Source organism: Cyanistes caeruleus, chromosome 2, assembly GCF_971803275.1.
Source record: "Cyanistes caeruleus chromosome 2, bCyaCae1.hap1.1, whole genome shotgun sequence".
Classification (NCBI taxonomy): Eukaryota; Metazoa; Chordata; class Aves; order Passeriformes; family Paridae; genus Cyanistes; species Cyanistes caeruleus.
The window spans coordinates 54842415-55074773 of NC_141702.1; the positions used below are offsets into that span (position 1 = coordinate 54842415).

The 232359-nt window shown below is 39.2% G+C and overlaps 4 protein-coding genes and 5 long non-coding RNA genes across 13 annotated transcripts in view; 4 read left to right on the plus strand and 5 right to left on the minus strand.

Moving 5' to 3' along the window:
* Window positions 1-18362: 18362 nt before the first annotated feature.
* MED23 (mediator complex subunit 23) lies at window positions 18363-56334 on the minus strand. Of its 3 annotated transcripts, XM_086877111.1 has the most exons (30): window positions 56149-56312; window positions 53339-53370; window positions 53147-53234; window positions 52236-52360; window positions 51984-52095; window positions 51094-51192; window positions 50512-50613; window positions 49533-49602; window positions 47795-47907; window positions 46540-46635; window positions 45981-45998; window positions 39273-39473; window positions 37689-37832; window positions 36055-36200; window positions 35170-35415; window positions 34849-34991; window positions 34142-34316; window positions 32281-32444; window positions 31012-31136; window positions 30302-30507; window positions 29194-29374; window positions 27566-27736; window positions 26157-26373; window positions 25119-25355; window positions 23880-24045; window positions 22838-22910; window positions 21499-21713; window positions 20846-20966; window positions 20056-20187; window positions 18363-19466 (listed from the first exon to the last, which is right to left on the minus strand). In XM_086877111.1, exons 1-30 carry the CDS (start codon window positions 56206-56208, stop codon window positions 19293-19295), a joined length of 4152 nt encoding a protein of 1383 aa, XP_086733237.1. In that variant the 5' UTR covers window positions 56209-56312; the 3' UTR covers window positions 18363-19292. The 3 variants fall into 3 exon arrangements, with proteins under 3 accessions (XP_086733237.1, XP_086733239.1, XP_086733238.1); XM_086877113.1 differs by lacking the exon at window positions 45981-45998 and having other exon boundaries at window positions 56149-56334; XM_086877112.1 differs by lacking the exon at window positions 45981-45998 and having other exon boundaries at window positions 46525-46635; window positions 56149-56331.
* Window positions 56335-60055: 3721 nt separating this feature from the next.
* Window positions 60056-97705, plus strand: ENPP3 (ectonucleotide pyrophosphatase/phosphodiesterase 3). The gene is made up of 25 exons (XM_023924624.2): window positions 60056-62609; window positions 65685-65763; window positions 67952-68074; window positions 69340-69465; window positions 70524-70584; window positions 71873-71970; window positions 74533-74612; window positions 75173-75292; window positions 76664-76773; window positions 78061-78126; window positions 79039-79111; window positions 79579-79687; window positions 79838-79966; window positions 81372-81403; window positions 84106-84233; window positions 85144-85210; window positions 86593-86680; window positions 87244-87416; window positions 87529-87583; window positions 88327-88481; window positions 91945-92080; window positions 92587-92664; window positions 94012-94144; window positions 95694-95850; window positions 97127-97705. The coding sequence occupies exons 1-25, from the start codon at window positions 62508-62510 to the stop codon at window positions 97292-97294; spliced, it is 2646 nt and encodes an 881-aa protein (XP_023780392.2). The 5' UTR covers window positions 60056-62507; the 3' UTR covers window positions 97295-97705.
* On the minus strand, window positions 94144-117615 carry LOC147654823 (uncharacterized). Its single transcript, XR_015283202.1, has 3 exons — window positions 117432-117615; window positions 96087-96277; window positions 94144-94624 (listed from the first exon to the last, which is right to left on the minus strand). It is a non-coding gene; the product is annotated as an uncharacterized LOC147654823 (long non-coding RNA).
* ENPP1 (ectonucleotide pyrophosphatase/phosphodiesterase 1) lies at window positions 117596-168407 on the plus strand. 2 transcript variants are annotated; one of them, XM_023924623.2, is made up of 25 exons: window positions 117596-117829; window positions 131642-131714; window positions 133127-133243; window positions 136123-136248; window positions 136422-136482; window positions 141468-141565; window positions 145106-145185; window positions 146475-146594; window positions 147700-147809; window positions 148587-148652; window positions 148953-149025; window positions 150691-150799; window positions 151961-152092; window positions 153759-153790; window positions 155038-155165; window positions 156210-156279; window positions 158207-158294; window positions 159109-159284; window positions 159778-159829; window positions 162134-162288; window positions 163500-163635; window positions 164427-164507; window positions 164959-165091; window positions 165756-165912; window positions 166741-168407. In XM_023924623.2, exons 1-25 carry the CDS (start codon window positions 117644-117646, stop codon window positions 166906-166908), a joined length of 2727 nt encoding a protein of 908 aa, XP_023780391.2. In that variant the 5' UTR covers window positions 117596-117643; the 3' UTR covers window positions 166909-168407. The 2 variants fall into 2 exon arrangements, with proteins under 2 accessions (XP_023780391.2, XP_023780390.2); XM_023924622.2 differs by lacking the exon at window positions 133127-133243.
* A 13066-nt stretch (window positions 168408-181473) lies between these two features.
* Window positions 181474-184704, minus strand: CCN2 (cellular communication network factor 2). Its single transcript, XM_086877115.1, has 5 exons — window positions 184255-184704; window positions 183932-184154; window positions 183550-183801; window positions 183110-183321; window positions 181474-182793 (listed from the first exon to the last, which is right to left on the minus strand). Exons 1-5 carry the CDS (start codon window positions 184312-184314, stop codon window positions 182497-182499), a joined length of 1044 nt encoding a protein of 347 aa, XP_086733241.1. The 5' UTR covers window positions 184315-184704; the 3' UTR covers window positions 181474-182496.
* A 1572-nt stretch (window positions 184705-186276) lies between these two features.
* LOC111927692 (uncharacterized) lies at window positions 186277-192100 on the minus strand. Its single transcript, XR_002863709.2, has 2 exons — window positions 190605-192100; window positions 186277-189516 (listed from the first exon to the last, which is right to left on the minus strand). It is a non-coding gene; the product is annotated as an uncharacterized LOC111927692 (long non-coding RNA).
* A 37-nt stretch (window positions 192101-192137) lies between these two features.
* On the plus strand, window positions 192138-210960 carry LOC111927690 (uncharacterized). The gene is made up of 3 exons (XR_002863708.2): window positions 192138-192404; window positions 197788-197954; window positions 198061-210960. It is a non-coding gene; the product is annotated as an uncharacterized LOC111927690 (long non-coding RNA).
* A 17004-nt stretch (window positions 210961-227964) lies between these two features.
* Window positions 227965-232359, plus strand: part of LOC147654824 (uncharacterized) — a 28166-nt gene continuing 23771 nt past the window's right edge. Inside the window, exons 1-2 of one of the 2 annotated variants that reach the window (XR_015283203.1) lie at window positions 227965-228577; window positions 230682-230806. This is a non-coding gene — a long non-coding RNA (uncharacterized LOC147654824). The remainder of the gene's footprint in view (window positions 228578-230681; window positions 230807-232359) is intronic. The other variant, XR_015283204.1, reaches the window with a different exon arrangement.
* On the minus strand, window positions 228085-232359 carry LOC147654825 (uncharacterized). Its single transcript, XR_015283205.1, has 2 exons — window positions 229472-232359; window positions 228085-229410 (listed from the first exon to the last, which is right to left on the minus strand). It is a non-coding gene; the product is annotated as an uncharacterized LOC147654825 (long non-coding RNA).

The window sequence follows — 232359 nt, forward strand, 5'->3', positions numbered from 1 at the left end:
ATGAGGTCACTCTGAGTCTCCTTTTCTCCAGGCTAAACAACCCCAGCTCCCTCAGCCGTTCCTCACAGGGTTTGTGTTCCCAGCCCCTCACCAGCCTCGTTGCCTCCCTCTGGATGTGCTCAAGTGTGTCAGTGTCCTTCCCAAACTGAGGGCCCAGAACTGGACACAGCACTACAGGTGTGCCCTCACCAGTGCCCAGAGCAGGGGGAGAATGACCTCCCTGCTCCTGCTGGCCACATCATTCCTGACACAGGCCAGGAGCCAGTGGCCTTCCTGGCCCCCAGGGCACACTGCTGGCTCATGTTCAGCTGGCTGTCACCAGCAGCCCCAGGTCCCTTTCTGCCTGGGCACTGTCCAGCCACACCATCCCAGCCTGTGACACTGCACAGGGTTATTGTGGCCAAAATGCAGCACTCAGCACTTGGACCTATTAAACTTCATCCCATTGGATTCCACCCATCCACCCAACAGTTCCAGGTCTTTCTGCAGAGCCCTCCTACCTTCCAACAGATCAACACACGCTCCCAGCTTAGTGTCATCTGCAAATTTACTAATGAAGGACTCAATTCCCTCATCCATGTCATCAATAAAAATATTGAACAGCTCTGGCCCCAGCACAGACCCCTGAGGGACACCACTGGTGACTGGACCCCAGCTGGATGTGGCACCACCACTCTCTGGGCCCAGCCATCCAGCCAGTTCCTAACCCAGCACAGAGTGCTCCTGTCCAAGCCTGGGCTGCAGCTTTTCCAGGGAATGCTGAGGGAGACAGTGTCAAAGGCCTTGCTTAAGTCCACACAGACAACATCCACAGCCCTTCCCACATCCACCAGGCAGGTCACTGGTCATAAAAGGAGATCAGGTTGGTCAAACATCACCTACCCCTCCTAAAGCCATGCTGGCTGGGTCTGATCCCCTGGCCATCCTGTGTGTGCTGTGTGATGACACTCAGTATAAACTGCTCCATTACCTTACCAGGTACTGAGGTCAGGCTGACTGGTCTATAATTACCAGGATCCTCCTTCCCATCCTTTTTGTGAATGGGTGTCACATTGGCCAGCTTCCAGTCATCTGGAACCTCCCCAGTGAGCCAGGACTATTGGTAAATGATGGAGAGTGGCTTTGCAAGCTCATCTGCCAGCTCCCTCATCACCCTAGGATGGATCCCACCTGGTCCCATAGATTTATGAATATCCAAGTGTCTCAGGAGTTCTCTGACTGCCCCATCCTGGATAACAGAGGGACCATTCTGCTCCCTGACACCATCAACTTGATACCCCCAGGTTTTTATTATAGTTTATTCATTTTTACAATATTTTATCTTTTATAAAGATGAGAAGAACCCTGGTTTCAGATTAAAAAAGACTTAGGTAACACTGGCAGAATATGGTGAGGACAGTTGGCAGTATTGACCCCTTGTTTCACTATCAAGGTAGACAGAGAATACGAAGCAAAAACATGAAACATTGCAGAGTGGACTGAATTTGACCCTTTGGTTTTCTTGTTATTACTTCTATTGGCAGATTGGCAAGAAATCATTGCTAGCAGGACTTGCATTCGATGCTGAAAGTACAGACACCCTGCATCAGGGAGAAAATGAAATTAAGAGGTAGCCATAACACTGCTCTGGTGCTCCCCAAGCTCTGGGCTGTGCCCTGCAAGGGAAAGGATTAGCTGGAGGGGAAGGAAGAGGGATGCTTGGGAGGGCAGGAATCATTGTCTTTGCAACCCATGACTTCAGAGGTGTCTCAGAAGGACTCCAAGCTGCTGTTCCTCTGGAAGGAGTCCATAAACAGTTTGAGAAACACACCCATATATACATATACTCACAATACACAAAAAGAGCTTTTGCTCTTGTAAGAAAGACATACACAAGAATTTCAGACAAGTGTGTTTCTGGCTCCTGTGTGATCACAAAGCACACCAGGTACAAATGCTGACTGGTAGTGTTTTCCTTTTCTTGCGTTCTCTGAGTCATCCAAAATTGAACCCCAAAATTAGAAAAGTATTTCTAGCTTGAAAAGCCAACCCTGCATTTTATATCAGGCTGGATTAATTTCAGTCTCTTCTACTTTGCCCCCATGAATTTGCCATTCTGTGTACCGAGTACTGCTGATTAGTGGTTGCTTATTTCAGATTTTATTTTAGATTTTACCCTCTACTGCTGTAATTTCAGCACCTCATGCTTGACTCCTCACTTGCATCTTCTTCCATTAAAATCCCCTTACCCAACCTCAGGCTGAGGCAGCCAGACAGATTACCCATGAGTAAGGACTAGACTGGAGGGTACAGAAACTTTTGAGGATGTTTTTAATTCCAATCATTATCTCCTACCAGAGCCATTGGAAAGACTCACGTGAACCAGGAGCAACAGATAATTAAAGTTCTTCAGTAAAAAAGGCAATTTAAAACTGATCTCACCAAGCTCGAGGGTACTGAGTAAACAAATATATTTGTAGTTACTGTTTGCAAGAAAACACTTTTTATTACTCAGTCCTGTCTGAACTTCCACGGAAAATCTTTTTCACAAGTAGCCTTTGTTCTTATTGAAACTTGCAAAATAAAAAAAATAAAGCAACCAAGGGGATTTTTGACAGAGCATCCACTTGAACAAGCAGAGCCTTTTGAACAATCTTTAAAAATACATATATGCCCCCTGGAACAAAGAAGGTCTTATACATTATTGTGTCCCTTTAGAATAGTCAAAAGTATCTATTTAGAAAGAAGAGCTATTATGAGGATTGTGTGGGACACATTTGTCATCAATTCCTTTTTCTTTATCAGGATGCAGTATCTGTGGGAGCATTTGGGCCACAAAAGCTCTGTCTCCCTAACACAAGTATGTTTCCACACTCTCACTTTCAACACCACCTGCCTTTGCTGGACCTTGTAAACAAAGAGGTGGAATTCTGCCCCTCTGTAGCTTTGCATGGAATGACTGCATGTTCCAGCTCAAACAGGAATCACACTGCCAGAGCATTTGTTGTCATCTCCCAAGAAGCCATAAAAGCCTTATAGCTTTCCTCCACCATCAGCTTGTGTTCAACCAGTTGGTCAGTCAGGACACCTCCCTCTCTCTCTCTCTCTCCCTCTCTCTCTCTCTCTCTTAAGGCATAAGCTGTGATTATTAGAACAATAACATAAAAGGTATCTTCCTGATTTTGGCTTCCAGGAATATGGCTACTGATGAATACAAGCCAGAAAATTCACTGCTAGTTAACTCACTTGGTAGCTGCTTGTTACATAATTTGCTCTACTTGTGATTAAAATTATTTAAGGATAAAAATGAGGCAGAGCTTATCTATATTTTTTTTTTAAAGCTGGATTTGCAGCAGTGTTGCTGTTCCTCTATGTGTCCAAAGCCAAACAAAGGCTCCTACTGAAAAAATATTTCATCATAGAAGACATTGTTTGGTAAAATGACCTCGCCAGGCAGGTTTAGGAGGGGCTGATCCTGGTGAGGAAAAATGCACAGAACCACTGTTAAAGCATGAGTTTTGTGCAAACAAACGTGTTCAAATAAACTCTTCAGTGTGCTCTCAAGCTGCATAGATAGTAAACATTGATTAGTCAAGGGCACTTGGTGCATTTTTAATGGTGCCTTTGTTAAGGGCTGGTGAGACAAAGGACTCATGGGGAATCATGGCAGAGCCAAAGCGCAGGGATGAGCCACAGGGAGGTATTGAGATCCAGAGGGCCAGGAGACCCAAAACAGGCTTTTTTGGAGTTTTTAAGAAAGGATAAAGAGTGAGGGTGTGTTAGGTGTATAAATGCAAGGTCCACATGTGAACTGTAGAGGCCATTGTCCTCCCCCACACTCTGAAACAGACATCTTTAAATACACCAAAACAAGTATTTCCCTCTCAGATGAAAAACCCTAAACACCTGACAATTCATTAAATACGTTGTGCATAATTAAACTACTTCCAATTTTGTTTATTAATTTTGCTTCCTTTCTATATCAAAAACTGTTGCTTTGAATGAAACATCAAACCCTTGTAGGCCAGCAGCATTAACATGAAACACTGACATTTTCATACCAATATTTTGTTTCCATATCCCCTTGTATTATGTTGAGGGATTTTACAGGTCTATGCTGTGAGTAGAGTGAGTACAAGCAGAACTGACCTATATATGTAGATAGATAGATAGATAGATAGATAGATAGATAGATACAGACAGACAGACAGACAGACAGACAGACAGACAGAAGAGTTTTCTGAGGTATCAGTATGCTATAGCACTGAGGGCTATATAAAATTGAATATGTAAGATATAGATTTAGAGGAATTGGACAAAAATTCATTAATCATTATTGTACAGGACCAAAAACACTACTTTCAGCAGCAAATTATTAAATTGAGGATTATGGTTTTATAGATTTATTATATTTTTACATTGAGGTATTAAATAGTGCATATTAAATATGCAATTACTGAATTATTTAATACAAATACAAAGTATTTTAACAGGACTTTAGTTCCACTAAGATCATGATATTTTTTTTCCCCAGTCTGATAGAAAACTATGTCAAAAACTCTGACTTTGGTCCATTTGTTGGTAGAGAAAAAAATATCCATCCAGAAATGACTTTTGAGATTCTGGCACTGGCTTGTGACCTGCTAAATTACCACATGGTCCAGAAATTTCACTTGCCGCCCAATAGCTTTTCCGTAATCTGCCTTGCACAGCTTTTATATTGAAAAGGGAAGTGAAGTGTTTACAGAAATGGGAAATGTGCAGTAGCAGTGTAGCAGAAAAGGCTCCTGGTAAAGCCATACTGCATTTATCGGGGCAAAAGGTAAATGTTCTTTGTTCATATGAGGAAGGTTAAGGTGTGCTGGTTAAGCTCACACAGTTTGACTGCACTGAGCACTGTGATCTCACTGCTGGGCAGGACAGGGCAATGCCCTCTGTGATCTCTGACCAGCCCAAAGTGTGGCAGGTCACAGGGATGTGACTAGACATGGCCACAGTGTTTGCTGCAATGCAGGTTTGCCCTCCCTGCTCTGCCACTTCTGACATCATATTTAGGCTGCAAGGAACAGCAGCATGGGCCACCAGCACCAGTCTTTGCTCTTTGTTGGCCTCTCATTGAAGTTCTCCTGGAGCCATCTCACCATGCTTGTGTTAGCCTGGGGACACTGGTGGGCATTGCCTGTCCCTCTCCCTGTGCCACTCAGAGACAAGGTCCTGCCCACTGACAGCCCATTCAGCCTGAGAAATCCTTTAGGCAGACCAGCCAGTGCTCAGGTGACCACAGACTATCCCAGAGAATCTCTGCTAGGTTTGCTCTACACCTTGCTCTCCTGACCCGCAGCCACCACAGGGAAACTCTCTGCTGAGCAAGAAAACACAGCAGTACATCCTATCTTTCTTTCTGTTTTGTTTTAAACCACACTGACAAAGAACCACCTTCTGCTTTCCTTTTCATTTCCTTGCAACTCTAAGTCCTAATCAAAGCACTCATGAACCCCCCACTGTGCTATCACAGTGTTTATGAGTCGGAAAAATTGTAATAGTCTTTCCCTAGCTGAGAAATAATGAAGGAACATCTTTGATCTTTATTGCTAAAATAAACCCAAGAAAATAAACTGATGAGTATAAAATCTTGCATGTCATATACTTCCTTACCTTAATGTGGGATTTGCATTTGTGTCACAATTTGACTGCTGTTCAACACGTGCCTGGCTTTCCTCCTTTCTGCAAGAAAACTGTGAGAACTGTGCTGTTTGAATAAATTCCAGGTTTTCATTTGCAACTTTTGTGAGTATTAAAAAAAAAATACTGTAATGCACTGCAAATTCATTGTAATTTACAATTCTTCATGTTACTGAACACTTGCAACATTTCTACTTTGCTAAAACAAATTCCACATGGTTTTGAAGCTGTGTGACATTAAGATTTTTTATGTCCACAGCACTACTTGATGTAGAAATGAACACCCAAGACTGGATGAGTGATCTTTGGAATAGATAAGATGAAAGCATGACTAAATTGACATCTATAATTTGCTGGGAGTTTATATGACAAGGACATAACACCTTTGAAGAGCGTGCTTTTTGAAATGGAGCATGTACTAAGTTTCATTCTTCTAAAATATTCTTAGGCAAAATCCAGTTGCCCTGGAAATCAAGATTTTTATTGAAGTGGCAGCATTATCTTTATGATAAAGGTTGCTTTGCCAGAATAAATACCTGGATTTAGTTCCCCCTCTTCAGGAAGCTATAAAAGATCCTTCTAAATTACAATTTATTGACTTGGTTTCGAGGCTCTTAGCCAAAAGCATGAACAGCAGAAGAATATTTCATAGCATTCTCAGTGAGACAAGCAAAGCTTTTGAGAGGTGCTGTGCAGATATCTCAAGGAAAGGGAAATGTCAGAATCTGCATATTTCTACATCTTTGAAGGTCTGGGGCTTTCAAGCACCTAATGCTACAGCACAGCTGTGCCTAAAAACCCTGCTGAAGGGAGTTAAAGCTCTCTTTTACAAGTTACTGAGAACAGATGCAATAAGAAATAGAATTTCTGTCCCAGGGAACTTCAGACTTCGTACATGATGAGACACAATGGACAAATACACTAAGTATGTAGGGAATTTGGCCAATGTAAAATGATAATTTAGTCTGAGCATCAGTTGCAGTTGAAAGAGGGTTTAATATCTCACTTGTAAACTGAGGGGAATAGCAAAGCTGAGCATAATATTTCCATGTGGCTACTGGGACTTCTAAAGCATCAGTATGTTACCTGTCTTCCTTCACACACTCCTGAGCCTTCACACAATGTTCATATGACATCACTCAAAACTTCTTCCCCTCCCCTACCTGCTGATATGAGCAGCTGCTGTTTTGGAAGCTGCAACTTTGGTGAGGCTCTACAGTACTCTGTAAATGAACTCTTCTGAATGTTCAGAAAAGTAATGGAAATATTTTTGTTATGAAAGGGAGAGGAGGAAAGGAGAAGGAGGAGAGATGATAGATTAGAAAGTTTCTCTGCACCAGAGTTTCTGACAACAAATTCCCATTGATACCTGTTCTGAAACAAATGGAAACAGTGAGATGACAGACTCTGGGGAAATCAAGTCTCAGCTCTTCATGGGATCAGAAGTGATGATTTTCAAATCATGCATGCATATCTGCATATGGGAAAAACATGAGCTCTAGCTGTGTAAGGGGTAAGGGGAAGAAAAAGGAGAAAAAGAAGGGAAAAGGGAAAGATAAATGTCTTCATCCCACCTTTCACTTGAAGGGTTAATTGTTAGGTTTGACTTTTTTTTCCCTCCAGGACTCAGCTAGGAAATATTTGCCCAGAAAAAACACTGGTTTGAGAAACAGGGATAGTGCAACCTGAAGCATGATCCCTGCTACCTCTTAGGCTCAGGTGGAGCAATCCTTTCCTGAATTGCTTCTTCACCATCATGCATGATGAGAAAACAAGAAGAACTACTATAAACCATGAAAAAATCCATGTTATTTTGTTGACAGATTAGTAGTACCCATGTAGCCCAGTCATGACTCATTTGGCAGCAGCCAGGGCCATCAAACTGTCCCCAGCCTGACGCCAGGCAGGAGCTACAGAGTGGTGTTAAGTCACAGTCTGCTCATGCTCCCAGCTCATATCTGCCTGCTTGTTCATCCTGTTCACTGTACTCCTGGTAGTAACACAGAAGTGCTGTTCACAAGAAAAACAGCTCAATACAGAGCTGAGCAAATGATGAGAGTCCAACTTTTACTCATTTGTAGCTGTGCTGTTGCATTACCACTTTGTAAACAAGGAGGTTAAGGAAGCTTAAAAGCACCTTGGCACAGCACATGGAAGGACAAGGACAGTGGAAGGACAAGGACAGCAACCCTGCTGCAAGGTGGAAGAGCTTAACAAGGGGCATCATAAATCATCAACTACATGAGCTGTGGAGTTGCACCACTCTAACACACCAGCCTGGCTGAGCAGCACAAGCTCTGCTATAAACAAGCTCTTATTTCTCTGGACAAATTATTTCTGACAGTTTCAAATGGTTGTGCTTGACTAAGTTAATACAGGGGATGAATTTAATTGCTTGGTTGTAGAGAGGTTGTCAACAGTCTTCCCATTACATACTGTCATTAATTTTTTTTGTCTTCTCTTGGTCACCTGGCTGCAGGATGAAAAGCTCAAGAATGAAGGAGCCATCAATTATCTATCTAGCCTTGCTGAGTGGGGTTCCTTGTCATGGCCTGAGGCTGCAGGGGGTGGGACATGCCCTGTGGGTGATAAATAGGACTGTGGACAGTGATTTCAGTAGGAAATGTAACTCATTGATGAACAAAGGGTGTGGGAAAAATACATAGAAGAAATATGATCCTGTTCTTTGAATGACTATGTCCCTATATGAAACTTCTTTTTCTACCCTTCTTCCTCAGAGGAAAACAAAACCCACCTCCATCTTGATGGTCATTTTAAGTTTTGACCTACCCAAACTGTGGTAGATTCTATGTGGGGCTCTTAAGGATGATTTCAGATAGTACACACAGCTGAAAATTTTCTATAACAGGCAGAAACCCAGGGCAGCAGCTGACAGTGACAGTGGTGACAGCACAGGAGCCTCTGCAGAAGCCAAAAAGGGACAGTACCAGACTCAAGGGGAAGGATGCATTTAGCAGTTATTTCATGATTTTTCCTGTTATTTCCTTACGGCCATCACATGGCCCAAATCACTTGTATATATGTGAGTACTTTACAGCCTCCATGGCCCAGCCAGGAGGTAGGGAAGAATCATTTGCCAAGTTTTAATAGTGAATTCCAAAGCTTTGTCTAAGATCTTTTGGGAAGACGGTGTCAGAGAAGAACAAACCTGCAACTCCTTCCCATACCTCAGCCAGGAGCCTTGGTTGTCAGCATTTTATACTTGAATTTCTCAAATACTCCCAACTCTGTAGTGTTTCATCCTAATGCTTTTTTAATGCTGTCCTACTTTTCTGTCTTTTAGTTTGTCTAATTTCAGGGAAAAATATAGACAACTGATGCCAAGGAAACCTATAAATCACTTTATATAATTCGTAACACTACTGAAAAACCTGTTTGGGATTTATGTCACTGCGAATGAAATGTGCCATTTGCAAGCTGCCTTTTATAATTTATTAAGCAAGCTGAAATGTTTGCTAAAACAAGCTTTGTTAGCATGTCATCTACTTGAGTAGAATAAATACTTTGCTGACAGATCATAGAAATTGGATTTTTATGGTCCCCCATCCACTTCAAAGGGTTTTCGTTTCTCTCACAGGGTTGACACAGGATGCTACTTCAGAAGAATTGCATGTGCTCTAGGGGACCATCTCTGTTTTTAATTCATACAACGACTCATCCTGCATTTTCCTGGAGTTAGCTGAACACTATGTTCCAACACCTTAATCTGGAAAAAATAGGTATATAGAAACACAGGTTAAATGTTTAAAGCTGACGTAATGCACACTTGGAAAGCTTCAAATCAATCATTTATGCCACATAATGTGCTTTGGGCCCTCACTCAATTGCAAAGCAATAGCTGCTGAGCTATTTGCTGCTGAGCAACCCCAGCAGGCAAACCTGGTGACTGAGCTGTGTGTGTCAGTCTGAGAAGGGCAAATCCCAGATCCAGATCCCAATGAAGTGATGACAAGTTTTTCCTGGGCTTCACCAAAGTCTGACAGAAGACCCAAAGGAGCAGACATCTGATCAATCTCTTCACTCCAAGACTTTCTTGAGCCCAAACACTGGGGAGGTGCCTAGAGCAAGGACTATCCTAAGTGTTGTACTGCTATTTTGGAATACAGCTAGAAAATACTAGAATACTTGGAATACTAGAAAAGCCTCCTGTGCAGGACAGCTTGAACACCCTGCATACAGTTTCCAATGTAAGGCCCAGACCAGGAATGTTCATATATAAATCTGTTTCACAGCTTGCAGAGCTGCAGCTTCTGCTTGCACACGGGCTGGAAATGTGCTCAAGCCAACATCTTCTCCAGTGTTAACTCCACACACTGAGAAAAAAAGAGAATGTAATTATAGTACTCTGTTACTTACATTTTGGTGAAAAGTGTTCATTTTGAAGAGAAGAAAGAGGTGGCCCAAACTGCCTTTGAGAGAGGTGAGAGCACCATCAGCATGCTCAATAAAACTCCTTGCAGGCTGGGAGGTTGGACTGCTGCCACAGCTTGTGTGATGGCACATCTCTCAGAAAGCTATGGAAAATAAAATTAAATAGCGACATTCCTTTGCAGGTGGAAAATATCCTGATCCTACTCACGTGCTATGGTGACTGAGAGAGGAAAAAATAACTAAATAAATAATTTCTATGAAAGTTCTATGGCCAATATGGCTCATTGCATTTTTCCAACATTCTCAAGGGATTTTTGTATTTTCTTTGAAAATAATAATGAGAAATAATAGCTAATGCATCTATTAGTTTCTTGATTGTTATAATTTCTCTTGCCCTCTTTTAAAGACAGAGAGTCCCAAGTCTTTACCAAAGGGACACTACTATTTGCAGTACATACACTCAGCTCTTGGCTGCTTCCCATGCAATACAAGGGTGAGCAGCTCAGAGCTGGGGGCGGCTGAATCCAGTGGAAGCTGTGGTTGCTGGCCACTGAGGCTCTGCACAGGAAAGCTGTGATGACAGCAGTGAGAGTGGGAGCGTGGAAAAGTGGAAGAAATGGGACAATGCTGCATGGGGGCTGCGGAAAACCAAGAGACTGCATTGCAGTGGCTGATGCATGATAGGGCCAACCTTCATGGACTGGTCTGGAATCTCTCCAGATGCTCACTGGGTGAGAGAGGAGAAAGCTCAGGGGTGCAGGATGGGAAGGCAGGCAGGGAAAGGTGCCAGTGTCTCTGTTCTGCAGCGCCCTGCCCAGGTGTGTTGCACAGTTGTGCCCCACGTCTGGGGCAGAGCTTCTTGCAAACAGTGAAGCACAGGAGTTTTCCTCCGATATGCAGCAATGCTGTGGGGAATCATGGAAGTCCTCTTGGTTTTGTGAGTCTTTTCCTACAGAAAATGCTGCGTGAAAAAAAAGAGAAAAAGATAGGAAAACCCCCAAGGAAACCTCAAAGGGAATCTGAAATAGTTGCCAGAGTGCAGAGGTGACAGAGTTGTTATCTGTCAAAGGTTATCCATCTTATTAAAGCAAATGCCTAAATCTACTGTAAAATGATGTTGTTGAGGGGGGAAAAAAGAAAAAAAGGAAATGAGAGGAAAAAAAAGTTGACCTAAATTATAAATAGCAACATGAATCATAATGTGTGAATGCATTTTTCCTTCAAAGATACTCAAGAGGTGCTGCCCAGCATTGTATGTCATGGAAACAGGTATTTCTTAAAATCTACTAAAGTGGCATTTCAGTCATATAACAGACTGCAAAAGGTCAGTCTAAGAAAACAGTAGAACAATTGCTGCCCTGCAAAAAAACTCAAGGACAAGAAAGCAGTAACAGCTGCTGCTGGGTTTATGCTTTTGTTTTTCCTGTGGATGGAAAGAAAAACATATTCCTTCTTAGAACAACTTCACCTCTTCTGCAGGTGTCATAATGAGTGTCAAGCTGAAGCAGTGAGCTGGAGTAATTGGAGCTCCTCTTTCCAAGGGACAGGCAAACAGCATCTCCAGCTTTTGTCAGACCAGTCTAGAAATGCTCTTGCTCATAGTGTGTGAGGCTGCAAATGATTCAGTTGCCACTGCCTGTGACCTTTCCTCAAGGCTGTTCATTCCTTTTGCACAACAAAAACCCCAGAGCTTCATGGAAAATACAGAAAACTCTCAGGCACATTTTTTTATAGTGGAAGGAGAAGGAGTTTTTGTAAATATTTCTTTCAGGATTGACATTTTTTTGAACATTCAGGGTTGTCTGCTTTGAACTTAACACAGGGGTAGACCTGTGGAGAAAATGAGAAGTTAGTTTTGTCCAGTGTTCAGGACAATTGGGCCCCTCAGCAGTATCCAATCTCTCTCCTTTAGTTTGGCTTGTTTCTCCAAACCTCAAACCTTGAAGAGGTCAAAATCAGCTATTAAAATACATAAAACTGACTCTAAATATTAGAGAATGCATTTTACTAAGAAAAAAAGAGGAAGTTAAAATGAAATTACTATGGTGGCTGTTCTCTCCCATCTGTAGAGTGGGAGTTTTACTCATCCTAGTGAATAAAGATAATTTAACATTCTCCACTTGAAGAATGGAGCTGTGTGCCATAACATAATAAAATAATCTTACCTGAGGCTGCTTCTTCAGCTAGGTACACCATATACAGTGCTTCTGACATATTAAATTTGAGGCCCATGGGATTCCAGACAATGTCTGGGTGCTGTTCAGGCTTCTCTCAGTTGCTCCTTTAATTCTAGAGATGGAAGGCTCAGAAAGACTTTGTAGTGCACTGTTAAAATTCAGCTTGACCTGCAACATGTGAGCCCCCTCTTCCCTTCACCTGCAGCCAGGCTCCTCTGAAGGACAAGCAGGGAATGGGCCAACAGCTAGGACGTTGCAGGAGAGGTGAAATCCATCCTGTCCTGTACTTGGGAAGGCCATGATACTTCTAAGGCATCACAAATTTCAATCTGAGATCATAGGAAGGAAAGAAATGACAGACTGTTTTCAGCTTCTAGAATTTCTCTGGAAAAATCTGATTCACCAGGCAAGCTCTCATAGGGAAAACAGGCACAAAGCCATCAGAGAAGAGGAGGTGACGTGGCTGATGTGTGACCTGCACTTCCAAAGCGTGGGCTCATGCAGGCTGAGGAACCCATTACGTACATGGGCTTTGTCCTCTGCAATTCCACCAGCAGCAGTCTGTGCTGTGGCTCAGGTAGATCAGCACTGCACTCACACTTCCTTTCCAACCTCACAAGGCTTCTTCTTCTTCCCCATCCCCTCTAAAGCTTCTAAGTAGCCCAGACATTCCTGGACCACACTCAGGATGTGATTCTCCAGCAGCACGTTCACCACATCTTGTGCCTCCTGCAGCATGGAGGCTGGGAGATGCTCATGATGCTGTTCTTCCCCCAGGCCCTGGTGCTCTTCCAGCCTCTCCCACGCCAGATCCCAGACAGGACTCACTCCCAAAAGATAAAAGCAATTTTAATTTTCACAGGGTAGCTCTGCAATTAGGGAGGAGAGGAGTCACTGGGGGCACAGATTAATAGAATAGGTGGGAAGGGAGAAGCAGAAGAGTTCTGCTGCTGAACTCTTTTTATCATGTAGTTTAACATGGTTTCACCCACAGAACAATGCTAGTTCTGCAGTGGCAGAGATGATGCTTTCTGGTTTTCCTCTTTCTATCTGTAGTCAGAGCACTGCTGCTGCTTAAGAGGCTCAGTGTCTGCCAAGGGCCCATGACAATCTGCTCTGCTATCATGCATGGAGTTAATCTACACTCCTCTAATCATTTTATCTAACCTTTTAAAGAAAGACAGCAAAACAAAGGGGAATTACTCCTGTAAGGGCCCTTAAAGGCTGGTTCAGTTGGGGCTTGATAATATGAACATACAACAGAAAAGATACTGATGTGATAAGTTACAGCCAGGCCTCCTTTCTTCTAAAACTACATCTTAACAGAAACAGCATCAAGGAAGGAAAGAACCTATGAGGATTTTTCTTGGAGAATTCAACCTCACAACACTTCAGAGAACATTAACAGTTTTCCATTCACATGTTCATCTCCTCCTCACCTCTTAAGGCCTTTATTCATTTGCCAAACACCTCCATAAATTCATACAAAAGTATTACACATAGATGCCGCTTTTGCAGCACTCACAGGAAAACCGATATTCTATTAAGAAAACCCAACAATTTTTTTCTTCCTCAACGATGTGATTTTTCTCTTTCTGCACACTGTCATTTATAGGTTGAAAGTTCTCCAGGGCAGGCACTGGCTTATTCAGGACCTTGTTTTGTGCTCTTGACTGTGACATATTTGCTAAATAATTGCATGCCTTGAGTTATAGCCACAGTGGGAATTGACACTGAATTTCTCAACTCCTCTCAAATCATACAGATAATGCTATGCTGTCATTTCACACAGAACATGCTAATTGTATTTTATACAACTTTCAGTAGAACTTTACTAATTTTAAATACACCTGCTCTTGATGTCATGACATATATGGTCTTCAAATCAGCGTGGAACCTCAGCTCAATCACCTCAGTACAAATGTTACACAGGACTGTCAGACTGCTGTCTGCTCATTTTTCACTGTTTGTAGCCACCTGTCATCTGTTCATAATGGTGTGAGACGTAACTCACTGACACTTGCATGTCCTATGTCCTCTCCTTGCTTGTTTTGCAGTATTTAACATGCCCTAGAAGTCATTAGATATTATATCCCATCAGCACAACCACAAAAATATGAAGCATATGAAAGTTGTTTTGTACATGTGATGAAGAAATTGCACCTGAGAGACAGTAACTGTGACAATGGCTCTTCTGGATGTGCAGGCTGATTTCACTGTAGGCTGAGCTGAGCTAAATCAATAATGGAATCTGACCTTAAGTCTGGAACTTCAAACTTTCAATTTATTTTTAGAACAATATCATCAGAGCCTCACACAACATGTAAATTATATACCTAGGAAATATTTAATAATGTTGGGGATTTTTCCTTTGCTTACATGGCATCCCTCAGTCTTTCCTCCTTCATGCAGCATTTTGAAACCTTTTGCTTCAAAGGTAACTGGGTAGTTTAAGAATGTCCCATGTACTACTGATGTGGGGGCAATTAGATGCAGAGACTTTTCAGCTTTTTAATTAAAAATGAAACTGTAAAGCAGCCTGGGACTGCTCAGGGCTGCAGCTGGGTTGGGACAGAACTATAGATCCTCTGGCCTTTGATAGCTGACAGGAACCGAATGTGTTGCTCTCACCACAACACAGGATTCCCTCACATTTCATGAGAAGATATTAGAAGGTGCCCACTTACCTTTGAAACAACTCACTCCTATTGAATCTGACAACAGATACACACCACCAAGTCATAGAGTGGTCTCTGTGTGAAACACTAATGAGATGAAGGACCAGACCTGAACAGCAACACAGCTCATGAGAGCTTATACAGAACAGATATATGGGGGAGGGAAAGAAAAAAGGAAAAAAAAAAAAAGAAAAAGAAACCAAAAAAAGACCACACTCAACCCCCAGAACAAAGACCTTTCTTTTAATTGAAATGATTCTAAGAATGGATGGAGAAGCACAGTGGTATCTCTCGGATTGTGGGTAACAGCAGGTGCACCAGTGAATAAATAGGGCAGTTGGATGGGAACCTCTGCATATTGGCTTTCTGGATCCTGAACCAGAAAAAGAATCCCTACTGTGCTTGTACTGGCTGAAGGAACAAAGGCACAGGGAAAACCAAAAATATTCACCACCTTTTAGAGCTGCAGAGATATTACTCCTGTTTGGTTCACCTTCAGAAAAGGTTGCATTTCAGGTACAGCCTGCCAAGCCACAGGCATCCATTTATCTCTTAAAAAGCATTCGTGCCAAAAATCAAACTCAAATACATGGTTCTTATCTACTGCCTTTTTTTTTTCATTAGGTAATCAAGTACAAAATTCTGTCATCAAATCTGGTAGCTATTGCATGAATCAAGTGATTGGCTTTTATAAAAAAAAATCATCTGAGACAATTCTGAAAGACTAAAAATTTTTGCATTTGTTTGGGAGATTTTGCAAATCCCATAGCTCTCTGGAGTCCTCCAGCAAGATTTTGAACATCAAGGACAACAGTGCAATGTCTCCTCTATGTCGTAAAATCTTGGATAAAAATGTTGGCAGATGCAAGGAAGATCTGGGTGTTCAGAATATTGCATTCAGAAACAGTTTAAGACCAGATTATATTTTGTGAAGAAATCTCCCCCTGGTGGATAAAAAGGGAATTAAAATTTTTCCTGACCTAATTTTTTTTTTTTTTTTTTTTTTTTTTTTTTTAGGTTTAGGAATCTGTTGACTCAGCCAGTCACATTTTAGTAGACATTCAAGTCTATGGGATGGAGGAAGTATGGTACTATTGTGTCTCTTCCATACTGGCTACCTGCAATTTGAAATAAAAAACAAAAGCTAAAAGTCAAGCCCCAAACCTCAGACTTCTGTTACTCCTCACTACTCTCAACCATTCTGAGTTCCAGCAGACTTACAAATTTTGACTGACACATTTTGAATTTTAAAACCTATGACAGCCATAATCAATAACAAACATACATCTGAAATTAGACTAGACTAGAATTCTGTCTTGCTTTGCTAGTGCTTTAGAAAGAATTTGGATAGCTGGATTTCAAAGTGCAAGATGTTTAACTCAAGGCAAGTGTCAATAAGAATTGACTTTTAATCCAGTACTGCTGCTGAAAATGCAAATCTAGATTATTGCAGAAGAGATACCTTATTCTGACTAGTGACAGTTAACACCTTCAGAAACTTGGTGAGTTTTCCAGAGGAAGAGTGTGCATGCTGGGAAGGACAGATGGTCCTCCTTTGTGTTTTGCAACATACAGAACCTGTAAATCCCTAATTCTACTAGGTGAGCAAGCATGACCAATTCATAGCAGTGTAAGTGGGATGCACAGCCTTTAAGCTCTGGGACAAAAGTCCAGAACTAGTCCAGTGTTGACAAAATCCAGGTTTTTCATTGATTTGCCAGTCCAGCTGAGGCAAATCCCACCCCCATAGTGCCAGATCAGTGTTCTAAAATCAACTTAACATAACCACACGTGTGGCAAAGACACAGAGCACAATGAGGGAGCTCTAAAGAATTCCAACAGCTTTCAGGACTTGCTGCTGATGACAGCTTCCCACCCAGTACACCCTCTGAAATCCCTGTGAATGAAAACAGGTGCTAGTTTAAATATTAAAAGGGATACTCTGGGTGCCACATAAAGTGCCACAACTATTTCAATATGAAATAAGACAATTCAGAAAGAAGCTCAGAAGAATAGTTAAAAATGCAGAATAGCAATGAAACAGGATTTTCTATTCTACAGGCTTTTCTATTCACATGTTGTAAAAAGTGCTTAGGAGGAGAAGTCTCACTGCCAACAAAAGTCTGCAAATCCACAACCAAAATTTTGCTTCTTGGGTCTGCCCAGAAAGCCTATGGGAAGGCCTGCACAGAACAGTTCACTGGATTTTAGGAGTTTGACCAATTATTATTTATTTGTCTTGTTATCAAAACGGAGTCCAATGGCACTAGTGACTTGACTCTGGAATGGAATAGAAGATGTATAAAAACAAATACAAAATCATTGAATTATTAAGGGGTGAAAAGATCTTTTAAGACCAAGCACCTTTGTGTTCACCACTAAACCACATCCCCAAGTGACGCATCCATGCACTTACTGAACACTTCTAGTGATGGTGATTCCATCTCAGAGACATGAAGTCTCTCCTGAGTTTCCTCTTGTCCAAGCTAACAACCCCAGCTCCCTCAGCTGCTCTTTGCAAGTCCAGACCCTTCACCAGCTCCACTGCCCTTCTCTGGACACGCTCCAGCACCTCAAAGTTTGTCTTGTAGTGAGGGGCCCAGAACCAAACACACGATATGAGGTGTGGCCTCCCGAGTGCTGAGTACTGCTGGCACTGTAGTATCCCAGTATCCTGCTGAGTCCTGGGCAGGATACACTACTGCTGATCCAGGCCAGGATGCCATTGGCTTCCTTGGCCACCCAGACACAGCTGGCCTATGTTCAGTTGCTGTCACCAGCACCCCCCAGGTCCTTTTCTGCAGAGCAACTTTCCAGCCACTCTGCCCCCAGCCTGTAGCACAGCAGGGGTGGTTGTGACCCAAGGGCAGGACCTGGTACTTGGCCTTCCTGAACCTCGTACAGCTGGGTTCAGATCATGGATTCAGCCTGTCCAGACCCACCCTGCAGAGCCTTCCTGCCCTCCAGAAGGTCAACATTCCTCCCTAACATGGGTGCCATCTGAGTCAGGGTGGCCTCAATCCCTTTGTCCACATTACCGATACAGACATTAAGCAGGACTGAGCCCTGGGGAACGCCACCTGTGACCAGCTGCCAGCATAAATAAACAAGTGTGGTTTTCTGTCAGACTACAAGTTCATTAAAGAGCACCCACAGTCTGTTACCCAAATTATACTTGGCAGAATTTAGGATTCAAGTACAAGAACAGCAAAAAAGCAAACTAAAGAACTTCCACCCAACTGAGTCAGCAACCTCTTTCCATAACTGTTAAATTTTTAGAGAGATATAAATCAGATCAGACCTGAGCTTATTAATCTGAACTCTATTTGTAACATGTTGAAACTCATTAATGGAACGCTGATAGAGAACTTGGGACATGGAAGTATCCTTGCTATGGTTAATCCTTATTTTTAAGGTAATGAGTATAGAAAAGAAACTTAACAATACTAACATGGACTTTTAAACTGTGGGGTTTTTTTAATTCAAAATTTGTTCAAAAAGATGAGTATTTACAAAACATTGAGCCTTTCAATTCTGTTATCAAAACCTGCTGAGCCCAGCACACATACACCCTAAAGCAGAATATTATCCAAAATATAGTAAGATCACAAAAATTGATGTGATTGACTTAATAAAAACTACATCATTTCCCAAACAGGAAAGATCAAATATGAACTAGCCCAGCTTGAAGTGAATATGCAGACTTCCACCAAATTCACTGGAGACAGCCTCTGGGGTGTAACCCAACAGTCTAGTAACTGACACTACATCAAACCCACTGAGGTGTGTTTAATGAAATCTGTACACACAAAATTTACAAATTTTCAAAGGTTCATTCTTAGTCTTTAAAAAGATGCCATAATTAACTCAATAAAATTAATGCAGTCTCTCTGTCTAGGAGTATTTCTGTATAAGGGCTTAAACTGTCTGCCCAAAACACAAAAAGGATTTAAATTTTTCTGCTGGATGAAAAAATAGAAATTTTTAATAAGGCAGAACCCAAATTTTAAAAGGCTGTTTTACACACACAGAGTCCTTTCATGACACAGGGAGAAAAAAGAAAAATCCAGGTGACTTCACCCAGGATAGGGAGCAGAATATGGTAAGCTCTTCAGAATTCCATCTATTTGCTTGCAGAGGACCTTCACTCAGTGCGTTCAGAGAAAGGCAACATATCCCTTTATCTAGTGTCTAGCAAAAACAGCCAAGAAGACCAGCATGCACAGAGCTAGGCAGCTTCATGATGCAAAAGAAATGAAATGAGAAGTCTGTACATGGTTCTCTGTCCCTTCATAAAGCATCCCAGATTTCAGGCCAGATGCTGCTTCACCTTGGTCAGTAAGAGGAGCAAGCCTTCACAGCAAGGTCAGCCCAGCACTTCATTTCACTGGGTTACTGGCAAAGCCACATTGACAGGCACTTGGCTGGGCTGTTGGGCAGGGGACCCATTGCTGAGAGGCTGTTGTGAAACAGCAGCTGGCTCCATTTTGCTGATGTGTGTTATGAAGCGTAGCCGAAGTTTCAAAGCTGGTCTTAGATTACAAATTATCTTCTCAACCTGTTTTAAAAAAGAAAACAATGCATTCAGTAAAAATACTCCTGCAAACAGGAGTATTTTTACATGCCACTACTGTACACAAACATCACATTAGCAGCTGAGAAAATGGAAAAAGATATAGTACATAGAGGTATTTATATTAATATTTTATTAAAAAGTGCATACTGTTATAAACTAGAGATAAATTGAGTGATTGAATTTTCACTGAACATGAATGAAATCTTCCTTTTGTTGCATGCCAAGCTGTACTACTGAATCAGAAACTAAGTAAAACTTTAGAGAAACAGATTTAAATGAATTCAAGTTATGAAATATCCAATAGCTTTATTTCTAGTAATAAGTCTAATAATAGTATTTAAAGTACTCTGAAGCTGAATTTCAGACTACATAAATTAAGCTTGCAATCTGAGATATCTAATCTACTCCATCTGAAGCTTTTCCTACATCAACTTCCTACTTTGTACATAGAGACAAATCAATTGTCAAGCAACTTGTTATACCGCTACCTATGAAAAATAGTCCACAAAAAGATTAAATTAATGTATGGGAAGAAAGATAACTAAGGTATCAATATCTACTGTTTACTTACTTGGTCTTTCACACTATCACCTGTAAACATGTATTTCATATGATACAAGAAATCACAAATGGGATCCATGTAGTTCAGATGGGAGCTGTACCGATCTGCATTCAGGAGCATTTCATAAAATGCCACTCCAATCTGTTTCCACAGACACAAAGAACAGCCCAAATGAAAACAGGTATTAAAATGTTTTAGATTAACAATATAATAAATACGTACTGCTTTTTGAGTAGCTGTGACTCCTAACAATTTACCTTCTTACAGGGATGAATGGGAAGGTCTAAGTCATCCCACGAAGCTTCACTAAATGATTCCCAAGTTAAGGGCTTCTTTCTAGCAGGGTGATATCTGACATTTTTCAGCTCATCTGCCTACTGGCAAGCTCCATCTCTTTTTTCCTCCCCTAAGCTTACTCACACTGACAAGAAACAGTTCATGTTCCTCCACCCTCACAATTCACCTCTTGCATACTCCCTTTCAGGCAGTAAGTCTGATACATATATTGCAAGTAGTTTGAGAGCCAAAGAAAGCATGCATTGCTTGATACTTCTGGGGGTTTATTTCTTTTCTTGCTTAAAAAGAAATGTACCAGGTGTTTTATCCAACAAGATTTCAGTTAACAGGGTAAGCTGAATACCAACTCAGCAACTCAGGTCTTTGCAATTACTGTTACATTTGTACAGAATTTAATTCTGAGTATTTATTAAAGATTTCTATCCCATTCTAATTAATGAGTTAATTGCAAAAAATAAAAATAATGCATACAGTAAAAAGCAAACCATGAGCCAGATTTTACCTCTATCATGCACCGTGTTCTCTCCTGCTGGAAACGTTGCAGGAAAGGACCAACGAGGTGGTAAACATAGAGTAACTGGAACTCTGTTTTCACAATGGGTATCAACGCTTCCGTGAGGAACCTGTAGTATGTCAAGACATGTACTACATCAACTGCTTGGTTATTTGGGGTTCTTTAGTTCTTTCACCTGTACCAAATTTTAGCCAAAACATTATAGTCTCTCTCACAGATTCAGACTTTTATTTTAGAAAAAAACAGTATGCCTCTGAAAATATGAGCTATTCCAAATATTATTTCAGGGAAGCTCTAGAATTAAGACTAATATTTACTGTTACAGTTGATGCTTTAGGAATGTGCTACAGTTCATGTTTTAAGAAAAAATTATATTTAATAAAAGCATAAAAACTAATGTAAATTTAAAAAGGCTTACTAAAGGCACTCACACCACATGACAGCCCTAAAGCCTACAGACAACCAGAGTTATGTCAATGGAATAAGAAGCTGGAAAAAGCCTTGTGATCCACCTGGCAAGTCTTGGAGCTCCCCTGTACATATTTATTCAGTGGTATAAAAGCTATAGGTGGAGCTTTGTTATCTACATTACGTGTGGAATTTAAAAGACAAATTACATTCTCATATAGCATTGCACCTACTTAGGAATGAGAGAAAGCTGTCCAATGCTGGAATGATGCCAGACTGCATGTGCCAAAGCCAAAGTGTAGCTACAACTCATCTCAGAGTAAGACTGGTGACATGCTGTGAAGTCAAACAGCTGGAATGGGTAACCAACCCACTCTGTCTCTGATGTCAAGCTGGGACTGTTGATGACATTCACAATGCAATCATGGAGAACAATCCAGTAGGGCTCCTGGGGAAAAAAACAACAGAACAAGCCCAAAAATTCAGAATTGTTCGTAAGAAAAACATCACCTAGGACAATGCTTCCTCAGCTCCTTCTACTATTATTGCATTTCTAAAATGTGTATACATAAATATATATGTATATGCATGTATAAATCTGTTATAAATGACATGGTATATAAATGGTAGTTGATAACCATGTCTGATGAAGATGAAAATTTAAGACTCATGATACAGAAAGCATCCATGTTAGCGGGTATGGCACACTCAAGACTTACCAAGACATATCTCATTAATTTAATTATTTAATCACCTGATATAAAGGTCTCTAAAAGAAGCAAAGACAAGGCAAGAAGCCTTAGTGAAAGAGATGTGAGAATTTTCTACTCTTCTGAGTGCAGGCACAAACAAACCAAAAAACTAAGGTGGAAACAGGAAGTAAAAAAAAGGTACAAATGACAATGAATATAGATGAAGATTCAAGGAGAGGGAACAGGAAGAATAAGAACCATTATAAAAATAATAAGAGAATAAATCCATGTTGGCTTCCCTCCAAGAAGAAGAACCATTTTATTGGGGAAGAGAGGTCACAAGGGAAGGACAGCTGTGACACATATAAAGCAACACATATGGCAAGATCAAAATTACTCAGGCAGTCTTTGTCAAGTACTAAGAGTCATGATATTCAGAAGATCAAAGTTTCTAATGATACACAAACTGCAGTACTGCAGACATTTCCTTCTGCAATCTCAGCCACATCTCATTTACATGGTTTAAGAAGACAAGATGTGAAAGTGCAAACATTAATCAAAAAGAAACTTTGCATGAGAACCTTTATAGAACTTCCTATTATATAGCTCACGTTCTCAATACTACACACATGGCATTTAACTATGTATTTAAATTGGAGTGATTTACTTGTTCATATCCTAGCCTCAAAACAAAACTCCTGGTCAATTTTTCTATGCTGGAGGAGTAGATTTTTCTCAAACATGCACACAATCTTCTGAATAGCTTGCTGTGGAATCTACAGATGCTGGCTGTAAGTTTTTACAATGTACTCTAGAAAGATGATAAATGTTTCACGGAAGAATATTTTTTTTCATTTTAAAACACAACATATTGACTCACTGGTAAGGCTGTGATAATCAGTCCAATCGCATTCATCCAAGCTGTGATGTTCTCTCTTGGCACTAGGGGCTGACTAGAGACAAAGAAAAAGAAAACTATAGCTCTGAAGTACACAACTGCAATTTGCGCCTCTTGTGCATCTACAGACCAGGTGTACTTACACCAAGAATATTTGTCAAGCTGAGAGAACTACAAAAACACACACAGGTATTTACAAGAGCCAAAAGATGGTATAAATGCTATTGGGATGCTTGCAAAACTTTGTTTGGGTGTGTTTTGCATTCGTAGCAGATTTCCATCAAAGGCTTCAAACTTTTTTCCTTAAGCTTTAGTACCTAAGGGTTGTTTGTCTCTTTATTGACTCCTTCCCTCCATATGCCCCAAACAAAGCTACCAATAATACATTACTAAGCTGAATGAGGTTGTACCCAAGTAATTCCAGGTTTGTCATTGCTCAGTGATGTCAACTGAATGGCTACAAAAATACCAGGTCCTGTCTCACACCACAGTTTTTTTCAGTGGCTGCCCAAGAAACAGCTTTGGGTCGAATTTAATGCACCATGACCAAAGGTCAGCCTTGGCACACCACTGTTTCAAAGTATCTCTGATACATAAGGAAGATACAGAGTCCTGCCAAGGATTCCTGTCCCTTTACACTGAAAAAAGCTGTGGTATCTGCTGATGAGATGTCCTCCTCTCAGATGTCCTCCTCTCAGCATAGTTGAAAGGACAACAGACTTTCACCAGGATTTCTGGCTGAACCCAATGGGTAAGATCTCTGCCTGTGTGAGGTTTTACCTCTAACTCTTATGGGCATCATGCCACACAAGCTGGTCCTGAAGCACACAATCCACTACACCATAGGGATCTAATGTGATTTTTCTGCTTAATCCCTTGTTTGTAATCCAGAAGTACTTTATATATAAAATGTTACCTATATACACTTCAATTTTTTAAAAAAAACAAGAAAATTATTATCACAGAGTACTTTAGCAATCTCTATGCATTTATTGCAGAAAACCATTTCAGAAAGCCAACATACCTCTTCAGCACAACATTCAGCAGAGCATTGCCCACCTCCTTCCCTGGAACAGCCAGAGCCATGAGCTCAACACAGGTAACGTGCAGAGCATGGGCAGCTGGGTTAGGAAACTCATTGAATCTCCAGTCACAATTTGGAAATGGACCAGGTGATTTGCCTGCCATAGGTGACAATGGTTAAGGAAAAAAAGCTGCCCCAACACAGACAAGTATAAGCAGCACAGTGACTAAAAAAATCAGTGCATATACCACACACTAAACTGAACTGAAAATTGCTAAAACAAGTAGAACAATGACATTTCATTAAAAAACAAAAGACATATGGAAGTATGAATGTAAGATGCTGATAATCATTGAAGGACTGCATGAATACATAGCTATAAATCTATTACACACACAAAAGGATAAACTTCCCTGATTAAGTGGTGGAAAAAACAACACCAACCATCTCATTCACTGTCTGCTTTCAAGAGGAGAAAATATAAATAATAGGAATTTCTACTCACATATTCAGAAACCATTCATTTGCCTCTCTGTAAGATCTTCTAGCAGACTTCTAGGGTGACAGTTTATGCAAAAGGAGTTCCTTAGTCTCTGAAAATACTCCACTTTCCCAAACAAGACTAACTTATTTGAAATAGATACAGAGAAGTTCTCCAGAGTTAACATCTGCATAAAAGCAGAGGTTTATATAATTTTAGCTTTCTTTGGAGACACTGAATAGACTTCTTTCAAGTTACACATTTAAGAAAGGAAAGTTCAGGAGAAGGAGTGAAAGAACTTGTAACATCCTGAAAATTGGTCAACTCTTGTAAAGCTCCTCCAGAAAGAAGCCAAAGTCCAAGAAGATTCCCTTTCTCTAATTTGCCAGCTATTCCTACATCTTAAATGTGGCACTGCTATCAGTATATTATTCTCAGTAATACTAATAAATGGCATTAGAAAACAATAACAGTAATCTAATTTTTGAAAAATTATTCAAATATTCACACTTTGCATCAAGCTATTTTTTTGACAATCAAAATTCAATTCAGAAAGCATAAACATCAGAAATTGCATTTCTAAGTGATGCTTAAACAGTGAAATATTTATATATCTGCACTGTATTTCACTTTCACCGTATCTTTTAGTTAAGCACATCCCTGCTTAGGATAACAAAGAAACTGAACTTTGTATTTTGATGAAATGAAGCTGTAAGACATTGTCACAGCTTACTTAAAGCAAGCTTTTAAAAGGATATTGTCTACTAGTCTTCCAATGAGCTTGCAATAGTAAGCATCATCAGGAACCCATGGATTCTCTTCTCGGGGATTCATGGCACATTTGAGGTAAGTGTCACTCAGACACCAGCCTAGTGGACGATTATCTTTGAGAGAGCCAATTATGGCATGAACGAGTTTTCTCTTGAGGTTTGTGCGCTCTCTCAGATGCCCCTCATAATAGTGAAGGGTGTTGTACAGGTAGGTCACTGGTCGGTCTGCCAAGGAAAAAGGGAAAACAATAAAAGCCAGAAATAACTTCCAGCATCACTATTTGTGGCAAATTAAAATCAAGAGCTCTGCAGGACTAAGTTGCATTTATTTAAAAACAGCACATAAGGAATTGATTTATGTTCTTTATTTCAATATACTCTACAAAGCTGATTCTCCTTTGTCTTGTACATACTTCAGTGTTGGCGTAAAACAAAGGAGGTCAGTATTAATAACAGTTCACAACTTTATGGTAATATTAATATATCTGTAAGTAAACTGACTAAATCATCTCTTCATATAAAAGGTATTAGGTAAGAAGACTCCACCAAAGAAGTCACAGTAAAGAAAGGGTATTGTAAATTGTCTAAGCATAATATAGCAATGACACCTATTAAAAAATTATTATAAAAGTGCATTTCTAAAAGCATTCAAGTATCAGGTCAAGTTATTTGAATCATAAGTAAGGATAAAGAGAGGAACTGCTTTTCAATTGTTTCAGTCTTGGTAACAAAAAGTTTATTAGGACAGAGATCCAAGTATTTACTGCTAGAAGGGAATGGAAGGGAAAGGTGTGAAGGAAGCATGAATTAGGAAGAGATACCTGAGTAAAAACAAGTTCACTATTAATAAGCTCAAATTTACTAAACAGGAAATGCACTTCTCTGTGTAAATGTACACAGGGTTTAGAGAACAGGAAAGGAAGAAGGCAAAGCTGTGCTAATACATGAACATCACGAATGAAAGAGGTGAAGAGCACATAACGATCACAACAAGAACATATCCGACTGTATTCATGGAATACTTACCGTGGAATTTGTATAAGCCTCCCAGATGATCCAATAAAGTTTCTAGTGATTTGGACACTGGAAGCAATTCCAGAAATCTATGAATTACAATATCAAAAACTGGCAGAAAGCGCAGGCATACATTTCCAAAATAAATTGGTAAGTACTGGGGCTGGATCTGAACTGGGGGATTCACTTGTTCTGCCAAGCCTTCAAAATACAGCTTTTCAGGGTATTTCTGGAAAAACAGAAATCCACCAAAATCAAGATCTTTCTTTATAAGTAATGGATTAAACATTCAGCATCTACATTGCTTTAAAAAGACACTTCAGAACCCTCTTTATCACATTTGAATTCGGTGAACCTTACTGTAAGCTTACTGAAGGAAACTGAACTCTGACTTAAAATGGCTATTAGAATAGTACCTTCAAAAAAAACCCAGAACAAAGTTTCACCACCACTGAAAATGGGCATAAGAGAACATTAAAAATCCCAAAGCAAAGCTGAAAGCAGCCAGCGCTAAAGTGTCCTCTGTTGTGTAATTGAAGAGAAAAACCTAGGGGAAATCAGCACTACTGGAAGTTTCTGGATCATATACTAAATTAGAACACTAGAAACAGCATGAATGAAATAATGCCCTGGGAAAGAATTGTAATGTACTCAAATTAACAGATGGATACTGCTGAGGGCTGAACTCATGTTTTACCTGTGACTGAAATTTCAATATGCCAGGTTGGGTGTAGTGACTGTACAGCCATGTCAAAGCACTTCCCAGGCCCATTTGCCTCCCTGCTACCATTACACTTCTAGGCACTGTCAAAACAGTGTACAGCAAAGTCAGGGGGCTAATACAGACCAAACAGCTCCTGGGTCAATCTAGATGGCATGTACATGACAGCTTGTTTGTATCTGTTCCATCTCAGTGTTTATTTTCTGATAGAACAACTCCTTGGCACATCCTTTTATAGCCAGCAGAAACCAGTATGTTTACAGGAGCATTAAATTCTCAGCAATTCTCTTCCCTAACATATCAGGCTATCATGTTCTTGTCACACAGAAGACAGAGGAAGTTTCAATAATTACAAGAAAATGTAGGTTTAATGATTGGTATAATCATAAAACACCAGACAAAACACCTTCTCCCTCATGCACAAAACTCTGTTCTAAATGAATTTCAGTGTAAACAAGATTTTAAAATTATTTGATTTAGATGAGAAAGAATGAACATCCACCCAATTCTCAAGCAACGTCTATCTTTGAATATTACTGCATTATAATTTCAATTTCAATTACAATTTCAATGACATGGCTTATTAGGCAAGTCCAAAAATTTATAAAGCTGCCCTGTAAATGATGGCTGATATCAATTCAACATTAATTATTACAATAAAAAAAAAAAAACAAAAACAACACATCATTAGCTGTGATACCTTGTGGTAACTCATATGCTTTGTATGCCAGTCATTCTGCAGCCAGTGTTCCGGAGAATTCTCCTTCACAAAATCACTCACTCTGTTTCTGAAATCATTAGGCTTCAGTAAGAGTAATTGGATTATGAAGTAACAAACTTGAGCTTCGTTTCCTTCATGACTACGCATTGCCTTAAATGAAACAGATCAGATAACATGAAATTCACACTGAAAATAGGGTCTTTCAACTCTATTTTTCAAGAGAAGACATAAAAAAGAGGCAGGTTCAATCCCTATCCCATTTTTTGTTCCATGGGCAGAAGGTCTTATAAAGTCCCCAGTGGTAGCACTTTCTCCATGAATTCTAGCTCTCTTTCATCTGTCAGATGTCTTATTGAAAATAACCAATTAAATAACAATGAAGTTAAGATTGCTTTTAACCTCTGTCCACTCTGACATGATTGGACTTCAGTCTGCAAAACAAATTAGAATTCAAACAACCAGCTTTACATTAAGATGAGATTTAAAATTAAAAGACAATTACTGAATGCAAATGTAGTTCTCTCTAGGTGAATACTGCTTTATTTTATAGGATAACATGAAAAGCAAGAGAATGCAATTTCTGTCTTACTACTGTGATGAAAGAGGATAATTTCTTTATGGAAAGAAAGCATACTCTAATGGGTACAAGATTTTCCTATGTTTGTGAATGAATGAATGAATAGAATGCAATATCCTACCTATCTTTTAAGGCTGAAGGAATCATACAACCATAGAATCATTTAGGGTAGAAAAGACCTTCAGGATCATTGAGTGCGACCATTAATTGAGCAGTGCTACTAATCCATGTCCTGAAGTGCCACACCTACACATCTTTTAAATATCTCCAGGGATGGTGATGCAACCACATCCTTGGACCGCCTGTCCTTTATCTTTCAGTGAAGATACTTTTCTTAAAATACAATCCAGCACAACTTGATGCTGTTTCTTCTTGTCCTATTGCCTATCACTTCTATGGCAGAAGAGGCTGACTCCCACCTGGCTACATCCTCCATTCAGGCAGCTGTAGTGGGCGATAAGGTCACCCCTGAGCCTCTTTTTCTCCGGGTTAAACACCCCCAGCTCCCTCTGCTGCTCCTTGTAAGACTTGTGGTCCAGACCCTTCACCAGCTCTGCTGCCCTTCTCTGGACATGCTCAATGTCTGCCTTGTAGTGAGGGGCCCAGAACTGCCCAGCCTTTAGCACTGCATGGGGCTGTGACTCAAGCTCAGGATCCAGTACCTGGCCTTGCTGAACTTCAAACAACTGGCCTCAGCCCATTGATCCAGCCTGTCCAGGCCTCTCTGCAGAGCCTAAATAACTGCACAGCTCTGAGGTCAGAGACCCAAACCAACAATCACAACATTTAATAATACCAGTTCAATGGTTGCCATAAAATAACTAAGAAATGCTTCCCTGAAGACTTAAGAGAACTGTAAGAGTTGGGATTTTATGCTGCTTAAAGAAAGAATCTATTATTTTACTTGATTACTGACTTAGCAAAATAGTCACTATTTAAGGCCAATTAATTTCTAAAAGATTGCTCCTAAAAAATGAGTCAGAAAGCAGACTGCATGAACTGTCATCTTATCTTCTGAAGAGATACTTACCAAGCAGAGTATCAACCTATCCAGTGTTACAATATTGTATTTCCACACCATGTCATTGAGAATCTCAATACATTTATTGAGCTGCTGTCCTCCTGCAGATGTAGAGAATTCATACACCAAGAAATCTGCAAATGTCCTGACATGTGCCACCAGAGCTCTGGCCCCAATTCTTTCTAACACTCTATCAGGGAGGGGAAAAAAAAGCAACAAGAAATTGTTACAGTTCCTAACGCATTTCTAATGCACATCTATTTGATATAAATAAGCGGATTTTAACACAATTGCCTTAAACAACAACAACAAAAAGACAAAATTCCCTCCCTCTTACTGAAGCAAATGCCAAAGCAAAACAAAACACTCCAACTTTAGAGCAAAAGAATTCCAAAGTACAAATACGAATCAGGAGAAATGCTTCAAGTTCACTAATTTCATCTGCCCAGAACTCATGCTTTACTTATTCAATTTTATTTATACACCTCTGAGAACAACCTTCCGCAACTCAACTTCATTTTCCTGCGCCATGCACTTTAATACAACCATAGCATTATAAACAACTTCCTCATTGCACACAAGAGTAACACATGCTATCATAAACACTGTTTCAGCAGACCTAGGAAGGACTGAAAAGAAATAAATCTATTTTTCACAGCTGGGAATGAGGCTGTTTCAACCAGGAACAAATTTTAAACATGAGATGATTGCTACTTCTGTAATGAATTTTCATCTTAATCCAACATTTGTTTCTTAAAGAAATATTTGGCCTTTATTCATGTATAAAGGCTAAGTAAATGAATGCTTTAGATTTTCCGTTTACTCCTTCAGACTGCCTGAAACATTGCTATTACAAGTAAACTGCTTAATTCAAACACCTAACATCCTTGTTTCTCACCAGGAAAAATGTGCACTGCAGACCACTGCACGGTGGAATCCATCTTAAACACTGCACAATTATTATGGCATGCTGGCTACTACCTAGCTCCACTCTCTTTTTCCATGCTATGCATGCTCCAAATTAATTTAAAGAACAAACTGTCAATGCACAAGGCCTATGTCCTCAGAACTGAGAATATTGCTTAATATCTTTGAAATAGCATGTTTTTAAGCTCACCTGTAACCGATTTGATTAATGTGATCAGTGTCTAACAACATCTTCCACAGGAGACAAAGGAAAAGCGGGGATGAACCTTGAGCAGAGAAGTGTGTGATTATTTCATTCTCGCTGGTCATCGACTTCCACTTCCGGTACTCTTCTTCCACGTTCTTCTTCAGATTAAAACGGCTTTCCTGAGGCACGTTGTTCTGCTTGAAGAACACCTGAAAAAAGGAGACTTTGCGATGACTGAGAGCCTACAGTAAAATATTTGAACAGAAAAATTTTGCCTGATTTAGCACTGTATGGGCTCCTACTTCCTTGTACCATACAACCTACTAGGGACAGTTATTATTTCACTGTGATACCACAGTGACTTTTATCACTAACAAAGCTACATGACAAACTGCCAGAGAAAAAATGCCTTTTCCAACTTTTTATTTTATTTTTTTGATTTTTAAACCATCTGATCCACCTTGCACCAGAAGTATCACTTCTTTGTGATCACTTTGACCAAATCTGACCTTAGAATACTCCATGGGAATATGGCTAACACATTTCTAAAGAAATAGCAATGTTATAATCATGTTGCACTCTTTAGGGACTTGAGATTAATGCAGTCTAGACAGGGGACGAATCTCACCAAACCACAAAAGGCAAAGGATCTTGTTAAGAGAATGAATTCACTTTTATTTCCAATTGTAAAGCCTTCAGGTTTAAACTATTACCTGCAGAGGAGCTGGAAAACAACTTAGCGTATGTGATGCCCAGTTATGTGGAGTGAAACTCATGATAGTCTGCAGTATGTCCTTGCACCAAGTTCCCTGAATTGAATCAGAGCCTGTGAAAAAGTCTAGAAAATTGATTGATGGTATTAGAATTTCACATAAAATCATTTCTTATTAATATTCCTTTTGTCATTCTACACAACAAGGCTTTTCTATTCCAATGCAGTTTCCTTTTTTTGTCCAACTTCTCCCAGTCCCTTTCTTTGACTTTATTTGCTCTAGAGAAGATGCTAGATATTACCTTTCTATGCTACTAACAATAAGAAAGCTATTTATACAGTTTGAGTTAGAAATAAAGCAATCATGATTTTCATATTTCATATTTAATTTCCTGTAATGTCACTAAAACAAGCTTCTGCTGATTAACTGATTAGACTTTTAGAAAAAAATCCTGAGGAAGAAAATGATGATGAAATTGTCAGATACCATTTTATATTGCTTCAAAAAGGCTGTTTAGAATTACCTGTCCAAATTAAGCTGTAGAAATGAATGAAAACCTCATTCCCCAACCCCTGGGCTGATTTCATCAAAGACTGAGAAATGGTTAAAAAATAAAGAAACCAACACATGGAAGTCCTTTCCCCTTCAGATCACCTCCACCAGTCTTAAGTGAATCAGTTGTTCTAACTTTCCCATGAGTCTGCAGACTAGAGCCATAAAAAAGGAGAGAGAAAACATCTCCCTCAAAGCCAACAAAAACCTGATCCATGTCACTGTACACTGTTAAAACATTAAATTTCACTGTTAAAACAATGAAAGCTTCCTTTTCATGCCAAACTACCACACCTCCCCAAGCAAAAGAAATCCAAAATTTAGACTACTTTTTCTTAAATGCAAGCTATAGAGGGGGTGGCTTTCACATGAGCAGCACAGTTGCTGTATTTCATGCTATTTAAATAACATATGTCAATAATCAATCCAAACATTTACATTTAAAATAACGAATCTCAAAATAAGACACTAAAAAACTCTAAATCCTAGTCACAATGTACCTTTGACTAAACTTTTAAAGAATGTTTCATTATACTACTGCTTCAATTATAGCTTTTTGCCTAAATACAAGTAGCTGAAAATTAAAATTACACTTTTTTCAAAACCAGAAGTGCATGGGATATGTTTTATGACTAGGTCATTTCCATGACACTTTTTTGCACAGTAGTTTAGAGAAATTGTTTGACTACAGCTTTTTCTGGGATGTACTGCTATTACCTGTCACATGTGTTGCCCTTGCCAGAGTTAAGATCAAAGCCCTGTTGAGTTCTTCTGATTCTGCTGAAAGAACTGTTTTGGGATCATTGAGGAACCGTGTGAACTGTGGTTGGACTTCTGAGCTGCCCAAAGCTGTGATTAACCTTAGAGCAGTACTCTCAACACTGAAAGAAGGAAACAGTCCAGTTACCAAGTAATACTTATGCTGATGCTTCTAAGATTCCAAAAACACCTACTTTTTTTCCTCCATTTACTGCTTCAAATAATACAGAAACATTTTGTTTTAAAAATTATTTTCTTAACCTTTTGAAAAAGCTCACTTTTCTACTGCTTAATAAATTTATCAACTATTTCAGTATCTTATTTTCAAATAAAGCACTCAAAAGTAGATTTAGCAAAAATTCCAAGTGCAGAGACCCTGAAAAAAGAACCTCAAGTCTCTCCAATTTAGAGCCCCACATTATTATTATTTGCACATCTTCATCTAAAGAAGATAATATAAATAAATATATGCAAAACCAAAATAAAAAGACATGAATAATACATCGGAAGCTTCAAAGCCAACTACCATCTTCAAGTAGACAGCACTAAATTGTCCTTATTAAAGAAATTAGGAAGTTGAGGAAGTATAACTTTTGATTAAAAGCACTTCAATTTCCAGTGATTTAGCTGGAAGCACTTTTCACACCAGGTAGTTTGAAGTCATTGGAAAGATTTTTATAACATTGTGTCTTTGAAATGCCAAAGCCAGAGTTTAGTTTATTCTAGTTGCATGCAGTGCTCATTAAAATTGACTAACATCTGTATTTTACAGACTAAGATGACAAAACAAGATTGAGATCAATAAAGAGATCAAGGCCTTGAATTTAAGGAGAAACTTGTCTTGTTTTCTTTATGCTTGGTAAAGGATAAGCAACTAGGCAATTTGAATTTGGACTATGAAATTGAGAAGCCTGATCCAGTGGAAGATGTCCCTGCCCACGGCAAAAGATTTGAAACTAGATGACTTTAGATCCCTTTCAGCCCAAACATTCTATGAATCTACTGTATAATTAGACTTTCTCTATATGAACTGGTAATAATGAAGTTACTCTGTCTCACATACTCCCACAAAATTTTTTGTTCTCTAAGAGTGAAAGGACACTATTTTTCCCAACTTTCTGAAACAAGCCCCAGATTCTGCATAGAAACTGCATCTTATGCTCTTCAAATTCATTAACAGTAAGGTAAACTCAAAGCTTCTGCCTGGAATTACCTGCATAACCTCTTTAGACCTTCTCTAACCAGCTTTGTCACCTTGTATTCAAATTGGCCACTGTTTCAGGCTATCATACCCCCTACACACCCTATGAGGGACCCCACTCAGGTTCACGTTCAGTCTCCATAGCTTTGCAAACTCTTTTTCAGCTGCAGCATGAACCCGATTAATTCTCCGATTTGACTGAAAATCAACCTCATAAAAAAAATTAAGTGGACCCAACTTAACTCTTGCAAAGGAATTAAACACCCTCTAAAGAAGGAAGCACAGTCTTGACAGAAAAGTCAAGCACTGATTACAAGTAGCAGGCACCGCCCTTTATCTACAATGCAAGAAGCACTTCTGGACATGACAGTTCTGCTGCACATCCTATTGTGCTGACGCATTACACCGCTGCCATGGCTGTGCAAGACGCTGCCTCGTGCATCTCTGTAGAGCACTACTGCGAACATCCAACTTACTGCTGAAACACACCCTGCTGAGACACCCCAAAACAAGTCAGCCACAGAACTAAGACTGGGGAGTGCCATTTAAACAGTTCTCATGCAGCTTTCAACAGGAAGGAATCTGAGATTATGGACAAATATGGCAAATGTCACCCACCAGAGATGGAGCTGGTTCTGATTGGTCTGTGGCACAGCAGCCAAGGAATGAAGATGGCTGAGGAGCTGGACTCTGTAATGAGGCTGGATGTGATGCATCCGATAGCTAAACATTTCCAGCAGAGTATGCAAAATTCCCCATGCATGAGATTTGAACACAGTTGGCAGGAGCTGACCTTAAGAAAAAAAGTTTGTAAAGTAAGTTTTACAACTGATCACACCCTGAAATACAACTACAGGGTACATTGGTTTTATTAGGCTGTAAGTCAGACTTTGGATTTGAAAAGTGTATTACTTCCAAAGAGCATATGTGCAAATGCTGTCTGAAGATGCTGTAAATGTATAGTTTAATAATCTTTTGAATAAACACATACAGCAGACATGCAAATTATTTCAACAAGAGCAATAAAGTATCCTGTGTGTCTCAAAGTAACTTTGCTTTGCTTTTCCATTAAGCATGTTTTTACACAACACAGCACAACTGTAAAGGTCCTGGCCATAAAAGTGATGGCATAAAGGGACAGCAGCACAACTAGTCTGGAATTTACTGCAACACTAGGACAACTTTCATGGCTTCTTTTATATTAAACTAATTTATACACACTGCACAATTATATTTGCAGTTTTACTATGGTCTCCAGTTGCCATTAAATTAAAATACCACTTAACAGAAAGAAAGGGGAAAAAAATAAGAGTTTTCTTTCTTACTGATAAAGCCTTTGATGCCCAAGGATTCTATTTCCATATAAACCAATAGCCGACTATAGGTTTCCACAAGAGCAGGAGCCAAGGCCACACTAGATTTTGCATGAGCCAGCTTAATTACCCTTGTAGCTATGCTGTGAATCAGACTGAAAAAGAGAGAAAGTGTTTTTGAATCAAAAACATGGACTTGAAATTTAACACATTATTAAAGTAAATGAATAGATCTATATATGACATGTCCAGCCACAGAAAGTCTTTCTGATGATAATTAGTTACACACAGATTTATGGGTTAAAAAGAAAAAGCTAGTTGCATGTACTCTACCTCATTTTGGCATGAACTGTGAGTGAGTCCAAGAGGTTCATTGGCAGTGGGGTGATTGACCCTGATGCCATGCAATTAGTCCCTGGAAGAGGTGTCCTCATGTTTCCATTTCCATAAATAGTCTCTACTAGTACACCCATTGGCAAAGTGAAACACTCTGAATTGGTTGAGTAAGCGTTGCACAGCAAGGCAATTTTGTAGTCATTCATCTGTAAGCTTTTATTTCTTAAGCTCTGTTGCAAAAACCTGTGTGCAAAAAGATTAAATGTTAAGCAGAAAGAAGAATACATATGCATTCCAAGAATACAACTACAACAGTGTCAGTCAAAAACCTCATTATAAAATAGTAGAAAAAAATCAAAATAGTTATAATTGCACCACATCAACACAACTACTTCTTATGCCACAGTTTCACCATGTTACTATTTTTCTATACTGGAGAAATACAAATTTCTCAGGAGAAAAACCACAATTAAAATCACCTTTGCAGACAAAAACTTCACCCAACGTACTGCTTATCCAAACTTTCCAAACCACAGTGTAACAAAACAAAACTGTCCATTTACTTTCAGATTCTCTACCAGTAAAAAATATATTTTTGCCATTCTATTCTATAAAATATATTTTTATATATTTTAAATATATACACACACAAATATATATATACAATATACTATAAAATACATAATTTCCACTAGCTGGATAACAACATTTCACTTTTTATGAAATATTTTGAGTTCTGTCTCTTGAATGATTTTGAAGTCACTCAATTGAAAACCTTTATACAGCATCCCATCACACAATACATTTTGAAGACAGACTTGGAACTGCCTAATTCATTAGAACTAAACATAAATCAAAACATAACAAAACCCCCACACTCACTCATGGTGAAGTTTAAGAGAATGAGGAATGGGAATCTGCAACTTGGAGTTGTCACTATGTGCCTTCCGGTTCAGATGAATCCAAATGCAGGTCATTGCAAACGCATGAGTTGACTGGGGTTTGTTAATATCAGGTACAGGAATATACTAAAGCAAAAACACATGAATGTGACATACCACATGGATTAATGTGCAGAAAAACAAATTAGACAGCCAGTATTCACAAAATCAGGTTTTTCTTTTTTTCTGATTTGCTACACCATAAGAAACATTTTTAAAGAACAGATTCTACCCTCATTCTTGTTTGTAATTTTAAATCAAGAGCTATGGGAGAGATCTGCACCTCAGTAATTATTCTGAAAAACACCCACACCAAACAAATTATCTAAGACCTTGGCAAAAGGAAATTCATGTTTAGGAGTATATAGTTTCCAGACACATGTAGTTACAAAGCATATCCTTTTTCTTTCAGCCTCACACTTACACATTATTCAGAAACCAATTATGGTATCTACTTCCATAGTAGGTACTCAGTGGTTCAACAGTAATTTCTGAAAAATCTGAATTGCTCAGTGTCACAGTTAATACTTAAACATTAGTAGCTTCTCATGAAAAGGTACAGATACAACCCAAAATTAAAAAGTTTTGGATCCAGACTTAGCTACAGTACTGCCATTGGAAAAGGAACTCTTGCCAACACCCACATTTTTTTCCCTTTGATACAGTTACTGCTGCACAAATACCACTGAGGGCATAAATCGGACAGCACCAATACATGATCAACAGGATAGCAAGGCAGATCTTCTTAAGAACAATAGCCAGAGATAACAATTTTAGTGCTTGTCAAACTGAATCTTAAAAAATGCTTCCGAGGATTCAGTTTCACAAGCACTTAAAACGTAGCACTTAAAAAGCACTAGTCAAAGAAAGACTTTCAGTAAGTGTAACTGGGAGCCATCACTACAGCTGAAGTAAATAGTTCTTCTATTACTCTTCCCATATTTGATGCTGACAAAAGCAATTGAAATCTGACACAAATTGCACTGAAGAATTTCTGTGGGTCAAAACTAATGTAGCAGGGGGGAAAATTGTTACATATGAGTTTGATACATCACACACTTGTATTTGTCTATCCATTCACCCAAATTAAAAACACTAGGAAAAGAGTAAGCACTCAGGACTTCACAATGACAATGCTATCAGAATTACAGTTTAAGAACTTCTTCTAAGCGCCCCTTCCACAGCAATTTTAATTCTAGAGGAATGTACAAAGCATGGATTGATTTGATTTGCCCCTGCAAAATGAATTTCGAGTACTATTCTGTTTCAGCCCAGATGTTACAATAGAATTACACATTTTTCCTTTACAGTCTCCTCAGTGTTTTAACAAACTCCTCAAAACCTTAGTCAAACCAAAGCCAAGGAAGAGAGGAGTTAACACAAGTCTAACTTGCCCCTAAAAACAAATGTGGATACAAATTTCATGGATATGAAATCCTCAAAAAAAACTTATGAAACATCTCCCTCCAACTATGCAGCACACTGTTCTAAGAATGACTCAAGAAGGATAGTAATACCAACATATGAAGGTCTCAAGTGGAATTAAAAATAAAACTTTTAATATCAGAGACTTACTTCTTTCTCAGGATACAGGAGGTCAAACAGCTTCATGACTGGGAGGAAGTCAGCCAGTGCATTCTTCTGGATGCTGCCAGAGATGAACTGGAGTAGCACCCACATCAGGTGGTCTCTCCCCTTAATAAGACCACGGCCTGCCAACTGTCAAGAACACTCAGTAACAGAGAAATACTGCATGCAGAATTAAAATCACTGCAAAGATTCTTATAAAAGTAGAAGGGCAGACTAAGACAGCTTCAGCAGAGAATTTTATAGCAGGACTTAGGCAGAAACACACATTGTTTTCAGAAAGAAAGAAAATAGATACATTAGTTGCAACACATGAACGGACTCGGTGAGGGCCACAACAATCAATGGTAAGATTTAAAATGCATTTAACTCCTGAGGATCACTGTTTTGAAAAACTAGCAACACTTAAATACTGGTCTTAAATTGTCACTTTGTAGGCCTTTAGTAAAGTACAGTATTGCCATTGCTAGCATCAGGCCACAGGTTTTTACAACTCCTACAAAGGAAGTCCCTAAGCCAGAACAACTTTGGTTTGCTTCATCTGGATTCACCTGGGTTTTTTTTTGTCAATGAACTTCTTTACCTGCAACAGCAACTCTCTAATAACTAATATTCTATTCTTATCTTGCTTGCTGTAGTTTTATATTAGATTTGTGCAATTGTGTTGCATAATGTCCATTGTTTCAACTGTTTATTAACAGTAATTACAGGAATATAGCCCTGGTAAAACTAACTTCAGGGAAAACAAAAAGACCAGAGAACCACAATCCATCACAAGTGGAACACAACATACATAGTACATTTTTATGTAACATGGAACTGTGGACAAATGAAGACAGAGCAATGTGTTGTGTGTGTTGGAAACTCATCTATATAGCCAGAAGCTGATCCTACAGCGAGGAGAAAGAACATCCCTACCCCACCACCAACAGCATATAGCTCTCTCAACAAAGAGCTCAGGGTGTTGCTGGCTGATTGTAACTCCTCCTCTCCCTTCTTATGGAGGACTGGCATCACCACCCTTAGAACTATAACCCTCAGCACCAGAGGAAAGGGCAAATACTATTACCAGTTTTAATGGAATTATTACTAGAATGTAATAATAACTTGGGACTGTGATTACAAGTGTCACCATAATTGCACAAATTACCTTTGATTGTTGGTTGATTGATTAGACAATCAGCAAGTTACTACCTCCATTTGCATGGCGTATTTTTTTAGTCCACAAACAGAACAGGGCATTCACTTTGTTCAAAACTCGTCTGAAAACTGGATGCCACAGCATAGTACTTTGATCTTCTGAATTATGCCAGTTTATCTCTTTATTCTAGTTATTAGCACACTTTGAATCCAAATAAAATGCAACATCCTGTAACTGAATACACTAAAAACACACCTATCTCACAGTACCATAACTTGTGAATTTGACTTCTAGAGAGAACAGTGATTAAAAATTTAATTAATTCTTACACATAAGGTACTTCTTGTAGGGATAAGTGTCACTTTTTTAAAAAATATTGGTTTTCTTTTTTAAATCCCTCTTACCGTGTGGGAGCGTTACAAACAATTTACCTTTTGATGGAGTGACAGCACCATATGAGGAAAACTTGCAAACTGAAAGAGCACAAAGAAAATGAGCTGGCTGGAGAGATGCTGCCACAGAAGCTGACTGGTTCCACCATCATCAAACTTCTCTTCAGTCTCAGACCGTTCCATGGCATACACCACAAGATCCACCAGCTGGTCCTCCAGCACAGGGCAACGTTGCTTGTGCTGTAAGGCAGAGATCAGATACAGTATTCCAAAAGCCTTGCCATTAACTCCAGAACTTGCACAGTTGCAGTTACAGTACAGTTTTTTGACAGAAGGCTGGGAAGCATGAGATGAAGTCTGAACTTAAGTTAAGGATAAGCCAGTATATTAAAGCTGCACTATGTTACAGGTCACAATGATTTTTACATTTTATCATATATTCCATAATTCCCTACTCAGCTCCAAAACACACTTCATCAATGGACATGTAACGTCTGAAAGATTTTTTGCTATTTTATAGTAAATTCAGGCAGAATGTTATTTCTCTGATCTCGCAGTCAAAGACAGAAAACAAAGCCCATTCTTTAAACAAACAGGTGGGGGTTTTTTTATTTGATATGGGTTTTTTTGCTGTTTTTTTTTTTTCTTCTTTTCTCCATTAAGTCCATTTCAAAAGTAGGGATCACCATAAAGAAAATGTATCAATCGTACCATCAAATTCAGAGCAAACATCCCAATACATGACGAAAGTATTTGATGACTATTCTCTTTTTCACTCTCATATTGGGTTCACCTATCACCTGCAAGCAGCAGCAGAATTAATATCTGGTTAATAACCCTATAACTAGATGCTGTCCTACTGACACAGCACCACAGGTTACATCATCCAAAAGGCTTGAAAATTAATTAGTGGTGCATTCTACACACTGTAAACAGAAAAATTACAAATCAGAGTGAGGAGCCCCTCAGATGTTAGCTTGCCACAGTCTTTACACTGAGCTATGCAAACCCAGAAATAATTTAAAATACACACCATCTCTGATAATTTTTAATAATTATCAAGAAGGGAATGCATTATATATTCAGATATATTCTGTTAGTACAGATGTCTATAAAAAAGGTCCACTACCAGCAATTTGGCACTCAGATTATAAATCTGCTGTTCAAGACTACCAAGTATAATGTCACATGTTACAAGATCCTCAGTGCAATAACTTTTCGTTATTATACTGCATTTGTATTGTTACACTGACATAATTTATTATAACTAAGGAAAAAAAAAAAAACCACGGAGAGCTTAACTTCTCAGAAAGTGCTAGCATTTTGGAAATAATCTAACCTGTTTGTTTCAATGCAACCTGTACTCAGGAACGGTCACATTTATTAATTTTTTTTTATTTGGCCTGATGCCTGTAACATAATGCAGCCTTAAAGAAAAAATATTACTTTATGATACAAAAGAAAAGGAACTGAGCTGCTCAAACACTAATCATGAAAATGCATTATCCCTTTCTAGAGGCAAAAAGGTGTATATAAAAAAGTTTTAAAAGATCACCCCAATACTCATAAAACATTTTAGGGATGCCTTAGATGAATTCTTTGACTTACTAGCCAAGCAGTCTAAAAAAAGGCTAATATAAAGATATAATAAAAGAGAGATGCTGAAAGGAGATGCTTGTTCTACCTTCATTGATGGTAGTCTTTTGCTATGAAAAAAAAAGAGATTCTCTTCAATTAAAAATAGAATGCAAGAATTGGAAAAGTTGACAAAATACAGTGAACAGCATCCCCTGTTGCATGCTCTTTGCCAGCTCAAAACTGCAGAAAGCTACAATTCCAGCTGTGCCTTCTTGAAGCATGCTTAACACAAACCTCTAGCTAAGACAGAAAGCACCGATGATACCTTTTCTCCCAAGTACGCAATGTCATTATCACACACCAACCACGGTACAGGTTTACAGAGAGCAGTATTGGCACCATCAGTTCAGAACACTTTGGGTCTTTTGTGGCTCGTTTTTCTCCCCCTCCGAAAGCAACTAATTATGAAGCAGAGCAGGGTGCAACAGACAACACTACAGACTAGTTTATAATCCAGCATGCAAAACTACTGTGTACAGGGCTTGAAATTTAATTGTTTGCTAAGCACTGGGTTAATGTCCAAAGGCCTAATCATGTTAGGCCATTTTAATTTGGAATAAAGTTATTCAAAGAACACAACAGGAAAAATATTACTGTTAAAAAAGAGAGCCAGAATTTCCAGTAGGATTTTTTACTATTCTGAATAATTCTAAGTCTGGGAAAAGTTTAAGAGCCAGGAAATTAAAAAAAAAAATAATTCAAGTTTTTATTCTGCAGACCACACTTTCATTGCTTTAAAGACAATTTTCCATCAGAAAAATAGCAGTACTACTCTATCCTCATTCATCCATTTAATTTTCTGGAAATTTCTTTCTTCTGTATTTTCAGTGAATATACACTTCTGCAAAGATCTTGTATCTATAGTTTCAGAACTCTTGGAAATAAAATACTGTACTGCACAGGATTTTGCAGGATTGGGCCCTTGTTTTATTAATTACTCAAAAGTGAAAGAAAATCTCAGTATAAACTGAGATGAATAAAATTATAGGTGAGAGCTGATTACCCTCACAGGTAAGTAGGAATTTATGTTTTGGCATGGCTTAAGTAAAACAAAAACGAACAACAAAAAATCTCCAAACGCTGTTCTGGATTATGTATGAAAAAATCTAGCATTCAAAATCACTATGCTTTTTCCCTAAAGTAAACATGACTCTAATTTTTATAATTTGATTGTACAAACACATTATCCATTTTGTTCTGTAAATAACATTGCAAGATCTGAAAATACATAATTTCATTGAAAACATTATTAAATCATGAAGAAATACAGGGCGGGGGGAAAAGTACTTCCATGACAACTTGACACTAAAATTTCTCGAGACCAGCCCTCTAATGGACTAGTGGTATTTAAGTGGATCAGAGATTCACTTGTATGGTGGCTTGTTCTTATTTGAAGAATTTAGCTTTGAGTTTTTAATTCCTTCTTTTTTTCGGGTGTTGAGACAGGGTATTGAAAGGTATTGAAATGCAGGGGCATTGTTAGCATTAAAACTATTTCCTACAAGAAAACTATTTTAAGTAGTCAGTAAGGCTGGCTGACGGCTATGATAGCCTTTGAGTATTTTAAACAACATTTAGTAAATATCTACACTTAAAAAATAGACTCAGAAGGCCAAATCACAGAGGTTGAGATCCCTACAAGAATAAATGGTGTCTGTAAAAGTCCAATTCAAAATGCCTGAAGCAGTTAAAACAAGAGTAAATGGTGTCTCCAAAAGTCCAATTCAAAATGCCTAAACTAGTTAAAACATAACAGAACTGCTCCAACATTTCCACTTTCCAGAACTGTATGCTACAAGGACACAAAACCTTCAAGCTTATTGTTTATACCTGATTCTTTCATCTCTTCCATGTTTGGCAGCCATTCTCAAGTTTCCCTCATTAAAAAAAAGGAGTAAGTTTAAAAAAGGAACATATACTTGAATGTTCTCAATGCACACCCATACAATCAGAAGCAAATAAAAATAATCATACTCCTTTTAAACTAAGTACTTTGCCATGACACTATCACCAGTAAAACTGGATAGTAAGATCCCAGCATCAACTGAAATTTTAAAAATAAAACTGAAAGTCAATTTTTAAATATTGCATTATGCCATCCCTTTCACTTAACAGTTCTGCTTACAACAGCTTCCCCACGCTAATTATCCTGGTTTGCAGCTAGCAGAGAACATAATTATACATTCACCTGCACAGAGTAAGGCATAGATAAACTGTAAATCATCACTGCTGGTTGAACAGCTGACCAGCCAATTCCACTATTAAAAGAGCAAAATCATTAATACAACAGCTGCTAATTAAACATTTTAACATTACAGAAACAAGACCCTTGAAAATTACCTCCTCTCTTAAATATTCTCCAAACCAGAGAAATCAAAATAACAGGTTTTTTGATTGTTTAGAGGACTGCAACAAGATCCTAACTCAGCTATGGCAAAAATGGCATTTTATTCTTCACATAAAGTCTGTACATACAGAGGAGGCAAAGCTATAAACCAAAACCTCCAAAGTGAGTTCATGTCCTTAAGACATTACTTTAGTTCCGTTTTAAGAAACTGTAAGATCCCTAAACCAAATCTTAATGTGGTATCAGTGCATTAAGACACTCTGAATTGTTAATCATTTTCCAAAAAAACAAATTGCTATATAGTTCAAAAAATTATTTTAAAAAATAACTAAGAATTTACATTGTCACCCCACCTAGCAGGAGAATATAAACTGACATAGAATTGAGTCATTTAGGTTGGATAAGACCCTTAAGATTTCAACGGCAAACCATGATAATATAAAGGATAAAGTACAACTTAAACCTCTATTTCCTATAGACCAATTCAAACAGATATACAAGAGCATGTACTGTCCCACACAGAAGTACACAGTAGCAAAAACTCAGAGTCCCCAGACACCAACAAAAGAAACATTTTGAAGTCCATATTATTACATTTGGACTTAAAACCATATACTTGATAATGGTATTGGAAAACCTTATCCCACAGGTCCTGAAAGGAACACATGAATCTATAAACATGAAATTTTACCTTCATTTTTCTCCCTGCAAGGTTAACAGGACAGCTGGATTTGTATATTTTTTACATAACTCAGAGATGGCTTGAGTGAATGGTTTTCTAACACAGATACGCTTAGTTAAGACTGAACCACAAAATTTCATTGTTCATCTTCAAGAATATTTGAGAACTAAGACAAATCTGGCTGAACCATACCTAGAGACTGTGATGCCAAAAGATTCAAATGAAGGCTCCAATCCTGCAACTGGATCTGTGTAAATAGTTGACAGGGCATACAAGCAACTCCACATAAATAATTAATGATCATAAATAAATAATGATCATTGTGCTGAGGTGTTTATTTATTCTGAAACAAACTTGGCACTATTTGCATTTCTAAGTGTCTTCTATTACAGTGACAGTTAAATTTCTGCAGGTTATTTCACTAATAATAAAATACAAAATTATCAGCCATTTTACTGTAAAAATTGATACAGTTACACAACTTCTGAAAAGCATGCTACTATTTTTTGTCAGGTGGCTACATTAACAAATTGAAATATAACACAAAGGTAATTTGTACCTAAAAACAAGTAAAATTTTAATGTTTCCCACAGTTTTATGCAGAGAATATTAACATTTAAATGGAACATATTTCCTGTTTTATACCACTGTACCACCCACCTCTACATCTGTATTTTCAACTCACAAATTTTCAATGTCTTTATGCTGGTGTAACTAGTAGCACAGCTATAGTTCATGTTCTGTCAGCATTTCCTTTATAAGCTACATTCTTCACGTTTGTTCCTTGGCCATAAAAGTACACACCAGGATGAAACTTTGTGTAGGAATTCCTATACTAGCAAACAAATTTCAAAAAAAAGTATAATTTAATACAATTTATTTCTTCAATTACTTTTAGAGGATGGTGAAATAGGAGTTTTTTTAATTTTTTTTTTTTTTTTTTTTACATAAAAGGACAAACCATCCATAGTTAGAAGAATAAATTGGGTTCAACGTAATTTTTGTCTATATCTTGCATTATTTACCAGCTACAAGATGGATAGAGGAATAGTTTGGTTTATCAACTCAATGCAGACACAGAAAGACACACAAATACTACTCATTTAAACAGTAAACCTAGCAGCTCAATTCCAAGGTTTAACATTTCAGCTGCTTTTAAATCTCAGGTACAAAAGATCATCATGAACAACACAGAGTACTGTCAGCCAAGATGTAGGAATCTGTGCATTCAAAAACATTGTACCAGTTCAGGAAATGCACTGGTGTATTCCATTACATTGGGAAATGTACACAAGGTTTCAGGATCATGTAGATTTTATAGTCAACTTACAAACCTGAAAAAAGTTTCTTAAATGGAAACACTGACACAACCTTCACTATAGTATTGCAAACAGCAACGCTATTTTATCAGTCTTAAACACTGGTTTTTTTTTAAAGTAGGTGTGGCAATTATTAGTGTAATGAGGGATAAACTATAAATATAACACCCATCATTTAAAATTTCAAGCAGAAGTCCACTTGCTTGACTTGCTCAGGTGTTTATTTATTTAAACAAGTAGTCAAAATTTTAAGGAACTACTTTTTGTGTGGTATTCTGCACTACTCTTTTTTTCACCTAGATTGGAGAATATTATAATTGCTGTTGGGAAGTTCTTTACAGAGGCTTCCTAACGGTAAGAATATTCCACTAGTAAATCTTTCTTTTTTTAAATGATGTATTTACAGCCTTATATTTTTGACAATTAAGTCCCGTGGATGTTTTTTCCACCGGCTTAAGGAAAGAAATTTTGAACTAAAATCTCTCCTCATCTGAAAATTCCAGCAAAGTAAAAGTTATGACTGGTAAGGGAAATGGTAGCAGTCCATTCCAACAAAAATTTTAGTATCAAAGGACCACTGACTGTCAGCTTTATGCTACATCTCTCATATCTCTAGAGAATTGTAGGGAGAATTTGTCCTTGACTAATGGTCCTGCCAATTTCAAGCCCTGACTGTACAAGTATTCTCTACCTAGAATCAGTGGCTACAAAGCGGCCAGCGTATCGTTAGTCACAATACAACAGTAAGGTTGTGAACATACCTGAGCAATGTTCAAGGTCTAGAGCATTGGAGGATGGGCAGGACAAGACAGGACAGAACAAAAATAAAGGAAGAAAAAAAGAAAAGACAAAACAGTGACTATGAGGCCAGCCTCAAGGATCCCCAAGTCAGACTAAGCCCCCCATTCTAAGGTTTCAAAAGAAAAAATGTAACAAAACAAAGCCCAGCTTTCAACTATTCTAGTACTATAACATTCCAGTATAACAGAATACAACAATGCTTTAAAAACCGACGAACAATAACCAGTCTCCTACTGTCTGTCAAAGGTGTACTTGAGGCTGGCCTTATAGGAAAAAAAAGCAATGCAAAAAAAAATCATATTTTAAATCTCTACTTTTTAATTTAACATTCGTAAAGCAATATACAAATGATAGGAATAACAGTGTCCAATTAACCTAATATGATCCCATTAAAAAAAAAAAAAAATCACTCTCCGTACCTAAACTGTTTTGCTTAGTTAGCTATAGCAAAGAAAAGAGAAAAAGAATAGTGCAGATTCTATGCAGAATTAAATCACGTGTTACAGCACAGTACAGTACCTGCTTATTCAGACCTAGCATATTGCAGACCATATCCCTTGAATACGGTTGTTCCAGCACGTATCTCAACAAAGCAGTCTGTGGCTCAAACAGATCCTTGAAAAAGAAACAAGCAATCACATACAAACATATATTCCCTCATCATGTTTAATTGTGAACTTACATTTAACTGAATAAACAATGTAAGAATAAATGTTTAATTTATGCAGGTATGTATTATCTGGGAAATTGTCTTTCTGGTAGCTAAAAGAAATGAGCAGATAACCATAGCTCTTAAGATGTTGCAGATTTTATGAGGTCCAAGAAGAACATTCTTCATCCAAGAAAAGGATGGTATACTTCTTGGAACAGCCTTGAACTCAAAGGAAACAAGGTGAGACAACAGAGGAAATGCACCAAAATGCATAGAAATCATGACTGATATGAAGAAATTAGGTATGAAACAACTGCTCACTGCATCTTCCAACAGCCTGAATCACTTTAAATAAAAATCTTATCCGGAGGTGGGTTCAGAATAAACAGAAGGAGATGATTTCTCATGCAACATACTGAAATGTAGCACTCCTTGTCAAAGGAATGTTAACGATACTAAAAGCTTACAGGGACTCAAGAAGAGTCTGCAGAAGTATTTGGGAGATGAAGGTTTACTAAATACAGAGAAATTCCTGTCTGTGTCAGAAAACACACAAAATTATAATGGCTGTAGACTGTGAGCACTATACATGTCACTAGACATACTGCACTTATTTCCTTTCTTAGACATCTAGGGTATGGGAATTGGATGCAGGACAACATGGATTTTTGTCCTGATCCTTTGAATTCTTCAAGTATACCCCTACTTCACATTCAGAGTTTTAAGTTTAAATATGCAAACTTTAAGTTTGAATTGTAAATTATCTTTCCTGTAGAATAATGAAGAGCACAGAAAAGAAGAAATTACTTTCCCATTCTCTTCCATCTGGCCAATTTTCCAATCAATTCTCTGCTCTCACTTGCTCTCTCACATGTAGACACTCACATAGCACATTAAATTATGTCTCATGTTCTTCAGCATCCTGGACAGCAGTTCTATCAAACATTATTCCAGGTCCTCTGTATGTAGCTTGAAATCACTGAAATATAAAATACCTACACCTTCAAAGCTAGCCTAACTGGAAGAGATGGATGTTCACAGTTGAAATTTTTCTCCACTTTAATGACATAAAAGCTTTGTTTTATTGAATATAATCGGTTTAAGAAGTTTAATAAGGCATACCTTATCATATGGTAAGAGACCTTTCAAAGGAAAACGAAGGGTTGTAGGATCCAGCTTCCATGAGTTACACATGGCACCCGAGTTATTTACCACAGGAAGGAGACTACAGCGACCTACATGCAATGAAACAAATTCTCAACCAGTGAAACTGGCCCATTGCCTATTAATTTTGATGCAAAATCTGGCCTTGGCCACTTCTATGCTCTCCTTAAATTTCCACTGTTTAAACACTTTTACCACAGGATTGCTTCAAACTGATTTTATTTTTCTAACTAATTTTCAACTAATAAAATATCTAAGCAGTAAAGTCCCCATTTATTCACACTGGGTACGCCAAAATTAAACTACTTGCAAATATCAACCTAAAAGTATCCTTATAGATTACCAGAACACTGGTTCCCCTGCCACTGCTTGACCTAGGGATTTGATTTCAGCAGACTGACTCTTTCCATAAAGAAAATAGCCTTATAAACCTAAGTAGAATACAGTCTTTCAATTTCCCTTCATTGAACCTGGGAGAAAGATTGTGTTCAGTAAAACAGTCAAATGCACGCATGTATATTTCAATATAAGTCAGTGAAGATCCAGTCAATCCAGTGAGACCAAAACACATGACATGTGTTTGGTAGGCTAAATTTACATTTGTTAGTCAGTGTAGTCTAACAGCTAGCCAGTGTAGCTAGTAGCTAGCCAACTAGCCTTTATTTTAGCTGCTTAAACATAAGCATCTGAACTGAGCTCCAAGCAAACCTGTAGAGCAGAATGAAAATTTAGGTGCTCAATTCTGACCTCCCTCAGTTCGAATTCCATGACTTCTATTATCCAAACTGTCCATATTATTATCAGATAGAGCAAGAAGTAAATAAATATTTATTTCCTCCCTTCAATCACATCTGTATAGGTCATTTGCACATACAACATTTGGAATGCGATCCCTGTCAGTCATATAAATAAAAGTCATATAAATAAAAGCTACACCACACTTTCAGTACAAGAATAACTAGATGCTTCTGAAACAAAACGCTTTGTGAACATTACAGAAGAATTTACATTTTGAATCTCTGCACTAGAGAAGCTCCATCTCAATAAACCTTGCTCAGAACTAATGCACCTCTTACTAAACTACGCAAAGCAAACAGAAGACATTTCTATCTTTTGAAGAAAAAAGCAGAAGGAATCACATTAAAACAGCCAAATTTTGATCATCAGATTTCTAACAATAAATGAAGATGAGCACTTCTTTCACAGAAAAGTAGAACAAGCACCTATCTGAGCTAGGAAACATTCACCCAGAATCCTACAACCGATAAGAGTCTGAGCACCTACAAAAGTTCCAACAGAAAATGATGTCAAAACACTCCAAGACTAGCATCCCAGTGGATACATATTAACTCAAAATCCTTGGGCACAGAAAACCTGTAATTTCCCTATTCTGCTAGTGACCTGTAGTTAGAAAGCATCTGCTAGTGACCTGTAGTTACAAACCATATGACCATATAACAAGTAGCACACTTCCACTACCAACAGGTGGCAAAAAATTATTTTGATCTCATCAATGAATTTTCCCCTTCAAAACAAAAACTGAAGGGATCAAGTCTGAAAACTGACAAGAGTAGAGGTACTAGATGAAACATAAGATATTTGGCTTCGGTGACATAGGTCCCAAAAGGTTCTAAGAAAAAAATAGTTCTAAATAAATTAATTTATTTTAAAGTCATTCATTAAGTCATTCTCTTACCACAAATAGAATTTATTCTTGCTGTAGGTCTGAAGGTATCCACAAAATCTGATACTAAATTACCTAGTAACTGGGTGAGAAGAGGAGAAAAAAAATAGGGTTTAAGTTCCAGACACTGATAAGGAATATTTAAGACTTTAAAACATGTATGTGTATGCATTTTAATAAAATATGCAGAAACCTACTAAAATAGCTAGTTTCCTATTTCAAAAAGTTGAAAAAAAACATCTGGAACATAAAATAAAAAATTTAAAATGTGGCATGAGAAAGGAGGTGCAGCAAGCACTCTTTCCCGTTTGCACTGAAGTAGGAGCTTATATAAGAACTGTCTCCTATGCAAACTGTTATTTGAATGCATAGCACTTATAACTTCTGCTCATAAAAAATCTCTGCTGCTGAATAACAATTCCACATGGAAAAATGATCCAGATCAGTACAATTTACTTTAAATCTTCTCTCAAAAAACAGTAACAGTTTTCTCATTAATACAAGGGAGTTGGGATTTTACCCTTTTCCAAACACCTGGTTATTTTAACAGAATGCAAAATTAGAAACTGGATTGATATTACATTATATTTTGGAAACAATGACAATTTTCATCCCGCCAGAGCCCCAAATCTCTGCATAATAAACACAGAAAACACTGGCCAACTACGTAAAGTGATTCTTCTTATCCTGAGAAAGCACAAAGTGGTAGGTATGTATGATCTGCATTTCCAATTGTATTCAAGAAAACCAACTCAGTGCTTCAAAAATTTTGAACATCCGACCATAGGTCAAAATATTGTCAACAGTTTCATGCAAGAACACAGGGAGCTGCTGCTGCAATATATCAAGCCTGTATCTTAATTTATGTAACTAGATACAGAGCTTACTGTTGAGCAGATTTTAAATTTTCACATAAACTTGGTTTTAAAATTCAGGCATTGTGTGCAACAAAATTCCTTCTTGTTGTACATTCTTTTACATCTATAATTACCCAATGGGGTAGTTTTCCTTCAGGATACAGTTTTCTGATTTCTGTAACTGCAAAGTAGGCAGGCAGCAAACAAGCATTTCTTTCCAAGATGTAAGCTACCACCTATAAATAAAAAAATACATCAGCGTACAAGACTCTGGATAGGATAAATGCACGTGTCATCTGTCTACTAGCCTGTGACAGCCCAGTAAAATATATACAAGAATTAAAATACTTTTTCTTAAGTTGTATTCATTAGACTGAGCCTAATTAAGACCACATCTCTATGTCTGCCCACAAAGTACTGAAAACAATTGCTATTTTTACTCACTAAGAAAAAACTATTTATCATTATTACATCCTATACATCTTACCTTAGGGAAGTCAGGCACTGGTCCTGACTCTCTTATTAGGGATTCTAACACTTACTTATAATACCCCACAAAAACTCTTTGTTTACTGCATAAACCGCAATTACAGTAGAGAATTAGAACAGAAAGAGTAAGACTTTCCTGTTGAACTATACCAACAATCAGAAACTCACTAATAACAAGAGAATGAGGCTTATCTTCCTCTGTAGTGGTATAAAATCCATATAATTACCTCTCTTGCTGCTAAAAGCTGCTGTACAACAGCTGAGCTCACGGTGTTTGGAATTGTTAGGATTTTCTCTAGGATCACTTTCAGCAGATCCCGCACACCCTGAAATAAAACCCATGAGGTTAAAACCCATCTAGGTTCCTAGATAGTCTTTATTTCTTGCAGAAAGATTACACAATCAATATGGTCAGACAGTATTTTGACAGAAAAATTAGTTCTTGCTGCTAAGTGTCAGAAGACAAACTGCTACTGAGAATATTAATACTGATTACATTAAAATTTAACACTAATTACATTAAATCCCTTATGGAACTTCACAGTCCTAGGACGCTCCAGAAGATAAAGTTGGTATTTTGATGTACATCCAAAGACATCCAAACTACAAAGCCTTTTGCAGCCTGAGCAGAGCACAATGTTGCATTTTATGTTTTCTGACCTAACATGATCAACAATGCAGCGAGGTGATTCTCTGCAAGACATGCATGGTTTCCTGCTCCTTCTGTTGGAGTCATACCATGCCACGGACTCAAGTTTTCAGGAGCTTTTTGCTACGTAGTAACAAAGGTTAAAGCAGATGACAGAAGTCCAGCCCTAATGCTTGATAGTTTTTATTTTCCTGTGTTCACCACCTCTGCAACTGCATTAGGGTTATTCAGCTTGTACCTGAAAATGGAGGGAAAGTACTATAACAAAGAAAAGAGTACTAAGAGTTACACTGTAAATACAAAACTATCTCTTAGGGTAAAGTTCAAAAAGCATTAAAAGTGCTCATTGAATTTTCTTTTCTAAGAAAATCAGACTTTGAAAAATTGGATGTCTCTGAGATAAAATCATAAAAACAAAGGTAGCAAATAATGTGTCTTTGCAAAGAGAAAGGAATGAGTGGAAGATACCTTGTAGTCTACACCTCCAATAATCTTCCGAACCAATTTAAATGTTAATGCCCACAGCTGAGTCCTTTCCCACTCAAGTGTATCGGAGTTTATCAGAGATTCACAAACCATCCTAGCAGAAGAAGACAATGCAAGACTGAATGGCAGATACTAAGCACATGTTTTCCAGCAGTAACTGTACAATGTCATTGCAAAAATACCTCAAATACAACATCTTCCATGTATCTAATCAATTATTCCAACACGGCTCACCTGGGTGGCAAAAGTCCAGTTTCTACTGCCATTGCTAAGCAGTCATAAAGAAAAGAAATTCTTTTAGGGCTATGTTGGCTATGAATGAATCTTACAATCCACTGGACACACTGTTCATGAGACTCCTGAAAAAACAACAGAGAGAGAGAGAATGCATTTGCAGGCAGTGAAACAAACTATAAAATTCATATAGTATTCTACTATGAAAAAAATTACTCTAACACCAGAACAGATCTATACATCAGTAAAAGCGATCCAGTTGCTCAACATATAGTTTTTCCTACAAGTCTTCTGATATTAATTTGAAGAAGCTCATTTGTCCAGCAGAAGTTGGTCAGCTGCACTGACCAGTTACTGGCCAATACAGGAATCATTTCCTAGCTTAACCACTGATTTCTATAGTCAGCTTTGGTTTTCACAACTAAGTTAGCACAGACCAAATTATTTTTTCTCTTTCACAATTATAATCAAATTCAGTGAAAATAAAGATGAATAGGCCTCCAACTGTGGAGCAATGCCTGGAAGTATCTAGCTTTTGAAAGGTGATTTTTTTAACCTAACCGTCTCATTTTATATTTTTCTCTTCTATATACTTATTCATTTCTACTAAAAATTCTGTAACAAACTACCTTTTATTTTTTATTTCTTTACTGTTACACTTCTACTTGCTTATCTTTATTTGCACTGCACACCAACCTCTGCTGAACAGCTATATAACCTTACAAATCTCAAAATTGCCTTTCTTTTCTAGCAAAGTCTTCCTATATTCTTTACTGTGCCATGTCTGGAATGAGATTCTGAAAAACTAGACACACACATTGTAGCTTAACTGTTTATCTACTAGGAAAGATATCTTTGTATTAAAAAACTACATAAAGTAAAAAGATGTAAGCAACAAATCAAATGTTAACCTGGGAAAGACTGCTCCAGAACTGTCTAAAAGCTCCCAGGCAGCTGATCAGTTTGGTTCTCTCATCTTCTGGAGTGTCCATAAACATCCTAATGCAAATAAGAACATCAGTTTTTAGCAGTACACAATGAAATAAGTAGAAAAATACATTTATACATAAAACCTTGCACAAATAAAACAGTATTCCACTTACCCAGGAAAGGCTTCTTCAATTACTTCTGTTTTCTGTAAAAGAAAAACCCCAAGTAAGATACTGCTAGAAGGTTTTCTATGACTATCATGGCCCCAGGATGAAGCACAAAAAACAAAGTGACATTGTTATGGGACTGTACCAGAGAATGATAGGTATCTTCTGCTAAATCACACTATTGCAAGGATGAGAATGCTTTGTTTTCAGATAGACATATAAATGTTGCGGATCCAGATTAAGGCTTTGTTTCTTTGTTTTGGATTTTTTTTTTGTTTTTTTTTTGTCTTCTAAACACCTAGAGATTAATTCACTTCCCAAAGCTGGAGAAGTTGTTTCACTGTATTTTTACAGCTCTCTTCTCATAATTTCAAAAATTAGTATTTTTTAATTCCATTAAATTTTTGCCCCTCTAATGTTCCATGACCGTCCATTACACAAATCAATTAAATACAATTACTTTTGCATCCAAATTTAGATCAATTGCTTTTTAAATTTGACTGAATGATGTAATGACCTTGTACTAGGTAAAATACTAATCGTGAATTTACAATTTATCTCCTCTAAGACCTTCCTTTACCCACCCCCCCCACCTTTTTCTTCTTCAACTTCATTTTGCTCAAAGGCTTCTATATTATTATTCTAAAACTTCAACAAATAGGTTTTGAAAAATATTATCCTAAAGCTTTTCCTACATCTTGTAAGGATTTGATATTCTACTCAGGCGTGACCTAATACTGACCACTATGTATTTTCATTGTTATATTACAGACATAAAAGCATGTAACAAAATCAACTTTCTGGTGTTCCTTTTCCATCATCTGGCCCAGAACTGCCCGTCACTGACACTCAAGAAACACAGGAGAAACTGACACTCGTCTGCTCTGCACAGAAAGCAAGGTAAGGTTTGTTGTTGTCCACCAAGATAATACCAGCAGCAGGAAAAGCAGTAAGTTGCTACTTTATTGGTTATTGCTCCAAAAATACAGGTAAATTTTCTCAGGAACTATTTTGTTGTCGTTCCTTATCAATCTTAGGCAAATAACAGTGCATAAAAACAGGAAATGTGACCACACAGGCAAATGACTATGTTAAAAATGTGAAAGCAGTCTGAATGGCAATGCCAAAAGTGGACTCAGTTACATGTAGGCAATTAATATGCCACAAGCAACACCACACAAAGAAAAGTACATCATGCATTTTATAATGCCAACTTAAAACAGCAAGGTTGGGCTTTTCTTTCCCTTACTGAAATTCATCATGTGGAAATAACTTTTAATTGCTCTGAGACCTACATACTCTTTCCACTTCAGACATTTCAATCAGCTTCTTTTTGTCTGAAATGTCAGTCAGGCTCCCGTTCAGGATCAGCTCCTGTCATCCAGTGTTTCCAACTGTGAACATCTCACATCTACCAAGAAGCTCATTCATTTGTGCTCCACACAAGTGTGATTAATGACCCACTGACTTGACTTCACAAAGGGAAAGTCCTGTTTAACTAATTTAATATCTTTCTATCATAAGGTCACTCACCTAGAGGACAAAGAGAAGGCAGTGGAAGTACTTTTTCTGGATAACACTTTGAATACTACCTCTCACAGCATCCTTCTGGACAAGTTGTTGAATTGTGGGATTAGCAGGTTCACAGTGTGCTGGGTAAAGAACTGGCTGGAGGGCAGAGCTCAAAGGGGTGCAGTCAGTGAGGCTGCATCTGGCTGGTGATGGGTCACCAGTGGTGATCCCCTGGGCTCAGTTCTAGAGTTCAATATATTTATATTTTTATATATTAATATTAATATTTATAATTTATATTATGGTGCAGGAGGTGAATGCACCATTAGCAAATATGCTGATGATACTAAGCTGACAGGTGCTGTTGACTCTCTTGAGAGACGAGAGGCCTTACAAAAAGATGTGGATGGACTGGAGCACTGAGCTCCAGTGTCACTCGGTGACATGAGATTTAGCAAATGCCAGATTCTGTACCTGGGACAGAATAATACTGGGCACAGGTATAAACTGGGAGAGAGATGGCTGGAGACAAGCCCTGCAGAAGTGGATCTGGGAGTGCTGGCTGGCAGCAGCTCAGTGTGAGCCAGCAGAGAGAGCCCGGGCAGCCAGGAGGGCAAACCCCACCCTGGGGTGCAGCAAACCCTGTGTTCAACCATCCAGACAAAAGAGGTGATTATCCTGCTGCACTCAGCTTTGGTATGGCCACACCTCAAGTACTGTGAGCAGTTCTGGGGCCTCGAATGCATCCACGGATAGGCAGCAAAGCCGTGTAAATTGTTGGAAGGACTGTCTGACGGACATGGAGGAGGCCTTTGGGCTAACTGTGCTTCGTTTTGCAGGCAGCATTGTGCGTCTGTATTTCCACAATCTGATCATGCCATTATGCTGGCTCGCCTACGCGGGACATCCATCTTCTCCTAATCTCCTTCAAAAGTCCTTAAACTGCTTATTTTACAGCAATCTCAGCGCTCTGTAATTCAGTATCGGCTAAGCAAGCTGTTTTACGCCCAGTCCTACTCTGTCCCAGCTTTCCTATAAAGCCCAGCGGGGGCAGATGCCAGCCCTGGGGAATCTCCTTCCCTCACGGCTCTCCCGCCGCCGAGAACAGCGCGAAACACGGCCGGGGACGGCAGCGGTGCTTCACAGCACATGAAAACCAAAAGCACCTCTCCCACCCGCTTTTCATCTCCTTCAGGATGCCCGCCCTCCCCAGAGGGCGCACGGCGGGCCGCGGGGACCCGGACATGCGGCGGGCTGCCCACAGCGCTGCCCCGGCAGCGGCGGCGCTGCGGGGACGGACTCACCACCACCTCCTCGAAGATGCTCTGCAGCTGCGTCTCCATGGGCACCATGGGGATCGCCATGGGGCCGCGCCGGGCCCCGCCGGGCCCTTTGTCAGGCGCGGGCGGCGGCGCCCACCCCTCCTTCCCCGGCCCGCCGGAAGCTCCGTGCCGGATGCCGCTCCCCGGGAAACGCCTGCTCGGCCCGGCCGTTCCGGGCCGCGCCGCCCGGAGCTGGTTTTACGTGTTTTATGTCTTACTGCTCTGTCACACTCCGGGGCTAGCAGCCATTCCTATCCAACCCTCATACGTACCCACATACAGTTTGTCCACTACTTTGTGCCTAATACAGCTTTACCTTGATTTTAAGTCATTAGCCAACATACATTCTAAGCAGAACTTGGCACGCAAGCCTAAATTTAGCTGGTCGTATTTGTTAGACTTGGTCTAGTCCTAGCCCTGGTTCACAACCTGTCCCAAATACTGTACCAAATTTTGAATTTTAAAACTGAACCACTCAACCATGTCATAGCCTTGAATCCCCAAAGAGGTTCAAATGGTGATTTCTGTCCTGAATGAACATCTTGTCTAACCAGATCTCATTTTACCAGATCTCTACCTTTGTGTAGAATAGTAGTAGAAAGAAGAGTCTTGGTCAGGCACAAGAACTATGACACGTTATGTAGATGGTTATGATTAGATTTATTGCTAATATAGTATCTAAATATTACCAAAGGAGTATATAATATAAGCATGTTATAATATATAAACATATTATAACTAGCTAGAAATGTACTGGGTTGCAGGCTTTGGCCTTACAGAATGCACAATGGCAAAGCATCAAAGCACTGTTCTGCGGAGCTGCTTTGGGATTTTATCTCTTTATGTGACTGGACTTTGGTGCTTTTACTCACCTGCCCAAAAGTGAGTGTTCCTCATCTTTGGGCTTGAATTACCCTGCAGGCATCCCTTCCAGGACAGGGGGATCTGCCTGGAGGCTGCTTGCAGCCTGGGACACCAGTTTGCACATTTGGCTCAGCCCCAGCAGTATTTTAAACACTTTTTCAGGCTGATGTGTGCCAAAGTCAGTCGAAACCATTACAGCTCTCTGTCTCTGAAATTCGTCATTATTGGGAACATCCAGATAGTTCCAGAATGCTCACTGGGTGTTCTTATCTTAGCACCATTCTCACTTGGTATTTTTATCTTAGGACAAATCAGATTTCCCATCAGAGACAACTGTAAAGGAGAGGGGTGTGTGTATGGGAAAGGGCACACTTGGGGACCTGACTAACTTGTCTCAGTCACACTTGGGCAGAGAATTTTCTCATTGGGATGGGGCTGGGAGCAAGGGGTGCTGGGCAGGTCAGGCCCGAGCAAAGGTCATCCTGCTCTGCCTAAGGGAGACAAGTATCCAGGAGGAGGAACAGTACTGCTGTTAACCCTGGAGCAACTGCACCCGGGCGTGTCTGCCAAGGCAGGAACCACTGTGAGACTGTACAAACAGCGCTGCACACCTCACCAAACAAGGCAGAAAAGCAGCATTTGAGTGAGGATGAAATGACGCTCCTCACCCAGACACAGGAAAAGAAATGTGCTCAAAATTACTGTAAATATCCTATTACTGTAGCAAAAACACCTTCATCAAAATGACCATTATAATGCTTGTGTGTGACAAGAAACATTTGTGAGAAAAATGGTTAAACTTTGAAATGTTTTTTCCTGAGTGAGTGCCATTCATTTTAGAAGATGACAAATGAGTACAAAAGGCATCTTAGAATTCATGGTGTATAGGGCTTGTCTAGTACTTCATGGCCTTAGAGGACCTGTGGCTCCTTAGTAGTGAAAATTGAAAGTGTCTACAGCACAGTGCTATTCAGAAATTACTCTCCCCATTTTCCTGACATGCTTGTTAACATATATATAGCAGATGTCCTGCCTGTGTTCTTTGAAAACATCTTCCTGAAAGTGTCAGATGAACTGAGGACTGAAGTGTAACTTCAATGGGGTAATGGGTTTTTTTGTACCCTCACCCTGCATTTGTATAGTGTCATTCTGTATGCAGAATGATCACTCAAAGTTATGATTTAGTAATTGAAAGCAGAAAGGATAACTATTTCCTTCTTCCTTGTTGTTTTCTTTTTTTAGTCTTATGTATTGATCATATGGATTGTTTTGGGTTTTTTTTTAATTTTCTTTTGATGGGGATGAAAATGAGTATTTTTAACATATGAACTATTTAACTTTTCCTTGAAATGGAAAAGTTTGGGTTCTTGGTCAATATTAAGTTTTATGATCAAATTTTATGAGTGAGAAATGTTCTAGAATGTAATAATTCATCATGTGGACAGTAAATTATGTCAAGTTAGAGCAATGATTAGGTAAAAGTAGCAAAATCAGGTATATGAGATCACATCCTGTTCATTTTAGCTCTTGCTGAGCGGTGCTTAAACAGACTGAGAGCCTTCTCTCTGAGTAGAGTGGAGTGCACAAGAGTCTGGGAGGGGGCACAGCTGGGACATCAGAGCCCAGCTGACCAAACAGATACCCCACACCATATAATACTGTGCTCAGGAATAAAATTTTGAGGGGAAAAAAAGGAAGGCATAGAGAATGGTCAGAATGGTCAGTGTGATGGTGTCTGCTTTCCCAAATAATCATGACATGTGGTGGAACTCTGCCTTCCTGGACATGGCTGAACTGCTGATGTGGCCTGCGGATGTGAAGAAGCCATGAAGCCAAGAAGCCAAGAAGATTTTGCTTTGTTTGTGTGAGTGGCTTTGCTTTACCTATTAAGCTGTCTTTATCTCAACCTGCTGTGTTCCGTAATTGTAGGATCATGTCCAGGGAAGTTATGGATTCTGGTGACCGACATGGGACTCAACGAGCCGGGCTTCTGTTTGGTTAAGCTCAGGAAACCACTTATTCAACACAGGAACAAACTCAGCTTAGATCCAGAGACAGAGAGCCTCAAACAGAGGCATGGTGATGGGTTTTATGGGACAAAACCAGGGTGGAGTTGAAGGTCGGGGTCTAATAGGAACACAGCAAGGGAGAAACCCCAGGGGCTCAAACCCAATCAGAGCTCCCTGGGCTGCCACCCCACGAGGGTCCGGGATGGAGCAATTCTTCCTGGGCTCATAGGGCACATCACCCGAGGCAGCGGGATGGAATCCACTCTTCCTGGGCTTTAAAGCCTCTCTTCTCAGATTAACAATGCTTATCTGAGGCTAAATCTTTGCCTCCCTGGGCGGAAGCACCTCACATCAATTTACAAGTTTTTTCATTTTTACCCTTCTTGTTCTTCCCTGCTTCCTGCAGCAGGGGACAGTGTGAGTGGCTCTGTGGGGCTAAGCTGCCTGGTCATATTAACTCCCAAGTGTGCTTTTTGGCACCTAGTGTGGAGCCAGAGGGGTTAAAGATAATGATAGCTTGGATAGGAATGTGGTAGACTGGATTTACAGCTGTTACAGCTGTTTGAACTATTAATTGGCAGGCTGCTGCTCTCACCGGAGGACCTGCTTGCTTTGCTCTATGTTAGAACGGAGTGATTGTTCGGGATTGCCATATGCTGTAGTGCTTATCATCTCACTTGCCTGTTCCTGGGAACATTTTGATAACAGGAACTGGCCACGTGCCTAGGCTGACAAATGGCCTGGTCATTGCTGCTGTTCCTGTACTTCTGTAGGCATGTTGTAAGTCTGTGAAAAATGACTTCAGGTCACTCACTTGATAAATTTTAAAAGGTTTAATATAAACAAACACACAATAGGAGACAAAGATAATAAAGCAAAGGGTTAAAATGGTCGGGTGCTTGGCTCTCTGCCAGGAGCACACTTGGTGTCTTGGAAACACCCTTTATATACCATTCCTGCTACATGGATTCATGCATATTCAGGCTTTTCCAGGAACTGCTTTGCATGGCCACTCCTTGGGTCTGCCTTTTTACAGCATGCACTTTTCAGGTTTAATCTCTCTTTTATCATCTTTTTATTTGGGCTGGGGTTCTTTCCTCTACAGGCGGTCAGTGTTGATAGCAGCCTGTGCCCCATCATCTGTTCAGTGGAGGTTATCTTGCTTTCTTCAGGCAGGACCTAACCCTAACATCCAAAATTCTTCTTGACCTACACCTAAATTCTAGCAGGAGAGAAAGACATAGCAAAAGCTATCTAACATTATACATACAACATTCATCTTCATACTCGAGAAAAGCCAATATCACAATATGTATTTATAATAAGTCTGAGCTCAGGTTGAAAGGTCTGTGAGCTCTGAATAATACCAAGCTGGAGCAGTTATACCCCAAAGTGTATGTGGCTGTGGATATGTCCATAGTGGAGCAGTTACACCCCTGAATAATAGAGTCATAGAATCATTTAGGTTGGAAAAGACTGCTAAGCCCACCACTAAATTATGTTCCTAAGCACCACATCTTGTCTTTAAAACACCTGCAAGGATGGTGACTCAGCTGTGCCCCAGCTCTTGACAATACTTTTGAGGAAGAAAGTTGTCCTAAGAGCAACTTGAGCCTTTTCCTCTTGTCCTGTTACTACTTGTTACCTGGAAGGCTCACCTGGCTACAACCTCTTTTCAGTAGCTGCAGAGATAAAGTTCCTTCCTAAGTCTCCTTTTCTCTGGATTAAACACCCTCTGGTCCTACAGCCATTTCTCACAGGACTTGTGTTTCCACCCTTCCCCAGCTCTGTCACCCTTCTCTGGACAGGCTCCAGCACCTCAATGTCTTTCTCACAGCGAGGGGCCCAGAACTGGACACGGCACTCAAGATGTGGCCTCACCAGTGCCGAGTTCAGGGAGACAATCCCTGCCCTGCTCCTGCTGGCCACACTATTGTTGATACAGGCCAGGATCACCTTGGCCTTCTTGGTCACCTGGGCACAGCTGGCTCATGTCCAGCTGCTGTTGACCAACATCCTAAGGTCCTCTCCTGCAGAGCAGCTTTCCAACCGAAGGAAAGCCTGCAACCTGGGAGCGAGTCCATACCAGCATGGTAGGAGGAGGGTTAATTAAGGAACCTTATAGCCTGCTTCAAGGTGCCCAGGTATGGAAATTAGAGTGGATACAATGTTTAAGTGTTGTACCTCATTGCTTGAGCTGTGTGTTTATATGGGAAACACTATAGCAGAAGCCACCTGAACAGAAGGCAAACCTGGCAAGGATCCCTGCTGCTTTGACCCAACCTGAGAAGGTTTTGGCAGCCAGTAGCTCCACACACAACACCTCCTGTCCTGAGCATTCACCACAAGAGATGGAACCCTGGTAATAGAAGAAGGGAACTCAATGGGCATTTTACAGGGGTGTCCCGTAGAGGAAAGGAGTGATATCTGTCTGTAAATTAAAGGATGATGATATGTAAGTGTGTGTGTGTATACACACACTTACATATCATCATGTATGCTTAATGGGGATGTACTGGATAATGTGGGACTTGAGCATGACAAATTGTACAGAATAAGGAGATTGTACGAATTTGGGTTGCAGTGGAGTTATTTTTTCTTCATATCAGTTTGTACAGTATCATGGTTTGGATTTTTTTTAATATAATTATAGACATAAATTTAATTATTATTAGTTGCAGCTCATGCAATGCTCAAATTTAGAATCAGATCAACATCTGAATAGTTACACATTCATAGTCCTAGTAGGCTAGGAAAATGAAGGTACATTTTCATAACAGATAATCCTAAGCAGCAAGTTGAAAAACAAATAGATTTTAAATTGTACTTAAACAAAAAACTTCCTATTTTTTCTTGAATTTTGTTTGTCTGTATGCCATTTGTTTTTAATTAGCACAGTTATAACTACTGAAAAAAAAACCAAAACAACCCTATTAGAAGCGGGGAAAAAAGTTGAGACAAAGATGGATTGAAACTAACAGTGAGGAATCCTCTGATGCTAAATAAGGAAACGGATCTGAAAACAGAGGCGTGACAGAAACACGAAGTAAGAAACCCTCTCCTTTCATATTGGTTTCGTATATTTAACACTTCCTTTGAGGATAAATTCTCTGGATGACAAGCCTTTAACCAAATAGTCGAGTACTTGAGTATTTTTGCATTTTATTGCTTAGCAACACTTTAATTCTAATCTCCATTAAGAGTTTGCCTAAGGCCATTCTTATCTTGAATAGCCCGGTTCCCTGAACACAGATAATGTTTTTCAGCCTTTGACCTTTCAGAGTATTTTTCCTGCTCGCTTTGGCTTCTTGTAAACCTAACACAGATGCAAAAGCTGAGGTCTCATAAAAAGACCTAGGAGCAAAGTACTAGAACTCTTGAGGAAGGAGTAGCATCTCACTCACAGCTAGCACAGCTGGGGAGACTGAGGACGGCAAAAGACGCAGACGAGAGGCAGATCTTGACAAAATGGAGCTTGAGGACCACAGAGGATATTCAGAGGAGGTATCTTTAAAACCAGAAGAATACGTGAAGAAAAAAACCGTCTGGAAATACAAAGTCATCTGTGCTGTAAGTAGCTGCTGCTCTTCAGGGCTGCTAGTTTAACAATTCTCAAATCTGCAGGATTTTTTGAAGTTTCATGGTATCAGTATAGCCATTCAGGGTAGCTTAGTAATTGGTAGTTAAAATTTTACTGCCTGAGTGTGTCACCGAAGCTGCACTAGGTTCACTGGCACATTTGTAAAGTTCTTCTGATACCTCTGAAGCAATTTTTTTTTACTGGCAGTTTTTGTTGTACTTCATTAACCTGACAGTTCTTTTGCATAGTGAAGACATTGCTTTGATACTTTATTTTAGATATTGTCTCAAAACAGATGTGTTTGTGGCCAAAGTAACCACACTTTCTTTTTGCTTACTTTTGTATCTCTACATCTGTCATTAACGAAACAGAACCTATAGAGAAGTCGTCGGCAAAAAAACACTCAGGAAACAAGGCATAGGAAAAGCCTAATGAAACGTTTTGTAATAGTGTCAGTCCCAGACCTCAAATATAATTTCAACTCTCTACCTCTTCCCTGAGTCTCTAAGAGCTATGCAGCTGCCTTGTAAATAATAAAGTGTAGGCTTTTCGTTAAGTTTTTAAAATCTTTTGTTGTGTCTTCTGTTTGTGACCACAATAGAAACAAACATTAAATATTGTATATGTTTGCACAAGCTATTGCATTTGTAAATTGAAATTTAGAGAAAACTACAGATACTGATTTTAGAAAGGCTTGCAACTTAATTTTTAAAACAGCCTTATGAAAAAGAGAGTCAAGCTACTATACTCTTCAGCTCTATGTCATCAGAACTATTTCACATAGTACAAGTTCCTATTTAACGCTGCATCGTGCAAGGATTGCATAAAGTATGAGGGAAATACTGGAAATGATGAAAAAAAGGAGAGGAAAGAGCAGACAAGTCGGTTAAAAATGAGTAATGAGAAACAATTTGGGAAAATTGTATAGCTATAAAGGAAAGTAAATTATACCTTCAAGTGGTACTTGTGGAAATTATACTTCAAGTGGAAGAGTAAAGTGAGAAATTTAAGTAACTTAAAACATATTTTCTCAGATGCACTGGTTTTCAAATGCCTGCCTGTACAAAACCCAAAATCTACATATTGGAGGTGTAAACTGTTAATATTCCACACAATTTATATTTTTCATAAATCCAATATATGAAATACTTTCTTGGCAACTTTTTTCCTGGAAGTTTAGGCAGAGAATCATATACTCACAAGTAGGAGTCACACTGTCCAGTAAGTCCTCCAGAGAATGAAGCATATGCAGTAGGAGCAACTTTTTTATGAATAAATAGTTGTAATCCTGAGTTTAGTCATACAAGGTAGCTGTGGAAAGACTGAGGATTTCAATAGGTGCTACCAATGTTATGTCACCTTAAGAATTAATATCTAAAATCAAGGGTGTTTGTGTATAATGTTATAATTTAATGTTATAATAAATGCAGCATCTTATCTGCAAGCCTGATAGGAGTTTTTGGGTTTTACTTCAGCTGTCTCATTATTTGAAAAAGTAGGAATGTTTGTTGCTGTAATAGCTGTACTTTGATTTGTACTTCAATTTGGTATCATCTATTTATTTAAATTACAAATGTGAGTTTTAATCAAAATGAAGGGTAAAACCATAGTGTCTTTAAGGTGAAAAGTACATGTCCTGGTGATTAGGCTTATCTGTGGTAAGTAAAGCAAGACCTGTTAGGTTAACTTGGCAGTGTTATCCTCCCTGCCCAGAAAGCGTGGCTGCTGGTCTAGCCCAAAAGAGCACCCTAACACCCTTATTCTCATACTCTGCTGACTGGATGTAGGATTAAACTGCTGCCTTCACACCTGAGGCCTCTTTTCAAGGGACTTTAGCATTTCTGCCAGTTTGAGCAATCTTTCCACACATCCTTACTTCACTTGTCTCTCATCCAGTTTTCTCACCTACTCCATTTTCACTACTTTTGAGATACATCTCTGCAAAAACCTGTGAGTAAATAGCAGGAAGAAAGTAAAGGTGAGAAGGAGAAAGTGTGAAGTAACTATGGCATTGCTAGTGTTTGGTGTTGCCTGAGAAATAAATCAGTTGTACACTCACAACTGAGAACTGAGCAGGCCTCCCTGCTGCCACACTTCTGCCCAGCACCTGCCAGGCAGGACAAGCAACACAAAGATCAGGGGATGCACGTGCACTTGTTCTCAGTTCCTTAAAATTGCTGTAGTCTCGGATAAGACCATTACAATAACACTGAGCTCGAGAACAACCATCTCTCAGTTCTACTTTATTTTTAATCTTAGTATTTCCAGGAATCAGTCAGCTGGTTCCTGGAAATGGCAGAAGACAAAAGAAAGCTCTGAGACAAAAATGGGACAAACACTGGGCTGGTTCATGGTGATTTTTTCTGTGATATGCATTTTCATTCCCATGATTATCTTAGTGAATAGGAAAGTGCATACGTCACAAAATACTGTTGGGAGGGTTGTCACTTTTCATTACACCTTTCAGCCAGCAAGAATTGCCATTTGTCTTTGGTGTCTATTGGGCTGATAGAGGCTTCCTTAGCTTTCCCTGAGTCTCCCAAAAGTTATGTTGTTTTTTGTTAGGCAGCTTCCTTGGGCTGTTAGTCACGTTTCAATTTCCTCTAACCTTACAGACTGTGTGACATTATAAGAAACTGGCACTTGAGTAAAAATTTTACACTTACAGCCTCAATCCAGCTAAATGTCTTAAGAAATCCTTGTGACCATATCAGGTAAATACAGAAGATAAATGAAAGTAATTGCCTTTATTTGTACAGATAAAGCATATACAAAACAGATAAACACAGTGATTACTTCCTGGTATCTTTTCTCCAGCAGAGATTTCCCCGGTTGCAACATTACAACTGGCCATAGGTTAAAAGTGAAGCATTAGAACCTCAGCTTCGAAGGTTATAATTATTGTGCCTCTCCTATCTTCAGGCTCAATTTTTGATAACTTCAGAGAAATGATTAGTTCTTAAGAAATCATGCATTCATAGAAATATTAGTAATAGAGTTAATTTCTACCAAACATAACAGTTTATCACAGTTGTTAACGTTGGTTTCCTGTGTCTGTGTGACAGGTTCTGCTGTGTGCTTTTGTGGTTGTATCCCTGGGACTAGGTTTAGGACTAGGACTCAACCATGGAAACCAGGAGCAAGGTATGTTTATGATATTTTCAGCATGATTGCCAATGATCTGGATCTGGTAAAGGCTTTCAGCAAAGGCTCATTTATGGTGTAAAGTAAATGGTCTGTGGAAAGTCACTACCTGTGATAAAATAAATGTGATAAATAATTAAATACATAAAAAATATATGTATATATTTACATATATATTATAGAAACACATATAATTACATATAAATATATATAAATAGAAATTAAATAAATTAAATAAAGTTCTTGCTTTGTCCGTGTTTGATTGTATAAAAACTGAACACTCAAAATCTATAATTGAAAAACCTATCCTAAACCACCCAGTTCCTTGCTGAATATTTCCAAAAGTATGAAACCTAGTTCACAGTACTTTTGGAAGTTTTATTACATTAACTCTTCCAGAAAATTTGAGATATGTGTTATCTTATTACATGTAATTATTGCAATTACTTAAACAATATTTTGTGAAAGAAATATCATTGGATCATCTTCAGGACTCATGCTTTGAATATATTTGGCATAGTTCAGGTATCTGATGCTAAAACTGATTATGAATATTCTTTGCAAACCTGAGTTTCTGTAAAGATACAATAAAAAGGGGGAAGTGGCTTGATTTGGTGGAATGGTATTGTTTAGTTAGAAAAACAAATGGTTTGATGTCAAGGGGTCAATCTAGGTGAGAACAAACAAACACAACACACTCTGAACTAAATAAAACACTTCCTTTAGAATCAAAACAGTAGTAACCCCACACTGGAGGAGTTCAAGGAAGCACAGTCTCTTTTTCACTGCTAATCAACACATATTGTACTTGTTTACCTGGTAGCTCAACAAGTCTTAGACCCTTCTCAAGACTTTCAATAGCATGGACCCTAGTAAATAAAATGAAATGGAACAGTAATTGAGTTTTGATCACTTGGAAGTTATTTTAGCTCTGCATAGAGCTAAATATCCACTCTACAAAGTGAATCCTATAGCCCAAATCTGTAAGCAGTGCATCCAGCAAAAGCATGAACCTATGAATTGCCCTATCAAATCTGAGTAGATAGTTACACCTATTCTTGTTTAACTGTGTGACTGGAGAAGAAAGCTGGAACTGCAGGAGCTCAGCAGGGTTCAAACAGTACGTCTAGAGTACAGAGAATGTGGATACAAGGCTTGACCATGTAGAGGCTGGTGATGAACTGCAAGTGATCTTTGGACATTTGGGGCTGTCTTCAGGAGTCCTCAGGAGACTCAGAGCTGTCCCTTCACCTGGCTCTGAGGTGTCAGAGCTGCGGAATACATCTCAGCTTCCAATGCCAGGCGCCTCATTTGGACTCCTTTCTTTGTTTTAATTAAAACAGCCAAACCTAGTGATTTTTAAGGGACTTTGTAACAATTAAGTAGCAGAGATATTGCAGAGTCCTGAGTGTACCAATAAACTTTATGGATTTTGTCCAGACAGCTTTTGAATGTCTCCAGGAAAGGAGATTGCCCCAGGCTGTCCCCACCCTGTCCAGGGCCCAGCACTGACCCAGCAGGGATGGCCTCCAGCTCCAGCCTTGCCCTGCGGGGCCATGAGTCCTGCCGGGCAGGCACACCCACAGGCCAGAGGCCTGGTCTTGACCTGTCCCTGCTGTCAGGGAAGTGCCCAGTGCCTGGTGTGGGGCTGCCCATGCTGCCCCAGCTGCCCCGCTCCAGGCTGGAGTGGTGGGATGGGTCCTGATTGCTGGTCCCTGCCCAGCTATCCCTGGGAAGCCCCAATGGCTCTGGTACCCAGCCCTGAGGGAGCTTCCATGCAGGTATATTACAGAACATCCAAAGTGGGAATCACTCTTCCTCTTTTATTTCAGACTGAGAAATGAGCAGGGGAGATAGCTCATGCTGGCAGTGTGGGACACCCTGGCATTGCCTCCTGTGCCAGTGCTCCTGCACAGACCTGTTGCAGAATTAGCCCTGCCCCAAGCTGTGGGCCAGCACCATCCCAGCAGCTGTCAGACCTTCGGCTTCCCAGAGGGAAGCAAGGGACAGCCTTGCTTCCACCGCGTTGGCCTGTGTGCTAGTGACCATATTGGAAAATGGATAGGGAGTCACATTTGGGGAATTATTCAGCAGATCTCTCCGTCCAGCCCATATCCATGATCTGTTTAACTGACCTGCCTGGGACAGGGTTATCTGAGCACTCAGCCTCTCTGCCTTCTCCCTACAGTCAGCTGCAGACACAAGTGTGGTGAGCCACACAGGAAAGGTGTGTCCGGCTGCCAGTGCGACAGCGGCTGCAAGGAGCGTCAGGACTGCTGCTGGGACTATGAGGACACCTGTGTGGAGCCAAGTAAGTTCCCCTCTAGGCTGTGCTCACTGGTGTCCATTTTTGAATTTGTTTCTTCATGTGATTGTAATAGAAAATGGTAATTCTCATGTTTATGCAGATACACAGAAGTCATGTCACATTTCCTAGGAAGGGAAATGTGACAAAAATCACAAAATCACAGAATAGTTAAGGTTGGAATGGACCACTGGAGGTCATCTAGTCCAATTTCCCTGCTCAAGCAAGATCCTAGAGCACACTGCTGAGACTTGTGTCCAGATGGCTTTTGAATGTCTTCAAGAAAGGAGATGACACAACCTCTTTGGGCAACCTTTCCAGTGCTCTGTCACCCTCACAGCAAGGTTATTCTTCCTGTTCAGGTGGATGCGGCAGAGTCAAGCTGCCTCTGTAGTCAAGTGGCTAGAGAGCTGTAACTTGGTAACCTGGCAGGACAAAAAATCTTCCTACATATTTCTCAAATCAGACCCCCTGTATTTTTGTCCCTTATGGATAACCAAAGCATTTTCCATGGCACATATAAAGCTGAAGATAAGCATGATCAGAAATAATGCATTATCTTTAAGCAGGGCTCCTATCTGAAGCGACCTTGTCCCAGCTGCCAGTCCCTCTTGCACATTTGAAAATAAGAGGGTGTTTCCCAGTCAGCTGTGCTCTCCAGCCTCATGTAGACCTTGGTGGGTGCCTGGGACTGGAGGAGTCCATTTGTCTTCTAGGGGAGTAGCCTGATTCTGCATTGAGGCCAGGCTCCTCTCCAGCTACTGTCTCTGCTTTCCCAGCAGCTGCTCAGATATTTCTTCATCCTTATTGCTTTTTCTGCCCTCTTCAACCCTTGCTTCTCTTTCTTTTTGCTCTCTGCTGGAACTTGTGTACAAGAGCATGAAAAAGATCAGTTTGCTTCTCTTTTTCCTCTGTAAAATAAATATGGAGTTGTGGTGGTTTTCTGCCTTTTTTTTTTTTTTGTTTTGTTTTGTTTTTTTTTCCCCTTAGTCTTTTTTTTGGAAGATATGGAAGACATTGAGGGATATGACTTTGGGGACACTTTTGTAAAATAAATTATTTTATGACTTTGTGTTACTGTTCAATGGCCAAAGAAATAGGCTTTTTTGTGTTAAATGAAAATTTGAGTTTTCTTTCCAGAGCAAACTTCTAAAGCAACTCAAACAGTACATATAAATAACTTTTTTTTTTCTTTACCTGTTTTTCATGCAAAGAAGTTCACATGAGGTTCTGTGAATTGAATCATGATTTTTTTTTCTTCGAATTTTCAGCCCGATCTTGGAAGTGCACTAATTTCCGTTGTGGTGAGACAAGAATCACTGGAAGTTACTGTTCTTGTTCTGATGATTGCTTGCAGAAAAAAGACTGCTGTGTAAATTATTACAGCATTTGCAAAGGTAAATCAAAAGTCAAAAAGTTTTATATATCAATTATTCTATGAAATAGATGGGCAAACATTGAAAATATAAAGGTAGATGAATTTGTTCCTCAAGACCAGAGTCTGACTGACATTTTGCAAAATTAATATCTTTTGCGGTGAAGCACTGGGTATTTTGACTGTGAGAAAGATTGTTTCTGCAGAACTGTGAATTGTGTAATTCATGAGAAAGACAGAATGATTTGGATACTGCAGAAGTATGCCATACCCTGGGGACTGTGGGTTGTTTCCTTTTTTTCTTTCAATTTTTCCTTTTTTTTCCCCACAAAAATAGTTTTAGACAACCTGAAATATATATTGTAGTAGTTATCCCTAATTTAAAATTTCCCTTCCTTTTTATTACAAATCTAGCTTTAGACTGGATTTCTTATTTCTATTTGTTTTTTAATATCTTTGTTCATGGCTAATTGTTTCATACTGGCTCCAGCTAAACACATAAAGAATAGCACAGGTACAACTCAGTTACAGGAATGACACTTGAGGAGTATGCTGGTGACGTGGTATCTGTTATCAGAATTTCTTTATGCTATGGAAGGGGATGAATTTAGGGCAACTCCTGCAAAATTAAATTTGTTACCTAAATGAAGATTAAAGCTAAAAGGAGTTAAGCCACAACATACAGAAAGAAAAGAAGTGCTGAAGGGAGCCCTGGTCTCTTAAGTGTGTCAGTGGTACCCAGAAAAGAAATGAGAGACAGGATAGAGTTTGAATATTTTACATTTAAAACCCAAAAAAAGGCTAAGCCTTCATGGTGTTTTCTTCTTAATTTTGTTTGTTGGCTTTTCTGTGTAGTATCTGTGCTTTGTTTTTAACTTACAGTTGTGAGCACTAGTCCTTTGAGGGCCTAATGGGTTGCACCAAATTGTTTCTCAAGTAAAGTTGGCTTTAGCCCTACCTTTCCATTGAAGCAGAAAATGTTACAAAGAGAGCTTTAAAAAGATCAGGTTACTGCTTTTTTTGGTGGTGGCGGTGGTGGTGGGTTTTCAGTGCTAACTCAGTATTCTTTTTACCTTTTAGGTGAAACATCTTGGGTAGAAGAGCCATGTGTGTCAATTGAAACTCCTCAGTGTCCAGTCGGGTAGGATAAAACAACCTGTCTTCTTAGCAAATAAAATCTTTGTGATGGTCAGAAATACTCCACTGTTCTGAAACAGGTTTTCATATTTATGGAGAGTAAAGTCTCTGCTCTGGGGAATATTCTGTAGAAATGGTTTGTGGCTAGGAATGTTTGTTCTTTTTAAAAACTTTGTCATCTTGTTGCACATTCATTGATCATTTACAGTTTAGAGCAGAGTACAGGAGTTCAAATTCAGATTGAAATTCAATTTGCAAAGACCTGGAAAAATTGTTAGAATTATCTCAAGGTTCATTTATCACAAATTGTTCATAGTCCATTTTATGATACCATATTGTATCTTTGACAATTCAGATAAGTCACCTTATACAGTTTGTAATAACACTTAGAATCTGTGATTACAACTCTTTAGGCAACAGGGTTGTTTGAGGTTTTTTTTTGCAGGAAGAGAGATATATTTAAAAGAGAGCTATGAAGTAGCTCTATTTCTACAAATGCTGAAAAAATTTTGCTATTTGTGCAGTATTTCAAAATCATAGGTAGAGGCTAGGCAGAAACACCATTGAAAAGTTGTCCTTGAAGAAAGACGAATTAATTTCTGGTTTAGTTATGGTATTTGTGATGTTATCCATTATTCTATTTTAGTGCCAATGTAGTTTAATTATAGCAGTAAGACCATTAGCATTGTGACTTCTTTGTGGGTTCCTGCATGCACCTCCCAGCGTGGGTATAAAACGAACCTATTTTTAGGTTAACAAATAACTTGCTGAGTTAACACAGTTTCATAGGCTAAAGTTTGGAAAGCAGTGGAGGGGACTCCTTTAAGTACTATAAACAGCATTGCAATATAAAGATACGTTTAATTTCAGATTCAAATCAGCAAGCTGTTTTATGCAGATTGTTTTTATACAAACAATGGATGCTAGTGTGCTTCTGTGTTTTGGAAAGACCATTGTTAATAAGAAACAAACTGGGATAGTGTTTACTGTCTGATGTCAATATGTAACTTTTTTTTTTTAGTATTATGATTGAAAGGATTACTTGTATTTTTTCCAGTGTTTCTTACCAGAAGGACTGTACATTTGTTCTCAATATTGAACTATTTATTTATTTCACACTGTGTTATTAATTCTGGAATGCACATGAATATTCTAGATCCTGCTTATAAAAGCTGAATTTATATTGTTAAAAATCTTAATAATATTTATTAATATTATTATTATAATATAAGATTTATTTATTAATAATTGTTCAAACTTCTTTATGATGATAAACTTATATTTTCTTGTAGATTTACTCTCCCACCGCTTATTCTTTTTTCAATGGATGGTTTTAGAGCAGAATATTTGGAAACTTGGAGTTCTTTGCTGCCAAATATTAATAAACTCAGTAAGTTACCAAATGTGCTTTGACTGCTTTTTTTAAAAGTCTGTATGTAACCTCTCTAGTCCCTTTTGCTAGTGTCATGCATATGTGTTGCTCAGCAATAAAAAAAAAATCACAAATCAGGTCTCTCTCATCAGTTATATTTTCATCCTTATATGTTCTGCATTACTTCTTGAATTTTGCGCAGAAAACATTACTATTTTTTTTCAATGAAGCCTCTAATATTGATCAGCAGCTATTTATTAAATACACAGTTTGAAATATACATTAAAAAACAGTTTATAGCTGAGAAAAAGTTCCAGATAAGGATTTCTTGCACTCTTAGTACTGCATTAAAAAATAGCTAAATCGCTGATAAGGAGTTGAGCATTAAAGTATAAAGTAAAATACATTGAGTTATCGGAAAATTTTTCTTTTTTTTCAAGTCAGAGATTTTAAGATGTTAGTATGTTGATATTATTGCAGTAAGGCTCTAGTAACCGTTTTCCAGTATTTCTGTATATTGTGAGGAAGAGTTAGTTGAAGATCTTTTGCTTGTGCTTTAAAGTGCTTTAAAGTGCTCTAAAAAGTGAGACCATTAGTGCACATTTGGTTAAAATTCTTGAATATTTTAGAACTCAGATCTCCAGACACTCCGTCCCTGGACAAAATGTCTCCACATTTAGTAATTTCTTCTCATCAGCAATAGTCTAAATCAACAGTATTTGTATCAGTCCTAAGAATATTACATTATGTTTCTATTGTGATCATTTGAAAATTTCACCTGTATGCTATGAAGTACTACATTTTACTGAATAGTTAACAATCTTGTTCGTGAATAATGAGAGTATCCGGAAACCTGAACTTATGTGAAAACTAATGAACTAATGTGCAAACCTGACTTCTCAGGCTAATTGTTTATTCTCTGATGTCATTCTGACTGGAAGGAACTTGAATCAGTGAAGGAGTCATGAATGCTAAAGTCAGTAGTCAGTTCCAGTATTTTGAAACAAGGCGAAAAGGGAATGCCAAACTGGCAAAGTGAACAAATACCATCCTATGTCTATGTTTCCAAGAAATGCTTTGAAACAAGAACCGATCTAGTTCAGCATTGCTCATATTTGTGGTCAATTTGAGCAATTGTTAATGCTCATTCATGCTTATATTTCTCAGAAATCTACAGGAAAGGGAAATTTCTGTCTTTGCAAAAGAAAAAATGTAATGTTGATTTGTAGCATAAAATCTTTCCTTTCTATTAATTCCTTTAACCTAGAACTTTCAGTAAAGGTAATCAAGCCTTTAAGAATATGTACACAATGAATATGTACACTATGAATATGGATCATTTATTGTGCAAGAGAAATCCACAGAAAATTTTGCCAATTTTCTCCTATCTTTCAATTTTTCAATTATTCTTCCATTTCAAACACTTTTAAACCTTTTTGGTGTTTTTTCTGTATCACATTGGAACAGTTGACGTATTTCTCTCTTTCATTTTTTCAATTGCTTAGTTAAAATCGGCTTCTGTTCTTTGACTGAAATACACTACATCAGTGAATGGAGTGTGTTTGAGCATGAATGAAATAATCATCTTAATACAGAACTTTGTCCATGTCAGTTAGATGTAAAAACATCTTTAAGACATCTTCCAGTCTTCACATATTTGTTTTGTGGGTAAATAAATTGAATGTTACAGTGGTTTTAGACATTACAAATGTTTGTGTGCCGAGTCCTTTTGATAAATGAAAAATCACGCAATGTTTGGAGATACAGGTAGGACACCTGGGGTGGGATTCACTCCAGGGCAGAGCACCTGCATTTAGACATATTCTTGGAGATATCTGCATGTGAGATGATTATATGCTCATTGAAGTCAGTGCCTTTATGTTTAATATAGTCTGCACAGCACAGTGCAAGAGCCTAGAGAACAAGTCAGCTCAATCAACAGACAGAGGGTGCCACAGGACAAATCGTTGCTCTAATCTGTGTTTTTGGTATACTTCAGAGTGCCAAGGCCTTCAGCAGCTGTGTCAGGAGAACACAGATCTCAAAGTGATTTGCATCAAAACTGCCAGCTTCCATGCAGATGTCCCAGACATCAGAGGGTTTCTCAAACGGCACCCGGCTCCAGCGCTTAAGCAACTGAGTCCTTCCCTGGTTGTCACCCATCAGCTTTGCAGGACATCTTGTTTGTTCTGACCTCAGGTTTCAGTCTCATTGCATAAACGTGCATAGCAAGGCCATTTCAGATCTCAGAAGTATCTGAGAAAATTATTTGGATTGGCAGACAGGATGGAGGAGGAACATCTGTAGGCCAGACAGGATCATTAAAGATTTCTCAAAGAACCTTAGGCCTCTAGGTTTTAGGCAGTTTATTTAGGCATCCAGGTCCACTGACTGCAATGGGACAGTAGGCTTAGCTCACAAGGAGACACCTGGACTGGATGAGTCTTGTTTTGGAGTGACATTTCTCCATCTAAAATCACAGCAACTGATGGTGGTGATTTTTGTTTGTTTTTAGGACTGTTACTTTTCAATTATAAAGAAATATTAGAAAATGTATATTAATACCCTGATCTGTTGCAGAAACATGCGGCACACATTCAAAATACATGAGAGCTGCTTACCCCACAAAAACCTTCCCAAACCACTACACTATTGTCACAGTAAGTGAGAATTTTTGTTTTTCCTTTTCATTATCTGGATAACACAGAAAGGATTTTGTGGTGCTTGTCTTTTTGTGGGACATGGGAACTCATGCTTTAGATATAAGAGAGAGATAGAGATGCTGAGATGGTACATACAGGCGTGATCTGTGTGTACATGTGATACATGTTGTGTTATCTGTCCCTGGCCTGTGAGCCTGTTATTCCTGATCCTTGTCAGTTTAATTGGATACGGGTGAGCATGGGTGAGGACACAGCCTTTTGATGATAGCGTTTGTTAGGGTGGGTTTGGCAGCTGACATGCAGCCACATGACATACAGGGTACTTAATCTATAGCACATCAGGTTTTAATTGGGTTGGCAAGGAAATATTGGGCTGGAAAGGAAAAGGGAATTTGATGGGCACGCTGAATTTGTTGGCAGGAAGATGATCTGTGTGAATTGAGAAAGCATTTCTAAGATAAAACAGTTATTTAAAAATTGCACACTGTGCATTGAAACATTAGGGTCCATTTGATTTCAGGACTAAGCATTTAATTTTGTTTATTCTCATTTTACAGGGATTGTATCCAGAGTCTCACGGTATCATTGATAACAACATGTATGATGTAAACTTGAATGCGCATTTCTCACTTTCAGGGGAGCAAAAATTCAAACCTGAATGGTGGAAAGGGCAACCAGTAGGTTTGTTTGTCATATGCTATTTAAGTCCAGAGTGCTTTGTGTCATACATAAAACAAAACAAAAAGGGAATAAAATTAAAAATGGTCTGATATATTTGCAGAAAGTACTAGATAACATGTAGGCTTCATATTATAGTCTGCCTGCAAAATAGTTTGCTTGTTATGAAAGTAAAAGGTCTCTTCAAATGTTAATTTTCACTTAATATCAGCTAATAAAAAAAGACTGAAATATTTCATCTAGTCCTGGACAGGATTTCTTGCCACAGGGAGCCACAGTAAATCATCAGTATGGTATGGTTTTGGGGTACTTTTTTTGCTTGTCTTTTGATGACTTGCTACAAAATGAAACTGGTTTCCAAATTACATCTATTTACATATATCTATTTGCAAATGTCCAGGCATTTAAAAGTAAGGAAGGGAGCTTAATTTCTGAAAAAAAAAAAAAGTCAATTCTATATAACATATAGCACATTTCATAACAACTCCAAATTGTACCTATGGTTATGATTAATATTTATTTCCTAGAAAAATTAAGCTCTAATAATGGTACTGAAATAACCCTCAAATATATGCAATATGTAGTATACCTACTTAATATACCTTTATATATGTGTGTCTGTAATAATGTTTATAATATACTCAAGTACCCAGATTTTGGTGCTGTTTCTTTTTTCCTGAAGGAATCCGTCAGGTTTGTAACACAACCACAACTTTTAGGATTAATAGAAGTATGCCCTTTTATAATAAAATCATATAATTAGAACCTATATCTGAGGTAGAAATAGATACAAAACAAAATGAAACTAATGGAATAGAATATTTCAGTTGGAATAGACTTACAGTTATCACCTAGCCCAGCTGCCTGACCAGCTCAGGACTGGCCAATCATTAGATCACATTTTTAAGCGTGTTGTCCAAACGCCTCATAAGCACTGACAGGCATAGGGTAGCAACAACCTCTTTAGGAAGCCTGTTCCAATGTTTGACACTGGATGTGTAATAAAATGTTTCCTAATTTCAAGTCTGAGTATCCCTAAGGAGCTTCTTCCATCTTTTTGATCCTGGTGGACTTTGCCACTGGAAAAAGGATCACTGCCCGTTGCCATTTATGGAAATACCTATAAATGTTTTTTTTCTGTGCTGAGACTATCCAAGAAATGACAACACCAAGGTTTCCATGCTACTAATTTTCTTCAGAATGTGCATATAGAAAACAAAACTTCAGATCAGATATGGTCATTAGGTAACTGTGATGTGTGAAAAGAGAAGGAAAAAAATATGTTTGCAGCACAGATTTCTACTTTTGTGAAGTCACTGAAGTCCTCCAGTGGTGACAAAAAAATCATTTGTTTGTATCTTTACCCGAAGGTCTGGCTGACAGCAATGCACCAAAATCTGAAAGCAGGCACCTTCTTTTGGCCAGGCTCTGATGTTCCAATTGAGGGAAAGTACCCTACCTTGTACACCATATACAACGGGTAAGATTTGATAGGGCTTGTAGTAAATTCCTGCAGTTTACTCCAAAAATCCAGACTGCTATTTGACAGCTGAAAGAAATGAAATACAAGATTTTTAAACAAGTCTGACAGATAAGTGCCATGTGACATTGTCCCGTTTATGTCATGGAATCACTAAAAATACTTGAAGTTTTCAAAACCTTTCATAATATCAATAGATATTATATAGCACTTTATATATTAAAATCTATTTTATAATAGGTTATATAGCATTTTAAAAATACTTGTGCTTGAGAATAAATTTACAGATAACCTATACCCTAAGACAACAAACACAAACTAGGAAGCTATGGCAAGAGGTTATGGGAGACAAAATTTACTGAGAAGAGGCTGCTGGATAGGGAAGCTACTGAAGGAAGAGGGGCTCTAAATCTCCTCTGCTCTTGCTTGCATGTTTGATATTGTGCACACAGCTGTTTGAATCATAGTTCTTGTATGTTTTTTCTAAGTAATTCAAAGGTTACATGTGTGAAGTACCAATTGCCTTCATAGTTTTTGTGGCATTATTTTTGTTGTGGTTTTTTTGTTTGTTTGTTTGTGTTTCTTGCAGTTTGTTTCTTTCTTTTGCTAAGCAAGGCATTGATATTAGCAAATTATTTCTAAATTTTTGATGAGTTTGATGAGTATGAGGATTCTTCACATTTAGAAAGATAATCTAAAGCAAGCATAGAACCATAATTCTCTATAAATAACAGACTTAGCAGTGATGTGTAGGCTTGGTACTCAGAAAACACCTGAGAACTGTAAGTAACTAGCATACAGCTTGTGCATGACTTTGAGGGAAAGCAGAGCTATTTAATGGATGAATTCTTTCATAGGAAACAAAGCATGACCTCACAAATACTTTGATGGTATTATTACTTACTTTTAAAATATGGAAGTCCAAAGCTTATACATGTTGGAAAGAATAAAAATTATTCTAACTTGCATTTCAGGTTTATTTCCTGTACTTAAAATAACTTTCTTTTCATGTATTTTTGAATATATGAGTAGTCCCACCAGCACAGGTTTGTGTTTGCAAAGTCAGGTTCTGTCTAACTTACCACTTAAAGTGACTTATATTCAGTTAAAAATAAGAGTAATAAAATTAGTTGCTATACCTTGTGAAAATGCATAATTCTTAGTTCCACATCTGTGACTTTAATATATGACTAGAGTATGGACACTTTCTCTGTATCTAGGAAATAGAGCTGCTAGTCAGAAATTCTTGTTAACATCACATCTTCTTTTATTTTTTTTTCTTTTCAGTTCGTTTCCGTACGAAGAGAGGATTTCAGGAATACTGAAATGGCTTGATAATGCCCAGGCTGAGAGGTAACACTTTGTAATATCTACCCACTTTGTGAGACTGTAGCATACAAAGGTTTTAATGCCTAGCAACTAGAATTTCTGCTGGTGTTTGTGAAACATGAATCTTCCTCACAATTTCAAATGATTATTTGCTGAATTTAAGCCTGTTCTCTGTCTTATCATAATTATGATAAGACTGTAGGTCTTTAAAAAAAGTGAGATTTTTTTAAAAGATTAAAAAGTGAACATGTATCTGAACAGGATGTACTGTTGTATGAGTTTTATTTGATTGTTGTGACTTTTTTCTTGGTGTGTGGCCTGTAGGAAGCATTGAATATACAGTTTCTAGTCTAAGTATATGGATGAAAGATTTTAAATGATGGCTATTGCACAAGAAAGGTTAAACACATGAAAGTAATTGCAATAAGTAATTCAGGATGAAAAGTAAATGTCAGTGCTGATTGTGGTGTTAACTTTGTGATGTGTAAAGAAATTAAATATTTTATATGAAAATTTGTTAATAAAGTCCTAATGCATTTGCAGTTAGGAGATGTTCTCCAGAGTCTCTTACTACTTAGTCAGGAAGAGGCCTTTTGGATGGTAATTCCATTTACATCTCAAAAAGGATTGTTTGCTCTGGTGTCTGAGATTTTGAATTTTTCCAGAGTGATTTATGGTTACCTGTTAAAGACACCGGATATTGTTTCTGAAATTGTAACTTCAAAGAGCCCATGTTGATTAATTACAAAACTCAGAGGAAGTTGAATCATTATATTTGCTGTATGGACTGCTATCAAGGTTTAAAGAGGTTATTTATACTTCCTTTTAAAATGCCATTTAATATTTTTTTTTGTCTTTTTTTCTAATCAAAGTGATGATTTAGATGCTACCTCTAAATTCTCATAATGTTCCATTCTTATTTATTTCTAACTCAAGGCCTGATATATACACTTTATATATTGAGGAACCAGATTCTTCTGGACATTCATTTGGACCAGTTAGTGCTGGTGTAAGTAGTTTCTATATTTTTCTTATACTTAATTGCACTAAAAATGTTGTTGTATTATGAACTTAACCAGTTTATAGACGTGAAAATGACAGTAGATGAAAAATTGCCATTGACTGTTTTATGACTTTTTGTTAAGAACTTTTGCTTGTGGTTGAGTCTATTGTCATGATTCCCGCACTGTGTGTGAATCAAAAGAACCATAAACCAAACAGACTTGCAGAAAATAATTTGATATCATACTATGAGAAAAAATATTAATATTTATATTTAGACTGAACTTTCATTATATTACTATGTGATATTTAGAAGCATGTGGCCTGGAAACTCCTCAGAGCTGTCTTTTATTTATTCCTACACTGTACTTCAATGTTTGTTAATTTGTAACCTAAAAGTAATACATTTTTATTTGCATGAAGGCAAAAGGTTCAACTTTTAATGATGTTAGATTTAACTGGTTTGTCTTACAGGTAATCAAAGCCTTACAAGCAGCAGATCAAGCACTGGGCATGCTCATGGATGGACTTAAGCAAAGAAACTTGCACAAGTGTGTAAACCTCATTGTTTTAGCTGATCATGGTAATGTATATACTTATTTTTTTCAATTTAATTTTGCCAAGTCACTGTTTTGTTCCTCTGTGAAATATGTGGGTTTAGAAGTGTTAATCCATTTTATAAATCACTTTATCTTGCCATATGAAAAAGAACTGTTTCTATGTTGCCCTTCAGGGATGGAGAAGACCTACTGCGAACAGTTTGAATACATGACTAATTACTTCAAAAAGGTGGATTTCTACTTATATGCTGGGCCTGCAGCTCGCATTCGAGCACAGAATGTTCCAAAGGACTATTTCACCTGTAAGTGTGGACCAACCCTGGGATTAAGCAATAACATAGCAATAAACAAACAAACAAACAAATAAATAAATAAATAAACAAACAAACTTTAAGAAAAGGAAATGGATAATCAGTAGTAATCAGCAGTATGAGCAGTTTTCCGCTTCCCTTAACTTGGCTTCAGCATCCATGGAGGTTGTTTGGGGTATTTTTTTTCAAGAATGACCACTTTAGATGAAACTGAAGGTTCAAAAAAATATTGCAGACCCTAATTTGTATTTTCTTACAAGAAAAAAAGAAAGATGAAGTAAAGGTAGCATTTTTTTTTTTTTAACTGGAATTCAAGTCTTTCATAAATGCATTGCACTTCACAGATTTCTTGTGCAACACTGGCAGAGTCAGTCTTTTTGAAGCAATGAATATTTTTGTGTGTACAAAGTTACAGAATCTGAACCTTAGCACAGTGGAATCTAAGCCTCGGTTAAGCCCTTTAGGTAGTATCTCAAAAGAACAGAAAATTGAAAGCATGTGAGCTAACTCTGACTTAAAGTAGATACTATGCTACCAGACTGGAAAAAAATAATCTCAGAACCTTCTGTATCAGGAAAAAGAATCGAGATTAAATCAAGGAAATGCTCTATGTATTGACTTCAAAGAATTTTTAAAGTATTGTAAAAGGCATAGGTATTGCAGGTCACAAATAAGAGCTGGGATCCCATTGAACTTTTTATTCATATTTTCTAATTGTACTTTTACTTGAAGGAGCAACATTTATATGACATAAAGCAGACTTTCATTGATTTAAGTCAGACAAAAGCAGAGTAATGAGCTGAGGAAAGAATACTCATGGTTTTTCTGTGTCTCAATAAAATTGTTGACTCATTTCCTCTAATAGTCTTAGATTTTCTGTAGGAATTTTTCTTCCATGAAGTGCTCAGATTCGCTTTTTAGAAAGTTAATGTCAAATGGTTAAATCACTCTTTCAAAGTGTGCAAGGTGAAAATACCAAGATAGACTGAAATTTCTGTTGTGACTGTTGCAGGAAGCAAAATACGAAACAACAGCTCCAGGTCCTGTTCAATGTAAAAAAGGTTGTACTTCAAACAGGGGGTAGATAAGAGAAAAAACCTCAGGTCTGATGATCTGTCAGCTGTAGGTGTAGGCAGTCATCACCATGGCAGTTTTCTATGGTCTGTCCTGATCTATCCAAAGTTGTAGTGTTCTAGTTACTTCCACAGGCACACTCACAGGCACTGACCATTGGAAACATAACATTCCTACCTGTGGAAGGCTATCATTGCCACAGGCTTCACAAGCTAATAAGGAAAATCAGCTTTATAGACAAAAAGCATGTTTGAGTTTTTCTCATGAGGCTTTGTCCTTTAGCCATTCTAATGCACATTAATTCATCTTTTCTTTTTAACAGTTGACTCAGAAGGAATCGTTAAAAACCTCACAGTGAGTAAATATTCTCATAACTTTTACTCATAGCTACTCCTGATAGGAATCTGAAGAAAAAAAACAAGTTTGTAAAAAAAATTAGACTATGATGACAGTTTAAATAGTGTTCTGACTCCAATGTACCATGGGAGGCAGTTCTGGAACTTGTCCAAAGATGATGGACAAAGGTTTGCCATAGGGGATCTCTGTTCAGAGAAAATTTTTCTGTACTTCATTTTGAAAGCGAAGTGGCTGACTTCAGGGGCAGAAACTAGGGTATATCTTCATAATAGAAGAGAATACAGCAGAGAGACTCTTTAGACAATAGGCATCTGCTAGCACTGGAACACAAGTGGTGCACTCAGGCTAGGCTAAAGTAACTCTTCCACACAACAGATAAGGACATTGTAGAGCACATTGCCATGAAGTGTTGTAGAGACTGGAAATATAAGTAGGAGGGGAGGATTTTAGACACATTAATGCAGGACAGGCCTGTAAGGGCTTTTAGACCTGATCCACAAGGAACATCTGACTTAAAAAGCCTCTGAAGCCTAGAAGAAGCTAAGCAGGTATTAGAAAGAAACTTCATTCAATACCAGGCTTGTTTTTACACACTTTCTCTAAGTGTCTGATTCTGGAAATTTTAGGGATCTGATTTGAAACAGACTATGAGGCAAGATGGGCACTGTCTTAGGGTCTTTTGACATATCACAGAAATAGTTGCAGTGCTTTTATGTATGCACCACGACAGGGCCCCGTACTGGTGACTCAGCTTGGAATTGAGCCTTGCTGAATGGATGGAGCACTTGAGGGCAGGTCCAAGTTTGCCTGTGTCTCCCATGTGGGGTACACTTTGACACCTGGGTTCTGAAGGATACAAACAAAGAACTACAGAACAGAGTGAAAACCAAAGGAAAACGAACTTATTTCTTTTACTGAAAGGTGATGAGACAGTGCATGGTTCTTTCCTTATACTTTATTAGACAGTAATTCACACCCCCCCCCCCCTTTTTTTTTTTTGGTAGTGTTCCAGATATACATTAATACATGTGGGATGAATGTGCTGGACAAACTAAAAAACTTGTAGGGCAGTTGTCTTTTTTGTGTTTCTTTCCTTTTACAATTTTCAGTGTTTGAAACATTTAAACTGCTTGCTCTCAGTGTGCTGTCAGCAGTTCCTATTCTTTTCTTAATTGCCAGCTTGTTTTCTATTCTGTGGCTTGTCCTGGGCTAAGCAGTGGACAGGTGTTGTGGTACATTTAGAAAAAATGCTCTCAGTTTGTAAAAATCCTGGGCTCCCAAGTGGATAGGTTTCTGATAAATCGCCACTAGAGGCCTCCCTGTGATCTGCTGGACATGCAGGAGTAGGATCAATGGCTTCAAATAGCTGAAATAGCTTTCTCAGTACTACCCCTACCTCACTGTATGATGTGGAGTCTGTCGCATCAAAATCATTGGTATGAGGGGAATATTACCATTTGCATGAAGTTCTCAACCTCAGCTGAAACTGCTACTGCTAATAGTCACAGAGATGTGGGATCCTGTGCCTTAAGGTATCAGCCTGGTATGTCCTCTTTCCTTTTCTCTTCATAATTGGTTGGTCTATTTTTCCCTGTCAGGTTATTAGAATGAGGGGTTTTTGCAGAGAAGGGAGTTGTGTGTTGTCTATTAATTTCTAATGAATAGACATAAGTCATATGCTGCTTTCCTCTATTTTTCCTTTTAATTAGACCTCTTCTTCCAGGCTAGCAAACACATTGAATCCTTATTTTTCATGTTCCTGGATTCCTCTGTTCTTCTTTGATGACTACTGAGGCACTGTCTCTGTCATGTCACATGTTCAATCTGTATCCTCTGAAGAGCATACAACTCTAGTAATTAGAAGTGAAGATGTCAGACCAGAATCCAAGCATGGTGTGGTAAAACAGTAAACAGTAAAACACTTCTGTGGCCTACCCAGCTTCCTAGCAGCTCTTTCCTTTGCATTTTAGATATTCTGGGTTATCCCAGTGCTGGATTCCTGATCAGGAACAACACTTCTGAAACTTTGCCACGATGATTGCAGCCAGCTGGAATGGCTTCTAATGGCCATATATAGTTGAGTTTTTGCAGTGTCATGTGGTTTTCATTACGCTCACAATTCCAAGCTCTTCCATGGCACGCCTGTTAATGCAGCAGTTATATGAACACATTAAATGTGGGTGTAAAAGCTAAGATCTTTAGCTAACAGCTGAGCAATGGGCATTCAGATTTTCAGGCTTGCAGCTAAAACCCTAGACTGTGCTATATTGTGCATACTTGGCTTGCTTTGTTATTTATCGAATGGTAAAGTGACAGAAGGTGGCACAAATAAACTGCCAGGGAACTTTCTCTTGTGAGTGTAATCTTACCAACTAGATGTCAATGACATTATAGAAATATAGACTAAACAGTTCTACTGAGTGTCTTTAAGTCTCAGATATACTTTTACCACAGTATTTGTGGACTTGATATACAAATTGTATGCAGTCTATTTTCAAAGAGCTCCAAAAAAGTGTCACTTTTCCTTGCATTGCTTCTGGGGCCAAAAATGACATCTGCAGGTCATCCAAGAAGCTATCTGGGAATGATGGGCTTTGTGCTTGCGTTCCTATCACTAAGATATTTGTGATAATTTTGAATGATGGCCGGTTTTTTGAAACGGAGTGAAATTCGTGACTGGACTCTTTCCTCTTGTGCAGTGCAGAAAATCCCCTCAGCACTTCAAGCCCTACCTGACCCCTGACTTGCCCAAACGATTCCATTATGCTAACAACATTCGTATTGACAAAGTTCATCTTTTGGTGGATCGACAGTGGCTGGTAGCGAGGTAACATAATTTGCATGATTGTTATGCTGGTTTTTTCATCTCACTCTCATTCCTTTAATTTCCTTCACAGATGCTTCATTTCCTGTTTTGCTTTAGACTTGTTACATTTCTATGTTTGTTACAGTTGGAATCATTCTATGCGTAAAAAGGAAACATGTTTTTTGGTGTAACCAAATAATTGTCCAGGACATACAAAAAGAAATGTGCACTGAAAAAAAATCTTAAAATCACCCTATTTAAACTGTGTTCAAATGTTCTTGGGCCTCTGAAAACAGGATACCTACACTTGACAACTGTGGATTGAATTGGTCTGGGGTGACTATCTCTTTGTTTTTCCATGTGTTGTAGCAATGGGTAGATAGAAATAAGTGTTAGTCTGTATGTCAGAATATTCTGTTGATCTGTTAATTCTATAACTCATCCCCACATTATCCACATCTCTTCACCCTTCAGAATCCATTATGAAAATGCACTGTCTTGTAAGGCAAAATCCCTTGCAGTCTTGTTTATATTATTCCATGGAGGCTAACAGCAGAGTTCTACCATTGTAAGCTTTCTGTTAAAATGCCAAAGAAATAACTCAGAATTCTTCCAAAACAGCTTACACTTGCTCTGCAGCCTGTAGCCAGGTAGAGCCCTCAGTTCAAAAATAGCCATTTTTTCCATTTGATTTGTAAATATTGTTTCACTGTACATTCATAGACAGCTAGGATAATTTAGTACTGTCCACAGCAATTTCTGTTAAGGGAGAAAGAGGTCTTTGAAAGAATGAACACTATGATGAACCATAAATACTGCAATATGATGGCAGAGTCAGTTCTCAAGGATTGATCAAGTCTGTGAGCCACAATGACTAAGTGCTTCTTTTTGTGTCATTTTTTACTTACACTCTGTGATGGTTTCTCTTTAGCTCTAAAAGTTTCAGTTCTTGTGGTGGAGGTGACCATGGCTATAACAATGAATTTAAAAGTATGGAGGTAAGATGATTTCTATTTTATTCTATTTTTGCACTTTCTTACATACAAAATTATGTTGTGTCAGGTAAATCACTGGAATACAGAACAATGATAATTTTTACAGTGTGCATTTTCTTTTCTGGCCACAAGACATATAAACTGTTAATACAATACTAGGTACAAATATTTGTATTGTCTTTCATGGATGTGTGCAAGGCCTGTTTCTTTGGGGTCCTGTAGTAAAAACAGTCTGGACTTACCTGCTTGGAGACTGGTAGACTACAGTAAACCAGGTGCATCATGTTTAGCTACAGGATACTGAATTCTTTTGTTCTTTCATTCTTCCATGTAGACAATGACTGAAGAATCTCCATAGGCTCTAGGAGTTCATCTGAGCATCTGAATGCTCAGATAAACTAAATCTCATTGTCTCTGCTTATCTTACAAGAATTAATCATAACACTAGAACAAAAAAAGTAATTAGCTATATTATATGCTATTATAGCCTGGGTTGCAGTTTCATCTCATTTTCACTTCTGGTTATAGTGAAAATATTTTGAGGTCTTGAGCTTTTGGTTTTTCATGTACTTTCTGTGATGTGAATCTTTAACTAAGGTCAAGCATGCCACTCTAAGTCACATATTCTCAGCCTGAGAATCATATCATTCCAGATCTTTACAACTGTGTTAAAACCAAATGTCAGTGATCAGAATTATGCTGAATGCTTGAATGGAAAGAAAGGTAAATTCTGGTTACCATGGAAACCTTAATAAGAGATAACCTCACACAGGTGCCACAACTGATGCTTTTTTTTTTTTTTAAGAAAGGAGAGAAGTGTCATCTTTCTATAATAAATTTAAAATTATTTCTCTGTTATGGACACATATTATTATTTTAGAACAGATCATTGTCCTATTAGTCATGCTTCCTGTATCTCCTGGCATAAAGCAGTAAAAACTCCTGTGAGACTGTAGATAGTGTCAGTGTTCTGCCACAAGGCTTGCAGACTCCAGAAGGGCTGCCCAGCACTACTTTGTGCCATTGGTGGTACAGATGCAGGCCTCTGCTGAGCTTGGAATGGGCCTCTGCAGTTTCCTGCTCCTTGCTTTAACCATGGCCATAGGCTCTTAAGTGCCCCAAAGAATTCAGAGTGCAACAGATATTTAAAAAACACCCCAAAACCAAATAAGATTCAAATGTAGTTTAAAATATCCTGCTAAATGAATTTTTGCTTTGCATTTTTCTTCAAATTATGTGCAATGGCAGAAGTTTGCCTTTCTTAGCAGAACAATCCTGTATTTTTATCTTCTGTGACTGTGAAAATACTATATTTTGTTCCATTGTCCCAGTTTTCATAAAGTGCAACTGAATTGGTTTTGACTTTGGATTCCTTTACAATTCAGGCTATATTCTTAGCATATGGACCAAGCTTTAAAGAGAAAACAGAAGTGGATGCTTTTGAAAACATTGAGGTTTACAACCTTATGTGTGGTGAGTAGAAACAATCCAGTACTTTAGGTGACAAAGTTTTAGTATTTTCAAATACCAGTGTTGTAAGAGCTAAAAGGAATATAGCTAAAAATTGAATTCATTCAAAACCAAAACACTGAAGCCATACTCTTAGTCCTTCTTAACACTGCTAAGAAATTGACTTCCTGAAGTTGTTCTGCTTTGAAGATTTTTTTTTTGAGTCCAGAAGAATTTCCAGGGAAGAATCAGAGGGAACAACACCTGCCACGTGGGTTTGCTGTCAAACTGATGCCTGTGGAATTGTGGATAAGAATCGTTTAGAGAGTAACTGCTTTTGCTCATAACTTAGGATGTGCCATTACAGTCCTAGCAGTGTGCAATTAGGAAGCATGTGCTTCAGAAAATATGAACTACAACATCACATAAAAATGCAATAGGCTACTAGGTTTCACAATGTGATGCACTTGCAATAACGTTTATACTTTGCAATAAACCATCTAATCCTGTGAATATTATGACAATGTATAAAACTTAAATTAAAATACTGTTTAATAAACGTTTACAAATTTCAAACATTTCAACAGATTTGCTGCATATAGTACCAGCAGAAAACAATGGAACACATGGCAGCTTGAATCACCTCTTAAAGAAACCTTTCCACAATCCTTCACATCCAAAGGAAGTCTCGTCTCCCTCTTTATGTCCAGTTTCCAGTCTGACTCCTGAAGATGACCTGGGATGCAATTGCATGAAAAATGTAAATGGGGGTTTCTGTCATCTTTTAATCATTTTTGTCAAGTGTGTTCTGCTTTCTTTGTTTTTTTTCAGAACACTGGACTAATTTTGCATGGTTCTCTTATTTTTTACAGATGTCAGAACAAGAAGCACTACTAAATCAGAGGTTAAATCTCACCACAGAAGAAAGTAAGTAGCAAAAAATGGAAAGGACAACAGTGTTTTTAAATCTACACCTGGTTTATATTTTATGTCACTGGCTGCAGTGGGAATTTTTGCAATGTTAATTACAACTGAAAGTGAAGGAGGAAAATCAGATCAGAAGCCTATTTTTTTTTTCCTTCGCATTTCTTTAAAAATGGTAAAAGACTCTGTTATAGCAACATGTATTTATAGGAAGAGGGTCTGAACCCCTTAAAATTTGCAAAAAAAATCACAGATTTCAGTGATCTTGAAGAAAATCTGAGCACTGTCAGACTATGTGACACAACTCCTGTTTCTTACCCTCTATCCATAACTTTACCTTTCTCTGATCAAAAATTCCCATAGATACTTCTTTCTGCTCTTTTTTTCCTGAGGTTTCTGGAAATTTTGGGAAACATTGTAGTGCCTCCTAGTCAAATAAAATGTAAATTTCACTACATTGGCAAGATAAATTCAAAATATTTGCATTGGTATGAAATTTCAAAGAAACAAGTATTTTCAAATCCGATATATTATATTGACTTCTGTACATTAAACATAATACGAAAACTATTTTCTACATTTTTTACTCTACTCATAAGCCTAAAGAACCACATGACTAGGTTTATTGTTGGATCTGTTTGTATTTGCTAAAGTTTTAATTAATAATTTTTGTCTGCTCTCTTAACCCCTTGTGCCATCCAAAATGTTACAGAAGACTAAATCAATAATTATTATTTAAATTGTAGTAAAGAACGCAAACTTATCTCATTTGCCATATGGGAGACCCAGAGTTCTTCAGGAGAAAAATGTCTACTGCCTCCTTTTCCATCATCAGTATGTGAGTGGATACAGCTATGGTATCTGGATGCCACTGTGGACTGCATACACTGTGAAAAAGCCTGTAGGTTATCAAATATCTGTACTACTCTTAAATACAGGATCTAATGGATTAAAAATGTGGTCCATTCATCAGGAACCTTGTTTAATGGCTGGTGGATGTCATGTGACTAAGGCTCTTGTATCTGAAAAAGAAAAAGTGTCTTTGATATAATTCAAATTTCAACTATCTTAAATAGAGTTTTGAAAAGTGGGAATGACCATTTGTTAGGGACACAAAAGATATAGGAGAGTAGAGCTGCTGGTGAGCTGGTTCTATTAAGGCTGTTCTGTAAAAGGGATATGCTGTCAGGACAATTCTCCATCTTGCCTGCCAGTTCCTGTGGAAAAACAGGCTGTGATTTCCCAAATAAGAAGTTTTAAGATTTCCTATAAGTAACATGATCTTTTTCCTATTAAATACCCTTTGTGCAGTTCTACAAGACAGTTTGCACTAATGCATATTTCTGTATGTTCTTTGCTCTCTGTTGCATGATATAACTTCTGAAAAATGTAATTCTAGTTGAATGAACCTCTGGGCGTTCAAGAGTATGTGGACCCAGAATAAATTGTTTGAGTTTTCAGGGTCAGTAAACTAATGGACATTCATGGGCTTACTTCCCCTTATAATTTGACCCTTTTTCTAAGTTGTCTTGGGGAAATACTTTCTATGTTGACTCTTCTGTCTGAAGAGGACTGTTATTGATGTCTATGTGATTTCTTATTTCATCAGTACAGGTATGAGGAAATTATTTTAATCAAATGTATGCTGCTAAAATGATAGTATTTCATAAAGTGTCACTCCATACTGATTCTTCACTATCTTGGTTGAAGGATCATGAATCCAATCCCAAGAAGGCTAAAAGTCATTTAAACAAATGTCCATTTCAACAAGGACTGTTTACATTTCATATTTGAAGATCTGCCCTTAAACCTTGCTATCCAATGCATTACCCAAATGAAAACTAGTTAATTGTGGGCATATTTTTGTCTTCTTTTGCTTTAAAAATATAACTAAGTCCCACCAGAGATGCAATCTTTTTAATATTGAGCTTTAAAAAAGCTCAAAAACCCAAATAACTTTTCAGACATTTTCCTTTGTTGAAAAACAAATCCTCAGTTAGCAAAGAATCATAGAATCATAGAAGGTTAAGGGGTTGGAATCGACTTTAAAAATCATTTAATCTCAACCCACCCCTGCCATGGGCAGAGATACCTCCTACTAGACCAGTTGCTCAAGGCCTTACCCAACCTAGCTTTGAACACTGCCAGGGATGGGGCATCCACAACCTCCCTGGGCAACCTGTTCCAGTGTCTCACAACCCTCACATGAAAAAATTCCTTCCTAATATCTAACCTAAATTTCCCCTCTTTCAATTTGTACCCATTATTCCTTGTCTTATCATGACAGTTCTTGACAAAGGGTCCCTCTCTGGCTTTCCTGTAGGTCTCCTTCAGACACTGGCAGTGTATAAAGGAAGTTCTTGCTCAGCTTATCATCTAAATTAAGAGAAATGCATATTTTGCAGGAGTTTCTTTTAGCAGTTTATGTGACATTGTGGGAAGCAGTGAATGACTGAGACTGAAGTATTGGAGGATATAAGTGACAGCAGACTCTAATACAGTGATGTATGTTTTCTGTAGAAAGTGTAGGAAATAGTAAATTCCATCTGCAATAGTGTCAGAGACACAACAGTGAAAGACTCTGAGTGTAAGAGCTCACACACTGACTTACCTTGCACAGTGAGCTGACATTATGATTTTTTATTACATGTGCTAATCAAGAGAAATAGGCTTTGTAAATCATAACACCTGTGGAAGGACAGAAGGAGAGAGCCAACACCTTTGATTGTGAGATTTGGCTGCAATACTTGGGAATGACAGAAAGCTGCACTTTCTACTGAATTTTTATTGCACCCTGGGTTAATTATGTTTGAATGCAGCCTTTGCAGGGCTTTACACAAATTGTAAGATGGGATATAACTCATCATTATGTAGCTATAAAGAAGGGCTTAAATATTAAACTAGGCAATGCAGGCTGGGCTTTTGCTGGTTTTGTGTGCTTTGGAAGTTTTGAAACTGGATGAATAGCATACACTTGCAGATCATAAATAAAAGATTCAGCATTTTGGTTACTTAGTATTCTCAGGAGTAAGGAAAATTTAAGGTTGAAGGACATATGTTTTCTCAAGGTTTTATACTCACCTGCCAGGGAGGAGGGCACATTTTCTTGCAAAAAGACAAGCACTTCTGAAGGAGGCTGAATTTGACATAAGAGATCACAGCAGATGCTTAAATTCTGTTATGTAATGCAAATAACTCATGCTTCCTGACATTAATTACTGGCTCATCAAAAAGTAATAACCTGTATCAATAAGGACAGTCCATGATGTGATAGGCACAGCCAATTTTTAGTTTTAACTGCTTCCTTCAGGAGATATTATGATACTTTGACCTGCCATAGGAAGATCCAAATTGGTGATGAATTTTTTTTTTTCCCTGACATATGATCTGCTCAGGAGTCAAAGAAAGACTTTTGGTTTTTATATTTCATTCAATGTGGTATATATGTTTTCCATTAATATACAACCTGACCATAATATGACATCTACTTGAATTCTGATAAAAGTAACTAAAGAAATTAAATCAAGGAGTACAAAGAGGCATAAGGAGAATATTCCAGTTCTTTATTTTTGCTTGGTTTTAATTGATCAAAACAAGCAATGTACTGAAAATCAAATTAGATGTTCAGCTTCTGTTTACAAAGGTGTAATGAAAAATATATTCCAGTCTTACCAAAATGAAAAAAAGTTACATGTAAATGAGCATGAAAACAAAAGTTAAACATAAAAAAGTTTAACGCAAAAATGTTAAACACAAAAAACCACGTGTTATTGTAAAAATATGAAAAAATTTGTAGAAAAGGTTACAGAAAAAAAAAAAAGTGAAGGTTATAGAAAGAATTAAAGTCATCAGAATCACTTTTAGCCAGATCTTAGCATGTTAACATGTTTTGGTGAAGTTAGTAAAGGCAGTAAAATGTACTAAATTTACTGTGGATTTCTTGATCTGTAGCTCTTCAGCAGCACAGATTCTTATGGAGACTGCATTCTCAGATGTCAAGATGAGGTGATGGTGTCATTTTTATATACTAGCTGCTTTCCAGGAGGATGTGACATTGAGTTTGTGTTTCCAGAAATATGTAAAAGTGACGAATGAGTCAAATATGAGATCTGTTTTTGTCTAAGGTATAACCTTATTTTGCTGCTACAGTTTTACACGGTGCATACGGATTTCCCTGAATTACCTAAAAACAGAAGTAGAAGAAAAACACTACCCAGAAAACATTAGTGTCCATTACTTGCATTGACCTGATTCACTATGAAAATAGGGGAAGATTCAATCAAGTCCATTCTAGAAAGTTAAAACCATACAAAGCATTGGCTTAGCCACAGCCGTGGGTGTAAGATTTTTTTTCCTTTTCACAGGAAAACACATCTCCTCTTCCTCCCACTGTTTCAGACTGTCTGCGGCCTGATGTTAGAATCCCCGTTGCTTGGAGCCAAAATTGTTCTGACTACCCAGAAGAGCTGAACTTGACCCACAGTTTCCTCTATCCTCCCAGTGAGCATGGTTCTTTTTATAGAGAGACCTTAGAAAGTCTTAATCAGCTGGATGTGGGTTTATGTTTAAACATATACCCAAACACCAAAACAATCTTCTTTGGATTAGCATTATGGGCACAAAAAGGTTTCCAGTGTTCACAGACTGACCAAAAGCAGGGCAGCTGCTACTTGTATCTAAATATTTTTGGTTTAGAACATTCAAGGGTTTTTTTAAAAAATGGAACAACTTGAATGCGATGAAAACTGGTTGGAATGATGTAAAGGCTTGGAAGGAAAGGCTGTCCCTCTTCCTCTGCATAAATATCCATTTCCTATTTTCAAATTTGATAATTATTATTTATTGAGTAGATTTCTTGAACGAATTTGGAGGTATGTTTGCAGTAGAATCACACACTCATGCTCAAATGTAATTGATTTACACGTACCTACAATTTATAGTGACACATGAACCATTTGGTCTTTGTATAGTATTCCATTCACTTATATTTTGGTCTTTTTATATAGATTACAATTCATCTGATTTTGAACAGTATGATGCCTTACTCACCAGCAATATTGTTCCCATGTATAGAGCTTTCAAAGGTAGGTTGCAAAATTTTGATTAAATATGATTAATTTTCTATAATTATTGTTCTGGATTTGATAAAGCTATCACAAAAATTTGAAACATTAATGCATGGCCCGCTGTATATCTAGATGTTTTGAAAATATGCTTAAAACATTTTAAAAGTAGATATTTGAAATTTTGTAGCATAATTATATGGGTTTTCTTTTTTTTTTTTTCTTTGTATGGTCCCGTCTGATTTCTGCTTATCTCTGCTTACCTGTTTGCTTTTGAATTTGCTCTTCATCTCCTCTGTGCTGTCCAAATATGAAACCCTAGCTATGAAGCGGTCATAAAAATTTCCCTTGGGAAAATGCTTAAGGTGAATGAAAATGGCACTTTTTCTTTTTTGGAAATCTGAAGAGAAGACCTCAAGAATATTAATCTTGCAATACTACTTCTATAATAGATGTTTTTATTATGCAAGTGTGGTAAGCTCTTCCTATTCAGCCTGACTCACATTTGTTTGTAATCATTGATAAGAAATTTTCTATAACTGCTTATGATCCCATTTTACTCTTAGGCCGAGGCTTGTTTTCTTAGAAAATGCATAAAAAGAGGAATTATGTAAGGAAAAAGTTGGAAATGACCTGATTATGTGACTACCTTTCTAATACATTCAAACCTCATTTATTCATTCACTCATACAAAAAAAAACCAGGGATACAGAAGACTTAATTGTTTTTAATCTTCCGAGTAAATCACAGAGTGAAAAATCAAATTTTTCAAGGAAAACCGCAAGAATATTCTATATACCATAAACGATCAATAGGAGATGCCCTCAATGCCCCAAACCAGTCAGGTTTTTTTTGCCATGCCAGTTGGAAATATTTGAATAATCTCAGTAGTTTATATCCTACAAATTGTATTTTCTGGAATGACATCTGTGAAATAAGCCAGATTGTCTAGCAATGTTTGGTATGAGTTCTGTACAGTTAATCTAACACTCAGGTGGTGAGTATTCCTCTCACAAAACCATTTTGTCAGTCCCTATTGTTTGTCACACAGGCAGATCAGGTGGAAATGAAAGCTCTCAGCTGTAGGTTTGTAGCTTCAGCTTTAGACTGAATCATTGTCCACTCCAGTATTGCAATTTGTCTTGCAGGACTATAATAGCATTTTCAGCACCTCTTTCAATGGCAGGTGGGAGTACGTCCCTTCTGATGAAATCCAAGTTTTGTGTGACAAAAAGTTGATTTTATGGGCAGTTTAATTCTGAACTTTTTTTTTTTAATCCACGGTGAAAATAGAAATACGTTATTTTTTCAGCAGTGAAATTACTTTCAATTGATATTAATTTTGCTTTTATTTTCTTTTTATGACAGACATATGGGACTATTTCCATAATGTGCTTCTTCAGAAGTATGCTAGAGAAAGGAATGGGGTAAACGTTATCAGTGGACCAGTGTTCGATTACAATTATGATGGCCATTTTGACAGCCCTGGTGAAATTAAGCAGTAAGTACATGGAACAGTCAGAAGTCAAACTCTAAATCACTGTGTTTCCACACAAACTATTATTTAAAAAGACCAAGAAACAAGTACCATGGAGAATGCAGTATTCTCTTTGTAATCCTACATCCACTATTACTCATACAACAGGAAATGTTCTTGCAAACAGATACAGAGCCATAGAAGTTGAAGTTCAAGTAAAGAGTAAAAAAGCTGTGCAGTTACATGTGCATCTTTACACATGTATACAGGTACAGGCTAGTAACTATTTTACCAAGATTATGCCTAGATTTTAGATTTTGGGCCTCTGCATCAGAAATGCTGGGAGAATATATAACATTTAAACATGCAGGAGACATGCTTAAGCATAATTTTCTCACTTTCATGTTGTGCTCACTCACCTGTTTGTTGTCTTTTCCTATTGTCTCAAACTGATGTGTTTCATCAAAGGTCATTTTGTGTGTTTGCCTTCACTGAATCACATAACTGGAAATGCAAAATGTAACATTCCTGAGTGGTACCTTTTGCACAACTATGGCTTACACAGCTCACTGCAACATCTGACATATTTATGCATCAGTTATAAATGCCAATTATTTAAGTCAGTGAATAAGGATAGAAGGAAATAAAAACAGAATTAGAACAACTTAGATTAGGGAAAATACCTTGTGAGAGTAAGAGCATTTATGGAGTAGAAAGGTGCTGGGAAATCTACACAGCTGAATCTGTCACTTGAGATGTTTTATTCAGGCTAGACTTGACCACATCTGTTAAAAATGGTTTGAGAATGGGAAAATCAGCCTGCCACGTAGTAAGAGGGTGGAAGGGAGGAGAGACTACAACTTCCTTCCTAGGAGAATGTTGTAATACCCAGTTGACCACATAATGCTGCCTCCAGTTTGGAATAAGCATGTTTCAGTCAGCATGGTTAGGCAGTCATACAAAGCAGTAAAATAATTTCAGTGAATTTGGTTTTTTTTTTTTTGTTTTTTTTTTGTTTTGAACAAAAAAACTTGGGAAATATTCAACTCCTTATAGACAAGAGTGACCATGTTTGCAGAATAGTCAGAAAATGGCAGCAAAGACACTTTCAACTGAGTAACCTAAACTGGTTTCTACAGCACACAGCCACAAATCACTGTTCTGGCATTTCTCAATGACAAGGAGACAGAAGGTAATTTTCTCATCACTCTCCTCCAATCCACATGGTTGAAATTCTTAGCATAATGAAGGGTAAATATGATGCTCTATTCTGAGTCTTCCAGATGTAGAGATCTCTGGCTTTGGCAAAATAGAGTATTGACCATGTTAAGCAGTCCTGTTTCAGTGGGACTGCTTGTAGCACACAGAGTAATCCATGTATGTTTGACTCTTCATGAAATAAATGGTGAGGCTGTTTATCCCACCAGATATTTTTTTTTCAATTCCAAAAGAAATTTAAGTCATATAGTATTGGAAGATATATGCTGAGATAAATTCTATAGGTTTCTAATTGCCTCAGTGGTGTTAGTACCTGCTATCTCAGTAAATACCTTAATTAATGTTTGTTTCATAGGTATGTAAACAATACAAAAATCCCTGTCCCAACCCATTACTATGTGATTCTGACAAGCTGCAAGAACACATCCTATACTCCACTGAACTGCTCAGGGTCCTTGGATGCTTTGTCTTTCATCATTCCTCATAGACCTGACAACTCTGAAAGCTGTGCTGTAAGTATAATTCTATGTTCCTGTGTGCCAATGAACTTTGTGAACTGATTCCCATTGGAATCTAGTCATCCAGGGAATCTTTATCAGCCTGTGAAATTAACTCACTCCCCATGAGAGTTAAAGCAATCACCGGAAGAGCAAGGAGCTCCAGGAGGGGTAGCTGGAAACTAATGAGCTGATAGGAGGCAAGGAAGAAGAAAGGAAGGTGAGATAAGAAGACTAGGAAATGCTGTCACCTGAGGAGGGCTGAGAACAGCAGCACAGGCAGCAGGGAGATGAGACACCTTTATGGAAGACTGCAGGATAAACTTAATCCAGAAGTATCAGAGGTCTTGGAGTGTTATTCCCTTCAGTTGCTAGAAAATTCCTTCAGTTACTTATTCCACCTCTATGAGAAATTAGACAGCAGGCATTTGGATGGATGGTCCTGCAATTAAAATTCATACTTGAATTAAATAAAATCTCTGCTTACCACTAACAGTGTAACTCCTATGCCTTGTAGCAAACAACATACATTATCTGAGTGTAATATGTATTGTTGAGGCATCTGAGTTTATATTCCACAAACTGTGGGTTGCAGAAAGTTCCTAAACTCAGTGTGCATATACTGCACAAGTACAGCTGCACAAACTTCAACTGCTCCTCACAGACTTTAGTTTATTTATAACTTTGAACTTGTAACTCCAGACAGGTGCAAGCTTGCCCTACTTGGAAACAACTTCTGTGCTTCCCCATTTGTAGTGTGGATAATCCACAACTTCCCAGTGAGATCTTTTTGTAATTGAGGGTTGACTAATTATTAGAATGAATGAGTCACTAAACTTTAGAAATTGAATGTAATATCTAAAGTTTAGCAGTAAACCCCAAATATCTTTGAACTTTATATTAATCATGTTTGGCAGCAACATAAATTTCATGGAGCAATTGTGTCAGAAGCAGATATTGTTAATGAAAAAGCAAATTACCATCCGTTTGTAAAAAAGCCCTTGTAGGAAAAGATCAGAAAATATTTTTGATTGGTTAGTGGTTACATTTCCATTGTTTTCCCCATCTAACCAGCAGCTATTGTTGCTGTCCAGCAATCAAGACTGAGTTCTTGATTCTGTTTAAATGAGAACCCTAAAAGCAAGGCTGTAAAAATGCCTAGGAAAGCCTGAAAGAAGTTTTACCCACTGGAGGCCTTTAGTCTGTCAAGCACTGGTAATTGCCTTACACTGCCACCAAACAACAGAGGGCCTTTTATGTGTTTGAACATTGTTCTTGTTTGTTTTGACAGGAAAATAAGACACTGGCCGAATGGGTTGAAGAAAGAGTTCAGGCTCACTCTGCACGTGTTCGGGATGTGGAGCTGTTAACCGGGCTTGACTTTTACCAGGAAAGAAATGAATCCGTCTCCGAGATCTTGCGGCTAAAGACATTTTTGCCAATATTTCAGACTGAATGACCATCTTTGAAAAAGGGGTCAGTGATTGGAAGAAAGAAAATTTAAGTGATTTCACTTATTTCCTTGCTTAAGTACGTGGGAGTAGTTTTCAAATTTGTGTTTTTCATTCAAGTTTTTTGTGCCAACAAAATTTGAATAAAAGTTATACATGAAATTTTCTAAAGTGAATTAAATCATCATTGTTGAGCCAGGCTTTCAAAACACAGAATATATTTTTATTATGTAAAAACTAATATATGATATTACTATAAAAATACATGACATTTGTTATTTTATATTATATTCATACTAGTAGTAATGATTAAACAAAAATGCAAAAGGAATGTATTTTATACTACAGAGACACCAGAATTGTAAATAGTATATAAAATACTTGTACAATGGAGCTGAAAAATTAAATAGCTTAAGAGGTGTGTGTGTGTTTTTTCCCTTGTGTTTATCAGAGAGGTTATGGTTCTCTAACACAAGCACGTCCTCAAATGTTCTGAATTTCTCTTTCTCACCCATTAATTCACATGGAAACATATTCAGAGTCACAAAAAGTTTGTATGTAGTGCAAGTGATCATCACCTGTGTTTTCCACTTGGATTAATTCATTATGCTAGTAACAAGTGAAGTGAATGAGTTATATTCTTGTACCCTTCAGAAATCTTAAACTATTTTGAACATGAAGAGGTAAAAGAAATTCTCTACACAGAAGTATTTTGTCTTGGTATTTGCCTGTATTTGCAATGGTTTCCAAATGCCTGGTGATGATGAAATGTTTGTGTCTATTTTTAAATAGATAAACTTGAGATTAGAGCACAGAATTAGTAGTAACATCCTAAATAAATAGTTACTCTTTCTGTAGAGACTTTGTACATAGATACTCTGTAACACTGTGCAGTACACAGATTATTACTGAGGACAGGTAAATTGGAGAAGACAGTGGAAATTCCCAGATTATGCTAATACAAAAATGTCACCCAGTAACAGGGACACCCAATAATAAAAAATGTCACCCGGTAATAAATGTTGAGATGAGCTACTCCACTACAAATGTTTCTGAGTGCATTTTTGAATAACATGATATTCATGAAAGGAAAACAGCAGAAAATTGACCATTTGATTTATAGGCACAGTGGTGGCATTATAAAGAAACATGTCAGAGTGTGTTTCAATCTATAAAATTAACTATGGACTGAAGGAGCTGTGCCTGTTTAAAGAAGGAAACTTTAAACTTCCAACCTTTCCTGCACAGAAAATCCAAACCCACCACACCATTTTTGTCGCCAAGATGATCAGTGTATGCCCAGAGTTTAGCAAAACTGATCTTAAAATCATGATATGGGACCAAAGGGAACATAAAGATTTTTATCTCAGTGAAACCATTACAACGTCACGGAGCTGTAGTTCACCACCCTACAGTGTTGTGACATCTAAGTCTGCCCACCTAAATCAGAGACTTCTGCTAAACTGCACCAATTAAGAGCACAACTGTTTTTTCACTTCATGGTAAATCATACCCTATCTCAAGAAGAAATATCTATGCTCTTACTGTAGAAGAGTGGGACAAAACAACAGTGACTAAATGTATAAAATAGATTTGGTTTATTTTACTTTGAAATGCTGAGAAATTCAAAAGTTAAAGTAACAACAAATAGACAACACAAAATAAACACACTATATTTAATTTAAAAACATAATCTTCCTTTGTTAATCATTCTTCTTTGTCCTAAGATCTAAGAAATTATGCTGTTTCTGAATATTTCAAATTTCTGTTTCCTAGGGGATGTGAGTATAGCTTTCCCAAATTGGTAAACCCTTTGTTTCTCTGTATTTCAGCCAGTTCTGAAACTCCCAAGGCTGAAGTGGAATAGCCACAAATTAATCTGCTGACTGTAAAAGCAGATGTTTCCAAGTCTCAGCTCTCAGAGCCATCTTCCATGTGGGAATTAAAAATGTAAATTCTGTAAAACATGATTTTCCACAGAGCATTATTGAAGTTAAGAAAATGAGTGCTCCTGTAGACATTGAAAATCTGAACTCTGGAGGACCTTGCTGCTTCCCTCTCTTATGCTTGGGTCCTTTTAAGTTTTAGAGTATTAGAACAAAACCTCTAAGCAAATATAGAAGCTTGGCACTACCTATGTGTAGTCTGTAGCAAGGCAGAGTAATAATGAAAGAAAGTAAGCAGGGGAAACAGCCTACCCTGCTCCAGAAAAGGCAGGGCAAGGAAAAGCTTAACTGATGCTTTTTTAGGAAGGGCTACTGTTTCCCCAGCACCACACCCTGGCTCTGTGAGACTGTCAACCTTTTTTTTCCACTTAATATTTATTATTGAGACTGCTGTTTTTTTGTCAGTTCCTCCCTGAAGTACCTTCAAAGCTGAGTGCAGACACTGAAGTGGCACAGAATACCCTTTGCCTTGGACATACTCCCTTAAGGGAAGTAGTGTCAGTGGATATATATAGAAAAGGCTGCTTTTAAAAACCACCTCCTGCACTGGTTCTGCAGTGTTTGTACACAGGATGATGGCATTTTTCATATGCAACATGTGCAATTGTGTTTGTAAGTACGGATTTTTTTCCTATCTTTACTGTGCCGTTTCTGTGAAGTGAGGGAGCTACTACCTCTGGGTGAAAGACTGTCAATAGGAAGGCAAGAAAATCTATCATGTCTCTGGATACAAAGTGTTGAGAAAAGTGGAGTCTCAGAAGTGTCCTCTTAGAGCAGCACTTGCCTCTCCCACCACAATTTCCCTGGGGAGGGAGAAGTGAAGACTACCGGCATGACTTTCTTTACCATAGTCTGAAAGTGGCAGGAAATACAAATCCTTCCCAGACCCTGAAGCATGGACCAAAGAATGGGAGTGTTCTCTGAAGGATGAGAAGTGCTGGCTGGAATTCAAATTGGTATTAGTCAGGGTCAGGACTTGGGACAGCATCGGGTTTGACATCAACTAGACTTAAAGCAGGAGAAGTGCCAAGGACGCCAGTTGCTTATGAGTGCATATCAAGGAGACTTGGCTACTGATGTGTCCCATAAACCAACCTGCCCACTGTCCAGGAAGCTCAGCCACAGCCTGCTTTGCCTGTAATGGCTGGGAGTTGGAAGAAGAGCGAGTGCTTCCTAAGACTGGCTGCAAAGAAGTGCATTTCTCCAGGTCTTACCCTAGGTGAGAGAAGCATGACTGGGAGGAAGAGTACTTTGGCTTTCCAGAGGTTTTTTTAAGGAAAGACAAAATTTCAGAGCTTTGTTTGGCATCTAGCTTGCCTCTTATCAGTGAGTCAGATTGCTGCCTAATAGATGGAACAACTCCCTAAAGGGATGTGTGTTTTTGTACAAGATGAAGGACTGTACAGAGTGTACAAGCTAAAAGGCACGGCAACCTCATCTGGGCAGGTGGCAGGCACAGTCTTTCCTTCCTACCAAAGAAGAGGCTTAACTAATCCGATATTTGGCAGTAAGGATGACATTTCTCTGCCAGGTTGTGCCTTAACAACAGGTCCCATAATCACAGTTACAATGGCAGTAGGAGATGATTTAGAAACCATTCTCTCAGGAAGACCAGGACTGGATAAGTGAATTTTGGCCACTTTTTGACTTCACAAACAGATTTGCCAACCATACTAAATCCAGCTGTGCTTGCAAATCACACAGAAAAGACAACTGAGTTCAAAAAATTGCACTGTCTGGTGCCACATAGCTGAAATAAAAATGATCTCTAGGTCTGGCTCCACATTTTGGTGGGGGTATGAACCAAAGGTAAGTTCCATAAATTCCTTAAATCAAAACCCCCATTTTTTCTCCCTTATTCCTCTTCAGTAACCTTTGTTTGTCTAAGCCTGCTCAAGAAAGGATATCCACATTAATTCAAGAGGATCTCTGAATGCCTACAAAGTCTAGTTATAGGAGGCAAAACCTGGAAAGACCTGTATGTAACTTGAATGCTAGTCTAGATGCATTTTACAGATCACTGCAAACATAGTGGATCTTAATACACCAAAGCTTTTTTCTTATGTTTAAGTTGAATCTCCTATGTTTCAGCTTGTGTCCATTGCCTCTCATCATGTCACTGGGTACCTCTGAAAATAGCCTGACTCCATCCTCTTTGCACCCTCCCTTCAGGTATTTGTACACCTTGATAAAACCCACCCAAACTTGCTGAGGGTAGACTCTGACCCATCGGATATGTTGGACACTAGTGGAGGCAGTATAGACCTCTAGTTTCTACTCAGCAATGGGAATGCTTCAAAGGCCCAAGGCTAAGATTTGTGCTTTTTCAGGAATGCTTTTTGAAGTACTTTATATATTGCTCTGATTTTTTTGTTGTTGTTGTTAGTGGCAGAATACAAGCTTGTTATTCTGCAGGCAGGATAAAAGTTTTCATGTAGTCCTGCAGTTCAGATATGTCAGACTTTTTTGTATGAGCCACTTAACACTCATCAGCACAGCTGAAAGCTGTGTCAGTCAACTGTAAACATAAAAGACACAATTTGGTCAACCAAAAAAAAAAATCCATTACAACTATGGGAACTAAAAATCTCTCTGTCCTTCTCTTTATATCATATACAGGTCATACCACAGAATTCTCTCTTGAATCTAAGGAGTAACCAGCTGGTTCTTCCCAGGGAAGAAGGAGGATTTACAGGGAATTGCTGAGAAAAAGCATTTTGAAAAAGAAAGCTGTTTGCTTTTCAGGCAGGCTAGTGAATGTCATTTCCATCTGTTCAGCTGTGCTGATTTGGACTTTTTTCTTCATTCCTATTTAGCTGATGGAATTGTGTCTAGCTACCAAAACTACATCTGTGAATACAATTTCTATCATTTCTGGAACATTTGAAGGATATCCCCATCAGCCAAGAATGCAAAACATGATTCAGAAATTATAGTAAGTTTTAATTTCTCATTATGAATTTCTCCTTCATTTTAGGCAAAAGGATGCCTTTTCTGCATCTCTGAACACAGTGTCATGAGGTAGCATATTCCAAAGTCATCAGTTTGCAGCCCTCCTTTCCACTGTTCCCCAAAGGCCATTGTCTGCATCTTTTCACCTCATTAGTTTATATTATTTTTAATTTTTTGTTCAAATTACAGATACTGGATATCTCCCTAGCATCATTAAGCATTACAAATGAGCCTGCAGTTATGAAGAGGAGAAAGATCAGAAAGAAAGCACTGTCTTAACGCAGAAAAACCACAAAATATTGAATTTTTTCTTTCCTTTATGTTTTTAAAAGCTTAAATGCAGACGCATGGGAAAGGTGAGTTCAAGCTGTTGCTTACCCTAATTCTTTCCACAGAATGAGAAATCTTACCTCATTTCCTTTACCCAGTTATGAGTTAGATCGCATTTTATGTGGTATGCAACTCAATCTTACCGGTAATACGAAGTTTTGGAAACAGTTTAGCTGTATAGGCTGAGGAAACATGATATGAGCTCATATTTGTTTCAGAAAATTTTAATTTTGTTTCATGAGATTTTAATTTGTGAACATTTCCAACAATTTGTAGGTGCTGTTTGGTGTATCAAACTTGCCTTTGGTGGTTTGGCAACAAATAATTCACTATAATCTCAATTCCTAAAGGTAGTGTCAGGCAGAGTGACAGCAAACAGGATGCTGTGTGATGGGAAGGGAGATGGCAGGGAAGCATGTTTCTAAAAGGACCAGTAATATTTGCTTAGGAAAATAAGGGCTGTGGAGGGCACAAGGACCAGTCAGTGACTTCTTTTTGTAGTTGACCTACAATATTGGGCAGAAGAAGAAACCACCTAAGTTCCTGGTTTTTTTTTGTGTGACACGCAACTGGCTGTGTCTGCTGCCCAACATCTTTCCCATGGTTCCTGGTCATCATCCTCTTGCTCCAGTGTGCGTCTTTGTCTCTTCCCAGCCTTGGTCATGTTTCTCCCCATCATCTGTGTCTCAGTGTGATCTTGGTCTTCTCCAGCTGCTGACACTTGCAAAGAAAGAAGTCTCAGCTCCTTTCTCCAACTTGGCCCTTAGCATATGGTTGCACTGCTCATGTGCCAACCACAATTCCTAAACTATTACTTTGGAATAAAGCCAGTATATGAACTAATTTCATGCTCAGTCTTTGGGACTATGACCACTGCCACCCATGCTTTCTCAGACCAGAAATCATATTGTTTCTGCAACTCAGGATTTTCAGAATGTTTAATGTAGAAGTGATAAATTCAGTCATTAAAATCACATAAAGGAATAGAATGGGCTGTGGGAAACCCAGAAATAAGCATTTTTCCATCACAAAAAAGTTTTACATTTTATGATAACTTACATGGCATCATAATTGTTCTCTGAGGTACAGATTGAATTTAATGTACTTGTACATAGACCCTTAGATAGAAAATTTCAGTTGGTCTGAATGATTTGTGTTTGAGAACTTCTAAGTAAACACCATTGCATGAGAAATACTGCAAATCTATATGGATTACAGAAATATATAGTTCTTCTCTTAATGTCTTCTTCACAAGAAAAATGCTTAAGAGAAATAATTCAGCAGAAATGTTGTCAGTAGTACTGCCAACCATTCTATTATTAAAAGCTTCTAAGCATTGCCAAAAATGTGCATAAAAGCAATGTGAAATCTTTATAGAGAAATAAAAATAGAAAAAAATATTTTTGTATCTTGCATAATAACCAGCATATATTTCAAAGCAGCAGGGAGAAATTACTACCTGCTGTTAGTGCAATTATAGAAAGTTCCCACTTTTCCATCTATGAATAACCTAATACAACCATAGGCATAATGCTGCAATATTACTTGACAAATTTGCTAATTGATGGCTGTAAAAAATGGCACCTTTTGAAACACAATTGATACATGACATGAAATCAAAATGAAATCTGAACAATTCAGGAACTTTATGAAACCCACTGTAAGAGAAATTCTATTTTTTCATAGGAATTGATTTTCTGTTCTCTATTACGTGTTTCTCTACTGTGATTAATGCAGAATAACTTCACCGTAAAATAGCACTGAACAAAGTTTGTTCTGGCTGAAGCTTCTGCTTTATGAATCACTGAATCCACAGTCTACTTCTTGTCCAACCAAGCTGCACAGCTATTCTGGACAGCTATAGCATGGGATAATGACATATGGGACATGACACATCAGTGTCCTGTTTATGCTCAAGGTTTTTCCTGTGTGACGTCTTGGTTTGTTTACTGAGGTTTGAGGTTAAACTGAAGAAAACTGTGATTTCCTCCTCGTCTCTGATAATCCATTTGTTTTTTAACTGCTCAAAGTCCTTTTTGAACTACTGTCAACTTGTACTCTTTACTTTGAATGGAAATGAGGTGTTCCATCTGTGTTGGTGTTTATTTGGCCACAGGTGCTTGGCTGCACTGAGGAACTGTGGTGATGCCCTAATGGCCAAACAGAGGGGAGAAAATGAAGAATGGTATCATTGCTTCTTCAGATATTAATTCTGAATGGTTTCACATATAGCTACTTTGGTTTGGCCAGCTCAGACCAGGTAGCACAAAGATTGTGTGTAGACCTGGGATGACCATCAGTAGCAGTGAAACTTCCAATAATGTGGTCTTAGACATCCTGAAGCCTGTACAGAGTGCACACAGGGCTTCAGAAAGCTCTTATGTGACAGAAAACTTGCTTCAAAGTGAAAAAGGGTGTGACTGCCATTGGTGACACCTCCTGTCCTAGCTTGGACAGACTGACAATTAAACAGCTTGACAAATAATGAGCCACATGGCTTTCAGAGGTTGTTGTTGGAGGTAGAAACAGAGTGGAGCTCATGTAAGGCTAGAAAATACATATTGATGATACATTTTTGTTGTTTTTTAGTACAAGAAAGAGACTCCAAAATGTAAGGAACACTGTAATACCATATAGGTATTAGGTGACTTCATTTTGGAGAAAAAGCAACAAAAGGCTCTGATATCATATGGAAAAAAAAATCCTTATATGCTTAACTACTTGAATCTCTTCACAAACAACAAGAGATTTTAAATCTTCTCTTGTTTAGCAGAGCAAACCCACAACCTGAGAGGAGATTAACTACTCTTTCTAGCTGTTTTGCTAGGAGTGATAGTAGTGATGATCAGCAGAGAAAGAAAAAAAGAGAGTGGGTTATAATAGTGAAAAACGTTAGCACCAAATAATAATAATGATACATGATAAATTTGCGAGCTGTAGATTCCAGCAGGAAATCAGAAGACAGATTTTCTCCAGTAGGCTTCTGGAACAGCTATTCTATGAAAATTGCAAGGGATGAACAAAAATACTTTAAAGTATTGCTTGTAAAGCTTGGTCAACCTTTGAATCAGGCTGAATTACAGAGTTACCCACGATAGCAGGCAACTGCTATCCATGAACCTCAATGACTCTGCCTCAGTGAATAATGATTAAGAGAAAGAAAAAGAAGGCATTTTTGCTTTAGGAAGTTAATAATGCAAGACCTGTTTGATTGAGACAGTGATTAATTATGAAATTAACACCTCAAGCCCTTGCCAACCAGTAACTTGAGGAACTTGCCTGGGTTTACTGCAATTTAAATAAAAAGCATCTGTGTGGCCAGGATTTGTATGAGCACTGCTGGTGCAGCCATTTCATCAGTCCTAGCTCATGCTCTGCTTTGGTTGCTTGTGAATCATATTACTGAACATGTGGATAGGAAAACCATACTTGCTTTACTTCCAGCTGTGTTTGTGAGGTTGGGAAGAATGACAGGCGATGTCATGCTGGGCGAGAAAATGTCTGTACAAAGTGCTTTTGACTAGCTAGGAGGAAAAAGGCATGGATAGAGTTGGTCAGAAAAAGCCTAATAAAACTTATTTGGGTTTTAGTGGTTTTTGGTGTTGGCTTTTTTTTTTTTTTTTTTTTTTTTGTTTGGATGAATTAGTCAGATCCATGAAATTAAATAATTTTGCAGAGTCTGAATTTGCTTTCAGTGGTGTCCCAATACAGCTGTGTCAGCCAGACAATTTTCAGAACAAGGTTAGATGCCAACACATCATCTCCATGACTTTTTCTTTTGGGCTTCTCCCGAGCTGACAAACAACCTGAACTCATTGAATCCTGGATGAGAGCCATATTGCTCCACAGCCTGCTGAGGTGACAAAATCCAGAGCTGGAGCAGCTTGCAGGCATGAACTTGATGCCAGATTTTGCACAACTTAAGCGAGTGTCTTAATAACCAATCTGCTAATTGTTTTGCTGTTCTTCTGTCTGATGGGTCCCCACTCCTGAAAGATGGCTCTGACCTGGTGTGGAATGTGAGAGGTTTTGAAGTCTTAAAAATTCTCTGAGGGCAGGAAATTTTTTCCAGTGCAGCATTTCTGCCATGACTCTCCTCTTCAGCATATCCAAAACTCATGCTGTTGTCTTTGCTTGCTTTGCCAAATCCTATTCCAATTCCTCATAAGAAAAAGATATATGAATTTTGGTTGGAACCTATGCAGAGACTGGGCAAGGCAGTCTGGCTAAAAGGAGAACAGGCACATGATGGAGGATGTGGTCTGCTCAGAAACTTTCATGTCAGAGAAGTTGCCCTGCAGGTCATTTCTATTTATATCTAATGAGAGCAGTCAGAAGATACAGAAGAACTGCAGGAGCCCAAAGGCAATTATACATATTAAATTTCCTAGGTGTGAGATACAATGACAGTGATTGTAAGGCAGCTGCCATAACAGCATGGTCCCTACACCTTTTGTTATTTTGGATGCAGCATGCAGCAGTTCATCACTGTTCATCAGTTTCATGATTTCATTAGTGACAGAAAACTACCTAACTCTTATCCTAGGATGCTTGACCAGCCTGTTTTATAAATTGAAGAGTTCCAGAGTAGGTGAAAAAAACATTCTACCTTTCTGTCCACCTTTGACTAGACTTGGGGATATACAATGCTTGAGATAAACACCAATTGCTGATATATAACCTCAGAAAAAAAGATCAGAGGGAAAAAATTGTATATGCTTGAGCTGATGCATGAGGTAAACTGCTAGAATGGGGCTTTGTATTTTTATACCATAAAGGGGAAGAATGAGTAGATTTATGGCATTTTAGCTTTAAATAAACATTAAAAATATTGCTCCAAATGATTTTCATGTAAACCACGCAAGGATTCAGTATTTATGTTGTTCATAGGCTACAAAAAATGCTTACTTATCTCTGTTCCTCATATAAAACTTGTAAAAAGATTGATGTGTGGCCTATACTTTGAGGCCTTAAGTTGACATAAAGAAAGAAGCATAATAATATCTTCCTTGCTTCCTCAAAATTTATTCCATTAATATCTATCTTCTGATAATTAGTGGAGAATCTGAAAAATAAAAATCCTTGCTAACATGTAGGCTTTTGTAAACAAAGTACAGGTTGGATGGAGTAAAAAGGCAACAGCACTGCTGGGACTGACCATCAGTGTTTGGGATTCATCCCAAAACTATCACCTGGTGCTACCTGATTATTCTTTTTTGAAGCTGGTGGCTGTAATAAGAGATCAGGTCACAGTGAGAGCCCCAGGTGTTGGTCTTGTGTGAGTCAGCCTCCTTATCAGGTCGGTCGGTCTTCCTGATTGATCTCAGGTTGCTGAGTTGGATTTCCTCTTGAGAGAATGGAAAGTGAGAGGTGTGGGGCTCATGTACTATACATTGTGCTAGTAAAGAGGGCTGTAACAAAAGCCAGAGGAAATGCCTCTGTGAGGCAAAGAACCTATGACTTGTCTACATGGAGAAATTGTCTGTGTTGTTTCTGTGGAAAAGTTAATCTGCATTTACTGACTCCTCTTAGACACTCCCGTTGCTCTCTAAGAATGCCAGGAAGAACATGGAGCTATGCCCACAGTTTTTCTTGTTTCATAATTCTTTGTACATGATCTGAAAGCCCATGGGGCATGGTGGATTGCTAAACCAGAAGAATACAGGCAAAGACTTCTGACTCTCAATTAAATCACATCATTACTTCATCTTAAGGAACTGGTTGCCCTATCCCTCTTCTCCATGGAGAGCAGTGAAAAATATACTCTTGACCTCTTTCTAAATAGGCTAAATTAAAACCAGATTTTGAAGTTCAAAACATTAATTCTCATCTAGCTCTTTGTTGAGCAGCTCTAACTGTGTGTTACAGGGCATCACTATGAGCCAGCTTGCTGTCAGTGAACGTTACCGTGATCACCAACACTCAACGTTTCTAACAGGGTAACTAACAGAGAAATACCTTAGCACAAGTGCTATGCCATGTTCAAAATGCCAGCAGTCACCACTGTTCATATGCTTCCTCTGCAAATTATTCTGCAGTTCAGAAGATAAGAGTGACCTTCAGGGTAACTAAGTTCAGCAACCCCACAGTTAGTTAACATCCTGAAAGAATTACAGAAAGGTACCTTCCAAAGACAAGCAATTCTTCAGAGACAAACTAATTTACCAACAATTTGTAAACTATGTTTTTAACATATCTGATATGTAGAGCTCTTGGAACTTTCCATGAAAAAGGAACCCCAGACAAAAATAAACATTAACTAAAAACACATCATGTTTCTTTCTGGGGTGAGGATAAAATGACTTTTAGACACCACTAACATCCTGGCTGAGTCAATTCAACCTCCCTAAAGTCAAATATATAGTTTGGTTTGCTTGAACATATTAGTTTTTAAACACTGACAGTCTTAAGAAACCCTACAAAAGCTGATGATGAAATCAGTTTGGGTTTTTTCTTCATATCTTCTTACAAAAACATGAAGAGAAAACTTAATATAAAAATTGGCTTTTAAGCTTTGCTCTGGAGGAGTTGTCAGGTAAATTTCATCCATCTGCCTTTTGAGATATTTTTCTTTTTTTTTCCAGCTTCTAAGTCCTAGCAGGAAGAACTCCTAGGAGAAGGCAACACTATGTCTGCAATACCTACAGTGAGTAATGCTTAGCCAAGATTTGCTCTCTCATAAGTGAGGGACTACGGAGAAACTGGGGACAAACAAGCCTCACCAAGGGAAGCAAATATGGAATGAGCAAATCTTTCTCTGACATCTCAATATAATCTGGCTATGGCATGTCCACATAGGGGAATTACTGATTAAGTTTAATGTAGACATCTGCAAAAAACACACTTGACATAAATGATTTGGGGGTTTTATAAAGGACGCTTAACTTTAGTCCTCAGAAGATTCATTTGCATATTAAGCTGAAACAAAGAGTGGATTGAGTGAATGGGCTCAAAGCCTGCTGCCTGAAATAGCTAGTGCTGTCTTCAGGTCAGCAGAGGATTGGCTGCATTGCTTATTAATTAATGACCTGGTTTTCCTGAATAGATGCAGGAGTATTGCCTTCCACTTCTCTTATGGGCTACATGAAGGTATGAAAGAAGAAGAGTAGAGACTGGAAGGTTTATGTTTTTAGTATTCTTACATATTAATTGTGGTGTCAGTACTGACCATGTGTCTCTTCAGGACTGGTTTAGCACAGGTTCCCTAGATGGGGTCTGTCAGCCTCACCTGTAGACTTCAGTTCTTGTTGTCCACCAGCAATATTGTGACTCCTAAAAACAAACTCAAATTCTGCTCTGCAAGCAAAGCAATGAGTTGAGTTTCAATGGCAAGAAGAATTTGGGCAATGACTTCCGACTCTCAGTTAAAGCACATTTTTATTTCATCTTAAGGAATTGATTGCCCTTGTGAACTTCTCTGCTTCTGAAGATCCTGGGGTGCATTGCATAGACCTGGTATCAAACTTAGAAGAATGCACTTCTTGGTATTCTCCACAGTCAGAAGTGGCTATACTTCCTGACACCTAGCTTCAGTGAATCTCTTGACAGTCTTTTAATGATGCCTGGGTCAGGCATAACATGCCCAGGCCATAAGGCAGCAGGGATTCAGTAGTAGGCACCCTGCTGGAGACTCCAAAAATATTTAAGCATGCATTGTTTCCCTTGGTGGGCTTCTTTCCTGGGACATATCCCAAAAAATGGTTTCATTTTATTACACCAGAGCAGCTTTGCCAGAAACAATTTTTCATCCTTTTGTACTTTTATAAATATTTCTAGTATCTGCTTTTGTAAACAGAGAATGGACCCAAAAATAATAATACTAAAATATTCTCCCAGAATTCCTCTGGACACTTTTTTTGTCATGAGATCCCAAGAGGAGGCAGCACAGGTTAGCTGGGTGACAAGACAAACTTGAAGACTCCAGGTTTGAGGGAGTACTGTGAGCTAAGGTGCTGGTCACAACCACTCACACTGTTTGGAGATGGAAGTGTGAACTTTTCCTATCACAAGACCATATTCACCTTCTTGGTGGATTTTTCTACATGTGCATCAAGTCAGAAGAAGCACAGAAACAGAATGGGGTGAGCAAGAGGTGTGTGCCAACGAGCAGCTCAGGCATAGACTGACTTGGAAGTCCAAGGACAAACATTAATTTCTGTCAGTTAACAACATGCAAGACTTGAATGTTTGATAATTACATTGGAAAAATTAGTCTCCCTGAGAAAACATCATTCTAGTCAGCTTTCTGGGAGATTATTAGCTCTGAAATTCATGTTTTATTTAAAATTTATATACAGTTGTTACTCTTAGGCAGTGTTTAAGCTTTCAAAAGTGTTTGTGCAGAGGTCTCTCAGGATTGCAAAACCAGCTGTCCAGTAAAGGCTGTGATAGTCAAATCTTCAGAAACATGGAGTATTTATTGCTGTCACAGTTATGAAGAACAGAAATACCACAACTATTCAAATTACTTGGAAGCTTTATGGATGTCCTTTTTATGGAGAGGAAATTTGAGTGAAAAAACAAAATTTTTTCATTAGGGGTTTTGTTCTATTGAATTGGATCATCTGTTAAAATATTTGTACACAAGGCACTAAAATTCAGATGGATGAGAAACAGCATCTACACCACTAAAAAACAAAGATAAAACGTACCTCTTTCTTTACATCCAGGTACTCCCCTCTGTCTGTCCACTCCTCCCTCCCTCTTCAAGATCTTTGAATTTTATCTCATGAATTTTCCAGTTGGCCTTAACATTATACTTATCAACTGTAACATTAATGTTAATAATTTTAATATTGATGATAATAATGTTAATATTGATGTTAATAATGCTAAATTCCCATCTTATACCTTCTTTTATTTTTTTTTAAGAACACATGTTTTTTCTCTTATTATCCCTGTGTGTAGTATTATAATTTTGTGTACTGAGTAATATCATATTTTAAAATACCAGATGTTTCCTTAAATGTGCAACAAGTTCCTGGATCATTTGTGGTTTGTTGAAACACCGGAAGAAACAACTTGCATTGTGGAAATCACAATTTTTTTTTTTTCCATACTAATTCAGTGCAGCACAATTTTTTTTTTCACACTAATTCAGAATGATGCACTTAAAGCCTCATTCCAGGTGTTTTTTAGAAGTAAAGATTTCTTCCAGAATCTTGTTTTCATGACATTTTAGTAGGTTCATATGAAATAGGTTTTGTTCCAGCAGTGAAATACAAACTTGGCATTCCATGCACTTGTTTCCAGTAAAAAGGTAGTGAATGCCAATTGCCTGTAAGCTGTTGAAAAGGAGACATGCAGCATCTGAAAGGTAAAGCTACTATACAGGACACAGAACTTCCTCAAATTACATCAACCTATATATTTTACATGGTGACAACAATATACTAAAATTTAAGGAGGTATTTTCTTCACTAAAAGCTAGAATGCAAGATTTTGTACTACAGGGTTAGTAGTATTAGTAGATCTACATTTAGTAGATCCTAAAATATGTATGTGTTCAAAAAGTGGTTAGACATGATGAAAAATTATCTTGAACAGTATTTAGCAGGAGACCTTCCCTCTGGCACAAAAATCTCAGCTGCAGGTCTTTGACACTGTCTATCCTAATTTAATAGAGCAGTTGTTGTACTTCTAGGGATGAAATAAAAGTGGATTTAGAATATAGATTTGTAGGGAGCTGCCGTATTCCCATTGTTAAATACCTTATGCATTTTTTCCAAATCTCTGCCCCCAACTGACCATCTATTTTAAAAGCCTTTTTTCTTCCCATCCTGGTTTGTGTTGAATCATGTTCACTTCAAAATGTCAAAAGTCAATGAGAGGTAAGGGGATATCTAACTTAAATCGTAAGACAACATTTAACTTGATAAAGAACATTTTATCTTCTTTGAATCACCCTCTAGCTGCAGTGGATGTTGCAGTACCTACACTATTGCTTCACTCTGGACTCCTCCCAGATTGATAAGCACTGATTTTAATATTACTACTACTAATATACTACTGCATTAACCTTTCAGGTCTTCAAGGAGCCACAAGAGTTTACTCTGATAATGTATTCCCCATCCCCACCCCTGCTTATTTTTTTTGTGAATATCTTACAATTTTTCCACCATAGGTACCAAAGTATTCTTCCTGATAATAGGCTTGATTGTGCAGACCACTTAGATATGGTTGGCAGGTTAGGTATTTGCAATTGTGTTTGCTAGAGGGATTATGCTGAGAAGAGCATAATGAATGTCTGCTTGCTTCTTCAAACATCTTACAGTCTGCTTCCCAACAAATCTTGCCAATATGTTGTCATCATATCATGATTTTACAGTTTAAAGGACTACAGGCATTTTTTCTAAAATCAAATAGAGGCATTTTTTTATATAGTTTAGAGAGACAGGAAATCATTGTCAAGCAATTATTTCCTATTGCTAAAGGACTTTTCATACTTTTCTTCTACTGTTGCCAGCAATCTAACAACTGTTATCTTAACAGTTATTTCCAATAATATATGCCAAATCAAGACTGAAAGGAGGAACAATTGTGCCATTTTTCAATTATACAGGAAATACTAGATTATCAGTTTGTCATCTATAGATTTTTTTTTTGAGCCCAGCAAAACAACCAAAAAATGGGTAATTATTGGCAGAAACAATTTTCTTTCTGTACTTATTAAAAGGGGAGTGTTGGGGAGTAAAATTAACAGATTTTGAAGAAAGTAATTATAAAGGACTCATTAATTTTTCCTGACAGAGAGGCATCTTGATGCCAAGCTCAGAACTTGACACTTGCAACATGTGCCTTGAAACTCTACCTTGCCCTTGTGTCTTGGATCATTGCCTCGTTATGTACCATCCTTTGATGAAAACTGTTCAGTCCACACAGATTGATAACCCCAAAAATGCCATGGAATTTCTGACCTCATCTTAGGCATTACTCCCAGACATAACAGAAAAGTTTTGAGATATACCTCCAGTTTCATTTGTTCCTTTCATTAAGGACTTGCATTTTGGTGAAGTTTTAGACACATTTTGAATGCTAAGTGAAAGTACCCATAAGAATATTTCAGAAACTACCATAACTGCTAATTTTTCTATGATTTCTAAACTAGCTTACAATGCAAAACTCATGGAGCAATGAAGCTCCAGAGAAATCCTTATAGCAGGAGCTGAGAAACAGCTTCAATTAGCTCCTATAATGTAGTCCAGTGTTACACAGATCAGCAATGGACTTCAACAAGCAGCTTCAGACTTTCCTAGGGCTCCTGGTCTTTTTCACAGTTACGGGAATTTTGCTGTGGATTAGAGGCAATTCAACAGGAAATACTTGCCACAACCACCAACCAAATTGGCTTCTATTGCAATGTAAGGGTCAAGACTCTGCCAGCCTGGAGCTGATTATCACTGGCAACCTCACAAGATGATGTTCCTCTGCCTACAAGTTCAGTCTGTCCCCCCGCTGTGAGAGCAGCAAGGGCCTCCCAACTCTGGCTGGTGGATGGTCCAGTCATGCAACATGGTGCAATTTACAACCCCTGTCACTAACCACAGCTCCTAAGTGGGCCACAGCCACCTCACACACAGGGGCCAGATGAGAGCACTTGGTGTTCGCTCAGGTCTTTCCAAAAACAGAGGTTTGGTGGAGATTTTGTCCAGGTGAAAAAATGCGAGGAGAAAACATCACAAGCTGTGACATGCAGGAGCACGGAAAACTTCCCGTGTTTACCTTTTTTCTCCTACTACATATTTATACCTGTTTATCTTTGCTGCAGCCTGTAAAAGATGAACAGCAAAATAAAACTGATAATCCCTGATGACTCCCTTCGCAGATAAGGCCTGCAAACATGAAGCTGGTGTCACTGCTGTTCTCCCTTGGTGGTTGGGCAGCTTGATCCAGTTACTGCCGGAGCTGGCAGCTGTGCTGGCAGCAGCCTTCGCTTCCTCAAAAGCTTCCTCAGTCTCTGTTGAAATGGTTGCAGCCAATTTTTGGAATTTGGATTTGCAACCTCAGTAATCTCTGCAATTAATTTGCTGCACAATGATGTTTTTGTCACAGATTTGTTAAAATGGTACTGACTCCTGTTTAACAACCTCACCCCACAGAGACCAAGCAGATGTAGATTTCTGAAGGTTTAATATTGGGAATGTTTTGCCTTTTCCCCCAGTATTCAATAGATTTATTCAGTTACATTTGACATATTCAGCATCAAAACTTGGTCCTTTTTGGTTTTCCAAACTCTCTTGTCTAGATCACTTTGACACCCTGTCAGTCAGCTGAAATGAGCTAACTTCTCACTGTTAGGTTAATTATTTTCTATGCTGGTTAATTATTTTCCACACCTAGCCTGAAGTACCTTAACTGTTTATATTGTCAAATATATTGTGAAATTATAAAATTGATGCTGTTTCATGAATATTTGTACACAGAAGAGTAAATGTTAATGAATAGTTAATGATTAATGAATGAAAAAATCAGAAGTTAGCTCCAGCTGCAGAATATCCTTTCTTCCTATAGGAAAAAAAGGATACCTTTTTGTTTGCAATGCAGTTATACATAATTGCCATTAAATCATCATAATATGAGATGTGCTATTCAAATTTTTGAGTGGGCGACACTTAGGACAAGAAAGATTTCTATTTGACTTAAAATGAATTGAAAAAATATGTTTCTACATACAAAAATAATTAAATGAAAAATTAAATGTTATTTGTAAAAAGCCCTGTAAACTTTTAATTTATCTTTTTTGTTATTGTTGTTTGTAGAGAGAAAGCACTTACTTTCTTGCTAGTGTGACTGGAAATGGAGAAAGAAATTATCTGAACTTAAACACATGATTGCAGTATCTTTCATTTTTATAAAAAAAAAAAAAGAAAAATAAAAGTGAGGGTTCTACTGCCACTTGTGCTAATTACTAAGCTGCTTTCACTGAAAAAAGCCCAACTAAAACCAAAACAATTTGACTATGTCAGCTTTTATGAGAGTTTTAAAATTATTGAGCAATCAGTATTCAATTTGCAATCTTCACATGCCAAAATCCTTGAGCGTATAATAAACTGTCTGCTCAGCTGGACAGCCGTTTGAAATGCCACATTAATGGGATAAAGGAAATTTTTAATGTAGGCTCAAGGGCTTGGTTTTCACAGTTTCTGTTGCCTTTCTCTTTCCTTTGCTAGCAAGCGAAACATTAGTGTAGAAATTCTCAAGACTACACCTATGGAACCTCATTAGATGAGGACAGGCACGTGGAAGCAGCCCTGCAGTGACCCTCAGCATGCTGTGAGCTGCAGCAGCACTACAGACCAGTATGCAGCATTACAGACAGTAATGTGCATGCTGCATCTTTGCAATTGCTGTTAATGGGAAGTTGCACTGACAGCTTGCTCTTGCAAGTCAACTGAAGCAGAAAGCAGAGCAACAGCATTTCAACAGGGATCAAGATCACTTCCAAAAGGAAATTTTCATTTCACTAGAAGCTGGTTTTTAGAAAATATGGATTTTTATCAGAAACTATGCAAGGGCCACTCCTTTCTGAGTACATTGAGAGTTTAAATAAAGCTGACAAAGACTCCTGAAGCCCTAGAACTAGAAAGACTAGGCCTAATGTCGACATACATAGCTGTATATAATATAAAAACTTAACAAATTATGGAGAATGAGATACTTTTAGTAATTTTAAGCTTAGGTATACTTTGCAAGTCTTGATGCTACTCAGCACTCACAGATCTATTGTGGGAGGAATGACCCACATCTGGAGCCAGCCCTGCAGTCAGGACTGTGCCTATACTACATGAGGTGAACTGCCTTTCCCCATGGATAGTCAGGCTGTGAACAAACACCTCTCTCTTGCCAAACAAGCAGGGCTGAATTTAGTGGGAATGAGTGGGAAGTGACACCTTGGAGCCCTGGGAAGTGACACCTTGGAGCCAGATGGTGCCAGTCCCAAAAAAGGACCCCAAAGGGCACCAAACATGGATTTCATCCCAACACCACCAGACCTCTGAGCAGGGCCTGGCTTGGGGGCAGTGAGCCCAAAGTCATAGAATCAGAGAATATGCTGAGTTGGAAGGGACCCACAAGGATTATCAAGTCTAATTCCTGACCCAGAGCAGGACCATCCCCAACAGTCACACCAAAAGTTTCTCAAACTCTGTGAGGCTGGTGCTGTAACCACGTCCCTGGGGAGCCTGTTCCAGTGTCCTGCCACCCTCTGGGTGAAGAACCTGTTCCTGATTCCCAACCTGAACCTCCCCTGACACATCTTCAGGCCATTTCCCTGAGTCCTGGTCAGCAGAGAGAAGAGATCAGTGCCTGCCTCTCCTCTTCCCCTCACGAGGAAGTCGTAAAATGGGATGAGGTCTCCCCTCAGTCCCCTCTTCTCCTGGCTGAACAGCCCAAATCACCCCAAAGGGGTCTCAGTGTCCCCTGGGCAGGAGATGAAGCCGCCTGCTGCGCTGTGCCCCCGGTGTGCGGGCACTCGGCTGGGTGATGTTCCCGGGGGCATCCCGCAGGCACCCACGGGCGGGGGCGGAAAAACCTCCTCGGGCAGGGGCGAAGAACTGCAGGCAGGGACGGAGAGAAGCACCTTGCGAGGGAGCCCAGCAGCCGGCAGCGCTCTGGGTGCAAAGGCGGACCTGTGGCAGCCCCGGCAGTGGGAGCGGGCCGGGAGCGGCCCCTCGCCCCCGGGCGCACCTGTGCCACCGCCGCCGGGCGGCTTCGGGGACAGCCGCCACACCGCCTCCGCCCGGCCATCGGGCAGCGGAAACTTTCTCCGCGCTCCTGGTAAACACGGCCCGGCGCCCTCCCCCGGACGCTATTTCCGAGCAGCGCGGTGTCCTCCGGCCCCGCGCCGCCTCCCCGCCCTGCCCTGCCCTGCCCTGCCCTGCCCTGCCCGCAGGGAGGGACGGCCGCGGCCCAACCTCACCTGCAGGGAGGGCTCGGGAAGCCGAGCCGGGGCGACCGAGCGGGACGGGCGGGCAGGGAAGGAGGGGAACATCCCGCTCCCTCCTCCACGCCGCTGCCGGAGGGGGAGCGGGGGCCGCCGGTGTCCGCGCTCCGGGCGGGGCGGGGCGGGACCGGGCCGCCCGGCTATTAATAGCCGTGTCCGGGCGGGCGGAGGGCAGAGCCGCGGGGACCATGCAGGGCAACGGGCAGCAGGCGGGGAAGGGCCGAGAGGAGCGCCTGGACGGGCTAGGGGCGGCTGACGGCGGGCTGCAGGCTGCGGCTGTGCCCATGCTGCCGGCCATGGAGGTGGCCGAGGAGCCGGAGAAGCCTCCGGGCGGCAAGAGCAAGGATCCCAACACCTACAAAGTGCTCTCCCTGGTAAGGGCCGGGGCGCCGCGGGGCCGGGCGGGCGGACCTGGGTGTCACCTGGCCGGAGGGAGCGTGGGGAGCGCTGCGGCTGCCGCAGGTGTTTCGCCCGTCTCCAAGCCTCGGGAGATGGGAGACGAGCCCCTGACGGGACCTTAGAAGCCTCTCGGCGGTGTTGGAAGAGGGTGGCTGCCTTCGGCACCACGGGCTCCTCGAGATGCCCGGGGCAGCAGTGCTGCGGGACGGCCCCGCTTCGGGAGTCAGCCTCGGGCAGGAGCGGTGGCACTTGCATATAGACAGCGACCCGCCTCAGAGAGGTTGTCGTAACTCTTAATTTATTTTACTCTTTAGACGGTCTTCAGCTTTGAATCTTTTAATTATTATTATTTTTTCTTTTAATTGTGGTGTCAACGGTTGTCTCGTCTTCTTCCATCGTGTGGTTTTAGCTGTTTGCTGTAGGGGGGACACCAGGGAAGACAAAACCAGGTTAAAACAGGAAAATATGTCTGGAAAAGTTAAAAAGAGTTCGAGAGCCGAAAGGACAGAGGAAGTGTAAAAACTTGCCTTTCTCTGAATTTGAGCTACCGTGGGTTGAAAGTTTGTCTCCAAGTACTGCTGGGAGGCCCTTTTGGCCCGTGTTCAGAAGCCCCAGCAGCCAAAGCCATTGTTAGCAGGTAGGTCACTTTCCAGTTTTAGCCACGCTGCTGTATTATAATTATCCTCCACCATAGAGATGTGAAAATAAGACCTTCCAAACTGCCTGGAGTAGTCATTATGAGGCTAAAATCTTTATCAAGGTGAAGGATCTGTGGTGTTCTTGGAAGGAAGCTTTGGTGGAACTGCAGCACCACGTATGTACACATAAGTGGTCCTCTTTCAACACACTGAAGCATAAGGGTCAAGGTGCCTATCCAAATTTACTGATACCTTTGTAATCTGGTTACTGTTTCAAATGAATCATCCACCCATATTGTGACTACGGGTTGGTCATACTTTCTGATGTAGCAGGAGGTAAATTATGTTTCTAAGTTTGTCAGAATGTTATAAGAAAAATATGGAAATTCATGCAAAGGTCTATGGTAGCTTCCATGCAGAAGCTTTTTTGGCAACTTTTCTGATAATATGTCCCCTTAAATAAAGATTGTGGTTAGTAGCTTGTTTCATTACTTTGCTGTCTTCTGGAGGGGTAAAGGCTGTACCATGATAGCCACTGCAGTTGGATGGTGAAAACAGCTCAGTTCTTTTCAGGCTTGGAAATTAGATACTAGTAGTGGGAAATAGGGATATCCTGTTCAAAAACTAATGTTGTTGTCCTGAGCTTTTTAGGCTCTAGTACAACAAAATTATTAGCTATACAGAGTCACTTAGCGATCGGAATTGAGCACATGTTAGTGTTTGCAGTTACTTATTCTTCTGAATTAAGTTCTTATTTTCCAAATGCCATTCACTTAGAGCAGGCAAAAGTTTCCTCCTGTGCTGATTAAAGTGTCAGAGTGAAATATGTCATCTACACAGAAATATTTTAAAAATTCTACATATTTATGACCATGGACTATTTTTTCTGTGCAGCTGCAAACACTGAAATGACATAGGATATTCAGCAAGAATTTGGAAAACTTTCTAAATACTGCAGGTGATGCTGGATTGAGTAAAACAAGAATATAATTAACCTAAACATGTTAAAAAGTGGCAAACTGGAGTTGGAAATTAAAGTTTGTTTTTTCTCAGAAGCCAATGTATTTGTGAAGTATAATACAAAATATTTGGATATTGATGATATCCAAATGTAATAAACAAGTGACTAGACTTACCTGCTTGGTGTTTGTAGTTTTATAGTAATGTGAAACTATTAAAGTGTCTAGATGTAGGTAAATCTCATTTGCCTGCATTTATCCTGGCTGTATGTGCTATTGTTTCCCTTATTTATGTAGATTTAAAAAACCCACAAACAACTGCTTTCAAGTGAGCTTATGCTGAAGTCTAAAAACTCATAAATGCGTTTCTGCCAATTAGGGAATACTTGAATCACTATTCTTATTTTTCTGGAAAGCTCAGACCGGACTGCAGTCTCCTCTTCACATGTGCCTGCCACCTGCAGCTGCCTGTGCAGTTTGTGAACACAACCTCAATGTTCCCAGCCTTTGTCCACCAGTCAATCTTGCCCTATTAGAGAGCAGCTGTTGCTGCTGCACAGGGAGGATTCTGCAAATGGTGAGACAGGCCCACAGATATTTACTAACCCAGAGTGCTTCCCTAAGCACCTAAAGGACACCTTTGCATTTACTGTCTTGCCAGTTTTCTGAGCTTGTTCTTCTGTCCCTCAAAGCCCAGTGAACTGTCTGTCTGTAGTCTCTCCAGGCTGTTGTGTGAGTGAGCAGTATGCTGCTGCACAAGAGCAGCATAACCTTTGCTTATGCTTGAGCTTTTCTATCCCCACTTGCCAGGAACTCGGGCATTGCATTTTGGTCTGATTCATTCATTCCATTAAAATATTTTTTTCCATGCCAGTCTGACAGCTGAAACATGGAGAGAAATAAAAGTAATAGCATAAGAGAATGTTTCTTTTTAACAGCTTCAGACTTTTTGTCAGAACTGGAAAACTCATTTAAGCTGACACTTTTGTTAGAAAAATTCTTAAGGAGTTTTTGCATCTTGAGAATTCCTAAGCAGAAAAAAAATTACCAAAAAATTCAAGGTAAGGTCTAGACTGAGACATTGAAAGTATGCTAGTCTCATCTAAAGAGTAACACAAGCATTTCAGAGTGCATAAAGACAATAAATAAAAAAAAAATGCTGTGGAATACACTTCATATTTTTATAGTCTGTAAGTTCTTTTTTCATTAAGTCCAGTCTTTTTTATTTGTTTGGAGTTTTTTTTTAAAGACACATCCCAAAAACTAACCAACTGACAACTTTGGGAAGTGATTTAACTGAAAACCTTTTCAAATCTCTTCTAGCCTTATCATGTCATAGAATGGTTTGGGTCTGAAGAGATCCTTAAAGATCAGCCAGTTTTAATCCCCCTATCATGGGCAGGGTCACCTTCACTAGATCAGGTTGCTCAAAGCCTATCTAATCTGACCTTGGACACTTGCAGGGATGGGGTATCCACAGATTCTCTGGGCAATCTTTTTCAAGTGTCTTGCCACCCTTACAATAAATAATTTCTTCTTAACATGTAATATAAACATACCTTCTTTCACTTTAAAGCCATTTCCCCTTGTCCTGTCCCTACATTCTCCTGTAACAAGTCCCTCTCCAGCTTTTTTGTAGGCCTCTTCAGATACTGGAAGGTGCTGTAAGGTCTTCCCAGGGCTTTCTCTTCTTCAGGTTGAGTAGCCCCAAGCACTCTCCACCTATTTCACTGAAGAGGTGTTCTACCTCTCTGCTTACCTTTGTGGCCCTCCTCTGGATCTGCTTCAAGAAGTTTTAAGAATCCTTCTCATGCTGAGGGCCGCAGAGCTGGATGTAGCACTCCAGGTGGGATCTCACAAGGGCACAGAAGAGGGGCAGAATCCCTTCCCTTGACCTGCTGGTCACACTGCTATGGGTACAGCCCAGGATGCAGTTTGCCTTCTGGGCTGTGAGTGCACATTGACAGCCCGTGTCCAGCTTTTCTTCTACCTCCAGCCCCAGGTTCTTCTCTGTAGGACTGTTCTTAATGAGTCTTTCTTCCAGTCTGCACTCACCTCAGGGGTTGTCGTTACCCAGGTGTTGCACCTTGCACTTGTTGATCTTCTTGAGGTTCTTGTGGTCCCATTACTCAAGATTGTCCAGGTCTCTCTGGATGGCATCTCTTCCTCGTTATGTCAGCTGCACTGCTCAGCTTTGCATCATCTGCAGACCAGCTGGGCGTGCTGGGTCACACTGAGCTTCTCATCCACTGACAGCCCCAAGTCTTTCTCCTCAGGGCTGCTCTCAAACCGTTCTCTGCCCTGCATGTGCTGGTACTGGGATAGTCATGCAGGACCACACCCTTGGCCTTTGCACAGTCCCACCTCTCAGGCCTGCCTAGGCCCCTCTGGATGGCATCCCTTCCCTCCAGCCTGTGGACTGTACCACACAGCTTGGTCATTGGCAAACTTGCTGAGGATGCCTTGATCCTGCTGCCCATGTCACTGACAAAATGCCAAACAGCACTGGTCCCTACGCTGAACTGGAGGAAGGCCGCTCCTCACTGACACATCAAACCCCTGAGCATAGTTCATGAGTGTGATCAGCCTGTTCCATGCCCACTGAGTGGTCCCTCTGTCAAATCCATGTCTCTGCAGTGTAGAGACCAGGATGTCATGCAGAACATGCCAAATGCCTTGCACAAGTTGGGGTAGATGACTTCAGTTTCTATTCCCTCCTCCACCACTGCTGTAATCCCATTTTAGAAGCCCACCAAATTTGTCAGACACAATTGGCCCTTAGTGAAGCCCAATTAGCTATCACTTTCTTATTTCCCATGTGCCTTAGCATAGTTTTCAGGAACATCTGCTCCATGATTCTAAAAATCTGGTTTCAGTCATCCACTGGTTGCTATGTTGAGCTTTTATGAATCATAACCCCCTGTTCCCATAAGTGCATGAGACAATCTCTGCCCAAAGGAGACTTTCTGTTGCCAGTTCATATCTGCCATTTCTGCAGTCAGCAGAGAGTCTAACTATAGAAAGGAAGATCCATTGGATGTCCAGGTGTTCTATACGAGTCCTGAAAGCTTTTCACCACTTCATTTGAAAATAACCCATAGCTGTTGACTTTGTGCTCAGGCAGAGAAAGATGGGTGTGCTACGTCAGGATTTTGGAGGCAACTGCAGTTTTGTCTGATTTTGTTGCTTGTTTTGTTGCTATTTCTCTTTTTTTTTTTTTTTTCCTTCACATAGATGATCAACCTCCTCTTACAAAATTGTCTGGAAGATTGTATTCCTCTTTGATTTCGTGCTGATGGTTTTCCTCCTAAAGAAAACCTTGTGATTTGGACCATGGTTACTTCAGCTGGCTTCAACACCCATTTTTATGGGTATCAGTCAGTTCTCAAGCACTGGATTGAAGGATGCTGTTGTCTCAATCTGCGAGGCCTGGGTGCCATGTTCGGTCTTTCATTTTTTTTGGCCCTCAGCAAACCATTCCATTTCAGCCTTTTTTTGCATTATTTTGCTTTATGTGCCTTGTGATTTTTGTCTTTATTTTTCAGTAGGGAAAACTGGTCATTGCTGAAAGTACTTGCTCCTGTGATAGTGCTGGGCTGAGCTTAGATGGGACTTCTGAGATCCAAGAAACACCACACAGCTTGACATTAATATTAGAGTGACTGTTGGGTGATTTAATTTTTTTTTTGGCATTAAATATCCTTTGATGAAATATGAAGTAAAGAATGATGGTGACAGGATTGACATATTTTTAACAGATTTTGAAACACTTTCAGTTTAGAAATATTAAATGAGTTCTTGGCCAGTCTCCAATATCTTAATAATTTGTAGGAAAATCTCTTCCAATGTTGGGAAACAATGATGTTTTACAGCTGTCTTCTGCCAGTGTTACAGCTCTCCAGCTTCCATGGTGACTTAGTTATAAGTCTGAACACATGGTGTTTGACAAATATTTTTTTTTTATTGTGCTTGACGTTGATATTGCTTAAATGCATTAATTAGAATAAAATTGTAACTATACATGCAAAAAATAAAGACATTGCTATCCAATTTAAGCCATCAAAAGAAACTTTGGGGTTTGATGAATTTAAAAATCATTACAGCTAAATGTTTTTCTTCGGTCTACTCATTTTTTAGGGAACAGTTTAAGTGGACAGGCTTTCTGTAGTAATAATTTTATCTTGAGTTCAGAACAACTTAGTTACTGTGCTAAAGCTTGGATTTCAGTCAAGGCCAAAGATACAGAAACTGTGCAAAGCTTCCTTCCAATTCCTGCTCTTCAAAAATTTTCCTTTGCATTTGTTTGCTAGTATCACTGGAATTTTCTCAGAGTGAATTGCTCTGATTTGACTTGCAGCGGAGGCTTTGTTACTGTTGCTTGCGGCTGAAAGGAGGAGCAGAGTAAATAAAGGCTTTGAGAACATGAAAGAATGAAGAGTGTCTCACCTTGGAGCTGATATTAAGAATGAGTATATTGGCAAGTATCACCATGGCCATATGCCACGGTAGAATTTGTTAATGTGCTGCATCATGACAGTGCCCCATTTGAATGAACTGGTAGTAGATGTGATTTTAAGTGAAGCGATTTTATAATGTTCCATGTTAGAATGATGTGTTTACATGGCTTTGGTAGATTTCCTGACCTCTTTTCAAAAAAACACTTTCTGCACTGAAAATCAAAAAAGTACTTTCCTGCACAGGTGTTGCACAAGTCACCTGTATAAAAAGTTTCCTGTAAGTGTGTTTATAAGGCAGCAGTGGATTTTATTGTAAATGGGATATGGTGGAAGACAAAGAAAAGTCATATAAGTGAGGACTTTTCACAAATTAAATAAAGTTTAATTGTTTGACATACTAAGTTAGCTAAAGAGAAAAGGAAATAATAAGAAAAAACAAAGTATTTGCATTTCTGAAGAAAGTCACTGAGCAAGCATAGCCTTGCCCCAGTTCTGCTGTGTAATGGCATATAGACAAATCAACCTATATAAATGCTTTCTAATGTGGTAGTATGTGGCTACTAGTTTGTGTTAAACAGTGGTTTAACACTTTTGCTCCTAGAATAACAAAAGGTATAGAGTTTTTATAGCTACTTCAAGAAAATCAATAATCCAACATGGTACATTTCATTTTGCTATTTAACTCTGGTAAATAGGCCAGTTCTTGAACTTTCTTCTGGCTCACAATACCTCATGTTGTGAGGCACCAAAATTTGATAGTCTGCCTTTTGTTTTTTGAGGGTCTATATTCAAAAGGTGCTGAGGTAAATACTGGCCTCTTTATCAGCCCTGGTGTTTGTTTTGGGAACATGTCCAAAGGATTCAGGGCTGAAGATGAGTCTGTGATCAATGTCAGTGTACTTAGTAAAGACCTATAATGAATAACTGAAGTTATTTGACTTGATCTTAAAGGTTTTTTTCCTGCCTAAGTGATTCTATGAAACCTGATTTGTCTTACCCTCTTCTCATACTGCTTGTGGTTCTGCAATTTTTTGATACTCCTTATAATCTTGGTGTTTTACAGGATTTCTTCATTTATTCTTTAAGGTCATTTTGTCTTCCTGTGGAAGTCAATACTGTTGTCATGGTGGCAGTAATAAAATACTGCCAAAGTAATAAGGCATCTGCCAAAGAAAAATGGATGTGAATATAGGTTTAATTGGTATGTTTGGTGGTATTATCAGTATCCTGTAGAAACCATCCCCTCTGTACACTGTTCTTGTCACAACTCTCATGACAGTAATCTAAACTGGAACAGCATTCCCTTTATTCTTGAAAAGGGACTTCTGGAATAGGAAGAGCATGAAAGATGGCTCAAGGCCATATTTTCAGATTCAATTTTGCTTTTATTTATGAGTCAAGTGCAACTTGTTTGGAAAACAATTTTTAGTTGGCATAGTTACTGACAGTTTCTGTCCTTTCCATGCAGTGGTGCATTCATATGTGGTTGCCACTAAAGCGGATGACATGCTTTGTTCTGTGTTCTTAGTCTGCTGTGTTGAATAAAAGAATTGTATTTGAAAGTACAGTGTTTACTTTTTTTCTCATAACAGGAGTTTTCAGTCCTGTTTTTCTTAGGTTTTTACAAAAAAACTATTTGCTGATTAAATAGCAGATTCAGCTGCTATCTGCTTTTTCTGAATTGAACTAGAAGCTTTATTTTCCCTTCTTTTTGGCTAGCATATTGTTGCACTTTAATTTCTAAATTTTCTGATGATGTTAAGTGGAGTGAAAAAAGTAACAGCTGGGGCAAAGCTTTGATAACAACAGCTCAAGTGCTAATGACTTCCAGGAGAGTATGTACCTACACAGTCGGGCAAGCAACAAATAAGAAAGATATTTTAGATTCCAGCTGACTAGCTGACAGATGCTAACTTGTCTATTTTTTGGTATCTTTTTGTTAAATAAACACATGCTTGAATAGTTTTGGGAGGTATTTAGAGAACTATAGTATGATGATGATGTCTTCTGCTGATAATTCTCTGCTGAGGGAAGAGCTATCGCTCTTTGGTGAGCTTTGTGAAGGCTTTTATAGTACCTTACAATGGCTCAATCTACCTTTAAAACATTCTTGTCCTTTGAGTGACCTTTGGTTGCAACAGTATATAATAACAGTGTGAGAATATTCCATAGAAAGAATGAGAGTAGACCTCCTGTGTTCCCCTTTGAGAAGAAAAACAATAATACCTATGCATATTGTAAATTTTTTTAGCTCTGAAAAGGTTTTGGGTGTTATCTCCATCGTTTTCTTCCACTGACTTCAGAATTATTTAGTCACCTCTGGTGCTTTACAAGAGCCAGGACCTGAGAGCCTCAGCGACTCTCCTCCTGCTGGCCTCTATGAGTGGAATGTAGATCAACAGAAGCAAGTCTTTGAAGACCATAAAAATATTTACAAATGTGGAAAGAAGAGATGACTGGTGCAAGAGGGAGGTGGTGCACTTGATCCAGTGCTGATTTACTTTTTTTTTTTAGGTGATTTGCTAAAGTGTTACTTAAATAGCTGTGCTGGTACCAGTGAAGTGTCTATCCCCTTTCAGCTTATTAAACTTTATTAAGTAACCCCTGCTTTTGAATAAAACTGAGCTGTTGGCAAGGGGATTATGCTAGTTTAAAAATAAATTTGATAAGCATGAGTAAGTATTCCACTGCCCCTGGCAAGTGTAGATAAGTGTAGTTGTTTCTTTTTTTCTTTATACAGTATGATGTCTGCATTTCTAACAGTGCCCTTCTAGAGTCAGAAGTTGACACTGTTCTTGCTTGAAATTCATTATTTATTACTGTGTTCTTTACATTTTTGCAGGTGAAATTCTTTCTCAAAGCTACTTTAGTCTTAAGGTTCAGATTCAGTAATCATCTATTCTAGGTGCACAAAACAGTGAAAACATAGCATGCCTTTCACGGATCCCAGTGGTTTTGGAAAATTCCATGGGTTTTCTCAATACTGGCATTACAGACCCTGTCTAGACATCCTCCCTACATGTGACACAACTGTGAGAACCAATCATGGAGATTAGAATGGAAAAACATTATTTTGCATGGTTTCCTTGATAATTGCGTAGTTGTTAATGGATGTTTCTTAAACCATGGAGTGACAAGTTTTGCTGGCTCTGGAATACCAGGGATGAAGGAGAGGAGATGGAAAGCAGCTGGGCTTGCATGGCAGGCAAAGAGTGAGGAAGATCAACACAGAAATAAAAGTAATTCAGAAGGACATTTCCTTAAAAGAAGTACCAGTGTGTTCTTTGCCAATGAAAATACAGAATAGAGGAGTGGAGTGAGAGAGGTGGACAGAGCTAGAGAAGAATGAAAAGAAAGGGACAGAAGTATTAACTGTGTAAAGGAGGACTGAAATAAGATAGGAAAGGTGGCAGTAGCTAAGGCCAGTGAGAGGTTTCTTCGTGTGTCAGTAAGACCTGTGTACAGCTGAGGAGTCTCTTTGGGATCAGGTGTGTACAGCCTGCACACTTGCCAACTCTGGCCCTTCCAGCAGCTCCCCAAAATCATTGCTGAGAAATTCTCTTCAGCTGCAGCTCGAGAGAGGAGTGGGGAGTATGATTCTCTTCTCTAACCATGCTATCGTATTTCCATTTACCCAGCTCAAAATGAAAGGCTTTTGAAATAAAAGGCTTTTGAAATGTTCTCAGGATTACAGTTTTCGAGACTTTAAACCACCTATTCCCAACCATTATAATTGTTTACAAAACAAAGCTTTTATTGCTTCCTCCCACGTAAAGGAAGCAGTGATGGGACAGAGATTCATCCCTAGATGACAATGTTCTTGTGATTCCAAAACAAACTTTCTAAAAATTATTTTCAAACCAAAAAGACTCGCTTTCTTCTCTGCAGTTGTTACTATGTTGTTTTAAAAACCTTTTCTCAGATGCTATATTAGAATTGAATCTGACATTTTGTACTAGCAGCCTCATAAGATACAGATCATAAAAAGTTAATTTTCTACTTTTGTGTATTACAAGGCCAGATTCTTTAATTTTGCTTGTCTTCCTACTAAATGTTGGATTCCCATATTCTTTCTTAATAGCACCTGTTTCTCAATTCTTGCTTTCTCTTTTGAGTGGAAGAATATGGGTGAGAGAGAACAGGTAAGATTTCTTCCTATTGTTTAAAAAGGCAGATTAAACCTTCAAGGCAGGCATTGTGCTGACAGTGTGGTAGTAGCTAGAGATTTGAATTTGGTGCTCACTACAGGATGCTAAACAAGGTCCTTGTTAGCAAACAAGAATGCGTGCAGCTACTTGTCTTTCTATGGATTAAAAAAATATATAATCTTTATGTAGCAGGCTGCAGCATCCCCAACCTGACCTACCTGTATGTAAAACAGGTCAGGTAATGTTAGTAACCTACTTGCTGTGGTGAGGTTTCTTATAGGATCAGAGAATGGTTTGGGTTGGAAGGGACCTTAAATATCATCTAGTTCTAAATCCCCTGTCATGGACAGGGACACCTTCCACTAGGATGCTCAAAGCTCTGTCTGGCTTGGCCTGGAACACTTCCAAGGATGGGGCATTCACAACTTCTCTGGACAACAGATATATGTTGCAATATAGAAAGAAACAAAGTAAACTAGCTCATCTTTAGGATGCAGCAGTGGGATGCTGTGAGTATCTGGATCTTCAAAAATAGCTTGAATATTCTTCATCATCTACAGAGTTGATAGTCTTAGGGCCTTTCCACTGACAATAGGTCAACTACTGGTGTAACACCTCTTGCTCTGCCTAGTCAGGACTGCTGCTGCTGGCCAGTATTATCTGCTCCTTATTGTTCCAGCAGAACATTTTGCCATTTGTGTGGATAATATCCATGTGACTGAAGTCATTCAGGCTCAAGATAAAGCTTCAATTCAAAGCCTTAAACACTAAGCTGCAATTGCATGGGGTTCCACTGGGTTAGATTTCACTGTCCCAGAACATTGTCAAATGCTTAATGTGTAAATTTACTGGTTTTGTAAACTTCTTTATTAAGTTTTAAAGAAGGAAGAAAAAGAGGAAAACAAAAAGGAGTGGGAAGCTTTAGTGTTTTGCAGAAAAATATTTTTAAGACAAAATTTTAAGCTAATGGGACTAAGGTTAAGAAAGCAAAGGGTTTAATGTAGTGAGTTGAGAGTTTTAAGATCTTAATTTATAATTGCATTTAGTATTGCATTTTGTAGCATTTTATACCCAACAGAGTACTCATGTGCCTCAGTGAACATAATCCTTTTGTTTTTGCTTGTTGGAATTATGTTCATAGAAGCGTAAAACTGACAAGCTGGAATACAATACAAAACCGTGTTTTTGTTACATTTGGTGCCAAAATCACAGAAATTATTTGCAAGAATTTTAGCAAAGTTTTACCAGTTTTATGTTGAGAAGTATTATAATGCTGTCACTTTGGAGTGGGTTTTAGTAGATTTCATTTTTGCATTATTTTGGTGTCATGATTCAATTCATGCATTACCTACACTGAAGCTCCATAGGGGAATATTAATAGTCCATTTAGTGGTGCTGCAATGTGTTTTCTGTACAAGGATGCCCTTAGGTGGCATAAGACTCATAGGTCTAGGTAGCTGTTTGAAGATATGGGAAAAAAGCTGTTACAAACAGAGTAGCTGTGGGTTTTTCTTGTTTTAAAGTGTGTTTGTGTTTACATCTCAGAGTACATTCTACACCTTAGTAGCAGGGCCTGGTGGGAGCAGAGAAGCAATAATTCACCCTGAAATAATGTTCTCAACTTGGCTTCTGAAAAATAAATTAATCTATTTTAAATTTAATAATAATAACAGTAATAATAATGTTAAAAGAACAACAACAGGTCTTGCCCTCTCTATTTATTTTGCTGGGCTTTGACATCTTGCATTTGAAGTGTCACCTACCTTCCTGTGCACCTGCTCTTTTCTAGGTGATATTTTACAGGAAGGGTTTCAAAGGTCCTGAGCAATTTACATTGTCAATACTGACATAACAGGAGCTGTTGATTCTGCATGTGTTAGTATTCTGATTTAAAAAGAAAAACAACAACAACAAAGTACAAAGCTCTGTATTTGTGTCCATTCTTCATAGTCAGGTTTAACAGAGACTTGCATCTTTCTGTAGTTTTTTTTCATATCCAGGTGAATGCTAGATTTTTTACCCCTTCAGTATTTTATTATTTTCCTTCTTTCCTTGTCAATTCAAAGATTGAAACTGAACTGAAGAAGTGCTTATTTCTTTGCTGTGTGTGATGTTGAATAAGATTCCAGTGACTTGCCTGGTTCAGAATTTTAAGCCACAGCTTCATCAGGTCCAGTCTATTGTTCAATTTTTAACTGAATGGTATATATGTAATATTTTTTATATTGATTAATTTAGTTTTTGATAATTTTGAGTTCAAAAATTCAGAATAATATCTGAATTCAAATGCATATTCCAGAAACTGTTTTCTTACTGTCTTTATCAACTGCTTAGTGAACAAAATTGTATAGTAAACTAGAGTTGTTGAAAGCAACACAAATAGTTTTTGATTACTGAAGTGCTCAGCGTATTTAAAAAGAATAAATTTGAGAAATGATTAGGTGCATTTTAAAATGGAAGGAATTTTTGTCACATCACAATATGATTCGGGCATCCTACTCAAGGCTGACTCAGCAGATTTTGATGATGGAAAAGAAGAAAAAAGGGACAGAATTGTGTAGCAGTATATGTGAAGTCATTAAAATATTTCTTCAATGTGATTTTTCCACAGAAAACAGTGACTGGGAAGGTGGTATGTACACATTTTCCCTACTCAGAGCTCCTAAAATTGTTTTGTATAAGAAAGTCTGCATTATTGCAATATCTTTTGTTTCTGGACTTCTGGCAAAGTACTTTATTACATTCTACACTTAAATAGAGTAGCTGTTGTAACTGCATTGTTGGCTTTTCTTTAATTACTGTATAAACACTGATAGTACATCTACTTTTTCTAAAGAGTTTATGGATTAAATCTAATACCTAATGAGGTTAAAATAAATCTGTCTCTGCATTTGAGTACCTGTTAAATCCTGCTGTAACATGCTGGACAAGGATAATACAGTGGTTGTTCAACAACTTCAGTGCATCCAGAATCCAAAACGAACACAGCCATAGTTTCTGGTCAGTGCAAGACACTGTGGTCAGTGTTAATGTGACATCCCACAGTTGCTTACCATGGTGTGGACCCAGATCTAGTATGAACTGGATACTTGGACGTGGGAAAAGGTTTTCCTGCCTAAGAAAATTATAGGTATCACTTAAGGGCTATGCCTTCTGTTTGTAGTCTGTGGTTAATGGCAAAACTTCACCTTCTTAGAACATACAAAGAAGGAAGGAGTGCAGTAAAGAAGTTTTCTATGAGATGTGTAAGAAATAGAAATACATCATCATGAATGAAAGATGTAAAAGAAATCAGGAAAGACATGATGATATATGTCTATGCTAAAGGTCTTGGGAAGAAATGAGATATATATATGTATATATATAGGCCTGTTTGTGACAGGCATGTTCATACACTGCTAATTAATTGCAAGCAACATAATTACTTGTGGAAATGAAAGCTGCTGGTGAAAGCAGTGAAATCTGCCTCCAAATCAGCATGTTTGTGAATTTCAGTACAATTGTATAGCATTCCAGAGAAAATCAGTGCTTTTAAAACCATTCAGTGTAATTTAATATTACTTTCTTTTCCTTCCTGTCCCACAGGTCCTCTGTGTCTGCATGTTAACAACAATCCTAGGATGTATTTTTGGCCTGAAGCCTAGCTGTTCAAAAGATGGTAAATAATAGGTCTTTTATTTAGTAATATTGCTAAACAATTCCTTTTTTTCTTTCCTTTTTGTGAATTAATTTTCATTATCAGAAAATAATTCATTATCAGAATGCCACCCTTCTTGCTGCAGGAGGAGGATTGCATGCATTGCTTGAAGCAATATCAGTAAGAGGGGAACAAAAATACCAGAAAATAAACCTCAGGTGTACTCAATGATTTTGTGTACTCGCTTGAGAGGTAAAGTTATCCTGGTACTCAGTGTCTGATCTGGCAGCTTCCATGTATCCCAGCTGTCACTGTGGTGATGTCACATGGCTGGCTTTTTTCAGTTCACCATTAAAAAAAACAAAATGAAACAACAAGACACAACAACTTCTGTTTCACGTTGTCCTGGAACATTTGTTTTTCATCTTTTCCAGTCAATTATGGAGGGGAAAAAAAAAAAAAAGTTATTTTTTTGCTGGTTAGAATTGTAGCTTGAAAACATTCCTGGTGGAATTCCTCTGTCTGTTTTCTGTCCTGAAAAATATGTGGTTTTTTCAATGGTGACATTTCTTCAGGTAGAAGGTTACAAAAGATTTTTATTTTTTTAAAGAAATTAGGTTTCACTTTGGGAACAGCTATGAAGAATAATTTCAAATCTGAACATGAAATTATTTTTACTGAAGTTCAGTTTATAAAATTTCTGTTAAAATATATATATATAGGTTTCTTCTCATTTTATTACAGCTCTGCAATATTGGTTCATTAATATCTCATTTTCCTAATATCACACACCTCAAGATTCTTCAGAAGAGGAGTCAGATGGAGGATTTCCACTCACTCCCTTCTGGTGATTGCTCAGGATTAGACAGCATAACCAAATTCTTAAGTTTTGTTAATCATTCACATCACCAGTTTCTGGTTGGGTGGTTTTTTTTGAATGATTATTCCCCTGCCCGCAGCAACCCCAATGTAGTGGAAGAATGCTATGTCTTTTTTTCATATTTAAACTGAACCAAAAATAAACCAGTGAGCAGTACACTCAAGTTTGTATCTCTGGTGTCTGCTTTGGAAGAGCCCTCCTCATATGTTGAAATCTTACATATTCTGAGTGGCGGTACTCACATCTTCCTGTGACACAGAAAAGCAAGGAGAGTCACAACTAGCTTTTATTTCATTGGTTTCTACCAATACTGAAACACCATGTTCCTGCTAAAAGAGAACTGAACCCTTTGTTCAATATGATGAAAAAATATTTTTATTCAGTAAGAGGAATCATTTGATTGGATCAAGACCTTCCTTTGGCTGTCACTGTTTTTGCAGCCATCCTGTAAGTTGTGGAACGACCACTGTCATTTTGCATGCTGACAGTGTTTCTTTTGCATGCTGACTCTTTGGGCTCAGCCACTGACATCTAACACTATCCAATATTACAGTGAAAACCTGCAAAGGTCGTTGTTTTGAAAGGACCTTTGGAAGCTGCCGTTGTGATAAAGATTGTGTCAAGCTTGGAAACTGCTGCTTAGATTACCAGGAAACATGTATACAACCAGGTAAGGATGGAAAAAAGCTGAGGGAGCAATCTCTCCTGTTCTTTGACAAGGGACAGCTCAGCTATGTGAGTACTGCTGTGGTCAGGGCTGATTTCAGATGGGCTGTGAGTGCAAATCAGGATTACTGAACAGCAGAGTGCTTCTCATGCCACTCGTCTCCCCCTTTCTGTGCTCTCTGTGTCACTTTCCTGGATGGAGTTGCAGAGGTGATGGTGGTACTGGGGACTCCTGTGGAAACATCAGGGCTCTGGTACAGCTGCTGTTTGGCACAAACAGAGCTTGTATTTCACCCAGCTGGACTCCTTAGGAGCTGACATATAGCCAGTAGGCTGGCTTTCCCATAGCTCTCCTGTGAGGAGAGAGGCTGAAACAGACTGTGCTGCTGCCCTCCCCCTTGGAAGGAGGAGGAACAATGGCAGCTTGAGGTCTTAGCCAGTTTTTTGTTCACTGGTGGTGAGACAACAGTGACCCGCATTGTCCCTGGCATCAGGGATGATTCCTATGTTCTTGGGCAAGCCTGGAATAGAAGTGCACCCTGCATGTTGCGTGTCTGTCATCGCCTGAGTGAAAAAGGGGAAGGAGAGAGAGCTCTGTGAAAGCTGCCACCTCTCCTTTGCCAGCTGCTCAGGCCCTTGGCCTTGCTACTCCCCAGTCTGAGTGTGAAGCAAGGGTCATGAGCATGAACCAAGGCAGGATTACAAAACAGATTGCACTGGTGGAGGATTGCGAAATGAGAAGCAGCTGCCATGATTTGCCAGAAGGCAAAGGTCAAATAGACAAATGTGTGAAAAACACCTTGGAGAAATTTTACAGGGAAAGAGTTTAGTGTGTGTAGAACACCAAGGGCAGCACTTGACTATTTTTTCTACTTTGGTTTTGCCTTTATGCTTCAAAAGCAGCATTTCTATCAGATAACTTTTTTTTTCTTCTTACTCCTCTTTACATACACTTGATTATTTTCTGGGTGAGACCACACTGATTTAAAATTCCAGTGTGGACTTTGAAAACCAAGGAATTAAACTGAGCTCAGATCCCTGCTTCAGTTGTCTGCTATTAAAAGGTCAAGTTACACGTATATAGTTGATATATCCAGGTATATAATCACATGGGTTTTACTCTGTTTTATTATATCACTACCCCTGAGTATAAACATTCTTTAAAAACAAACTTGAGAGTCTGCCTTAGCACTAGGAATGTGAATTAATTAGTTGGTGGTGTTTTTTGTTTGTTTTTTTTTTAATTAGCCTTAACATCAGTGGAGAATCAAATTCCAGTTTCCCAATAATATTATGTCACTAGAACCAAAATAGATTCTTCTCTCTCATAGAAGTAATGATCAATTTGGTGTTAGTGGAGTTACTGAAGTGTGGCAACCTGAAAATGAGATTAACCTCCTGACAATGCTTTTAGGGATTTCTAATTGCTAGTTCTGTATGAAAATCTTTGAGTATCCTCTGCTCAAACATTTAGATTTGGCTTCCATGTCTCTGTTAAGATCTTCATTTAAGTATTCACTCAGCTGGTAAATTCACTGGTGTTTATCCTCACTGAATGTAAAGGATCTATTTGTGTTTATGACTGATAATAAACCATAGAATCACAGAATATGCTGAGTTGGAAGAGACCCATTAGGATCATGCAGTCCAGCTCCTGGCCCTGCACAGGACACACCAGGAGTCACACCATGTGTCTGAGTGTTGTCCAAATGGTTTTTGAACTCTGTCAGGCTTGGTGCTGTGACCACTTGCCTGGGGAGCCTTTTCCAGTACCCAGCCACATTCTGGATGAAAAATCTTTTCTCAGTACTAGTAAAGCTCACCTGACTCAGCTTTATGCTCTTTACTTGAGCCCTGTCACTGGTCACCAGAGTGAAGAGATTGGTACCTGCCCCTCTGTTTCCTGTCATGGGAATGTTGAAGACTATAATGGGTCTTTTTCTCAGTTTCCTCCAGGCTGAATAAACCAAGTGACCTCAGCTACTCCTCATTGGGTTTCCCCTCCAGACCCTTCACCATCCTCATGACCCTCCTTTGAACACTCTCTAATAGTTTAATGCCTTTCTTATATTGTGGCACTCAAAAGTGTCCCCAGCACTGGAGGTGAGGTTACCCCAGAGCAGAGCAGGACAATCCCCTCCCTTGCCTGGCTGGTGATGCTGTGCCTGATGTTCCCCAGGAGAGGGTTGGCTGTCCTGGCTACCAGGGCACTGCTGGCTTATATTCAACCAGGACACCCAGGTCTTCCAATGATAGAACTGGATAGTACTGGAACATGCCATTCAGAGAAATCAACATGGTTCTCTAATAGTCAGCAGTGGAGCTGAAGTCTTCCTGTGAGCTTGTGTATAGAGTCTTAAATAGTGGAAGTGATGCCTATGCCTAAGAGGTGCTGAAAGAGGATGGAGTGCCTGATGATGACTGGTAAAATCCACTGTGATTTCAAATATAAGTCACAATAAATTACTGCTGCTCAGTGTTTTCTAGGCATTCTAAATTCAGACTCAATTTTTTTTCTCTCTCCGGCGGAGCTTTTTGGAAAGTTCTTTATAGTACGAGCTTACCAGATTAAACCCACATAAATTACTATATTTCAGGAGCTCTGTAAAATGTATTCTTTCTGATCTGTGATATTTATACCCATGTGCTGCATAATTGTATTCTGATGACTATGCTCTTGGATATTTAGTCATGGGTGTTTCTATTTCCTGAAGTGCCAAAGTTTGTGATACTATGCATGTATGAGATAACTCATTATCTCTATTACACCTAAGGACTATTTCTTAGTGAGTAGATATTTGAGACTGAACTTTTGCTTTATTTGTTCTGGACTTACAGCAGTATTAATCATTGTGCTGTCCTTCTCTCTCACCTGTGTTTTAGCCCACATATGGACCTGCAATAAATTCAGGTGTGGAGAAAAGAGGCGACCAGAATATCGTTGTTCCTGTTCAGATGATTGTGTAGAAAATGAAGATTGCTGTGTCAATTATCAAGCTGTTTGTAAAGGTAAATATCATCAGCAAATTACTACTACCATCTTACATATGTACCCATGTTTGTATAAAAGGAGCAAGAACATAATATAACCTTAAAAGCATCTGGTAAAATTAAAAAGAAACTTGCATCTATCAGTAAGAATGTACTGTCTTAAAAAATAAATTGCACTCATTTGTTTCAAGGAGAGACAAGCTGGGTTGAAGAAGAATGTGAGGACATTACTGAACCTCAGTGTCCGAAAGGGTGAGGAAATTGTACATTTGCATAGTTCTGCTCCTTGCTTGCATTTCATTTTTGAGATTGTTTTCCCTGCTGTGCCTTTCTGGGCCCTGCTTGCCTTTCACATGCACAGTGAAAGCAGCTGCCAGGCAGAGATGAACACCTGTTCAGCCAGCATTTGGTGGTGCTTACTAACAGATCAGGTTGCTCTATCTCAGCACTTGCTTGCCTTGAAAGATACGTCTGTTCCTCCACCCTGCTGTGTCTCACAGCTGTATGTGCCCTGGGCAACCCTGATTAGTTTCCAGCCATCTTATTGACCTACATGTGCTACAATACCCATCATTCCAAATATTTTGGGACCCATCCAGCAATCATAGACTCCTAAGATGGTCTCCCTCCCTTGCCTCTTTAAAAGACCTTTCCAATAGCTTGCATTTTCCAGCCTCAGAACTGCAAATTGTGGGCAGGCCTCTGTTCCAGCTCCACCAGCAGTGGGACAACGCTGTTTGTAAGCTGTCTGAATAACTTTCTTTAAAAGGTGTAAAGTGCCAGGGGATCCTTGTATTCCCTGGCTCAGCTCCACACTGGGCCTGCTCCTGCAAGTTATGTGTACACTGTGTGAGGAATGACTCATGTGGTTTAGGGCATCAGCACCCAAGGTTGAATAGTACAGCAAATCTCACAGCCAGGAAGAAAAATCTTGTGTTACTTGAACTGTTTTTGCTGTGGGATCTTCTAACTAACTTAATAGTTAAAGCTGACTATAAACTAGGATTGTATGTGTAAGTTATCAATAGAAGTGACTTAAATTCTTGATTGATTTATGTTCTAGTAGTAAATACTTGCTAGACACGTTATGGGACAACTATATTCTTATCTGATGAGTATCAAAAAATACAGACCTTATTTTGACCAGATTTTATTTTGATTATAAATTACAGTGCAATGGGATATTTCTAGTAAAGTAAAACCATTTTATTTTGTTCTTACATCATTATTTTTTGACTTAAGATATTTAAATCATGCTATATTTATTCACTGGGGTTATAATACTGTCAAAAAAATGCAATTCTTTTTGAAATCTTTCATATCAGTTGAGTACCCTTCTCTCTGATTCAGAGCACTAACAGGTGCTGACATGTCAGAACCTTCATCAGGACAGAAACTGGAGCTTCTGTCCAGCTTGTAGTCCAAGTCCCCAGTAATTCCCTGTGTAGGAAGGTGATAGCCAGATGGCTCTTGAAGTTTTTTTTTTGTCATTAAATTTCATTCTGAATTCAGGAGCCATTTGGGACTTTGTGCTGGGGACTGAGTCTAGGATGCTGATTTCTCTAACACAAGGTTAGGAAGTGTTGCCCCCAAGAGGTTGGTAAACAAACAAAACTCTTAATGCCCTAGGACAACTCTAACAAGTTGGTTAACTTGTTTTTAGGGTTTTTTGTTTGTTTTCTTTCTGTTCAGCTCATGAAAGGGATACATAGTTACTCCTCAAAAATTGTTTTAATCCTGGTAAACCCCAAAATGTTGCAATAAAACCTAGCCCAGGAAAGCGTGATGTGTGGTCAAAGTTGAATCAGTGTTGACTTAAGGTTCATCTTGGACTATTAGCACACAAGCCTCTCCCAAAAGTAACAAGTCTGTAAACAATCCACTTCTTCCTATGCTGTGTGGTAGGTAGGAGTGCAAGTGAATTTAGTTGCAGTGCTCATTTTGAGACTTCAGGATATCAGTTCTGATTCTGTACATATTAATACAACATATTTTGTGGGTTCAGATTGCTGGTTTTATTCTATTTTGGTTTTAGCTATTCCTGTGGTGGTTTTAGTTTTAGTTGAGTTTTAGCTGCACCTGTGGTGCAGAATAGACAAAAGGTGACACAGCATTCAATGACAATCTGAGAAACCACACTGATTTCAGTGAGACTGATCAACTGCTTAAAATTAGGTAGACAACTAAACCTTTCCAAAACTGGGTTCTATGTTGTTTGATAGGGTTATAAAGTTAATAAGCTATAAGATCTCAGAAGTGATCTGGTCCTTCCCACTGTTCCAGGAGTGAGATAATACTCAGAAATTTCAAACCTACTTAAGCAGTTTATCCTAGTACTTACACAGATGGCTTTTCTGATGACTTTTTGCTATCTTTTTGTCCTTGTGTCTGTATTCTGTATTTCAGGCCTGTTACTATTTGCTCAATCTTCATTGAGCTGTGAGAGCATCTGATTACTTTCCTCTTTATGGATCTTTTTAGCTCTTATTGCTCTTATGCCTCCTGTTGAGGCTTTCTGTACATTTAGTGGAAAAGAAAGCTCCTCTTCCTGTGCTTTTTGGCTGTATATAGGCAGTAGTGTATGACTGTGTGTGGGAAGGAAGTTTTCTGTGTACTACATTAAGCTTTTCAAGGGCACTTTCTTTTCCTTCCTATTTTGTTTTCTTTCTCTTTCTTTTAATTATGGTCTAACCTGCCTGCAGTGAGGGAGGTCAACTTGGCAATGTTGTCCATGGTTCTGGCCTCTTGGTCATCCAGACTGGTGAAGCTACTAGACCACAGCAAGCCAGTGTTGCCTGCATAATGTTTCCATAGAAGCTAGTTTATAGGAGAGGATAATTGCTACTGCATTTCCTCCAGTTTGGAGTCAGGATGTGACTGTGGCCTCCAGGAGCTGTGAAACATGCTTGTCTTACTGTTTGGACACAGCCAGCATGAATCACCAACAGGACCAAAACTTGAGCCTCCCAGGCTTGCTTGCTCATGACAGCCCCTTTGTGAAGCAGCAAGTGCAGTCTTGCCTACTGACAGGAAAAATATGTGGAAGTGGCTGATATACCTCAGAATGGAGCTTGGGTCAGTTTGTCTGGGGATTTTACTGGAGCTGTTCCAAAGAGAGTGCCGTTTAACGTGGTCTGTCATGCTTTGCTTCGCTGAGCACCAGGGCAGATCACTAAATCTATGGGTTTTGGCATGAGTAGAGTATACAAAAAGTGAAATGGGCAATTGCCCTCGTTGTGGCAATGGCCTGTTTTGCCAAGTTTAATTTTACATGTGCGAAGGGGTCAGTAGCTAGATTTGCAGACAACCAAAACATGTATTTAACAGTTGGTTTACTTGTAAATGCCAAACCAGAAACTGTTGCGTAAAGTCCCTTCCTAAGTGGTTAAGTTTGGCGGGGTTTTCTGGTTTTGGTTTTTCCTCCTTTTTTTAAAAAAAAGTTAGACTTGTTGGTAAGTAATATTGAAAAACCTTTGCCTCAAAATAACATTTTATTGCCCACAACATTGCAGTGAAGATTTTTAGACCTCTGCATCAAAGTGAATCAATTTATTGAGAAGGGGCATGGAGAAGGAAGGTATTTGCTTGCTCTAAACTTGTAGAGATCTGAATCCATGGTGCAAAAAATACTTGTTATATGGGCAAAGGTAGTGGATAAAGTTTCCTTACTCTGTTCTGCCATACAGCTTTAGTTTTGACCTGAAAATCATTAATTTCTTGTTCCCACATGTGTTGTATAAATTAAAAAGAAGGCTACAAGCATACATCTTAGACATCTAAAAGTTTTATTGCATCTGGGGTATAGGGTAGGCTATGTAATAATTCTGACTAATGAAATCCTTTTGGCTGAACTGTTGTCCAAATTGTTGATTAAAATTTGGTTAAGATAGACATGTTTTGGTTGCCTGACTATTCCTTAGTTTAATATAGTCATGTTTGTTTGACTGACACACAGCTTATGAATGTTTCCTTTGTAAATGACTTCAGATTTTTTTGTGGGGTGTATCACTAAAGAAATTGTCAACACTTTATAAATAGTATTTTTCTTCTATCCTCATTGTTTTATTTTTGGAAACTAAAGTATAACAAAGTTTTAAAAAAAATTGTAAATATAAAAAGGGAAAATGAGCTTGCAATAAAATGATATTTTAATGTTACAATTTTATAAATAATAAATTAATGAAATTCCATGTTTTCAATAGTTATTGCTGCACAGCAGTGATTTTTTTTTTTCATTCTCACATGCCCTCATATCTATGGGTCAAACACAGGGTATGTATGTTTTCTTCAAGGAAGAAGTTACTGATGTTACAGAAGTTACTATTCCTGTCTGTGATGCAATGTTTTAAGTACTTACAGTTGGAGAGAAATTTTTTGAACAGGGCCGAATCTGGGAACGAGTCAAGACTGGAAAACATAGGTCCTGTGGAGACTGGAAGGGGAGATTTTATTTTTGTTGGTTCCAGTGAAATCAGTTTCTGAATTTATCTGTCAAGTTCTTGGCATAAATGATGTTACAGTGTTTCCAGTTGCAGGGCCACATTTTTTGAGTTTGTATATTGGTAGTACTCCTGGAGCAGTAAGCAAATTCTTTTTGGTTGGATAATCTTTTCTAGGATGAAAGGAAAAGTATGTGTTTCAGTTGCTGGTTTAACACACCCTGTACAGTAGACTTACTTACAGTCCTGTGCACTGTGTGTGTATATATATATATATATATGTATGATGAATTTTATTTTTTTTTATCTACATTACAGCTTGTTCAGGAGCAAAGTGAATAAAGGGAAGTTCAGCTTTGCATTGCTCTATTTCTTTCCCTGCTCTTAGCTTGGTGTGGGAGAACAGGGTTGGAGGGGCTGAGTGTTGCTTCAAAGGGACTGATTTCAGGATAAGGAGTACCAAACCCACCAGATGGGTCACCTGAGCATCTTGGCTTGTTATTCATCTCATCGGTGTGTTTGAAATCAGGCCTTGTCATGACTTTTCTGTGCATGCCCTACTGCAAACCTCAGCCTCTTTGGGCACAGATTGCTCTGCCAGCCTCCAAGCAGAGGGACTGGACAGCTTGTTTGCTCACCACTGTGCCAGAAAAATTCCCTGCTGAGGAGGACTTCCTTGGCCTGGCTTATAGCCCCATAATGAAGATTCCCACTGTCTGGGGGAAACTTTCTTGAAATTAGTGATAGGAAACTGTTTCTCAGAGTCTGTCTTCTAATACTCAATTTCTGTTTGTTCAGATTTACCAAGTCTCCAGTGTTACTGTTTTCATTGGATGGCTTCAGAGCAGAGTATTTGCAGACTTGGGGTGGACTTCTACCTGTTATTAGCAAATTACGTGAGTAGTTTCTTTGTCTAAGAAATATTATGATGTCTTACTTGAAAAATCCACAGATGCAGCTTTGCTCACTCTTTAAAATCCTCACTCTTCTGCCATGAATATGGAAGTTGTTTCCCTAAAGAACACCCATGAACAAAGAATTTGAGGTGTTGGAGAGTGGAAGGGCAAGAAAGAGAGGGCTTGAGAAAAGGGACATTTTGATTTTTAGTGAACTCTTACAAGTTATAACTCCTGTTATATTTAGGAGGCGGATTTTTTTTTTTTTTTTTTTGCTATGAGGTTATTTTATTTCTCCAAAATAGAAGTAGATCCTTTTTACTCTGTAATTCATATCATCTCATATTTGGTGGAATGGCTTTGGAAAATGCAAAGCAAGTTAGAAAGCATTTGATTATATTTGGAAAAAGAAGAGAAGGAAGAGACTAAGAAGAGATTATATAGAAGGGCTGGTAGAAATGTAATGAATCCAAGACAACCTTAATTTAACAAACATTTCCAGAAGAAATATTCCTCAGCTTTTTTAGTGTCTTACTTGATTTGGTAGTGTCTAAATAATTTTAGTTACTTTTCCTGTTTCTGTTTTGGCTGTGGTCTGTAGAGAACTGATGGTATTTCTTGTCTGAAAAATATGCCAATCTTCTTGACATTCATAAATTGCTACCTGGAGTGCCTGGTTTCAGTTTGACTAAAAATAAATCAGTAAAAACACTTGCTTTTTTACACAGTGCTTTTTTACAGCTTGAAGTGTTCCAGAGGATAACAATTCGCAGATGTATTTGAGGTTTTGGGTCCTTTTTAGATTTGTTCCATGCTAGAATAAAATGAGACACTTGCAGAGTTTTCATTAGATGCAGTTATAAAAAATTTAAACTTCCCAGAAGATTTCTGGGACATTTCTAGGAGAATCTGGCTAGTACAAATTATTCTAGCTCTGCCTGAGATACAAGGTAGAAGTGTCACAAAGCATCTGTAGGGCTTCCAGTCTGTGATATCCACTTACACATGTAATTTCTTCATTCTTTGATCTGGATAGACTACAGTGGGACTTCTCTCATTGACTTGTAATTAATTTGTACTTCTCTTTGCACTGAACCCATGATAAATTCTGACCGCTAAGAAATAAAAGTATCTTTGTATCTTCATCAAAATCATTTCACTTCTCCACAGCTATGAGGTTTTTGATGGTCAAAATGTATCTTTTTAAAAGTTTCTAATACCAGACTGCCTAATAATACATGTTTTACATCCAACAAAATGCGTTAATTCTTCATTATGTTTATGGTTCTAAAGTACTCTGGATAATTTTTTAGGCAATATGCTAAAAGCTTTTGCTGTATAATGTGCTATGGGATCTTCTGTTATCTTCTTTCTCCCCTCCTAGTAAAAAATTGGTGAAATGCACAGATAAAGCAAATTTTCTTTAGTAAGAGAAAAATATCATTAATGAAAACTGGTGCCACGGAGGTGTATATCCCATAGCACTCTGAGGGCCTGTGGCTTCAAATCTCTGTGCTTTATGTTCCATGTGTCCAAAAATAGTGGAAGCAGTCATATTGAAAAAAACAAACTTCTATATAAGTGAGTAAATACTCCTGCAGGATTTTACTATTCAGAAGAGGGTAATGAAATCTGTTCCTCTGTGTAGACAGGTAACAGTAGTGGATAAATTGCTTGACTATTGCTGAAATTTTTTATTAAATCATTTCAGAGTTCATAGCTGCCCATTTATAGGACTATTAAATTTTCAAGATGAGACAGTTTAAGAATGACAGCATTTACAAAGCAATGAACAGCTACTCACATTCAGTGACTTATTGGATTGCCTGGTTCTGTGTTAAATTAGGGCCATGCTAAATGCCTGGATTTTTCTTCTTTGAAGCATTTGATGACAAGTGCAGAATTCCGATAGATAAAAATAGTGCCTTTATTTGGTCCTGGTAATTCAGCCGTGCTTACAGGGATATTCTGGTGTCTCCTTGGAGAGATCTGTCAGAGTAGATGTTGTAAGACTATCATAATTTCACTTTTCCCAAGTTTTGTTATGCATTTGCTCTCCCTGCTATTTGAAAGATGGACAATTCAGCACGGAGCTGAGGGATTTTAGTGAACCCAGGCATAGTCTTGCTGCGTGCATGTGGTGTTCAGAGAAGACATTTTCATATACAATTATGCTGTGATATTTTAAGTTGTACCTAAGTTGTCCTTTTGTCTTAAATCATCTTTAGCTAAGGCAATGAGCCAAAAAGATAACTCTTGTGGAAAGTCCTAGCAAAACTCCTCTAGGATTTTTGGTAAAACTTTTAAAGTGTGTTTTTCTATTACTTTAAAAAGCAAAGCCAGTCAGCAACGAAAAAAAACCCCAACCCTCCCAGCCACCCACACCAAAACACTTAAGGTTTTGGAAAACAATCTCAACAACAGATTTGGAAGTAGTAGAAATGTACTAGGTATTTACCAGTAATAAAAAAAGATACAAGTGATTGTACAGAACACAGATGTGGGAGAGCATGCCCGTGTGACTTGAGAGGATTTATTTTTCTGGCCTGGCTTCTTTTATCTTGATTGAAATAATCAAATTGATTATTTCAACTGAAATCAAATTGAACCCCAATCCCATGAGATCAAAATGCCTTGATGCAACACTTCCTATGTGATGAAGCCTTTAATTTCTATTCTATTTATATTGTATATAATTACCCAGAGTCATAGTGAAGATGACCCAGTGATGTTCCTCCTATAGGATCATTAATTTTGGTTCTTCAGAATCTGTTGAAGCAGTTTTTGTATTTTTTAAGTTGTCTTGAAGGCTTTTACTTTTTTTTTTTATTTCTGAAAATTGGGGCCCACATGTTTGCTGGTGGAAATTTAGATTCCTTAAATAAGGGGGCCTTGATTAAATTTTGGCCTCGCTAATGCTTCTTCATACTAGCAAATACTGTAAACTAATCTCCCTAAAGCCATATGATTTGTCTACTGAGATAAAGAAAACTTTGACATTCTTCATCCTAGAATAAGAGCTTATTTTTATATTTTAAAAGCTCCACAAACAAGGAATGAAGACTGCAAAATAAGCAGCGATTTGACAGATGACTTAGAGAGCCAGGCACTACTGTGTCAGCGGCCACTTCACCTCTGGGAGCACCCAGGGTCTCAAGTGTCTGCTTGGTCTCAAGTTGCAGACTGTGCTTTTTGCATACCAGGGCAACTTTGGAGGGTGTGGTTTCTTTCATTTCTCATTCTTATCTGTACGTGCCTTTCACAAAGGCTGTACGTTTTGCTCATGTGACCATTGCAGTCAGCCATTAGGCAGATAGAAAATTCGTGTTAATAGGCATTTAGCTTGTAAATGAATATAGGAAGAAAACTTAATACTTAAGTCCACAATTTTTAAGAGTGAAACCTTTCTTGAAAATAAATTCTGGTTCCTTTTTGTTTGTTTATTTATTTATTTATTAAATAGTTATACATCTTTATGAGAGAAACTTGCAAGATTTTTATTTCAGTAATATTGCTGACTTTCTTTGTTACTTTCTCTAGGGAAATGTGGAACATACACTTCCAGTATGCGACCAGTGTATCCTTCAAAAACTTTTCCCAACCATTACTCCATTGTTACAGTAAGAATTCTTGTATATTATGTTTCCACTACTGTTCATTGTCAGGTTTTCTCCAAGGGAATAGTATATTTTGATGCATTATTAAAATTGATTTCCTTACAGAATAGGAAAAAATATGTGTTATATTTATGTATTTTTAGGTTAACAGCTATTATATAACGCTTACAGCTAGGTGTCCAGATTTAATGTAAATAAATCAAATTCTTCCAAGAGTAGCTGTGAAAAATCCCATATAGCCAAAAGTTCACATCACTTTGCAACTCGTCATTTATGTAAATATTTCCACTAAATTGCAGTTTCCACTCTTGGAGTAGGAGCAGCCTGACTGCTTTAAGTTGCCAACTTTATTCCACTTCATTAAGGTAGCCTGTCATGATGAAAAGGGTAAAAATGAGAGGAAAGATTTGAGCATCATGCTGGTATTGGCTCTGTGTGATGGACCATACCCAAACCTGCACAGAAATGCCACAAAGCTGATCTTGTAAATTTACCATCTCTTGCATATAGGAGGAAAAAGAAAAATCAAGGTTTTCAACACAAATGCAGGGTTGGAATCCAGGACATCCTTTTTAGTTTCATCGTGCCGCAACTAAAATTCAATCAAATACTAGGATCTGCACTTCCTTCCCAGTTTGTCAAGACCTTTGGTGGGAGCATAAGTTCAGGAATGAGATGCTTAATTGTGTAATTCTCACAAATCTCCATGACTGAATATGCAACTAAGAAACATTAATCATGCCCAGCAGCCATGTGAGTTGTAAAGCAGAGAGCTTTATTGCAGCTCCTCATTCTTGTGAAAAGTAGCAAGGTCCCCCCAATGGTGGTAGTGTTTTATCCATTATAAACGTAAAAAGGAACTAGTCTGCTTAAAGACAGGGCACAAAGTCTGCTAAAACTACCCGACACCTGGTGCCTGCACTTCTTTCACTGCTCATGTAAAGGTTTTCTACAGCTAGAGCTTTTGCTCATGTGGTGGAGGTAATTAGCGTAGGTAATTGTTTTGTCTTTGGTACTAAAGATACAACAGATGTGTGAACTGAAACAGTGTCCTTCACTTTGATCCCAAAGAACTGTGCCCAATTTTTTAAAATCTCACGGAGAAGCAAATAAGGGTTGGAAGGTAGGAAGGTTGGAAGCAATGAGAGATGATAGTGCTATTGGGTCCTGGGCTGCTGGTGGAGTAGAAGTCACCAGTAGAGTGACTATTCAATGGATATATTTGTCTAAAGGACATGTTTGAGTAGCTGGAAGGTTCTTTTTCTTTAGAGCACTGCAACTTTCAATTACAGGGGCTGTATCCTGAATCTCATGGTATAATTGATAACAAGATGTATGACCCCAAAAGAAATGCATCCTTCACCCTTAAAAGTGAGGAGAAGTTTAATCCGCAGTGGTACCAAGGCCAGCCTGTAAGTATAAATGCCATTCCGAGAAAGTACATCACTTTGTTATGTTATTTAATATTGCTTGGATGCACAGTGATGTTGAAAGAGTACAGAGGGTAATTCTAAGTCAGCCAAGAAGAGTTACTCAGCACCACTAGGAATTGCAGTACTAGAGCTGCAAAATAACAAATGAAACAAAATGTAACAGGTTTTGTTGAATTTAAACAGTACGTTCCCTAAGGAGAATGCTGGATTAAAATATCTAATATAACAAGCAGATTTTGGTCTGTTTTTAACATGAGTGGGCTTGCAGTTAACTCTGGTGAAGAAATCAACAGACCAGTAAGTTTGAATAATAAGCAGTAATAAAGGTTTCTGCTCTGCTTAAATTACTTGTACGTCTAAAGATGTGGTTTTAAAAGAAATTGTCTCAGCTCAATTATACACCTATGGCAAAACTAATGAGATTGCCATGAAAATGAAGTGGCATGGAAGAGTTTGAGTGAGCACTAGCCTGAAGAGTAGCAAGAGATCAGATGTAACTCTTTTGTATGTGGGAAAGACTGGGGTTTTTTGTTGCTTTGTGTCGTTATGTTTGTTTTGTCTTGTTTGGTTGTTTTTTTTCCTTGAGGAAAGAATGCAGAGGTGTAGAATTTGCAGGCCATTGAGAACAGAGTGATGTATGAGTTAGGCAGGAAATGTGTAGAAGGCATAAATCTGTAAACCAGAGAGCAGCAGTAAAATCAAAAGAACTGACAAAAATGCTGTTTCCATATGTCAAGATTGTGTGGGACATAGATCCTTGGAATATTCCCACCCCTTCTTATGTCACTGTTTGAGATATTTCCCCTTCTTGGGGGGGATTGCATTTCTACTAATGGTTCCTGCCTCAATCCTGGCTCTCCATGGCATTGCAGCAGCAGGGATGCGCGTGTTGCCGCAAGGAATCAGCCTACAAGGTGTATCTGGGCTGCAGAAAGCCATGGCAGCCAGGCTGACTGGAGTGCTCCGTGACACTGTTAGTTTTGGATCTTGCTGAGGGTGCAGGCTGGTGAGGGTGGCCGTGGGCCTGGCAGTCTCTCAGCTGGTTGGGTGACAGGCGCTAACGATGGGAAATGTTCTCCGGCAGATTTGGCTCACAGCCATGTACCAAGGGCTGAAAGCGGGGACCTTCTTCTGGCCTGGGTCTGATGTAGCAGTGAATGGAACCTTTCCAAACCTGTATGAAATATACAATGGGTATGTAAACACCTGTGTCTCAGAGGAATACTTTACATTAATGATTGCAGTGGGACAGGGGCCAGAGAGAACATAGTTTTTTTCCCTACTTTTCTAAATAATTTTGTACTACAGGGAAAAAAGGCTAAGATCCAATTAATTTTGTTTCAGTATGATGTTTAATTATCTTTTAATTTCTCAAGAAATGTTTTAATGGTAAGATGTGTAAAAATCAGCTTTAAGCATAACCAGCTTTGAAGCTCTAGTGCTTTACTCTTTCTGTTTATAAAAACCTTTTCTTGCTGGTGTAGAATATTTCAATACAAACTTCTTCTGTAGTGAATGGACAGGGCTTTGATGTGATATTGTCCATGAAAATTGGTTTTACTGTTGACTGTGGTAAGCTGTTCCAATTTAAAATTATTTTCATTACAGATTTTGAAAATGTTAAGGCACTCATATTTAAGTCAGTGATTGCTCTTCACTGGAATTAAACATTTTCTGCTTAATGAACATGTTTATCACCATTTATCTAATAATCTCAAATCTTGCCTAAGAGAGGTTTCTCATTTTTATCTTAGGATCATTTTCTCTTCTTACACCTTTCATACAGGATGGAATTTTTGATTCAAATTTGATACAAATTTGTATCCTGAAAAAAGGGCTGTAATGATTTTTTTGGGTTTTTTTTTTCTGCTAAAGTATTTGTGATACTTTACACTTTACTGTGTAAAGTGATTTTTTTGGTAATGTATGGCTAAAAGATTTAGCTCTTGATATTGTATTATTTTGATGCAGCTCAATCCCCTTTGAAGAAAGAGTGGTGAGTGTCCTACGCTGGCTGCAGCTACCTGAAGATGAAAGGTAGGTCTACATTTGCCAGTGTGAGCTCCTGACTGCAATGAATTACTTTGTAAACACAATTTCTGTATTAAACAATACATTATGATTTATTCTATCAATATTAAAATATTATTTAGTGCAAACCTGTTTCTCTGACTGAAAACTTTTTAATTTGCATCTGTCCATTTAATGTATTCTTCCTCTGAATGACAGTGTTGTTTCCAATATTTGTTCTCCATTGTTGAAATATAATCTCTTAACTGTCTCAAACTGTCTCAACATGTATGTAAAATATTACATTTTTGGTACTGTTTGATATAGACCACACTTTTACACTCTGTATTTAGAAGAACCAGATTCCTCGGGCCATAAGTTTGGACCAGTAAGCAGTGGAGTAAGTAATTCTGTAGTTTCCTAATTCTATTTTATTTTTTTTTAATTTGAAGCTTTGCTCTGACTCTATAAATTCTATAATCCATGTTAGGTTAACTGAGATCATGTGAAGTATGCTTTTTTAGGAAAAAAATATGAATAGACAGTCCATCCACGATTAGCATTGATATAAACCATATAATAGCCTATTTAGTAAGCCTAATTTTAATTTTCTTTATTTCAATAACTTTTAAATTACCAACACATGTTTGGGTATGTCTTGTATGTTCTTTTATCTGCTCCTACTAATGGTTCATGTTGATTTTTGGCATGGGAGGGGAATGGAGACAGAAAATTTGTATAATTTTAGGAAGAACAAGGGTTTGTATAACAATGTCCAAGTTGTGATGATTCAGTATTCATGTTACAATTGTCATTCATTTCCCCCCAGTCTCTGTGCTAAGGATGGGTGGATTTTGGCTTTATCTTCCTTCACTTATAATCTATGCCTTCTCAGAAACAGACAGATAAAAGAACATGGGCCCCATCAGTCAGTGATTTCTAATATAAGTAAGAAGTCTTTGGACTGCTACTGTCTTAAAAAGTACTGAATAGCTTTACATTTTAAAAAAACAAAGTGAAAAATGCAAAGGAAAATGTTCTTGAAATTCAGGACCTTTGTAAAATTCTCCCATCTTGAGCAGTCAAGGAGTTTAGGCATCATAAGTGGGTATTTAACTTCAGTGGTGACAAGAGTAATAAAGCTCTTGCCAATTCCTCTTGAGCTATGAATAGTTGCTATGTGTGTAAGGAAGTAGCAGACATAATTGGAACCACAGTACAGGGAAAATTATTAACTCTTTTTCTTTGCTTAATGAGTGGATCTAAAGTTCTGTATGTCAGGAATGCTCTGGAGAGAAGGACCCTGAGGATTTGTATATAGTCTCTGCAGGAACATCTCTTTGTTGATACAAAGCAAGACAGCTTGTACTAGTAGTTCAGTGAGGTGACAGAATTATTTCATTGGAAAATACTTCTTTTTTTTTTTTTTTAACCTAGCAGGTATTCAAAAGGTAGCTCCAGTACTGTACTTCTGCAAGTGAGCTTGGGCATCAGACCCCTGATCACAAGCAGTGCTAAACTGGTAGCTAATTTTTTGCCTTTCTCAGTTTATTTAAAGTAGTTTGACTGGATGTTAGTTTCAGAGTACAACTTCAAGGACAGTTTGCTCCAATTCCCAACAGACATTTTGAGGAAGGGTATTGCAGGCTTGGTGTCCTCTGTTCTATCCAGCACATCAATATCTGCATTCTTTGTCATTCCCTGCTGTCCTTGGTTGTTCCCAAGCACAATGCAACAAGCATCCTCAATTTCGTACTTTAAAACCACCCTCACTGCTTATAACCTGTGTGGTGGTTTTTTGATGCTTTTGTTTTGGGGTTTTTTCCTTCTTTTTTAAGCATCTGCAACTGAAATAGCACCTAAAAATGTGTAGCTGTGTGGTAGAGCAGTATGGGACAGAAAAAAAATTGGGTTAAGGGCTGTATAGTGTAGATATAGCCAGTCTTCTCTAGGGGGAGGTAACTGAACAGTGAGGGTGATATCCAGTCTGCAGCCTCTCATTTTCATTTTGACATATTAACAGTATTTTTAACATTTACTTTACATTCCTGTTTTTGTCCTGCAGGTCATTATGGCATTACAGAGAGTGGACAAAATAGTAGGGATGCTGATGGATGGTCTAAAGCAAATGAACTTGCATAAATGCCTGAACATTATTTTTATATCAGATCATGGTAAATTTGATTTTATGAAGTATATCAGAATTTCAAAGAACTGTCTTTATAAAGTAATATTCTGAATTTATACTTGTATGTTTCTGGCAAGATTACCAAAAGGAATTAATACCTATAAAATATGTTTTATGTTATCAAGATGATATGAAAGATAATCAGTGTGAGAGAGAGTCAGACTATTTTATGTAGGGGTAAAGAAGTGCAAGACATGGGGAGGAATTAAGTAATTTTCATATTTTATTTCTAGTTCCTTTTGTGACCATTAGCAGATGGTAAAAGAAAAACAGTAAAAAATGTGACCTGTAAAAAAATGGATATAATTTTCTTCTGTCTTCTAACTACATTGCACAGCAACAGTTTACAAACTGTGGAGGAACTGAAAATACAAGCTATATCTAAATTTCCATTATCAGTTCCCTTATATGTTACTAGAAGGCTGTGAATATGAAACTTTGATTTATTTTTCTAGCTTTTCTGTATATCTGAAATTATTCCTATAAGTTATGCATTTAACTATTTTTTTCTGCTGCTTTTCTTGACAAATGAAATATAAGCACACTTTCATGCAGCACAAAATTGACTTGCAAAACTCATTGCCACAGGGAATGATGCAAGCCAAATACATTTACAGGCTTAAAAAAATTATGACACTAATAAATATTATTATGATGATGATGCCAGGAGTTATTTAAAGTAAGAGTTCAAATGCAATAAACAACTCAAAGCCCCTTTGGTTTCTGAAAACTGATAAAGAGCATTGGGTGAAGGACCAGTCAATAATTCTGTGCCTGTTGGGTATTTCTTTAGCTACGTACTGAACGTTATTAGGTAGGGTACTGGGTTAAATTAATATTTGGTCTGACTGTTACTACTGTTCTTAGGCTCATAAGAGTTCTTTTCCCTTTAGAGAAGAAAGTTTGTCTATTAAATTGGAGAGTCTTTCTCAGCTGAGGAAATGACTGAGAGTGTTTGTCTATGCTTGGTTTTTAATCTTCTATACATGAGTAATTTGGTCTTCTTGGGTCAGATGCCTTGGGATTGCTGATAAAAAGACCAGAGAAATTACATTTCGGACTTCTACAACTAAAGTTACACGTCTCCTTAGCAAGGTGACTCTACACTGATATTCAATTTTAAAAGAAAATGTATTTCCTTTTACAGGGATGGAAGTTGGGACCTGCAGAAAAACAGCATATCTGAATAGCTATCTGGACAATGTTCAAGATTTCATAGTTGTACCCGGTCCTGCAGCTCGCCTAAGACCTAATAATGTTCCAGATGAGTATTTCTCTTGTATGTAGTTGCTCAACTAACTTTTGTTATTTGGTTATATGTTTTTGTACTTTACAAATACAGACTTAGGATCCACATCTTCCATTAGTAAACTTGAATGAATGCCAACTAGGGACAACCTGGACAATGATGAAAAGGAAATACTAAGTAGGGTGTGCACTTGTGCTTTTAAAGACCATTTGACTTTCAAAGTCTGAAACTATATTTGAATCCCACATTCAAAAACATAAAAACATTTGATGGGCTGCCTCAGAGTTACCAATTGCAAATACGTCCTGTGTTGTAAATGGCATTCCTTTGAATAAGATCACACGTGCACAAGACAGCCCCAAAATCCTCCCTTCATGTCTTACCTCATTTCCTAATTTATTAAGTTTTGTATACATTTGCAATATTTCTGCCTTAGAGAAATATAAAATTGTTACTATCATTTATATATTATTTTGAGTATTATGTTTCCTAGTTACAAAAAATTGGCCTAATGGCCTGACAGTAATTGAGTAAACTGCAAGTAAACATAAATAATAAAACTGAGTAAAAATCAATCATTTTTACATTTAAACATATGTACATTTTACATTTAAAATTACAAATATTAAACTCTGGTTTGTTAAGCAGTCTTATTTTAGGCGAATATTTAATCCCTGCAATTTTTGGTACTTTTTAGTGTTGAATGCAGAAACTTTCTTCATGTTTCATAGTATTTTTTGGGTGTATTGGGTTTTTTTCTGTTGAGATTACTGTTTTCTGTGCCCTTTAAAACTTTTAGTCCTTAACCCTAGTGACTTTAAGTTCTGTTTACTTCACTGCTTGATGCTATTCTAAGCTGTTTTAAATATTTAAATATTTTAATTGGAGAACATGGGAGTCAAATGCAGTTTCAGGTTCTCCTTGGAGAAGTTCAGGGAGAGAAGTAGTGCATCACGTCCTTTGGAGGTGTGCACTGCTATAATGAAGTAGCAGAGCTGTCTTTGTAGCACTGCATGTATCTGTGCAGGAATTATGAATGGCTCTCTTGCCAGGGTAATCCTTTAGGTACTTGAGTCAAGTATTGGATGTCAGAATCAGGACAGAGTAACTGTGAAATGTAGTGTGCCTCTTTTACACAAAATATCAAACTACATGATGCAATGTTCCCTTTTGGCTTGAGCCTAAGCATCTGAAACTTGGCCAGCTGGTGCTTGGCTTTCTTTCCAAGGATATTTACAAGACAAAACTGCTGTCCTGGTAGTTGCATTTGTGTCTTTTTCTTAATAAGCTTATTATCAAAGCAAAATTCACTTTGATTAACACAGCATTTAGTTGCTTCTTTTCTGAAATCTTACTTCTTGGATTAGTTTTCTAACTGTGGCTAATATAATTCAACATGTAAGTATAGTTAACTTTTAAGGAATAAAATTAACTAAAGTTTAACTCTTACAGTTTAAATTTAAAGCTGTAAATAAGTAATCAAAGGGAAGAGAGGCTGAACTAAAATTTTATAGAAGGAATAGCTCAACAGTTTAGAGATTTTCTTGCTCTACATGGTTTTCAATCTGGAAAAATAATTTCTTACACACAGAAATTTATTGAAACTTATCATTTGTGTTATGTGATGAGTATGCTTCCATTTTACATCTGATCTTTTTTAACGTAGGTGACTAATACTTACATATGATTCTTCCAGTTAATTATGAAGGCATTGTCAGAAACCTCACGGTAAGTGCTTTCTTATCTGTTGCTCTGTCTGAATTTCTACTGACATTTACAGATATTTTATAGCATTAGCTGTTTGCTGGGCAACTTATATACTACCTGTACTTTTGTTCAGTGACAGGATGAGGGGACATAATCTTATACTGCACCAGGGAGGTTTAGGTTGGACATCTGGAAGAATTTTTTTCTAGTTGACAAGGTTGGATGTTCACTCATAGTTGTACTTGATGATCTCAGGTCTTTTCCAACCTAATTGGTTCTGTGTGTGACCTTTGGTTAACAACAGCAGCAAAAGTAGTTCCACACAGGGGAAGGTGAGAATTGAGTAAGGTGACACAAGGCTATCGGGTTGTGCATTAACTAAGGCTTTGTGTTTGTCTCACTGTATTTTGTTGCTCTTCCAACTGGAGGACTTGTGTATCTGGATCACACTAGCTGAGGGCCATGCCAGTGTAAAGCTCAGCTCTACTGCCAGGACACACACAGGATTTTCTTGCTCACACCTTTTTGGTAAACAGTTTTGAGAGAGGCTATTGAATTTATTTTTTTTGGTGGGGGGTGGGGATGGTGTCAGTTGCAGTTTTATGAATTTGCTTTTTTGTTCTGTCCTTGGCTTCTGTTCTCATCTCTGCATGGTAATCTGCTCGCCCCTCATTTATGCAGACACTGTTGTTGGTGAGAACAATGCTGTTTTTATAGATGACTTCAGTATTCGAAGTTGCCATTATTACAGTAGAGATTTTATTTTGTGGGTATTTTTTTCCTTTTTAAAATCATTAGTGGATCTTGGTTTGTAAAAAAGTTTATTTGTCCCTGAGTGATCAGTCTAAAAACCCTAAATGTCTGGTACCTTCTCTGTTACAGAGCTGTAGATTTTTGCACTGGACAGCCTCTTATCACTCGTGGAAGTACCATGATCATGTCTTAGTGTAATTCTTTATAAATTCTACACAGTGCCATTTGGTTCTGTACAATTTTAGGCTGTAAGAAATATAAAAAAAGCGGGTTTTGTCCATGATGCAATATTAAATAGCTTTTAATACTATTGAATCCAACACCAGTCAGTATTTGTGATTTAAGTGTTCATGCATATGTCTCAGATCTTATGACTCCAAACCTGGTGGAGTTACCTTGTTCTTAGCGGAAGCTACTGCAGACCATTTGCAATTGATGTGCTTTGTAAGAAGTGTGCAAGTCATAAAATACACATTTCACCAAAATTTCCCTATGTTTTAATTTAAACATTTCAGTGCATAAAACCAAACCAGCCTTTCAAAGCTTATATGAAACAGCTGCTACCCAAGCGTTTCCATTATTCCTACAATGACCGGATTGAACCGCTGCACTTTTATTTGGACTCCCAGTGGCAGCTTGCTCGGTAAGTTACACATCTCAGTACTGACTGTACAACAAATGATTTCTTGTTTTCTCTCCCAAGTGCTTAGAGTTCAGTGATAGCTGTTAGAGTGTGATATTGTTGTTTGTCATAGCAAAGGGACACCGCAAAGGAACAATGCATGCTTTTTTCTGCAGGTTTTGCTGGCCTAGGGAGGCTTAATTCTAAACTGGCAGCTATTGATGTTCTCTCTGCTGGGTGTGGAGGTAGTAGCAGGATAGAAACTAAAGTCCTCACTCTCAGTTATCTAAGCACATCTTGCCATGCTGTAGGAATTTCCAAAGTGAGTCCATGAAAGCAGAGCATGTAAATAATTTCTAGGTTAAATCACTCTTGTCAGTCATTGAACTTACTGAGTCCATGGTAGTTATTTACCTTATGTGTTTTGATGAAAGAATTTACAGGTACCAGAGCAGTGGTATTGCTCATAATGGTATTAATTTTGAGCACCTCTGTGATACTTCAGGGCTTTCATCATGGAAGAGTTTTTCAGTGTACCTCTTCAGTAAGTCCTGTTGTGTAACGCTGTAGACATGTGCAGGTTGTGCAAATCAGGTTTGGGTTAATAGAACTCTGTGTTTACATAGTGTGTATAGCACAGGTTGGATGTTTGCTTTTATTAGACTGTAAGATTCCCATCTGAATGGTCAAAATTAAATTAGTGTTTTTATTAAAAAAAAAATTGAGAATATACTTACCTAAAGTACTGTAAAGTTATTACCCAAGTGGCCGTGAGCTGAAAATCTGTTATCCTGAAATGAATTTTTTTTTTTTTCATATGTCATGTGCTTTGACTTTAAATGACTCTGATGGACACATGAAAATTCCAAAGGGATAACATTTGCAGAGAAAATTACCATTCTGATTTTAAAGGCATTCTCTTCCCAAGCACTAAAGACTTCTCATTCCTTAGGGACAATCCTCTAAGTATCTTTAAACAGAAAATTAAATATGTCATCAGTGAATGTACTTTATGCTGATTTGATTTGAAAAGCTTGAGTTATATAAGCTGTGTATTTTTAATAGAAAACCACTTGAGATTAAAAGCTGCAAAGGTGGATTCCATGGCTCAGACAATCGCTTCCCCAATATGCAGGTGAGGTTTAAGCTTGTTTGCTCTAATTTTTAGCTCCTTCTATTTCCAAATACTGTGTTTGGTGGGTATTGGGGCTTTTTCTGTTTTTTTTTTAAGATCTGTGATATTATTCCATCTGCAGTTAAAGAAATCAAGCATTTATAGGATTGATACTGTGATGTGCTGGGTAGTTCACACAAATAAGGAGAGTATTGAATTTCTTCTCTTTAATGAGAAATGGGAAGAGATCATAAAGAAACATGAAATCAGATCCTTAGTTTTGTCTAATTTGGGGAAGCCACTTAACCTATGCCTTAGCTTCTGCTATCAGTAAAATGAAAGCATATATTCTTGATTTCAAAAAGCTGTTTTCAGGATTAAAATCCACAAACCATTGTGAGGTACTTGGAACTATTACAGTGAATATTTGTAAACACATTTATAAAGAGAAATATGTGCGTTACATGGACTTTGTAGGTCTTCTCGTGAAACTTGTGTTTCATAATTTTCTCTCTTAAAAGCCTTTTTTTCATGTTTTGTAGAGTTATATAGTGTTAGCATCAACACTGCTTTCTAAAAAAATCTTAATCTTGTATCAATTTACCCTTCCAGACTTATACTTCTTCCCTGATTTGACAATGGAAAACCTATTGATAGTTTCTAGTAATGGGTTGCAGTCAGCAAGCCACATGATGCCAAATGTATTCCATTTCTCTCTGCTGCAGTTTGTGTAATTTTTTTTCAGTAGATTGACTCTATTCAAACTTTTTTGCCACACTTGAGATTGTCAGTTCATAGCACCCCTAACAAGTCTTAAAACTAGATAAAAGATATAATTTATTCTTTTTTGGCTAACATTATAGCAGCATATAACAGCATTTCATACTCTGCAATTACTGAAAACAACAGAAAGGAGGTAGCGTGTCTCTGCCTCATCTGGTTTAAATCAAGCCAGCTGAGTACATTATTAGCCTGCAGATTCTAGTATCAACAGTTGCAAAATAATGCACTGTGTAATGCTTTAATCTCAAAAAAAAAGAGTTAAGAGTTGAGTTTTAGCCTCTGTTTTTGCCATACAGCTATGAAATCTGAGACAATTGCATTGCTCACAAAAAGCTTGGAGGTCTTATTCAGGGATGTGCTATAGTGTGTAAAACATCCATCACTCATTCAGTATCTTGATACCACAGATGTGTGCAATCTGTTTCTCTTCATTAAAAATAAACTGAATAACTGAGAATAAGTTTTAAAACAATGCTTTTGGCAGCAGTTGAACTTGCAGTTCTTGGTTCTTTGTTCACCAAACCCTGCAGTATGCTGGTGTAAGATTTGTGTGGCTACAGTGTCAAGTATGTTGGGGAATTGAATCAGAAGATAAAAAATCAGCAGGGAAAAAAAAAAAAAAAAAAAAAAGGAAAGGTTTTTGAGTTTGCAGCATGCCTGGATCAGGTCCAGTACAGCTTGGGAAGTGGTGCAAGAAGAAAGAACATCTGCAAACCAGGCATGGAAGCCTACGATCCTACCATTGCTGAAACCACTTAAAGCATCGCTACCCACAGATGTTTTTATAGCCCCAAGTTAAAAGCTTCCAAATTGTTTACAGGATGTGATGGTTACTTTGGATCAACATTTCCATTAAATCTTTTAAAGTATTTAAGAAAATACCTTTTCATTTCTTCAAAAGCAGAGAAGAGCAAAGGACATCATAAATGGCTAAAGGCAACAATGAGACAGAATTGTGTTTCTTAATACTCTACTACTGCTTTTAAAAATTATTCTTATACATCTGCTTTATTTAAAAGAAAAACACGTTTTTTACTTGATACATACTGTGTTGGTAAAGTAAAGATTAAGTTCTTGGAAGAAAATGCCCTCTGAGTATGAAGATAATTTTCATTTCAACTTGTCTTAAACAGAATTCCACTATATTTTTCTCTGTAAATCTTAGGCTATCTTTATTGGTTTTGGACCAGGATTCAAGTTTGGTACTCAAGTTGATCCATTTGAAAACATTGAAGTATATAATTTAATGTGTGGTAAGTACAGTGGAGGGGGGTCAGTTTTGTTCAGTAATAATATCTTTTTGGTAGTGTAAGTCTTCTAATAACAAATTAAGTGTCCTCAGAAACTCATCCTTAAGAGTTGCTGCTGATTTTCATAAATCAGCTGCTTGTTTTTCTGAGAAAGGGCCATCTCTACATGACTAACAGCAGTTTAGGATCTACTGGTCAGGCTACCTTGTATATCTCTTTTCCACTGGTCTCACTGCGTATTCCTCTGGCTTTTTCAGAGTTGGTGCTTTGACTCACCGCTGCTAAAAATGTCTACTTCAGTGTCTCTCTACCATCATGAAGGGAAACCTCCTTTCCCCCCTCTTTCAAACATAATGCTACTGTGACTCCTTATTCCTGTGTCCCTTCATTCTGTATTTCATGGTTTCTCAAAAAAATCTGTCACTAGATCTACCACTTTCTGTTCATTTATTCTCCTCACCTGTTTTCCATTATTTCCTGCCTGCTTTCCTCTCTGCTTAGAACCTATAATGCTTCCATGAGAAGAAAAGCATTACTAGAGAGTTTGGTCCAGAAAATACTTAAGAGTACTGCAAATGCTTGAGCTTGGTGGCTGTATTCAAGTGACTTTCCCAGCCTCACAGGAAGAGTAGTACCTTACTGAACCCTAGATAAGACCTGTGTGGTCCCTTTTAAAGAAGTTACATTGCTTTTCATTTTGAGCGTTGTGGGCATCAGGCAGTGAAGCTTTGACTCATTCTTACTTTTAAGCACAATGTAATCAGATGTGTATTACAGTGTATCTCCTCCTGTTAATATCACTTGAATTCTTTCATAGATTTGCTGGGCTTGAAACCAGCCCCAAACAATGGAACTCATGGACGCCTAAATCACCTATTAAAGCACCCTGTTTACACCCCCCACCATCCCAAAGAAACAAGTCATCCTTCTAAATGCTCTGTGGTGGGAGAAACAGCCTTTTCAGTGAGCCTTGGCTGCTCCTGCAGGACAGGGGTAAGTACTGAAATGGTTAAAGTTGTGGAGGTAGAAATCTGTGTTGCATTCAAAGAGTGAAACTTTGCATTCTCCAGATAGTTTTACAATCCCTTAGCTTCAAAATCAACTCTTGCTTGGGGTTAGTGAGTGCTAGCCTGTATTTGTGTATTAATTTTTTGCAGATTGCTTATGTTAAGTCGCCTTAACCTTTGAAGAGCCTGGAAAAACCCCACAGAAGCTTGATGGGGAAAGCATTCAGTTCTTGCTTGCTTCATTAAATTATGTTGAAGTTTCTGTTCTGTGAATATTAAGTTTGGGCTGTGGTTTTCAAGCCTGTAGATTTGCTTGTTGCAAAACCAATTTGTTTCTGCAAATTCCCTGTAGCTCCTCTCCAGTACATGTCAGTGAGTTCTGTGTGTGTATAACTTGCAAGACAGAAGTTACATTTGGGTGTGGTACCGACTCATAAGGTGCTTTGTAGAATCTCACTGCTTTTCCTTTATAATTATAGGGCTTGCCAATAAGAGATTTTCATCAGCATTTAAATCTTACTGAAACAGAAGGTAAGAATTTCAGATAATGATATAAAATTAAAAAGCTAACAGCAATGACAAAATTACTAGTCATCAAACGTTTTATGTTTTTAAACTTCTGAGCAACTCTCAAATAAATAATGTGAAAATTCTCTGAAATACTTGCTGGAGCTATAGCCCTTCCTGGAGAATTTGTGGATTCCTCACCCCTGGAAGTGTTAAAGGCCAGGATGGGTGGGGAGCACAACCTGGTCTAGAGGAAGATGTCCCTGCTCTTGACAGGGTGGTTGAAACTAGATGGTCTTTTTGGTGTCTTACAGCCCATACCATTCTATGATTCTCATGTTTTTGAATACAGTCCTCATGAACCATTTGTTCTCAGGTAAATGTGTATCCTTATACGTGTGTCTTTATGGCATATGTGTTATCTGTTACTTTTGACTTTCCTAGTACTGAAGTAATGAGCAGTCCAGAATGGGAACCAAGAGTGTTGTATGGGGAAGTACCTGATAACAAATCAATGCAAATAATGATACCCATAATGGCAGCATACTTTTAATGAGGCATAAGGAGTATTTTATATGTTTGCTATGTGGTCTTGAGCTGTTACTTCTTTCACTTATGCTTTATTTCCATTCAAATTCCATTTCTGGACAAACACTTGCCATGTTTAAGCTGCAGTTTGCAAGGCCATAGATGTGCTCATGAGTCATAAAACAAAATCAACTATTTTGAGCATGAAACAAGTAAAACAGCAAGTAAATAATGAAAATTGTAAATCAAAATGGAACCTAGTCCCAGGTGCTAATGCCTTAACAGATGATATCAAGAAGTTTAGGTAGTCAGAAACAGGCTGATAGAGACCTTGCCTCCTGTGTGTGTTCATGAAACCTTGGGGGTTTTATGCAAATAAACTATATTTGGCAACACCTCGCTATGGCTTGTTATTATTAAGAATTGGACATAAATGCCAGTTACTGGCAGGGTCGAGTATTTGCTGCTTATCCAGAGCTAATTCAAGGCTTCTGTTGATTTGTGTAGTTTGTCCTGAAAAAAGAGTGATAGAGCTTCCTTGAATCTTTTCCACTAATGACAGGTCATTAATTTTAAAGTGTGTCCCAGAACCCTTTTAAAGTAAGTCTTCCAGTATTATAATGCTCATGAGAGCAACAAAATCAAATCCAGATGGAATGATATGATGTGTTTTCCCTAAACCTGGCTTTGAAGAAACTTGACAAGGCCAGGCACAATAACATATTTCAGTTCTTTTTTGTAGAAATAGGAATTTAAGGCTCTAAACCTACATTTTTGAAGAAGTAGGATTTTGCCTTGAATTATCAGTAAGACCTGGTATAGCACTGTCTTAACAGAAATAATTTCATTATTAATTGTAAGATTAAGAATCAATTAGATATAAAAAGCATTTAACAGATGAAAGAATTCTAGTCACCAGCCTAGTAGCTCCTTAAGATTATATAGACATCATCAGTTACTTCAGTTTGCATGTTCTCTCATTGATTGTCATAACTTGAGAGTCTGTAAGGACAAAAAAATTATAAATGCATTTCTACTTTTATGAAAAAAATATAAATTGTTTTTCCCTCATGGGTGGAGAAGTAACTGTCATAATCTTCACTTTTTTTTTGTGCTGTGGAATTACTGGGGAAAACGCCCTGCACATTCATTGCTCAAATTCTTTCCCCATGTAATACATTTGCCTTAAAATTGTATAATAATTTAATGAAGAAATACTTTGCCACGTTCTTTATAATTTTAGTCATATAATGATTGAATATACTTGAATTTTCACAGGCAAAGTAGTGAGTCCTTGCACAGTTGAAAATCCACTCCAGTACTTCACTGTATTGTTTTAGATCTCTGTATTTCCTAGTCTTTTAAATGCATTTTTACAGACAGCTGTGTGGTTTCTACTGAAATAGTAATTTCAGATCACCAGAATGGATTTCTCACCCATCTAAATGCTACATAAAAGCAGATCCCACATCTTTCAATTGAAACACAAAGTCAACAGACTTGAACCTTTGCAACTTAAATTTTTCTCTTGTTTTTAATGGCAAAAGCTTTTGGTTCAAATATAAGCTTAATTTGTGCAGTATAAGTTTAAATTATTCCTTCATACTGGCTTCATCACTTAATTTATTGCCTTAGCATGGAAACTATGCCTTTGATAAAATAATGAATTTTTTTTGTCCCATTTCTGTGACTTCTGTTTGCTTGGCAATTGAAACTTAAGGCAGCTGTAGGTATATAGAAGAGGAGGGTACTTAACAAGCAGTATTAACTGAAAAACAATAAGCGCTATTTCTGTTGCAGTTGAGAAGACAGAGGAACTTAATTTACCCTATGGACGGCCCAGGGTTCTGCAGAAAAAACATAATTACTGCCTCCTTTACCATTACCGCTACGTGAGCGGGTACAGCAGGGACTACAGGATGTCTCTGTGGAGCTCATACACTGTTGGCAAAGATGTAAGTAGAAGAAGAAAGATTAGAAGAAACCTTGAAAAGTAAAAATCCAGAGTTTCAGTTATTCCTGAAGGCTTCTTATATCTGCTCATGACATGAGAGTCACCATGGTGGTGGAGTCAACATCCATGGAGGTGCTCAGGAAAGGGCTGGATTTGGCACTTAGTGCTGTAGTCTAGTTCATAAGGTGATGATCAGTCAAAGACTGGACTCAAGTATCTTAGAGGTCTTTTTCCAGCTGAAATAGGTCTGTGATATTGTCTCCCAGGGAACTAAGTTGAACCACATAAGATATAAAGTGGAAATTTGTGTGAGGTTTGCTATGCTAATAAGGATTGGCTTTGACTCTTCCATTTCTCAGAGTGAAAGAGTTTTGCCTCCAGACTGAGCAGATCCACCAGGAAGTGAGGAGCCCATTACCATTGGTGTGGAACCCCTAGGAGGCTGCACTGGTTGCACAGGTCTGCTCAGCAAACTGTCAGTGCTGTCCTTAGAAACTGGCCTCAGTGTGGGTTTCATATTCTTAAAGCAGTTTGTGATGTAGCAGGATCCTTTTGAAAAAATAATCTCAGAACCATCTAGAGCTGTTCATGTCCTGATATGATTCTTCTCTCAGAATATAATCCTGACTGGGGAAAAAAAGAGAATAAATGAAATAAAGCAGGTCTTTGTGGTCCTGAACCTTAGATGTTTAAGATACAACTGTTCAGTGTAGAGCACTGATCTGATGAATGAAATTTTTTTTCAAGTTGGCCTTTCCCATTCAGAGAAAATTTAGAAGCCAGATCATGCTTAAAATTGATTAGGATAGTAGAGAATACTTTTAAATTTAATTATCTAGGAATCATAGGTTTTAAATAATGACTGTTATAATTAAATTTAGCTAAACTCTGGCAAGATTTACTTGATCCTAAATATTTTGAGGGTAGTGGCATGAAGCAATCAGTTACTTTAACAAGTGGCCCATACTTCTGTCTGTCAATTATGTGAGCCTATCTGTCAGTAAGTCAGGTTGTCCTTAATGGTCACCTCTAGATTCTCTTTTAGAAGATGTTATAGTTGACTAAAATGCTCCAGTTGTGTTCACTTTATTCCCAAGGTGTATGAAGTTGATGGGAGGCCTTGTTTTCCACTGACATAAGAGGAACAATACTCATACTGAGAGGATTATTGTAAGTCAGCTTTCACAATGACACTTTCTTCTTGTTCAATAGGACAAATGGATTTCTTCTATAGGAGCTGCCTCCAGCTGTTTACACAAAGATGTTCGTATTTCACAGAATCATAACCAGACCTGTTTATTTTACAACAATCATCCTCGCCTAACTTATGGGTTTCTTGCTCCTCCAAGTAAGTACTTTGTCTTTATTGTTTAGCATATCTGATTTACATGCTTTTTAATGTTTTTAGCAGGTGTAGTCTTTTGTAAGTGCTCTTGATACCTAATCAGAATACAAAGCAGTTTGCTTTGTATTGTTGCAGTTCACTTCAGCATATGAGAAAGGAAAACATTTTAGATGCTTCAGCACTTGGTGGGTTGACAAAGGGCACTTAGTGCTTCCCAGAAGTTTTGACACTTATTATGTTTCTAAAGTAGCATCTCACAGAAGAAACTGGGAGGGACATGTAGACATTGAGTAAAGTCCAGCAAGCTGGTAAATTGCAAATTCACTTTGTATACGTGGATAAATGGTTTGCTGACGTGATCTGGAAGTATATTTATTGACTCTACTGTGTTGAATAGCAAGTAGGAGGTTATTTAAATATCCCCATCAAACGTAGTTTGCAAACTTTCAAGAGGATCCTTTCTTTAAACCTAGATTCTGCAGTCAGGGAAAGTTGGCCTGACACTCACTAATTTTATTTCTTTCTCCACAATTCAGAAGCCTGTTGTGATATTCTTAAATCTCATTAAATTTGCCAATTGTATATCTGACAAGTGTAATTGCTGCTGCTACTAAGATTATTTATTTGAGGTGGAATCCAGCAGGTACTGAAGTCAGCACTTACACCCACATCAGTTTTGGAAAATGAAGTTAGGTCAGCTCCAGCTCAATGTTATTACACTGATCACTAAAAGCATGAAAATGCAAGTTTTAAGTAACAAATACATGTAGTTAATTGTCCTTTTTTTGTTTCAGATTTTATGACAGATGCAAAGAAACCTCACTATGATGCCTTGCTTACCAGCAACATTGTGCCAATGTATCCTGCATTTAAAGGTATTTTTTTATGCCTATTTGTATGCCCATAGTTGAATAGAAGACTGCTGGTATTGTGCTTGCTTCCAAATCATGCAAATTATTCTTGGTTCCTGGGAGAGAGGGATCATGAGATGGTTGGCTGACAGAAAATAAGCATGTTCCTGGTGAAAAAGAAGGGTAATTGTGGTACTTCTCCTGGAAAAAAAAAAAGAGATGTCCTGTTTTGTAATGGAATACTATTCAATTATTAATTGTAATTTAAAACATTATATAGGATAGATATGTCAGGACGTGGCACAGTAAATGCTGCTGCCCAGTTGGATACAGACTTTAACAAGAGCAAACACCTGTAGAATTTGTTTTTTTCCTAGCTTATCACCTGTGTCTATACTCTACTGAATACTCTGCAGAGTTGTATTAGCAGCTTCTATTGTGAAGATTGTTTCCTGATTCCATTACTGTGTTCCAGTATTATGGAACTACTTCCATCAACACCTGCTGCCTGAATATGCTGCAGTCAGGAATGGTGTCAATGTAGTCAGTGGTCCTGTGTTTGATTATGACTCTGATGGGCTCTATGATACTCCGGAGAGGTTGAAAAGGTGAGAACTTTTCACATTATAATCTTTTTTTTTTTTTTTTTTTTTCTCCAATCCTGGCTTGTTAGTAATTATTATCCTTATTCAGAAAGACATGCAAAAGTTCCTAAGCAGATAAGCAAGTTCAGAAGGAAGCAACAAGCACAAAGGGAAAAGTGCACTTTCAAAATGTGTCATCCTAAACCTGAGGTGGAGTATAAGAGAAGCTGTTGGATGTGGAATGATGTCTACCAGCCTGAAAACTTAGGACATTGCCATTGCCTCTAGGAGAGGACAAGGCAAGGGCTTACCCCTGGTGGCATGGTTGATACTTCCTGAGCTGGCAATGTTCTATTACAAGTTGTGGGTTACATTAGTTAGCAAAATTGGTTCAAGCCAGCAGGCAGAGAGGTTCCTGGACTCAGGCTGAACTCTTCGTCTCCTCTGGAGTTTTACACATTTTTATGGCAAATCAATTTGTTACATCTCATCAAACTTGTTACTTAAATCAGCCTACATGCCAAATGTGATCCTCAAAAATATTAATCTGGAATTTTCCTTCCAGACCTAAGCTTTCTTTGGACAAAAGAGGTGAATTGATAAAATTGAATATAGCTGACTGTTGTCATTTGATCTTTGTACAAGTATTATTTGGTGTGTATTTACAGTAAGATCTTTTATATTTCAGATACCCTGGTAATTCAGAAGTTCCAGTTCCAACTCACTTCTTCATTGTGCTGACTAGCTGTAAAAATACTTCTGAAACTCCTCTGGAGTGTGAAGGGTCTCTAGATGCCTTGTCTTTCATTGTACCTCACAGAGAAGACAACAGTGAAAGCTGTGCAGTAAGTTGTCTATTTGGCCCCCATAAACATCTGAAGTCAGGCTGGAGCTTGTTTTGTTGGATATTGGTGATTAACTGGTTAAAGCCTGTAAAAATGGTACAGCCTACATGCTCATCTTGAGAGACAAAACAACATTTTTTCAAATGGAATTTTGTCTAAGTTTGAATATGATCAAATGGGAAAATAGATCACTTCAAAGAGCAAAACTTAGAGCTAACAGAGTGGAGTCAGAGTATGCAGAGACCATCAGTGTGATACATACATAGACTTCTGCAATGCAGCTATTCAGTCAACAGCTGAGAAGGGTGAAGAGCTTCTAAGAGGAGTCACCCACAACAAAAGGTCAGTGCTAAGGCCAAATGTATTCCCAGAAGAAGAAGATACAGATGTTCCTGAGGAGCACTGGTTGCTTCTAGTTCAGGTACCTTGGCATTATGGTGAGAACACACGTAACTGCTCTCCATATACAGCAGGAAAAAAAGTGTGGGAAGTGTAGACCAATCCTGCAGAAAGGAATTTGAACCAGACACAGCTCTTAGAAATATTTTTATCATACTGATGGTAGATAGATGCTGGACCTTTCCCCATTGTCACCAACTGGTGCAGTTACAGGTTTTGTACACTTGAGGAGGTAACAGCAAGAACCAAATTCAGATGAGCTTCTAACTATGTATATCCTGCACACTCCCTTGTTAGATGCTTGCCAACAGTTACTGATTTCTGTCTTTATAAAACCTCAAAATATCTTTTTTTAGTAGATTAAATGCATCTCGGGAGAAAAAAAAAAAGTTTTATAACCTCTTTCTTTTCTCTCCTCTATCCCAATAGGATGGCAAGTCTGAGTCCATGTGGGTTGAAGAGAGAATGAAGTTTCATACGGCTCGGATCAGAGATATAGAATTACTTACTGGACTCAGCTTCTATCAAGACAGAAAACAGCCAATATCTGACATTTTACAGTTAAAAACGTATTTGCCAACTTTTGAGACAGTCTGATTTTTCCTATGGAATGTTGTTATTCATGTCACAACTGATTTTGTAAATAGACTTTTTTTTAATTAACAAAACCTTTTTTTTAAAACAAAAATAAGCTGGAACTTTTATTGAGAACTCTTGACCAAAATGCCAGTAGAGAGGAGAGTGGGTGCCATATTTGTATCTCAGGGACTCCTGATGGACTATGCTTGTGACACAGGATGGCAGCGCCTGTCATTCCCACTTGGATGTGGTAGAACCATGTCCATTGTTATGCTAACATTTGGTCATCACAGTCTGAGACACGAACACAAATGTTATCTGTGAAATGCACTGGAGAGGGAGAATTTTATAAAGCATGGTTTATGATCAGTGTTCTACTTTAAAAATGCAGATAATTAGCAAATTCAGTTCTGAGAAAGAACTACATTCGTGGTGACCATTGAAATCTAAAAAACAGCACTCTTCTCACTCCAGTTTTCCTTGAAGTGTGAATTGCACTCTGAGCTTTGGGTGTTATAAAACAATGCAGCATTATGGTGCAAGAAGCTATACGGGGGTCAGTAGGACCGGTAACCCACATGGAAGAGATGCCTGGCTGCAGGAGTTCTGTGGGCTGGGAAGCCTTGGCATGTTGCTGCCCTCTGATGGCTCCAACACAGATGGGAATTAGATGCACAGTTTGTATGTTGTACATGCATCCTCTGAATGGGTGGGTGTAGGATGCATCAAGACACCTGTAAATGAGAAGAAATTATGTCAGGAATATGTCTCAGCTCCCAGAATTAATTATCTTACTTAAAGCTAAACTTAGATTTGATGAAAAGATTTTGCTTTATTGAAGTAAAGATGTGTTCTCTGTTTGGTACATGTTTTTTGTCAGCTGTGGTTTTGAAATCCCATTTTTGAATGCAGGTGCTGTCAGAGATGCAAATTCTGAAGAAACATGTAATGACCTTTCTTGGAAGCTTTCAGGCTACACAAACAGCTGCTACAGGCACTCAGGAGTGTAGGAACTCCCTCCTTTTCCAGCACACATATTATCACCTTTGTAATTCTCCCACTCTCTAAAGCTGATGACTCAAAATTAGCTCTGTTATGTATAAAATTCGGCATAGCAAATTTCACATTTATGGTCTTCTCATTTAAAAAGGAGAAAATACATCACGCACAAGTATTTCAGAAAAATGAAGAGCCTGTCACTGAGCAGAGAGGCATTTGACCTTACAGCTTGGCCAGGGCATGTTGAAGGCTGGATTGAGAGCCTGCTGAAGTCAGAGGAAGCTTTTCCATTAACTTCAGTTTGAGTGGGCTGAAGTTCTGGGACCATTTTTTTCTTTTAACCAAGTGTATTTTCTTGATCTTATGTTACGAGCATGAATTGTTTTTTTCTCAAGTAGTTTCACTGTGTGAAATCTAAATGTGTTGTAGCAACCTCACATTACGATAGGACTGTGACAGCATTATTCAGTGTAACTGCTTTGTAATGTTGCCTGTGACCAATAAACCCATCAGAAGTACTATGCTGTTTGTGACCCTTTCTGGACCAAATGCTACCAACTGGTGTAGTTATAGAGCACAATTTTACTTTTTTCGGGGTGGTGGGGATAGGAGTTTCTTCAGTCTTTGCCCCATTAACTGAAGATAATTTCTCCAGCGGTAACATTAGTTACATTTGTTATTGGGAGAGGAAGGTAGGAAGAAAGATGGTCAAGGTACTAAGGGGCATTCTTTGGGTGTTTTGTTTTTGGGGTTTTTTGTTTGTTTTGTTTTTTTTTTTTACAGCTGGTACTGTCTCCTGAATACAAATAGATATGTTGACATCTTAAGGTGATGCCAGTTTCCATTAAGAGGCAGGGCAAGCCTAGCTCCTGGATAAAAATGGAACCAGCGCCTCTTCAAGCATGTGACTTCTGGTTTGACCTTTGATTTTGGAATGGAGAGCAGTTGTGAAAGTTATTATGGTCATCAAGACAGGGCAGGAGTTAAATGGGGTTTGGGATGTGTCTTTGCCAGAAACTGACAAGTCAGATTGACAACGAAGAAAGTTATTCTCATTTAATGTTAGTGTAAACATTTCTGCTAATTTATTCTTTGATTTTTAAAGACATTCGTAATGGTGGTGTCAGAGCATATGAATAAATATTGGTGTCCAGTGGCTGGTGGATACCCCAGGATGACAGATACTAGATTGTCTTTTTGAAGCCTGATGGGACTCAAGAAGCATCCTACAGTCACCATTGAACTCCGTTCAGGAAAAACTCGACAGCTTTGTCCATCTGGATGTACAATGTTTTCCATTTCAGCTGGTGTATGGTATCAGAGCTTGTCCTGGTTCCATCCAGGACAGGGTTAATTTTTGCAGTAGCCAGGAAAGGCACAGCCGGGACCATGAGGTTATTCCATAGCACCTCACACTACACTCAAGGTACATGGGAGGGAGGTTGGGTTCCTTCCTGCTGGCTGGTGGTGGGAAGCACTCACCTGTGAATCACTCACCTGTCTTGTGCAGTCTGTTACTAATATTGTTTTTGTTACTGTTCCTTTTCTTATCTTGTTGTTTCCAGTAAATTGTTCTTATCTCAACCTGCGATCTTTACCTTTTGTGCCTCTAATTCTCCTCTCCATCCTGCTGCAGGAATGAGGGGAGAGAATGGGGGAATGAGCGAGGGGCATGTGCTGTGGAGTGTTTCAGTGGGAACACTAAACTGTGGAATACCATTCCTAAACCATGACAGGCAGGGTTCCACCAAGCATTTTCAGTAGGTGAAACTGAAAGGTGATGTGTAACATGGGTGTCAGTATTACTCCATATAACTGCTCCTTTGCTGTAGTGTGGTGTGGCCTTCTTTCAAGTGGAAAAAGCAGAGGAAGAGCAAACTTCAGCTCATGGTCTGGACATACCTAGAAGTGAAACGTGTCACAAGGCAAGTAGAGTTGTGCCTTCAGAGGTCTTCAGATGGTACAGATTTTTGTCACTGGTTGCTTCTGTCAGTAACTGAGAGGTAATTTGCTTAACTAATATGTTGGGATTTCTTGCTCTTATTTACCTCAGGATCTATTATGTTTAAAGAAAAATAGCAATATCTGTCTGTATTTCAGACAGGATTGTTCTTGTAAATCTGTTTTCAACACATCCCAAATACACTAAACCACTGTGTCCAGCCCAGTGCACAACAGCTGTCTGCTAAAAGCACCTGCCAGAGGCTGGCTGCCCTGTGTCATCCGGCGAGTGGGTGGCCTGGGCTCCGGCCTTTCCTTAGTCTGAGCAGATTCAAAGTACAAAATTATCCCTTTAAATACAAGGTTATAAACCATACTCAGCAAGCTGGGAGGAGCTACCCATCTGCTGCATGGGAGGGCACCCACTTTTCCAGGAAAAGGAGATTCATGGGGACCAGAAGTCAGAAAGAAATATAAAAGGAAGCCCCAAGCTGTGACTCTGTGGTTAGGATGCTAATCTGAGAGGCAAAGATCTCATTTCTGATCTCCCTTCTTTCAGTCTGCTGCAAAGCTCAAGCTTGTTGTTGAGGAACTACCTGTGCCAGAACAAGTTGCCCAATGTACCACTCCAGCGTGGACACTCAGGAATAAGAGCACTGTGAGGAACTTCTAGTGCTGCAGGGTCACAGGGCAGCTGCTGTAACACACTGTGCCCACAGCAGCACCACTAATGAGCTTGGGAAACCAGCCCAGGGCTCATGGTGAGCTCTATATTCAGCACTTTTACTGCTGGGCTGTGGTAAGCTGTTTTTGCTCTTCTGAGGAGTTCAGGGACAGAGTCAATAAGAGTCCAGCAACTTATTAAAGCATGAGTTTCCAAATATTTGTGTTTGTTTGGCAGTAGCAGCACCATCTCCTGCTTACCCTCGCATACTTGCGGCAATGCCTGGGAGGTGTTGGAGCATCATGCAGAGGTGGCTTGTGTACCATGAGCGGTACGTCTACCATAGCTCAGGAATTTCTGTATTACAGGAAACCAGTCCAGGTTTGGCATCCTGTGACTCAGACTCCCTGGAAAGGAGTTGAATCCTTTGCTGAACCACTGTGACTCACCACATCAGGCTTGAGCCTCAGGAAAGGCTGCTATGGAGACCATGGACAAACTCGGAATAATTATGGAAGCCTGGAAACAGATTTTAGAGGATACAATTGAAAATTATTGTATTCCTTCTCAGCCACAACATGTGTCAAACTTATGGTGCCATTTGTTTCATGCTTAGTTCTCTCTGTTTTTAATTTACTGAAATAAAACAAATACAGTGAGATGCAAGAGTTTAGAATCACCCCAAAACTCCAGACTGATCTCCTGCTCAGAAGAGAGCAGAAGTGCCTTTTGTGTCCATAAGGCATATAGGCATGGCTGACAGTCATGGAATCATTTTGGTTGGATAAGACCCCCAAGATTATCAAGTCCAGCCCTTAACCCAGTGCTGCCAAGTCCACCATGAAACCATGTCACTAAGTGCCACATCCACACATCTCCTAAATACTTCCAAGGACAGTGACCACTTCTCTGGGCAGCCTATTCTGATGTTTCACAAACCATTTGGTGAAGAATTTTTTCTAATCCCCAAAGGAAAACTCCCCTTGTGCAACTTCATGCAACTTCATTCCTCTCATCCTTTCACTTGTTACCTGGGGGAAAGGCTGACCCCACCTGGCTACACCTTCCTTTCAGGCAGTTGTAGAGAGTGATAAGGTCACCCCTGAGCCTCCTTTTCTCCAGGCTAAACAACCAAAGCTCCCTCACCTACTCCTCATAGGACTTGTGTTCCAGACCCTTCACCAGCTTCCTTGCCCTTCTCTAAACTCACTCTTGCATCTCCAAGTCTTTCCTGTAGTGAGTGGCCCAGAATTGAATACAGGATTCAAGTCATGGCCTCCTGAGTTCTGTGTACAGGGAAGATGATCTCTCCCTTGCTCCTAGCCACACTATTGCTGATCCAGGCCAGGATGCCATCTGCCTTCTTGGCCACCTGGGCACAGCTGGCTCATGTTCAGCTGCTGTTGACCAACAAGTCCTTTCCATCAGGCATCTTTCCAGGCACCTTGCCCTAAACCTGAAGGGTTACATGGGGTTGTTGTGACCCAGGTGCTAGACTCAGCACTTCATTTTATTGTAATTAGCCTTGGCTCATCAGTCAGCCTGTTCAGATCCGTCTGCAGATCCTTTCTGCCCTACAGCAGATCGACATCCCCACCTAACTTGTGTCATCTGTGAACTGAGGGTGCACTTGACCCCCTCATGCAAGTTATCAGTGAAGATTTTAAACAGGATGATCCCAGTACTGAGTTTTAGGGAACACCATTCATGACCAGCCACCAGCTGGATGTAAATCATTCACCACCACTCTCTGAAGTCAGCCATCCACACACTTTTTCATCCAGCAAACTGTGCACCCACCCAAGCCACGAGCAGCCAGTTTTTCTGGGAGAATGCTTTGGGGAGTGGTGTCAAAGGCTTTAGCAAAAGTCTAGATAAACAATGTCCACAGCCTTTCATAAAAGGAGGTTGGTCAAGCAGGATCTGCCTCTTTTAAGCCCATGCTGGTTGGGATGATCCCTTGGTTGTCCTGTACATGTCATGTGATTGTATTCAAGATGATCTGCTCCATGACCTTCCCTGGAACCAAGGTCAGCCTGGTAGGCATGTAGTTCCCCAGATCTCCTTCCACCCTTCTTGCAGATGTGTGTTATGTTTTTTAACTTCCCATCTAGTTGTTATGAGTCTCTGTATTTGTGGCACTCTGGCAAAGCCATGCTTTAGCACCAGTCTCAGTCTGAAGCTTGATGGAGAATTTCCTTGTGTCTCTTCAAATGTCTCTGCTGGAGGCCTTACCTTTGCCAAAGACAAAGGGGTTTTTGTTGGTTTTCTGGTCGGTTTGTTCATTTTTTTGAGGGCCCAGAGCAGCACCATTCCAGAGATGCAATGTTTGTTGTGCTGAACATTATCCAGGCTGTCTTTCAATGGTGTTTGTCTCCCTACACTTCAAATGCCATGGGAGGGTTTCACACCTTCCATGGAAGGCTGGCAGGTTACTCACAGAGAAGTTGTCAGCATTGACCACATACTAACCCACCAACTTCTACTTTCAAAAAAAACCAGACAGTGTTTCAACCAACAAATACCAGATATTACAGGATTAATATCTGTGCCAGAGCCTCAAATTTCTCTGTGGCAGAAAGCATGCTGATTAAGGGCGATGAATTAATTTTTAAGTCTTGTGGCTTGGCTTCTAATCCTCCTGCTGGCTGCAGAAGATGGCAGAGTCCACTATGAAAAATTAATTATGCTCTTTGTCACAGTCCTGTAACTAGGTCTAAAGCTGTATTTAGTCTCTTTACATGGAGAAGGAAATGATGTACACTTGATTCTGGTGTTCAAAAGAAATTGTTTATGGACGTATAGATAGATTTTACTTTAAGTGAATAGTGAACACAAATGCATTTGCTGGTGATACCTGGCCCTCTTCTGGCCCGGTCTGGAATAACTGGGAAATGATTGTTAGACTCTGTAATTTTTTAAAGAAACATAGCCCCATGACAGTAGAAATCCAGGCAAACCACCTGAAAAGAATGGGCTTTCCTAGGCTTCTTATGAGGTACTTTCCATTCTTGTAATTAGCTAACACAGCTAGTAGAATTTTTAGAGATGAGAGCATGAATTACTGAGGTGCAAAGAATCAAAATTCTGCAGAAGAAGGTTATGCTATCATTTCCCATCACCGAGGAAGTTTTAACTTTCATATAAATTACTATATTTATTATTATAAATTTCATCCTGTTTATGAAATATGCCAGTGGAACTTTCTTGTACAAGAGAGCTAAAACCACTTAAAATGCGCATCACCATTTCCCACTGCTGGCTTCAACAGAGAAGAAGTGCATTGTGATTCTGTATCAACCATTTAATTACTTAATCTCAATTGTTCTTGTGATGTCATGCAGAAATAGATGCCATCTTAGAGACTGGGCATTATAAAACAGGTTGTGAACAGCCTTCTCTCAAAAAAAAACCCAAACAAACAAACAAAAACCCCAAACAACAACAAAAACAAAACAAAACAACCCCAAGTTTTTACAGTAGGTTTGGGTTAGGTCCAGAGCATCAGAGTCAAAAAACTATTTAGCAGACCAAACTTATACAAAATGGGTGTGACTCATTGTCTATGCATGTTGAAGAAGCCAGGAGGGAATTTGTCCCTTACAACAATTTAACTCAAAAGCTTATTGTAACATAATTAGTCATCTGGAAAAAGGGAGATGTAATTACATAAGATAATTTTATGGATCTCTGGTAGATCCCCAAAGTCTACATGTGAATTTGTATCTGCCTAAGGAGGAGAAGCAAGTTCTGCTCACCCTAAAACTTGAGCCTTGGAGTGCTGATTAGCTTTTAAGAAGCATGCAAAATAAAAAGCAAGACAATTAAAACATACTCTCCTTTAATATCATCTTTCATCAATAAACCCCTCTTTCTGTAAAATAAACCCCTCTATTTTTCCAGGTACCTGCTCGTGAAAACTATTGTGACGTGTTACAGTGATTTTTTTTCTCCAGGGTGGGCACCACGCCCTTTGGGGTTTTCCTTTTCTATATCTTCCATGTAGATAACAATGATGTAGTGATATCTAAGTAAAGCGTGGTGCTCAGAACTGTGTAGCTGCTACTTTAATTCGCACTGAGAAAACAAGGAGGATTTCCTATATTTCAAACAAGCCTGCGCTTACATGATGTCCCATCATCCCTCGTGACAAAACAGCACGAATTGTTTCAAGTAACCAAACCCCTTCCACCAAGAGGAGCAGGAGCCCGTTCGGCTCCGTCCGTAGGGAGGCAGAGTTTGCACCCGCAGCAGAAGGTGCCACACGGTGTCAGTGTGATGCAGAGAAAGAGCCCCGTCTCCTGCCTGAGGTCCGGCGTGAAGTCTGCCAGAGCCCTGTGCCAACTGCGACCCCACAGGGTCTTTGTAGTAGTTTGGTCATTACTAAATTTCAGGAGCTGATTTGGTAATTTCAGGAGCTGATAGTATGATGCGAGTTCAAGGGGGGGTATTAAATTCTAGGTAGGGTAAATATGGAATATATATTGCTGAATTTCCTACAAGCTAACTATCTATAAACAGCATCATCTTCCAGAAAGGATATGCTTCAAACTTGACTGATCGATGAAACCACTTTTATCTAAATAAACTCATGAAATAAAATGACAGACCAACTTTTGACTCCTCCTTTTTTGAAAAGCAGACAGACAAAATACAGGTGCCAGCGTTTCTTTATTTTCTGTCTAAAGGACAGGATGTTTTTGCGCAATCCTACTATCCCACAACTTGTCCTGGTGTGTCTGTACAGAGCGAAAAAATATTCAAAGACTGATTTAATGAAGTCTAATATATATTCTTAGAGAGATTTTAGGCATAAATTATTTGGAAGAAGATCCTGCTGCCTCTCACAATCAGCAGTAACCAAACAGCACAAAGAGATTTTATCAGCCAGTTGCTTGTTTGTCTCTGATTTGTGTTGAGAGGGCCATTGTATTTGTCTGTGTGTGGTTGTTAACAAATATACATGTTGTTTCTAAATTGTTTTATGATAAGGTCTGTGGAGAATGCCAGGCAGAAGCCAAAGAAAACATAACATAAATAGTCTCTAATTTGCTTTTCAACTGTATGAAATTAAAGTACTCTTAAGGACAGAAGAGTCCTGTTTTATTTCTGCATGTAGAAAGTCCAATATTTCTTCATACAAACCCCAAGTTTTTACCCAGGTAATCCTTGCTCACTTAAGGCTGGCTGTACTTCCAAGATTTGCCATGCTCATTATGTTCTTGCAATAGTCAGAAAAGCCAGAACTAAAAATCCCCATTAACTGCATACAGTTATCCAAATGGTATATGAGCATACTCACATCTGTAGAGTAGGATATTGTATAAGGTGACACATTAAATTATACATGTACCTTCATGAGAATAGCTAGATAAAGCAGAGAGCTACAGTGGGGATGTCTGTGTGCTTGTGTGTGTGTGTGTAAGGTTAAACCTCACAGAATATCCTTACTCAAGATGTTTTCCATATTGACTAGCTCTAAGTCAGGCACCCTCTTGTGAAGTGGGAGAGCATTGCCAATTCTTGTCTAACAGCATTTCCTGGTGTCTGAAATAAGATGACTGTAAAATAATATGGCAGAGTGCTCTTTAGTACTCCTGTGGATCATAAGGATAAGCAGCAATGCTGTACATTTAGCACAGCAAGAAAAAACAAATGTTGCTTTCCCTTGAAATACTGATCCCAGGTGACTTCTCACAGGCATTAGCCGTACTGGGATCCATTCAAGATCACAGGCTGGAATGTACTCTTACCTGTGCAGTTCTTTCCAAGGTGACTACTTATTGGCTATGGAGCTGTGGCTGGAAGAATCAAAGGAAGGAAAGAAATATTAATTTCTATGCCATTGTATGAAAATCCTTAGAGTCATAGGTGGAGAAAAACCTCAGTTGAGCAGATTCCCCTAGATAGGAAGATTTCTCAGTTGTAGGGCAATTACAGCTAAGAGGTTGATGGGGAAACCCACTGAGAGGCACTCATGGCAGTTCCCAAGATAAGATGAGCTGTATTTCTTCATTAACTCTCAACATACTAGACTTCAGAATCTTGATAAACTTACTGATCTTGGACTTTTTAACCTCACAAACTCTAACAGGCTTAGAATTAAAACAGCATGTATAAATGAAAAAGGCCAAATATGACTTTTTATTTATTTCCATTGCTCTATTAATTAAAAAAGCATACTTAACACCATATCACAGTTTATTAAGATTATATCTAATACCTTCTCACATGTTACATTTTCTAAATTTTGAATAATATTTCAGATCTATTTTGAATCCTTGTCCTTCTCTTTCATTTTCCAGATACACTGGTTTATCACTTCCCTAGCAGGTTAATCACTAGGTTGTGATTTTAGCTGTTTACAGAATATTATCTTGTGCAGTTTGTGCTCCTGGAAGTGCCTATTGCCCAGCAAATGCCACAGGAGCCAACCTGTGTCCTCTCAGTAGCCCTCCAAGGCACACAGTCCCATGCAGTTCCCCTAAAATCGTACATCCTTAAGATTTTGGGTCACAGGTGGTCTGAGCCTGTCTGACTGCAGCAATGTCAGCTAGCTAGGCTGACTGGAGGCCTGAAAACTAGCTGAAAAGCTGGTTCTTTCATTGAGCTCAGGAGCAGGAAAACATATTTTGTAGCTGCTGAAAGCTGCTAAATACCTGCTTTTAATAGGTCTAATTTAAACCAACAAACATTTATTTGGACTGTGCATTTCTTTCAGTGGCTCAATTAATGGGGCTGAGTAATGAATGGAGGCACCACTGGATTGTATTAGCACTGCAGTACCATGTTAGCAACCTTTTGGTCCTGCTCAGGAGGCTGTAAAATGCTTTGTTCCTCACAACATAAACACCATTATACTACTATCAGGGTTGAATTTACTCACCATTAAGCAAATGTATATAGTCCTGCAATTGGCGCTGCCCCAATAACAGACAGGAGCTGAGGAATGCTGCCACAATATGCAGCCAGATGTTTCAGGGTGGGACATTTCAGAATGGGCCCAAATTCACTTCTCTGGGTATGTGGGCTTGGACTAGCACAGAGAAGAGCTGAAAAAGCCAGGGCTAGCACTAAAAGCTAGCAAGCAGCTGTTCTCTGATGCAGCAGCAATGCTGAATCTTGCAGTGGAGATGGGACCTTAGTCATGCTTCTAAACTCTGTTCAAACACTGAATGTGTTGAAGGCTTTAGCACAGTTTGGGAACAGGTTCCTTGAAGAAATTCCTGGTATTTCCTGGTTCCAGGCAGGCTGAAAAACACTGTGAGAATGTAGTGGCTTTTGGTATGTCCATTTATGGACATGAATCAAAGGAACTGCAGGGAGGAAAAAAAGTGGAAAATGAGAGGAAAAATAAGTTAACTGAACTACTTCCTCTCTCAGATTCTTCTTGGGTTTTGGGCAAAGCCTTACAGTGGTATTTCATCCCAATTTCTCCTTGCTAACTACTTCCATATGTAGGCATAGTACAACATCAGTTAAAGCCACATTTAAGCAGTGTTTTTAAAGAGCTTGGGTTTTTGGTGGTAGGATACAAAGTCAGAATGGTTGAATTATTATATATTCAGGTAAGAATATTACTGTTCCTTCTTATATTTAATGTCCTTTTCAGTATAATGAAATGAGAGCTTTCTTCGAGTGTGAGGTCTGAAAAAGCTATGCTACATGAAAAAAATACAAATGATCTAGTAAAGAATATGCTATTTCTAGTGGTGTCCAAAAGTCAGTTTTCTCAGCTGAGTCCTCGTCTTTGTGAGACAAACAACTGGATACTGTTCAAAGACTTATTTGTTCCTGTGTGGTTGCAGATCATTAAAAATGGCTCATTCTTGAAGACTTTTTTAACTAGTGTCTTTTGGATGTGTCTTAGCTCTGAGGAATCTGACAAATTTCCATCTGGACAGTAGAGCCTATTTCATATGAAAGGGCTATAATCTGTGCCTGTTGTTCACATCTGTATTGTGTTAGAAAGCTAAGCTGCAAATCCATGCAAAAGTGTTATGGTACAAAAATCTGAAATACGATGGCTTAGAACTATTTCAAAGTATTTGATACTCTGGTCTTGAGCCACCTTGAATTTCTGTTTAATATTTAATTTAATATTTTTATTAAATTAGTATTGACTTTACAGTGATTCTTTACCAACAGTATTATTAATATAGTTGGAGACCCATTTAAAGAAGCTAGGAATTAGAATGAATATACTTTCATATATGAATAAAATATTTTAAAAGTACAGTAGCAAACCTGCACATTAGGATTTTCTGAGGTTGGAAACAACCAAAAGCAGGCCTCCAAAACAAGGTATTTTGAAAGGAACGTGAACCAGTGTTCTCTCCCATGTAAGTGACTTTGGACTTTTGAACTCAAGGTTTTATTCTTCCATCTATGCATCTTAGGCACAAAGAATGAAAGCAGGAAACTTCTTTACGGTTGAAAGGCCCACATTGTAGCCATCATTTAAGATGCCATAAATTCCACACAAGGGCTCCTTTTTTCCAGGATACCTTTGAAAGAAAGCCTTATAAATAGTATGATGCCTACCTACACCTCTAGGAGAGCTTACAACAAAATCTTTCAATTTCTTTACTGATTGATAAAGAAATTTTCAGAGTCATTTCTCTCTGATAAAACCTTTGTGAAATGGTGTAAAATATATGCTTCTGTCAGAAGACTACACATTCCTGGAAAAAGGAGTGCAATTCATTATAATGCATACCTGAGATTTATGATCCCTGATATGCTCAGGGGAGAGCAACAATTTGCCTAACAATGTATGTAGCTTATTCCCTCATTTTAATTCACAGTGGCAACAGAAAACCACTATCAAAATATTCTGACATGCCTCCTCTGTGCTTTGCTGGCACTGTGAAACAGTGCAATAATGTGTCAGATGGCAGGCAAGGCAGTGTCATCATCACATAATCTGGGAGAGGATAGGCAGTGGTCCCGGGCTGCTTTGGGGGAACCCCTTTGTGGATGTCTTTCAGACAGCCCTTCCTCAACCACAGCCCTGCTGTTGCTCTCTGACCCTCCAGCCTTGTTTGCCAGGCACAGTGGGACGACAGGGCCAGGGGAGGCCACAGAGTTGTGTGGCTTAGGTGTTGGAGATACAGCCCACGATGCAGAGAGCTGGGAGCAAAGCATGAGTGAATCTCATGGGCCTGTGGTCATGAGGCTCATGGGAATGATGGTATTATGAAATGGCATTCATTATAATATCTGGTACTAATTGGTAAAAGACTGCAGGGCACAGCTGTTCATCAGCTGGCTTAAGCAGTGCCATAAGCACCCCATCTCTCACAGGAATTAATCTCAACCTGCCAGGTACATCATGCTTCTTTCTGTTCTGCTGATCCTGAGAGCTTCTACAGTGATGGTTATGAATGAAGTCCACATCCATCCCGTCCTTTCTGGGACCAGAAATGACAGTTTTCTTGTTATTTGGGGGTGGAGCCACAGTAGCAGTCAGGCAACCAGTCCTTGGTGCTGTACGAGTGTTCGAAGCATTTCCAGGATGAACTGAATGGCTGCACAATATGCATAACCTGGAAAAAAAATAGAGAAAAAATGCTGGAGAGTCTCAGGGAGCATAAGTGCCAGAGGCTACCCAAAACTATTTTGTATGGGACATAGAAAGCCACTTCCTCATGCCAGGAGAATTCCTTTTATTTTTCAGAGGAAGGGAAAATGCTTCTGTGGCCTTGAGCAAAGCCTGGTGAAGCCATTGGCAAGACTCCCATTGACTTCCCATTAGTTTAGGGCTCATGATGTTGTTCATCATTAGTCAAAGCTGGTGTTACACTGATTTGCTGCTAATGCTAGCTGAAATCAATGGGATTGGAAGGTGCTCAGGAAGGATGGACATTTTTGTAAGCTAACACTCTTTCAGCACCAGGAAATTCCAGATTGAACTTGTTAGCCTGAAAAGGATTCTTGTTGGAGAACATGTTTTTTTTCTGAAAGCAAGAACTAATTCTTCTAGTGCAAAGGTTAATTTTGAATTCAAAGAATCTCCTTGTCTTAATAAAGGGACAAAAAAGACTGTTATTGATGTAGGACCCAGCACAGGACTGAAGCTTTTCTTTTTGCTTCACAGGGATGAGGCAAGTGACTCACAACTGTCCTTACAATTGCTCTTGCTTATCTAAGGAGAGTGTTTGGACCATTATTAAAATGTGTAGCTCTTACAGTATTTCTCATCTGTGGCTCTGCAAGAGTTTGAACCCATGGACACTTTACACAGAACTGTCACATATAATGATTTGGCCTTGCCAGCAAGCAGGAAGATGATCTGCTTAATCTGCAGAAGAAAAAAAAAAAAGCAGGAAGATGATCTGCAATTGCCACCAGAGCTCAGTGGTCTACCATACCACACTTAGGTGTTAATTCAAGTGAAGCTACATCTAAATTAGCCCTACACTGCATGAAGGTTAAATCAGAAGTTTTTTAGAGGGTCCTTCCAACCTGTGTATTCTATGGTTTTTATGATACAACTCATCAGCTCTTCCCTGAGAATTGTACCAAATTTTGGACTTCTGGATTTGAGTCTAGATTCAAGAACCTCTTCAATGCTTTTAGTAATTAAAAAAAAAAAAAATCTTGCCTTAGCTGAAAACAAATCTTAACCAGTGGAACATCTCAATAAAATTAAGCAGCAGTTGAATACCATGGTGACCAGCTGGCTCCCTTCAAACTACCTGTGATGCATGAGGAGACCTGCTGCACCTTCTAGTACTGTACTGGACTTGCCAAAGCAAGCCTGGCCCTTCCCTCCATTCTAAATTCAGAAGAGTAGCAAACTACAGTTGGTTCACTAATAACAGCATAAGTAAATCATTAGCAAATTCCTAAGTGTATGTGCTTCTGGAGAAAGAACCCACCACATATTACTTGATTTTCATCTACTGCAAAGGCAATTCCTTTAGAAACATGAAAAAGGAATACTGGAGACTAAAGGTAAATGAAATACCAAGCCATTTATATAAAAAATATAAATACTTTATTTTCAACTAAAAAGGTGCAAACATGTAACTTTTGGTCACACTTCTCAACAAATAAACTGTCCAAAAAGAGCCATAGTCAAAGAAAGAAACAAATGCTCAAGTGGAAAGACTGATGAGCTACAGAACAGCCATTTCTCTTAAAGCCACTTGTCTTATAAAGTAGTAGGTAAACGTATTCTGCCAGACAAATGTTTTGTAACATTACAGGCACCTCAACTTCATCTTGACCTCAACTCACCATTTAACCCTATCTGAACAATTTCCACTAGAGTATCTATTTCATGCTTTGAATGCATTGTCAAACAAGCTTTAAATCTTACCTATCTTGTTCCAAAACAGAAGGCTATCATTGAACTTTCAAAGCATTAAACAAAAGCACAAAACTTTAAATTAATTTAGATAACTGTACAATTATATATACACACAGTATTTACAATATTCATAAAAAGTAGCTTGTTACAGGTAAATTAACTGCCACAAGCTGTCCAGTCTAATTGACATGGTTCTGACTCTTGTTGGCCAAGCCATCTGAATCAGAGTGTCAGAGCTGAAACATTACTGTCCTGACTAACAGAACACCTTCTACTTAGCACTTTGCTGGGTGTTTGCATTCCAGCTGTTGCTGTCTCTAAGGCAGCACCAGCAAACATGCTAATGGTCTCTTCTCAATTGCACTACTAAATGAAGCATGCTGTACCACATTAAGGGAACGTTTGCTTGAATCTGCTTTTCCTGCCTGTTTCCCTTAACCCCATCACACCAACTCAGGAACAACACGTTCTGAAGCTGTGTCTTGCTGCGGTCCCACTGTCCGTTTTACGTTCTTCTTCAAACCACCATTTGGGGTCAGTAGAAAAATTGTCTTAAGTCACATGAAGCAGTTTGTTGAAATTAAAAAAAAAACTGATTTAAATACCTTGTGCTATTGAATCATGTTTACAAAATGAGATGCAAATCAGTTCAAGTTGAGAATGTACTTAGCGTCTCCTTCCGGCTTTACGCCATGTCTCCATACATCTTTCTGTAGTACAGAGACTCAAAGATGTCATTGTCTCCAGGGCAGTTGTAGTGGCACGCGCAGGTCTTGATGAACATCATTTTCCTTTTCATGATCTCCCCATCAGGGCACTTGAACTCCACAGGGAGGGTGGCTGTTCTGTGGGGTGTGCAGCAGCGCCCATCAGTGCAAACACCACAGAACTTAGCTCTGTAGGTCTTCACGCTGGTGCAGCCAGACAGCTCAAACTTGATGGGCTTGGAGATTTTGGGGGTGCGAATGCACTTTTTGCCTTTCTGTTAGGATGGAAATGAATACAAGGTGTTACGAAGGTAGGCTTTCACAAAGCTTACCAAGCTTGAAATTAGTGGTGAGCAGACATGCTAATCCTTACTGTATTATCATAAGGCAAGACTGTCTTACACAGTGCCATAATACAGCATGAGAGAAAACTAAGGACATTTAAACAGTGATCACCACTAGGGTAAAACTCAAATTTCAAAGGAAACCCCTTGAAACTGACTACCTGTCAGCACTGCACTTTTGGTCAGTGTCCTTTGCTAATGGGTGGAAGCAACCTCGTACAGCATAGATAACGATAATTGTATTTACCTTGATGTTCTCCTCCAGGTCTGCTTCACAAGGTCTGACCATGCAGAGTCTACTCTGTTTCTCCAGTCTGCAGAAGGCATTATCATTGGTGACCCTGGTAGAGATACCCATGCCACAGGTCTTGGAGCAAGCACTCCATTCCGTGGTCTGCACCAGGCAGTTGGCACGCATCATCGTTGGGTCTGGACCGTAAGTGTCTTCCAGTCTGTAAGCTGCAGAAGACAGAGAGCCAAAATGAGACCACCGCCTGACCTCAACCATCTAAATGTTCCTTCCTTTTCCTGAGAAATCCAGGCAGCTACACTAAATCCGTGCATGGGGTGATTCCACTATCCGCAGCTCTCCAGCCTCTGCCCTGTGTCCACCTAGCCCACTGCCTTCAGCCTCCACGCAGGGTGCCCTCTTTCCCTGGCTGCCGTCTGCAGAGAGCCCCCACTCACCGGCAAGCGCAGGTCCCACGGCAGTCTGCTCTTTGGCCTCATCGCAGACCCACTCCTCGCAGCACTTCCCAGGGAGCTTCACCCGGCGCGGGTAGGGGCAGTCGGGGCTGGGCAGGCGGACGTCCATGCCGCACAGGGGCACGCAGCCCACCGCGCCGTCCAGGCAGGTGCACTGGTACTTGCAGCTGCTCTGGAAGGACTCTCCGCTCCGGTACACCATGCCGCTGAACACGCACGGGGCGCCGTCCCGAGCTGCGAGGGGCAGGGAGGCAGAGCGTGAGTCGTGGGACGTGAGTCCCGGAGGTTCCCACTTCCCTCGCTCCCTGCCCGGCGGGACCCTGTTCCCGTCCCCGCGGCGGGCGGCAGCCCCGGCCCCACTCACCGGTGCAGACGCCGATTCTGCGGTTGGCGGGGGAGCCGAAATCGCAGAAGAGCCCCTTGTGGTGGTCGCAGGGGTCGCGCTCGGTGCAGAGCTCGCCCAGCTGCTTGGCGCACACGCGGCAGCAGCCGCAGCCGTCGAGCACCAGGGAGACGCCGGCGGGACAGGTGGGGCCCGGCCCCGCTCCGCACTGGCACTGCCCGCTGCACTCCTGGCCCTGAGCCTGCTGCAAGTGCCGGGGGGGAACAGAGAGAGAGAAGGGGGGGCGTCAGAGCCGCCGCCGGTACCGCCCGGACGGGGCAGGCGCGGCGGGCGGCAGCACTTACCGGGCTGAGGAGAGCGAGCAGCAGGGCCACGGCCAACGGGGCCAAGGTGTTGGGGACCATCCTGCAGCGGTCAGCGCCTTGTGGGTGGCGAAGCGGCGGCGTCGGGCAGGCAGAGGCGTCGGGCTGCCGGGCGGCGAGGGGAGCCGAGGTGAGCCGAGGGCTTCTCGCAGGGCGGATCTCCTCGGCGGCGCGGACGGGGCTGCGGCGGGCGGTGGGCGCTGTGCCGGAGGGTGGCTGCTGGGTGCTGCGCGGCTCCGCTCTCCTCCGCTCCGCTCCGCTCCGTCCGAGTGTGCCGGGAGAGTGGCTGCGTGACTGCCGAGTGCCGGGACGGACGCCCCTTTATAGGCGGCGGCGGCGCGGCCTCGCCAATGGGCTGAATGGGGCCGCGGACAAACAGCGACATTCCGCGCATTCCTGCGCGCCGCGCCGCGCCGCCCGCCCCGCCCCGCGCCGCCGCCGCCGCCCCGGAGCGGCCCTGACCCCTGACTCCCGCATTCCTCCGGCTGCGCCCCCCCAGCGCACGCTCGCACCCCCCCAGCACGCTGTTTTATTTTTCGTCCTGGTGTGTTTTAAATGTGAGTCCCCGTCGCTGCCAGCGCTCCCGGCCGCCCCCCGCCCAGGGCAGCGCGTTATTTCGAGGCGGGCGGCGGGTCCGGCGGGAAGGGGCGAGGGGGGCGGCGGGGCGGTTGCCAGGGGAGTTCGGGGGAATCCGCTGTTTCCCTTCCATGTGCTTCCCCGCTCGTCCCTCGTCCCTCCCCCGGGCACAGGGGACGCGGGGCGGGTGGGATCCGGGGTGGCGCGGGGTACCCCGTGTCCGGCGGCGAACGGTCCCGGCGCTTTGGTACCACCGAAAGAAGGTATAATTACACTACCGGGTATAAATTGACTCTGTGTACCACTGAATCATACTGAATATTTGTAATGTGTTCCTTCCCTAATAGATGCTCTCTATGAATAGAGAGAGCGCCTATTTACTCTGAAATACTTGGCACAGCGAGTGGAGTCTGAAGCATGGAAGAAGTGGCTATTATTTTCCCACTGCCTGTGTGCAGCTGTCATTTCTGAGCAACACGTTCCTCGCACATCCCTGCTTCCAACCTTGCTGATGGCCCGCCCCAGGATTACAGCAAGAAGAGAATGGCATGCCTTTGCACTCAGCCAAAACCTTAACACTGTGGTTTGTATTTGACTGAACCCAGGACCTAAGCATTGTGGCTTGCATTAAGTCATTGCAGATAACTTCTATGATTAATGTTGTTTTTTTTTTTTTTCTTTTTCTTTTTTTAACCGTGAGGATGGCTCTTCCCCTGCCTCCTGTGTATGATTTGAATATTCAGTGATGTCATGTTGTTTGACCTCCACTTTAACGCAAGGAATGCCAATGTTTTGGCTTTTGACCTGTGGAAGTATGTTAGTGCTTAGTAAGAGAGACCGGCTTAATGCATCTAAAATCTGGTAGTTACCTTAAGAGATCTCATCTTTTGTATGCAGGCTTTCCCCCACTGCCATTCTCCCTTGCTCCCCACTTCTTTCCATCCCTCTATATCTAGGCATTTGTCCATGCTATGATGCAGCAATAAAACAGGATTCATGAGGGGAAAAGAAGGTCTTCCATGTAATGTCCCAGTAGGACCATTGTGCTGTAAAACTGCTACTTATATTCTGCCAACATTGTACTGTGTCTGGTAAAGTCATTTGGATGTCATTTCTTCTACTTGAAATTCTCCATTAAAAGAAATGAGCTTGGCTTTGAAAGAAAAAATGAATCTCAGAGGAACAGTTATGGTAAATAATATATGTTCCCAAAACCATGAGGTCTCCTAAAATCTGTATTTACTTGAAGGACTCCAGTGGCCTCAGTGCTGGGTAAATAGTATGTGTACCAAACTATGTATGACATGCATACCAAAATGCAAATGTAACCAGGTAAACAGAATGCCTTTTTTAAATGACTAAATATGGTAGGAGAACATCAGAGAGAGAGAGGCTCTAGACATGTTTTATAACTTTCCATGTAAGAGGTTTTTTTTCAGAGATACCATTTTATTAAACAAAACCTAAGAATCTCAGTGACAGAAAAAGTATGTTTAAAAGTAACAAACTACCAGAAAGCCAGGAAATCCAAAATTAAAGGATAAATCTGTCCTAAGTCCCTCCACTGCAGGCCAAGAACACCAAGCCCCATACACTTGCTACCCTGAGAAAAACGGCTTGAATAGTTATTAGAATTCAGAACTAATTCTGGTCTTTCACCACTGTGGATCAGGCATTAGCCCACTAAATTACAAATTGTACCAGCACATGCAGGTAGGGAAGAATCAGAGTCTGCAGCAGTGCCTTTTGGTCATCCTGCTTTCTGTGTTGTCAGATGTGTCACAATGGGTGCCTCATTGGTGTGTGTGTGTATGTATGCACAGGGGCAAAGGGAGCTTAGAAGCAAAGGCAGCTCTTGAAGACTCCAATCAGTCTTCAGCTTGTTCTTTCTGATGACAATCACAGAATCCTCAAGGTTGGAAGAGACCTTCAAGATCATTTAGTCCAGCTGGCAACGTGACCCCACCATAATCATCCCTAAACCATATCCGCGGATGCCACTTCCAGGTGCCTCTTGAGTATGCCGCAGGTTGGACAAGTACATCTTGGCACTGATGCATAAAATGGTTAAAATGCACTAATTTTGACTTCCATGCAGGTGTTTATACAGCACATGCTTTTAAGATAGTATATTTTTTCTGCTGAAACTAGGAATTCACTACACCAGCCTTGCAGACTTGTTTACACAGCTATATACAGTATGTGTGTGTCTACATCAGCTTCAGTTGGTGAAGTCTTGTAAAATGTACAGGTGTGGATTGCTACATTCCTGTCTTGTGTTTTTCCTTCTTCTTTTTTTCTTTTTTTTTTTCCCCTGCTTCCCCCCAAAAAGTCACTTGATCAGGTATCAGACATAGTGAAAACCTGGCAAGACTACAGGAAAGTGGCTAGACTTGGAGTGTTTGTGTACTTAAAGAAAGAATCTTGCACATTTTCAACTTTCAGTCACAGATATTTTTTTATAAGAGCAATTGGAGGTCTGAGCCAGCCCTCAAAGCGGAAATCAAAAGCTCCTAGAGAAACATACCCGAGGAATGTGAATCTGATCCAACAACCATACGCAATGCACATACAGTACTGTCAGTCTTATAGGAAGTCTTGCCATATATGGACATCTGGACCCTGAGCTGTTTATCATCACGATAGGCTCGTAGCTGGCTTCGGACATTTCTGGCTTGCCTCAGGTTTAGTGTGCCAATTAGTTCCTTTCTCAAAATGCTCACCAGGATATTTCTTTAAAATTGTAATAAATACATCTCAGAATTCTGAGAGGTCTGGTTAAAGTTACGTTAGTAGGCTTTTGCTTATAACGCAGATTCCAAGACTTACTCTGCTAGCTCAGAAATAGACACAGAATAAAAATAAAGAGATTTATTCCATCATGAATGTGGTTGCCTGGTATTTCTCTTTCTTAGAAGTCATCTGGTAGTTTATTCTATGTATCTGTAGGCATAGAAAGAAAGGGCTCTGAAGCAAACCACTTTCTAAACTTTTACTCATCCTTTTCTGGGGAGATGCGTGATCTCATGAATCAACAAAGGCAAAGAAAAGACCATCTTTTTCAGGATCTGTCAAGCAACTTATCCGTGTTGTGCAATTTTTTCTGCTCGGTTCAAGTGGCTCCTTTCACCTTGGAGCCATGACAATTAACTTCAACTAATCTTACTAATGAAAGCCATTAGCTCTTCTCCAAAGTGAACCAGAAAAAGAAGGCAGGGAGAACCAGAGGATGGTGTAGGGCCTATGGAAATGTTGGCTCCTGAAATGGTGGACCTAGTCCAAGTTCCTCAAGATACTGGTTCAGATCCTCTGCTGGCATCACTTGGGTAGTTCACTAAATGCACTGTTGACCATCAAAATACTGTGACTTGAAAAGTCCAGGCTCATTGGGCTAAAGCAAAATCATCAGATGCAATTCCCATTAGCAGACTTGAGTTTTGTTGTTTTCCATAATGTCGTTCTTTATGTGTTAAAATGCAAATATGTTGTTACTTCCAGAGTCCCTCACAATGCTGCTTTAAGCACTCGGCTTTATTCTTAAAAAGTAACTGGAGTTTTTGTGAATGTATGTGGTCTTAAACCAGCAAAGTGATTACTGGAAGTAGAATAATCTAAAGGGGTACTCAAAGCACATGTAAAATTATTTGTAGGAAAATGAGATTATGAGTACTGTGAAGCCAGATATCCTTTGCCTATCAAGCCTCAGATTCAGTTTATCTTTTTCCGAAAAATTTGCCACAGATCTGGTCTTAGAAGCACTGCAGGGAGCAGCATTCACTACTTTTGTGAGGAGGCTGGCAGTGTTCTGGATTTTTCTGTGTAAGCTAGAACCCTTCCATGGCTTGCAAAGGTGGGTAAGGAGGGAGAAGCTTTCAGTTGTTTATTTCTCAGATTTGACTGAGGTTTGCAGCCTCTTGCTGTAGTAAGTCAGCTTGTGTAGGGCTGCAGTGAGTCACTAACCACTCCTTTGACAATTGTCCCATAAATGGTTAACAATTCATAAAAAGTCAGTGTTGCTGGCTGGAGAGGAAATGTGGCCAGGGATTGACTCAGAACATACACCAGAAATCCTTTTGAGATTCTCAGAGGAACCACGTGGAAAACAGCTGGACGAATACTTCCTCCCACTCTGTCGTGGATTATGTGGGCAGGAATGAATCAGATCTGCTTAGTCTACAATGCACGTGATCTTGTTTTCAGTTTTTCAACCTGCTTCTTTCTTTTCAGGAGCTGTCAGTGTAAGTTTTGAGGGTTTGTAGGGTTTTTTCGCCCAAGCTGAGACATCAATGTTTAATTAAGATTTGACCAAATTAGGGACTTCCCTTAACAAATGCAGTTTGCTTTGCCATAAACTATGGGATCTCTTAATATTTGTTGTAGCTGCTGTGGAGTAGAGACCTGGGGAGAATCCTGTGGGATACATTTTCCATGTTGTCTCATAGGATAGGATCAATACTTTTACATGTGTGGGTGACAGAGTGGTTTCTTTGCAGAGAAAAGAAAAGAGGTAAATGTCTCCCCCATTTTTGATGCAACCTCAGTTCACTGACCTTGGTGTAGTGGGCTTTTCTGTTTACACAGTCCTTCCAAAGGAAGTGGAGGAGTTGGCTTACTGTATAGGTCTGTAATGCCTCTGGAGGGCTTCATAAGCACAGTGCAGCCACTGACCTGCAAAGGAACATAATGTCCTCAACGCATTGGCACCGGATTTTAGAGATTCTATGATTTTTCTGGAAAAAAATCGTAGAATTTGATCTATGAGCTGATGGTTCAGCTGCCAGCTTGGCTGTCTGTTTTTTCAGCAAGTGATGTGTGGTATGTGACCTGTGTAAATACATCTGTACAAAGTGACGCAGACAGGGAAATTAGGATGTAACCTACAACAGCCAAGGTGGCTTCCTTATTGACCCACGGATGTGTGTGAAATTTAGCAACTACCGGGCCAGGTCTGAAAAACATCTTAGACTGCTGATCCCTCTGGTGTTGGTGGGAAATTCTCTGTCAGACCATTTTTCACATGGAGACGAGAAAAACAGATACTCCAAGAAATGTGCATTTTTAGGGAAGTGGGGATATGTTTAAAATATTTTGATTTCCTGCAGGAACTAATTGAGGAAACCTAGTTGTTTTAAACATCAATGGTCCCAGGTCTAGAGTTTACAACCATGTTGCTACAGATGTCTTATTGATGTGTGGCTTTTAAGTAATAAGCATGATGTTGTAAAAGTGGTAGGACTTTCACTAATAGCAAGTGTTTCTGAGCATATTACTCCATTTATAACCCTTTTATTAAAGGGTTTTAAATAGAAATCAAGGTTAGGTTTTTACTGTATGGTGTTTGTTTTGGCCATTTTGGACAATGGGGTTTTTATGAAGATTGAGCCTAAGAAGTTATTTGTGGTGCATTTCTTGTGAGGAAGTTATCTGTGATGGATCTTGTGGAAAAGCCTAACCTTAATAGCAAGGTAGAGATGTGTGATTATTTAAGATTCAATAATGACATGGGATGAAAAGACAGTTCATCAACTGCCTTTTTATATTGCCTAAGCTTTGCAAGGTATTTGAAAACTTTAAATCTGTCCTAACAGTGTTCCTCTGTGAGTTACAAACTTTGTAATAAAATTTTCAGGTGAGTTTTAAAAACATATATGAACTAGCCTTTCTCCTTCTCTCACTCACAAGATACAGAGGGTTGGTTTTCAAATTCCTGGGAACAGCTTTCTAATTTTACCTTCTTAAATTCAGTGATATCTTACCTAAACCTTCACGTATCTTTATTTTTCCGGATAAATGGCTTGCAAAGAGTGACAGTGGAGTGCATGACTTGGGAAGTGCACTTTCTATTTCTTTTTTCCCGTCAAGCTGCCACAGGGGGGAGTAGAAGTTTGGAAAGGATTGCGCTGCCCAAAAAGCCACCGAAGCGAGTGCTGTGTTTGTGTGTGCCCTGGCCAGTCTCTCACTGGGAGAAAAGCAGGGGCAAAAGAGGAGTGGGTGTTCTAGGAATGAAAAGGTTGGTTGGAGAAAGGGGCTGGAGGGTTTCTGCAGCTAGGACAAGCTGAATGGTTTGCAAAACCACGCTGCTTTTCTTATTCATTCCTACCAGCTTTTCTGTCCAGATGTAAGGAGAATGTGACTGAATTGTTTTCCTGCCTCAGGAGGGAAGATGACATGTGGGAGTTGTAAAGTACTTGCAAAATCCCTGCATGTTTGACAAAAGACTTTTCCCACATTAGGGCTATTGGCTAATGAAGAAAAAATGCAGAGGCAGAGTCAAGGCGGAGGACACAGCGAGGAAAAGTTTTGCTAACTTGATAGAAAAGGGTTGTTTCTGTGTTAGCCTTGGTGAAATCCACCCTGTCTGCCTGATGATGAGTGACTGGGCTCTGTGGGTGCTGTGCAGGCAGGATGTGGCTGCGGGCTCACCCTCTCGTCCCCCGTGTGCCCGCGGCTACCAGGCCCCCATCGTGCCCTGTCAGCCCCCATCATGCCCTGTCAGCCCCCTCATGCCCTGTCAGCCCCCATAGTGCCCTGTCAGCCCCCATCATGCCCTGTCAGCCCCCATCGTGCCCTGTCAGCCCTCATCGTGCCCTGTCAGCCCCCATCGTGCCCTTTCAGCCCCCATTGTGCCCTGTCAGCCCCCATTGTGCCCTGTCAGCCCCCTCATGCCCTGTCAGCCCCCCTCATGCCCTGTCAGCCCTCATCGTGCCCTGTCAGCCCCCATCGTGGTCTGTCAGCCCCCATCGTGCCCTGTCAGCCCTCATCATGCCCTGTCAGCCCCCATCATGCCCTGTCAGCCCCCATCGTGGTCTGTCAGCCCTCATCGTGCCCTGTCAGCCCCCATCGTGCCCTGTCAGCCCCCATCGTGCCCTGTCAGCCCTCATCGTGCCCTGTCAGCCCCCATCGTGCCCTGTCAGCCCCCATCGTGGTCTGTCAGCCCTCATCGTGCCCTGTCAGCCGCCATCGTGCCGTCAGCCCCCATCGTGCCCTGTCAGCCCCCATCGTGCCCTGTCAGCCCCCATCGTGCCCTGTCAGCCCTCATTTTGCCCTGTCAGCCCCCACTGTGCCCTGTCAGCCCCCATCGTGCCCTGTCAGCCCGCATCGTGCCCTGTCAGCCCTCATTTTGCCCTGTCAGCCCCCACTGTGCCCTGTCAGCCCCCATCGTGCCCTGTCAGCCCCCATCGTGGTCTGTCAGCCCCCATCGTGCCATGTCAGCCCCCATCATGCCCTGTCAGCCCCCATCGTGCCCTGTCAGCCCCCATCGTGCCGTCAGCCCCCATCGTGCCCTGTCAGCCCTCATTTTGCCCTGTCAGCCCCCACTGTGCCCTGCTGCTGGGCTGGGTGCAGCTTTGCACAGCAGACATGTGGGCAGACATGGGCTGGTAAAGAGCGGGAGTTGGAGTTGGATCAGATTTTGAAGTATTGCAGAATAACAAGAGGTTGGGAAGGGATTTACCCCTCCTGTCAGCTTCCCGCCCATGTGCTGTATCTGAGCTTGACCCCAGAGAAAACCAGCCAAGGTCCTGAGTGGGAAAGGCTGGATAGGGCTGAAGAGAAAGGTGCATGTATATGTTTGTGTGGGAAGGGTTGCGGTGGAGGGGGGTGGAACGGAGGAAGTGGGGAAATCAGTGTGTGAGGAGAGTGGTGTAGGTGAACCAGCCAAGCATGAGGTGGGCTTGGCAGCTTCCTTCCCACTGCCTTCACAGCGTTTCACCACCAAGAAACCGTGCTCAGGTCAGTCCAGCCATGGGAAAACTCATTTGCCAGAAGAAGAGAGAGGTGTCTGCAGCAAAGTCTGGGTGCTCCTCTTCTCCACACCTTTGGTAGCCAGTCCCTGCCTTCTCTTGCCCTGCTGCACTCAGGAACAAGGTGCACGGTGCAAATTTCTCGCTTTTTGGGTCTGCGTTAGGAAGTTTTATCACTGGACAGCTTAGTTAACAATTTTTGGGAAAGGACGAAATAATTTTCAGGAACTTGTTAATGATCGGGAAAACAAGTGAAAGGAGTGAATCAGGCACATTTTCTAAGTCCTTGAGATCTGAGTGCACAGACCTGTAAAGAGGTGGAGTAAGTGTGACTAAAGGAGGAATTAAAGGAGAAACACATTTACGCTTCTGTAACCTATCATGAGAAATAGCAATAACACTTGCTAAATGTGTTATTTTAGAATGCAGAGAAGAATATAGCAGGTAAGTCTTTGCTTTTGGTTTTAATGGTGAAAATAGGTTGGGAAGGAAAGCCATTCTTTGGGTAACATTTTTTTTTGGTGCATTTTGTATATCTATGATTCCTGGACTTTTGAACTATCATCAAAAGGAGCCTGAGCAAAATCTATATTCTTTATGTTTAGCATATTGTTAAATTCAGTGCTTGCTCCACAACCTTGTTCTTAACAGACACAAAAAAGAGAGAATTATTGGTCCAGTTTCCAAGTAGGACATAAGGAATTTGTTTATGCTTTTGGGAGGTACTATGCCTAAGTTTGAGTGCAACTTTGTTAAGTATAATGAAATTCTCAAGGAATGCAAGACTGGTTTTGCTCAAAACTAAATATCTAAGATTAAAAAAATACATATACATTTTCCAAACTTGTGCTTAAACCTCAGGTTTCTTACTTTTAATTAGTGTGATTGTTGCAAATTCATGAAGTTAACCAAACGTAAAAATAACAAACAGAAAATAATAAAATTAAATACATTCAGAGCAACTTTTAATTTTTTTCTTAGTTCCAACTGTGCATGAATTATAGAAGAAGTTAAAGTCAGAAGCATAGTGAAGCTTGTACCACAGCTTACTGCACTCAGCTGGACTCTTGCAATAATAAAACCCTGGAGAAAACTGACCTGTGTCAGTGTCAGTGTCACAATACCTAGACCCTGTTAGAGTGCTTTTACAAAGCACAGTTTCAAGATATTAATTCTGGACACAATGTGTGTTTTGTAACATTCGAAGAATCAATATGTATATAAAGACAAAACCAAGAGCAAAACCAGCTTTACGTGGTTTGTAATTCCAGTTTCTCCAGGTTTTCTGTTTTCATCACTTTATTCTTTTCAGGAAAGAAAAGAAAAAGAGAATAAATAAGTCTGAGGGAAATTACAGCAATCCTTTTTGAGTCCAATACTTTTACTTCATGTGTCAGCCCTTCTGTTTTGACTCTTCATCGTAGTTTAGGATGAACGGACAGCAGAATTACTGTAGTGTATGTGAATCATTCTTCTCATTGAAAAGTTATAGACGTGTGTTACTGCTGCTAGAGGTCACAGATTTGTTCCTGCAGAGGCTTGGTTTTACATCTGGACAATCAGTCCAGAGCTGATTCCTTATGTACTCTTGACATTTTATTATATAATTTCAGCAAGAAAGACACACATGCTGTATTTCAAGTCAATTTATTTGAATAGATGAGGTGTCTAATTTTTATTTCTTGAAGGCCACCAGAGCACATCTTGCCAAAGTTAAGTTTTTACTCAAAATTCCTTAATTTTTCCTGCTTATGCTTCAGGCCAACACAGAACACTACATTCTCATTATTTGATCATAAAGAAAAATAATAATAAAAAATAATATGAAAAGAAAACAAAACAAAACAAAAAGTACCAAGGTAACTATCTCTTCTACAGATATTTATCAAGAAAGCTAAGCAGGAACACAGTTGTAGGACTAAAAACATATTTGATACTCCTGGGCTAAGGGAACAAATGCATTACAGTTTTGGGGAGAACTAAGATGGGAATAACAGGAAAGCTGGAGTGAAAAAAAAAATCTCACAAGATTAAGACAGTGCCCAGAATTTTGGTGAAGATTTGATGCTGGGATACTTCTGATGGAAATAGACGCAGGGTGATCCTCTTGCCTAATGACAGGTCCTGCTTAGAAGGAAGTTTTGTATTTGTAAGTAAGTGTAGGGGATGAGATAAGTTACCTATCATACAGTACCCAGCTGTAGATATCTTCAGCAGATTCACCATGGGGCAGTGGTGACACTCTGCCTGACCTGCTGTAACATGTCATCCCCAGAGCATGGGGAGTAAAATTTTTTTCCTTGTCTGCCTCTGCCCTTTGCACCTTGCAAAGTATTAGCTTACTTGCATCATTTGTGCATCAAATCCCTCTTAATTTTGGAAGCTTTCTCCTTTTCCTGACCATCATTTTCCACGACTGAGTCCCAGTGCCTTTTCACCACCTTTCCTCATTTTGCTTGTGTCTTCAGTGAACTGTATCTTCTCTAGCACAGACATGAAGCCACTGTCACTCCTTACCACTGCAGCCCAAGCTCCCACAAGGAGCCTTTTCTGTCTTCAGAGCAATGCTCTCCTCCTCAGGGGGTGACTCCTCGGTCTGCTTCTGAGTATGAGCTGATAGTTAAGATGACCTTTGCTAGCCTAGGTGAGAAGTTTTTATAAAACCATGTATAGGTGAATGTGGAAGACTTTTGGGAAGGCCATTGAGGGGTCTTATGGATTTGTTTAGCCTGTACCATAGCTAGGAGGATGTTTTTAAAACAACTCTGCTTTCCAAGCTGGAAAGGTCACTGCTTCTTTAGAATATTTTTGGAGATGTTTCTGTGGTTTGTCAGATCTAAAAATAAACTGTGATCAACACACTTTAAAATTATGACAAGATTTATTTTTTTTTTTTTAAGAGCATATAAGGCAATTATATATTTGTTTTTCAATTGGGGAACCAGTCAGAACTACAGACAAGCTATGAAAATCCCCTTCAGAATTCCAGGACTATTTTTTTGGTTTGTCTTCAAAGTTGTGAACATCTGCTTGCCTATCTGTTCATCTGTCTTATGCATTTTATAGAGCTTATCATTTTCCCAGCTGAGAGACAAAGACACTAGGAACATTTCTAGTCTTTTTTCCTAAATTTCTAGGGCAACTGGGGAGCTTTGACTGAATTTTTTTTCATTAGAAAGAGAAATCCTGGTGAAATGGACCCTGTTCATTGCTTGTGTTGATTTTCAGCAAAATGAAGCTGAGAAAAAACTTGGAATTTTTTTGCTCTGAAACATGTCAATGATTTGGTTTGATTTTGAAAGGGAGAAATGTTGGATGTATTTATTTCAAATCCATTTTGTGTGAATTTCCTACTGGTCTTGATTGTCCTCAAAAACACTTCTAAATTTTTCACTTTGAGTGACATTTTTTTAATGTCTATCACTGTAAGTAGGGCTGAAGCCATGTTTGGAAACCCAGTCTTCTTCAAAGAGCAGAAAAAATGTTTTCTGGCCCTCATCAGGGAACACTTAAAACCATCCTATGATTTGTTTAGAATCATGAAAGCCTATTATGTTAAAGCAAATTTGGTAATGCAGTTTTACCATTTTCTGTCACTGCAGTACGGAGCCTTGGGTTAGGTAGATCACTGGGTGCAGGCCAGTGAGTGCAGCAGGTAGGGATCAATCACAGATGACAGCCTTGGAGACCTTCAGCCATCGTTCTGCATTTTCTGTGCTTTCATAGGAGTCCTGTGCTTGAGTGTGCAGTATAGTTGGGAGGGTGGGTGGAAGCTTTGCTACCTCTAGAGAAATGGTAGCTGTTTGTCATGCTTTTTCTCTGCTGGAGTTGCAGGGGGAGTTTCTGAGGTGCAGTTGCAGGGATTGAGTCCATTGAGATCTTTGGAGACCTGAGGGTACCAAACTTTCCTCTGATGACACTCACACACACAAGGACCTTATCTCCCCTCACAGCTGCTTCAGGACCATTTTGTGTTTCTTGAGTTTAATCTAGGTATTCTAACACTGAACAGCCCTCCAAACTAGTAGTAGTTGGGTTTCTGCCCTCAGCCCTCAAGCATGTCCCAGAAGGGTGATGTGCCAGGGACGTTTTCAGAGGGCTCAGCTATGGAGTGCGTTGCCAGTGCCTGCAGGGCAGAGGGCTGGTGCAGGTTATTCCTTCAGGGCTTTTCCTGCCTTTCACAGCCAAGGGCAGTAGCATTCAGCACTTGTCAGTGTTACCAGCAGCTGCCCATGTGGACTACTTGCTTTTCAGAGTGGCATGGGGAAGAGCTGAGGGGAGAGCCATGTCTACCTGGTCTACCACCTCTAGAGTACACAGCTTAGGAAAGTCACTCCTGCATTTGCAGAAAGAAGAAGCAGCATGACCTCTTTGTCTGTGCACTGATTTAAATCCCATCCTATTTTAAACCCCATTTTTGACAGTGAGCCTTATCTAAAATTGGCAGAAAAACAGAGGATGTTGCTTCTCATCAGGACAGAGCCTGCATTTAGCTTTCTTTTAAGTGGTGCAATAAAATATGGGAATAGACTTCAGCTTCTCATGTTTTAATTCTTGCTTTTTAATCCCTGTTTTCATTTTTTAAACTATTCTGATCCAAAAAGACATTTTTTTCTCTTTCCACTTCTGATTTGTTTGTTGGACCACTGCCTGTTCACCCTATTCAGATGTCAAGAGACTCTCTATTTTTCCATTTCTGGAATAGTCATTCACGACTCAGTGTTTCTTGTGAAAACCCTTAGAATTTACAGTGTGTTTATTGGTCTCTCACCAACTGCAGTTTCTCTCTTGTAGTATTTTGTTTCAAAGTTTCTCTCACATACTGTTATATAGATTTGGTTCACAAAATAATTCTGTGGTAAGCCTATGAGTTCAAGAGACCATCTTCCTAAAAGATTGAGTTAATAAGCTAATTAAAATATAAGGGATTTATATAATCTGTTCAACTAGTAGGTTTGAGACATAATTGATGGGGTAAGACATTTTTAATAGTAGACTGATATGCAAAGGATACCAGTTGTATGCAGTGTTGCAGGAGTGTAAAACAGAGCTTCTGTGTGAAGAGGCCTCTTCTGTTCAAAGAGGTCCAGGTTTTGCCAGTTGTGCTGCACAGATTAAGAGCAGGTTTGTGCAAAAGAGCTTGTAAAATCTGGTAAAACAGAGGAGAACCAATAACCTGTGATGGATATCTCCCCAGAGTGCAGGTATTTTAGAGGTGTTCCAGTTGAAAGGAAGACTGAGGAAGAAGAGGAACATGGCATAAGCTGGAACAGAAATAGCAAGAAAGTAAAATGCGGAGGGGGAAGTTCAACAAGCTGTAGAACAGAAAAACATATGGATGATTTACTGCAAGAGTAGAACGTGGTGGGTTTTGCAGCAGGACCCATTACTGTTCTGCCCAACACCTAATTAGCCTGGTAAAGTGAAACATTAATGAACTTCACTATTGACTTTTTTTTCATTTTTACAGCTATGTAAGTTGAAGTGTCAAAGGAAGCTGTAGAAGCAAATAGCTGGAATGTGCTACAAGTGTGTGAGAGGCCTGGAGCCACTGAACAGTGCAATGAGGCAGGAGCGGTGGATGGAAACTGGTACCACTCAGTGCATTAAATGAAAAATCTGCCAAATCAGACCTGTCCTATTACTCCATTTCTCATTTTACTTCCTTTCTGTCTCTCGTTAAAATGTACAGCTCTGGGGTAGGTAGGAGATTCTGGGGGACTGGCTCAGAAAAAGAAAACTGCATATATGGTTTTAAGTGCTACCCTTTAGGTCTAATGAACTGGATCATTAACCTATTATAATAATTGTGTTTTAGACATAGCTAGGTTTTAAGCCTGGACATGAAGTAATTATTTTCTAAAAATCAAGATTGTTTGTGAATCTTTCTTTTCCTGTTGTGGTTCTTGCTGGGATTTGTCCAGGATGTCTCTGGAAATGTGAGCTCCAGATACATCACAAGACAGCCTGCATTGTGTGTCAGCTGTATGTTTAAGAAGAAAATGTTTAAGAAGGAGGAGATGGCTAAATGTGCATGCAGACTTCTGGGTGTTCATCAGAACTGATTCCAAACACCCTGTTTGGTTTCTGATCACTGATTAGCAGCACAAACAAGATAGATACCTTTAACCACTAAAAAAAATTATCCCTCTTCCGCTGTCATGGTCTCTCTAGACTGGAATTTTGTAAGCTGCCAGATGCAGATTTGTTTCCAGGGATCTCACAATCCAAATTTTGGTCCCAGCTATAGTCATTTAAAGCCTATTTAGACTCTTCTGAAAGATATATTTATAAGGAAAATGTTGACAGTTCCTGGCCTCTTGTATCACTGGTGGGAGCCACGATAGTATTGGCTTCCTCTAGCTGTGTTCCATCAAATGTCCAAAGCAGCAGTTTTTCCTTTGGTGCAAACATCAAAAAATGTGGATGTTTTTGTTTTTCTAAACTTGGATAACATCTGTGAACATACCATTTCTGTGGAAATGCAGTACACCCTTTCCCAATTTTATTAAAAACCACCTTTTTCAGATAAAGTGTGCACCATTGTACGCACTTTGTCTCGTGTATCTTGCTCTAGGAAACTGAGTCTGCTTTTTTCCATTCCTCCAGGACTTTCTTTGTGTGAGAAATATAGAAGAGAACAGTGTTTTTTTTCTCTCAGTATGCCTTCAAGTTGTTTGTCTTCCTAACCTAGAGATCTGAATTGTGTCCAAGTAGTTAAAGACCCTCTTTAAGTGATAGTAAGGTTTTACTGATATTTACATCGCTTGTTGACCCAAACCAAAATCGATGATTATAGTGAGCTCTGACATCTGGAAACAGTTATACTGAAGCCTGGATGCAGTTTAGTTCTTTACCTTTTGGGACAAGTCTCTTGCATTTGATCTGGGTTGGAAATCTTGAAATCAGATTTGGATGTGCATGTGGAAAGAAGGATATAAGAGAGAATGGAGAAAATGCAGAAGGATCTCATATTTCCATTGTTGTATTTTTTAATTCTGCCCACATGAAAGGAAGGCACCCATCTAATGTCAGTATGAAGGCTTGTCAGTGCAGCGTAAAAGTTGCACGTTGAAATGTGTATCCATGTTCTATAAGCAGTTTTTCATAAAGCAGTCTTCAGTGCCTGACAGGAAGAGTGAGGAAAGATATGTGCTGGCTCATCAGATCCCACGCAGAGCAATAAAGTACTTTCCAAAGAAGGAACTAGTCTTCTCTGAGCCAGAGAAGGGTAAAACTTACAATAATCTCAAAGTTTTACTTAAGAGGTTGTGAAAGGGCTTGGCCTTGCCTACACGCCTCTCATCACAAATGGAAATAGGCAGCCTGTCCGAGGGAGTGGCCTTACTTAGATGGAAAATGTTTTACGTAAGAAGAGAAGGCTAGTCCAGCAAAGGTGTGGTTTTATTTACATCCATGCTCTTCCCTTGTGATTGGAGTCTGTCTGGAAGGTGTGGTCTCATTTACATCTCGCCTCAAGTGCCTTTGGCTTCTCTGGATTCAGCCCTTGCCTGTGGTTGGAAAAGGAACTCCTGCAAGCAGAATAAAATGGCTGTGTGAGAAACATGGTTTTTCTTCCTCTGTCTCTTCAGTGTATGCAGGTACTGTATGTACCTGGAAAGGGAAGGCTGGGTTCCTGGGGAGAGTTTTGGGTCTGCATAGGTTTGTGTATGTATGCGCATGTGTGTGTGTGTATGTGCTTGAAATGCCAAGATGAACATACCAGGTTTTTGCTAGCCTGAGTGTTAGAGAGTGCTAGAGCTGTTTCTGAAGGTAAGAAAAATAAGTTCTTCAACATGGCTTTTTTTTATTGTTTGTTTTTCTTTTTGATTTTTTTTTTTTAAGGTACATATAGAACTTTTCAAAGCTGCTGCTGATAGCTCTGGAAGCAGGCCTATCTTTGTGGTGTGCATGTGTGTGTGATATTTCATGTAGTCCCTTGCATCAAAATGAAGCCAAAATAAACATGGTAGCAGCATCTCAGATAATCTTTGAACCAGGGTAGCAGGCTACAGCAAAGGACATGTATGGCAGTCAGGCCCTGGCTACTCTGCATGCAGCTGCCATACTGTATTTAATCCTTTCCTCAACATGTATATGTGGTGTATATTCAATTGGAGAGGTTATGCTATCTTGTGTCAGGAAGCAATTTGGCTGCTATTGGCCTCTGTCTCTACAGATGTACAGTCTCTACAGATAACTTGGGGTGCAGGTACATTTGTAGCAGGAAGTGGACTTGGAGGAACTCTTACATGTGGGTTGTAGAGCATCCAGAAAGCCTTCAAGTTGCTGTTGATTTGGTTGGATTGAATTTATTGGCATTGCTGTAGTGCTTCTCTATTTTAGTTCTTCCATCCATGCCTTATCAGGCATCATCTTTGTTAATTCCAGGCAATAAGAAAGGCAGATGGTATAAGAGGTAATCTGCTGATTTTTCTCTTCCTTTGTTTTCTGAAACAGAAATTAAAGTCTTTTGAATTTACAACATCCTGAGAACTGGTCCAGATGCACATAAATTTAGTGTTATTTTCACTGAGAACAGAGCTGTGGTGTTGCTTACTTTTTGAGTGGAAAGTGGACAGAAAGTCCTTTCAGCGTGAAGCCCTGATGTGTGACTGTGTCCAGGAGATGTAACCAACTCTCTGGGACTGGCTGCTCCTGCCATGTCTGGGATTCCTTTGCTGTGACATGCTGTTGCTCAGCATAAAACCAAGGCAGTTCCAAGAAGCCTCATGTGAGGATGTGCAGGTCACAATCCATTTCTCTAATACTGCTGCCTCTGCTACATCTGATTATATTCCTGTAACTCATGGCAAATATCTAGGCATGATAGCCTAAAGTACTAATATTTTCAGGTTGCACTCAGCACTCTTTTTCAGCTTCAGATACCTCTGAATACCTTTATAAACACCTGTCAATGACCTATTTCTCCTTTGCCTGCAGAAACTTGGTGAAACTGGATTTCTAGATATCTTCCACACTGGTTTAGAAGATGAAAATTATTAAAATATTTCCTCTCTTTTTTGTAACCAAGACAAGCTGAGGTGCACAAAAATAATTGCATGCCAGTCCACCGCAGGAGGAAAAGTGTCTGGCATTGTGTCTTTGGATTGCAGACAGGCAGGAGAGACAGAATGTTTGTCATCAGGATCCCTTGCACGTACTCTGGAGCCACAGCTGGAATTTTTAAGTTACACACACACATTGCACCACCATGAAGACATGTCCTCCAGGTGATGTAAACCGAGTGAGTGATGCATGCTGAGTTCACCGCTGCACAGAGACCTTTATACACCCAGGGCACTGACTGGTCTAAACTGCCATGGCAGAGCTGTGTAAGTTAGCCTGGACTGTGTGCTATGCTGTTCTGCTTCTCTGGAGCCAAACTAGGATGTTTAAATAAGGCTTCTGAATCCCTACACTGACTTGCATTCATGGCTTAAGACTGCACTAAGGGACATATACCTCATTTTTAAAATTGGCATAGATTCCAACACACAAAGGTGCTTTATAAAACTTTCTGGCTTCTTGATCTTCCTCTCCTCCTTGAATGTTCTTCCTCAGACTTAGCTTCCCTCCTTCGTCCCCAGCATTGCGCCTGAGCAAACACACTGGTTACATCTCTGTGGGCAAGGGAAGGTGTCTGGCCCCGGTGTCAGCTCTGGTGAACGTTCAGCAGCTGTTCCCCTTGTCCTGAAGGATGTGATAGCCCTTTAGCTGCTGTGCATACACCAAAATAAATTGCTTCTCCTGTCAGAGGAAAAGATGGCAAGAGTATAACTTAAGGAAAAGGGATCCAATGGGAGATAAGCGTGTAGGAGACGTTACTGCAGTTCTATATTTGGAATCGGTTACGTATGCATGTGGTAACCCAAATGATGGGTGGACTGTACTTTCTCATTACCATAATTACATTTCCTTTCATAGCTAGGGTTGGGGATGCATCCAGACATTGCAGAACACATCAGTAGATTTAGTGTGGCTTACTCAGTCTCCATTTATCAGACTGTGTCCCAATTATGTTACATTTAGGAAACAGAATAATTTTCTGGTTATAGCCCATGGAATTTGTGGCATTCTAATCCTAGTCATTCTGCTGTATGACCTTGGAGAAGTTGTTTTACTACTCTTTGATGGTAAAAAATTAACTTGCCCCATGGATGGATTTTAATACCATGCCAAGTTTAAAAAAATCTGAAGCTAAAGTTAGCCTTCTAAATCCATATTTAGGGGCTAAATGGAATGACTCGTTTCCACAGTCCTGAGCACCCAGCAACTGTCTCCTGTTGAGACCAGAGAGAGATTTTGGGTGCTCAGCAGTCTGAAGCATGGAGCAAAAGAAGGGTGAAAGCAGCTGCTTGTGTGTGTATGAAGAGGAACTCACTGATGTGGTGTGGTAAAACAGGCACAGCAGTCTGTCTTTCCTGAATGGTTGTCACAGTCACAGCAGTGGGGAGATGTAGCTGGGATTAAGCTCACAAAGTTTGCTGTCTAAAAGTGGAATGTCTTGTTGGCTGTTTAAGATCTCTTTAGTAGATTCCTTAGTTCAGTGAATCCAGAACAGCTCTCAGTAAGGACAGATGAGCATCCCATGATGTGCCATCCTTCCCACCTCTCTGGATGTGGGACCAGTTGTCCTCTGGAGGTGCTCAGCCCTGTCCATGGAGTTAAGCACTTCATGAACATTCAGATGGCTTGCTTGGGCTCTGTTCACTGTAAAGTCAGTGGGTGGTTTATGGTGCATTAGTGGTGTCAGAACTGCCCATAGCTGCAGAGAATGGTGAAATCCTGTTACAGACCTGAGGAGTTTGGTTGTGAAAGTTAGGAACAAGTGAAAGCAGGGAAAAATAGTTGAGCCTTGTAAGGAAAAGGAAATGTAAACTTGACTGTAGTCATTGAAAACCTATTCCACATTAATGGCATGGTTTGTTTCCACTGGAGAGCTTTGTTCTGTGTTTGAGGTGGAAGATTAATTTTCCCACGGGAGAAATAAGCTTTGAATAAGTCAGCTAAAATGGATTGTTCTTACGTGCACCACACATCTATAGGAGAAACAGAAGACGTTTACATGCTCCCTGAGGAGGAACTATGACAAGCAGACAATTAAGCAATTCCCCCGGATCCCCAGATTTAAAGAACCACGTAATGGCTTAATTGAGTTGAGTTGCTGAGAGTGCAGCGCTGCACTGAGATTCGTGCTGAGAAGTGCACGATTCCCAGAGGCATCCATCAGGTTTTAAAGAATTGACTTTCCATGCTAATTGACCCAGATGTGCTTGGTTTTACCTCACAATCTCCATTTCATTCAACTACTATTAAAGAGAAGGGAATGAGAAGAAAGAGGATTCCATTTGTCTCGTTTTCTATATTAAACAGGAGCTTTCTTAAAGCAACATTTTTTTAGTGTTGAACAAATCATTCAACTTGAAATGGAGCAGCATTTATTTCACCTTCTTTTTCAATTTCCTGAATGACTGAGCATGTATTTTGCAGGGAGTAGAGGATATTAGTTAAGCCACTCTGCTTGGCAAAGGAAGAGTAAGCAGCATCACCAGAAGAAATGAGGGCAGTACACATGGAAGGATGGTGTCTCATCTGTCTGACCAGGCAGCGCTGAGCAGCACAGGATGAGGGTTTAGAACTGTCATGCCTTGGTGCAGTGCTCATCCACCCAAACAAAAAATGAAGAAAGTAATGTTTTATCTATTTATATCTGCTAGAAAGCAAGGAGACAAGTTTGAGAAATAGACTTTGCAATGTGAATCAGCAGATGAGCTCTTCCATATACCAGGCCAGTAGATATCTCATTTTGGCAAGATATGGTTATCTTTTATGTGTGTGTAAATGATCCTGGAGGACACAGAGCAATTAGTGTAAGAATAACATTCTCAGTGCATTCTGTATGTGTGCAGAACCTGGGTCAATTCACAAGGCTTAATTCATTTACAAATCAAGTATATCTGGTGGTAGGGAATGAGCCTACCTCAGTAGCTTCCTGGAAGCTACATTCCTGGAATGTAGGCTTTCTTCTGTAAGGATGCTGCTCTCTACCTGGTTAATGACTTCGAGCTTATTTCAAAGAGCACCAGAAGAGGCATGTGGAGGAACTTCTCTCCATTCATATTTAAACAGGCCGTGTATCACTGAAATTAGTGGAGTTCATCTGAATTTCAGTTCAGTTCAGTTGTTAGGGGAGCAGAATTTAGCCTGATGTTTGTGATCAGCCATATTTTGTACCATCCTGTCAAGTTATGGAGCTCTGTTTTGAAATGAAGGTGTTCAGGAAGTTTGCTTCTTTGCTAAGAGTTGTATGCCATATATAGTCAGCTGTGTCTTTTTTTGCTGCTGGTTTTTGGTTTGTTTTTTTTTTCCTAACTTAAGAAGACTTGTCTCCAAACTGCTGAAACATATTTCAACCATAGACTTGGTGATTTTTCAGAATTTGAATCACAGTTGAGCCCCTGGATATCAAGCTGTGAAGCCACACGTGGGCTCAACAATTTGGCAACCACGGAGTACAGCTTTGGCAGTATAATATTCACAGTCCAGATGTTGGATGGTTCAGCCACAGCATACAGCATGTTAGAAGGGAGCAACAGCATGACTCAAAATTGCTGTTTACTTAATTTAAATACCATGATTTGTACTGTTCTTGATTAGCCTGGATATTAAGAACCAGACTGCTTTAGATCTATATCCCATCCCAGAAGAAAGTCTCATATAATAACCCTAAATGAACTGAGGAACTTTTTTTTTGAGTATTTTAGTGTTGCATTTTTCCTGCCAAGGTCTTCTATGAGCTGTTGTTCAGTTAGGGTCACTTCTGAAGTCAGGTATAGATATATCAAGATTACCAAAAAGCACCAAGATCCTGTAAAACTGGAAATAAGAAAGTCAGGGTGGCACCTGAGATTTGTAAGTGTAATATGATCATGTTTTGACCTAATGTTCTGCTTTTACCCTACAAGCTGCAGCGATTAACTGCTTAGCAATGATTAGCAAAGATAGTCTCCATCAAAGCAGGGTTCTTCCTCAAAACTGCAGACTTAGTCAGTTGAGCTCCTTTTGCATGTGCTTCATTTTAAATAACGTTCTGTATTCAAGTGGTGAGCCTTGAACTCACTAAAGCTTTGTGAACATGATACAAGAAGCTGAGGATAGCCTCAGTAATTTGATTCCTTTATCAATATTTCTTAAAGAGTAGGGAATTTATTCTGGGAAAACTGCAACTGTTGTTTTTCAGGGTATTTAAAACAAGGAAATTTATTTTTTTTCATAGTGAAAGCTACATGTGGAAAGGAACAAGCAGTGAATCACCTAGTCCAAATTACTTTCTTATGCTTGCAGAAAACATGCTGACAAAAGTTGGAGAGGCTTTTTATTTTGTTTTTTGAGAATGACTGTGAGACACATGGTAGCAAATTCTTAATTAATTTGATCTACTTTATTTCAGCGAAATCCTAAACTTGAAACCTAGAGATGACCTAGACAGACAGGAAAATAGGGAAATGTTTAAAAGAACGCAAGAAAGTTCCAGTAAAAATGTGTCTATTGGAGGTTCATCCTTCAGGCAGGACTGTTGATTCCTCCGTGCCTGTTGTGCTGAAATGAAGCCCTGAAGGTAAAATGCCTGGTAATATACCAGGGATTTTTTCTGGCCAAAGAGTTAAATGGAGCATTTTTGGTGGGAGGACACTACTGGAGCTGAGTAGGACTTGTGCTAGAGCAGGAGACACCATAGAGGTGAGCAGAATGCAACATTTGTGTGCCAGTTTCAGTGATGAGCAGATAGACAGGAGGTTCAAGAGGAATATTACACCAAAAGAAATAAGGGATTTTGGAACAAGGAGAAAGGGTTTTGGAAGAAAAAGGGCTTCTGTGACGTCTGTGACATGGAAGAGAAAATAGTTCAATTGTTTTGATGTGGAGGAATAGTCTTGAAGAGAAAATTAGAAGAATGGGATGAAAATATGAAGGGACCAAGACAACTTTTTAGTTGTCTTGATTTGTGCTTCAGCAACTGTGGTAAAACTGAATTCTTCAGAGGAGAACAGTAATGGAGCAAAATAGCACAGGCCCTCAAAACATAACAAAAATTCTGGAAGGAGAGAAGGCAAATAATATCATCAGAGAGTTCAATGACAGCAAACTGAACTGGCCAAAGAACCTGGAAATTTTACAATATTTTTTTCAAGGAATATGTATAATATTTGTCTAAGTAGAAAGTATTAAGCTTTTGTACTGTTCTATGTATTTTCTCTTTTCCACTACAATCATCTACATGAATGCTCATTTATTAAGAAGAAAGCAAAGGGTTGGAATAGAGGTTTCCATGGACACTTTATTATAAGAGGTGAGATCTATGGGAGGAATGAAGAAAACTTAAACTAATGAAGACCTTCACAGATTCATGAAGATTCTTCAGTCTACAGATGGGAGAAAGCAGGCTCAGATAAGATGTATAAGTTCAATAAACTTTACCCTTAATGGCTCTAACTGTAAAAGCAATTAAAGCATCTCCTGTGATGGGTGTTAATTATTATTTATTTCTTGTCCAGGAGCCCAGTAAAGAATTAACAAAATACCTGAAGATCAGCTCAGTAGTGGAGTTACACATTATTGTGGTCCTGTTTATGACAGCAGAGGATCAGGTCAGAGATTGACTGGTTATGTTGACTGTTTGTATAAGTACTGTGATTTAGAAATATTTTGCTTTTGCAAAAGCAAAAATAATGATCCCCAGGAATAAGTTGCAGAAAAATGTACGTGATATTTTTATTCAGATGAAATCTATTCCTCAATTTTAATTAATAGAATTGAAAAGGAACTAGAGGAAACTTTAAAAGCCAGAGTACTTTTTTTCTTAGGAACCAGAGCAACCATAATGAAAGCAGATGCTTACCTGGCATACAAGATTCTGCACTCAAAACATCCAAGCAGCAAAAGGCTCGCTGTGTTCCTGGAATTATGAGAATTATAAAATGCTTAAATTAGTCAAAGGCTTAGTCATACTGTGTTCAAACAAATCTGTGTGCACATGCATTCACATCTGTCTAGATTCTGAACTATTAAGTGCCTTAGATACCCTTAATTTTATTCTGCATTTTATTTTTAGAGCTTAATATTCCCATATTACAGTTATCAGACATCTTGCCTCCAATATTTCACAATATGCAGTTCCAGTGGTTTTATTGTGTTCTTATAGAGAGATGCCATCAGTTTTAGTCATGTGGGAAGGGGAAGTGATAACTCTCATTAAACCCGGTGCTATCTTATAGCAGTTAGAAAGACATTGCCAAAATGTGGAATCCCCAGGAATGCTCTCACTTTCCTTTGGTGCAGTGACTGAGGATATTGCACCAGGTGCAACACAGGATTTATCAAGAAGCTATTCTCTACGTAATGATTTCTAGCCAGATACCTTAATACCTTAATTTAAATACCTTTTAAATGGGAAAGCAAGTCCTAGAATAATTTCCTGTCTTTACTACAAATGCCAAACTCCACAGTATATTTGGAAGAAAACCGGACAAAAGTAAGGGACTGAGAACTACAAAGAAGCTCGGAAGTTCTACTCCTCTCCGCCTGAGTTAACAACCAAATTAACAAATTGGTTTTGCTACCTCTAGACAATGAACGTGCAGTGTGTACTGAGAATGCTCAGCTGCAGAGTGTAATTTAAATGACACAAGGTTTTTCCTCCTGGCAGGGAGGAGGACTAGTACAAAGTTGGGAGGGTATAATTAAAACTCTTCAGTCCACTGTGTAGTATGTGAACTAGGAAATATTTCTTAGGCAATATAAAATACCAGTGGTTACTGTATATACACCTACATATCACAGAACTGTGGAATCTTTTGGGTTGGAAGGGACCCTAAAGATATCATTCCAACCCTTATGCCATGGGCAGGGTCACCTTGCACTAGACCAGGCTGCTTATCCAACCTGGCCTTGAACACTTCCAGGAATGGGGCAACCACAACTTCTCTGGGCAACCTTTTCCAGTGCCTCACCACCCTCACAGTAAAGGATTTCTTCCTGATATCTAAACTAAACCTGCCCTCCAGTTTAAAGCCATTAGCCTTGTCCTGTCACTACATGCCCCTCCTAAAACTTCATTCTCAAGTTCTCTTGGAGGACTCCTTTGTACTGGAAGGCTGCTGTAAGGTCTCTCTGGAGCTTTCTTCAGGGTAAACAGCTTTAGGTCTCTCAGCCTGTCCTTCTTCACAGAAGATTTGCTCCAACCCTCTGATCATCTTTATGGCCCTTCTCTGGACTCACTCCAAGAAGTCCACATCCTTCTTATGTTGGGGAGCTGGATGCAGCACTTCAGTTGGGATTTCACAAGGGCACAGTAGAGGGGCTGAACCACCTCTCTTAACCTGCTGGTCATGCTGCTTTTAATACAGCCAAAGATGCAGTTGGCCTGCTGAGCTGTGAGTGCACATTGACAGCCTTTGTTCTACTGCAGCCCCAAGTCCTTCTCTTCAGGACTACTGTTGAACAATACTCTTCCCAGTCTATATTTGTGCTTGGGATTGTCCTGACCCTCCTGCAGGACCACACCCTTGGCCTTTGCACAGACCCACAGACCAATTTCTAGGAGCCTGGAATTCTTTCCAAAGAACATGATTATCTGGAAAACACTTTGAAAACTCTTTTTCAAAGTGCACCTTCTGGCTGCACTTGACCTAAAGAACTTGTCTGGTGAGAACCTGACTTTTTTTTTTTTTTCACATTGACATTGAAAGAATTAGTTCAACCCCTCTTTTTTTTCTGTACCAGTTCTATTTCTGTGGGCCCTGCAGGAGCACAGTTGTTGACTGGATCTCAGTATATTAATGGCAAAATAGCCTTTTCAAGAAATTGAAATCAAGAGTTTTCTTCTTACTCCTTGCTAGAATACTTGTCCAAAACTTAAAAGGAAAATTAAATGCCTAATTGAAAGTAAGTAATGAAATCACAGATAAAACTGAAGATGCTATAGGCCTTTGCTTACTCTCCTCCTCTTCCTGCAAAAACAGTGGTTTTGTTTACATGGTGACTTCTCAGTGGAAAACAACAGGAATAGTATTTTCTATTCTAGTTTGATATCAGCTGGTAATCACCTTAAGGACAGCATTCATAAATTACTCTATGTAGTTGAGAGCAGCAATTCTTTTTTTTTCATGCAAAATACCTATACTGTATATTGTACTGCTGGATTGCCTGGACTTGTAGGAAAGCTGGTTTTCCAGATTGTGTTTGTGAAAAGTTCTAAACCACAAGTACAAATGAATCAAGCAACACCACAAAGAAGAGAAATAGCATAAAATCTTTCATTTCTACTAGGAGAAGTCATTTATCCACTGCTGACTATATCATCATTGTGCATGTGTAGTGTGCAGTGAGTGAGTATCCCTGCTGTGCATGGATGAGTATTCCCATCACGCTTTCTAGGCATGGATTTACTCAAGGGTCAGGAGCCTGTTGCCCATTTCCCCTCCCTTCTCCTTGTACCGCTGCCACAGGAACACTTGCTGCTCAGATCATGTGAGGCTTGCAGTGTTCTCCTACCTAATACCGCTTGCAGCTGCATGCAGCCTTTCATGTTTACTTCAGCTTGGAGTTGTGGGTCTGCTGGGAAGGAAATCCAGCCACGAGACATTTTAAGTAGTGGTTTGATCTTTGTCAATGAGATCGACTCAATTTAGACACGTTCCCTTGAGAGGTCAGATCTGGACTGGAATATGTTAAGGGCTGTCAGAACGCTGTAAGCAGGAAAGGCAGACATTGCAGCCACCAAGGGTTTGATTCCAGCAGAGAGTCTTGTAAATGGGGATGTTTAATAGACCGCGGAGAAGTTAAAAGGAAGGATTAGACAACTGGTGGGGTCAAGTACACTTAAGTAATCATAAATGCATAGGGTGGTGCTGTAATTAAAAATGCTCCTGGACTCACTCAGTTGGCCTCAACATTGGAGCCATGCCTACTACAGGCAGAGCTTCAGTTCTAAGGGGCTTCTCTAATTGTCCAAATCATATGAAAGCTTTAAAACTTATACTTAATGTTAAAATTTAAAAAAAAAAAACAGGGTGGGAGAAAATACACTAATGATTCAGACTCTCGAATAAACAATTTAACCACACTGTACGTGAAGTGAAAGTATTTGTGATAGCTGTTTGGAAAGCAAATGTTTGCACAAAAAAAATTTGAATTCTCATTTTAGTATGTTAAAAGGAAACTATTCTCTATGAGTGTTTTTGTTGAATATGTTACCCAAAGAGCCTTGGTAAATGTTTATTAGATGCACTTTGATACAAAATGTTTATAAAAAGCATAAGCAACTTATTTTTATTTTTTAAATAAAAGGGCATTTTTAATTGAAAAATGTTTCTTGACTATTTTTTCTATCTTTAGCAAACACACAGGGGTTGTGCAACTTCATTAAATGCTTAGAATAATATTTCCTATGCACACTTTGCTTGTTAAGTTCAAAGAGTGTTTTCTTACACACCAGGCCAGAATCACATGACAAAATTTAAACTGATTGCTTTAGGTTTCATTCTCTTTGATTACTTATTTGGGTCAGACATTTAGAAAGAAAAATATCATACAAAAAATACTGACCTTCTTCTTCAAAACACATTTTTAAAGAACTTTGCGAGCTGCTGCTCTGTGCTTTCTGATGTGTTTCTTAGTAAGTTCAGTCTCGGATTTAGTTATATTTTTTGAGCGACAGGAAGTTGATAAATACCTTTCTAATAGCAGTGATGGAAATGTATGAGCCTGAGGTCTGTAACTGCTGGCAAGAAAGATGGGGTAGGAAAGGGCAGCCTGCTAATAAAAGGATTATTCAGAATATAATACTTATGTTACCCAAAATAGCACTTCTGTTTCTCTCATATTATATTTCTTGAAGTTGGCAAATGAAAATTCAGGTGTGACCCTGGCTTCTTAAAAACCTTTTTTGCATGAAAAGTGACCTTTCTTCCTTAAATGTCCTGGCCTCTCTTGGTGCTTATGCCAATTTTTCATGTGGAAAGGAAGAAACTAGCTTATCCTGCCACTTTAGCTAAGGTTTTCAGGAAACTGAAGCAAGGATGAGGCCTGGAGTTTATGGGCAAACTGATGGAGCTACACTGGAACCAGTTTAGAAACAATTAAACTGATGAAGATTATTCTACTACTAAAAATCTTTCATACACTTTTAAAAAATAACTCTCTATATCATAGGCAAAAGTAAAAATCAGTAATACAGAGATTGCCTTGGAATACCAGTGAAATTTCTCAGAGGAGTAGCAGGGTCTGAGGAACATTTCAGAGGGGGGAGGAGAAGTTGCACTCCCAGAGTCTTTTCAAGCAGCATCCTTGGGTGTTCTGGACAATCAGCTGTTAGGCCACTGGTTTGGAGAGAAAGTTTTGATAACCCTTGACAACTCTTTTTGCTAGATGTCAATAATGACATTTCAGGTTTTTTTTAGCATGAAGCTCTCAGGCTATTTGTGAAAATCCAGAATCCTGTCTTTCTTTGTGAATAAAGAAGACCTGTATTTCTAGCCAGTATAATGAGCAGAAAGTGTTTACTCCTTTATTTTGTCCCTGAAGGGGATAAATTGTCTTAGTACTGTACATTCTGAGATTGGGCAAAGCATGAAAGCAAAATCATGAGGAGCTGTATTTCTGCCTGGCTCTTACTAAGATAATAGGGAGTCTCACAGGGGATAATCGTAAGCTGCTTTGTTACTTATTTCCTTAACATTATTTTTTGTGTTTTGCCCATTCTGAAAGGTGCAGGCAAGCAAACAGAAAACTGCCTTTCTTCTTCAGTTATTTTGCATGAAAGGAACAGCACAGTCCCCTGTGCTTTCCAGTACCACACAGATACTCCTGGGTTTATACAACACAGAAAGGACTTATTCCAAGACGATAATTTCAGGCAACGCATTCACAGAAATGATTTTTGTGCAGGAGCAAATCCATTCTCTTCCAGTGATGCCCTGTTCCCTGCTAGGAGGCAGCTGCAGGGTTGCTTTTTGCCCAGTGGTCATGGAGGGGGTGAGCCTGTGCAGGGACAGGCTGGTTGGAACCTGGGGCTGAACCCTTCTTGCAGACGCACAATACCAAAGGCACCTGGTCTGGGCAGCGGGGAAGGCTGGAGCTGCCATCCTCTCCAGCAGGGCCAAACCCTTTCCTCTCCAGAAACAAAGCTGCTGTTTCACCCCAGCTGCTGCTGGAGCGTGGGTGGCCAAGACTGGTCCCACTGCAGTGTCATGCAGGCTGCAAGCACTGGCAGCTGGAGCAGCCTGCTGAGGAAATCCTCTGCATCATGAGGCCTCAAGGCAAGTATAGACGCAAAGGTTAAAATGGCTGGACAGCTTGCCCACTAGAAAACGGTTTTTTTTCCACAGTCACTTCCCAGTCTTGGATATACAGTCTCTAGTTACTGGAGGGATTCAGAGCTGGCACAGGCAGCCTCTTAAGTATTAGGCTGCCCCTGTGTGCTTGGCACCAAATTGAGACAATTTTGAGAACATTTCAGATCTTCTGAAGGGTTTTTTTGTTTTGTTTTGGATTTTTTTCTATTTTTTTATTCCTTTTCATAAGAAAGCAGTTCTATTTTTAGGACTTGGCCCAAATTGTTGAACCCAGTGGTTTTACTGTTGTTGTTTTTCCTCTCTTCAATCAAATTGAAGTGGTTCTGGCTGATCTGACTAGCAAAGCTGCTGTGTCTCTTAAAGTTACACTCAAGAAGATTTTCTGATTGCACGGGTGTGTATGTTTTCATGGAAAGTTTCTCTCAGTTTCCTGGAATAAAAGGAGTTTTGACTTCTTCCAAATCTATACTCTGTGCTTGTAAATGTCTCTATTAAGACTGGTTTTGTGGAACACCGTGAAGGGATGCTGGACTAAAACATGATGTGTTACTAAATAGAATTTTATATTTGAAGTTTTTCTCCTCAGTCTGTTCTGTTCTTTCTTGCTACAGCTGTTTCAATGTATAATGTTTGTCTTCAACCTGCAGATACCAGAATATCCCGTTTTTATCACCTGTGGAAAATCAGACATCATAACAAACTGATGACCAGAGCAGTGACTGAAGCAGTGATAGGTATCCCTATCACCTCTCTCTGACTACAGCACACATGTAGACCCTGCTCACCCAAGTTAACTTTTGGATGAAAGGGAATATTGCCACCTCTGCATGGTGCTATGCTTCCAGCTAATCAGATTTTCCATCTGTGCTGGTTGCAGGGCAGGGCCCAGGGGATTAAGAGCAATGTGAAAGCTCCTCCTTTTCTTCCTCTGTGCATAGTGTTTAAGTTGCCACTTGCACTCACTTTGTCTGAGAGCATCTGTTTTTCTGTTGCACAGGATGTCTGAGCAGGCAGGAGGGCACATGCCTGCTACTGGCTGGTTTGGAAGCTTTCCAAAGAAACAGGATTACTCCCAGTTTTGAAGGACCAGAGTAGCAGCCAGCCACTTCCCAGGAAACTGCAGATGTCAACTAGGCCACTGTAGACTCTCCTGAGGTCATTTTTCCAAAGCATGGCTGGACACCTCTGCTTTGTGCTGTAATTTAGGAAGTTTTCCTACAGACTGAGACTTTGATTTGAAGAGGGGATGGCACCTTAGTACTTACTCAGACAACTCTGAGTACAACATGTGGTGCCTTGAGGGTGGAGTTAAAAATCTGTGCCTGTCCTCAGGGTTTCCCTGTTTGCTGCCGGAGAGCTCTCTGCTCGGAGTCATTCTCAGCAGTGCACAGATTCCCTGTAGCCATCTCCTGCACACTGCCCAGAAGAGGCCCAGCATCACCAGGCTGGGTGCTGTTTTTCCAAACACATTCCTGCATCCCACGTTTGGATCACTTTCCGGATGTAGACTTTTGCTTTTACTAATAATGAGTATAGGCTTCAGACCCTCCTTGCAAAACTCAAAAACATTCAAAAGATCCCAGGCTATTTTTTAAAATATTTGAGATCTGTCATCAAAGCCATAATAAATTGCCAAAACATTTTTAAAAATTTCCAAATGTAAGTGCAGCTCCAGGTCTTAAATCCAAAGGGGAAAAAAAAGGGCATTTACATGAAGTTTAGCATCTCCTGAGTCTGAAATACCCCTGTTTCTTTCTGCTTCTGGACCTGGCTTCTAGTTGTGTGAAGTTCAAAACTAACCATACTTGCCCTTGATTTCTATTTTGCTTTTCTTAGGCAGTTATAGCATTTTATTTCTTATATGAGATTAAAAATAATGAACATTCAAACACCATTTACTCTGTTGTACTTTTTCAATTTTTGCCAGCACTCTAACAATGCAATGTTCACCTAGTAAAGAGACTTCGATCATTATATGTTAAAAAGTACATTTTTTAAAGGGGCAAAGGCGTTTGCTTCAGTTTCCTAGACAAATTCTCACACAAGTAATTACATTCTGCCTACTGCATTCCTCTGCCACTTCAATTAGATATGGTGTTCCTCCTTAGTTTGTTCCCTACGCTTGTGCATAGCATTATCGACTACTGTTAAATATTTGCTGTCCACCATCCCAGCAGTGACTTCACTATAAAGGCAGTGGTTGAAGTAAGCCACCAAATAAATAAAATTAGGAGCATAGTCTCATGGAATTTACCATCCAAAATACTTATTAGTCCAAATCTTCCAGATGAAAGTGTTTTTAACCCTGACTAGATAGTACAATAACTTACTGCATTAATCAGCAACATTATTAGCTGTGGTTGCTTTGAAATGAGGAATACTGGATGGTGACTTTGGTACAACAATGTAAGAGGGTCATTGTGGGCCATGTGTACTGGTACCTTCAAACTGTGACCATTGTTCTACAGCAGAAGTCACTGGTGGGTGAATTTGGGCATGTTTGCTGTAAGTAGAGGAAGAGAATGATCAGCACTATCCAGCCCACAGGCAAAATCTGGAGAAGGAGAGACGAGGGCTCCTCTTTTGGTATACTCACAGTAGGTATGAGTTCAGGTATGAGTTGAAAGAGCCTGATACATGTTCACTAGATAATTCCAGGGAACTTTCCACTACTTCCTCATAATCAGAGCATTTCAGAGCTCCCTGACAGAAGTAAGTCTTTTTCCCCTCACATTTCAGCACACTTATTCAGTAATGGCAGAACTGGAAACTGTGAAGCTAGTTTTAGAATACTAATTTTGGCTTTTATTTGATTCCCCCATGTTATGGAAAAAAAAAACCAAATACCTTCATTTGCATGGTCCTCTTCCTTGCAGATCTTGGCCTTTACCATATTCAGTGTAATGAACAAAAACCACGGCTACTTGCTTCCCCTGAAATGATACCAGTTTATTTGCTTTCACCCTGGACATACTGTGGCAATCACTGGGAGGGATACCAGACCCAGTGATCACGTAGATGTTCTTGGGTCAAGACTGGGGCTGTGCTGCACTCCAGGCCCACCTGCTGGCTGGCTGCACAGGGGCTCAGGTCAGGGGGGACTTGGGGAAAGCTACTCTCCATAACCTAAAGTGACAAAATTTGGTGACCAAGCCACACCAAAGACTTTGAGAAGAAGGAGAGTTTTTGTGGGAAGAGAAGGAAAGCAAGGCAAGGCAAGAATATTTTCTTCTGGGAGCTGTTGTTACTGAGGAGCTGCTGAATATATCAGGAATTTACAGTTCAGATGCAGGAAATTCAGCTGAACAAATCTAAATGTGACCTGATGTGGCTACTGGAAAACTAAAGTAGTGAAGTATCTGACCTCATTCTGTGTTTCCTATAGTGGAATTTTCTTTGATAGCTCTGAAATGCAGTGGTGTGTTGTCATTTGGTTGAGCAGTAATGGCACAGGTGGGAAACAGTGGAAAAGCTCTCATTGAGGTGAGAACTGTAGCCTTTGATCCTGTCTTTATTGCCCTATCATTCTTCAGGTTTGTTTAGTATCTGGCTTGTTTTGATTGATATATGATGCTATTGTGCTCCCAGATTTATGTTTAATTGATGTAAATGGTTATTATTCATCCATGCCAGGAAAGAAACTGTGGCAGCCATCGGTCTGTACTTCCATAACAGAGTCAGCCAAGGGAGGGAGGTGAGGGTTCCTTTTGGGCAGAGGAAGGAAGGGACTCCAAGTCTGAACCATCCATACTTTAAAAGGAAACAGAATTCTAATTTAATTGCCTCTAAATCTTAAAGTCTGCTTGTTACCAGCCGACAGATGGTGGATGCTTACAGATCCTCCAGCCCTCCTGGTCGTTTTCCTTCCTTTTTTTAATTTTTCCTGAAGGAGATGCCAGAACTTATGTTACCTCAATACAGTAAGAACTTCAGAAACCAACTCAAGCAACAGTTTTTGAACACAGAACTGTAGGACAACATATTTTTTTGAAGTGCATATTGAGTTCAGAATTGTTTATGACTTGATTTACTTAATCTTTTCAATTTGCATATATATTCTGCTACTTTGAACTGAGCAGAGCAAATATCCTGCTTCTTGGAACATTTTTGTGTATTTAGATGATGAGGAAAAACAAGGGCAAAAAATATCATGAAGAAATAGTTTTTAGTTTTTTGCGATGCACCATAACTCTACACAGCAAACATTCTAAGTTTGTAAAGCTTAGAAGCTTGCTGAACTTTCTCTGCATGTTCCCAGTGTTTTAAAACTCCCTGTAAGATGTCTGCCATAATGGATTACACATGCATTACTTTATCATTGTTTCATGTATCATATATAAAATGTCTTTTGAATTTTTCTTACTTATGGATTATACAAATGTCCCATTATTACCGTTGTCTCTTGCTTGACAAACACCTGGAAAGCCATAATACCTGTTTCATGACAGAAGGTTGTTTTGATCAAGGAAGACAGACCTCATTTTTGTTGTTTCTGGATTTAGTGCTCTTGAAAAGAACACTCCTTTGGGCACCAAAAGTGTGTGTAATTTTTTGTCCTTTTTAGTGCCTGTCTTCTCCTTGTGGTGGTCTTGCCCTTTTTTTTTGTTTGGTTGTATTTTTATATACATAGACAAAGGCTGGTAATCTTCCATAAAATTTGAAATCTAGCTGGAGTGAATTCTGTACTCTGCAAGTTTTTTTGTTTCTTTTCTAGAGGAAACCTCTAAAAGTGAGGTATTTAAACTTTCTCCACGCCCCTTAAGGCTGTGAGGCCCGTAGACACTGCCCACTACAATAAACCAGAGGGTTCCTCTTTCTCTTGATGTTGCACTAGGAGTGGAAATGTCAACAAAGGTGTGTTTAGAACAAAATAACATGATATAAACCTGTGAAGTCCCCATTCCTACAAGGCAATAGTGATGGTGTGATCAGCAGTGTGATCATCAGAAGGAAGCACAAAGCTGCTCCTGCAATGACAGCGGCGCAAGCCCAAAGTGATAGCACTAGTTGGTCAGCAGGCATGAAGCTTGTGCCACAGCAGATGGGTGAGGATACTCAGTTGTTGAGTGCTGGGAGCATCCACAGCTCGGTTGCAGCTGTCAGACTGCATGAGGGGAAAGAGGAAAGTCAGAGAGTGAGAGGAGATGCTGAAGCAGGACCTTCAGGGACGGCTGGTCAACTTCACTAAGCCTCTACCACATTCTTTGCCTTCTGACAGTGCTACAACATGAGGGCAAAGTGAATAAAAATGTAGCTTCTTTACTAGCAAAGATTGGGAATCACTAGAGTGGAGCTCCAAAGGGGAAAGAAAGAGGTATCTTAAAAAGTGACATCTGTGAATATTTTTCCAGTCAGTATAACATTTCTTCTTTTGAGAGAAAAGTCAAACCCACTGGTTTCAGGAGTAAGTGAAAAGGCCTGGGTCTCCTGTTCTGCATGTTCTCTCTGCTTGGTCTCCAGCTCCCCCGCTGGGAGCCAGGAAGGACAGAGCATGGCCAGCAGACCAGGTTCTTCTGATCACAGCTGTCCCTCTGTGTGCTCGCTTGGTGTGTGGCCCTTGCTAATGCTGGCTGAAATGTTCTGCTTGTTTTTATAGAATTGTCAAATAGTTTGGGTTGGAAGGGACCTTTAAAGGTTGTCTAGTTCCAAACCCCCTGCCATAAGCAGAGACAATTTCAGCTAGATTATATTGCTCAGAGCCCCATCCAGCATGACCTTGAATGTTTCCAGGGATGGGGCAACCACCACATCGCTGGGAAATCTGTGGGTTCCAGTGTTTTACCACCCACATCATAAGAGAATTTCTTCCCTATATCTACTCTGAATCCACACTCTTTTAATTTAAAATCATCACCCATTGTCCTATCACCAGTGGCCTACTAAAAATTCTGTCCCCATGTTTCTTGTAGAGCCCTTTTACTTACTGGAAGGCTGCAACAAGGTCTCCCCAGAGCCTTCTTGTCTCCAGGCTGAACAGCCCCAACTCTCTTCATAGGAGAGGTACTCCAGCCCCCTGATCATCTTTATGGTCTCTGTCTGGGCTTGGCTCAATGGCTTTCCTGTGCTGAAGACTTCAGAGCTGGATGCAGACTCCAGGTGGAGTCTCACCAGAGGGGCAGAGTCACCTCTTTTGACCTGCTGGCCATGAAGACATTTCTTATTTTTTTTAACACTGAGCACTTCCTTTTGTGCAAATAGGGGCCACACAGATAGCTTGGTCATTCTTCTGGCTTTAGTGGGGTTCTGCAGGGGTTTGGACCACAAATACGCTTTACCACATGATATATAAGAGTTGCTGTTCCACTGTCATCTGCTGGGTGCATGTGAATGTTTCAGGGGCAGCCATCTGTCTGTCTGTGTGCACACCTGGCTAACTGGGTGCACCTATATGGCCGACAGATGAAGGTCTGCAACATTGCCCTTGCATTTGGCTCAGCTTTCAGGAGCTTATGTGACTGCCAGGTGTCCTGGCATAGTGGATGCAAGGCCAGCCCTCTCAGGGAGGGTTACATGGGAAGTGCCAAGCACCATTACCACGTGGATTTTCATAAGGCAAGGAACATTTTTTTCCTGGCCCAGCAGACCTCCTATAGGTTTTCCCCCAGTCTCATTGTACAAAGTTGCTCTTGTATGGCAGTTCAAGACCGTGGTCCCCTTGCTCCAGTCTGAGCTTTTCAGTCCACATGAGCCATGAGCTTCTTTCTGAATCCCCTTTGACAGACATGTAGAGACATATCTTGTAGTGGATCCCTTTTTCCAAGAGATTGTTCTCTCAAATATGTCACATTACAATCTGAAAATCCAGGTGGGCCAAGGTTTCGTTAGAAATACAGACTATCAGATATGAGAAAGTAAATTGACTTGATAATGCAATGAAAATCTTGGTGTTTTTTAAAAATCAGTTTACAAAATGGACACCGTGGAGTGGGGAGGGACAGGAGAATTAAGTTTAGAACTTAATTCCTCCACACTCAACAGGCTCATTTACGGGAAGAATACAACAAATCTCTTGTTTTTGCAGCACAAGGCCTTTATACAGGTAAACATGTTGAGAATGTTGCCTGTAGTGTTTGCCCAGCTAGACCATAAAGAATTCCTGGTAGCAGAGGGGATCTAGTGCCATTGCCCAGCCCCGGCAACCTCTGCTTGCCTCCTGCCTCTATCTACCCTAATGCCAGGGAGGAAGTCTGTCCTGTTCCTCTGAAACTGTCCAGCAGGTTTATTCTGAGTACAGACGGAGTGGTCTTCCATTTTGCAATTACAGAAACAAGAATATCCTGTTGAGCTTTCTCGCTTTCCTCCCTTCCCCACTGCCACAACTTGGTATGACTGTAGGGAATATAAATGGAACAGGAAATTTGACCACAACCAGGATCAATGTCATTAAAGACACATCTTGTTTTAAAATCTAATTTTATATAACTGCTGTGTTATATAATATGCTTTTGTTTGTCGTCTTGATTTTTATCGAGGTAGTGTACATTCCCCTGGACCTTTTCATGAAGGAATGTTTATACCTGTGGGCAGGCACTAATGGCAGTGAAAGGCTTGCATTCATGGGAACAGCATTTAGCAATTCATGGTTGCCAAGGTAAGCAACAAAGGCATGCCCTCTGCCACTCCACTGCCTCTAAAAGAAACAGTCTCTAAGGTAACAGGCTAGCACCCCTTGAGGCCAAAAATCTTTAGCTTTTTAGACAGAAAAACGCATTAAATAATACCAAGAAAAGCATTTTTTTTGTCCAGGAATTTTTTCTTCACAACAGAGAAGGGGCTCAAAGTGTTCTATTTTTGGTTCTGCGCAGGAATTTAATTCAGCTGCTGCCCAGTCTTTGTGCACTCAACACCCCTTTGACAGTTTAGTTTCGGGGGCACATAGGACTAATGAGCCAAGGCATGACTGCAGTTGGAGACTGGCGCCTCCCAGGCCTGTGACTGTTGTTCAAGTGAATAGGCAATTTCTCTGATTAGCTTGGAATTTGCAGCATTATCTGGATGGTTATTTGGCATGAGCCCTTTTTCCAGGATCACAGCCAATTTGAGAGATTGAGTCACCTGAAGAAAAGGTCTGCAGAGACAGCAGTTGCTAGATGCTGCTTGTGATAGGATGGGTGAATAGGCTTCTCCTCTACTTCATCTTGCTCTGCAGCTGCTTGCCAGCCTCTTTTATCTTACTGTAGCAAAAGGGAAGAAGTAGGTGAGTCACCACACCTTCCTAGTGAGAGACTTTAATTGGGAGAAGAAATAAAGAGTAGAGGGCTGTTTTTAAAACTGAAGTATAACTAAAAGTAAAATGCAACAGCCAGATCATCTTTCTGCTAATGTTGGTGTGTCAGACCCTCACTGTATGCTGAATACAACTTGTCTTTGCAGGACATTCACATAAGTCTAACATCAGTACAATTTGCTGTATGTGGGGAAAAGAAAAGAAGCATTTTCTGAAATATTTTTCTTTCTAAATGACTCAAATTATCGAAATTGCTTGACAATTATAGAGTGACAATTCAAGGATTGTAACAGAGTAATACAGGACCTGATAGATGTAGCTTGTCTTTTTATACATGATGCAGTTCCTGCAGTTCCTAGAGTCATAACAAAGGTCTTAGAGCTGCTCATGAGAGGAGAGATATGTCCTAGAACCCTTTTGCAACTTGCTCAACAGATGCTGATATTAGTAAGTTTTTTACTCAGAACAGAGGCAGACTGATAATCAGAGCTAACTGTATCTTCAGGTGTTCAACATGCCACACATTTCAGTCAGTCTCAATGAATAAACTTCTAGTTGCTGAGCTAACTTACACCAGTGCAAGGGAAAGACGATTTGCCTGTTTTCTTCTCAATCTGGCAGAAAGATTGCTGTCCTCACTGCATTCCAAGAAAGCACTCACAATGATGACAATTAACTTTGTTTACTTTCATTACATATTCTATAAAGAAATTATGCTATAAATGCAGACTTTCCAATGGTTTAAAGCAAAATAGCACAAAGAAGATTAAACAAGAAAGTGAATTAGTAACATCATCCACTGCAGAAACACCAACAATGTGACAATTTATTATGCAAAATATGCAAAGTTGAGGCCATGCCAGGAAGTATCCAGACATTTTTTAAACTCAGCACCTTGTAATGTTCACATTTTGATGCAGCCCACATTCACATGCTGTCATGCAAAAGAGCTCCTGTTCCAATTGAGGCATAGATTGACTGGTGCTCACTAAAGAAGAAACAATTTGGTATTTGTTTATTGCACATCTTTATTCACATCTCAGATGCACCAAAGGAATTAAATGTCACCAAAGATGGGATGGAGACATGTTGCCATCTGAGCAATCTGTGCCTGTCTTCTGAGGAAGCAGTATTTTAAACAATAGCTTAGTGTGCTTAAGCACATGCCTACAGCACTGTGTTGGACAGTCATAGTCACTTCCAGCTAGAACATGACCAAGTTGTGAAATGAATCTGGTCAGGAAAACAAAGCACTGAATCTCTATTTTCTTCCCAGGAATATCCCTATAGATTTGGCTGAAACATTTCAGAAACTTTCGTCTTGAGAAAGATATGCCATATGCGAAACTTCAATTTGACACAATTTTAACTAACAGAATATAGGTTCTTGAAAGCTGATGTTTGAAACAACAGTAGTAATAGGGAGCTGTATTAGACTTATAAAGAACTAGGAAATAATAAGAACTAAAGATTGGTTTATGAAAAACAGTTTTTCAAAATTCTGGCTTCAGTTATTTTCCTTGAGCTCAGTGTTGATATCTTTGTTGACTTCACAAAATAAGTTAGCATAGGAACTGCATTCTGTACCTATAATTATAAAGTATTATTTCATGTCAAAGCTATCGTTATTAGCTGAACTGTCTAAACCCTTTTCCTTTTTCCCCCCTGCGAAGAACCACTAAAACACTACAGTGAAAAGACAGAATCTTGGGAAAATTAAAGGAAAACTGATTGCTCATGCTTTGACAATGTGGTTTACAAAGATTGCTTTCCAACAGCTATAAAATACTTGCATTTCCCTGTCAGAAAGATGAAAATATGTAACCACTATTTGCTTAACAGCTCTTAACTACAGCTGAAAAATATATTTGTTTCATATGACTTATTTTCCATCACATTTGTCTCATACTTTTGATCTATACTTTTGCAGATCCTAAGGCATAGTGTACACATGCATTTATATAGCATTTCTTTACCAAAGTACACATTACATGACATCTTAGGAGCTGATCCGAAATTCAGCAAGGTCACGAGGAAGACACTTAACTAAGCCTCATTCTATCCCCCTTATGCTCTGAGCAGATTTTTCCCCCTAATGTACTCCCCAGATTTCAGTAGCTGCTCCCACAGTAGGTGCAGGGACCTGTTAATGAGATTCTTTTTTCACATTCAGGTTTTATTCCACCATTTAGCACAAAGTTGACTGATGATGAGATTTCAAATAATCAGTGTTTTGTACAGCTGACAGCTACTGGAGCTTTTAGAATACTCTTCCTATAACATTTAAATTGAACTAGTGCCCAAATATTCTTGTCCCAAAGTTGGGAACCTCAATTTAGTTTTAGACACAAGGTGGAGAGCCCTGTCTCTTATTCCTTATCTATCTATTTAGACCTTATCTTATATAAATAAGTCAAATGTCTAGATACTTCAAAATTGGAGAGGAAGCAATTTGAATTTAAGAATTCTATGACAGAGCTCCAATATTTCTGGTCCCAGTTGCCACTACCATGGTTCTAGCTTAAATTTTGTAATATTGGCATTTATTTCCCTGTCTAACCCAGACCTGGAAGAGCAGAAATCCAAAACATTTGTGAAAACAGACCAACCTAACATTTCAGGAAATGAGGCAAGCTTTAGGCAGTACTGACTCTAAGAATAAGCAAAGACCTTTAATTTTGCTTCAACTACTTTGCCCTTCCTCATCACAGCATTGGTCAGAAAATCTCAAGATATTAAAAGGCAGACCTCTTAGATGAACAAAGACAAATATAATGGTGCCTAATGGAAAATATAGTAGTGAATGGAAAATAATTATAATAATAGTAGTAATAATAATGGTCAATGGCATTATCAAGGATAACTAATTGTATAGTAGTGGATACTCACGGGAAAGGAGAGGAGCCCTTCTCTCAGAACAATGTATTTATGGATAGGCTGAGTTCTGTCTACTGAAGGGTTTCCCTGAAAATGCTCATATAGGCCATGGGGTTTTTTTTTTCTTCTTCTGTCTTAAAAGAGTTTAATGCATTTACAGGTAAAATATTATTAAATATTGGATTTCTTTCAATCCCATGAGTTATGAGTAAGGTTGATAAGCAGCAACTAGTAATCTTATCCCTGCTTGCCCAGCAATCTAACTTACCTTGTTATAAATGGTTGTCACTTTGTGGTGCTTTCCTGCCATTTGGTTTTCTCAAGATCTGCCCAGTTCTCTACATTAATGTCTTCTGCAACTACGACCGGTTTAGAGGTGATGACACAAGAGCCAGGAAGGACTCCACCTTATTTTCAAATCAAGAAACAACTCAATTACCTGACAGCTAAAACCACCTTTTTTTTTGCTTTTAAGCTAAGGAAAAGTGATGGGAAGTCACTGAGACAGTAAATGTGAACCACTTTTAAATGCCAAGCTAGCTTTAAATGGTGGTTTGACAACACACAGAAAACTGTTTATTTTGGGACTTACGGGACTTATACAGAGTTGGTGCAAATACAATGAAAATTGTAATATTTACATAATCTATAAATAAAACAGTAAAGAAAACCAAGTACCACCAGGAACACAAGTCAAAAAGGAGTAGGAATAAACAAGATAATTAATACATGCATTGGTATTTTTTTTTCTTAATAAACAATGAAGTCCTTGGTATACACATATTTGCAGATATGTATAAACACACAAAACACAGAGAAAATGACAATGTTTACTGAGTTCCATTTCCCAAAATACTACTAACAGGAAGCAGTCAAAGGTTTTACAGAAAGGTTTCTTGGGTTCATAGCTAGCGTTCCTTAAGAGAGTGAGTTAGGTCCTAGAAAGGCACAAAACCACTCAGATAAGATTTTCTAGAGATAAAATGATTCATAAAATACAGCTTTTCAGACAGAAATTTAACACTACATGTATGAAATTGTCCACATGAATATGTGTATTCTTGCTCACTCACCCAAAACATAAAATCTTCACTAAAAATGTGACCTCATTATCTATCAGTCAGTAGAAAGGTGACTCTTGATAAATTGAAATTGGAAAATATCAGCCTCAAGCGTTTGAGGAGGCAGAGGGAATTACATATTTTGGTTCTTAAGTTTCCTCAGGATTATTTTTTGTCTGTTCATTCAAAATTAATGGAGATTCCTCTTAGTTCTTTAGATTCAAAAGAAAAGACCATTTCTTTTCCCCAGAATCTCCTACCTATAAAATGCAAATGTTTCCATTTCTAATCTTCAAAGTAAATTACAACTAATGAAGGGGTAATGCAAAAAGTTTTGTTAGGCTCCTCCTAATAGACACAGGATTAAAAAAGTCTATTTTTCCTGCAGACATCTTAATTTATTTATTGTAATGGTATATATATATATATATATATATATATATAAAAAATACACTGGTGAGGGAATGAACTTACTGATTAAGCAAGATTTGAAAAGTGAAGGTAATTTTAGTAAAATCAATAAAGTTTGCTCTGGGATTTGAGAAAGTTGAAATGAATTACCTGGAATCCTTAAATTGCTTACAGTTCCCACAACGTTGGCAGGAAATAATAAAATGCATTTGAAAAATTGCACAGTTTTTATTAAGTACTGTTAGAACTCAGGCATTCCATTTCTGCCCAATTCAAAAAAAAGGAAATATAAACTGTATCATTGTTTATAGAGTATATATAAGGCTGAAGAAGAGTTCCAGTCACTGAGAGCTATGCAAAATGAGACCATTCTTCTTTGTTTCCTGTTGGTATTATATATTCAGCTTGTAGGAAGGCCTACTGGAATGGCTTTGGAAAGGTGTATTTTGTTTTTCAGTGGACCACTACTGCTCAGTTTGGTTAGATAAGAGATGTAGATTCTGGAAGTGGCAGGCTGTGTGTCAGGATTCATAGATTAGACAGGATGTGTTTATGCCTTTCATAAAAATGGGTATAAAGGCACCATTTCTTAGGCTAGTACCAACAGATTAGAGAAGATGGTGAGGTCTCTACTTAGCTTGAACTGTTTGGCCTAGGAAGTTTGCAAAGTGCTTGCCAGGTTTTTTACATCCTTATCTGTAGGTTTTCTAATGTCAGCAAGGAAATTAACTAAAAATTTTAGTTCTCTAGGCTTTATCAGCAAATGCCTGCTCTGGAGTATGTGTTTAGGCTTTACACCTGAGCTGCTGATAAGTGATTTCCAAAAGCCCTGTGTGACTGCCTTTTTCCATGTGCATTGTAGTCAGGGAAAACTTACCTTTGAGTTTTAATACATCCTTCACAAGGCTGATTTAAGGGATCTCCAGAAATGTCTTTATGGACACTGTTTCTCTAAATATTTTTTATCACAACCCACCAGTAACTTCCTTATGAAGTGTGTGCTTTGACACAGATTAAGAAAATGTGGAAATCAATGAGACAGATTCTACCAATTTTGCTGAGAACAGAGTCAGGCACTTAAAGTTTTTGAAGTGTCAGGCCAAGAGTGTCAGAGACAGCTGAAGGCCTGTCAGAACACTGCTCCTGGACTCTCAACTCCTTATCACCAGAGCAGGTACCTAGACTTGCTTGCATAGTAGTGACCAAGATTGGAATGACCTATTGCGTTAAAAAGAAAACTAATGGAAGAAGGTCATTGTCACACCAAATTGTGATCAACTCTTTTTTAAGGCTATGGAAAACAGTTGTGAAAAAAAGCCCATTAGTTGTCATTTTTGTGTTGGTAAGGAGAACATTCTGAACCATACAACCTTTTGGAAATTTTCAGAAATAGAAATCATGCAGAGCCCTTCAGCAGACAGGGATGTGCTCAGTTGTCATTTGCAGGACCACCTACAGCTAATTAGGAAGAGAAGCTGAGAAGCTAGCTGTTAGTTAGAAATGCCAGAGGCTATGGATATGTCTACACTGTAACTCAGGTGCTAGGCCTGTTTTCATACTCTGATCTCTATTCATTTTCCTCTGTGGAAACCACAGGTTTGAGCTGCACTTCGGAAGAAATCAAGCCTTCCCTGAGATGAAATCCACTAATTATTTTGGGGATAATTTATTTTCAGAAAATTCAACTTATTCAGCTCTATGCAGTTATTCTATGTAATTCTAGCAAATTTGTTCTCTTGACTACCCTCTCACTAACTCATAACATGCTCCGTGGTGTGCATTACTTACACATTATGATATAAATACATCTCTGCAGCAGGCTGAAATGTTCTGAAAGGTCACAACATAAAATAATTATGTCTTAGGCTGTGGGGGCTTTGTGTGAGCTCTGGATGAGACAGAAGATGAGGTGCTCCAGAGTATCGCCCTGAGCAGTATGGATGCAAGTCACTCCGTGCCACCTGGTGTAGGATTGCTCCTTGAGGGAAAGTCTGTTGTAATGTGGCTGTAGCTACATTATTGCTACAGTGATAAAATTGAGAGTTCCTAAACCAAGAAAGAAACCTAGGAATTTTAAATGATACTCAGAAGAATCAGTAAGATCTTAGGAAAGAAAAAATATTTGCAATCTATTCAGACAATAAAAGGCATAATGGATGAAAAGCACACCAGTTGGATAAAAGAAGCTCATTCTACTTCTGCCAATTCTTCATTGTAATGTGCCTCAACCAGGGTCCAAATAAAGATTTGCTCCACCATAATTCCTGCATTCAGTTACCATTGAAATGTATTTATTGCTGGTGGTTAGCAGCCAGCCTTTGAAAGTGCCTCATTTTTATATTATTTTGTCAGAAAAAGCCATAATTTAACTTTGTTTTGCAAGTGTTTTGACAGACCAAGTAAGGCTTTCTTTATTTTGCTGTACAGCAGTTGGGTGAGTCCCTTGCAGAACATTTGGCATCCGAACACTTGAGCGTTAAATGCGGTATCTTTTCTCCTTGAGCAGGGTGATGTGCACTGATGGCTCAGCCCTCCTTCTTTCCTTCCCATATCCCAGATCCTTGGAGAGAGAAGAGGCAGAGCAGTACCACGAGCCAGCTTTGCTTCAGAGACACTGTAGGAAGGACTGAGCCATTCTGGCAGAAATGAGGAACGATTATTCTTTCTGTTGTTGAACCTTTTCTTCAAGGAAAAGACATTGACCAGGGCAATGAAAGATCTTGAACTTTAGACCTGCTGCGTCCAGCACATGTGCCACCATCTGGGATATGCCACCAGCTATAGGAAGAAACCTTTGTGAAAATGGAAAATGTGCTACAAACGCATATTTTCAATTATTTTTCAAGAATTTCTGCTTCCCAGAGAGATTTGACAATCCTGCTTCAGCACCAGCTGGGGTGCCGCAGGCAGTCTGGCCAGGAGCATTGGCAGAAATGTGGGCAAATACCAAGTGAAATCTCTTCATTGCTGTGTGTGGCCTTCTAGCAACCTGTGGGATGGTGATGCGATGTGGTGGCCCGTGGGAGCTCCCTGCAGCAGCAAGTTCCTCTACAGGTAATAGTGCTTGGCAACCAGTCTGCCCCAGCCACAGTCTCAAAGGAAAGGGGATTGGTTTGGGCAGGTTTGGTGGGTGCACTCACTATTTTATTGACAGCTTTTTTAGCAATAGAGGTATAAGGAAGTGAAGGATCTGTTGCAGATACAGAAGAAATCACATGCATTTATGCTAAAATTTAATTGGAGGCTACTAGCATACAGCATTTGACCTCCATAGAAAGAGCAGTGCAAAAGAGAGGAATAGTTTTTTTACATCACTTCACTCCCAGGAGAGCACACAAGCGGGATCACATCACATTTCTTCTTGGTGCATTTGCCCTGCTCATTAGCTTGGAAAGATTTTGTTCTGTTTGTTATACTGGGCAATATTGAAATGCTGGGACATGAAAAAAACCAAAAACCTCAAACTGTTCCATAGGCTGTTATAGTCTTGTAAATTTAAATAGCAAGGTAAATAAAATATTGTGTCTGGCAATTCTCTTTAGCTGTGATAAAATTTATAGTTATGAGCACAACAGATTTTGTTAGCCATCACTTTAGCTCCACAAAACCCCTCCATTTACTAAAAGTCTGGTCAGAACAATGACCCCAGATTAATGGTAATAAAAAACAGTTCTACAGGCAGTCCCCACTTTTTTTAATTGTATAAATCCTAGTTTACATGCAAAACTTTATTATAAGATCTTACAGCTCTTGTTCAGGAAGGCTTCTCTTCCTTTTTGGGCAACCAATTCCTTTGCAGAATTCATGCATAAATACTTCTGTGTATTAGGCACACCCAAGATCTGTGAACGGGTCTTTTGATCTTTTCACTACTACTATCACTACTACTATTACTATTACTATTACTATTGCTATTACTATTACTATTACTATTACTATTACTATTACTATTACTATTACTATTACTATTACTTTTATTACTATTATTATTAAATTGTTTTGTTTTACTTATTTTTAGCTGCTCATGTTTCTATATGTAAGTAGTTCCAAAGTGAGCAAAGTTGCTGAGATGGATATCTCATTCAGGAAAACTAAGTAGACTTAAAACATGTATTACTTGGTTCAATAATCATGGGACACTCTACACTGGCACAGCTTTCCTTGTGCCCTCTTCTTCACCTTTCTTCAACATATACTGTGGCACATCCTGAAAGAGAAGTCTCCCACCACCACTCCCTTGATATTGATATAAAGGCAGCTTCACATCCACCCAGATTCTTCCCTTTCCTCAGTAACCATGAAAACACAACATCCATCTTTTCCTCTCTCTGTCTCTGTCTTTGGACTTTAAACCAGGTAAGAGTATGAGCTATAAATTGAAGTGAATTATACAGCTGGGTAAATAAAGTGAGATGAAAGGGAGAAAAAGGGAAATGTGTTTCCTATCACAGAGTTTAAAAAACAGATTTGGCATACATGGGGAAAAAACAAAACAGGAAACAAGTTTCTACATATAAATTAAACTTTTTCACCCTCAAACTTTCTAGATAGCCCAGGAGTAATAAGTATGTGTGTTTCTTGGACCAGCAAAGCAAGCATTCCAACACTAAATGGCTTCCTGTTCAACACATTCAAAGCCAGAGACTGTTTTTGGGGGTTGGTTAGAAATATGTGTGAAGTATGCACTTTTACTTTAGGCCAAATCAAATGTTTTTAGTCTCCCTCCCACCCCCCTCCCCCCCAAAAAAGTAAAAGAAGAAAATGTCAAAAAGGAAAATGTGACCAAAGTTTTCTCTTTCACTAAGGAAGTTCAATGATTAGCCTTCAGTTAATGTGCAAATATTCTCAGTCCCATGTAAAGATACTTAAAAGGGGACTGGTCAATGTCGTTCTACACTGGCATTTGATGCTGTTGAACTATAATGAGTAGGTGCATACAGGAGCTGAAGAACTTGGTCCCATGCAAAGACAGGAAAGCGGCAAATATTTGAGGGTATGAACTGTGTTACAGCATTTTCCCTCATTAGTGTCAAAACTGTAATTCACAAATTGTTGATCCATTTTCTTCTTCTACCACATCAGCCTCAAATATTATTTGGTACTACATTTTGTTTGCCCATAGATCTTTAGGTTTTTGTTTGTTTGTTGTTTTTTTTAGGTTTACAAGATTTGATTACATGGCCAAAAATCAAAGTAAGACACATGAGAAAAAAAACATGGAGCACCATATGTCATGGATGTGCCAATGTGAGGGGGTTTTCTAGTTCCTCAGTGAAGCCACAGGTACTTCATGAAAAAAAAAAAAATCAGAAAAGTACACCTTTTTTTTTTTTTTTTCCTTACAGCTGGCAGACAATAGTACATCTAACTAACCTAGACCTCAGTTTGTCCTTTTCTATAATTTCACTAATTACTGCTTCTAATAACATATTTTCTCCCAACTCCAAGGAGCCATATAAGTCGTAGCCAACTATTTTCTTTTAGTTTTTTCTCATTGCAGTGTTTTTGAGCAAACTCAGGTTCTAAACACTGTTCTGTTTCAATATTTTAAGAATGCTATGTACTAAGGACTCTCCAAGCTGGTATGTTGTTGTGAGGCATCAGTCTTGTCTGTTGCTCTTATCCCACCTCGAATGAGCTGATCTGCATACTTTGTTTTGGTTCTTTCTGCCTAATTTTTACAAAAACCCAACCAAACAAAAAAACAACCTACCCCTCTTTTCCCCACTGCTAGGTCCTTATAAAGATTTAGTTTGGGGTCTTTACTTGAAGAAAATGAGTCCTAGGCCGAGTCTCAAGTCTCACCTAAATCAGTAAAATTCAACTTGTGCTGATTTGCACCAGAATAAGCAAAGGTTTGTTTAGGCCCTGCCAAATGTGATATTCTTCTCAGAGGTTCTGCTGAAGATAGAACTAGCAAAGTTAGTGGAAGTTAATGAATGTTAGATAGACTTCACTAATGACTGATCCCTGGAGCTCTACGTACTTCTATATTATATCATATTTGATATCCAGAGCTATTCTGGGAGTGGGAAGCCTAGCAGGAGAAATGACCAGTAAAGGATAGCCCCCCCCCCTTGAAAGTCCTGCTTTCCCCAGAAGAGTTGTAGGAATTCAGTTTCTACTGATTGTGTGGCAGCTGCTCAGTGAGGCTCTTCTGCTTCCTCCCTGGTGCACTTAAATTTGATTTCAGCTCAATTCCATTGTCTTCTATCCTTCAGACTCCTTCCTTCCCACAGACCAATTTTCCCATATTCCCAAAATAAAAACACCATGTCTAATATTCTGAACCTTGCCACTTCCTTTCCCTTACCTTCACCATTAATATTTTAGAGTTTCTCTTCTTGTTCCTTCTCATCAGATACCGTATTTCTACATACCAGTATTTTTTGTGGTGTGTTGAATCAGTCATTAGCAAACTATGAATTTGTAGGAAGGGGAATAGGTTTAGGTATGTCCTATGGAAAGTTCAGGGTCCAAACTTTCTGTACAGCTATGTTGGCCAAACTTCAGGCTCACAGCAATAATCAGTTTCAACAAGTTATAATCCAGTATCATACACTTTGGTATAATCAATATGCTTCTTGTAGCTCAGTCTGTTCTTCTAAAATTGACTTCTGAAACACAAACTATTCACTTGCAACAGGAGAAAAGAAAGATCTGAGAAATGTTATAAAGATGCACATGAATTTTATGTTTGAACTAGGCTGCCCACATACACACTTTTGAGGGAAGACAAGAATAGAGCATGAAAAATGAATCAAAAAATTAAATAGGGAGGAAGGGAAGGTGCGGGAAGGTGCGCGGAGGGAAGGTGTGGGAAGGAAAGGAAAGGA

Coding starts and splice junctions, on each gene's coding strand:
- MED23 (XM_086877111.1), bottom strand. CDS start 56,208: ATGGCGATCCCCATGGTGCCCATGGAGACGCAGCTGCAGAGCATCTTC. Junction 53,371..56,148: donor GCATCTTCGAGGAGGTGGTG/GTGAGTCCGTCC, acceptor TTTCTTTTACAG/AAAACAGAAGTAATTGAAGA. Junction 32,445..34,141: donor CAGAACCAGCTCCATCTCTG/GTGGGTGACATT, acceptor TCCTTCTTTCAG/TGTTGAGAGTACTGCTCTAA.
- CCN2 (XM_086877115.1), bottom strand. CDS start 184,314: ATGGTCCCCAACACCTTGGCCCCGTTGGCCGTGGCCCTGCTGCTCGCT. Junction 183,802..183,931: donor CAGAATCGGCGTCTGCACCG/GTGAGTGGGGCC, acceptor TGCCCCTCGCAG/CTCGGGACGGCGCCCCGTGC. Junction 182,794..183,109: donor ACCTGGAGGAGAACATCAAG/GTAAATACAATT, acceptor CCATCCTAACAG/AAAGGCAAAAAGTGCATTCG.
- ENPP1 (XM_023924623.2), top strand. CDS start 117,644: ATGCAGGGCAACGGGCAGCAGGCGGGGAAGGGCCGAGAGGAGCGCCTG. Junction 153,791..155,037: donor GCATTGTCAGAAACCTCACG/GTAAGTGCTTTC, acceptor TAAACATTTCAG/TGCATAAAACCAAACCAGCC. Junction 164,508..164,958: donor AATGTATCCTGCATTTAAAG/GTATTTTTTTAT, acceptor ACTGTGTTCCAG/TATTATGGAACTACTTCCAT.
- ENPP3 (XM_023924624.2), top strand. CDS start 62,508: ATGGAGCTTGAGGACCACAGAGGATATTCAGAGGAGGTATCTTTAAAA. Junction 85,211..86,592: donor ATGAATTTAAAAGTATGGAG/GTAAGATGATTT, acceptor TTTACAATTCAG/GCTATATTCTTAGCATATGG. Junction 95,851..97,126: donor ACAACTCTGAAAGCTGTGCT/GTAAGTATAATT, acceptor TTGTTTTGACAG/GAAAATAAGACACTGGCCGA.